At 36.8% G+C, this 210,235-nt stretch overlaps 94 protein-coding genes and 1 non-coding gene across 95 annotated transcripts; 46 read left to right on the top strand and 49 right to left on the bottom strand.

Moving 5' to 3' along the window:
- Positions 1–905: 905 nt before the first annotated feature.
- On the top strand, positions 906–1,620 carry B0P05DRAFT_586942 (uncharacterized protein; the record flags this gene model as incomplete). Its single annotated transcript, XM_051582545.1, has 2 exons — positions 906–1,544; positions 1,594–1,620. 2 exons carry the CDS (start codon positions 906–908, stop codon positions 1,618–1,620), a joined length of 666 nt encoding a protein of 221 aa, XP_051435365.1.
- Positions 1,621–5,726: 4,106 nt separating this feature from the next.
- On the top strand, positions 5,727–5,798 carry B0P05DRAFT_t46. The gene has a single exon. It is a non-coding gene; the product is annotated as a tRNA-Pro (tRNA).
- A 1,826-nt stretch (positions 5,799–7,624) lies between these two features.
- Positions 7,625–9,828, bottom strand: B0P05DRAFT_603798 (folliculin-interacting protein middle domain-containing protein; the record flags this gene model as incomplete). The annotated part of the gene is made up of 8 exons (XM_051583302.1): positions 7,625–7,919; positions 7,965–8,277; positions 8,308–8,471; positions 8,577–8,626; positions 8,676–8,873; positions 8,925–9,224; positions 9,300–9,731; positions 9,781–9,828. 8 exons carry the CDS (start codon positions 9,826–9,828, stop codon positions 7,625–7,627), a joined length of 1,800 nt encoding a protein of 599 aa, XP_051435364.1.
- Positions 9,829–13,422: 3,594 nt separating this feature from the next.
- On the top strand, positions 13,423–13,575 carry B0P05DRAFT_469333 (uncharacterized protein; the record flags this gene model as incomplete). Its single annotated transcript, XM_051574486.1, has 1 exon — positions 13,423–13,575. A coding segment is annotated over one exon (153 nt), but the record flags the coding sequence as incomplete, so codon positions are not given.
- A 643-nt stretch (positions 13,576–14,218) lies between these two features.
- B0P05DRAFT_509739 (P-loop containing nucleoside triphosphate hydrolase protein) lies at positions 14,219–14,957 on the top strand (the record flags this gene model as incomplete). The annotated part of the gene is made up of 2 exons (XM_051575594.1): positions 14,219–14,299; positions 14,347–14,957. Coding segments are annotated over 2 exons (658 nt in total), but the record flags the coding sequence as incomplete, so codon positions are not given.
- A 43-nt stretch (positions 14,958–15,000) lies between these two features.
- On the top strand, positions 15,001–16,809 carry B0P05DRAFT_540773 (uncharacterized protein). The gene is made up of 9 exons (XM_051578106.1): positions 15,001–15,108; positions 15,157–15,248; positions 15,298–15,499; positions 15,557–15,619; positions 15,663–15,865; positions 15,908–15,950; positions 16,002–16,098; positions 16,139–16,365; positions 16,411–16,809. Exons 1-9 carry the CDS (start codon positions 15,061–15,063, stop codon positions 16,801–16,803), a joined length of 1,368 nt encoding a protein of 455 aa, XP_051435361.1. The 5' UTR covers positions 15,001–15,060; the 3' UTR covers positions 16,804–16,809.
- Positions 16,810–17,460: 651 nt separating this feature from the next.
- On the bottom strand, positions 17,461–23,073 carry B0P05DRAFT_596612 (uncharacterized protein). Its single transcript, XM_051583132.1, has 10 exons — positions 22,865–23,073; positions 22,742–22,823; positions 22,451–22,693; positions 22,371–22,405; positions 21,915–22,321; positions 21,651–21,861; positions 19,157–21,625; positions 17,932–19,088; positions 17,684–17,879; positions 17,461–17,636 (listed from the first exon to the last, which is right to left on the bottom strand). Exons 2-10 carry the CDS (start codon positions 22,794–22,796, stop codon positions 17,508–17,510), a joined length of 4,902 nt encoding a protein of 1,633 aa, XP_051435360.1. The 5' UTR covers positions 22,797–22,823; positions 22,865–23,073; the 3' UTR covers positions 17,461–17,507.
- A 1,969-nt stretch (positions 23,074–25,042) lies between these two features.
- Positions 25,043–27,441, top strand: B0P05DRAFT_596611 (serine/threonine-protein phosphatase 2B catalytic subunit A1). Its single transcript, XM_051583131.1, has 10 exons — positions 25,043–25,469; positions 25,515–25,721; positions 25,769–25,893; positions 25,947–26,058; positions 26,112–26,257; positions 26,301–26,440; positions 26,494–26,571; positions 26,647–26,852; positions 26,899–27,183; positions 27,236–27,441. The coding sequence occupies exons 1-10, from the start codon at positions 25,367–25,369 to the stop codon at positions 27,409–27,411; spliced, it is 1,578 nt and encodes a 525-aa protein (XP_051435359.1). The 5' UTR covers positions 25,043–25,366; the 3' UTR covers positions 27,412–27,441.
- On the bottom strand, positions 27,442–28,077 carry B0P05DRAFT_540761 (uncharacterized protein). The gene has a single exon (XM_051578105.1). The coding sequence runs from the start codon at positions 28,043–28,045 to the stop codon at positions 27,497–27,499; it is 549 nt and encodes a 182-aa protein (XP_051435358.1). The 5' UTR covers positions 28,046–28,077; the 3' UTR covers positions 27,442–27,496.
- A 429-nt stretch (positions 28,078–28,506) lies between these two features.
- B0P05DRAFT_603794 (uncharacterized protein) lies at positions 28,507–30,372 on the top strand (the record flags this gene model as incomplete). The annotated part of the gene is made up of 4 exons (XM_051583301.1): positions 28,507–28,570; positions 28,693–29,645; positions 29,700–30,095; positions 30,163–30,372. 4 exons carry the CDS (start codon positions 28,510–28,512, stop codon positions 30,349–30,351), a joined length of 1,599 nt encoding a protein of 532 aa, XP_051435357.1. The 3' UTR covers positions 30,352–30,372.
- On the bottom strand, positions 30,373–32,210 carry B0P05DRAFT_540757 (major facilitator superfamily domain-containing protein). Its single transcript, XM_051578104.1, has 6 exons — positions 31,855–32,210; positions 31,790–31,803; positions 31,507–31,735; positions 31,053–31,451; positions 30,976–30,997; positions 30,373–30,931 (listed from the first exon to the last, which is right to left on the bottom strand). The coding sequence occupies exons 1-6, from the start codon at positions 32,023–32,025 to the stop codon at positions 30,429–30,431; spliced, it is 1,338 nt and encodes a 445-aa protein (XP_051435356.1). The 5' UTR covers positions 32,026–32,210; the 3' UTR covers positions 30,373–30,428.
- A 666-nt stretch (positions 32,211–32,876) lies between these two features.
- On the top strand, positions 32,877–34,030 carry B0P05DRAFT_540753 (2,3-diketo-5-methylthio-1-phosphopentane phosphatase). Its single transcript, XM_051578103.1, has 6 exons — positions 32,877–33,072; positions 33,118–33,269; positions 33,315–33,452; positions 33,499–33,631; positions 33,677–33,806; positions 33,849–34,030. The coding sequence occupies exons 1-6, from the start codon at positions 32,998–33,000 to the stop codon at positions 33,965–33,967; spliced, it is 747 nt and encodes a 248-aa protein (XP_051435355.1). The 5' UTR covers positions 32,877–32,997; the 3' UTR covers positions 33,968–34,030.
- B0P05DRAFT_540750 (actin family) lies at positions 33,977–35,581 on the bottom strand. The gene is made up of 6 exons (XM_051578102.1): positions 35,535–35,581; positions 35,086–35,479; positions 34,742–35,033; positions 34,514–34,693; positions 34,235–34,465; positions 33,977–34,172 (listed from the first exon to the last, which is right to left on the bottom strand). Exons 1-6 carry the CDS (start codon positions 35,551–35,553, stop codon positions 34,008–34,010), a joined length of 1,281 nt encoding a protein of 426 aa, XP_051435354.1. The 5' UTR covers positions 35,554–35,581; the 3' UTR covers positions 33,977–34,007.
- A 664-nt stretch (positions 35,582–36,245) lies between these two features.
- Positions 36,246–39,347, top strand: B0P05DRAFT_586929 (exocyst complex component Sec5-domain-containing protein; the record flags this gene model as incomplete). The annotated part of the gene is made up of 8 exons (XM_051582544.1): positions 36,246–36,514; positions 36,560–36,600; positions 36,646–36,924; positions 36,972–37,117; positions 37,159–37,418; positions 37,465–38,554; positions 38,600–38,716; positions 38,775–39,347. The coding sequence occupies 8 exons, from the start codon at positions 36,246–36,248 to the stop codon at positions 39,345–39,347; spliced, it is 2,775 nt and encodes a 924-aa protein (XP_051435353.1).
- Positions 39,348–39,410: 63 nt separating this feature from the next.
- B0P05DRAFT_540746 (uncharacterized protein) lies at positions 39,411–39,880 on the bottom strand. The gene has a single exon (XM_051578101.1). The coding sequence runs from the start codon at positions 39,818–39,820 to the stop codon at positions 39,470–39,472; it is 351 nt and encodes a 116-aa protein (XP_051435352.1). The 5' UTR covers positions 39,821–39,880; the 3' UTR covers positions 39,411–39,469.
- Positions 39,881–40,551: 671 nt separating this feature from the next.
- B0P05DRAFT_83183 (uncharacterized protein) lies at positions 40,552–41,120 on the top strand. The gene has a single exon (XM_051583876.1). The coding sequence runs from the start codon at positions 40,735–40,737 to the stop codon at positions 41,074–41,076; it is 342 nt and encodes a 113-aa protein (XP_051435351.1). The 5' UTR covers positions 40,552–40,734; the 3' UTR covers positions 41,077–41,120.
- An 8-nt stretch (positions 41,121–41,128) lies between these two features.
- On the bottom strand, positions 41,129–42,226 carry B0P05DRAFT_540742 (nucleoside phosphorylase domain-containing protein). Its single transcript, XM_051578100.1, has 2 exons — positions 41,935–42,226; positions 41,129–41,887 (listed from the first exon to the last, which is right to left on the bottom strand). Exons 1-2 carry the CDS (start codon positions 42,183–42,185, stop codon positions 41,161–41,163), a joined length of 978 nt encoding a protein of 325 aa, XP_051435350.1. The 5' UTR covers positions 42,186–42,226; the 3' UTR covers positions 41,129–41,160.
- A 3,102-nt stretch (positions 42,227–45,328) lies between these two features.
- Positions 45,329–45,574, top strand: B0P05DRAFT_469212 (uncharacterized protein; the record flags this gene model as incomplete). Its single annotated transcript, XM_051574480.1, has 1 exon — positions 45,329–45,574. One exon carries the CDS (start codon positions 45,329–45,331, stop codon positions 45,572–45,574), a length of 246 nt encoding a protein of 81 aa, XP_051435349.1.
- A 25-nt stretch (positions 45,575–45,599) lies between these two features.
- B0P05DRAFT_437829 (uncharacterized protein) lies at positions 45,600–45,770 on the bottom strand (the record flags this gene model as incomplete). Its single annotated transcript, XM_051573724.1, has 1 exon — positions 45,600–45,770. A coding segment is annotated over one exon (171 nt), but the record flags the coding sequence as incomplete, so codon positions are not given.
- A 2,009-nt stretch (positions 45,771–47,779) lies between these two features.
- B0P05DRAFT_571413 (GDP-mannose 4,6 dehydratase) lies at positions 47,780–49,064 on the top strand (the record flags this gene model as incomplete). The annotated part of the gene is made up of 3 exons (XM_051581373.1): positions 47,780–47,876; positions 47,929–48,066; positions 48,142–49,064. 3 exons carry the CDS (start codon positions 47,780–47,782, stop codon positions 49,062–49,064), a joined length of 1,158 nt encoding a protein of 385 aa, XP_051435347.1.
- Positions 49,065–51,159: 2,095 nt separating this feature from the next.
- Positions 51,160–52,478, top strand: B0P05DRAFT_540725 (cyclin-like protein). The gene is made up of 2 exons (XM_051578099.1): positions 51,160–51,566; positions 51,636–52,478. The coding sequence occupies exons 1-2, from the start codon at positions 51,324–51,326 to the stop codon at positions 52,413–52,415; spliced, it is 1,023 nt and encodes a 340-aa protein (XP_051435346.1). The 5' UTR covers positions 51,160–51,323; the 3' UTR covers positions 52,416–52,478.
- B0P05DRAFT_540724 (uncharacterized protein) lies at positions 52,479–54,499 on the bottom strand. The gene has a single exon (XM_051578098.1). It carries the CDS (start codon positions 54,491–54,493, stop codon positions 52,517–52,519), a length of 1,977 nt encoding a protein of 658 aa, XP_051435345.1. The 5' UTR covers positions 54,494–54,499; the 3' UTR covers positions 52,479–52,516.
- A 1,186-nt stretch (positions 54,500–55,685) lies between these two features.
- On the bottom strand, positions 55,686–56,800 carry B0P05DRAFT_83038 (uncharacterized protein). Its single transcript, XM_051583875.1, has one exon. It carries the CDS (start codon positions 56,603–56,605, stop codon positions 55,916–55,918), a length of 690 nt encoding a protein of 229 aa, XP_051435344.1. The 5' UTR covers positions 56,606–56,800; the 3' UTR covers positions 55,686–55,915.
- Positions 56,801–56,866: 66 nt separating this feature from the next.
- B0P05DRAFT_82938 (SNF2 family N-terminal domain-containing protein) lies at positions 56,867–60,463 on the bottom strand. The gene is made up of 5 exons (XM_051583874.1): positions 58,940–60,463; positions 58,754–58,895; positions 57,755–58,709; positions 57,367–57,705; positions 56,867–57,315 (listed from the first exon to the last, which is right to left on the bottom strand). Exons 1-5 carry the CDS (start codon positions 60,291–60,293, stop codon positions 57,190–57,192), a joined length of 2,916 nt encoding a protein of 971 aa, XP_051435343.1. The 5' UTR covers positions 60,294–60,463; the 3' UTR covers positions 56,867–57,189.
- A 44-nt stretch (positions 60,464–60,507) lies between these two features.
- Positions 60,508–61,182, bottom strand: B0P05DRAFT_586920 (uncharacterized protein; the record flags this gene model as incomplete). Its single annotated transcript, XM_051582543.1, has 2 exons — positions 60,508–60,621; positions 60,664–61,182. 2 exons carry the CDS (start codon positions 61,180–61,182, stop codon positions 60,508–60,510), a joined length of 633 nt encoding a protein of 210 aa, XP_051435342.1.
- A 190-nt stretch (positions 61,183–61,372) lies between these two features.
- B0P05DRAFT_540718 (uncharacterized protein) lies at positions 61,373–62,158 on the top strand. Its single transcript, XM_051578097.1, has one exon. It carries the CDS (start codon positions 61,536–61,538, stop codon positions 62,061–62,063), a length of 528 nt encoding a protein of 175 aa, XP_051435341.1. The 5' UTR covers positions 61,373–61,535; the 3' UTR covers positions 62,064–62,158.
- B0P05DRAFT_540716 (uncharacterized protein) lies at positions 62,141–62,704 on the bottom strand. The gene has a single exon (XM_051578096.1). The coding sequence runs from the start codon at positions 62,483–62,485 to the stop codon at positions 62,294–62,296; it is 192 nt and encodes a 63-aa protein (XP_051435340.1). The 5' UTR covers positions 62,486–62,704; the 3' UTR covers positions 62,141–62,293.
- Positions 62,705–62,866: 162 nt separating this feature from the next.
- Positions 62,867–63,885, top strand: B0P05DRAFT_571406 (uncharacterized protein; the record flags this gene model as incomplete). The annotated part of the gene is made up of 7 exons (XM_051581372.1): positions 62,867–62,913; positions 63,014–63,088; positions 63,148–63,202; positions 63,251–63,269; positions 63,314–63,544; positions 63,594–63,727; positions 63,763–63,885. The coding sequence occupies 7 exons, from the start codon at positions 62,867–62,869 to the stop codon at positions 63,883–63,885; spliced, it is 684 nt and encodes a 227-aa protein (XP_051435339.1).
- A 500-nt stretch (positions 63,886–64,385) lies between these two features.
- Positions 64,386–65,330, bottom strand: B0P05DRAFT_438202 (uncharacterized protein; the record flags this gene model as incomplete). Its single annotated transcript, XM_051573729.1, has 2 exons — positions 64,386–65,025; positions 65,071–65,330. Coding segments are annotated over 2 exons (900 nt in total), but the record flags the coding sequence as incomplete, so codon positions are not given.
- Positions 65,331–65,602: 272 nt separating this feature from the next.
- On the bottom strand, positions 65,603–69,011 carry B0P05DRAFT_82800 (WD40-repeat-containing domain protein). The gene is made up of 11 exons (XM_051583873.1): positions 68,766–69,011; positions 68,632–68,721; positions 68,489–68,590; positions 68,153–68,431; positions 68,012–68,094; positions 67,862–67,971; positions 66,127–67,813; positions 65,942–66,075; positions 65,854–65,890; positions 65,760–65,808; positions 65,603–65,711 (listed from the first exon to the last, which is right to left on the bottom strand). Exons 1-11 carry the CDS (start codon positions 68,800–68,802, stop codon positions 65,659–65,661), a joined length of 2,661 nt encoding a protein of 886 aa, XP_051435337.1. The 5' UTR covers positions 68,803–69,011; the 3' UTR covers positions 65,603–65,658.
- A 647-nt stretch (positions 69,012–69,658) lies between these two features.
- B0P05DRAFT_540700 (uncharacterized protein) lies at positions 69,659–70,986 on the top strand (the record flags this gene model as incomplete). The annotated part of the gene is made up of 4 exons (XM_051578095.1): positions 69,659–69,815; positions 69,860–70,066; positions 70,112–70,369; positions 70,416–70,986. Coding segments are annotated over exons 2-4 (949 nt in total), but the record flags the coding sequence as incomplete, so codon positions are not given.
- On the top strand, positions 70,964–71,735 carry B0P05DRAFT_540698 (uncharacterized protein). The gene is made up of 4 exons (XM_051578094.1): positions 70,964–71,063; positions 71,110–71,333; positions 71,393–71,458; positions 71,504–71,735. Exons 1-4 carry the CDS (start codon positions 70,998–71,000, stop codon positions 71,598–71,600), a joined length of 453 nt encoding a protein of 150 aa, XP_051435335.1. The 5' UTR covers positions 70,964–70,997; the 3' UTR covers positions 71,601–71,735.
- Positions 71,279–73,972, bottom strand: B0P05DRAFT_82781 (transcription initiation factor TFIID component TAF4 family-domain-containing protein). Its single transcript, XM_051583872.1, has 7 exons — positions 73,467–73,972; positions 73,130–73,409; positions 72,773–73,084; positions 72,450–72,724; positions 71,932–72,379; positions 71,726–71,844; positions 71,279–71,667 (listed from the first exon to the last, which is right to left on the bottom strand). Exons 1-6 carry the CDS (start codon positions 73,909–73,911, stop codon positions 71,748–71,750), a joined length of 1,857 nt encoding a protein of 618 aa, XP_051435334.1. The 5' UTR covers positions 73,912–73,972; the 3' UTR covers positions 71,279–71,667; positions 71,726–71,747.
- Positions 73,973–77,555: 3,583 nt separating this feature from the next.
- On the top strand, positions 77,556–78,562 carry B0P05DRAFT_469482 (uncharacterized protein; the record flags this gene model as incomplete). The annotated part of the gene is made up of 4 exons (XM_051574498.1): positions 77,556–77,713; positions 77,761–77,936; positions 77,976–78,114; positions 78,157–78,562. The coding sequence occupies 4 exons, from the start codon at positions 77,556–77,558 to the stop codon at positions 78,560–78,562; spliced, it is 879 nt and encodes a 292-aa protein (XP_051435333.1).
- Positions 78,563–78,983: 421 nt separating this feature from the next.
- B0P05DRAFT_540685 (uncharacterized protein) lies at positions 78,984–80,501 on the top strand. The gene is made up of 7 exons (XM_051578093.1): positions 78,984–79,252; positions 79,298–79,376; positions 79,421–79,535; positions 79,604–79,684; positions 79,727–79,738; positions 79,780–80,031; positions 80,079–80,501. The coding sequence occupies exons 1-7, from the start codon at positions 79,024–79,026 to the stop codon at positions 80,439–80,441; spliced, it is 1,131 nt and encodes a 376-aa protein (XP_051435332.1). The 5' UTR covers positions 78,984–79,023; the 3' UTR covers positions 80,442–80,501.
- An 18-nt stretch (positions 80,502–80,519) lies between these two features.
- On the top strand, positions 80,520–81,832 carry B0P05DRAFT_82179 (uncharacterized protein). The gene is made up of 5 exons (XM_051583871.1): positions 80,520–80,900; positions 80,940–81,037; positions 81,079–81,164; positions 81,209–81,550; positions 81,595–81,832. Exons 2-5 carry the CDS (start codon positions 80,946–80,948, stop codon positions 81,717–81,719), a joined length of 645 nt encoding a protein of 214 aa, XP_051435331.1. The 5' UTR covers positions 80,520–80,900; positions 80,940–80,945; the 3' UTR covers positions 81,720–81,832.
- Positions 81,833–84,548: 2,716 nt separating this feature from the next.
- Positions 84,549–85,499, bottom strand: B0P05DRAFT_571399 (P-loop containing nucleoside triphosphate hydrolase protein; the record flags this gene model as incomplete). The annotated part of the gene is made up of 1 exon (XM_051581371.1): positions 84,549–85,499. One exon carries the CDS (start codon positions 85,497–85,499, stop codon positions 84,549–84,551), a length of 951 nt encoding a protein of 316 aa, XP_051435330.1.
- A 186-nt stretch (positions 85,500–85,685) lies between these two features.
- Positions 85,686–86,629, top strand: B0P05DRAFT_469558 (uncharacterized protein; the record flags this gene model as incomplete). Its single annotated transcript, XM_051574503.1, has 2 exons — positions 85,686–86,466; positions 86,511–86,629. The coding sequence occupies 2 exons, from the start codon at positions 85,686–85,688 to the stop codon at positions 86,627–86,629; spliced, it is 900 nt and encodes a 299-aa protein (XP_051435329.1).
- Positions 86,630–86,635: 6 nt separating this feature from the next.
- On the bottom strand, positions 86,636–87,136 carry B0P05DRAFT_579169 (uncharacterized protein; the record flags this gene model as incomplete). The annotated part of the gene is made up of 2 exons (XM_051581908.1): positions 86,636–86,784; positions 86,845–87,136. The coding sequence occupies 2 exons, from the start codon at positions 87,134–87,136 to the stop codon at positions 86,636–86,638; spliced, it is 441 nt and encodes a 146-aa protein (XP_051435328.1).
- A 790-nt stretch (positions 87,137–87,926) lies between these two features.
- On the bottom strand, positions 87,927–88,695 carry B0P05DRAFT_540644 (uncharacterized protein). The gene is made up of 4 exons (XM_051578092.1): positions 88,533–88,695; positions 88,346–88,469; positions 88,208–88,299; positions 87,927–88,153 (listed from the first exon to the last, which is right to left on the bottom strand). The coding sequence occupies exons 1-4, from the start codon at positions 88,662–88,664 to the stop codon at positions 88,103–88,105; spliced, it is 399 nt and encodes a 132-aa protein (XP_051435327.1). The 5' UTR covers positions 88,665–88,695; the 3' UTR covers positions 87,927–88,102.
- Positions 88,696–88,725: 30 nt separating this feature from the next.
- Positions 88,726–90,208, bottom strand: B0P05DRAFT_540642 (kinase-like domain-containing protein). Its single transcript, XM_051578091.1, has 5 exons — positions 89,877–90,208; positions 89,701–89,834; positions 89,480–89,659; positions 89,316–89,434; positions 88,726–89,269 (listed from the first exon to the last, which is right to left on the bottom strand). The coding sequence occupies exons 1-5, from the start codon at positions 89,977–89,979 to the stop codon at positions 88,801–88,803; spliced, it is 1,005 nt and encodes a 334-aa protein (XP_051435326.1). The 5' UTR covers positions 89,980–90,208; the 3' UTR covers positions 88,726–88,800.
- A 773-nt stretch (positions 90,209–90,981) lies between these two features.
- Positions 90,982–92,524, top strand: B0P05DRAFT_490653 (uncharacterized protein; the record flags this gene model as incomplete). The annotated part of the gene is made up of 3 exons (XM_051575315.1): positions 90,982–91,762; positions 91,820–92,113; positions 92,171–92,524. Coding segments are annotated over exons 1-3 (1,212 nt in total), but the record flags the coding sequence as incomplete, so codon positions are not given.
- Positions 92,525–92,957: 433 nt separating this feature from the next.
- On the bottom strand, positions 92,958–94,503 carry B0P05DRAFT_469285 (uncharacterized protein; the record flags this gene model as incomplete). Its single annotated transcript, XM_051574481.1, has 2 exons — positions 92,958–93,917; positions 93,964–94,503. 2 exons carry the CDS (start codon positions 94,501–94,503, stop codon positions 92,958–92,960), a joined length of 1,500 nt encoding a protein of 499 aa, XP_051435324.1.
- A 600-nt stretch (positions 94,504–95,103) lies between these two features.
- Positions 95,104–97,067, top strand: B0P05DRAFT_540634 (U4/U6 small nuclear ribonucleoprotein Prp4-like protein). The gene is made up of 7 exons (XM_051578090.1): positions 95,104–95,338; positions 95,398–95,570; positions 95,626–95,721; positions 95,763–96,208; positions 96,259–96,471; positions 96,518–96,921; positions 96,967–97,067. The coding sequence occupies exons 1-7, from the start codon at positions 95,194–95,196 to the stop codon at positions 97,038–97,040; spliced, it is 1,551 nt and encodes a 516-aa protein (XP_051435323.1). The 5' UTR covers positions 95,104–95,193; the 3' UTR covers positions 97,041–97,067.
- A 22-nt stretch (positions 97,068–97,089) lies between these two features.
- Positions 97,090–97,799, top strand: B0P05DRAFT_596582 (uncharacterized protein). The gene is made up of 3 exons (XM_051583130.1): positions 97,090–97,169; positions 97,228–97,589; positions 97,652–97,799. The coding sequence occupies exons 2-3, from the start codon at positions 97,320–97,322 to the stop codon at positions 97,772–97,774; spliced, it is 393 nt and encodes a 130-aa protein (XP_051435322.1). The 5' UTR covers positions 97,090–97,169; positions 97,228–97,319; the 3' UTR covers positions 97,775–97,799.
- A 35-nt stretch (positions 97,800–97,834) lies between these two features.
- Positions 97,835–98,629, top strand: B0P05DRAFT_509674 (uncharacterized protein). The gene is made up of 3 exons (XM_051575593.1): positions 97,835–98,063; positions 98,107–98,220; positions 98,264–98,629. Exons 1-3 carry the CDS (start codon positions 97,843–97,845, stop codon positions 98,517–98,519), a joined length of 591 nt encoding a protein of 196 aa, XP_051435321.1. The 5' UTR covers positions 97,835–97,842; the 3' UTR covers positions 98,520–98,629.
- B0P05DRAFT_540620 (uncharacterized protein) lies at positions 98,588–99,862 on the bottom strand. The gene is made up of 6 exons (XM_051578089.1): positions 99,614–99,862; positions 99,453–99,567; positions 99,314–99,405; positions 98,961–99,263; positions 98,857–98,903; positions 98,588–98,799 (listed from the first exon to the last, which is right to left on the bottom strand). Exons 1-6 carry the CDS (start codon positions 99,838–99,840, stop codon positions 98,621–98,623), a joined length of 963 nt encoding a protein of 320 aa, XP_051435320.1. The 5' UTR covers positions 99,841–99,862; the 3' UTR covers positions 98,588–98,620.
- Positions 99,863–100,206: 344 nt separating this feature from the next.
- Positions 100,207–102,531, bottom strand: B0P05DRAFT_540617 (uncharacterized protein). The gene is made up of 4 exons (XM_051578088.1): positions 102,101–102,531; positions 101,355–102,034; positions 100,880–101,296; positions 100,207–100,820 (listed from the first exon to the last, which is right to left on the bottom strand). The coding sequence occupies exons 1-4, from the start codon at positions 102,410–102,412 to the stop codon at positions 100,379–100,381; spliced, it is 1,851 nt and encodes a 616-aa protein (XP_051435319.1). The 5' UTR covers positions 102,413–102,531; the 3' UTR covers positions 100,207–100,378.
- A 4,821-nt stretch (positions 102,532–107,352) lies between these two features.
- Positions 107,353–109,344, top strand: B0P05DRAFT_490636 (uncharacterized protein). Its single transcript, XM_051575314.1, has 3 exons — positions 107,353–108,060; positions 108,120–108,852; positions 109,075–109,344. Exons 1-3 carry the CDS (start codon positions 107,497–107,499, stop codon positions 109,236–109,238), a joined length of 1,461 nt encoding a protein of 486 aa, XP_051435318.1. The 5' UTR covers positions 107,353–107,496; the 3' UTR covers positions 109,239–109,344.
- Positions 109,345–109,731: 387 nt separating this feature from the next.
- Positions 109,732–112,074, top strand: B0P05DRAFT_579173 (glycosyltransferase family 39 protein; the record flags this gene model as incomplete). Its single annotated transcript, XM_051581910.1, has 6 exons — positions 109,732–109,781; positions 109,832–110,245; positions 110,306–110,371; positions 110,417–110,516; positions 110,564–110,747; positions 110,798–112,074. The coding sequence occupies 6 exons, from the start codon at positions 109,732–109,734 to the stop codon at positions 112,072–112,074; spliced, it is 2,091 nt and encodes a 696-aa protein (XP_051435317.1).
- A 2,385-nt stretch (positions 112,075–114,459) lies between these two features.
- On the top strand, positions 114,460–115,869 carry B0P05DRAFT_540601 (kinase-like domain-containing protein). The gene is made up of 2 exons (XM_051578087.1): positions 114,460–115,374; positions 115,420–115,869. Exons 1-2 carry the CDS (start codon positions 114,763–114,765, stop codon positions 115,819–115,821), a joined length of 1,014 nt encoding a protein of 337 aa, XP_051435316.1. The 5' UTR covers positions 114,460–114,762; the 3' UTR covers positions 115,822–115,869.
- Positions 115,870–116,225: 356 nt separating this feature from the next.
- Positions 116,226–117,449, top strand: B0P05DRAFT_469522 (glycoside hydrolase superfamily; the record flags this gene model as incomplete). Its single annotated transcript, XM_051574501.1, has 2 exons — positions 116,226–116,275; positions 116,324–117,449. The coding sequence occupies 2 exons, from the start codon at positions 116,226–116,228 to the stop codon at positions 117,447–117,449; spliced, it is 1,176 nt and encodes a 391-aa protein (XP_051435315.1).
- A 943-nt stretch (positions 117,450–118,392) lies between these two features.
- B0P05DRAFT_579157 (uncharacterized protein) lies at positions 118,393–119,649 on the bottom strand (the record flags this gene model as incomplete). The annotated part of the gene is made up of 7 exons (XM_051581907.1): positions 118,393–118,407; positions 118,490–118,635; positions 118,677–118,937; positions 118,981–119,027; positions 119,067–119,321; positions 119,379–119,538; positions 119,628–119,649. The coding sequence occupies 7 exons, from the start codon at positions 119,647–119,649 to the stop codon at positions 118,393–118,395; spliced, it is 906 nt and encodes a 301-aa protein (XP_051435314.1).
- Positions 119,650–120,236: 587 nt separating this feature from the next.
- Positions 120,237–122,304, top strand: B0P05DRAFT_509658 (peptidyl-prolyl cis-trans isomerase-like 2). The gene is made up of 4 exons (XM_051575592.1): positions 120,237–120,825; positions 120,868–121,371; positions 121,413–121,564; positions 121,610–122,304. The coding sequence occupies exons 1-4, from the start codon at positions 120,340–120,342 to the stop codon at positions 122,037–122,039; spliced, it is 1,572 nt and encodes a 523-aa protein (XP_051435313.1). The 5' UTR covers positions 120,237–120,339; the 3' UTR covers positions 122,040–122,304.
- A 927-nt stretch (positions 122,305–123,231) lies between these two features.
- B0P05DRAFT_540568 (DNA-directed RNA polymerase) lies at positions 123,232–123,910 on the top strand. Its single transcript, XM_051578086.1, has 2 exons — positions 123,232–123,526; positions 123,576–123,910. The coding sequence occupies exons 1-2, from the start codon at positions 123,276–123,278 to the stop codon at positions 123,781–123,783; spliced, it is 459 nt and encodes a 152-aa protein (XP_051435312.1). The 5' UTR covers positions 123,232–123,275; the 3' UTR covers positions 123,784–123,910.
- A 42-nt stretch (positions 123,911–123,952) lies between these two features.
- Positions 123,953–124,807, top strand: B0P05DRAFT_586889 (anaphase-promoting complex, subunit 10-domain-containing protein; the record flags this gene model as incomplete). Its single annotated transcript, XM_051582542.1, has 3 exons — positions 123,953–124,359; positions 124,422–124,649; positions 124,696–124,807. 3 exons carry the CDS (start codon positions 123,953–123,955, stop codon positions 124,805–124,807), a joined length of 747 nt encoding a protein of 248 aa, XP_051435311.1.
- Positions 124,808–124,958: 151 nt separating this feature from the next.
- Positions 124,959–125,195, bottom strand: B0P05DRAFT_469329 (uncharacterized protein; the record flags this gene model as incomplete). Its single annotated transcript, XM_051574485.1, has 1 exon — positions 124,959–125,195. The coding sequence occupies one exon, from the start codon at positions 125,193–125,195 to the stop codon at positions 124,959–124,961; it is 237 nt and encodes a 78-aa protein (XP_051435310.1).
- Positions 125,196–125,317: 122 nt separating this feature from the next.
- B0P05DRAFT_81538 (endonuclease V) lies at positions 125,318–126,623 on the top strand. The gene is made up of 3 exons (XM_051583870.1): positions 125,318–125,613; positions 125,654–125,804; positions 125,857–126,623. Exons 1-3 carry the CDS (start codon positions 125,593–125,595, stop codon positions 126,258–126,260), a joined length of 576 nt encoding a protein of 191 aa, XP_051435309.1. The 5' UTR covers positions 125,318–125,592; the 3' UTR covers positions 126,261–126,623.
- Positions 126,279–131,041, bottom strand: B0P05DRAFT_540554 (uncharacterized protein). The gene is made up of 3 exons (XM_051578085.1): positions 129,617–131,041; positions 126,985–129,568; positions 126,279–126,942 (listed from the first exon to the last, which is right to left on the bottom strand). Exons 1-3 carry the CDS (start codon positions 130,951–130,953, stop codon positions 126,325–126,327), a joined length of 4,539 nt encoding a protein of 1,512 aa, XP_051435308.1. The 5' UTR covers positions 130,954–131,041; the 3' UTR covers positions 126,279–126,324.
- A 578-nt stretch (positions 131,042–131,619) lies between these two features.
- On the bottom strand, positions 131,620–133,168 carry B0P05DRAFT_540551 (uncharacterized protein). Its single transcript, XM_051578084.1, has 4 exons — positions 132,886–133,168; positions 132,722–132,839; positions 132,104–132,701; positions 131,620–132,021 (listed from the first exon to the last, which is right to left on the bottom strand). Exons 1-4 carry the CDS (start codon positions 133,157–133,159, stop codon positions 131,662–131,664), a joined length of 1,350 nt encoding a protein of 449 aa, XP_051435307.1. The 5' UTR covers positions 133,160–133,168; the 3' UTR covers positions 131,620–131,661.
- Positions 133,169–133,222: 54 nt separating this feature from the next.
- Positions 133,223–133,984, bottom strand: B0P05DRAFT_540549 (uncharacterized protein). Its single transcript, XM_051578083.1, has 2 exons — positions 133,857–133,984; positions 133,223–133,816 (listed from the first exon to the last, which is right to left on the bottom strand). The coding sequence occupies exons 1-2, from the start codon at positions 133,906–133,908 to the stop codon at positions 133,293–133,295; spliced, it is 576 nt and encodes a 191-aa protein (XP_051435306.1). The 5' UTR covers positions 133,909–133,984; the 3' UTR covers positions 133,223–133,292.
- A 307-nt stretch (positions 133,985–134,291) lies between these two features.
- B0P05DRAFT_540547 (uncharacterized protein) lies at positions 134,292–134,744 on the top strand. The gene is made up of 2 exons (XM_051578082.1): positions 134,292–134,578; positions 134,639–134,744. The coding sequence occupies exons 1-2, from the start codon at positions 134,302–134,304 to the stop codon at positions 134,686–134,688; spliced, it is 327 nt and encodes a 108-aa protein (XP_051435305.1). The 5' UTR covers positions 134,292–134,301; the 3' UTR covers positions 134,689–134,744.
- Positions 134,745–134,756: 12 nt separating this feature from the next.
- Positions 134,757–135,125, bottom strand: B0P05DRAFT_469319 (uncharacterized protein; the record flags this gene model as incomplete). The annotated part of the gene is made up of 1 exon (XM_051574483.1): positions 134,757–135,125. One exon carries the CDS (start codon positions 135,123–135,125, stop codon positions 134,757–134,759), a length of 369 nt encoding a protein of 122 aa, XP_051435304.1.
- Positions 135,126–135,490: 365 nt separating this feature from the next.
- Positions 135,491–138,766, bottom strand: B0P05DRAFT_579172 (uncharacterized protein; the record flags this gene model as incomplete). The annotated part of the gene is made up of 15 exons (XM_051581909.1): positions 135,491–135,711; positions 135,779–136,040; positions 136,100–136,224; positions 136,271–136,836; positions 136,921–137,095; positions 137,154–137,229; positions 137,283–137,552; positions 137,603–137,679; positions 137,819–137,889; positions 137,944–138,058; positions 138,105–138,180; positions 138,261–138,335; positions 138,460–138,520; positions 138,567–138,693; positions 138,730–138,766. 15 exons carry the CDS (start codon positions 138,764–138,766, stop codon positions 135,491–135,493), a joined length of 2,334 nt encoding a protein of 777 aa, XP_051435303.1.
- A 14-nt stretch (positions 138,767–138,780) lies between these two features.
- Positions 138,781–141,060, bottom strand: B0P05DRAFT_509634 (WD40-repeat-containing domain protein). The gene is made up of 3 exons (XM_051575591.1): positions 140,258–141,060; positions 138,918–140,207; positions 138,781–138,871 (listed from the first exon to the last, which is right to left on the bottom strand). The coding sequence occupies exons 1-3, from the start codon at positions 140,900–140,902 to the stop codon at positions 138,848–138,850; spliced, it is 1,959 nt and encodes a 652-aa protein (XP_051435302.1). The 5' UTR covers positions 140,903–141,060; the 3' UTR covers positions 138,781–138,847.
- Positions 141,061–142,753: 1,693 nt separating this feature from the next.
- On the top strand, positions 142,754–146,089 carry B0P05DRAFT_571372 (uncharacterized protein; the record flags this gene model as incomplete). Its single annotated transcript, XM_051581370.1, has 3 exons — positions 142,754–145,141; positions 145,184–145,667; positions 145,713–146,089. The coding sequence occupies 3 exons, from the start codon at positions 142,754–142,756 to the stop codon at positions 146,087–146,089; spliced, it is 3,249 nt and encodes a 1,082-aa protein (XP_051435301.1).
- Positions 146,090–146,737: 648 nt separating this feature from the next.
- Positions 146,738–149,284, top strand: B0P05DRAFT_540524 (trehalase-domain-containing protein). Its single transcript, XM_051578081.1, has 3 exons — positions 146,738–146,941; positions 146,985–147,036; positions 147,089–149,284. Exons 1-3 carry the CDS (start codon positions 146,849–146,851, stop codon positions 149,218–149,220), a joined length of 2,277 nt encoding a protein of 758 aa, XP_051435300.1. The 5' UTR covers positions 146,738–146,848; the 3' UTR covers positions 149,221–149,284.
- Positions 149,270–151,085, bottom strand: B0P05DRAFT_586877 (caspase domain-containing protein; the record flags this gene model as incomplete). Its single annotated transcript, XM_051582541.1, has 8 exons — positions 149,270–149,409; positions 149,460–149,850; positions 149,898–150,033; positions 150,077–150,189; positions 150,237–150,469; positions 150,515–150,601; positions 150,649–150,694; positions 150,753–151,085. The coding sequence occupies 8 exons, from the start codon at positions 151,083–151,085 to the stop codon at positions 149,270–149,272; spliced, it is 1,479 nt and encodes a 492-aa protein (XP_051435299.1).
- Positions 151,086–160,858: 9,773 nt separating this feature from the next.
- Positions 160,859–162,396, bottom strand: B0P05DRAFT_540505 (X-domain of DnaJ-containing-domain-containing protein). The gene is made up of 5 exons (XM_051578080.1): positions 162,148–162,396; positions 161,958–162,103; positions 161,789–161,894; positions 161,146–161,729; positions 160,859–161,099 (listed from the first exon to the last, which is right to left on the bottom strand). The coding sequence occupies exons 1-5, from the start codon at positions 162,374–162,376 to the stop codon at positions 160,914–160,916; spliced, it is 1,251 nt and encodes a 416-aa protein (XP_051435298.1). The 5' UTR covers positions 162,377–162,396; the 3' UTR covers positions 160,859–160,913.
- Positions 162,397–162,421: 25 nt separating this feature from the next.
- On the bottom strand, positions 162,422–164,276 carry B0P05DRAFT_540502 (WD40-repeat-containing domain protein). The gene is made up of 5 exons (XM_051578079.1): positions 164,039–164,276; positions 163,779–163,984; positions 163,624–163,729; positions 163,278–163,578; positions 162,422–163,225 (listed from the first exon to the last, which is right to left on the bottom strand). Exons 1-5 carry the CDS (start codon positions 164,223–164,225, stop codon positions 162,577–162,579), a joined length of 1,449 nt encoding a protein of 482 aa, XP_051435297.1. The 5' UTR covers positions 164,226–164,276; the 3' UTR covers positions 162,422–162,576.
- Positions 164,277–164,513: 237 nt separating this feature from the next.
- On the bottom strand, positions 164,514–165,955 carry B0P05DRAFT_571367 (putative glycogen synthase kinase 3 alpha; the record flags this gene model as incomplete). Its single annotated transcript, XM_051581369.1, has 7 exons — positions 164,514–164,599; positions 164,645–164,831; positions 164,875–165,175; positions 165,221–165,462; positions 165,518–165,601; positions 165,648–165,847; positions 165,889–165,955. 7 exons carry the CDS (start codon positions 165,953–165,955, stop codon positions 164,514–164,516), a joined length of 1,167 nt encoding a protein of 388 aa, XP_051435296.1.
- A 37-nt stretch (positions 165,956–165,992) lies between these two features.
- On the top strand, positions 165,993–167,580 carry B0P05DRAFT_81205 (nucleoside phosphatase GDA1/CD39). The gene has a single exon (XM_051583869.1). The coding sequence runs from the start codon at positions 166,411–166,413 to the stop codon at positions 167,572–167,574; it is 1,164 nt and encodes a 387-aa protein (XP_051435295.1). The 5' UTR covers positions 165,993–166,410; the 3' UTR covers positions 167,575–167,580.
- Positions 167,581–167,586: 6 nt separating this feature from the next.
- B0P05DRAFT_469544 (uncharacterized protein) lies at positions 167,587–169,539 on the bottom strand (the record flags this gene model as incomplete). Its single annotated transcript, XM_051574502.1, has 2 exons — positions 167,587–169,250; positions 169,281–169,539. 2 exons carry the CDS (start codon positions 169,537–169,539, stop codon positions 167,587–167,589), a joined length of 1,923 nt encoding a protein of 640 aa, XP_051435294.1.
- A 204-nt stretch (positions 169,540–169,743) lies between these two features.
- On the bottom strand, positions 169,744–172,891 carry B0P05DRAFT_586870 (uncharacterized protein; the record flags this gene model as incomplete). The annotated part of the gene is made up of 2 exons (XM_051582540.1): positions 169,744–172,232; positions 172,282–172,891. 2 exons carry the CDS (start codon positions 172,889–172,891, stop codon positions 169,744–169,746), a joined length of 3,099 nt encoding a protein of 1,032 aa, XP_051435293.1.
- Positions 172,892–173,193: 302 nt separating this feature from the next.
- Positions 173,194–174,108, top strand: B0P05DRAFT_540494 (uncharacterized protein). The gene has a single exon (XM_051578078.1). The coding sequence runs from the start codon at positions 173,243–173,245 to the stop codon at positions 174,062–174,064; it is 822 nt and encodes a 273-aa protein (XP_051435292.1). The 5' UTR covers positions 173,194–173,242; the 3' UTR covers positions 174,065–174,108.
- A 14-nt stretch (positions 174,109–174,122) lies between these two features.
- On the bottom strand, positions 174,123–174,495 carry B0P05DRAFT_540493 (uncharacterized protein). The gene has a single exon (XM_051578077.1). It carries the CDS (start codon positions 174,479–174,481, stop codon positions 174,200–174,202), a length of 282 nt encoding a protein of 93 aa, XP_051435291.1. The 5' UTR covers positions 174,482–174,495; the 3' UTR covers positions 174,123–174,199.
- A 280-nt stretch (positions 174,496–174,775) lies between these two features.
- B0P05DRAFT_540492 (uncharacterized protein) lies at positions 174,776–175,166 on the top strand. The gene has a single exon (XM_051578076.1). The coding sequence runs from the start codon at positions 174,791–174,793 to the stop codon at positions 175,136–175,138; it is 348 nt and encodes a 115-aa protein (XP_051435290.1). The 5' UTR covers positions 174,776–174,790; the 3' UTR covers positions 175,139–175,166.
- A 1,245-nt stretch (positions 175,167–176,411) lies between these two features.
- B0P05DRAFT_540490 (uncharacterized protein) lies at positions 176,412–177,097 on the top strand. Its single transcript, XM_051578075.1, has one exon. It carries the CDS (start codon positions 176,423–176,425, stop codon positions 177,029–177,031), a length of 609 nt encoding a protein of 202 aa, XP_051435289.1. The 5' UTR covers positions 176,412–176,422; the 3' UTR covers positions 177,032–177,097.
- A 427-nt stretch (positions 177,098–177,524) lies between these two features.
- B0P05DRAFT_469392 (Squalene/phytoene synthase) lies at positions 177,525–178,391 on the bottom strand (the record flags this gene model as incomplete). The annotated part of the gene is made up of 5 exons (XM_051574492.1): positions 177,525–177,653; positions 177,706–177,861; positions 177,909–178,145; positions 178,196–178,294; positions 178,347–178,391. 5 exons carry the CDS (start codon positions 178,389–178,391, stop codon positions 177,525–177,527), a joined length of 666 nt encoding a protein of 221 aa, XP_051435288.1.
- Positions 178,392–179,040: 649 nt separating this feature from the next.
- Positions 179,041–184,363, bottom strand: B0P05DRAFT_579141 (uncharacterized protein; the record flags this gene model as incomplete). The annotated part of the gene is made up of 23 exons (XM_051581906.1): positions 179,041–179,199; positions 179,224–179,660; positions 179,691–179,771; positions 179,793–180,216; positions 180,241–180,257; positions 180,288–180,372; positions 180,409–180,501; positions 180,544–180,582; positions 180,616–180,651; positions 180,682–180,687; positions 180,715–180,812; positions 180,843–180,935; positions 180,966–181,008; positions 181,051–181,107; positions 181,129–181,149; positions 181,171–181,229; positions 181,260–181,304; positions 181,335–183,286; positions 183,343–183,769; positions 183,818–183,896; positions 183,948–183,973; positions 184,025–184,237; positions 184,288–184,363. 23 exons carry the CDS (start codon positions 184,361–184,363, stop codon positions 179,041–179,043), a joined length of 4,566 nt encoding a protein of 1,521 aa, XP_051435287.1.
- A 2,547-nt stretch (positions 184,364–186,910) lies between these two features.
- B0P05DRAFT_540484 (uncharacterized protein) lies at positions 186,911–187,870 on the bottom strand. The gene is made up of 2 exons (XM_051578074.1): positions 187,122–187,870; positions 186,911–187,066 (listed from the first exon to the last, which is right to left on the bottom strand). The coding sequence occupies exons 1-2, from the start codon at positions 187,839–187,841 to the stop codon at positions 186,962–186,964; spliced, it is 825 nt and encodes a 274-aa protein (XP_051435286.1). The 5' UTR covers positions 187,842–187,870; the 3' UTR covers positions 186,911–186,961.
- A 197-nt stretch (positions 187,871–188,067) lies between these two features.
- B0P05DRAFT_540478 (Tub family-domain-containing protein) lies at positions 188,068–189,615 on the bottom strand. The gene is made up of 7 exons (XM_051578073.1): positions 189,564–189,615; positions 189,155–189,515; positions 188,881–189,114; positions 188,712–188,832; positions 188,479–188,665; positions 188,342–188,425; positions 188,068–188,292 (listed from the first exon to the last, which is right to left on the bottom strand). Exons 2-7 carry the CDS (start codon positions 189,385–189,387, stop codon positions 188,159–188,161), a joined length of 993 nt encoding a protein of 330 aa, XP_051435285.1. The 5' UTR covers positions 189,388–189,515; positions 189,564–189,615; the 3' UTR covers positions 188,068–188,158.
- A 620-nt stretch (positions 189,616–190,235) lies between these two features.
- B0P05DRAFT_540476 (cyclin-domain-containing protein) lies at positions 190,236–191,353 on the top strand. The gene is made up of 2 exons (XM_051578072.1): positions 190,236–190,672; positions 190,734–191,353. The coding sequence occupies exons 1-2, from the start codon at positions 190,295–190,297 to the stop codon at positions 191,055–191,057; spliced, it is 702 nt and encodes a 233-aa protein (XP_051435284.1). The 5' UTR covers positions 190,236–190,294; the 3' UTR covers positions 191,058–191,353.
- Positions 191,354–191,478: 125 nt separating this feature from the next.
- B0P05DRAFT_540474 (uncharacterized protein) lies at positions 191,479–191,867 on the bottom strand. Its single transcript, XM_051578071.1, has 3 exons — positions 191,721–191,867; positions 191,584–191,671; positions 191,479–191,538 (listed from the first exon to the last, which is right to left on the bottom strand). The coding sequence occupies exons 1-3, from the start codon at positions 191,773–191,775 to the stop codon at positions 191,487–191,489; spliced, it is 195 nt and encodes a 64-aa protein (XP_051435283.1). The 5' UTR covers positions 191,776–191,867; the 3' UTR covers positions 191,479–191,486.
- Positions 191,868–193,395: 1,528 nt separating this feature from the next.
- Positions 193,396–194,675, top strand: B0P05DRAFT_540472 (branched-chain amino acid aminotransferase). The gene is made up of 4 exons (XM_051578070.1): positions 193,396–193,611; positions 193,658–194,015; positions 194,060–194,233; positions 194,281–194,675. The coding sequence occupies exons 1-4, from the start codon at positions 193,423–193,425 to the stop codon at positions 194,634–194,636; spliced, it is 1,077 nt and encodes a 358-aa protein (XP_051435282.1). The 5' UTR covers positions 193,396–193,422; the 3' UTR covers positions 194,637–194,675.
- Positions 194,171–196,023, bottom strand: B0P05DRAFT_612341 (alcohol dehydrogenase-like protein; the record flags this gene model as incomplete). The annotated part of the gene is made up of 7 exons (XM_051583397.1): positions 194,171–195,145; positions 195,199–195,280; positions 195,323–195,343; positions 195,395–195,477; positions 195,526–195,753; positions 195,802–195,832; positions 195,878–196,023. The coding sequence occupies 7 exons, from the start codon at positions 196,021–196,023 to the stop codon at positions 194,663–194,665; spliced, it is 1,074 nt and encodes a 357-aa protein (XP_051435281.1). The 3' UTR covers positions 194,171–194,662.
- Positions 196,024–196,342: 319 nt separating this feature from the next.
- Positions 196,343–196,680, top strand: B0P05DRAFT_80931 (uncharacterized protein). Its single transcript, XM_051583867.1, has 2 exons — positions 196,343–196,544; positions 196,594–196,680. The coding sequence occupies exons 1-2, from the start codon at positions 196,387–196,389 to the stop codon at positions 196,625–196,627; spliced, it is 192 nt and encodes a 63-aa protein (XP_051435280.1). The 5' UTR covers positions 196,343–196,386; the 3' UTR covers positions 196,628–196,680.
- A 135-nt stretch (positions 196,681–196,815) lies between these two features.
- B0P05DRAFT_579136 (mannosyltransferase putative-domain-containing protein) lies at positions 196,816–198,066 on the top strand (the record flags this gene model as incomplete). Its single annotated transcript, XM_051581905.1, has 2 exons — positions 196,816–197,613; positions 197,668–198,066. The coding sequence occupies 2 exons, from the start codon at positions 196,816–196,818 to the stop codon at positions 198,064–198,066; spliced, it is 1,197 nt and encodes a 398-aa protein (XP_051435279.1).
- A 28-nt stretch (positions 198,067–198,094) lies between these two features.
- B0P05DRAFT_571352 (alpha-1,2 mannosyl-transferase) lies at positions 198,095–198,987 on the bottom strand (the record flags this gene model as incomplete). The annotated part of the gene is made up of 2 exons (XM_051581368.1): positions 198,095–198,689; positions 198,734–198,987. The coding sequence occupies 2 exons, from the start codon at positions 198,985–198,987 to the stop codon at positions 198,095–198,097; spliced, it is 849 nt and encodes a 282-aa protein (XP_051435278.1).
- A 533-nt stretch (positions 198,988–199,520) lies between these two features.
- On the bottom strand, positions 199,521–201,184 carry B0P05DRAFT_469185 (Na+ dependent nucleoside transporter C-terminus-domain-containing protein; the record flags this gene model as incomplete). The annotated part of the gene is made up of 4 exons (XM_051574478.1): positions 199,521–199,844; positions 199,892–200,362; positions 200,416–200,769; positions 200,831–201,184. The coding sequence occupies 4 exons, from the start codon at positions 201,182–201,184 to the stop codon at positions 199,521–199,523; spliced, it is 1,503 nt and encodes a 500-aa protein (XP_051435277.1).
- A 374-nt stretch (positions 201,185–201,558) lies between these two features.
- Positions 201,559–203,523, bottom strand: B0P05DRAFT_540458 (uncharacterized protein). The gene is made up of 2 exons (XM_051578069.1): positions 202,089–203,523; positions 201,559–202,044 (listed from the first exon to the last, which is right to left on the bottom strand). Exons 1-2 carry the CDS (start codon positions 203,405–203,407, stop codon positions 201,840–201,842), a joined length of 1,524 nt encoding a protein of 507 aa, XP_051435276.1. The 5' UTR covers positions 203,408–203,523; the 3' UTR covers positions 201,559–201,839.
- On the top strand, positions 203,524–204,463 carry B0P05DRAFT_540455 (HAD-like domain-containing protein). The gene has a single exon (XM_051578068.1). The coding sequence runs from the start codon at positions 203,555–203,557 to the stop codon at positions 204,290–204,292; it is 738 nt and encodes a 245-aa protein (XP_051435275.1). The 5' UTR covers positions 203,524–203,554; the 3' UTR covers positions 204,293–204,463.
- Positions 204,464–204,748: 285 nt separating this feature from the next.
- On the top strand, positions 204,749–205,996 carry B0P05DRAFT_469627 (glycosyltransferase like family 2-domain-containing protein; the record flags this gene model as incomplete). The annotated part of the gene is made up of 1 exon (XM_051574505.1): positions 204,749–205,996. One exon carries the CDS (start codon positions 204,749–204,751, stop codon positions 205,994–205,996), a length of 1,248 nt encoding a protein of 415 aa, XP_051435274.1.
- A 60-nt stretch (positions 205,997–206,056) lies between these two features.
- On the bottom strand, positions 206,057–208,641 carry B0P05DRAFT_596540 (Chs5p-Arf1p-binding proteins-domain-containing protein; the record flags this gene model as incomplete). Its single annotated transcript, XM_051583129.1, has 12 exons — positions 208,459–208,641; positions 208,338–208,411; positions 208,208–208,294; positions 208,096–208,157; positions 207,955–208,047; positions 207,435–207,897; positions 207,292–207,379; positions 207,219–207,247; positions 207,021–207,173; positions 206,476–206,979; positions 206,269–206,433; positions 206,057–206,224 (listed from the first exon to the last, which is right to left on the bottom strand). Exons 1-12 carry the CDS (start codon positions 208,538–208,540, stop codon positions 206,057–206,059), a joined length of 1,968 nt encoding a protein of 655 aa, XP_051435273.1. The 5' UTR covers positions 208,541–208,641.
- Positions 208,642–208,666: 25 nt separating this feature from the next.
- Positions 208,667–209,313, bottom strand: B0P05DRAFT_540447 (uncharacterized protein). Its single transcript, XM_051578067.1, has 2 exons — positions 209,274–209,313; positions 208,667–209,222 (listed from the first exon to the last, which is right to left on the bottom strand). The coding sequence occupies exons 1-2, from the start codon at positions 209,300–209,302 to the stop codon at positions 208,928–208,930; spliced, it is 324 nt and encodes a 107-aa protein (XP_051435272.1). The 5' UTR covers positions 209,303–209,313; the 3' UTR covers positions 208,667–208,927.
- Between the last annotated feature and the right edge of the window lie 922 nt (positions 209,314–210,235).

Genomic DNA, 210,235 nt, shown 5'->3' with positions numbered 1-210,235 from the left:
TGGGATGATTTTGTTGACAGTGCATTATGGGCTGCAAGAATAAGAGTTCACACTACTACTGGATATAGCCCATTCTTCTTAACCTATGGTAGAGAACCTAGACTTCCAGGCGATGCGTTGGTCCCATATATCGACAAGCAAACCTTTCAAGATGAACGGACTGTAGCAGACATAACATCCAGAGAATTAGCCGATCTTGGTCAACATCGTGCTGCTGCCGAATTTCGCATGAAGGCCATGGCTGAAAAGGATAAAGCAAAGTGGGATGCGCAAATCAAACCCACTACTTTCGAAGCAGGTGATAAAGTTATGTTGACGCATGAAGGTCGTTATGGACTAGAACCCCTCTGGTGTGATGTTTTGATAATAGAGTTATATAATAAGATGATATAGAGACAAAGGTAGATACTTTGAGACTGTTCCATACAATTTTTATTGTTTTTTTTTTATTATAAATTATTCTAGCATATTTATACATGAAGAGATGTCGGAGTAAGTAGTAGTAGAGTTCATGCAAATGACTGAGTCTCTATTATCATAGACTACTTTAAATTAATTAAATAATGTAAATTATGGATTTCGGTTTATAAGTCTTGATCTATTAAAAGATCCATTGTCTTATTCAGTACAAGAGGTTCTTTTATGTCTATTTCTGATGTAAATTGATTATGATGTATTTTAGTATGTAAATGAAGACTTATTTAATGTCAGATCATCACATCTGGAAAGGACCTTACATTGTCACGGCTTGCTACCCTGAATATGGCACATACAAGTTAGAAACTTTGGCTGGTGAACCCTTAAAATCGTTAGTACATGTCGATCGCCTTAAAGCTGCTCATGGCAACACACCTTCAATTCCTTGGTATGATCCTGTAGTAGCTAGATAAGAGTGGCGAAACGTTATGACAAATATTGGTCGTGCTGCTGTTGTTCCCACATTACCACCCACTATTGTAGACAAAGAAGTTTTTGGTGAAAGGGATTACCCAAACATGAAAGCTACTATTGCTGACCCTATATCTGCTCCTATTGATACGGTCGATCCCATTGATCCTACGGCTAATACAGCTGATCCTGTGGTTAATCCTATGAATGATTCTATTGATCCTAGTAATCATGGTCTTTCTTTACCCACCAACGATCTTTCTACCGACAATGCTGACATATATGAACCATCTCAAATGACTTCTGCTCCTTCCCTGTCTTCGTCCACAGAGAATATACAAGTTGGTACTTCTGATGATGTGTCTACACCTTTGACGAACCCTTCTGATCAAGAACAACTTCCTGTTGTTGACTATCCTTCTCTGACTGTTCCTTCTCCTACATACCTACCAGAAATGGATGACAAAGAAACTGAGAAGATGATCGACACTGATCATTTTGCGGATGAACAAGAACACGTTTATCCTCCTGATGACTCCTCTGAGGCTGATTACAACTTTGATGTCGACATCGACGAACTTGACAAGACTACCGCTGAATCTGCACCTACTCTGCCTACTGCCTCCTCACCCCAACCTGTTTTGCCTTCTTTACACGTTCAGAGGCGAACGTCAAGCCAGGAGGGGGTAATGTCACCGATATTAGCACTTCCGAGCACAAGCAGCCAATTGAGGTTCAATATAATCTACCAAATATGTATAAACCTAACAAGAAAAGGTTTAAACCTCAATTGGCCAACAAGAGAAAAAAGAAGACGAAGTTGAATCTGATTCGTGCAAGGAAGTTGCCTTTGGAAAAGACCAAGCCTTTACTAGAATAGTTAAGAAACAAGAATTGTTTAGCGTAAAGCACATAATTGCTCCTTCCTTTATTTGATTTAGAATAGATATTTTAGCGTAATACACAAAACATATAAATACTGTGTTGTTGATAAATGTAAGTTCTTCATCTTAAGACTTACTTAATCAAAACACAGGTAATATAAAAATATAAATAATAATAAAAGATCTTAAGACTTACTTTATCAAAACACAGACGTCACTGCCTTCTAGAATATTTTCCCAGTAATATCATTGGCTAGAAAATATTCTATCGTCACCTGACCTGTACTATTGAACACAAACCTTAAGAAAATATCAATTTGACAAAAATGTCAAGGTATAATGATAATTCAGTCGATATCTTGAAGGTGTTCTTTATTGTTTGCGAGTGTGAGTCTTGATGTTGTCGGATCAAATGCGGATCAACAGAAAAGCAAATCCAGTACAAATAATTCAAAATACAATTGACAACAAAACAAATAGAATATAAGATAAAAATAACTAAGGTACATGATAATGTTAATAAATGTTCCCAAAAGCATCCTTCTTCAGATAACTACCAAGTATGTTCTTTCCCAGAGCAACCAGTTACTAAGACAGGAGTTTTACCAAGGACAGACCCCAATTAACAATATTGTATAGTAGCTTTCTTCTTTCTTATTTGTTTCTTTCCTTTCTCTTGTATACTTCAATTGACAGACAGATAAATCCAATCTTCCCAAGATTTTCCAGATTTCTTCTTCAATTCAGTAGTCAGAAAAATAACCTTTCTTCTTTTTTTGTATTTTTTTATGATGATAAGATTCCCCTTTATTGAAAAATATGTGATGTGATATTTATACTATTTTTTTGACTAAAATATATGATTCGATAAAAATAAGAAATAAGAAGAAATGTCAGTCGATTGATATTATCGAGAGTGTAAAGAAGAGATAGGGTGATTTTGTTTGATTTGTTTTCTGGGATGATAATATTTCGCTTAAAGGAATAACAATTAAGATTCGTCTTGATTCCATTTTGAGATTGATTGCTTCATGTGATTTAATGATCTTCTGAGAGTGATTGTGAGTTTTCATTTTAAAAGGCGTACCAATTATATTGCTTCCTGCTGACTTGGAAAATAAAAATTTTAACATTTTGACACTTACCAACAAACCTGTCAAAATGTAATTTTGCGTCTTGTTACGGATGTTGATAGCTGCAATAAGATCACGTGACCAAGAAATACTATTTTAGGTTTATTCTTTAACTCGTGATTCTAAAGAAGTAGACCCAAAAAGGAAATTATTTAAACTGAGTAGTTTTTATCACTAATCAAAAATTGAATGCCTTTTATTCTTTAGATTATGTGGGTTATTTATATGTTTTCTAGTTATTTATACTAGTACGTAATTAGTAATTGAAGACATGAAATATAAAATAATATGCTAAATATAATTGCTAATAATTGACTAATATCAATGTTTTGCTAAGTATCCTTTTTGGTTCTTTTTCTTCGTTCTTTGCTTCGTTTTATGTTAGGTGAGAACCTTCTTCTTTTCTTTGCGTTTGCTTCTTTTCGGAATTTCATTTCTAGTTCTAGCGGCAGTTCTTGCATGAGTTGTGTATTACTTGCAGTGTGGTTCGTAACAAAATTTGACTCGACAAAAAATGTCACAGAAAATAGTGATTCCAGTAAGAAGCAACCAATTGAAGTTGAATATAACCTTCCAACAAACTATAATCCGAACAAACGAAGGTTTAAACCACAAATACTGAACAAAAGAAGAAAGAAAGTCCGCCTCAACTTAATTCGCATTAGAAAAGCCAAGCACACTTTAGATTCGTCAAGACAGAAACATCAATCAGCTTTAAGTATTTAATTACTTCCTTCTCCATATGTTATAGTTTATATATTTTAGTACAATTAGAAAACATATAAATACTGTGTTATTGATACTTGTAAGTTCTTCATCTTATACTTACTGTATCAATACACAGGTAACATTACATTTATTATAAATAAATATCTTATACTTACTGTATCAATACACAGGTAACATTACATTTATTATAAATAAATATCTTATACTTACTGTATCAATACACAGTTCCTTTCTGTGACGTCACGTTATTTCCAGAATATTTCCCAGTGAATCTATTGGCTAAGAAACGTTCTATTGTCTCGTGACTTGACTATAAAAACACAAACCTAAGTAAAATATCAAATCGACAAAATGTCACGGTATAATGTTGAGTATTCAGTCCTAGTTGAGGGTGTTCTTTATTGTAGTTTTGGTGTTATCAGATCAAACGCGGATCAACAAAAGGAGGCCTATTTACAGAATGTAAACGGTCATGATTTCATTAAAGGATTCTCACTTACAAATCCAGTACAACAAATGATAATAATAATAAAAATATAGATGACAGATACAAGAATTAAAATATAACTAAAGTATAGACATGTTAACCAATGCTTCAAATTCTTCTCCAGATAACTACCAAGTGTGTTCTACCAAAGAGCAACCAGTTATATGAGACAGTTAAGCCAAATATTCTCCAACTTCCAAACAATAGTTTCTTTTTAACTTCTTTCCTTCCTTTCAAGTACAGACAGACAGATTCGATCTTCAGACTAAGATATACCAGAATACTTCTTCTTACTTGAGGAAATGTCAAATAGATTTTTGATAATGATAAGATTCTCTCTTTTTCTTTATTTTAAAAATATATCGATATTTATATGTTTTCAATATTTCTTTTTCGTATGATTTTGTCATTTAGAATATCACTCGATAAAAATCGAATTGATCAAAATGATTGATTTGAGAAGATTTGCGATTGTGAGGTGACCTTTTTCGCTTAAATGTAGATATTTGTGAAACTTCTTTGGTGTTCAGGTTGCCTTCCATTTTTAGAAATAGTATGGGTTGCTTCAAGCGATTTTGAGTGATTATATTTTGGCAGTAGAAATTGTTTTCAAACAACGATCCAATCAAAGTAGTTGCAACGTCATCCAAAAATATTTTTGAAATCAAACTTCGAAACTCAATTGTTAACTTCACAAAATGTCGCAGATATTAGTACTTCCGACCGCCAACAGCCAATCGAGGTTGAATATAACCTTCCCTATATGTATAGATCAAACAAAAAAAGGTTTAAACCTCAAATATCAAACAAGAAAAGAAAGAAGGTTAGACTGAATCTATTACGCTTAAGGAAGTTGCCTTTAGGAGACGCCAAGCTCGCGTGGCATTCGTCGAAAAAGAAGTAATCAATCAAGTTGAAGGATATAATTACTTCCTGCTTTATTAGTGATAGAATAGATATTTTAGTATAGAATAGAAAAATATAAATACCGTGTTGTTGATGATTATAAGTTACTTATCAAAGACTTATAATATCAAAACACAGGTAACATATAACAAAGAAATAAAAAAAAAAGATCAAAGACTTATAATATCAAAACACAGACGTCACTGCCTTCTAGAATATTTTCCCAGTAATACCATTGGCTAGAAAATATTCTATCGTCACCTGACCTGTATTATTGAATACAAAGGTTAAAGAAATATTAACTTGACAAAATGTCGTCTTGATATTATAACAACTAATAGTATTTAAGTAATACTAATTAAGAGTAAAGAGATAATTAATTGATTTCTTTATTGAATAACGATGATCTTATATTTATACTTTTCTACCAAGTAATATGGATAATTCTATAAAGAAAATAAGAAAGTTGTGGAAGGTTCCGGAACCATGATTACTAATCCGAGATTAGTAATCATAGTTCCTGAACCTTCTACGACTTTCTTATTTTCTAATTAGACATTTCTATTGTACCTCATAAAATGTATAAATATAAACATAACATACAATGAAATAAAGGAATCAATCATCGCTTTACTATTAATCTTTTATTATAAGAAATACTATTCGTTGTTCCAACATCAAGACAACAAAAAAAAAGGTGGTTTCTTGGTTTAGTGGTATAATTCTCGCTTAGGGTGCGAGAGGTCCCGGGTTCGATTCCCGGAGAAACCCTCTTTTGATTTTCTAAATTCGCTTTTTGATAATCAGGGTTTTCTTGTTGATAACCTTATGCACCACCTGCAAGAACAACTTTTTATGTCTGTAAGGTATAGTGCTGAATAAGATATATTGTTGCAGGACAAAGGTAGAGATCGCAAGAACTTGTAGATATAAGAACAATAAATATAGCAGATCAATAGACAGCAAGTTATATGTAATGAGCACCATGTTTTAACTCGTCCGATTATGTTATTTGGATAAGAAAAGATACAAGGATATAATATAATATAACATACAATGATCAAATGTAATGCAAGATCAAGGGACCCAATTAGACAAATGATATAATAATAGTCTAGTTTAAAATAAAAGACAGTACATGTAAGGTACGGTTGTGAGTCTAAGGTAAAAATATGGATGTCTTTATTTAAGTTGAATCTATTCTAAAGTAGTCATGTTGGACTTGCAAAAGTGCAATCATGACAATCCAAGTACAATACATTTATGGGTCATTGTAAAAATGGTAAGATGTATCAAGCTCTTGCCGACTAAAAGTAAGATGAGCAATATGTGCTGAAGTCTAATGTGATATAGAGTAATACAGTAATTGGGATCCAAAGTAAAAGAATAAGTATTCTGTGACACCAGTAGCTGTCAGAATTTAGAGTTGAATAATATGGAGTTCAAATTTGGGTAGAAAAAATACGCATAGAAAAATAGAGTATGAAATGGTCGTTTCGTAACAATATAAAAGAATCGAAAGCAAGGAATGAAAGCTGAAGTCAATTTACAAAGAAACTGACTACTAATGTTGTAAGGTAAAAGACTGCCCTAAGATGCTTAACTATCAAAACTGGATAATTTAAATGAAAGCAAGAGAAAATAGAGTTTGCAATGTAATGCACGATTCGAATAGCAAGAATAACAGTAATATAACAGTAGGTTAGAAACCAAATATTTAGTTTTATGTTCTGATTTTTTTAAAGAAAATAATTTGATGATATATTAGATTGTTGAATCATTTAAATATGCAAAAACTGATCATTATTCAAACATACTAATATCAAGGTGCGGCTTTATGTAGATAGTTTTTTAATTGATATACATACAACTCTGAAATCATCATTTTTCATTGCTGCCGTCTCAAACTGGCTTCATTGATGGTTTGCCCATTCCATGTTTCATTTTTATTGATAACCAAACAACCTGGATCGATGAAATCACTTCATTGCACTTATTTTATTTCCATTCAGTTTTTCGTACAACTATACTGCCTGTAGCTTCCATATTCTACTATCGTACGTACTACAAACGTTGATCAACAAAGGAATATCATTTTGAGACAATCTATGTATCCACAGATTAGCAAATAGGTTTCTGCGAATTTAGATAGTCATTACCCTAAATCGGCGGCTAAAGCAGCAGTGTTATTTAAAGGTGATAGAGCAGGTGGATGTCCGCCTTCTTGCATGATAGAATCTTGTAGAATGTCCTGTAATATTGTACTCTGTAGATAAATCAACTGTAGGCTGTCCTCCATAAAGTCAATGATCTAAAGTATACGAATAAGAACCTTCCACTGCAAGTCATCTGTACCTGTTCTGAACATGATGTATCGCCATTATTTTCATCAAAAGTCTGCTTCATACACGATAGCATGTTATGTACCAAATTCGACATCTGGATAGATTGCCAATTTCCATTTGCATTGGATCGCTTCGTTGAAGATGAAGATGACGCATCCGACAGATTTAAATCAGGCGTCTTACAGTTAAGGACACGGCATTTACTAAAGAACAAAACAATATCAGTCAAGAAGCCTTGTGTACCTGCACAACTTACAAATTATTCGCATCAATCACTAAACAAGAAGCCTCATTCACAGAATCTGAAAGTGTAAATTGATCCAATGTACTACGTAGATCAGCATCCAATATAGTCGTAGGTGGTAATGTAGGAATGCCTAAAAGGACGAAATCAGATTTATATGTATCAGAGTAAGAACCCATCAGCGAACGACCATATGATTTAGCAAACAATCGATCCGTCTTGATATGACTGGGTATAATGGTGTCTGAATTAGCGCGTTGTTGATAATGCGTGATATCAGGTTCCATGTGTGTGATTGTTGATCTAGAAAACACAGTGAGGTTGCATATCCACTTATCACATACTTACTTTGGCATAGGGACATGGAAGCACTCGGACGGGGATAACAAAGGGAGTGGCATATCGCCACCTATGGATGAAGGGGAAGACGACATGACAGTAGGATCGGGTGACCATGATCTTTCGTCTGTGTCGCTTAGCCATTTGGATGAGCTTTTAAGTGAGTTTGATAATGAGTCAATAGATGAGGATGGATAGATATGGTGTCCATTTCCTGGTGGTATCGCAATTGATTCCACATCGCCTGTCAAATGCCTGACAATTTTGTCTTCAAACTTGTGTTCATTATTAGTATCATCCAATTCTCGGCTAAAAATAGACTCTGAAGAAGCACAGGTAGGTATAGATCCACTATCTCTTTTTGTTTTGGTTCTAGTCTCAGTATTTTCGAATACTTCATTGCATCTGATAAAATACGATAGGATGTACAAAATTCTTCGTACAATGCTCGGCCTTAATCCAACAACAATCGTTCTTGTGACTCTTGATGGTGTACCTATGAATCCATACAGATCACTTTTTGTTTTTTAGTGTGTGTGTGTGTGTTCGAGAAAGTATCAGCATCACTGCAAAATATGGATATAATATATATATATATATATATATATAGAAAAAACCTGCCTTAGTTGTGCCCATAAGGGATCATAGTTTCCATGGTGACACCCAATCTTCTAAATATAGATGAGATCAGTTGCTTTACATATGACTACAGTAACCTACATTTTCTGTTTCGGGAGGTACAACAGTATGTACCCAAGAAAGATGATGCATTAAAACACCCGTCAATAAGGTCGATATAAAGTAGTTATGTGCCTTGTTATTAAATTGCTGAATTAGAAACATGAGCTCCTTAATCAGATTAGCATCGTATTCAGATTTTTTATGAGGAAATGTTGTCATATTTAGCCATAATGGTTCCTGCAATAATATAAACACACATAATCTTGTATTTCGGCTTGTTTTTTTTACCTGAATCCGAGGTGTCGTATAGAGATCGAAAAATGATTTCTTAAACTGATTGACGGCATCAATAAGGACAGAATCATTCTGGAATGTATTTGAAGCGAGAAACATGTTACTGGATCGTTTTCTAGGTTGTAGTTGCTGAGGAGGAGGAGGAGGATGCGATTTGAAGTATTGATAAAGTTGTTTGAATGCTACTGCTTGTAACTGATGCAATCGATTTTCAATCAAAGCAAAATGCGAAAATATAAAATCATAAAGTGTCTCATTCTTGTCTTCTAATGTGATGATAATAGCAATAGCAAACTTGACGGATCTCGAAGTGTGTCGTGCAGGCTATGATAAACACAATCAATATGAATAGAGAGAGAAATTACATACGCTTTCTAAGTTTGATAATCTAGGAGTAGGTAAAGGTGTAGGACTGAAGGACCCATTTTCCATGTTTGTTTGACTAAATCTTCTTGTACGCTTTGTTGATTGATGAAGGCCTAGCACAGGAGGATAAATAGATGATGAAACAGAAAAATGATCATCATCACTTGACTGCTCAGATACATTGTCTTCACACAAAGAAGAATTGGCAATAAATGATGCAGTCGAGCGATCGCTATTTACAGAGGAAAATGATCTACGTCGAGATGCGTCTGTGTGTTGCTGCTGGTAGATATTATTCAGAGTAAAAAGTTTGGATACAATAATCTGTGGATTTTTTTCTCGTTTATAATAGTGTATCTTTGTATTCATGCCTTTATACGCAAGAGGTGCTGTGCCAAATATCATTTCTCCAGTCAAATCTAATTTCCGATGGTTCTATAACAGAAGAATTCAACATACGTATAGTCAGTTTGTAAGTCCTTACGAGTCGAGCATGGTTCTTTTGTTGATCCGAGATAGATAAAGAGGGCATGGCTCTCATATAAGATGGTCTCCAATCATGTCTTGTGTCCTTAAAGGAGCCCAATTCCATATTTTTACCCGGACTGTATGCTTGAGATCCATTCCAAGACTGGGCTAATGGTGTATGACTATGACCTGAAGACGATTCATTGAGAGAACAGTCCGAATCATAAAGAATTGTCTTGTTTGATTCACCAATGTCTTGACAAAACAAGACCCGTAAATGATCTTCTTTCAAGTCACTTGGTTGCCATCTATAATAATGAAATGAATATTATGTTGAAGTGCATATCAATCATTATTCATCTCTTTTCCAATACACCCCACCGCCGCCTCGCTACCAGTCGCGATCCCCAGCAAGTTACTGTGCTATTAAAATTCTGTTTTATTTACGATTGAGGTTCTAATAGTATTTGACTATAGGCGTCGTCAGCGTCTCTTGAGATAGTTCTGCTACGAAAAAGTCGTTGAAGCATATTTCGTTTTGCTCTCTTCCAAAAAAAAAAAGAGTTTCTTTTTTTTAATATATCCTTTTTTTCTTTTTTTTTTTTTTGCTTTACGATAAGAGAAAAGAGGGAAATATATGTGCTTCAGAAAAAAAAAATAACATTTAAATTTGGAGAAAAAAAAACATTTAAAAGTCCTGCTTGATCGACAAGAGAAAGACAACAGTCTGAATTTTATAGAAAACCAACACGCTTAATATCTTTATCTCTCTTTGTTTTTCACTTCATTCTATATCATTATCGATATGTGCTTCTGAAATACGTGCTGGTTCAAATGGTTTACCAAAAAGAGTTAACTTTCAACTTATCTTATTGGTAAAGATAGACATGTATCTCCGTTATTGTATCACTTATAATTTAACGTGATACATAGTATTTTTTTTTTTTTTTTTTTTTTTTTTTTGCAGAGCGATGTGTTTTCATTTTAAATCAATCCCCACTGTCTGTTTCATGCAGGCACTTTGAATTAGCAGGGTCCAGACTGTAAAAAAGGAAGTACTTTTTGTTTGACCAATAGAAATTCTTGAAATCGATAGAATGTAGAATTCCTTGGTAGACAGTAGATTTCTGCTTGAACTTTGAAATGTAAACAAATCATCAGAAAAACAGACGTCGCGTTTGATAACTTGATAAGAATTTGTTCTTTAATCGTTTTTAATCGACCTCAATAGACGATAAATATGTCATAAAGTTAATTGCAAAAACTGTAGGCATGCTATTGTAGGAATGATAGCTAATCTAATGAAATCGATCATCTCTTAAAACAACTTTAACGGATAAAGTCTACGCAAATCATTCAAAAGCAGGGTAAGGAGAATCATAGCCAGATGAAAGAAGCAAAAGTTATTAATCTTTCTGAACCGTCTGCTAGTATTCACTACAAATCACCGGCTGAACTGACTATATGAGTAGCAACTCCTGGTGAATCATTGGATGATGAGTGCTATGCGATATTGTTTTTGGTAAAATATGGTGTTGATCATGATATGCTTTCTCTAACAATATATGTGAGTGTGTTATAGGTATTCAAGTGTATGGTTTATTGATATGAGAGGTAATGCTTAGATGGATTATGTGCAAATAAGTCATGTTATTTAATGGTCTGATCTATTTCCTCTTGCTGAATGCTGTCTTCAAGGTTGAGTTGCTGGTATGCATTGTATATATTTCTTTTCTGTTGCTCTCTTTTGTGATTGCCTTTCAAGAATGCTTCTAGTGATGAGTATAGTGGTGTATGATTAGACCCATATCACCAACCATAGAAGTGTATACAATATATTATGTAATGCATATATATATAACAAAAGAGGCGTTTATATAATCCAATAATATATAACGATGCTACTAATAATGTCTAATGAGAAGCATAAAAGAACACATTCTAAGCATTTGCGGAATTGGCCTTTACTAGCAAGATTAGCGGTTTTTATCGAAGTTGCGTGTATAGGAACAACCAATTGACCAAGCGTTTAAATTGATCGTTTTACATCTAGTATTGCCCCTTTTACTGCTAAGATTCTCGCCGACATGCATCAACCAAGTCAAATACGAATTGAAGCAAATAGGTATCGGTGTTTTTTGGAGACACTGTTGTTTCATATATCCATGAGCCTGCTCTCGTGGAGGTTCATAAGAATCAATACTTGAAATGAGCCAAGGAGCATGTTAATTGGACAACAGATTAGTGAATCCATGTCATCTAGTTTGATAAATCGCGATTTTTTGTTCAAAAGACCGGTGGTGGTATCAGGGTTGTTTTTTCATAAAGGTGGCTGTTATAAGCAATAGCTCACAATACTTACCATCAAGTATAGCAAGGTGTGAGTAATAGTTTGGGACTGTTTCTGGAGAGGCAGGATTGGTCCTCTCGTTGATGGCATAACGAACCAAGCTAAGTATATTGAAGTTTTGTAGGAAAGTCTTCAATCTTGGCCTATGAAATTGGAATCTCAGAGTAATAGTCGCTTAATCTTTTAAGAAGATAGAACAACTTGTCATACTAGTTAATTGGAAGGTCCAGCAAAGGATTAAGGATTTAATTTTTGGCTTGCCCAAAACCCAGATTCAGATCTCATTGAGCAATTGTACTGGGCTCAGGAAAAGAAATAAAAAGCTAGAGACCTAGTGTTACTATTGTTGTAAGATTGAAGAAAGAGCTTTATAATCTGTGGAATCAGGTCAGTATGGAGCTGACAACTGATCTTATTGAAAGCATAGAGATAAATGTTAGGCAGTTATTGACGCAAATGGAGGCATCGCCAAATATTGCCTTAGTTTTTTGACTCTGTCACAACAAAATATATCCTTCGCGACAATACTAAATAGAAAATAAAAATGCTTAGATATCAATGAAGCACATTAAAGGCTTTCTTTATCATAATGACTTTGTTTCCGAATCTCAAAGATCAGAAATCAGGTGAAGTTCAAGTGGGGTCAATGCACGTTAATAAAAGCTATACTAGCAACAAATGAGGTAGCATGATTCCTCTAAACAGCATATTTCGAATCGTTTCGTTTCATTTGTTAGAAAAGGTGCTGCGTATGGCCTGTTGTATCTAAACCCGATCGTACAAACTTGTTAATAAATCCAACTAAATGCGGTATAAAAGAAAATGCCAAAAATAACAGGAGAGAACTGTTGCTATAGCCAAAACTTGAGTTGTTATACACACACTGTAATTGATACCATGTACATATATAGATTCATAAATTAAAATATACGATAAAGAAGAATTGACGTTGCTGAACTACAACCGAGTAAAAGTATATTCTGTTGAGCGGATTTCGAGGGGGTATCATCATTTGAGTGATCAGTAGCCTATCCCGCCAAGAACATGCTACGAGGGCGTCGCTTAGCGTAGAAGGCAGAGCAATAGTCGAGAAACATTAACAAAGGATTCAAGCCAAGCCAGCAAAGAAGCTAATTAGGACGTTACTGAAAAAGAAAAATTCAATTAATTGAATATAAGCCTCTGTCTAGGGTTGATTTAAATAAAATTCCAGGCACCCAGATTGCATACCGAGGTTTAGTCGTATAGTAATATGACCTAATGAACGGCTAATAAAAGTCAAGAAAATGTCATGCCTGGTATAGTTAAAATAAGGTCAAACGCAGCCAATTTCAGGATAAGGAGGATCTAACTATTAAAATAACTATAGCCTGTAATACAGTTCCCCACGAGCATCTCAAAGCACTTTTACAGTACTCAGTTAGCGTATTTGAGAAGTGCTTAAAGAGTGATTCTAATTAAACAATATTCACACAATTTCAAAGACCGTTCATTGAGATTTCTTTTAGCGTTGCTTTCACTGTAATAAGCTTGGTACTCAAAAAAGGCATAAACTGAGGATCGAAAGTTATCTGGTAGTAATAAAGTATGTATGTTTCTAATATATAAATGATGATCATGAGTTGAATGGATACATCTTTCCGAATGTTTTATCTATTTTCGTGAATGGCGCAACAAGAAAGTTGCTCGCATAAAAGTTGATATATTTTCATCCTTCTTACATACAGAAAAATTCTACTCACAGCGTTATAAAAAGCTTCTTCGGCAACTGCATTGTTGCACGAAATGTATTCATTTTTTCGCACAAAACAGTTAGCAACGGATAAATTGATAATCCGCATTTAAGGCATGAATACATCGCTCTCCTTTTTACGTGAAGCAAACAAAGTAGGAATATCGAAAGCATACTCTCATTGTTTGATTCATATTCAAATTCAAGATGTTTCATTAGTATTTTGAGACAACTTGTTTCTTCGCCTAAATTCTGGTCAAGACAAATTATCCGTCTTCCGAGTGCACCATCTTGCGTCATATAGCGCACTTTTTTTTGTATAAAATGTGAGATTTAGAATTTAGTTTTCTACTTTATATTCTTTTTGTTAATAATGGCTCCTTTGGAAGTAATTGGTGGTGGTTTTGGAAGAACTGGTACAGACAGTCTTCGTAATGCATTGAATATGTTAGGGTAATGTATTGATATAGGCTTCATTAAAACTAATTTTATTTTTATAGATACAATACACATCATATGAAAATGATGTTTGAAGATCCTGAGCAAGATCCTGATGACTTTACTAATGCCTACCATAACAGAGACCAAGCAGATTGGGACAAAATCTTCAAGAACTATGATGCTGCTGTTGACTGGCCATCTGTCACGTTTTACAAAGAACTCCTCAAGAAATACCCCAATGCCAAAGTTGTTTTGACTGTTCGTAGTGCTGATAGTTGGTACAAGTCCGTCAAGAACACAATTTTTAAAGGTGCTATGGCTTTGAGCGCTGGTGGCGCTGTTCCTCCTGGTGCTCCTAATAAGAATTTTACTGACATGTTCAAATCTGTTTGCATGGAAGGCCTTCTCATGGATCCCGAGAGATTTGCTGACGAAGAAAAAGTAAAGCAATTGTTCTTGGATCATAATGAAGAAGTCAAGAGAACTGTTCCCGCAGATCAGTTATTGATTATGGAATTGGGAGAAGGATGGGATAGATTATGTGCCTTCTTGGGTAAAGAAATTCCCAAAGAGCCTTACCCTAACTCCAACTCTACTGCTGAATTTCAGAAACATTTTTCTGAGTCATTTGAATAAAGTGTGAAGTACTTAATGTACCATTTTGAAATTCATGTTGCACAAATGTCTGCAGCATTGAGGCTGGGTTTTCTTCCTTTTTCTTTCCTTCTAGTGCCAAAAATAAGTTTTTGTCTACAAAAAGAACTTCATTCGCCATGTTACTACAAGATGTTCCTGAAACAACTATTGAAAATAACTTTTGGGTATGCCTTGTTTAGGAAAAAATAAGCTTATATAAACATTTATTTCAGTCTTTAGACGCAACAGCTTTAAGTGTTTTGTTAAAACGGCTTGAAGATTCAGACAAGTCAACCAAGACTATTCTAAACTACTTTGAGAAAAGGTATATAGAAACACAAAGTATAAACACATAAGCTCATAATAGCTAATAGATCAAAGATTGAACAAGAATATGGAAATCAATTGTTGGAACTATCAGAGTCCCTGTTTGAGATAGAAGATTGTTTCCAAATTATATCACAATCAACAGAAATGAGTGCAAGGGCTCATATTGAACTAGGGCAGCAAATGAAAAATATGCTTCAAATACCTTTTAAGAACTATATAGACAATAGTCAAGATATTAAAACATTTGTAACGTATGATAGAGCTAAATTATAGTGTATAATGATAAACTAACAGCTTATTTAGATGACAAACCAAATGAAAGACTCAGAAGATATCAAGACATCACTTGGAGAACAAGTAAAAAAGGTATTTTTATGAGTATTCTGTTGTTGTTTTAACTAGTTTATAGGCAAGACAACGCTATGTGAATGAGCATCAAAAGCCAAATCCAAATGATAGACAGATTGAAAAGCTGGATTCTGAATATAGAAAAGCAATATCTACCATGCGATCTAGTTCAGGGCAATGGATATATGACTGGCGTGAATCTTGCAAAACATTTCAGTCATTAGAATTAGATCGTCTAGATTATCTTAAATCTGTTATTAAAACGTATGTTCATCTTTTCAATGTGTATATCTAATATTCAACTAGGTTTTCAAGCATATTGACAAGTACTATCAGTACAGATGATCAGGTAATAAAGAATGAAATGATTGACATTAGACTAAGACAAAAAAAAAAAAAGACGTGTGAAAGGTTATCTATCGCTATGGAGGATATGGAATCTAGTCATGAAATAATGGAATTCATTCAGCACTATAAGACAGGCTCAACTATACCAGGTAAAGCTTAAAGAAAGATAAAATGGCTGACATTCTATAGAACTACCAAAATATACAAAATTCAGACCTCTTGAAGACAATGATTTTTATACAAATCAAGCAAACAACAAAAAGAGTATTTTGATACCAACATTATCGACAAGAAGGTTTAAAGAAATTAATATACCTATACAAAACAATGAAGAGCTTAGATCAATTAGTGATCAATTAAGAAAATTACCTAGCCCAACTGACTCAAATACGAACAATATTATGACATTACAAAAGGTATTAAATTAGAAATTTAATTTTTATTGAATTTTATTACATTAGCAAGAGAAAGAACAAGAAGAAGAATGTCATAGTCCACATCCTTATCCACTTAACCCGGTATACAAACTAGACCAAAAACATCCCTCAAAAAGTGAGCCTATTCTAAACAATAAAGACTGGTATCTCGAGAACAATGCATGCCCATCATCAATCGCCATCACAACAGAGCAACTAAAAAAGCAAGGCTCACCTGCCTCGCCTACAAAGAAATCTTCCATTCTTCTATCCTTCTTAAAAAAGAAAAAAAAGCCAGTAGTACAAGAAAATCATCCTCGGAACAAGAAGCGGCTCTCGCTTGGTCATATCACACAAAAAAGAGCTTCTTCCATCCTCACTCCTCCTAGTCCAATGTTTAGTCCAACTGATTTCTATTATTCCACTGCTGAACAATAAGTGTTTTATTATAATAAAATTCATCTATGTTTAATCCCCACAGCCTTCAAAACGCTGGATTTCCAAGAAGCAGAAGGCTTTAACAAGTTTTGTCTAGAATAGGCCCGCTTGTTCTTGACAAAAAAAGCATTTTCATCTTCATCTTCATCATCATTCTCTTCGTCTGGTTCTTCACTGTACATGTAAACAGAAGCTGTATTTGCTCTTTCTTTTAGTAACATGTTTTTTCTTGAAAAGATAGACGTGTTACTGCTTGCTTGTTTATCATCTTCTAGTGAGGTATAAGAAGATGATCTGGAGCGTCGGAATGCACTTGTGTACTTGCTTCTAAAGGAAGGTGTAGCCAGCAGATTTCCTCTCTTATAATAGGATGAAGGCTTCATTTCTTCTTCTTTAGCATATAACAAAGTTGAATTTGGACTTGACATGATAATGTATAAAGAGAGAAAAAATAAAATAAATAAATGTTTCGAGTTTTTAAACAATCTGAAAGTTTCCTTTAAAGGTGAAGATTAATTTGTTATTTTTTTTGTGTCTCCTTTAAGGACGGGTTCTCGAATAAAGTTTAAACTATCCCTGTCTAGATCAATGGTGATCAAAGATTTACATCTCCTGTCACAAGAATTATATACACTAAAAATAAATACATTCTAGAACAAGAGAAGAGTGGTATATATACTTTATTATAATATTCTCGAGATAGACTATGACAACAGATTGTCCACGGGAAACTTTTGATCAATCAGTTGTATCCAGTCAATCATGTCTTGACGTGTACCTGACTGCAAGGTATAAGCATTGTTATTGGTATAAAGAGCAAAGACATTCTCTCGCTATGAAAAATGTTAGTGGCCTATATACACTTTACCTATATACTTGCCTGAATCATTTGTTCCAGTGCTTCGTTATAGTCGATACGCACTGAAGCTACATTGATGACACCTTGTTCATCTGATTCTGTATCATCAGAGTAGATATAAATGTATGGTCTACGAATAACAAACCATCGCTTGACCCATAAATCTTTAGCTGCATCTTCTTGGTATAATAAATATCCCTTTTTTGAAATGTTTGCTCTATATAAAACAATCAATAAATGATGTAAATCATTGCTCATTGTCAACTTACGGCTGTGTCACTAATTCCACCTCGGCAATCAGCTTTGATATTGACAACGGCTCTTGTGTTAATGTTCCGTTATTCTCAATCAAAATAGGAGGAGGGTCTTGGCTAATCACTATTTCCTTGTCTATGCCAAGTTTCAGTGCCCATAAATCAATCACTCGCTTCAACAAAGCCTGTTTTTCATCTTCACTCAATAAACCAACTTTTGTTGAAGAAGAGGATATCGATTTAGGAGATAAAAGGGTATCATTTTCTGTTTGCTTCAAGTCCAAAATCTGTCTTGTGAAGGCCACTTGTAATTTTCGATGGATGAATTCTTGAATTTGCTTGTAGTCATTCACCAAAGACACGCCTCGGGGGCGCCATGAACCAAGGAATTCTTCACCATGTACGTGTTTAGAAGCTGTATTTAGTCGCCATAATTGGCTTAGTCTTCTTGTCATAGGTGGCTTCAGATGAACCAGAAAGACACTACTGTATTTGCTGAGTTGTTTACCACCCGAATACAAGAGTCTTCTAAACGAACTAAATTTACCACCACCAATCGATCTGTCTCTGCCTTGGATTTGAAATGCAATATCCATATTGAATTGAATTGGCTTTTCACAACATTCTGCCTCGACTTCCCATCTCAAGTTTAAAATGACACGACTATTTGGATCAGTCAATCGATTTAAAAAGATACTTTCATGTTGAGAACTGTCCCATGCGCCTTGAGCAGTTAGACGACTGGTGCCATCCGAATTATAAAACACTTGTTGCTTTGTCAATAGCTTGATAGGAATATTTTCTTGTGCTGGTGATTCTAAAATACGACCTTTGTTATCGAGCAATCGCACATGTCCCACAGATGCCTTTCTAATCTTTGTCCATTCAAACTGATGGCCTGAAGTATGACAGAGAGTAAAGCAAAAGCGTCGTTGAAGACCTTGTCTGATAGTAAAATAGCCCTTGTCCATTGGATTCTTGGATGTCAGCTGGACTGGTGTGTATTCGCCTGAAGGTGATAGTTCACGCACTTCAATCCAAGCAACAACATCATGCCGTTCTGCAGCCAGTAATTCTTCTTCTGATCTACGTTCCACAGAGGCAATAGTCAAGTCACTGTTGCTACTCGTGCTACCTGCAGATGATTTGAGGGATATGTGGTCGCCTGTTGTCTTTTGTTGACTTAAGAGATCAGCCAGCCGAGGTTTTCTCTTTGATCATCCCATCTTTCTTGTTGTACCAAAACGCGTGGTTGAGCTTGACCAAAGACTTGGAAAGGAATAAACCCATTGGACAATATATCCAAGACAGAAGGAGTGACAGTCAATGAGAGTGTTTGACTAAAACCCAACTGAACAGGATTGTTTTCAAAGTAATTTGCAAGTTCTGTAGCAAAAATCTTTTCCGCAGGCGAGTGTGAGGGAAATCCACCAAAAGAAGAGAGCTTGAATTGAACATGGACATCTGTAAATTCTGATTCACTAATGCCACTGAACTCCAATAGTTTGATTTCGAATAGAAGGTTTTGACCTACTTGAAGTGTTGAATGTTGATCTTGATCTTCCACTTTATCCTCATTGTCTTCATCAATGTCTTCAGTGAAATCATTGTTTTCAGGAAAGATAGGTTGTGAATGAGAGAGTAAAGAGAGTCTTGAACTTTCGTTTCGAATCGCTACTGATCTAGCAATAGGTGAAACAATCACACGCAGTTTGCCTCGTATTTGGCCTGTACTACGACAAATAATCTCACAACTAGTTTCGTATACTTGTTGAGTAATCAAGTTGCGAACAGAGACAGAGGCTGCACCAATGCAAGTGTATTTGGGACATGGATTTTCAAAGAACGGGTCTTCCCAATTGAAATGTTTTCGATAAAGTGGTTTGTCCATAAAGTTGTAAAGGTTGCGCATCTTGTGTAATCGTTGTTTGAGCTTTTCAAGTGACCAAACATAAATCACCTGGTTCTTTTTGTCAATGACACGTACACCGACACAAGGCTTTGGTGTTGAAATCAAGCTGGTATCTTCGTCCGTTTCAAATTGATGCAAGGCAGATGTTACTTCATAAAATGAAAGTGGGTTTGAAAAAGGTTCGTCTTCAATGACTGCAAATTGATACAGTACTTGTTTATCAAGTTCCCTGGAGATGATGTTAGCTTCTTTTAACATGACAGCATTTGTCAGGACAACTTCAGCCATATCCACTGTTCGTAATTGCCTCCACTTGCTTAATGTCTTTTCAATCAAAGCAATTTGATGTGGTGAATAAACAGGTAGACTAAGCCCAGAGTCAGATTGCTGTTGAGAAAACTGTCTTGACATGCGATGAATTTTGGCTTCAAACAGTCGTTTTTGGTTATCAAGCTCTTTTTGCATGCGCTCCTTTTCTTGTTTTAGCTTTTCTTCTAGCAGATCTGATTGTGCAATGGATAGATCTGTGCAAACACTTTCAAGACCGTCTTCAATCATTGTTGCAGATGATGAGTTTCTAAACGAGTCTCTTGTGGTAGAAGAGTCATCATCGTCATTATCAGCTCGACTTTCTGAACGAGATCGTCTTGAATTTCGAATCTTTGTTATATCATCATATAGCTTTTCTAGTTCTTCGTCTTTAAGACCACCAAAATTAGCTTCTGTTGAATAGTAATTCAAGACAGCTTCTCGACGAGCATAGTTCCAATCAATCACTTCTGAACCAATCGTACTGTCTGTCGAAGGTGATTCAGGCCTCGATTCATCTTCTGCCACAGCTCCACCATGCATGCTGTTTCCAATAGCCACTTTTTGAAGATCTCTTTCTTTTCGCACTTCTTCTGGATTATTGAATCGAAATATATGATAATAGCCTAAAATGATACGATATCCACTCTTGAGTTGCCTAGGTTCTGTAATTCGCATACCGTTCACCATGGTCAGTGAATCAGCACCAGGATGTAGGGTCACTACACCATTTTTGTTTTCAAATGTACAATGATCATCTTGGATGTTTGAGCCACTCAAACGAATGTCTGCAGGAACATCACTATCTTGCCTTCCTAAACGAGTCATACCAGGCTTGATTTGATACATTAGACATTCAGACATGAGAGGATCTTCATTCAAATTAACAATAAAAGGTATTGTTTTTGGGGTATAAACACCCATATCGTTCTTTTCAATTGTGATACCGAGTTCTTTAAGTGATTTCTCTCTTTCTTGGTGAATCATTTCTGTCTTTTTCAGCTTTTCTTCCCAACTTTCGTTTAAATTGGCCAATAGTTTCTCGGAACTCTGCAGTTGCTCGACAATCTCTTCTTTAGACATCTTCTTTTTCTTGCCTGTACTGTCTGTAATCTCAAATTCTGCAAGTGTCTTTTTATTGGGCGTTGTTGTTGTTGTTGTTGTTGTTGTTGTTGTTGATGTACGACTTGCACTTGTACTTGGATTTGTTCCAGATGATTTGTACACACTTGTTGCTGTAAGTTGCTCCACTTCTTCAGGAGCATAAGTACGCAATCTATCACGAAGAAGTTCAAGTTCATCTTTGAGATCACGAATCAGTTTAGCATTAGGGTCTTCATTCACAACAGCCTTGTTCTTGATCTTTTTGGCTTGGTCTGCATATCGAAGTGTACTAAGTGTTTCATCATAATCTGCTTGTGAAATAGCTGCAATCATGGCTGTCTTGGAGTTACCACCCAGTGAATCTTTAAGTAGCCATGTGAGGACCTATTTTCCAGATGTAAATACATACAAAACAAATCATACTACCTACAGAGTCTCGATAGGGAATAAATGCTTCTTTCTTCTTTCCTCGCTTTCCTTCAAGCGATGATTGTTCTGCTAAACCAGCAATAACTTTACCCAGCGTAGTCAAGGATCTATTGATGTTGGCACCTTCTTTTAATCGTGCGCCTGTTGCGCCTGTACTGTTGGCACGTTCACTACCAGCTAAATCAACCAAACTAATGGATACGTTAGCCATAAATATAACTGCTTGTTTTTTTTTCTTGTATACCTAATTCTGGCTACTTTTTCAGTTTCGAGTTTAGTCAAGTCATCCAATCGTTTCTGTGTTAAGAACAAAGTGAATACAGCATGCGATCTTGAAGATGTTTCGTTCATGTTGGTCGCAGCAACAGTACGTGCTTTGTTGCCTTCGTCCATCAAATGTTCAATATCATCAAATGAAGTAACTACTAGGCGAGAAAGATCTTCTACATATGGGCCCAAAGAGGGATGTTCTCTTACTTTCAAATTGCCCTTGTTTTTAGGATTCAGTAAATCACGCACTTTTTCATTATAGATTTCAATATAAGATACTTCCACTCGATAAGTGAGATTTGGATCCGTATTGGAATTGATTCGGTTGAATAGTTCTGAACATGTACGAGGTGTAATACCTTTGTCTTCACCATAACCCATCTAATGCTCCATGTTATCAATCTGTCTAGGTAGTCTTATTATCGCTTACCATAGAATAAGATTTACCAGCACCCGTTTGACCATCTTGATCTGTATTAGTTTTTGCTTATCAGGCACTTGTTAACTTACATGCGAAAATACAACAGTTATAACCATCAAACGCGTGGTTCAATAGTTCTTCACCCAAATCATTATACACCGTTTGTTGGTCGGCATAAGAAGGATGATTTTTATCCACAGACCAATAAGATTTATCGAACGTAAATGCCTTTACATCTTCTGATTCCTTTCCAGTGCGTTGATCAGGGGGTCTACTGATAATCGTTTGATTGCCTTCCATGCGAATCAAGCCCACAGCCCCGCGAGCAATTTCTATGACAAGTCAGTATGTCTATTAATTGTAACTATCGAATTTAAAACCTCTCGAATTAAAAGGACGACATCGTACAACGACTTTGATATTGCCTCCACTCATTTTCTCTCTTGACAATATAAATTATTGCTATGGTTTATGAATATCAAGCTGGTCATAAAGACATTTACCTTAAAAAAAAAGGAAGCGTTTCAGATGATCAAAGCAAAGATGATGAGCAATATATATATATGTTTTCTTTCCTTGGTTTACACCCGGTCCAAAGTCTAAATCTGAGAATAAACAAGAAGAAAAAAAAAGGGGGAGAGTTGTGAAAACAACAGAATAAAAATGCTACTTTTCCCTTCTCTCTTTTTTTTATACAGCCAATGCGGTGCTTGAATAAGCTTTCAAGATGAATTCGGAACATTGCAAAACAGAGATCATTGCATATATATATATATATATATATATATCGTTGGACACCTTATGATTTCTTTTACTTTGAAAGCTGTCCTTGAAATAGTCATTACAACCTGTCACTTATCAAGTGCTTTGGCTTTGCATGTTTGAAAGTTTTTATTGGTGTAATCACAAAGTATCCAATAAAATTCAGGTACTAATTACCATAAGCATAAGAATCATTTCTACTTCTCAACTATGATTGTTTATATAGACAGTCATTGTCAGGAGAAAGTATTCATATGGCTATTTGAGGAATAAGCAATCTAGATTTATTTGCGTTACAATCATCCCGAGTCATCTGGTAGCGGATTTGAAGGCACAATCACAGGATTTATTTCGGAACTCATTTTGAATAAACCGACGATTGTCAAAAAAGGGAAATTGCTAAACGCATCTGATAAACAAAAGAATGCTCAAGAAGAGTTTTTGTGGTTCAAATAAAGAAGACATTGAAGGACTGTCATCTTTAAGGCTATTAAAACACGGGTAAGGATAAATGTAGACTTATTTCACTTTACAAGTTAGGGTAGTATTTCTTAACAAAGCATAAACAATTCGGTCAATCTCTGAGTATGAAAAGTATCTGTTTGTCCAGTCAGAATTATTTTTTGTGTCTTACAACACTTTATGAGAATAACGTCCATATAAATTGATGTTCTATACTAGATAGAAACAAGTGTTATATTGAGAAATTATTGAGCAGTTAAATAAATGAAGCTCACCATGATTTCCTTTCATCTTAATTGATCACTGCTATAAAGCGATTCTTTGACAAACAGTTTTGATAAAAAAAGATAGTAACGTTAGACGCTTCTTTCTTATATGTATGCATATCACTAGTTTTATTCTATAAAACACAATGTATGTATGCTCACCAAAAATGAATGTAATGCCCAGAAATCTTGAGTTTCGAACCCTTCATCGTCATTCGCTTTACAATAAAAGACTGGACTGTCATTGCAAATATAATTAATTTGTGATATAGGGATATCTCTGCCAAGTTGATTTTAAATCTATATTTGAAGCTGTTGACCGTACCATGAAAGATATATCTTTTCTTACTGAGTGCAAACTCACAAATATTTTAAGGCAAGGCAGAAAAACTGTAATTGCCAATATTGACAAATGTCTTGAGAAAAATTTTTTGCATACATTAAATAATGGCCAGACTTTTCAAATTCTCTTGCTACACTTTAGTTTTCCATTATTTCTTATGTTCCGAAAATAAAGCTATCAATGTTAGAGAATCAGTCTATTCTTTGAGATAAAGCTTTTAACACATAATAAACCCTGTAAAGCAAACTAGGTTCAGAATTTGATTTGGTTGCACATTTGATTGCTCGGGCCAAATCTATTCACTAAGCGATCAAATCCAACTCTGATCCTTTTTTAAGATGATAAAACAAGGCTTAAGAAACAGCTATATATACATATATTGAGATTGAAGGGAATGCAAAGATGTCAAAGAATGCAGAAAAAGAAAAATACTTTGTAAAACGGATAAAAAACGTTTTTAAAGAGGTATATATAACTATATGTGATGGTAGATCAAGTTTTTCCAAGAAATTGCGTAGAAATCATTGTATTTTTTCTTCAAAATACCTACAGAATCTTTCAACGCATTGCTTTAGCGAATGATATACTTACATCCAATAGAAATATTGACTAGTGTACAGGATGGGATAAGTATAAACATGTACTTCTTCTTATCACTCTTTAGCTATTCAGTTTTATAAATAACAATTTCAATCATGTTTATACGGCATTTTCTTTAATTGTTGCTGCATTCATACTTGAGCTAATAGGTAAGCTGGTTTAAATGATACAATTTAGCAAGGTCTGATTAAATTACTGGGTGCAAGTACGGCTCTATTTTGATACAACATTTTTTTTCTCCAGAGCATACGCAATAGTTTTGTTTCAGCGATAATAAAAGAAGTTTTTTCACATATATTTTTGTCAATTCAACAAACGTAAGGCGTTTTATTGTTTATATAAGCAATAGATTCTTTGTTATCGTTACCCTAGCATTTTCATTATAATACACTACCTTATTAGACACCATCAACTTAGCTTTAGCTTGAAACACTTTAGCTGTCATGCAAGCAAAGAAATAAAGTTCTGTGCAACTCTTTATCCTTTTTTATTCAACCCTCCTCATCCGAATTCCCTCCTCCTTTTTTTCTTTCTTCTTTCTCTCTTTTTTTTCTCAATTCATTACTGTCAGTATGCTTGTAACAAAAGATCAATCATCGAAGCCCAAGGTAGACTTCAGCCTGTTTGTCACTGGTGATGGAACTGTAGTAAGCACAAAGGAAAGAGTCATCAAAGGTAATTGAGTAAACACAATAAAACGGTCTACTTATCATACATCAGAGGTGCCTGCTCCAGCAACGTATTTGCCTACTGAAGATCAGTTCTGGAGTAAAGAAAGGCCAGGTTATCCCGACATTCATTTCCTGAAAGAGCACTTTTATCGTGAGGGTAGGTTAACAGAAGCACAAGCATTGTATATACTCGAGCATGGAAGGGAAATTCTCAGGCTAGAGAACAATTTATTGGATATACCAGCTCCTATCACAGGTAATACAAACTGTGGCTCATTTTCATGTGTCTAATGTTCCTGTTAGTATGTGGCGATATTCATGGACAATACTATGATTTGATGAAACTGTTTGAAGTGGGCGGTGATCCAGCTGAGACAACGTATCTTTTTTTAGGTGATTACGTAGACAGAGGTTATTTCTCTATTGAGGTAAGATTTCTTGTTTGTTGTTCGATTCTAAACATGGACACATACAAAAAAAGTGTGTACTCTATTTATGGAGTCTGAAGATATGGTATCCAAACACCATCTTCTTGTTGCGAGGAAATCATGAATGTAGACATTTAACAACCCATTTCACTTTCAGAGTTGAATGCAAGTATTACGTAAAAAAAAAAAAGAAGGAGAATTCACACTTTTTTTCATAGGTCGTCACAAGTACACAGAACAAGTTTATGATGCTTGCATGGAATCATTCTGTAGTTTACCTTTAGGAGCAGTAATGAACCAACAATTTCTTTGTATTCATGGAGGTTTATCGCCCGAATTACATACATTGGCAGACTTTAACAAAGTATACATATCCTCAAAGACATGCTCGAACTCATATGACAAAGATCGATAGATTTCGTGAGCCACCTACACATGGACTTATGGCTGATATTTTATGGGCAGATCCTGCTGAGGATTTTGGAGAAGAGAGTACGAATGATTTATTCTTGGATAATCGTGTGAGAGGTTGCTCCTACTTTTTCACGCAAGTATAGGTTATGACGTTCGTGGCAAAATATTCACTTTTTTTGTTTGTAGTTATGCAGCTGCTTGTGCTTTTTTGCAGAGAAACAATTTACTTTCTATCATTCGGGCTCATGAAGCACAAGATGCAGGGTAAGTCTGGTCATGAAAGAAGGGATATCTATTTATGCGTATACACAAAAAAAAAAAAAGATATCGAATGTATAGAAGAAGTGACGCCACTTCCTTTCCTGCTGTCATGACTATTTTTTCTGCACCCAACTATTTGGATGTGTACAACAATAAGGCAGCGATTCTCAAGTATGAAGATAATGTGATGAATATTCGTCAATTCAATGCTACACCTCATCCTTTTTGGCTGCCAAAGTTTATGGATGTGGTGGAATGGAGTCTGCCTTTTGTAGGAGAAAAGAGTAAGTGAGATGTAGCAAAAGGCATCCAAGTATTGATAGCATTTAGTCACCAATATGCTGCTTGCCATATTGAACATCTGTAGCAAAGAAGAATTGCTAGCAGACGAGGAAGAGGATGAAAAGATGAACAAATCAAACATAGACGCAGCAGAAGATGCTGAACAGCGCAAAATGGTCATTCGCAATAAAATACTTGCGATTGGCAAGATTTCCAGAGTTTATTCTGTCTTGCGTGAAAACTCTGAAAGAATTACTGAACTCAAGTCTCTGTCACCTACTGGAAGATTACCTCTTGGTACTTTGGCATTAGGAGCCGAGGGTATTAAATCAGGTAAAATTTGCTTGATGCCTATAAACCGCCCTTCCTAATTGTAATTATATAGCCATTACTTCGTTTGAAGATGCAAAGAAAGCAGATCTGGAGAATGAAAGATTGCCGCCTTCTGATGAATCAAGAGATGCAATGATACAACAAACACATATGAAGATAAGAAGCGCTGTGGAAGACGACATTCCATTGAACGAAGTTGCTGATGTGATGATGGAAGACGTACAATAATAGAAGAAAGTAATTTAATAAAGAGTTACCATTGTGTCAGAAAAAAAAAAGAAAGAGAACGAGAAGGAGGAGGGTATGCATTGGTTTAATCTCTCTTTCCATAGGTGCGTTCTTTGTGATGATTAAGGTCTAAGATCAACTGCCGCAATACTTTATACTCGCTATCTGCAACATTAATCTTGCGCTTTAATGAGTCACATTTTTTGATGAGGGACTTTTCTTCGGACAAACTAAGCTTTCTTGCTCTAAGAGTACCCTGAAAAGAGCTAAGCTGATGTTCTGCTGTAAAAGAGTCCACTATAGCAGCCACCAAATTCAATTTTGTAGCTGCTATTAACTCGGTGTACTCGTTTTTGCTTTTGATGGTGTCATCAGTACAGGCTACTTTTCTGATCAGGCTACTTGTTGAGTATTGAGAAGCTGCATCTCGCTTTAGGTAAGGATCTGTTTGGGCAGGTGCAGCACGTCTTGAATTACGCTTTTCCATAGTGCTTAAAACCTGCCGAGAACTAGATCGGTTATCACGAGAAGCAGATTCAACATGGTTAGACAAGCTCAAGTTTGCACTGGGATCGCTGGTTTCATGATCTTGCTGCTCTCTCTTAATAGCCTTGAGTATCTGAGAAAAGCTCATAAGAGAAGAAAAGACAATGAAATGAAAAAAAAAATAGTCCTATTTTATCTTTTTTGAACTGTAAGTTTTTACAAGACTCTTCCATTGGCTTTTAAAATGATGACAGTTTTGATTATTTGAGACGAACTAAATGTTTATGTCATTTGAAGACAGATAAAAACTATTCTATTGATTCAATGACAATAGATTTCTTTAAGAATGATTTCTTGTTCTAAGTGATTATTCTCTCTTTTTTCTTTCTTTATAAAAGACTTGCTCTTTCTTTTATTTTGGGCATACCACTAAACGCATTTCATCCTTAAAGTTCTACTTTGTTATCAAAAGAGTTAATTCACCCAGTATGTTATGGTTTAGATATGTCTCATTTGACGATGATCAAGAAAGAAAATCAATCTCCCCCTATGAAATCATATCTGGCTTCGAATCCTTGGATGAGCACAGTTTTTATTTCTTTTCTTTTTATTATGCCTCGTATTGGCCCAAGTGAAGCAAGCAAGAAAAGCTTTGACTTTATTATCATAGGAGGCAAGTGAGTCAGATACTTCTTTTCTCTTTACTTGAGTCTGACTATTTCTTTAAAGGTGGTACTGCTGGTTGTGTGCTTGCCAACAGACTGTCTTCCTCTGAATATACTGTCCTTGTTTTAGAAGCAGGCGACTCAACACCAGATGATTTATTGGACGTACGAATCCCATTGTTCAACAGTAAATTAAAAAATACCAGTGTTGATTGGAAACTCAAGTCGACGTATCAAAACAATGCCAACGATAGAGACATTGGTGTTCCTCTTGGTAAATTATTAGGCGGCTCAAGCGCATTTAATGCATGTATAGCACACCGATGCTCTCCCTCAGATTATGATGTCTGGGGTGCACCTGAATGGACTTATGAGACCCTCAAGCCTTATTTTCGAAAAGCAGAGACATTTCATGACACAAACTCAGTATCTCAAGAACTACATGGTACAACTGGTCCTTTCCACATTTCACAAACACGTACAGAAAATGGACCTATCGGCACATACTTTAGAGCCGTATGTCGAAAACTCGGTTTACCTGAATACGATGATATGACAGACTTGCCTTGTCAAATTGGTGTCACAGGTCTACAGGCCAGCATCTATCAAGGCGAAAGGATTACCACAGCATCGACTTATATTACTAAAGAGATCGAACAACAGCGATCGAACCTGTTTGTTGCCTTGGGCTGTAAAGTCACCCGCGTCTTATTAGAGGATCAACGCGTCACGCATGTGGAATACCTTGCCAATGATGTTATCTACACAGTAGCTGTCGAACGAGAAGCCATTCTTTCTGCAGGCGCCATTTTATCTCCCTTGTTATTGCTTTCAAGTGGGATTGGGCCCCAAGAGGAATTAGGTTCATTAGGTATTGATACGCTTGTCCATCTGCCTGGTGTTGGTAAAAACCTACAGAACCATTGGCGTGTCCCACTTGTCCATGAGACCAAGCATGCCGATATGTCTTTACACGCAGGCATCTTCAAGCACCAAAAGGAATCCTTAGATCGTGCCCTTCAACAAAAAGACGGTCCTTTGACACAATTATGGCCTGATGTTGTAGCTTATATGAAGATTCCGGTAATGCGTGTGTATATATGATACATGACCAGCCTTACTCATCTTGTTGCATAGGATGCTCCTGACAATAGCAGCAGTAGAGAAAACACACCTCAAATTGAATTATTTGCGGGTGGTTTAGCTCTCTGTCGTGAACTATCCCACCTAAAAGAAGTGGACTGTGCTACTTTACTTATGGTCTTGATCGCTCCTTTTTCAAGAGGGTCTGTCAGACTTTCTGATGATAAAAGCCCCCTGATTGATTTTGGGTTATTGCAAGACAAGCGAGATTTAGAATGCTTGGAGAAAGGGCTTCAATTGTCTATGTCGATTGCCAAAGATCCCGAGTATGAAAACAACTGTGTTAAACAATGGATCAAGTATCCAGAAGACGAGCATGACAGTCGTACTTTACACCAATACATTAAGGAAAATATAGATACACTGCATCATTATGCTGGTACATGCAAGGTAAGAAAGAGTGAATTGATATGCTCTTGTATTCATGATCCGACTTTCTCTCTCTCTATATGTATAGATGGGGCTCAAACAAGACGAATCAGCTGTAGTGGATCATCATTTAAGGGTACACGGTATTCAGGGTCTACGTGTCGTGGATGCTTCTTTTTTTCCTACTGTCCCTGCTGGTCAAACATGCTTTCCCGTCATTGCCTGTGCTGAACGCGCTTCTGATCTTATTTTACAAGACAATCAAATACAATTCTAAAATCTTTATTTTCTATAAACAAAGACATGAAAATCTAATATATACACAAAAAAGAGGAAAGAGAGAAGGGGGAAGGTTTAAGCTTTGATAAAAGGATTATGTCCTACTCTAGTTACACGGAGCATCCAACAGAGGATACCACCAATAGCCATCAATAAACCACTCCAGATAGCAGCATAAATATAGCCAGGGGGAGTTGTACTACTGATAATAGCAGAAGAAATGGGGGTGCCAAACATATAACCAAGCGTACTTGTGATATAAAACAAGCCATTAGCAGCAGAGATATTTTCATATCCAGCAACTTCAGGGAGAGCAGCACCGTTTAATGAGAGATAACCACCACCAAAGAAACCATACAAGACAACATAGACCCAGATAGAAGCTTCTGATTTAGCTGTTGTCCAAAGCGCAAGTGTAAAGACACCAGATAAAAATGTACAAATGAACAGGCCATTAAAGCGACCTGTACGATCACTAATCCAGCCAACAACAAGCATAGAAATAGTATTTACAGCAGACATGATAGCACCTAAATTAGTACCGACCCAAGGGTTTAAACCGAGATATTCTGCATAAGCTAAAACAAGTAAGTACAAATCATATAACCAAACTCCAACTTACAGGCCAAGAAAAAGGCTGGTGTCTAAAATAAATCAAATTTTTTTTTAGTGTCAAATTTTTAACTTGTAACACTTTACCAAGTAACCAAATGTGGTAACAATGCCCATAACGAACATGATTTGAAAGGATCTACTGGTCATCAACTTCTTTTGTTTTTGATATAATTCGGAGTAAGATTCGCGTTTGCTGGGTTCAGCATTCTTGGGAGGCTTTACAACAGCAGCAGCAATCAACAAGAGAGCAAAGCACATGAAGCCCATGATTCTCAAGGCCCAGCGATAGCCCAAGTTGGCAATAGCAGCTTGAGCAACATTAGAGAAAATCAAACTACCGATACCTGAACCACACATGCTGCCTGCAACAGCCAAACCTCGACGTGTTGTAAACCATTGCTGAGGAGCCCCTAAAGAAGGAAAGAAGACAAAAGATGCACCAAGACCAAAGATAACACCTTGAGTCAAATACAGTTGCCAGATCTAAAGTTGCATTAAAAAAAAAAACTCCTTAAGAAAGCTTATTATCTTGCATTACCTCATGAGTAATGCTAGCCAACATAAGACCCAAAGGACATAAAATAGCACCGATTAAAAGCATGTTTCTATAGCCAATCTTACAAGAAATCCATTCATTAATAGGGCCAATAATGAAAAACAGGGCAACACAAATAGAACCAATCCAGGTGAGTTCATTCATTTTTCCAGGATAGATATAAGTGTTGTAATGGTTAAGGAAGACAGCCCAGGTATAATTGACACCAAAACTACAATAATGAAATCAGTCTTTTTTTTCTTTGTCTATTTGTTAAATGACATACATTGTCACATTGCCCTAAAATGAAGCATATCAGAAAAGATGATGACACAACTAAAATAAACTTACCAAAAAACCACCAAAGACAACGAGCCATGCAGCTAAGCCGCCATTAGGAGGACCTTCAAGGTCAGTAGAGGAAGAAATTTTTTCAATGTCTTCATCTATGACAGTAGAAGAAATTTGATCTTTTTCATGATGTGATAAAGAAGGATCGCCAGAAATAGTTTTATCATTCATTGTTGAAAAAGAATGATGGCAATAAAAATCGTTGAGGAAATATACAAAAGTTTTGTGAACGAAAGAGAGGAGAAAACGTTAGATATAAAGTATATTTGATTCACAGTTTTAAATGCTATTCTATCAAAAATTTTTCATTGGAGCAGAAGGGTTTTTCAATAGTTTAAAAAGGAGTCTAAAGATTTCTCGGAGGACTTGAACGAATAGATGAGTGAGGAGGATAATAGTTTATTGCCCTTTAATTTGTTTGATAATAAGCATTGGCCCTTGCTTCTTTTGGTCAACTTTTGACAGTGATAATTGATGACATAAATACTTTGTCTTATTTGTCTGGTGCATAAAAGCTATTCTTGTCTCGAGTTTCGTTTCTTTTTCTTCGGTAAATAAAACTGTCTGTGTTTATAATAAAACCAAATTATCCTTGTGTGCTGTAATAAGTAGAAAGAAGCAGGCGAATAACCTTCTTTCTCTCTTTTGCTTATAAAGATTGAGCTCAAGCGATGGATTTGAATACACACAAGAGTATATAGTCTACTTTCTTTTTGTTCAACAAACTCAGATGTTATTTTGTATTATTATCGAGTGATTCGGATTCTCCTTCCGCCCGGAATAGAAGTTTGTCCGAAAAAAAAGAGAGAGAAGACCAAGAAGAGACCCTGTCCTTTAACTCGGAAATGCCAAAACAAACATAGATATATAGCCTTGAAAGTCAATAAGATATTGTTCCTCAATCAATCAAACAGAGTATTTAGTGTGTTCGATTGAAATGAGAACTCGTATCACTTTTGACTCGTTTGCATTTATTTATCAAGGAACAAATTAACTTCTCTATTGCTGTTATTACCCATAAAAAGGCATACATTGATTCTTTCTCTCTCTTTCAGGCTTCGAGTACCACAAAACAATCCTTGTTTCTATCTCCTTTCCGCCTATTTTTTTTCATTTCTTTTTTTATTTTATTTTTTTTTAAACATGTCAAACTACGATACAGTCATTCTTGATATTGAGGGCACTATTACGCCTATTACTTTTGTGCATGAAACTTTGGTAATACTCAACTAAATATCCAAGACAGCTATTGATATCAAACAGTTTCCTTATGTTACTTCTGGCTTGTCTGCTTTCTTGGACAGAACTTGGGATTCACCTGAATTGAAGCAACAGATCGAGTTACTTCGCGATCAAGCTAAAAAAGACGTGGAGGCTGGTATTCCTCAAGCTATCTTGATTCCCTCTTCTGAATCGTAAGTTTACTGTGTGTTTGATCCTATCTTTAATCACTGTTTTAGTCCTGCTGATCAAATCAAGGCTGCTGTGATCGAGACGATTAATTGGCAAATGAAGGCTGATCGCAAGATTGGTGCCTTAAAGTCTTTCCAAGGCTACATGTGGAAAGAAGGATATGAGTCTGGTGTACTTCGTGGCGTGTAAAGTATTACCGTGTATCGCTTGTTTGTTTACTTATATGATTAGTGTTTATGATGATGTTGTGCCTGCTCTTGATCAATGGAAAGCAAGTGGTAAACAGATCTATATTTACTCTTCTGGCAGTGTTCCTGCTCAAAAACTTCTTGTTGGTTATTCTACAAAGGGTGATTTGACCAAGGTAAGTCATGAGCATTCGAAACTTGGATTTGACATAAGTTACTAGTACTTTTCTGGTTATTTCGATACCAGTGTTGGGTTAAAGATTGAAAGTGTATCTTATAGGAACATTGCTCAACAGATTGGCAAGGAGAATGACACAAACCGTATTTTGTTTGTCACTGATAATATCAAAGGTAACAACAAGAAACAAGACAAAGACTGATAGGATTGAATAGAAATCTTTGCTGCTACTGAGGCAGGATACCAAGTCGTTATTTCTGATAGACCTGGAAATGCTCCTTTGGATCCTGAAAGTAAACAGTTCAAGATTGTTACTTCTTTTGAACAAATCTAATGATAATAATAATAATAATAACAATAATAATAAAGCCTCTTTATTGACATTTAGTCTCAATAATAGAAGGACCAACTTCTTCATACTCTTTCTTTGAGATCCATAACTGGTTAAAAGAACCCAATGAAGCCAAAATAGAGCCACCCAACCAACTACTACTTTTGCGTTCAATTTGACTACCAAAGGCATGAACTTTGACTTTGTTCTATAGATATAGATATAGATATATATGTAAGTCACCCTAGATTGTATCATTCAAGCACTTACGCCTGGCACCATCATGGGTAAGTCATTGCTTAATCTTTCTGTAAAACCAGGGAACAACGTATTGCCACCTGTGACAATCACATTGTTGAAAAGCAAAGGACGCAGATCCATATCACAAGCACTGATACTGTTGAATACCAATTGAGATACACCAACAGTATGTTGAAGTTGGTTTCTACTGAGTCCTAATGAAGGGATGATCTGTCCTTCTTTTCCTGGTTCTGTAGGTGGCTAAATAAAGATTTAGGTATGGGAGATCTAGGCAACCACAATGCTTACCAAGCGAATATGACCAGGATGAAACATGATTTCAGGCACTCGATAACGTTCTACCCCAAATGAGTTATTATAGCCATCAGGGAATTCAAATGGCTTTTGAGGTCTTTGTGCCATGAGGCGTGGATCAAATGGAACCTCAGATACTTGAGAGACAGATTCTTTGTATTCATGAATGATCCTCTATAAAGTATACGTTATAAACAATATCGTCATCAACAAAAAACTTACTGAAACTTGATAATCATCAAAACTCTTGGTTGTATTGGGCCTTGAGCGTAATTGAATCTGAGGTCGTTCTCCTGCACGCACAGGTTTTTTGCTTGCAATCTTGTAAAGTGGTGTTACGTCCAACTGTGCATCTTGCTTCAAATGATCACGAATTTGCTGTGTCAATAAGTCACCACCCACAGACTGATGAAGAACACCCTTCTTTAAGACATAACCATCATAAACAGGGACTGCACTTGTCACACTTCCTCCAGAATCCAATACTAAAGCAGTGGCCCTACCAACTGAGAAACTACAAAAATCCTTAGTCTTGTTTTCGATTCACTGCTACACACGTTATTTACGCTGTCATGACTGCATCTTTAGCTACATAGAATGCAGGTACATCAAACTTTTCAAAAGCAAGTTGCATCATCTTTTCACGGTTTTCAGGTGTATTCCATGCTGGTTCAGTACATAATAAAGGGTGTTCAGAAGCATGGACACGGAGCATATCGTTATAGGCTGCTTGCCAGATATGTTCCACAGCATCCCAGTCTTTGACAAGACCGTCTTCCATTGGGGTTTTGATTTCCATATTTGGTCTCCATGTATTGATTTTACTGTCGCCAATGTAATAAGTGTTGTTGGTGTCGATACCATAAGAAGTGGGGAACATGGCTTTAGGAACATCTTCACCTGCAAAACCAACGCGTGTGGAAGTAGATCCCATATCAAATACAAGGGCATTTACTTCATCTAATAAAGTAGGTTAGCATACACTAATAAAAAAAAACGCGTTGATCTAGATTACCTCCACCATAAGTGACCATTTTTTTTTATATATATATATATGAAAGAGAGAAAAAAGAAAAAAGTGCAACTAAAAAAAAAGGGACGTGCGTGACTTGAATTGACTGGATGACGTATCCTCTTTGTTACTTTAAGCAACATCGACCAAGTTTGTGACTTTTATTTGAACTAGTTAACAAAAGTGCATTTGTCAAGAGCATGTTAAAGTATATATGACATCAACAACAACGGCTTTTAAGAGGTCGAGAAGACCAAGGTGCCTAGGAAAGCACCTTTGAGTGCTTTGTCCTAGGTATAATGGTAAATAGATTCTTTTTCTATGTCATCTTGTCCAATAAGAATGAGCATCATGCACAAAAGAAAAAAAAAAAGGTTGATTTACAAGTGTAAGCGTGTCATCTATAGAATCCCTCTTCTTTTTTCTTTTGAGAATCTCTGTCGATGGTAGTATAAGTTTAAAGAAAGGATATGTAACCCAACTTTGATAGCACAGTTGAATGAATTCGATGGTGTCATTCTGCACTATATACTGTTACAAACGAGTAGATACAAAACCCAGATAGATTCATCACCTACCTTGTTCTTTAATAGATTAAACAATACGCTTATACCCCTACATTTGTTCACGATGAATATACAAGAAGTCTATCATGCACGTGATTTTACTGCAATAAAAATACCTAAAGCTGTGTCTGTATTATTATTTTCTCTTATGAACCGTCTTGACCTTCCAGAATATGCAGAAGATGCTGCTGTTTTACGCTTCTATCATCTCGACTCACTTGAGCCCGAAGTATGGGTAGATGATGAACATCATTATGACTATGACCATGAAGAGAAAGAATCCATCCAACAGTTTCATCATCCTGAACAAGATGACATGACCAACCAAACTACCATAAGACCTTCAGAGACAGATATTGATTTGCAAGTCATTGATGATAGCGACCCTTTAGGTGTCTATGCTTCTATCTTTCCAGAGTAAGTTACACTCCTCTTCAGAAAATGCGCTTATGTGCTTTGTAGTGATATGTCGAGAAATAAGAACATTAGTCAGTTAAAAGAAAGTAAGCATGTATACAAACAGAGCTTGTTGTTTATAGTTATCTTAGAGGCTACAATGATGATCACAAACAACAAATTCCAACCTCGGCATTTTTTACTTCAGGTCCATAAAGACACAAACTATAATGATCTTGTAGACGGCGAAGAGAGACTTAGAAGAGGTGTAGATCAAAGAGCAGAAGCTCAAAAGGATCTTGTTCATCAAAACTTTGATCGTTTTGTAAGTGCCAAGAATACAATTGACCATGTCTATGAAGAAATGAAATCAAAGCAATTGAATAAGGAACAAGAATATGGTACCATTGGTATTCAGAAAGCATTAGATGGTAAAGTAAACAATACGAATCATGTGACTGAATAGAAGGAATCATAGCTGCCAATACAAAGGCTGAACAGGTGTATGGACCTGTGGTAGAAAGACGTCAACGAGCAGAAAAAGTGAGAAGTACACTTTATATTTTACAACGTTATCGGTTCTTGTTTAATCTGCCTAGTAGTCTGTTGGAGTCTATTAAACAGGTAAGTTAAGGCGAATATACCGTATCATTCAACCCCAATAGACCAAATATGAAGCTGCTATTCGAGACTATAAAAAGGGCAAATACCTTTATCAAGTACTTAAAGGAGATTTAGATGCTTCAGATAAAAATGCTTTACCTGACCTGGACAATAACGAAACAGGCATTACTGATCTTCATCATAAAGTATTCGATAAAGTATGGGCTGAAGTGAGCAAGATTGTCATTGAGCTTCAAAATGTGTTGCGTAGAATGCTAACTGACCCTTGGCGAAGTATGGACGACCAAGAAAAGACAATCAAGTAAGGTGTATTCAACTCTGGGTTGTGATTGACATAGGACCTATAGTTTCTTGTTTGATTTGGACACAACAGAAGATCCTGCTTGGTATTATCTAGACAGCCAATATCAATGGATTATGGGCTTAATGAAAGAAACATACGATACAAGCATCAAGAAGGTCAATAGACTGAAAGAAGAAAGCGAGACAGAAGAGTCTGCTATCAAGCGTAGTTTAGCTCTCAAGAAAGCAATCAAGCAAATACAGACCAAGTCCTCTGATCTGAATGAATCCTCCGAACTAAGAGTATGGCAAGCTATTTCAGATCTAGTGAAATCCCAATCTTCTCTCTTGTTACGATGTTTGCCTGATTTCTGGAGATTATCAAAGGCTTTTATTGAAGGCAAATTTGCAAACAAGGCAGCAGCTGTGTCTAGTACAGGTCCTATCGGTGTTGCTTCAAATACCCGTAGAAGACGTATTGGCATGGACATGAACAAAGTAGAACAATGCCAGCGCATGACACGCGATATTATTGACCGATATGCTTCTTTGATCTCTGACTATTTCTCCTTGAACGAAACTCATTTACAGACAAAGAAGAGTATAGATGGATCTGAAAAGCATATCATGCCATCTTTTGTGCCTGTCAATGTGAATTCCATTTCCACCTCTGAATATCTGACACTGATCATTAGTGATCTGGCCAGTTGTGTGAATGATATCAATGCTATCAATCTTGCTGGTGAAGCATTTTCAGGTCTGACTGAATTGATGGAAAAGACAAGAAATAAGTTTATTGATGTACTTTGCAAATGTTGGGAAAGAGATGCAAAGACATTTTACATGCTTGAAGAGTGGATCCTGGACTCTCAAAACCCTCATATTACGACCTTATTGAAACGATATTATGATTATCACAAGTATTGTGCTCGATCAGCTTATAAAATAGCCAGTTTGTCTGCAATCACCAGTGATAGACAAGAACGCAAGATTTTACCCCATTATATTGAAAAGATTCGGGGATCCTTTTTGGAATCAACATATACTTTTCTTGATGGCTTGGTTCAACTGGCCTTTACTGACTATACACCATTGAATGAAAAAGACGAACTCTTGTTAGCCAAAAAACGAGAAAAAATCGATGTTCATTCTATGGTAAGACTTATTTTATCATCATGCCATTTGGCTCATCATCCATAGGATGTGCGTATTTTGTTGACTGTGAGCAATTTGGACCATATGCGTAGTAATGTTATGCGCAAACTGATGGATTTATTTGAATCTGCTTACCATGTCAATATGGAAGAAGACTTGCATGTAAGTCAAATGAATGTTGTATTGGGGGAGGGAGTAGGATTCACAATGGCTTGTTTAGACGCTGGTCGATGTGGTTGATCAATTAGATGAAATATTGTTTGGTGATTACATTAAGCGTAAATCACAAATGATTCGAGACATTGTTCGACAAGGCATCCTTATGAGTGGTATTGATTGGTCAAGTATTCCTAAACCACAAGAAGTACATCCCTTTGTGTATGAAGCATTAATGACTCTGGTTATGGTGCATTCTCAAATCAGCAGTGTCACAAAGCAACTGGTCTCAAGAGCCTTGTCCAAGCTACTCGAGGCAATGGCAAGTGATTGTCTCGATAGTTTTAGACAGGTAGAGAGATTTGGTATGGGAGGTATGCTGCAGGCAACATTGGAAATTGAATTTATGCATCAAACACTATCACAGTATGTGACATCTGCTGCATCAGATACCCTTCAATCAATTTATCAAACAATTGAACAAGCTTATGATCCTCAACAGCAACAATCAAGTAGTCTTCAGTCTGAATTAAGCCATGTGAAAGAACTGCTTGTGTTTAGCAGAAAGAGCACAGTCGTACAATTCTTGTGCTTTAAACAAAGCAAGGACCGTAGGAAGACAACCATAGCTAAATAAACATGTCTGAGGGGAGGGGAAGAGGGGAGTTTAGGATAACAAAAAATGTTATTAGTCGATATATGATTACTATTATTTATTATATGGTTTTATACTATAGAATGCGAAAAATATAGATAATATTAATCAAGCTTGTATTCTTTCTTTCCACCAATCTTGAGCATTTTGTCGCCTTCTCCAGCACTAGCTCTTCTTTGTTCAAGACTCTTGTCCATTTCATCAGCCAATTTCTTTGCTCTTTCGGCAGGACTCATGTTACTTTGCCAGTGTTGCTTGGATTGGTTAGGTTGAATAAAGGCCTCTTTGTCTGCCACAGGACGATTGGCTTGAGAATGACGGCTACTGTTGTCAGACCCATATTCAGATCGTGTAGAAGACATTGTTTCAGAAGTAAATTGATCATTGGACTTCATAGGTGAAATATCATATGCTGTTGTAGGGTGGTCACCAGAAAGACCTTGTCCAGAAGCCATGCCTTGTTGACTAGGAATACCTTGTTGACTAGGAATACCTTGTTGACGGTGCATACCTTGACTAGAAGTCATATCTCTTTGAGTGTTACTCATAGTATCGTCTGTTGTAGTGGGGTGATTGCCTGAAATAAATGTGGATGGGTTCATGATAAAGAATAATGTAAGATGTATCATTATATGCTCTGGTTTATATACCCTTCAATGAACAATAGCATCGTCATACTGACATTGTGCCAATCATGGATGAAGCTAAAATTCATGCAAATCTCAAAATGACGTACTTGAACTTTTAACCAAAGACAATCTTACTTAAAAGTCCGGAATTACACAATACAAGCATGATTTACGTAGATAGTCGTTGCGTCTTTTGTATCACTGCCCATATTTCTCTTTTCTCTCTTTCAAAAGCGAGATACTTAAATGAATATGACACTGATAGAAGAGAAAAAAAAAAGACAAACTCTTTCTTTTTAACGAGGAAATCTAGACGGAACTGTTTGTTTGATACTGCAAGTTTTATACTGAGTAAGTCAAGAATAGAATGGTAGATTATCTCTACATGAACGCACACTGGCTATAATAGTTGAATAACTGAGAAAGAGAGAGAAGGCTTACTATACGTGGAACTGCGAGGTAAATTGATTTGAGGTATTATTTATCAAATCAGAATCAAAAGTCGAAACCCACACAGAGACATGTCCAGTAAGATTCGGAATAAGTTGGACAAAAGAGTTTGTGCCAAAAATCGATTAATGTGATATGCTAAGGAGATAGAAACGATTGATAAAGGTTAAACAAGACGTCATTAAATCAAAAGAAAACAAAACAAAACAAAGCACAACTTGATACTACTATAAGAAAAGGGTAGTATTTTCTGCTAACTCATATGTCGTAAAAAAAAAAAAGCGGCTCGTATGATATTTAATGTTTATTCTCTTACAACAACAAAAAAGAATAAACTAGTGCTAGTGCTTGTGACAATGATTTGTCCAAGAATACGATCACTAGACTATCACATTTACAATATGGATTTAAAGGCTCTTATGACTCGAGAAGGACAAAAGCAACCCATGGTATTATCTCATGCAAAAAGAGAAACAAACAAAAACTCTCTTTATTTAAAAAAAAGGGAACTTACAATTGCACCATTAGCAACAATCCGGTGGCCTGATATACTTTTAAAAATGGTAGTCTATTGGACTTCAAATGTTCCAATAAGAAAAAGATATAAGAGTGTACACTTTTCTAACAAGTGAGAGTGAGTGATAGTTGCGAATAAAATATACATGGTATTTTTTATGTAATTAATGTGGCCGTGAGAAAAAAAAAAATTGGATTTATTATACAAAGATACCAGCAGATTTGCGCTGACTAACAGGTTCCCATACTGAGCCCTCAACAGGCATTTCATTTTCGATTTCTACCTTGGTCAAGGCTTCTAAACAAGCTCTGCCTACAGCTGGTTCTAAGATAGCAACGACTTCAGGACGAATAAAACCATTGCGAACACGGTCGGCAAATACTTGCATACATCCAGCCGCTTTAATGGGCTTTGTGGGATCACGGGCACAATGAGCCAAATGGAACAACATAGAAGTCTCCATTTCCATTGAATAAGTCTTGGGATACTTGGTTGTAATTTCGTTGACGAGGTTTTCATTTTCATCCCAAAAGACAGGATCCTGTCTGCCTTGAGAACTGTAGAAGCTACAGCCGTCTACATTTAAACCACCACTTACGACAGGACCAATCATGTTGTTTTCTGCTTCGAGAGGTTCAAGTGCCTTTTCGAGTGTTTCTGTCAAGATGGTTGTCATGCCTTCATCAGCCTTAAAGACACCAGAAATAAGGTAGGGCTTGTCTTTGATTTCGGTATTCACAGGTTCATCAGCGAAATAATCAATATTACGTCTGACACAGTAACCACCGCCAGGGATAATCACAGCACCAGCAGGAGCCTGAGGGGATAAAGAGCCACAGGAACCAAAACGAAGAAGGGCCAAGGTACCATCCACACTAGCTCTTGTTTCTCGGACAAAAAAGTCCATCATAGCAGCACCCATACCACTAAGCAATTTAATCAGCATTACTACGATATATGCCTTTTTACTTACATGGCCATGATGGTCACAGGGACACCTTTGTATCTGCCTGTGATAGTCAGGAATCCTCTTTGGCTTGTTCTCTCAAAGATAGGATGTCCACATTCTTCTTCTGAGTCTAATAATTTGGCAATTCTTCTGGCACGGACATGATCACCCACTGTCAATACTCGGTTGGCTACATCTCCATGCTTCACACTAATATGGTAGACTCTGTCTTCAGCATCTCTGGGGAAATTGGCATTAGAAATTGTTTCTTTCATTTTGAGCGATATAAACAGAAAAAGAAAGAAAGATAAAAAAAAGGCAGAAAATCCTCTTTTTTATATATATATATATATTTAGACCAAGCGGAAAAATTATTCACGCTCTTTTAAAATAGCGTACTTTGAAAGACATGAAAAAAAAGGGAAAAATTAGCGTATTCATGCATATCCGAAATGTGCAAGTTTCTTAAATAGGTCTACAATAAAGACAGTCTTTCAATTTTGCTATATAATATTCAACGAAGCCTTGAAAATTGCTGCACATGATTTGATTGCAAGCAACTGCAATTCTGGAAGTCAATGTCTTTTCTTCTAAGAAACTATTCCTTCTTAAGTTTACTTTTACAAACAGACCAGAATTGCTCGACGAGATTAAGCTCAGGCGAATAAGGAGAGAGGTACAAGCTCTTATATTCTCGACTTTCAATGCATTTTTGGATATCTTGATGCTTATGAGTAGGAATATTGTTCATAGTTAAATAATGACCACAAAGCTCCTCATGAAAATTCATTGCATCCAACATATTGGAGATGAAATTGAAGTAATGTCTAGTAACTGTACCACTATTATTTCTTCTCTCTTTTTTCGATAAAAGAAACACTCTTGGTCTTCTCATGCTGATATTTACAACACCAAAGGGAGGTATCGCATTCAGAACGACAATGGCTTTTGTTCTCGTCTTAGATACCCTCACAATTGTTTGCTCGTTTTCTTTGGACAAAGAAAAAATTCGCCAGAGATTGATGTGAGAAGCAGCTTCGTCAATATGTAAACAGTAGCTGGTGAAGTCTATACTTGTTTCCATTTATTTCTTTACCTTTTGATAGCACTGTTCAATCCTTTCAGGGCTGCTTCTCTCCAAGAATTCTAAAGATGCCTGTTTAAAGGTAGTTTTGCACTTCTCCCTGACAAATGTGTTGACCCTGTTTTTGCTAATATTGAGTTTGCCAAACTTTTTTTTTATCAGCACGTTAAGTATATCATCTAGTATAACGGAATTTATGTTTGCATTTTTCCAATCATCCATAGAGTCATTATGCTCATCAGTTAATGTGATTGATCTACCCACTAGCTTTTCTCTGCCTGCAGCCCTTTCAATAAGTTCCTGAGGAGTTTTGTTATCTTTGCCCATCTAGTCTTGTGCCGTATAAACATTAATACCAAAGGGACAAACACTCGTTCTTTTTTTCTCTTTGATAAATTAAGAAGTTTCCAATAATCTTCTAAATCATTGTCTAGCATTGTTTTAGTCAGACCTAACTACTATCAAAAAAACAAATTTATTGAGCGTAAACGGGGAGGGGGGGGGGGAAGAAACAAAAGGCTCTTAAGTCATCGAAAAGAGAAGTGTACGGAGACTTAGATGATTTAAATATAATCGCAGTTAGTTTTAAAGTGTCCCTCTTTTCATTTTATTATTTTATAATGTTTTTTATTTACATAAATATATCTTTAAATGCATTTGATAAACTCTGTTTTTTTCATGTGATAAATAGTAGTTTTCTATAGAAATATCGCAATCGTTTTCTTTTCTTTAAACATGCATATTCTTGCAAAAGCTTTCGTTTTTTGGAGTGTTCGGCTTCGACAATTGCTTGTTGTTATTCTATAAGCCTTATAAATTTTGCTAGTCAAAGACTTTTATATATTTTCGCATGCTATTTGAGTGTTAATGAACATACAAAAGTAGCAACGTAGGCATTTTATAATGTAGATGTGGGGCAAATGGACAAAAGACATACAGAATGCCCATATGCAGAGATTGAAATAGAAGGGAACTCCAATTCTTCTTGTCGCTGCATCTAAATCGAGCTTTTGCTTTCATCCACTCGTGCTTCTCTCACTTCTCTGATTGACGAGAAACACTTGCACAAACGTTTATAATTAATTATTTTATGTATTTTCCTTTGTATCTCTTAAAATTGTGACCATCTCTTGACAGACTTTAGTCATAGTCTACGTGGAACAAAAAATAAAAACTTTCAAAAAAACAATAAATAAATCGAGCCTTTGCTTAGGACTGCATAAAAATGCAGTTATTCCGCCTTGGCACAATGGCAAAAGTTATGGATTTTTGCTCTCTGAGTCTATTGGTATAGAAAAACTGCGGACTTGCTGGTAAATTATTGAGTAAATAGGCAAAAATGATATGGAGATTTTTCACTCCTATCTCATCATTTTCATAATGCAATTGACAAGCAAACTTATTCATCAAAAACTAGAAATTCTGACGCACATTTCGAGTATTGTAACTTGTCGATAGCTTTATTTTTCGTCTTGTAGCGTCAAAAAGAAGAACAAGAGTTTTCAAAATGAGGATTTTCGTGAATAGTACCCTTTGGTCAAAAGGCCATTTCGACCAAATTTCACGAATCGCTTTTTTTGGTCCAAATCAACTCCAAAGGTAACATGGAAGATAGCAAACATTGCTTATGCGTATTCGAAGCATTATATGCGCATAAATAAGCTTTTATGATACCTTCCTATGCCTAAGAAAAAGGCAAAGATTTGCATGAATTGTTACCTTCTCCATTGTTGAAGTATACATTTGTCTAGCGTCTCTGTTACATGAGTAAGTAATATACCATTATATCGAATGGGGTCAGCTTACTAATGGATATTTTTCCTTTCTACGAATTACAGTATATCATGAACCTTGAACACAGATTTAAAGGCAATGCTTAAATCGATTTGGCTTTTCTGCTTTAGGAAACTCCTTAAAAGCACTCATTTCACATCGACTGGGTTATTCTTTCTGCATACTTCTTATGACTCGTTTTCTTCTTTTGGATAGCGTTGAATTCGTCCCCAGATGCGGAAGATAAAATAGCCTAAAAAACAATACTTTCTTTATTGTATACCAATGTTAAAAAGAAAGAATACCTTGTTGAATTTCTTGAAACAGACAAATAAAGATGTAAATTCAAATGTTTATCGAGGCACTTTATTTGAACTACAAACAATGGAGTCCCTGTCTACTATGACCAACATGACACTTGAACATGTCGGTGGCAAAGGCGATGGCGGGATCGATCTGAAGGGGCAGTGGTTAGATGCCAATGTTGTGATTCAGTGCAAAAATACAAAGCAAGGATGTACACCAGACCATATTCGAGAATTAATGGGGACTGTATTATCAATGACTCCTGCTCGTAAAAAGACCATTGGAATTTTATCGATCAGGAGTTGTAAGCCATTTACACGTGACGTGATTTCACTGTTTAATGCAAGTCCGGTGCCTCTTGGCCTGGCCACTGTGCAAGAAACAACACTCAAGTCACTCATGTTTAACAAGAAGGCACAGGCCATCCTTAAAGGTTTGACTATTTCAACACAACATGATCCAGAAGGCAATGAAAGACTGTTTATAGACATACAACAATAAAAAAGATGATTGCATTTTATTAAGGATTACAATAATGCACTTTCAAATGTCTTCTCATGTTACTCTGTACACTAAATCTTTTTCCGCAGCCTGGTTGAGGGCATACATGTGGCTTCTCTCCTGTATGCGAAAGAATATGGATTCTCAAGGAAGAAGGTCTTGAAAATGTCTTTTGGCATTGATTGCATCTATATCTATTGTTGCTGCTATTGTTAGTGATAGCCACATGTGATGAAATATCAGACGCTGCTCTTCTATGGAGTATTGTTGTGGGTTGTTTATCAAAGGAACAGTCAGAAAATGATCGGTTATGCGGTGGGCGAGGAGGATGCAGGGGTTCAGGTGCGAATACGATAGGTTCTCTAGTGCGAACATTATCTTCTGATTTCCTATTTCCCTCCCAGCCCATAAGTGTAGGCCTAAAGGATTTAAAGGGTGTCTGAGTTAAAGAAGGAGTTGGTGGAGAGAGCATATCTATTGATTATTAGTACACTGGCTACATAGCAACAAATACCTTTTGATGGGTCATGAAGCATGCTTTGAATTGAAGGAAGATGCACTTTGCTGCTGTTCATAGAGAAAGAAAGGGAAGAAAATAAAAGGGAGAAAAAGAGAGAGAAAGAAAAACATTCTCATTGTACATCTATCATTTTACCACTTTTTTAAAAAAGCAAAGAAAGAAAGAAACAAAAAAAAAAAAAAAAAAAAAAAAAGGACTCTTGCATGCAACAATAAAAGCAAAAGACGATCAAGGAGAACAATTTACGATGTATTTTTATTTTTATTTTTGATTATTGCCTCTTCATTTCTCTCTCTCTCTTTTTTTTTTTTTTTTTTTTTGCTAATTCTTATTGAAACACATAGAAGGAAAAAGAATCATAGGATGTTGTTCATGGGATCAAGTCTAAAGATAACAATTATTGTGTTGTACAACAGAAAGATCGACAACATTTGTCATGCATAGAATGACTTGCTTTTTTTATTAGACATTAGATATCGCTTTATAAAAGAGGATCACCGCTCAGACCAAAACTGTTTGGATTATGTAATATAGATGCCTTAGACATAGAACATTATTTGGCTGAGCAGTTGGTACATATATACAGGTAGCACTAAGCGGGAGAGCGGTAAATAATCAAAAATTAGTTTGCATTTTTGTACGACTCTATTGAGCCAGTTTGTACATTTGAATTAATATACAACAGTTGAACTTAGGTTGTTTATCTTCAAACTTGCTATGATACATATAATACTGTGCGTTTGCAGAAACAAGCACCGGATAGACGAGAAGTCTTTGTGTTTTCCTTATTTGGGATTGACATTTTCTATGATCCAATTTGTTCCAATTAAATCAATATACCAGTCTCTTTGCTAGCTTCTGCATAAAATTGATTCAGTCTGATCTTGAGTGTTCTTCTGCCAATGGATTCGTCCAGACTGTAAAGTAGTATGGTCAAATTTGAGTGTATCTTATTATCAACTTTAACTTTTATCCTCAATGCGTCTGATCTGGTACTGTCTAACAGGAAATCTACATCAATGTCCTCGATAAGCTTCTTAGGGTGTTAATCTCTTTCTCCCTCTCTTTTGTATAATTCATCTTTATCTTGGTGGTAAATCAACAGAGAAAAATACTCTGCTTACTCTAGAAAGCAAACATTCCTGTTTAAGTGGATTGCTTTTGAGTAGCTATCAGCTATTCGGTAAAGAAAAAAAAATATAACAAAAAAAGGTTTACTTAACTAAAGCATTTTTTTTTTCACTAATTAATCGCACTTGAAGCAATAAACAAGTACAAGACATACCCACTCTCTCTTTCACTTTGTTGCTTATTTAGAAAACAACTTGTTCTTGTTATATTGAATCATGTTGTACAATCGATGACGATTTTCCTTACTTAAAGAGTCCGCTACAAACATCTCTGTATCTTATTTTTTTTGTAAAAAAAAAAAAAAGTAACAAGTTCGTTAAAAATACTGCTTTATACCAGTCAAAATGTCAAGACTTTTACTTTAAAAAAGAAGAAAGGGGCTTATGAGAGTAAAAAAACAAGCCTCCCCTTTTTTTTTGTTGCTTTTAAAATAGATATTTTTGACTTGTGTTACAGTTTCTAAAAATTCAAATAAAGGTGATAGGCCAAGCCCAATTTATTATATTTCTTTCTCTCTTTCTCTTCATCTCAAAAGAACAAAACAAGTCATCACTATGTCTGAAAACCTCATTGCTTCCCTCCAAGTTGGTCGTACTTCTCCTTCCATGACTGCTGAAGAATACAGAGCCCGTAAGGTTGCCCTTATTACTGGTAAGTTAACCATTGTTTGTTTTGCTTTGCCGTAAGCTTACATGGAGTTTAGGTGTTACTGGTCAAGATGGTTCCTACTTGACTGAATTTTTGTTGGAAAAGGGTTATGAAGTCCACGGTATTATCCGTAGATCTTCTTCCTTCAACACTGGTCGTATTGAACACATCTACAAGGACAGACACGATCAAGGTAAATATAATTAAAAGCGTGTTATTGGAGGCTTTGATTTCAAAGATCCGACAATCTATTTTTGACGTCAATCAGTGCTAATTGACGATCCCTTACTTAATTTAGGTGTCAAGTTCTTCCTTCATCATGGTGATTTGACTGACTCTACATGTCTTGTCCACATCATTTCTCAAGTCCAGCCTACTGAAGTATACAACTTGGCTGCTCAATCTCACGTTAAGGTCTCTTTTGATATGTCTGAATACACTGGTGATGTTGATGCTCTTGGTACACTCCGTCTTTTGGATGCCATCCGTACCTGTGGTCTTGCTGACCGTGTTCGTTTCTACCAGGCCTCTACTTCTGAACTCTACGGTAAGGTCGTTGAAACTCCTCAAAAGGAAACCACTCCCTTCTACCCTCGTTCTCCTTATGGTGTTGCTAAGCTCTACGGTTACTGGATTGTTGTCAACTACCGTGAATCTTATGACATGTATGCCTGTAACGGTATCTTGTTCAACCACGAATCTCCTCGTCGTGGCCGTACCTTTGTCACTCGTAAGATTACCCGTGCTGTTGCTGATATCCATTTGGGTCGTCAAGACTGTCTCTACCTTGGTAACATTGATGCTAAGCGTGATTGGGGACATGCCCGTGACTATGTTGAAGGTATGTGGCTCATGCTTCAACAAGACAAACCTCAAGACTTTGTCTTGGCCACAGGTGAGACCCACACTGTCCGTAGCTTTGTTGAAAAGGCCTTCAAGGTCACTGGCCGTAATATTGTTTGGGAAGGTGAGGGTGTGAATGAAATTGGTAAAGATGCAGATTCTGGCAAGGTCCGTGTTCGTATCGATCCTAAATACTTCCGTCCTGCTGAAGTTGATTTGTTGTTGGGTGATCCTACCAAGGCTAACACTGAATTGGGCTGGAAGCGTAAGGTTGACTTTGATGAATTGGTCACTGAAATGGTTGTTGCTGATATCGAAGGTGGTCTCAACTCTTCAACATTAATGTAATTTTAGATTTCATATTTAATTTAGTACCCATATATACACTCCATAAAAATAATTTGGTCCAGAACATAAATAAAAAGATATATTTGTAGCATATAGTGCCAAATGGTTTTACGGGGGAACTTTGGCAAAAAAAAAAAAAAAAAAAAAAAAAACTGTGCTACTTTGAAGGAACTTTAATATATCAACAAATAATATCATTCAACTGTTAACTGCTTCATATCATCACTTGGACCAATCAAATCTGTTTCTAAACGTGCCTATTTCTCTTTAGACGAATTGAAGTATACAAATTCGTGCTCTAAAGAAAGACTTGCACAAAGTCATTGACACGAGTCTCCGATTTCTTCCCTGCTTTCTACTTCTTCAGTTCTACAGAAGTTTCTTTTAGCGGGACTAATCAAGTGAATATGTATGTAACTGCCAATGTTCAAAGACTTGTATTACTTGATACTTCTTTTTTTTTTTTTTGTTTCAAAAGCTCTAATCGCTTCTTGGCAACCAAAGACAAAAAGCAGAAACCTTGTCTTTTGGAATACAATATCTTTGTTTGTCTGTCTAGTTTATCGTTTGTTATATCTTGAGAGTATTTTTTCTTGAGGAATGACAATGCGCTTTTTCGTTTCAATTAGTCATATATATTGAGCAAAATAAAAAAAAAATGACTAGAAAACGAATTTTGGTTGGTATTATCTTTATTCTATGTAATGATTCAAGTGTAAGCTAACATAAATTGCTTTAAAAGAGTTACCTTACAAAAAGAATTGAAGTTAGCCGATATTAATAGAAAGGTCAACCAGCTTATAATCAAGAAAGAAGTCAGCCGTCATGGTTTACTCAATTGAAGCAGATATCTCTCTGTTCAGCTTTATTTTGAGAATAGATTTACTATGTATGTAGGCGAAAAATAGCTGATATACTTTAAGTCTTGGCTCAAGTTAAAAAGAAGTCTGAGTTTAAATGAGTATTCTCATGTCAAAAACTAAAATAAAAAAATCAAAGAATTTAGAAATTCACCTTTCTTTCGTCCAAAGAATTTTTTAGTACGTTGGTCTGGTCACTCTTGGTGGTGTTCCGGATTTTGCTATAATCCCTTGTGAAGGACTGTATCTCTTAGGTATCAACAATTGTGTCAAGTGCCAAGTAATTGAAGACATCCTGGAATGGTGTCCTTTACTTGTGGTATTGGTATTGCCATCTGCAGCATTGAACAAGACAAGATATAAAGAATAATGGCTCTCAGGAGCAACGAACAAAACACTTATTATAATCTTTTTAAGACATACTAATGAGTAGCCCAGATGACGGTTATTTTCTTTGGGATTATATAAGACTCATATAATGGTACTGAATGCTTCCACAAAAGCATTGTTTTAAAGATATTTCATATGACTAGTCACTTTGCTTCACATACACTAGTTTCCATTTATACGATGATTTTATTTTTCCAAATAAAACTTTCATCCAATACATAATAAAAAGAAAATCCGAAATTCAAGAGAAATGATGGACTAAAGTGTTTAAAAACGAAGAGCTATCAAAAAAAGCGTATTAACAGAGATAATATATGTAAATAGGACGATTTTTTGACTTTTTCTTTGATGTGTGCTCAAACATAGGAAACTCAAAAAACGGGAATTAGAAGACAGAGATAATGGTTTAATTTGAAAAACACTCGCTACCAATACACTTTTGGTGGTGTTATGCTAATAGATTGTTTGTAGTTTATTTTGTAGGTTTATTTAAGAAATTTCAGGCTATGATTTAAGATTGCACAATAAGTTTGATGCTCGAAAAAGGCACACATTGAGCATCAAAAGCATATTAGGTGTGTAATGTATCAAATGGAATCAAAAGTTATTTACTAGTTACAAAGTATGTATATCTTTAATTATATGGATATCCTTCAGATGCTAGTGATAGTTCTTTTGTATGTCAACAACTATTGACAGCCGTTCATTGTCCGAGGGGCTAGAACAGCCAATGAGGTCGGAGTCCTATTCAAATGCAGGACTCGAATGATTCGTTCAAAGATGGCTTTAGTCATCCTCTAACAAATTAAAATGAAAATTTTTTCTGATTTTATTCTTTCAACTTCTTTTTTCTCTTTCTTATATTTTCTTTTCTTTAATCTCATAAGAAGAAAAGAAGTTCACATTTGCATTAAAATAAGCCAATTGTTTTTTTTTACATCTATTTTTGGCTTCTGAGAAAGACAGAGAGAGAGAAAGAAAGAAAAAGAGATAATAAAGAAAAAAAAACATGACTACTGCCATCCCCTTTCCTTTACGTGATCCTCAAATAAAGGACGACGGCAAACCCAAGCAGTTTGCTCCCAACTTGAACGTCAAGTTGATTTGTCCCGATTGTCGTATTGACCCACCACAAATTGTCGAAGAATTCGCCTCGGGAGACTTAGTTTGTGGTGATTGTGGTCTCGTTTTGGGTGATCGTATCATTGACACGCGTTCTGAATGGAGAACCTTTGCTAATGATGAAGGCGATGTATGTATTAAAATGATTTGTCTATATATAGTTTTAATTCATATGATACACACTCTGTTGTGTGCATAGGATCCTTCTCGTGTGGGTGCCGCAGCAAATCCATTGTTGGATGGTAATCAACTGGATACTGTGATTTCCAGAAGAGATGGAGGCTCTGGAACTGCCAAGGACTTGAATAAAGTACATGGTCGAGCCACTGCTGTCAAAGGGGAACGCAATCTTGTCCAAGCTTACAAAGAGATCAGCGCAATGTGTGACTCTATTTCACTTTCAAAGATTGTTAGCGATACTGCCAAACAACTCTATAAACGTGTGGAAGATGAAAAGTTACTTCGAGGCAAATCAAGTGATGCTATCATTGCTGCTTGTATCTTTATTGCTTGTCGTCAAGAAAAAGTAGGCCGTACGTTCCGTGAAATTTGTGCATTGACTCGTGTGCCAAAGAAGGAAATTGGCCGTTGCTATAAATCACTCCAATCCAAGCTTCAAACAAACACATCCATCATGAATTCTGAAGATTTAATGCTTCGTTTTTGCTCCAATTTGCAATTACCAAATTATGTTCAAAAGGCTGGTATTGATCTCGTGAAACATGCCAAGGAACATGGCACACTTGCTGGCAAGTCACCTATTTCTGTTGCTGCTGCCTGCATTTATCTTGTTTCTTACCTTTATCGCCAACCTAAATCAACACGCGATATTGCTCATGTTGCTGGCGTTTCTGAAGTCACTATTAAAAGTGCTTACAAGTCGCTTTATGCAGAAAAGGAAAGCTTGGTTGATATTGAAGCTTTAAGAGCAAAGCCTAACGGTGAAAACTTGAGCTTTGAAGACCTTGCTTTACCTTAACCAATCTATATACACATATACACATACGATTATACATATATACACACATACATAAAAAAAAGATATATATTTAATGTAAATAAAAAAAAAGGAAGTTTATTTTAAGCAGGTGGCAGAGTAGCTAGTCCTACTGGAATAGGAGTATTGTATGCATAAATATAACGATTGTCTTTTCCGTAATAGTAAAGTAAATCATCCGCTGTATTTTCTTGTAAAATACATCCACCTGCACTGACTGAAGGCCTGTTACCATTAGAGAAGCAGTAACATTCATAAAGTATGTTGGCAGTGCCAGTTTGGATCACATCGTATTGAAGCCCAAAGAATTGGAAGTTGTTACCTGATCCTGCTCGACAAGCATTTGAGCAACTAGCATATGGAATAACTCCAGTTGACGAAAGGGTTATAACACCAAGGTTATTATCACTATAACAGCTTGGAATCAAGGGCGATGTAGTTAACGTGCTTGTGGTGACTGTAGTAACAGTAGTGGATGCAGTAGTAGTAGTTGTGGTTGCTGAAATAGATATGATAGTAGTTGGTGTAGTGATTGTAGTTGATTCAGTGGTAGTGGTAGTTGTCGGTAAAGTAGTTGTGGTTGCTGAAATAGATGTGATAGTAGTTGGTGTAGTGATTGTAGTTGATTCAGTGGTGGTGACCGTGGTTGGTAAAGTAGTTGTGGTTGATTCAGTGGTAGTGACAGTTGTCGAAAGAACAGTTGTTACGGGCTGTAATGAGACTGAAACACTTGTTACTGTTGCTGTTGTTGACTGTGTAGTGGTTGTTGTGTCTGTCAGAGTGTTTGTCAATGTCGTTGGAGTGGTTACTGTTTCTGTAAAGCTGGTGGTTGTGGTGTAAGAGGATGTTTGTGTAATTGTGATCGAACTGATATCAGTAGTAAAGGATGTATCGGTGGCGGTTGTGGTGGTAGTAAGGGTGGTAGGCTCTGTAGATGTGGTGGTCACTGTTTCCGTTGTTGTAGAACTCAAGGTCAATGTTGTGCTTGAAGTCTCTGTCGTAGGCACTGTCAATGTTGTCGTGTATGTTGACGTCGTACCGCTTTCTGTAGTTGTGACAGTTTCAAGGAGGGTGGTGCTATAAGTGGTGGTGTCAACACTTACAGAAGTCACTTCTACTGCCGATATTTCTGTCAATGTATTTGTCACAGGCAACAATGTTGTTTCTGTCAATGTAATTTCTCTCAAAACTTCAACAGGCGAGATTTCCGTAGTGACATATGTACTCGTCAGAGTCGTAGGAACCACCGTGGTAACATAAGAGGTAACAGTAACTGATGTTTCATCTTCAACCACTGTTGTATACGTCGTTTCAAAAGTGTATAGGGAGACATCCGTTGTTGTGTAAGTTGTTGTACTTCCTGGGTAAGTATTATAATAAACAATTGTGGAAACAGTTGTATACGTAAGGACCGATACCCTAGGATCTTGAGTGACAGTAACCGTTGTATCTCTTTCTGTCACAGTGACTGTATCTGCAGCAATGCGAACCATCTTAGGCACCACAAGAATATCTTCAAAGACAGGTACATCATCATAGACATGTTCTGAAAGTGCTCTGTAAAGCGAGCCGTCATCCATATGATGTCCTCTCTTTTGGAAGGCTGAGGTGGGTCGATGGCTGTTGAGGAGGCGAATAGCTGCCGTGCCTTCACCGTAAGGACTTGTTGCCTTGATCGTGATGTTGTGAGAACCTTGAGACAAGTCAAAAATACCTCGACTAAAGCGTTCATCCACCAGACCTTCTTCAGGTGTATCAGCATAAACAGTCTTGTCATCAATAAAATCAACATCGGAAGTAGAGCCCAACGAAACACCATTCACGAATACTTCAAATGTATCACCTCGGTTCTTGTAATCAACCACTTGAATATGAGCCGTGTCTTGTACCTTAACTTGAAACGTTTCACCTGCAAAAGCAGAGTTGCCTTGCCAATGAAAAGCAGAGAAGTCATCTTGTAATGAGACCACAGGTGCGCTACTTTGATTAAGAGCGATATTTGACGCATCTATCAGAACTAGACTGGCTAATGATAGGCAGAAGGGAGTTAGGGTCCTCATGTCTTTATTGAAGAAATGAGGGGAAAAAAAAGATAAGGCAAAGCATTGATTTAATACGCAAGATTTAGAGTTTCAAAGAATGTCATATAAACCTTTGTAAAATACACAGAAAGGCATTTTGTTTAGGTTTACTTGTATGTGCCTTTTAAATCAAAGGAATGATATACATACGCTTATTTATTTAATTAAACCTTTTTTTTTTTTTTTTTATTGTTATTAAAGATACCAATTCAAAATACGACTTTTAAAATTAAATACATGCACCAAGCAGGTTAAGCACACATTGAGTGGTGATAGTGAGTGTAGTAGTAACTGCGGAAGTAACTGTGGAAGTCAAAGTGTTTGTGACAGTAGGAGTGGTCGTGGAAGTGATAGTATTGACAAGAACAATCACAGAAGTAGAAGTAATGGGTGCAGGTACAACAGAGGTGCTAGTCGTGGTAATGGTTGTCGTGGTAGTGGAAGGAACAGTGAGCGTGCCGGTAGCTGTGATAACATTGGTAGTAGAAGTCACTGTGGTAGTGGTCGTTGTTGTTGTTGTAGGCGTCGTGCTGACAGTCGTTGTTGTTGCGGGAACAACCAATGTTGTTGTGGTACTGGTTGTGGTTGGAGTTGTTGTCAACGTAGTCGTGAGCGTGATAGATGGACTTGTGGTAGTAGTAATGATTGTAGTCGTATCAATTGTAGCAACAGCTGCATTCGGAGCCAGTACAGTGATGGTCAGGGTGTCCAAGACTACTGTTGATGTTGATGTCACTGTAGATGTGGTAGGAGTGGAAACAGTCGCTAAAGCTATGGTAGTGGATGTTGTTGGCTGCAAGCTGACAGATGTAGTCGTCAATGTTGTTGTAGTGGTAGTAGCGGCACTAGGAATAGAGAAAGATTTGAACCTGGCTATGATAGTGTTTGCACCTGTTGTAGTAAATGTGGTGGTTGAAGAAAGTGTAGTCAATGTCGTATAAGTAGATGTGCCTGTTGTTGTAGAAGGAGAGAGCGTATCAGAAATGACTGTTGTGGTTGAAGTGAACGTAACATCCGATAAGGTTGTGTAGGTTGATGTGATAGTGGTAGAAGAAGGCACTGTGGTGACATAAGTAGTAGGCACACCAAGTATATCTGATGTAACTGTCGTAAGAGAATCACTGCTGCTTGTAAAAGTGGTCGTATACGTAGTAAGAGTAGGTGTGGATGTTGTAAAAGTGCTTGTGTATCCTGCATCAGCTAATACGAGTGTGTCTACAGTAGAGGTAGTCGTGCCTGTGGTAGTAGCGACACTATCCGTAGTACTGGTAATTGTGCTTGTGAATGATGATGTTGTTGTTGAAACGACATCAAAGGTGGCTATAGCTGCAGGTGCAAAGATAGTAAGTGTTGTAGTTGCAGTAACACCTAAATAGAAGTTTTGTTAGTAGAGTCAAATGACTAAAGCTCTTTTCTCTCTCTCTCTCTCTCTCTCTCTCTCTCTCTCTCTCTCTCTCTCTCTCTCTTTCCCACTTTACTGTTTGCATTTGCATTTGTGTTTCTTTGTCTCCAAAGGTTCCATTCATCATCAGAGTCATATTCTTCAAAATAATCATATTGGAAAGGTTCACCAGCTATGAATTCATCAGAGTCATCATCCTGGCGTCTGTTTCTATAGAAAGCAACATCTACGGCTTGATCCAAGACACGGATAGCTGCAGTGCCTTCATCAAAGGGCCCTTTGGCCTTAATTGTGATTCTATGAGGACCTTCAGTCAGACCAAAAACGCCTTTACTAAAACGTTCATCATTCAAGGCTTCTTCAGGAGTAGAGGCATAACCTTCTTGATCTGGATCAACAGCAGAAGTAAAGCCGAGAGAAAGATCATTATCAAATACTTCAAACATATCTCCACGGTTTAAATAGTCTGTGATAAGAATACGGGTATTAGGTTGAGCATCAATAAAGAATGTCTCGCTTGCAAGTACAGCATCGCCTTTCCAACGGAAGGGAGTAAAGGCATCATTGGTTAATTCAACTGTAGAGGCAAATAATTCATTGGCTTCAAAGTCAGCATTGGAAGTATCTGCAGCAAAAGCAGAAAAAGCTAGCAAGATAGAAGACAGATAGAGCGAAAGGACTGGACGCATTCTTTCTTTCTTTCTTAATATCAAAAAGAGAAAAAAAAAAGAAAGAAAAGGGTATGAGAAAGAGGAGAATATGATTATGATTACTATAAGACAAGCATTTTTAAAAGTAGAGTGGTCGTTGATAGTAAAGACCACATATAAGAATGTGAATAGCTGGTTTTTCAAAACCTTAAAAAAATGAACGAGAACGTTGTCCAAAGACATTTCCATACTAAGCTTAACCTAAAAATTGTTACGACTTGATTACATGATAGTATATTTCAGTGGTACAAGACACAAATCTATGGTATGTAGGGCTATTTTATTAGATCACTCTGACTGTATAGACTGTTGAAATCCAACGTATTTTAAAACCTAGTCATTGTATTTCAAGGCAGATGTTGATATTACAATATGTTGATCATTCTTTATGTCCAGTGATGAAAGAATGACTGAGTCCTACAGCTTAAAGAATTTTACTCAAATAAAAGGACCCTTTTTTGTTATTATTGTTATAATTTATCCACTTCATAAGTTGAATGTTCAGTGCGTGTATGTATGTATGTTCTCTGTATGTACATTTGATGTGATTGGTATAAAGCGGATTAAGCAATTCTAGGTTGACTGGGTTCTGGTAAATCACCACCTCGAAAAAGATAGATCATTTCTTGAAGACCTAGACGAGAAGTGGGTGGACTTGATCCTTCACCTAAAACACCATCTGCAATAACCTATATATATATAAGAAACACATAAACACATAAACATACACCTATTGTTACCTGTTTCTTGTTTTGTAGTTCGAGAATACGATCTTCTACTGTATGATTGATGAATATACGATGAACCTCAACTGGCTTTGTTTGACCAATACGATGTACACGATCAATTGCTTGATTTTCAAGAGCAGGATTCCACCAAATATCCATTAGAATAACACGGTTAGCACATGTTAAGTTAAGGCCGAGAGAGCCACATTTAGTAGAGACCAACAGAACCTTGTATTCAGGATCTTCATAGAACTTGGAGACAGTGTCTGCTCGTTCTTTAATGCCCATGGAACCATCATAACGAAGGTATTTATGGCCTCTGTCCTTAAGTGGTCTTCCAATCAAATCAAGCTATGAAATCATCAGTCATTTGTTATTTATAACAGAAAGAATACATTACAAAAGCAGTGAATTGAGAAAACACAATCGTCTTGTCTTTACCGTCTGTAGAAGCAGCTGTTTCATCCAAGATATCAATCATTTTATTAATCTTTGCACTTGCAATAAATTCATGTGCTCGTTGTAAAGCTTCTTTTTCTTTTGTTTCTTCCTCTTGTTCTTGTTGCTGTTCAGCTTCCTTTATCAAACCAGGCGCATTTACCTTAATAAAAGCATCTAAAGAGACCATACTCTGCTTGCTAATATCACCACGACAATGAGGACATCGTTTTGTGCTGCTATCATCATTCGTATTCAAGAAGCTATCAAGACATTCTTTACAGAGAATATGACCACAGTCTTTAGCTATTTGAGCATCTTGTGCAATATCCAGACAGATAGGACACTCAATTTCAGAAAGTGTGGCAGAACTACTCAACAAACGCTGAACAACTTCTGGCTTCATCTTCTTGGCCAATTCTTCTTGTTTTTCAGGGTCGGCTTCTTCTATATCACCTTCAGTAAATGTCAGGTTAGGATGCAGACATGCTTGACGAAGGCGCAACAAAAGCACCAAGACAGACGAATAATTCTTCATGACAGAACCAGCTTGTAAATACTTGTTGAAACGAGCTTGAGCTCTTTGTTCCACAAAATCGTAATGGATTCTTTCATCAGGCGAGAAGTCAACGTGTGTCATATGGATATTTCTTTCAGGCAAATCAAGAATAGGCCGGCCATCAATCTTGGCCTTCTTGGATCGACGAAGGGCAATAGCCTTCATTAGTACATAAGCAACACGTATTGCCTTTCGATGGCTGCCGTCTTTCATAGGCTTCACAATCGCATCTCTGAATTCATCCCAGTCACAGAAGGGTCTGATACGCAAGAATTTGATGAGTGAGTACAGTTCATCTACTTTGTTTTGAATAGGCGTAGCTGTAAGGCACCATCGATACGTAGCTTCAATTCGACAACTAGACAACCTATAAATTACCTTGTTTGTTTTTTTAGCACTTACCATCCACGCGCACCCAGTGTTTGTTTGTTTTTGATTGTATGCGCTTCGTCAAGGATGACTCTATGGAATCGAATATAACTTAATGGACCCTTTTGTGTCTCATGAAAGTTGTTTGCAGTAACAGAATAAGAAGAGATGATGACTAACAAAAGAGTAAGCTAATGATGACCCTAACAAGACAATTACCATCATATTGAGACAGTTCATAAGGATTGTTTGATCTTTGAGAGCCATGATAGACCAACACTTTGAGACGAGGTTCTGTCTTTTCTTGTATTTCTCTTCTCCATTGATCCATAAGAGACACAGGGCAGACAATCAAGGTTGCTTTGACCCGAATCTCTTCAGTTGGAAGTTGTCTGGGTCTACAGCGAAGATAGGCAGGATCCAATTCAGTCAGTTCTGTACAAGGATTCTGAATAATGATAGCTAATGCTTGAATTGTCTTGCCTAGACCCATATCATCTGCTAAAATACCACCCTTGTTGTTTGAATTCTCCATCTTGACCATCCATTGTAAACCAATCTTTTGATGTTCAAGCAGTTCAATTGACAATCCTCTAGGCGTGCCTGTTCTGTCTTTAGGTGGTGGTGGATTATCATCGACTACATTCTCCAACAAATCACGCAATTCTCTTTCTGTTTCTTGTTGTGATAAGGGTCTTGCATGGTTTGGATTAGCATAAGGATTGCCTTGTTGTCTAGCAATGTTGGTCATATGACAAGAACCAGCGTTCGCTTGTGAAGCAGAAGAAGAAGAGGAAGCATAAATGGGAAAGCGAGATCTTGCCTGTAAGGGAGGAAAATGAGATCCTGCTTGAGAAAGAGGGGAGCCATGACGAGAAAAGAGTGGAATCAAATCACGTAAACCATCAGGAAAGCCAGAAAGACCATTATTTGCGGTTGCTTTCGTAGGCCTCATTGGATTGTATGGCACAAAAGCAGGAGACACATTTAAAGGAGGCATATTCAAAAAAGACACTTCAGGCTCATCATCCGATATTGTCTCAATATTGTAAATGCTATCTTCCGTTGTAAGATCAATACAGTCTTCATCGTCAATGACTTCAATGGCTTTTTTGCCTTTATAAGTTGGTTCTAGTTTAGGACGTTTTGCTTGGTGACTTGAAATATCAAGATTAGCCGTTTGATATTGTTTGCCTTCTTCTTGTAGTTGTTGTTGTAATTGAGCAGCCAATTCAAAATCTCGTTTGTTGGTGTTATTCTCTATTCTTTCTACAAGTTCTCTTTGTGCTTTGATCTCTTCCACATTAATACCCAACGTGGCGAGATCACTAGGATCTTCAAGACCTGCTTCAACAAAGAAAGCATAGGCATCATCATCCAAATAAATGCTGTTATTGATGTTTGATCCAGCTAATTCTTTACCCTTGTTGTTGCCGTTGTTGTTGTCCTCAACTGTCAAATCAAGTACTTGTCCTGAATCATTCATATTGTCTCTTGATATGTCAATAATAGGAACACCTTCTACTGAATCAGTGTCAGAGATTTCAAATACTTGATATTCAGGACTATTCATAGTGTTGCTTGCAAGACAAAAAAAACAGAGTCAAGTTTCTATTGTTAAAGGCTGCGGTCGGCGATTAAAATACGTGTTTTTTTGTTCTACTACAAAACAAAAGAGTCATGCTTATCTGTATTCTTAAAGACCATCTTTATTCTTTTTTTTTTAGAAAGAAGAATACATCTCCATATTATATATATATATATATCTTCAAATAAAATGTAAATAATCAAAGAGGAAATGATGCCTTTTCAGACTGTTGACAGGCATTTTTTAGATTGTTCATAAAAGTGGGCACACCTGTCTTTGCAGCCCAATTTACTACAGATTTTGGGATATTGCCCTACAGAACGTTCTAGATAGGATCAGACTTGTATGAACTTACTTTAGGATCTTCAAAGTAGTCCATCAACACACAACAGCCATTGTAATGTGATGTGATGCATATATGTTGTTCATAGCTGTCAATACGAATTACGTTTTTTTGTTCAGGATAACAATCCAAAGGTAAAGATTGGCCCAAAATGACTTGATATTCTTTATCATCCCTTATGACGATTCTATTTTCAATGATATACGTATAATCCCGATGAGCTAATGGCCACGGATATTTCATATGGAAATGAGTGGCTATCTCGTCTTCAAAGTCAAATAGTGTATAGGACTCCATATTCTTATCCCACTGCTTCCTATAATCAAGATCAAGATAGACCTTGGCTAATGTGTCTGGCCTTATATCATCCCAGATCCCAATCGATCGATATCGGTATAAACCTTTATCAAGCACTGGCTGACGATAAATACTGAATTCATCTGTCTTTAAGTAAAATTCCCAATTGTCTCTTGATTGGTTTCTGAATTGGTCTAGAAAGTCTATAAAAGACGCTTCAGTAAAGAAAGGCATACACAACCATATCTTGCCCCTTCTTTTTTTCTTTTATTTATTGTGACTTTATAACATAGACACGTCTCTTGTCTATGAACAATGGTTGGATGATAAATTATGATGCTACGCATATTACATATTTGATTCCAATTTTGGACTGTTTTTTTTAATTGTAAGGTGACACTGCATTATAGCTTTTTTTTTTTTTTTTTTTTTTTTGGTACTTGTCATGATGATTTTTTGAATATGTCATATTGATGAATAAGATAGAAAGAATCCATTGTGTATATAAACCCACATTTTATGCTAGTTTTATTTTATTTTTCTTTATTCAATCTTCATCTAATTGATTAATTAAATAAGAAAAAAAAATGGATTCTCAACAAGCCAACATTAGCAGTTTTGTTCAAGACGGTTATGTCCGTGGTTCTTGGATTGCTTTCTTTACTCTCTGGGTTCTCTGGGGTCTTTCTTACTTTATTCGTCATGCCTTTGGACGTACTGGTTATCCTACCAACACAACAAATGCTGCTACTGCAGAAGATCCGGAAGCACAAGCAGCAACAGCGGGTACGACGGGTAAAAAGAAGTTTGGTTCTGGTATCATGAACAGTTCCATGGCTGATCGTTTGGCCAGATCCCATGAGATTTTGTTTGAAAACACCTTGTTACTCTTGTCTGTCTTGGTCTTGAACACATTGGGTGTTGGTTCTACTCGTGCTGTTATGATTTTGGCCTGGATTTTCTTTGCTTTTACTGCTTTGGATGCATTTACTGAAATTGGTGTCAACCATCACTTTATTCGTATGGTCTTTAATCTCTTGTTCTTCGCTGTCACTCTTGCCATTGGTGGTCTTGCTTTCCATTACGGCTGGCACCACACTACTTCTGTCTTTTAAAGAAATTATCTAGTAGTTATCTAATCTTTTTTTTCTTTTCTTTTTACTTATGCTTATAATCCCTTAATATTAATAAAGTCCTTATTTTACTTTTACATCTATTGTATGAAATTGACATCTGACGTTTTTTTTTAATTTCCAAACAAAGGCAAACTATAATTTTATTCGCACATTTAGCATGAATTCTGGTTCACCATGACAACATTTTCAAAAAAAACAACGCCACTTTATTATCTGGCATTACGTCTGGTTTTGTTCACTTCTTCATTTGTATGATATGAAAATACCTCCTTTTTTATCATTAAAATCCAAATAGAACATTTGCGAAATAAATTAAACAAAACAAAAAGGGGGCTGTTTCTTTGAATATTTAAATTAACCTTTTTTTTTCTTTTTTGGAAAGTGAACAAAATGACTTTCATGCTTGCTTTGTCCTACATTGTCAAACATCAAAGAAAATCCTCTAAATGGTAATTTACGTTACAGAGATATAAACCTTATTAATCTCAATGGTAAGTGTCGTTCTGAAACATATAAGTGGATAGAAAGCAGTATTATCATGGATGTAATAATAAAGATTTCACTAAACTGAGTTAGATGCAGTAAAGTAAATGAGTTGACGTAATATTTAATAAACAGAGGATCATCTTTTTACGTTTATCATGCAAAATAAAAATAACTCTTTTTTTTGTAAGACATAAAACCATGCTTGTCCAGGTTAAGTACATAGCGTCTTTATCAGGTTGATACCCTTTAATGTATGCTTTATCTTAAGAAGAGAGAAAAAAAAAGCCAGCCAAAGAATGGTGCGAGTAAACGCTTTTTGCGTTTTGATCAGTAACCCTTGCAGGTTTGAAAAATCTGTTTTCCTTAGTATCTTTCTGAAATAGAAACGTCAATAATTTTCATCAATAAAAGACTTTGCCTGAGCGATGTATCACGTAATTAAGAAGTCTTGACCAAGCAATTGGAACTTGTCAAGAAGAATCTGCTTATACCAAATTTTTACAAACATTTAGCTTCTTGTAAGTTATCATTCACTTTATTCTATAAGTGTATTCTAATTACATGCTTTTCTTTATAGACTTCACAGCTTTGAAAACTGGAGCAAGAAGCCTAAAGACTCTGAAGCAGAAAAGGTACGCAAAATAAATGAGATTACGATACTTGCTCTTATTTTCAATAAGATGCTTCTTGAAAACAATAGTTAGTTTTTTTTTTTTTTTTTTTTTGCTAAACATGATGAGTAGTGGTCTCAAGGAACATTGCCTCTTCCTCCTCTTTCACTTCTGGCCGTAAAATCGATCTTCTGGTGGCTAACGAAGATGGCGACGAACTTGCTTTCTGCGAGTTCAAAGCCAACAACAACACGACTTTAATACAGCACCAACAAAGCAAGAGCCTCCGGCTCAATCAACAGATCCTGATGAAGATGAAAAGAAGATCACTTAATGAGCAATTGATTTTCTTCAATGGGAAAGGTAAGTAGAAAAAAAAAGTTTATCTCAAATCATGCTCACTTTATCATAGGAAACTTTGGGCGCTTTGTTGTGTTGGAAGAAACTGGAGAAATCTATTGTAGCCGCCCTTCTTCAGCCTTCATTGTATCTCATAACATTCTCCAACTAGATGATGATACAATCAAGGCATTCATCAGTTGGAAGGTAATTGAGTCTGATTTGTTTATCACTTCTAACAGCTGTCTTCACATCATTTAGAAACATTTGTTGCTGGTGAACAAGAAGTTGGTTGCGGCAAGCAACAAGCCAGAGAGAGAAGATGTGGGTATTTACCCCAATACCTGCTTCACAATTGTGAATAAAAAAGAATAACCCTTTTAGCTATCAAACATACTGTACTTTGTTTTTTGTAACCTTTTCTCTTTTTGATCTTTTAATCAAAAATAACATTCATCAATACCAAGTATCAAGGAAAATAGACCAGTTTTTAGAAGATGAAACGTATCAAAAGTTTTTTACTTGAAGGGGAATAGATAACCTGTTCTTACTGTAACAGCTGCTTTTTGTTTTCTTTGAATACAGCTTGATAAAAGTATATGTTGATCATTTGAATAATCAAGAGTTTATTTTAATCGTTTCTTTTCATAGTTAGCACAAGTTGTGCAAAACCTTGTTTAAAGCCAAGAGAAGACTCTCTTGAAGATGGTTCTCCTTGTAACAGGTCTTCATGAGCGTATTCATTTATAGGTAAAACCGGTAAATTATTCAGCCCATCTTCACTACTATAACCAGATAATAATGGTTGACATGCTGGTAATTTCTCTTTTGGTCTAGGAATAGGATCAGTCGGCTGATAAGGAGCAGAAAACAAAGCCGAGATACGGTCTTGCTCGTCTATCCAATGTGCACAACACAATCGTTCATCCAAAGCAATCCATTGTCTACCTGATCTTTGAACAAACCGTCCTCTCGTGACAAAACTATCAAAGTAAGGCCCAGAACAAAACGAACATGTCTGCTGTCGACTGAAATAGTCTGATAAATGACTAGGGTATGGTATTTGATATTTGACGATTTGCCGTGCACATATCTCTACAAGACGAGGTGGATCATGGGCTCGTGTATGCATGAATTCTGTCTTGAATGAACATCCTTCTACTGTGAGTTTTCGAAGTGATTTGAGGGTGGCTATTTCAGCTGGTATAGAACAAAGTGGGTTATGGGATACGTTGAGTGTGATCATGCCTTTCAGTTTAGCAATTTCTCGAGGTAGATGTGTAAACTGGTTATGGTTCAAGATAAGCACAATCAGACTCGGTAAGCTGCCAATGCCTTGGGGTAGTGTGCTTAATTTGTTATGACTCACATTGAGTGCTTTGAGTTTAGGCAATATGGTGATACTGTCTGGAAGGTATTCTAGCTGGTTTTTAGATGCATTTAATACACGTAGGTTCACAAGTTGTCCTAGTGTTTCAGGTAGATATATCAATTGGTTTTTTGACCTATGGACCTAGTCAATGGAAGAGGCATAGATGGCATGGACTTACAAATCCAACTTGGTCAAGTTGTTCAAATGACCTATGCTTGAACTCAACTTGAACAACGATTTATTAGATACATCTATCACCAATGAAGATACAAGTCGATTTTTCGGATTGATTTCACCAATCGTTAATTTTGACCAGCCTTCCTCATCCTTCAAGGTGTCTGTGTCACCCTCTTCCTCATCGTGTTTGATATAATGAATCATGTCTGGATAATATGTCTTGTCAATGTAATCCAGATCATGAACAAGGTTTTGATGTAATGGGCAATTTGCATTGATTTGTTTTGAACAATGATGGCAAGAAAGTTCAAGTTGATATAGATGAGGATGATCTAATACAACATCATGGCTAATTTCTAGTGTATTTTCCTCTTCTTGTTCTTGTTGTTGATTTATATAGCCAAATATGATGGGTATATCTGATTTACTTGCATGTTGGCCCATCTTATGTTGAAGGAAAAAAAATAAAAAATAAAAAATAAAAAGATAAAAAAAACAGACAAAAAAAACAAAGCATCACTTTTGTGATACTGTAGAGTTACACAATAAAAGCTTGGGTTGCTGCAACGACTTCCTGCTGTATTTATTATTAGAGACAAGACTTGAATTCAGTCACAGTACGCTGAAGTTGACGGTTTTGAGCTAATATAAAAGTGAATAAAGAGAAAAGAAAAAGATGATATTCTTTACCTAACACAGGTAGAATTTGATTCAACAAATCCCTTTTTAATAAAGTGCCCTATAAAAAATATAAGTTTCGTAATTGAAGATCAATCAACCATACCATGATTTTTGGTTCCCATTCAACAAGCTCTGAAGATCTAAATCAATGTCAACCAAAGTATCAATCAACAGCCTGAATTCACACTTACATAAAAGGTGGACCAAGCAGCCATTGACATAATTCTTTCACTTTTTCTGTTGCATTTTCCTCTGATAGTTTTCGAGCATAATACATCATCCAATCAACATATTCATGAGGTGAATTTAACAAGGCAGCCACAGCCAATTGTGTCTACATCTAAATAAATTGCTAAACATTTTCTTGTTCACTTACTTCAATATGGCTGATTGTAATCACTGCTGTTGTACTTTGATCTGCATTGGCTATATCCAGAATCAATTGAGCTGTAGGATCTACGCCTGTCATGATCATCTTTGACGCTAACCAACCCAATGGATGTGTACTATGAATACCAGAACCCCAAAATTCAGACACAATGTACCAAGCATCACTGATACGCAGCCAAACCTTCATATCAAGATGGTACACAAATGCCTGCTGTAGACTTGTGATTAAGATAGGCAGTCCATTCTTCTGAATCTGAATATCGCGGATACGAGGTGCTTTATGTACTTGATCTGATAACTGTGCAATCTGTAAGATGGGTCCAATGGAAATACCATCCAATACACTTTTGAAATGAAGTATGTCCCAGGTATACAACAAGCCTGTTGCTGTTAAACATACAAGCCACTGCGAACTCGATTGAAGTATCACTGCTGTACTTTCCATTATGATGGGTGGTAAAAGACGTCGACCTACAGGTGAATAGACATGAATCGAACCATCTTCACAACTCGCCACAGAGAAATGAGGGTTGCCTGTCATCAACAGGACAGGGCTCGACACATAATCCACCCATATCACTACACCTCCTCTTGTTGTGACTATTTTAGTTCGGTTGTGTTCATTGTTGCGACATTCCATCACGACAGTAGGATCATCAGGCTTTAATTTAGTCGTCAAGACAGATTGGATTTTGGGTAAGCCCATTTTGATTTGACTTTTAAGGACTGTAGGTGGCACAACAGCTGAATCAAGCCATTCAGGTCGAGTACGAGTACGATGACCATGGATTTCATTGTCTTCTTCTGTTGATTTACGTTTATGGCCCATGATAGTACTGGCAACACCTACTGAAGAAGAAGAAGCGGGTATGGAGACAGGATCATCGTAAATAGGGTTTACATCTGGCTGTCTTTGTACAGGTGGGGCTACTGTCTTTGCTGTTGTGGTAGTCGTGCTTAACATCATGGGTTGAATACGCTTTTTACCGTTCTTTGCAATCGTTACTTTTTGTTGTTCTAGTACGACTGAAGGTGGTTCTGGTTTCGAAGGCGGATTCGCAGGTTCTGCTTCTATCATGCGTGTATCGGTATCAAACGATACCATACTTGAATTGCCCGTCATTAATTCAGCAATGCGTTTTGAAGAAGACGCTTTAGCCACAATGGCATGGTCTTCTTCGAGTTCTAGTTGAACAGGTGTCTCTGGTAACTGTGTGTGTTTTCTGCCATACCCGTATTTCGATAGTTCTTTCTCAATCGCTTCATCTGCTGCCATATCTTGCAATTCTGCTTCCAGTTGTAAACAAGCCACTGTACCATCTTGTGAACAGGCAAACAAGCTCTTTCCATCCGGTGTCCAAGCAATATCGTATACATTATTATCAAAGATATCTGTGGCTACACAAACCGGTCGATTGAATTTCGTGACCCAGATAGAGATGCTTCTGTCTTGACTTCCCAAGGCACATACAGTCGCCAATGATTTCTCTTCTGTATCTTCCTTGTCTTTAAAATAAAATAGTTTAGGATTAAATGCAGCGACTTCGACGGGTAATTGATGGCCTACAAGAGAGACATCGGCATTCCAATGGTCTCGGTTGATGATGGCAGCAATACACTGAATTCCATTCACAGCATTGGCAGCAGCAACATGAGCACCATCAGGGGACCAACTAATAATAAAGCATATAAGCAATCACTTATAGCTTATTCTCACTTGCCTTAGTCTTCTAAATAATGTTGTGCCTGGTGCATTCACAAAGGGTTGGATCAAGTCTGTTTCTAATCCCCAATCAGAAGTTCGCCATACTTTGACCATTTTATCATCCGACTAATCTTATGAATTTGACACATCCTTGATGCTGTCTTACCTGTGAAGCAAGAAACTTGCCTGCTGGATCCCATGTTACTCCCTTAACAAACCCGCCATGTTGATCAATCTTGGTGACTTGATCTATGGGCATGTTTAATAAGACATACATACAAAAAAAAAATAGATATTGATATTTTACCAAAATTTGATCCATTCCATACAATCACAAATCCATCAACACCACATGAAGCCAAGTATTGATTGTCTTTAGACCAAGCCAAATCTTGTACATCAGATTCATGTCCTCTTAAATACTTGATGGCCCTCCATGTCTCATGATTGACTTCACTACTTCCAAATACTGAACCAATGGCTGCATTTCTGTCTTTTTCCCAAATAATAATCACATTATCATTGTCTGAACCAGAAGCTAAATATCGACCTTCTCGATGAGACCATCGTACACACAAGACAGCACCTAAATAATCCATCAATACTTGTCTTTTTTTTTTTTTTTTTTTTTTTTTTTTTTTACCATTATGCATTGTCATGGTACAGAGTAATTTATGACAATTGGGGTCTTGTTCGGCTTTTTCATCAAAAATAGGGTCTGTATTCCATATTTTGACATTACCATCTAGTATGGGGTTAGAGTGATAAAGAAGAAGAGCTGTTTACCTAAACTTCCAGTAGCAAGTCGTTTGCCATCAGGATGAACATCTACTGAATAAATACAAGGCTTCTTATTTCTAGCATCTTGAGTACGGTCTATTTTGAATATGAGTTTAGAAATAGAATGAATAAAGCCAAACCTCCATGAGAAACCCAGTCTGGTTTAATAATAATCATGACACAAGCACAATACGCGTTTGTATTGTTAATACAAAGAAAGGAAAAGAAGAATCTCTTTATTCACAGAAAAAAAAACCAAAAAAAATATTGAATGTGACTGTATCTCCAACAGAGAAAAGGCACAAGTAAGGGTAAATGGATGGTCTAAGAGAGAAAGAGAGAGAGGGTTTAAATACATGAAAAAAATAAAAAATAAAAATAAAAAAAGAGAGAGAAAAGAGAGGAAAATAGATAAAAATCATGGATTTCCTTATTAAGAAGACGTGTTCCTGAACCTTTTTATTTTGTTGGTTTTCTTTTGAGTTTCGTTTGTGTCTTTTTGTCTTTTTTTACTTCTTCATCAAACTCATTTCTTGCTTAAAATGAGCGCTATCAAGATCAAAATTTTTGATTTGATTTTAACAATAGTATTTTTTTTTATTTAAATATGGCATTAAAAAAAAGCAATTCAAGAGACATTCTGAATTTTTCAGGTCTGTTGTCTATTCAAGACACAATAATAACAATGCAGTACACATAGTTTAATAAGATAAAGAAAGGAAAAGTAAAGAAGTATCGTCACTGTCAAAAATAAAATAAAATCATATTTTAATGTCCGGTTCGTTTTTTCCTTTTTTGGATTCTTCTTTTTCTCTGTAATTCAACCTATCTTTAGTGAAGGGATTGAAATGCTTATTATTCCTAAAAAAAGAGAGAGAGAGAGAGAGAGAAAGAAAGAAAACATATGTATATATATGATTCATTCAAGACAAGCATACATAGAGGGTGATTGCATTCATGGCCAATCAACAACAAACACACAGATGTATATTAATTTATTCTCAGCATATGTCTTTTTCTTTATGCCTTTACTTAAAACAATACTCTCCTTCACAGTTGCTTTTCAACTTGTAGCACTTTCTTTACAGTCTCAATATATCCAGGACGATTTATTGGCCTTTCCTCGTTACAATGTTGTCTTGACCCATGATAAAGTGTCTTCTTCCCATCTAGCACAGACCAATGTAGAGGCAAGTAAAGAACTTTTCGCCAACTAAACTGACAGTATACCTAGGTTGCTTCAAACAGTATTGTCATGATCTCTTCTTTAGGGCAACCCTTTTCATGCCTTATTCCTGATGTTCAGGTAGAACAAGAACGCTTAGCAAGAGAAAGACAAGAAGCAAGACAAGAAACAGCACAAGAACAGCAAGAGACGATTGCAAGAGGACTCAAACTATTAGAACCTCTGGAAGCCAACTGCATTCGTTTCTTTACTAGTGTAAGTCTATTCTCCTATAAAGGGATTTTGATTGATGATCCATAGTCGCATCAATACTGGGCTTATGAATACTGTCATCAACAATACGTACGTCAATTTCATGTGGAGCGTACTCATGATGGCAAAGTAGAAAAAGAACAAGAAACAGCTTCTTTTTATTTAGGTCATTACCCAGCTCAACCTGATCAGTCATCAGCCCCTACTGAACTTAAAAGTAAAGGTGATCAACGGTATTTAGTACAGACATGGAAAGACGGGTCTGAATGTGATTTAACAGAAAGACCTCGTACCATTGAAGTACAGGTAAAATCACAAATCCATCTTTCGTTATCTCACACTTGAAGCATAGTATCACTGTGATGTACAAGGTCAAGATCATGTCTCTAGTTTTGTTGAGTTATCTACTTGTCATTACCAGATTGTGATATCTACACCTCGTCTATGTGAAGAAATGAGTTTATCTCGTCGTCATCATACTGAACCTCATCAGATTACGTGTCGACCTATTGTCTCTGAGCATTTGCTTGAGCAGGACAAACAAAAACAAGAGCAAGAGAAATTAACAGTAGAACAACAAAAGGAAAGTGAAGTGCTTCCTCTTAAAGAAGAAGAAAAAGAAGAGGATTTATTAAGCATGATATCAGATCTCAAACAACAAGTCAATCAATTAAAACAACAATTGGATCAAACAAAGCCTGAAGTTGCTTATTTCACGGTAGACGACAAGGGCAATATTATTCCTGGCGTTGAATTAAGTCAATGGATCGGTCTTAAAGAACCCAAGCCAAAAGAAACAAAAGCACAAGAACAACATCAGAATCGACAAGCATACCATCAACATTACCTTGCTGTAGAATAAAAAGGAAAAGATTCAATGACCGCATCTATCTTTTTTTTTTTGTCTTTTTTTTTTTTTTTTTGTATTTCGAGTATGGGTGCTTCACAGTCTACAGTAAAAGAACCTGTTATTTTCTATAATCCCAATGTTCCTCTTCAGGTATAAAATCAATAGACTTATGTGTGTTTTTAATACTTGCTATTAGTTCTCTCATAGTTTAGTCGGGTCGATTGAGAAGAAGGCTGAACAAACAGCCGAAAAGATGGAAGCGCGTCATGTCGAATCAGTTGTGCGTCAACGTGTTGCTGAAGAATTAGAAAAGATACAACAAACACAAGCAGAATTAAAAGAATCTATTTATGTTGACTTGACTCAAACCAAGGCTGAAAAAGAAGTGGAAAGTGAGCCTATTACTCAAATGATTTCCAGGTAAGAGAAAGAGTAAAAAAAAAAAGTCTTTTTTTTATGTATCCTTAATGGCTGTTTAGACCCATGGCCAAACAGGTGCCTGAAAATATCAAGAAATACCAAGACGAATTGATGGCTTGTTACAAGTAAGTGGTTTATGGTTATCTAGATGAAATTCACACTCTATACAGTCAAAACAAGGACAAATCACTCAATTGCTGGAAGCAAGTAGCTGATTTCAAACAAGCAGTTGTTGAAGAACAAACTAAGCTTGTTTCTTCAATGTAACATAATAATAAACATCCATGTTATCAGGACAACAAAAAAAGACAGTCGTTCATGTGGCTTGTTCAAACTATAAAAAGACGAGTTAAATTCAGAAATTGTTTTTTTTCTTTGCATTTAACACCTACCTCTATCCTGTGGTCTTTCTTTTTATTCTATTCTATAGATTGTGCCCTTCGGGAAAGGTAGGATAGATTGACTTTTGGTTCGTACTATCCTGTTTGTAGAGAATATGCATGTATTCTTACTGTGGTAGTGAATCTATATATGTTAACAAAAATAAAAAAGAAAATGAAAAATATATATGTACTTTTTTTTTTTTATTTAATACAACCATTCATTATATGCTTTTAATAAAGTACGTTGATTGGTGCCTCTTCCTCCTTGAACATCTCTTTCCATCACAAAGATAGCATCTTGTACAGTCACTTTTCTTTCCTGTGTTTGGGATTTGAGTGGCTTTTTAGATCGATTTGAATACCATCCCATTTCCATGGGTTCATCGTCTTGTTCGTCTTCTTGTTGTTGAGGGTCTAAATCTAAGGCAGCTTGTCTTTCTACTTGTTCAATAGCTTCTAATTGTAACTTAACATTTTGTTTCACTTGAATCTTGAATAAAGGATGGCCTTCAGGTGTCATGGGTGGTTTTTTAAAAGGATTAAATTCGCGGTGTTTAGAAGCAGCCACCATAGCTTCTAATACAGTTCGAATACGATCTTGTGTGGCCAATGCCATATAAGACACAAAATCACTATCAATCTCTGTAACATCAACACATTTGGCTATATACGATCATTAGCCATATATATATATAGACACACACATACACAGAAAATTACATACGATACTTACCACAATTTAGAATTTTAGCACGTAATAAATCAGGATTCATGAAATCCTGTGCTTTGGATCGATCCATGCCATCTGGTAATAGATGTTGAATGCCTTCTTCTTCACGCATAAAATGTTCTGCTTCTTCTTTCAAATCAACACCTGCATATCCCATAACATCTGTCAGCGTATCATAATCAATACGACTATCTCCAGCATTGCTTGTTGTTGTTGTTGTCATTGTTGTCTGTGCTGTATTGGATGCAATAGGTATAGGAGGAGCAGAAGCGGATTTACTAGTAGTAAAAATGAGTAAACACAGGGTTAGATTAGGAGAGACATACTTGGGAGTAGTTAAATTGGTTTTTGTAGGTACTTGTAATGGTGTATTTGGTGTCTTGAAGACAGTGGGTTGAACAATTTGAACAGAAGGAGAAGAAGAAGAAGGTGGTGGTGGTGATTGTACTTTAGGCTTTGATTTTGTTTTCGCTTGTTGTTGTTGTTGTTGTTGTTGTTGTTGTTGTTGTTGTTGTTGTTGTTGCTTTTGAAGCATTTGCATTTGATGTTGTTGTTGAAGTTGCATTTGTAGTTGCTGTAGTTGCTGTTGCTGTTGTTGTGGTATATGTTCTGTCTTGGCTCTTTTCAATTGAGGTATACTGTTTTACATTGTTTAAATCCATGTAGATTCCAAAATAACTTACATCATGCTAGACATAGACCTTTGTGCGTCCTCATTTCGTAACTGTTGGCTAGATAGTGTTCTTTTTCGAGTCTCTTCTTCATTGGTTTTCATATGCACTGGTTTGTTTTTTAAGTCTTCTAACTGTTGATATTCTTGTTGTCCTAACAATGTCTTTGCTTTTGATAAAAACTGCTGTGCAGATACTTGGTTGGTTTGTAATTCCCTAAACAATTGGATAAACTTGTCTTTTCTTTCAGGTGGTAACTGAGCTGTGATGTTATCCAACAACGTAGTAGAAGCTAGTCATATGTCAATAAGGGCTGTGTGTGTATATGTGTATCTTGGGATGAATTTACCTGTTTGGTTCAACGTCGTTGGCACATGCAATGAAGACATGGCAGGTGAAGAAGTTGAAACAGGGGAATTCATGTTTGTTTGAAGAGAACTAGTGGGATTCTCCTTTTGCTGTTGCATGAATGGTTGTTGTTGCCACATCAAATCACCTTGAAGAATCGACGCGTCTGTATTGCTGCTTTGAACAGATAATAGATCGTCTGTTTCGTTGTTATTAAACAAGTCTTGTAACTCAGCAGGCAAGTGAGCATAAGAAGGCATAATATGCTGCTCGTTGCTGTTATTGCTTAGTGTTTGTACAATAGATTGAAATGAAGAGTCATTGACATCATGATTATTGCTTAGTATATCATTCAATGAAAAGTTGAGATCTTGATGTGTTAACTGTTGTGGTTGAGAAGACGAAGGAGGGTTGGAATTGCTCGAGCCATCACCGTCTACTGACATGTTGTTTTCTATATAAAAAGAGAAAGATAGAAATGGTGCATTTCAAACAGAAAAAAAAAAAATAATAGAAAAACACGCGGTGTTTAAAAGGCATCTGATTCTCATCCATGGGTCAAGAGATATCAAACGAATGATTCTTTAAGAAAAAAAAAAGGAGCAGCTACTCTGTCAGCAGGCCAACGACTCATAAAGAAAAGATACAATGAAGACTATACAGTTCCCCCTCCTTTTTTTTTTGAAGCCTTTTATTCTTTTGTAAAGAGGTAAATAATGTATTGAATTCTAGAAATTAAGTAGAACATGAATTATTGTACTTTTCACCTTTGAAGCATATATCTACCTAATGTCTCTGCTACATAGATAAGACGTGTAATACCAGACTGCTTATTCAGATAAAACACTTTATTAAAAAGATCCTTAATCTGCCTGAATAGAAGAAAAAAAAAGGAAACGTTCTGTTTTTATGAAGAATGTCGAAATATCAAGAAGCTTTTTGATGCATAATATATGGAACATAGCCTTTAAAACATGCATTGAGGTTGCTTTGAACCACCATATACTCACAACTCTAGCTTAATTATTCGTTATTTCCAAAATAAGGGTGCATTCAGCATAAAAGATCTATGATGTAATGAAATTAATCAATAATCAATAATTATCTATACACCTAATTCAAGACATTTCTTTCTGATTGTTGCATGGCTCTATGAACTATTATGTCGATTCAGATTCATGTGTATATTATTTGTTTTGCTATTTCAACCCATTTTTTCATACTTTTATTTGTTTATCATTTTCCCTGTCGTAAGATTTAAACCTATATGAATTTTTCATAATACTTTTTTTTGTTCTTATGAGCAAAATCGTGGATTTGGCACAGAAAGGCTTTTATGTGAATTTCTAATGAAACGAGCATTTTTCGAAAAGCACCTTTGTTACTTCAATCAAACATAAAGTCAAATCAGAGAGTATTTTATTATTTTATTTGCCAGACTTATATTTTTGATAGAGTTGTTAGTAAATCGTCCATTATTTTTGACATTAAAACAGTTTCTCAGAAGTTCCATATATATCCACAGTTTTTGTACCATTCAAGGTTTTGGTGGTTTGTAAGCTGATTTTTTCTGCTTCTTTATGGTTATGCTCTGCTTTGGCTGGTGAAAAGAAAATATTGGTGTTTAAAGTACCAGATCCTCCATTTGTATGGTCTTCATGAATGTTCATATTCAAGACTATTCTCTTTGAGCTCAAAAGTGCCGTGTATTATAGTATGTCTTACTCGCAAATACTCTTTATATCATATGATGTAGAACTAAGAATCAGTTTGATGATCAATATCTACTAAAAAGGGCCTCTTTTCTATCATTTACAGTATATTATCAACTTTAATTGCTTTTTTGAAGGCAATACTCAAATGAAGCCAATTTTTTCATCTTAGTAAACTTGTTTTCTTTTTTTTTTGGAAGTACCTAGACATGATCTCACCTCACACTGATTGGATCAGACCTACATTAGGTCCCCCATAGGTCAAAAAATGTATTTCACAAAACAACCAAACCAATGGTGCATTCGATTTCTGGACTCCAAAGAACATGTTCTAAATAAAAAAAATGGGCTGTTTTGATAATCTACTTGTTGAGCAATGGTCCATCAAAGAATGGCTTGTTTAAGCTGTGTTTTGAGCGTTTTTGCTCTAGATACTATATATAAATTGCGAGTAATGGGTCTTTCTAAAGCATTTTATGTTATTTTGAGAGTCAAAGAACATACAAAAATAAAAATAAAGGCATTCTTTGCTGTAAGTGTGAGGGCAAATGGACATACCAGATGGCAGTGTGCAGAGATTGAATTGGAAGGCAACCCCAATTCTCTATCCCATCGCATCAAAAATCGGGCTTTTGCTGAGAACTAAAGACGCGGTTATTGGGCTTTGGTGCAGTGACAAAAGTTGTAAATTTTTGCTTTCTGAGTCTATTAATACAGAAAACACAACAACTTTGCTGCTAAAATGTTGAGTAAACAGGCAAAAATGTCTATAAGGTTTTTCACTCTTATTGTACTACTTTTATAATACAACTGGCAAGAAAACACATTCATCAAAAACTAGAGCGTTTAACGCACATTTTTAGTATTTAACCTTGTCAATAACTCTATTTTTCATTCTACAGCATCAAAAAGAAGGTCTTTTTTTTTTTAAATGTGTTTATTGATTGAGCCGCGTACACTAAGAGTAATAGTCAAAGTGAAGAGGCGGGTGCAATTAAAATGAAAGTTAATAAAATAAAACGAAACATACTAAACAAAATAAACTAAACTAAAATAAATATATAGAAAGAAAAAAAAAGTTACATGATTGAATGGCATTGATCCTCTTCAATGGTCTGACGAACATTGAGTCAGATGCTTGTTAATATGGCCGTGAGTACAATGGGGGTCTTGCCAAAGATAAATCTCATATGAGCAAGCCAGATTTGTGAAAGAGTAATTATGAGGATTCTGTATGGTTTGATTCCTTTCCGTTGGCAGTACCAGATGTACGAGAAGTCCAGGGACAGAAGAGCCTCTTTGATATCAGATATTGAGGTGGTAGAAAAAGAAGATCCAAAGTTATTAAACGAGTTTTTTTTTCATGACCAATACCCTTTGGTCGAATGGTCATTTTGGTCATTTTTCACAAGTCGCCTTTTTTGGTCCAAATCAACTCCAAATGTACCCTATATGTTAGCAAACATTGCCTTTATATGGTGAAGTAGCCCTGTATATTTTTCTGTTCTTTTGATGAGTTCAATCTTACTGTTGATTAAATCAATAATTCAAGAGAGAGAGTGTGTGTTTTTTTTAGACGAGTAGACGTATATATCAAGGAATAGGATATCCTTTGTATGACTTGATGAATTCAGTGCCTTCTTGAGGTTATGAAGGACCAAACCACCATATGTATAAACATTCTTTTGTTTATTGCTGCATGTTTTTTTTGAGTTATTTCTGTCTATTATTTTTGCTTTGACTATTGTGTCCATTAGAGTTTAAATTTTAAAGCAATGCTCAAATTAACTCGACATTTTTGCCTCGTTAAACTTGATTTCTTTTCGTCAGAAATCCACTTTTTCTCGATTTTTTAGACCTTGCCTGAATGTCAAAGGTGCTTGGTTGAACTTTTTTTTTTTTTTTTTTTTTTTTTTTTTTTTTTTAGATTTGGTGATGATTGCCAAACGAATGGCATTAAGCACACAATGCATATTGGATCATGGAGAATAAAAATGAAAGCTACAAACAATGACAGATCATGCCATTTTTGTCTTTTTCAATAAATCTTGCCTTACTTTGTTAGTTTGCATGCAAATGAATGACAATACTAGTAATCTTATAATAGAACAAATTTCTTTAGGCTTTTTGGACAGATAATGTCCAAGAAGAGATAAGCTCAGATCGAAGAAACATGTTATTCTAGAAGCATACATCTACAGATCTTATTTTTCTCGCTCTCTGTATTATCAAATAAGCAGACAAGAACCCTGGAGAAAAACCCTTAGCGTGTGAAAAGTAAAACGATCACTGTCGGAGCTTATGCAATAAAGTGTATAAAGGACCCTGTTAAACCGCCTTTTTTCTTTCTCTCTCTTTTTCTCTTTCGAACAAAAAAAATGATTACTGATATTAACAATGTCCCTATTGAACAAGCCATCAAGGAAAACGGGTTTGTTATCGTTGACAATTTGATTCCTCAAGACATGTTTATTCGCCTCAAAGAAGCTTGTGATCGTGTCGTCAATCGCGCTCGTAAAGGGGACTGGAAATACAGGTACGGTTAATTTCTTGCTCCGCCTAGACATGAATTTATATTTTTAGACGCCTTGTGGGTACTCAGTTCCCTCCATGGACTGAAGGCACTGATGTATGGGGTGTCCAACACATGATTCATCCCGACCTTAAGGAACCTGTTTTTGCTGAATGGTATGGGTCTCCAAAGTTGTTAGAGGCTGTGCAACAGTTATTGAACACAAAACATGATGATCTTCAGTTAGGTAAGCTCTTCTGTAAGTGATTATAATAACACTCGATAGAATTGTTTAATCTCTTGATCAATCCTCAAGATTCTGATTTCGATTTGACATGGCATCGTGATGCTATTAAGGCTGAAGCTTCGGAAGAAGAAGAGAAAGAGAAGCTCACTATTCCTCATTATGGTACTCAATGGAATACGTAAGTAAATAATTCTATGCTCTCATAAACTCAATGACACAGTGCACTTTATGACGATGCTTGTCTTTATGTTGTTCCCAACTCTCACCGCCGTGTCCGAACTGAAGCTGAGCGAGACATTACCATTCATGATCCTAAAAGCAACAAGATGCCCGGTCAATTGAAAGTGGAACTCAAACCTGGACAAACTGTGTTTTATGATAACAATATCCTCCATCGTGCTTCTTATGTTTCTTCACAAAAGCGTGCCACTTTGCATGCCTCTATGGGTACCATTGAAGGTGGCCATTACCGTGCTTCCTGTATTCTTCAACACGGCCTTGGTTGGATGAAGACAGAAGAATTCAGAAGCACATTGCCTAAATCATTAGACAAACCTTATGCTAATCTTTTAGCTATGGCCAATAAGGCAGGCATGTCTGATTTGGAAGCTAAACCAATTCACTGAAAATAAATAAACTCCCCTTTCTTTTCTTTTTTCTTGACATGATGCTTAATTTAGTAATACACTGGAACAGACTTTATTTGTTCATAAAAAAATGAGCTGATGATGGTGATTTGTTAAAGGAGTGCTTGAGAAAAGAATTCTAATTGGTGTAACCACGCAACCTGCAAGAAAAAACAAACAATCGAAAATGATAAAGACAGAGCTACTGTTTATAGAAAATGGCGGAAAGAAAAGTGAAAGAAAAACGGATACCAAGAAGAAGAAAAAAGAGTATTCTTAAATCAAACAAAAGAACAGGAAATACACTAAAAATAAGACTTAACGGTTTATAAAAAAAAGAGAAGCAAAAAGAAAAATAAGGAGAAAGGGATGAAAGATATTAAATAGATACAAATGTGTGTTATTCTCTTTCTTTCTTCTATTTCTCTCTCTTTTTTTTTTCTAGTGTAGATATAATTATTATGGATACTCCCGGAAGTACCTTTAGATTATTGCAACCAGACAGTTCCGAATTGGCTGCTAAGATTGTCTCGCTTCTCTCTTTTTCATTGTTATCCACCCTTTTTGGAATTAAGACGTATAATGTTCATTTCAGATACTTGACATATTCACGATGGTTGGTCCTTGCACTTTATGTTCTTTCATGGACTTTTACTATCACCAGTATGTTGCTGATGACAACCAACAATAGTATGCAAGTTCTTTTTTTTTCTTCATTTTGACATTTGTGCCTAGATAATTACATTTCATGCTTTTTATCTATCATGGTGTGTGACATTTTTTATGCTGGCACTAAAATTACAATTTATGCATGGTAATAAGATCAAGTAACAAAATAATAAACTCATGTTATGATAGGTTAATAGAGAAAATATATGTTGTCTCTTCAATTAGACAGACAAGGTGGCGTTCTAAAGCCTACCGTTTTCACGCATGCCTCATGTTGCCTTATATCGCTATTTTTACATTAATGGTAACCAGCAGCTTTCTAGTCTCTCCCTCCCTCTCCCTCTTTCTCTGGATTGACCTGATTTTATATAGTTAGTTTTTCATACAGCAGAAATTGAAGAAAGTGGTGTGTGTATCATTGGATTACAAAATGTTGCCTCTCTTCCGCTTTTGGTAAGTTTTGATTTTCTCAAACAATTGACTCATGTTTACTAGATTTACGATTTTGTAAGTTTAATTTTCATAAATTGTATATTCACTGCCCCAAGTCGATCAATTTGTACATGACTATTTTCTTCATTCGTCCTCTTGCCAAGTTAGGATCAAGTGCTAAGATTGGCTGGAGGGCTTCTAGATTGAATGAGGTCGCTTTACGTACTTTGATGGCTTCTCTAGTCTGTCTTATTGTCTCGTTTGCGAATATCTTTGCACTTATCATGTTCAAAGGACGGGAACGAGGTCTTGTTTGTCTGACTTGTTGTACTGTTGATGTTACTATTAACGTCATTACTGTGCATTGGGTAAGACACAGCCTTGTTTTTTTTTGTATGTCACTGATGTTTGTTAGGTAACTTCACAAACACCAGGAAAACGCATGAAAGACACAGGTGTTGATGTATCCTCACATCACCAACCCGATACAAATGAAGAAGAACATGTATTTCACAGCAATCATAGCGATATCGACTTACGAGTAGCACAACAAATCAACAGAATGGTGGATGAAAACCTGTATGGTTTCACAACTACCAATTTCCATCATTTTGATAGCGATTTCAAAGCTGCACCTCCTTATTCGCCTCCTACTAACAACAAGAAAGAAGCTGATGTGAGACCCAATGATGACCAAGCCTCAGCAGACAGTCATTTCTGTAACTCATCTATTCATGAATCACAATGTAGTCGAAAATCACTTACAAAACAATCATAATGTACTTTTATTAAACTTTGTATTGCGGCACACTAAAATTTTTATGTGTCTGAGTGACGTCCTTTTTTTTTTTCTTTTACTCTTTTCTTTCTTTTCTCTTGTAGCATGACAGAAATACCCCATTATTTTTATGCGTTATTTAAATCAGTACAGAGTCTAGAAGACTATCTAAAAACTAAATTTGATTTTTTGTCTCTAACAGACCAAGACGCCTCCCTTATCTCTGAGCTTTCAAGACAAACGCTGATCGTTGATCCTGTCTTTTTAGAGACACCTATAGACACTTGTCAACTAAACACAGAATTGAGTGATATAGACCAAGTAAAAAAAAAAAAAAAAAAAAAAAAAAAAAAGAATTGAGAAAATATGGCTTACACACATTAGGTGTTGCATGAATTAGTCTTATTTATACTTTCTGATTGGAATATACAAAATGCTTTGGCTACAGGCTATCGATTGGTAAGAGAAACAAAAAAAGACACTTTGTTGATTTGATAGAGAAACATGAGATCCAACTGTACTGTGGAAGCCAAGTTTGAGAATACACCTGTGCATGAAATCAAGTCTGATCAGGCTTGGATTGCTTTGTTTCACAGGTAAATGTGGATGTTTCCTATTCATAACTTATACAGTGTAGTATTCAACATCTCGCTTTTTATGATATTTTTTTAAACCATGTCATACTAAAGCGATTACCCAATGGGTCTTATTATCAGTTAGCAGGTAACTTGAATGATTCATAAAAGCATTTATTGATACATGTCAAGGGCCACTCTTGTTTGGAAAACACAATCGAAAAGAAGGCCAGGCTGTACCTACAAAAAAGAAAAGAAAACTGAACGATTATTTCTCTACTTTTTTATCAGATATTGGTTCAAATGCAAGCCATTTGTCTCATTATTTAGATAGCTTATTGTATTCAAAAAAGAGGCCTTTAGAATTGCCTAAATTATCAAGACGCCAAAGGCGAAAACTCAAAAGCAACAAACGTTCAGAACCAGCAAAACAAAAAAGACCAGTAGAAACCATTGATCGCGCAAGCTTGTTTTATTGTGCTAATTATGTGATTCCCAATACAGATAAAGTCATGATGCGATTACCTAAAGATCGTATGTATATGCATCCTTGGCTTACAGGACTCAATTCTGAGTAGATATCTTGCAAAAATTAACGGCTGAGCGATATGATTTTATTGAATATTGTCTATCCAAATTGTTTCCAAAAGAATTTACCAAAGAACCAAAGCGGGTATACCTGTCAAAAGATAAGTTTGGATGATGATACTAATGATAAGCGTCTAGATCAAGTTTTTAAAGCGATTCCATGGCTTGAAAAAGATAATGCAAAGTATCTTTGAAAGACATAATGCCATTTATTTTGAACATGTATTGAATAAACGATGTCCCAAAAAGGTAAAAGTGACAACGAACAACTATTTTTTTTTCTTTTTGGTCATAAAGTCTCTCTAGGAACTCAAAAAGGATGTCTCTTTGGCTGCTACTAGTTATTCAGAAGTAAAATAGTATATGAGTCAAGCAAAAGGGATTAACCATTGTTCTAGGTCTTTGAACTCTTAAAAGAAATGATGCGTAGAACATTTCCTTTAGAATTCTGGGGTTCACAACACAACCTACATGTGGTTTGCAGAGGTATAGATGCTTTGTTCAACGCATAATGACTCAACAACGTTTAGCTTTAAAGCATTTTATATCCAGAAGAAGATTTGAAAAACTTTCCATGACTGAAATCATGCATCAATTCAAGGCAAGTCATACCATAGCTATCCACACATACTTATGCTATCACTAGATCAAAGACTGTCAATGGCTTATTTCCAGCTCAAATACAACAAGACTTGTTCCTTCTGACCTAAAGAAAAGACAGAATATACTAAAACAAGCCTTTTCTTGGTTTTTCAATGACTATATCATGCCTATGATCAGAGTAAGTTCTATGCCGAACATACCACATTTGCATTAACCATGCTCCAGTCTTTCTTTTTTGTGACAGATCATGCTAAATACAACAATATCTCTTTTTATTTTAGGCGAGATGTATGGCAGCACATATCTCAACCTCGTTTATCTTGCTTGATAGAAGAACAATACTTTACTGAAATCAAAGATATTGTATGTATACTCGTTTTCCTTCAATGGCTTCTGCTAAAACAGGATATAGGATGATGTGGCAAGGCTCAACATTGGTGTAGGAAAAGTTCGGTGGATGCCTAAAGATCAAGGTCTTCGTATGATTATCAATATGCGAAATACAGTTCGATATGTAATGTGTTCATACAAAATGCTTCTTTGCTAACCCTTTGAGATAGACGAGGAACAACACTACGGGTGTTTTGGAAAAGAGAAATATCGATGCCAGTCAAATTCTAAGTCCTGTCTTGAATGTCTTAAAGATGGAAAAAGTAAGTTTTGTCGCTATCGTCTGCCACAAATCAATGTATCCATAATAGGAAAGAAAACCAGACATGATGGGTAGTTCTGTGTTTGGTCGTCATCTTTTATATCAACGGTTTAAGGAATACAAGCAAAAAGTGTTTGTGCCAGATGCAAAGTAATCTCCTAACAAACAAATAGCCATTAAGCCATATCATATAGGTTTTATTTTGTCAAGGTCGATATCACAGGTTGTTTTGATTCCATTGATCAAAAGAGACTCTTGAAGATTTTAGACGGTATTCTTGATTCAGTATGTCACTCTGTGTGTGTATGTGTGTCTGTGTCTCATTATTTAGGATGAATACATGCAACGTACTGTATATAATGTTCGCCCTTTTTCAAAAGGGGTAAAGACAAGGCCGTTTGTATCGATTGGCACAAGTGATTATATGTCTCGTCTTGAAGACTATATCATGAGTTTAAAAGGTGTTCGTCCAGGATCTATCTCGGTGGATCAGGTTTGTGTATAGACGCAACAAAATAGGCAAATAACATGTCTCTAGAACATCTACACGACTACAAAAGCAGAACATATTCGAGAACTACTTTATGAAAGTATTTGTTCGAGTACTGTCAAGGTAATAATTCGAACAAAAGAGGCAATATTTTATCAGAGAATAGATAGGTGACAAACATTATAAACGCAATCAAGGCATTCCTCAAGGTTCTTCTCTATCAAGTTTATTATGCAGGCAAGTCAATACGACGATTGTACACAGCTAAATATGTCTTTAGCTTTTTTATGGCTCAATTGGAAAAAGAAAAACTCGCTTTTCTGAAAGAGGATACAGATGGTGTATGTCAAACAAGACCTGTTAATGCAATGACTAACCCAGATTTGAACGGTAGATTCTGTTTACTTATATTGATGATTTTCTGTACATATCTAAGAATCGTAGACATGCTCAGCACTTTCTTGATAAAATGTCTATGGGCATTTTTGATTTTGGACTCTCTGTCAATGAATCAAAGTGTGTTTCTAATCTGAATCAAGAAATAGAAGGTAAGAAAAAAAAAAGACACCTCCCTTTTAGATGTCTATTGACCTTTCTATAGAATTTACTTGGCTTGGTCTTAAATTCAACACAAAGAATTTAGATGTCTACATAGACACTTCACGTAAAAGAAAAGAGCGTATGTTGAATAGATGGCAATGTCAACCATTGACTGTGAATTGATAGATATAGCATCCTCACTGACAGTAGAATATGCCAAACACCCTGCAAAAGCAATCCTGAATAGTACACTCAGGGCTATTAAAATCAATTTTCATGATATCTTGATGGACAGCCAACTCAACTCAAAAGAAGCAGTGAAAAGAAATCTGTACGAAAATTTTTTGTCGGCTGCTGTCAAGATGGAATGCCAAATCAAAGACTTGAGTAAGAGCATTCTTGGTTTTATCAATGAAAAATGCATGTTAGGTAATCATGTCTAACAGCAACAAATCTTACTTACTATCCATGTTAGATATCATGATAGAACTTGGGCGTATCATGATTCCATTGACACCTAGATCCCTTACTCGTTCAGACACACTCTTTCTTTTGTTCCTTGCCTTTTTGAATGCTTTTAGCCCAAGGCAATCTAAATACCCTCATTTGATTCCTTGCCTCAAGTCTATCATCAAGAAGTATCAAAAAGGAACTATTTATTAAATATCTTGTTCTTCTTGTGCTTTTCTAGCATTCTTTCTTTGCTCTAATTTAACTGCTTTTTTCTCTTGTCGTCGACTCATACTGGTGGTACTATAGATCTTTTGATGTTCAAAAAACGCCTCTAAGGCTTCTGGACTCACGTCATCTAATGTGTATTGACCCAGTTTACCTGTCCTATAATGTTTTAAAAAGAATTTGGCAGCCATAGTCAAGTCCATTTGACCTCCTTTTGCTACAGCACCAATACGCTTAGCAACACCTTGTAACAACACATGCACATCATTGGTAGGTTCAGTCAGCTTGAACCAATCCACATACCCATAAGCACCGCATGCGTTCAGTCGATAGAGTAAGTAGTCTGCCATGACTTGTTCGTCCGACAAATGGTCACGAATACCGCCCGTTAAGGCTACTTTGAGACTTTTGACAGGGTCAGCAATATGAGGTACCATCACGCCAGGTGTGTCGACTAAATAGACAGTAGGGTCTTCTAAGACTTTGATGGTGCCAACCACGGTGCGTGTGATACCCGGCTGAGCACCCGTAGCTGCTGCTTTGCCTTTACCCACACCTACACGTCTGAGAGCGTTGATCAAAGAAGATTTACCTACGTTGGGCATACCCACCACCATCAGACTGATCTGAGGAATAGGATGAGCAAGTTCAGCTGCGTGGTTCAAGATCTGTTTCATGCTGGCATCATGCTGACAGCTTGTAAACACAACAGGTGTAGCAGGTGCATGTTTGGCAAATGCTTCGAGAAGAGGTTGTTTGGTTAATGGATCAGCTAAATCAAACTTGTTGTAGACAATCAGACGTGGTCTTTTACCCACGACTTTTTCGAAATTAGGATTGACAGAAGAAAGAGGAATACGTGCATCTCTGACTTCAACCACCAGATCGATGGAATTCAAGCGTTCTGAAATGAGTCGTAAACCTTTGGCCATATGACCAGGAAACCAGTTGATCACTCTATCATATGGAAATGTAGTTCGAGGAATAAAACGATGGGTCATGATCAAAAAGAACAAAAAAAAAAGATCTACATTTTTCTCGAAACAAGCTGTGTGACTTGATATGTACCAAAAAGTGAATCCTCTATTTTTCTCTTTTTCTTTCTTTTCGTTACCATCATGGCAAGTGAAGAACCCAAGCAGGAACAAAACAAAGAAGAAGTGGAAGAAGAAGTTCATTATGCTGGCGAAGAATATGCAGTCAATGACTATGTTCCTCCTGCAGAATATACTGTGCCTAAAGGCTATTACAATGACAATGGTGAATTCATAGAATACTCTGAATACGAATTTGCAGATCCAAACAACCAACTCTACCCTGATCAATATTATTATGGTTATGACTACAACTACCATGATCCTAACAATGCGGCTTATCAGTATGACCAACAACAGCAGTATTATTATGATTACAGTAAAAACACAGCATCCACTAAACAAGCAGAACCCACCATATCAGCCAGTGCAGCTGTCTATACACCACCTACAGCTACTCAAGTTGCAAAGCCCTCGTTCTATCCGCCTATTGCGAACTCAAACAACCCTATTGGACCTGTGACGATAACACGGTCTGGTTATACAGGCGGTATTCACTCAGCCAGCTCTCCCATGATGGATTCCAGTAGAAATAAGAAAAAGAAGCCTGTGGTACGAGCAGCAGGTGGTGAAGTATGGGAAGATAATACACTAGCTGATTGGGATGATAGTGACTTTCGTCTGTTTGCTGGTGATCTGGGCAATGAAGTGACTGAAGAATTGCTGTACAAGACATTCTCTAAATACCCAAGTTTGGTGAGAACACGTGTGGTACGTGATTCGCGTACAATGAAATCAAAGGGATATGGATTTATCAGCTTTAGAGACCCTGATGACTTTGTGAGAGCCTGGCGAGAAATGAATGGTAAGAAGAGATAGATACAAGAGAAGTGACTAAAGTATGTATAGGTAAATATGTGGGTAATCGTCCTATTAAACTACGTAAAAGTAACTGGAAAGAACGTAATATTGATGTCAAACAAAAGAAAGAAAGAGAACGTTTTGGTCCTTACACAAAGCATAAATAAAGCATTTTATTTAAGATGACAACCATAAGGATGATCATTGACTACATTCAAGGCAATTAAAATGACATCAACAGTCCACCAAATACCACCCAGACCAGCAGTGATTAACTTGAGAATACCAAGGAAAATATAACCGAGATAGAAGCGATCCACACCTATATGGCTTAAGTACAAAGGATATAAAATACAAAAAAAAAAAAAAAAAAAAAAATTACCTAAAGGACCGAGGAAAATAGAGAGCATAAGAGCAACAAACCAACTACGATCAGATACACACATTTCATTAACCAAGTCTTCATCTTGAGGTTTTTCAGGGATATGAGGCTTCTCTTCTTTTAAGGCAAAATAGAAAGAAAGGGTCAAGACAGCAGTAACAGCAATCACAATGATCCAAGAACCAATGATTCTGAAACGATGCTTGTGAGTAATACGTTGAAACTTTTGTCTTAGGGATTCATTTTCATGAAGGATAGGGGTTTGTTCTTCAACACTACCGTATTCAGGCATATTTATTTTATGAGTAAAGAAAAAGAGAAAAGCAAAGAGAAAGAGTTTTGGCTTATAATATACTTGGCATTGTATTACATCACACAATCATACTGTTTCAAGAAACTCTCTTTTTTTCTCTTTGTCTTCTTTTTTTTTTCTCTCTCTTACACAATATATATAAAGAAAGAGACAATCACTTGTTTTTTTTCAGAAAAAAAAAAGAAAAAAAAAAAGCTTAGGTTCTATTTCAAAATAACATAGTGAGCAATGACCTTTTACTTCTCTGACGGTTCAGGGGAATAAAAAGGAAATAAACTTTTATCTCCTATTGAATAGCATAAAAAAAAAAGACGCGTTTCACAATAAGAAAAAAAAAACGGATGTACTTCAACGGGTATATCCGGAGTTTATATCCTCCTAAAGAATCATTTTATGCAAAGCATCCAAAGAATCATGTCAAGCCATTCAATTCTTTTTCCCGGTTCAAAGGCTGATTTTCTTGTTCTAGTATATCGCCTGAGCACAACTGATATTGAATCAACAACTTTGGAAACTCTAAGGTGTCTCTCTAAACAGATTGCCAATTGTACTTGTTGGCTAAGATTCTCGATAATTTTTAGAAGCAACTCGAGCATGTTTAGGACGCTTTTGAGCGTAAAATCAAAAACAAGAAGTCCAAAATTACCAGTAGGAAAGGCTTGGAGTCTCTGTTGAGAGAAGAGTGGGAGTAGATGCAGATTTTGCTCAATGTTTGGTTGGCAGTACGACTGACAGATAACAAGCAGTAATTGATGCCAAAGACGATCATACTCATTATTCATTCTTTGTTAAATAAACATTACAATTATCATTGTACGAAGTTTTAAAAGCTAGGTATGAGTGTAGGGCAAGTGATGCACTTTACAAAAACAGAGTTCAAAAAAAAAAAATTAAAAAATCGCAAGGTATTTCTAGTTCCCACTATATGAGACACTCTTGTTTTATTCAAGAACGATGCCAGTCTGAAATAATCACTGTTTCCTTAACAGGATCAATCTATCATATACACACATAATAAGTACTCATAACAATATATTTTTTGTTACTTGCCTTGAAATAAAGATAATCTTGCTTTGGTTTCAAATGATAGACAAAATAGAATGGATGCTGAGTAGATTGCTCACTTGTAGGAATAGCAGGGCCTATTTGTATTTGATTAGACACAATCAAATAAACAAAACCACTTACCTGGCATTGTTTGAATAGAAGCACTGGATTGATCCAATGTAGGTGTAAGTTCATCAGGTTTACCCAACTTGGATAAAATATCAGCAGCGGGTGTACCTGGTAAGCCAAGTTGTTCACCCAATGCCTATATATATATATATATATATATATATATAAATACTGTATATTCTATTTATAACATGTTTACCTTCATAACATGATATTTTTCACCAGTAGAAGAATCGATTCTTTCATCGTACTCTCCTCCTCCTATTCTACCTGGAATTTGACGAAGGGATTGGTATTTTGTTGCTAATTCATTTAAGGTATCTTCAGCCATTTTACACGAAACAATATAAAGCAAAAGAAAAAGAGAAAGTAAAAAAAAAAAAAAAAAGAAAGGGCAAACACGTATTTAAATCAATATGACGTAACAGTTGCATGAATTACAAAAACAAACAAATAGTGACGTTTTATTAAGCAAACTGAAGCTTTCTTGGCTTCACCCTATCTTCATTGGATGTAGGCTTCTGCTCCTGTTTCTTTTGTGGTAGTTTCTCTGGTGGTGTAGCTAATGGTGTATTTCTAAAGTAAGAATGTCCCAAACATTCTTCTGCTGACCATCGTTTATTGGGATCAAACACCAACATTTGTTCTAATAAAGAAAGTGCATCTGTACCAGCAGCTGTAAAGTATTGTCTCAGAGGTACTTTGGGAAATTGTTTGAATTGGATATAGTCTGGTAAAAGAGTCATGCCTGGCCAGTCTATTTCTGTAGGCGTACCTAGTGCATGAAATATCTTGGTCAATTGGTCCATATCAGATTCACCTGCCACATAAGGGGTTCTCAACATGAGTTCTGCAAATATACAGCCTACTGCCCATATATCCACTGCATACGAGTATTCTTTTGCACCGAATAATAATTCAGGTGAACGATACCACCTAGACTAGATGAGTACTCTATCGATGGGCATAGCTCAAGTGTTACCTAGTGACAACTTGAGATGTCATTTGTCTATTTGGGTCACCCCAATCTCTTGCTAAACCAAAATCTGCTATTTTGAGTACACCAGTACTAGTGATCAACAAGTTATTTGGCTTCATATCCTAGAAAGAGATTGAGTCGTCTTGATGGAATAAAACTATAGTTACTCTATGCAGTATAAAATGACGGTGACAATGATCCAATCCTCTCAACATCATTAATAACCATGACTTGATATCTGCTGGCATAAACAAAATACTCTTGTCTTTAATAACTTGTTCTAAATCAGAATCCAGATATTCAAGTACCAGATTCAAATTGGTTTTATGAGAATAGACATCAATCAACTACATTGTGTTAATCAAACATAATCAAAAGTTTGACTTGCCTCAATCACATTAGGATGGCGTAATTCTTGAAGGTATTTCACCTCTCGAATAGCTGTTAGGTCAAGACCGTCTTTGAACTGACCCATTTTGATCTTTTTAATAGCTACTTTTCTATCCGTAGAGATAGATCGACCTAAATTGTCAATCATGGTTGCTTTTTTTTCTGATACTTTACCACTATATACAACAGCGTAGGTACCTTCACCTACTTTGGCATCTTTGATATATTTCTTCTCAGTATGAATATTAGTCTCTTCAGCATCGTCTGAATCCATCATGTGTTGAGAAACAAGAAAACGCGTTTAGCGCGAAATGCGTAGTATCCTAGTTCTTTTGATTCTCCGAAGATAAAAAAAAGAGACTTTTGGCTGATATGCATAAAAAGAAATAAAAAAAAAAACTTTATGCTGTAATCCAATGATATGAATACGTTAACAAAATAGCAACAGGAACACTTTGGTCTCAAGGAAATGTTAGAGAGAAACATAGCTTCTTTTGACAATAGCAGGTATTTGTATAGCATTCTCTCAACAAACGAAACTCAAGGTGACATTTCTATACCTTTATCTTCTGCAGCTCCTTAAAGCGCATCCCCCTTTCTTTTTTTTTTAAAAAAAGGAAATTGATTCGCGCGAAACAGCCCATTCTGTTGTGTAACTTGTCAAATACCATGCCCAAGTTCCTTTTCAGGTGCATTCATGTATTATTAGCTCATTAAACAGACGTGCATATGATTTAAGATGAAGAAAATTAACATTACACAGTGACTCTATTTGTGAAAATTCGCTTTAAAAGGGCAAATTGTCCCATTGTATACATTGATATGAAGCATTGACAATCGTAAACAGATATCCTTTGTCACTTCAAATGTTAGCTATCATAAAGAAAGAAAAAAAAAAGAGAAAGGAGACAAAGAAATACATTTCTTTATTTATTGATTTCTGACAAATGTACTATTTTAAATAAACCAATTGTTTAAAGAAGCAAATAAATTAAATGCACGAAATAAAACAGCACTGTGTCTTTAAATCTCATTGACTATTGTGATTGGTATATAGATGAACAGCATCATTCAAATTTGGACTCTTTGTATGACTCGAGAACTATTTTGAGGTACATGTTGTTCTGATTGAAAGAAAAAAGTTTATAGGAGGAATAGGACCAAGTTAGGAGAAAAACTAAACTTTGAGCTTATTGTTATCATTCGAAAATAAAATTCATACAATGATAATATGTATCTTCCAGAAATAAAGATTGTCAGTAAGAATTCATGAATTTTTCTTTACGTTACATTGAAATAGACCTTAATAGGAAAAAAAGATCAATTTAATTGCACATTTAAAGGAACACGGTACTACAACTCTTTTGTCGTATGACAGCAGCCATAAGGAAAGCCATAAAAACGGTTTGATGTAGTCCTTTCTTTTTCTTTTTTCTTTTACTTTAAACACATACACACTCCTTTCTTTTTTTCTTTTTTTGAGCTATTATACCAACATGCTCATTACTAAATCCATTGTCTTCATTGCAGCTGCTTCTCAAGTCTATGCGGCAGCCATCCAAAAGCGTGGCTACGCACCTCAATTCAAGCCCACATTCCCTAATCTTCCCAAAGTAGAAGGTGTTGTCACTAGCTATAACCCAGGTCCTTACGACACTTCTGCTACCTTATCTACTGCTCAATTGAGTGGTTTCCCTGAGCCTTGGGCTGCTCCTCCTACTGATACCGCTGAAGTCAAGGCTGTCTATAACCAAATTGACTGGTCATTAGTTCCCAAAGCGCCTGTTCGAAAGCAAGATTCGGATGGTAACTGGGTCTCTAATTCAGACGGTGCTTCTGACCCCTATTGTTGGTGGTCTTCTACCAATTGTGTCAAACCTAAGGCTTCTTACTTGCCCCCTGACATCTATACTTGTCCTCGTTCTGGTGATTGGGGTCTTAATTACGATGATGGACCCTTCAATCGATACACTGACTCAAATGCAAAGACCGAAAATCCTTATGCTGAGCCTGCTCTTTATAACTTCTTGGCCAAGAACAACCTTCATTCTACCCTCTTTGTAAGTATCAGAAAAAAAAAATATACCTATTACTTTTTTTAAACTAACATTCTATAGTACATTGGTTCCAATGTCGCTACTTTCCCTGCTGCTGCTAAGCGTGGTTTGAACGATGGCCACCATCTTTGTGTTCATACATGGTCTCATCCTCCTATGACGACTCAAACCAACAAGCAAGTAGTTGCTGAATTGTATTGGACTTTGAAGGCCATCAAGACTGCTACTGGTGTTACTCCTAAATGCTGGAGACCCCCTCAAGGTGACGTAGATGACCGTGTTCGTTCCATTGCCTGGCAAATGGGTCTTAGAACTGTCATCTGGGACGAAGATACGAATGATTGGGCCATGAAGGTAGAGTTAGAAACGCTTGTATACATGCCATACTTACTTTTTTTTTTTTTGAATTAGGCACCTGGAGGCGGTAACCTTTCTCCTCATGTCGTTGATGGCTACTTTGAAAAATGGATCAGCAACTACAAGTCTGGTAAAGACAAGAAGGGTCATATTGTCCTTGAACACGAATTGAACCATGCTACCGTCAATATGTCCATGTTCTGGATGCCTAAGCTTCAAGAGACTTTCAATGTTATTCCTGCCTTGGCTTGTAATGGTATCACTCAACCTTACTGGGAAGAAAACTTTGTTTATCCTACGGATAACTCTGGTGCTCCTACCACCAAGACAACGACAGCTGGTGCCAAAACAACCACCACTACTGCTGCTGCTAGTACTCCTACTTCTTCTACCTGTACTTCTGGTTCTTATGGTTTGGGCAATGGTGATGGTTACAACGGTGCTTGTTGTCAAGATCAATCTGACTGTCAAGATGATTGTATCAGTGGTAAATGCAACGGTCCCAAGAACCCTAATTCCCCTACGACCACCAAGGCTGCTACCAAAACCAAAACCACTAAAGCCTCTACTAAAACTACCAAGGCCACCAAGAAATCTAGCCCCACTTCCTCTTCTTGTATTGCCGGTGTTGCAGGCAAAAAAAAAGGAAATGGAAAGAATGGATACTGCTGTACTTCCTCTAATGACTGCCTCGAAACCTGTAGAAAAGGCAAATGTAGTCTCTAAACCTTATTTAACTTAAGCTTTCTCCCCTTCCTATTTTTTTTTCATATATTCACTTTAATAAAGTGTAACATTAGACTTTTTCTTGTATAAGAGAGATATTTATTTGTTTATTTAATTAAAGGCCACATTTGCCACTCCTGCAAGTTTCTAGACAATCATCTGAAGATGTACAACAGTATCCTGTTTTTCCAGTACCATTCTTTTTGCCAGAGACACCAGGGGTACATGAAGAAGCGCCACTGGTAGTGGTTGTGGTAGTCTTCTTGGTAGTAGTAGTAGTAGTAGTAGTAGTAGTAGTAGTAGTAGCCTTTTTGGTCGTCGTGGAAGAGGTAGTGATCTTGGTATTTGTAGGACCATTGCATTTGCCTTTAACGCAGGTATCCAAGCAGTCATCACTACTAGTACAACAATAACCATTATAGCCATCACCGTTCTTTTTACCAGACGATCCAGAGATACAAGTGGTAGTGGCAGTAGCAGTGCTTGTTGTCTTAGTAGTAGCAACACTTGTTGTTGTTGTTTTTGTAGCAGTAGGACGAATGTTTGTCGTAGGATAGACAAAATCAGTTTCCCAATAAGGTTGAGTGATATCATTACAAGCCAAGGCAGGAATAACATTGAAAGTCTCTTGAAGCTTAGGCATCCAGAACATGGACATATTGACCGTCTTGCTGCTGAGTTCATGCTCAAGCACAACAAGACCTGTGGTGTCTTTACCAGCCTTATAATCATTGATCCAGGTTTGGAAGTACTTGTCTACTGTTTTGGCAGACGTACCTTCTCCAATGTCCCAATCATTGGTATCTTCGTTCCATAAGATAGTACGCATACCAAGTTGATAAGCAATAGCACGCACACGATCATCCACATCACCTTGAGGAGGTCTCCAGCATTTAGGAGTAACACCAGTAGCAGCCTTGATGGCCTTAAGACCCCAATAGAGTTCAGCAACCACTTGCTTGTTGGTGAGGGTTGTCATTGGTTGGTGAGACCATGTGTGGACACAAAGTTGGTGACCATTGTTTAATGCTCTCTTTGCAGCAGCAGGATAAGCAGCGACATTGGAGCCAATGTACTAAATAAGACGGTTAACATAGTCATCGTATTTCCTATGGACTTACAAACAAAGTGGCTTTTTGGTTCGTTTCTGCCAAAAAATTATAGAGACGAGGTTCAGCGTACGAATTCTCATAGGTTTGACCCGAGACTTTGATAAAGGGTCCATCATCATACGTAAGGCCCCAATCACCTTTTTTAGGGCAATTGTAGATATCAGGAGGCAAGTAAGACACCTTGGGCTTAACACAGTTGGTGTCACTCCACCAACAGTAAGGATCACCGCTGTTACCAGAAAAGATCCAGTTACCGTTTGAATCTTGCTTTCGTACCGGGGCACTAGGGACTTTAGTCCAATCAATTGAGTCATAAGCGGCTACAACTTCAGCAGAAGAAGTAGAAGGTGTTTGACCAGATGCAGGGAATCCAGAGAGTTCTTCAGAGGATAATGTAGAAGAAGTTTCATAAGGACCGTAATTGTAAGATGTGACTACATCAGTAGGAGTAGCAATATTAGGGAATGTAGGGGAGACTTGAGCAACATAAGTGGCTGCATAAGCCTGACTGGCTCCAGCTACTAACAAGAAAGCACTGGTAATGAGCATTGTTTAAAAAGGAGGAAGGAAAGAGTGTGATGAGTATTCAATTACAATTGGACTTTATTTATATACATTTTTGTTTCTTTAGTTACACTATGAAATCTATTGGTTTTTAGTAGTAAGAGGGATCTGCGTAAAATTAGCCCGGCTTAGTTGAATTTTTCCTTTTTTGGCAAATATAAAGAAAAATGACACGCTTTTGATTTCCTAAAAGTATGACCCAAGTTTTCTTTGGATACTTGTGTAATAATCCTCAGAGAGAAGTAAGGTCATTTTGAAACAACTTCTTTAAAACCGTGAGTGCCAAGAGTCATTCACTATAAAAAGATATCTCAAAAAAGTGGCACTATTGGACATGTTTGATTTGACATAAATCAAAAGGGGATAAGAAAAAAGAGTACAAAAGTAACAGGCACTTGCTTCAAAGCATGTCTAATTTGATTCATAAAGTAGAAAAGAAAAAAACTGCTTTTTAAGAAAAAATGTTCAATGTATACTTGTACATTATTCAACAATCACCTTGTTCATACTTCTTTTTAAGAATGAACATAAAGCATATGAACTAATCAAAAACAAAAAATATATGTTTTTGCATAAATTTATTCAACATGGTAAGAAGCTTTTCGGACACATATTTACGCTGCGGTCACAACGCATTTATTTTTTTCTTGTCCTCTTTTTTCTCTGTGAATCAGCATGGAAAACGAACCTTCACAAATTGCACGCTTAACAGCCAAACCTCGCATTCATTTTGGTTCATTAGAAGGACAAGAGTCTGTCAAACGACCTCGTCTTGAGGAACCCGCTGCTAAAAGTGGCGGTATTGATCTTGACGCTTTAGGTAAAAAAAAAAAACAAGTGAAAGACCCAACACCTGCATATCACTCACACTTAGCTTAGTGGAAGCCAGAGATGCTGGGTATTCTGTAGCTGCAGGAGAAGCTGATAGAGAAGTGATGGAAGAATTCGAAAGAAGAAAGAGAGCTTTTCAACTAGCAGTACCCACAGATGATGGACGTGTTCGACAACGTCTTCGAGATATTGGTGAACCACAGTGTCTTTTTGGTGAAGGAGTAAGGTTGATTAAGATCACGAATGAATGGCATTGACTTTCTTTCTTTTTATAAGCCTGCAGATCGACGTGATCGTCTAAGATATTTGTTGTCCAAGATTCAAGGACGTGCTGTTGAAAGTGAGGATGAATCAGGCAGCGATGAAGATGAGGTATAGAGCGAGAATAACCATCACAAGCTTATTCTGTATAGGAAGAATTCTTTACACCTGGATCAGCTGAATTATTAGAGGCTAGAAAATGGATGACAAAGTACTCTCTTCCTAGAGCCAAGCAAAGAAACGATAGACAGAAAGTAGAACAAAACATCCCTCTTGCTTTACTTAAAGCAAGTCGAAAAGAACTTCATACCAAGCTCAAAGCCTATGGTAGCTGGGGCTCACAAATTGCTGATGATCGACCTGTGGCTCAGTGTGTATTTAGTCCAGACTCCAAGTTGCTTGTGACAGGTGCCTGGTCAGGTTTATGCAAAGTCTGGAGTGTACCTGACGCTGAGCATCTCTTGACGTTAAAGGGACATGATGATAAAATAGGTGGTATTGCGTTTCATCCTGAAGCAACCATCAGTCAAGAGAAAAGTGCTTTGAATTTAGCTACCAGTGGTGCTGAGGGACTCATTCAATTATGGGGTTTAGAAAAGTAAGTATTGTTTTTTTTTTATGTATTCTATGACTTATAAGATATATCAGAGAGACACCTTTGGCGACAATGGAAGGTCATGTTCGACGTATTGCTCGTCTTGGTTTCCACCCATCAGGAAGATATTTAGGTAGTGCTAGTTTTGATGGTACATGGCGATTATGGGATGTAGAAACAGCTAAAGAACTATTATTACAAGAAGGCCATGCTAAAGAAGTCTATGCTATCTCATTCCATGGTGATGGCAGTTTAGTGGCTACAGGGTAAGTTTGTAGGTGGAATATACTTTATTAATAGATCTCCCTATAGTGGATTAGATGCTATTGGCAGAGTATGGGACACAAGAACAGGTAGATCTTCCATGACACTTGAGGGCCATATGAAGGATATTGTGGGCTTAGATTGGTCTCCTAATGGCTATCATTTGGCTTCTGCTAGTGCTGATAATACAGTCAAGATATGGGATGTACGTACACTCCGTAACTTGTATACTATTTCAGCACATCAATCCCTTGTGTCTGATGTAAAATACAGTAAAGGTGTTCCTGGCTACAATAACAACAGTAGTTCTGATCCTCATAATATTGCTGGTCTTTACCTTGCTACTTCTGGTTATGATGGTTGTGTCAAGATTTGGTCTGGTGATGATTTCCAAATGATAAAGAGCTTGGATGGACATGAAGGCAAAGTGATGAGTGTAGATATTTCAAAAGGTATATGCTTTATAGTTTCATTCGATAGGCTTATATTCTGTTTAGACAACAAGTTCATTGCTTCTTCTGGCTATGATCGTACATTTAAACTATGGGCAGATGAAAATATGATTATTTAATAATAAAAAGCAGCGAATTTTTTTTTCTTTTGTTTTCTTTTTACAAAAATGGTGCACGCTGGAAAAAAGAGAAACGCAAAGACACAAGCTAACCCAAAGCCTACCAAGGCAGCAAAAAAAGCAGAAGAGGTATAAATCAAAGTAGATCTCAAGTCATGGCTTACTTACATATATATATATATACTAGATTCAAGGTAAACTATATGGATACATGGTATATGTGCTGATAATGAAAAAGATACAAAAAACAATGATTTATTTGACAATCTCGATGAAGAAATGGATCCTGAAGAAGTAGAAAGCTTTATGGAACAACTTGACAATGACAGCGAACAACAACAAGAAAGTGACAATGAGAAGCAAGAAAGTGATGATGAGGAGCAAGAAAATGATAATAAAATAGTTGAAGAAGAGGAAGACGCAACTATGGAAGAATCAAAACAAGCTTCAGTGCCATCAGAGCAACAAAACACAGCCAGACAATTCCGTGATCTATACATGTCAAAAGTAACTCAAGCTTTTGGATCTGATCTCGATCAAATTAGACAAGTACGTATATTTTTCATATCAGCACTTCTCATATCTCACTCTTTCTTTCTTTCTTTCTTTAGGAGCCTACACTTAATGGACCTCGCTTGAACATTTTGATTGACTCTTTAGAAGCCGGTATTGATATCTTTTCCTCATTAGAACAAGAGATTATTCTTGCAGATGAACAAAAAATAATAAAGTAGTCACAATCGAGTCACATAAAAGTCCTTTTTTTTTTTATGTCAAGATCGCCTTTGTTCTTTTGTGAATCATGTCTACTTACGAAAAGAAAGCTTCCAATCGAAAGGGCAACAATGCCAAAAAGGGCCAAGCACATCAAAACACAACTGCCTGGAAAGTCAACAAAAACTCTAAGAAATCAAGAGAAATCGCAGCTTTGCCAGTCTATGGTCTCTGTCAACGCTGTACAGATGTGATCATGTGGCGCAAAAAGTATAAGAAATACAAGCCTTTGACAACTGTAAAGAGATGGTAAGTGACTTATGGACTAGTTTATGCCTAATAGAGACCATAGTACTTGTTGTCAAGAAAAGGCCATTAAAGAAGCATATCATGTTCTTTGTGATAACTGTGCTCGTAACAAAGGTGTTTGTGCTAAATGTTTGGAATCAAAAGAAATCCTTGTTACGTATGTATTTTGCTTGTATTTATTTGTCTAAACAGAAGGATAGTAAGGATGAAGTCAAGACAAGTGCTGATGAACTAAGAGAAGAACAAGAATTAGAACGCATGTTGAGTAGAATGACACTTCGTCAAAGAAGAAGTTATATGCGTAAATTAGAAAGAGGTGATGATGTGTCTGGTATTATTAACAAGGCCGAGGACAGTGATTTCGACTTTGAAGAAAGTGATTTTGACGATGAGGAAGAGGAAGAGGAAGAGGAAGAGGAAGAGAAAGAAGAGGAAGAAAAGAAAGAGAAGCATTAATTTTGTTACTGTATAGATATAAGAAAAATACCCTCTACTCTTTTCCATGCACTTGTCAATTCATAGACTTAAAATAAACAACTTTGCATTTTATTTTATGTTTACAAGAGAAGTTTAAAGGGATATCCGCCATTCTTGACCTTGAATAAGCCCAACAAAGCACTGAAAATGAAAATAACGCATGCCATCCAGACATAAACACCAATACGTTGACGAAGAGGGTCATCCAATTTAGGTACAGAACTGATCAATGCAATCAATGAAAAGGCAAGAATACCATCTATCAGATATGTTAGCTTTTTTTCTTTCTTTTCTTCTGTTATCATAGTGTACATACAAATACTAGCGACGATTTGAGATTCAACACCTAATTGGGAAGAGAATCTGACAACAAGGATGAGTAACAAAGTCATATATATATATAGTTTTTTTTTTCTTTACCCAGAAGCAATGTAATTGATCTCTCCATTCTTGCCAGGCATAAGGAAAGGTGGTGTACGAATGCGATTCCACATATAGCCTGAATTCATGGTCAATACAATAGCAATTGACACAAGTGTCCAAGTGTTTTTGTGATAGATAATAAAGGAAAAGTTACGATAGACAAGCTTAAGAATAGCAGCGGCACCAATGGCCAAGAAGACTTGAGTACCGAGTTTGACATAATCAAGAGGACGACTGACAGGCACTTTGTATCCAGTTTCTCGGCTCAAGAACTCAGCAAATGATTCTGCCTTGAATCCACTATGAATAAACTATATCAGATTCATGCTTACAGTCTTGTCTAAGCTTACTGTTTAGATAAATCATATTTAACAAAGCCTTTGTTTTCACCAGCCTTTTGAGGAGGGAAATAAAAGACATTAGGAGCAGACATGAGTTTAAGCTAAAGAAAGTATAAGCATCTTCTCTCAATACAACAATGCGTTTTACTTTTTGATAAATAGCTTGACCATCTTGGAAATCTAAATGACCAAAGAAGAGATTATCTTTGTCTCTGGTATTTTGGAAACTTTTTGCAACCAATGTATATTCAGGGTCAAATTCACTATAAACGCGTTAAATGTTTCGGTTCTTATTATCATTCAACTTACCGACAAGGCATACAGTTGAACTGAGGACCAAGTGCTGTTAACAAGACAACAATACCATAATCGCGCTTTCCTTCTGTGAATCTATCATACGTGTTGGAGTTTAACTTGATGATGTTCTTGTCATTCTGTACAAGAGACACGAGTTTTTCTTTCTTGGGATCAGCATGAACAAGCCCAATCAGAAATAGTTGAACAAGTGCAAAGAGAAACGAAATAGGTTTCTTCATTGTGTAAAGAAATAAAAAAAAAGAGAAAAGGGACTTGATTACACAGTGTGTATTCTTCACTTTTGTTTGCAGTTTGCTATTGGCTGAATTTAATGAGTTCAGGCCCAGAAGCATACTGCCAAGCAACAAGCCAAAATTAAAAGCAAATCTCGATTGTTGTAAATAAGAAATGCATTGACAGTATCATCATGGTCTAAAAAGGGAATAAAAACATATAGAAATTGATAGAAGAACTTTTAATCTAACATCGGGAATAAAGTGTGTTCTGCTGTTTAGTAAAGTTTAAATTAAACAGACATTGTAGTCAAAAAATGAGCGGAATTAATTGTTTTCCAGTTTATTTCAGCCAAAGAAAAAAAAAAGCAAAAGTGGAAAAAAGTGGGTATTTATTATACATGTATTTTTTGTTTGTTTGTTTGACTCTAGTAAAAAAAAAAATAGTATATAACATGGCATATTATAAAGAAAAGAACATATAAAAATATATAAAAATATATACATGTATATAGAGTAATGTACGACAATAAATTAAATAAGCTTATCGCATAGAAGAGAAAGAAGATTCGCGGAGTGTTCTAGTACGAGAGCTTGAAGGTTCTGAGGAAACAGAACTGGCGGAAGAAGAAGATTTAGGAGCACACATCAATGGGAGACGTTTGCGGGGTAATTCAACCACAATTCTCTTTCGACGGGCATTGTCACTGCAAGAAGCATCACAAAACCAAGGTTCTTGAGAGGCCACAAATGCATCATTGAGTTCCTCTGGATTTTGGCAACACTTCTGATGGTATGCTTTAGGACATCCTTCACAACGAACAAGTACGTTTCCTTCCCAAGAATCTTTGCGTTGACAACCTGAACAATACAGTTGAAGAACAGGGCGTTCTCGGTCATCAATACTTTCTCTGGTAAATCCTGTGAGATCAAGACGTGGAAGTTTACAAGCAAATCCATAGCCTTTGTAATCACATCCATGTTTACTAAAAAAAAAAAGAGGGGAGGTTAGTTATGTTTCAAACAGCCAATGATAATTACTTACTTGCAAAGAGTACGTTTGCCCCAAGGTCCAGGACGCCAGTTGACACCTTCTGTGGTACCACAGTAGCGACACCAATCAATATTGGCTTTGGTCAGTTTTTGATAAATAGTAGGGTATGCAGTAGCTCTTGGAAGGGCCTTGGGTAAATGGCAATTTTCGTTTACAAAAAGGTCGTCTACGAAGGAATTATCTTTGATTGATTTCTTGGTTCTTTTAGGGTGGTTTGTCTTAGTAGGGGCTTTAAAGCTTTTCTCTTCTTCCTCTTCTTCATCATCTTCTTCGCTAGCTGAATCAGAATCTAAGACTTCATCTACTTCCCAAGAAGTAGTAGAAAAAGTATCATCTTCGTCTTCTTCATCTTCAAAGGTTTGAAATCCTGATGCACTAGTATCAAATCGGTTGTATTCTAAAGATAATCTAATCAAAAGAATAAGTCTGACTATTCCCTGTCTCTTTCTCTTTCTCTCTTTCTTACCTATTAGAAACTTGTTCATCTTCCGATTCTTCACCAGAAGCATCATCAAAATATTCGTTGGATTCAAATAAGGCATCGTCCTTTAAAGTGCCAGGAGAGACAGGGGGAGTTGAATCAGCGAATTGGCTTCTTGAATAAGCAGTCTGACGTTGCTTTTTGTTCTTGATACGATCTTGTATGACAGAATCAGAACAACGGCGCTTTGTACCTGTATATTGAAATCCGTATTCTGAGCCACTATCTGTGTTGGCAGGAGGAGTGGGTAAATCAGTTTGATAATTAAACTTCATGCCCTTGGATAGAGTAAAACAAGGTTTCTTGTTATGTTGCATTCTGACTTCTTCATAGGAACTGGTGATAGTCTGATTAGAAGAGGCACAGTTGGTAGCAAGATCAAGACCAAAATCAAACAGATCCTCATTGTCATCCAGCAAGAATTCGCTGGGAGGAGAGTATTCATGAGGCGGAGTGGAGGCAACGTCGGACTCGTTGTCACTCTGGGTGCACGTGGATAAATCAGAGGGAGACATTTCCCGGCCATCTGTTGTCATGGCAGGAGAGAAAAAGACGTCCTTGACTAATTCCTTTTGGAAGCTATGTTCTACCGTATCATAAGAAATGGTAGCATTCTCCAATGTATGGTGAATGGGAATAGGATGCATGACTGGTGCTGGATAGTACTGGTAATCGGAGAAAGAAAAATAAAAAATGGTTAGATATTTATAACTGATATGCAAACGACTTACGGTTCTAGTATGTACAGGTTGGGAATAATAGCCTAAATTGGCACTAAAGTCCAAGTATTGAGGCTGTAAAGCAACAGCAGACATGGAAGGAACCACAATAGGAGAAGCTTCGGGAGACATAGCAGCCCAGGCATCCTTGGACTGACGAGTGGTTGTAGATGGGATACGGTGATATGCAGGGCGATAAACAGAATAATTCTTTTGCTGTTGTTGTTGGTATTGTTTTTGCTGAAAGTGATATGGCATATCGGCATGTGTTTCTTGTTGATGAGGGTAAGGCTTAATATTAGGCATAGCTCGAGGGAAGCTCATTGGATAAAGAAAGTAATATTTAAAGAAAGTGTGATTAACAAAACAAAAAGTTCATCAATTTGATGAAGAAATATATATATATATGAAAAAAGAAAAGAGAAATATTAATAAAAGAAAGAAGAAAAAGAGATTAGAGTTGCAAGTGGGATTTATATACAAACTTTAGTATCACGCTAGAAGAAAAAAGGAAGATCCTTAATTGGGGGGAGAAAGGGGGAGATGTGTTACCTTGCGCGTGAACCAAATAGTCAGTAATAAATATAAATATTAGCTAAAAGGTCCAAGAGTCTATTTTGCTCAGTTGAGGTTATTCTAGTGGCAAGTCTCTCTTTGAAATTAAGAACGTGCCACCTTGTTCCATTTATAAAATACTCGTCCCACTGTATTCAATTTGTCAGTGCACATTCTCCGACTTAATCCAGTTCCAAAAAAGAAAACAAGAACAGACCAAGTGTATCGAGATGCATAAAGGAGAATGATTTAGTATAAATTCGGCTTCTTTTTATTTTTTAATTTGGCCTGGGTCTTGGTGGGGAAACTGGTTCTTTTATGCCTTGTATCTACGGAGGTCTTTTGTTTATCTCGGAAATCACTCTTTATTTTGTTTATGTTGAGAAAGTGGCAGATCAATTTTTTATTTCAGGCTCAGATGATTTTTTTTTTTTTACCAACCAATTTTGTCTCTCCTTATTATTTTTTACCACAGGCAGATTTGCTTCAATGCAAAATAAAGAGAGAAGCACATGTAGCACTTGCGTTGTACACCTCGTGCTCTACCATTTTAACCATACTACTTTTCTCATACACTTGTGTGTATTAGACAAGGAAAAGACTAGTAAGCTAGACAACGCATCATTATGGTCTAGACAACAGGTTTCGATACAGATCTATATAATTCAAACAAGGAAAAGAAAGGGATCACAGTGTATGCGGGCTGTCAGATTCCACGTTGCCTTATTGCTCTTTGTAAAAAAAACGTGGAAGCTTAAATAAGGGTTTGTATCTTGGTTCATAGGATGAGATTTCCTCACTTACTCTTACTTTCACACTAAATACAAAATTTCCTTGTAAATTTTTCACTTTCTCTTGCTTTTTTCGTGACCCTTCTTTTTTTCAGCAGTAACACAAAATTCATTCCCAAAATAAAACGCAACCCTATTTGACTGTAATTTCCCAATTCGTGAACGTCATTAAGACATTTTACAAGAATAGTACAACTAGAAAGAAAACTTGATGGACTGCATATTTGTTTACTTATAACTCCACTTATAAATAACGTAAACCTGTCTTTATTGTTTATTAAATGACGCTTTTAAAGGTACATAGCTTAAGTTTATCATTGGATGAACCTTAAATTTTTACTGTTAGCTTCCACCCCCCCCTCTTTATCTATTCGTGTCTAAACCACCAATCATTCCGAAAAAGAACAGATAACAATTTTTTTGTACAATATTCCCAATCAGTCAATTTATTATTATTATTATTTGTTTAGCTGACTGAAGTATTGTAGACCGTTTTTTTTTTAGTAAGATTCGTAAAAGACAAAAAGTAAAGCTGTATTTCTGTTATTCCGGCCCCCATTTCCAATTGCTAGATTAAATTACTACATCTCTATTTTATGTTGCGCCATTAAATAATATCAAGGTATCACAAGAAATTATACAGAGTTACAAAAATCACAAGAGTAAGCTAGACACAACAGAGATAGAAGGAACCAAAGTAGGCGGATTTAAGTAGTTTTTTCAGCCATTACAGTCTTTGATTTGTGTTTAGCTTCAGCCATTTACTCTGAAACGCGCATAGTTGATTAAGTAAACAAGTTTTCTTTCCCCGCTTTAAGTTGGGAAAATAAAGCCTCTCTACATGATCTAATACCTTATCTCAGTAAGCAAGCTCCGCGCCAAATACTAGATCTCTATAGTATTTTATAAAATAGACATCTCTTGAAGTTCTCAAGATATTATATAGAAAAGAAAGTGTATATATATGTGTAACTAAACTTTCTTTTTTTTTTCGTGTTCAACATGGAAGCTTCTCGTATAGGAATGCTAAAAGAAACAATAAATCCTTCGTTTTTCTTGTGTTCAGAATAAAAGACTCAGAAAGATATCATGTGCTCGATTTACTGGTGCCGAATAGATCTGAGATAAGGCTTATAAGCGGGCTCTCCTTTCTTGCTCTTAACAATGAAATATCCTAGACCAAAACAAACAAATAGCTACTGCAGAAAGTAGAAACCGCATCAATTATGTCTAAAGAGAAAGAACGTTTGTGTTGTTTATCACATGAGAGTATAGATTGTGTAATTGTTCTATAAAATGATACTTTTTTTATGCAGTGTCTGAATCTTTGAATCAGGTAAAGAAAACCACGATTGAACCTCAGAAGCTCACTATGATGAGAAAAACTAGATAGTGCGTGTGGGAAGATCACAGTCCAGTTGTTTCCTCCTCTCTCCTCCTCCTCCCCCCCCCAAATAGTTTGAAGATCCTATAATATTACTTCTGTGTAACTTTTGTAATATCAGAATGTATAAATCCTGGCATTAAAATCTAAAAATACATGTATACACAATCAGTTTACTTGTTATGAGAATTGGAATCATGTAAATTGCATGTAAATTGCATTGAACTTGTTTTGCATGCGTATTTTGCTAAATGCAGAATGATTTAAAATTGTAAATAGTTCTTTTTTATAAGAATCATTGTCAATAACTCTGTTGATCTGTGCTTGTCGTTACTTCAACTTCAGTACATCATAGAAACAAAAAGATATGTAGCGTCCAAGCTAAAGCCGAAAGGTACATTTCATTTCTGCGATCCGCTATTATTATTTTTGTTTTAATCGACAGAATGACACATTGTTCTTTTTTAAATACTTTAAAATGCCATAGTTGGTTATAGGAGAGTTGTTCTATAGACGTCTTAATTTGGCATTACTATACTCACTGACAGCACAATGATAATATAATCCATTAAGCTCAGTTGCCGCATTTAATGCACAAAATAAAGATCTCAATAGCTCTAGTTAAACTGCAATAAAGTTTGACAGATTTTAATCTCGGAATAATAAAGAGAATAATGAAAAGTTTGGCAAGAAACCAAGCTCTGTAAATCTAAACAGCAAGTGTTTCTATTTCTAAACGTTTTCCCGATCCACGAGAAGCAGGAGTTTGAAAGATGCGTAGGTAATTTAATTATGCAGAGGGAGAAAGAGAGGGGTCATAAAATCTCGATCTTTGCTTCTTATGGTATACTACAAGCTAGTTCTTAGAACTTATCATTCTAGAATACCGAGGCTGGCTTTCAGTTAGTATTTCAAATATATATATATATATATATATATATACAAATGATCAAAAAGAGAGAAAGAAAGAGAGAAATGCATCTTATCTAATATGTGCTACATGAAAGGTGGCATTGTTGAACCACAAGATAGTCAAAGAAAAGTGTATTTTGATATGAGCTTTAGATTGATTAAAATAAATTCTATCAATTTTGAGAAATTTTTCAAGATAATCAAAGATACCCCTGATAAAGTGAAAGGTCAAATAAGAATCGAAATTTTCTTTTAGAAAGATTTGATAGCAATCTTGATTAAATCTAGGATGGAGTTTGGTTGGCTAGTTTTACATCAGGTTATAAAGGAAGTTGACTTGAATAGCTTAAATGAAGAAAAATAGAAAAGATAAACGTAAGCTTATTCAATGGCTATATCAGTATTTAATGTCTCTTGTAAGCAACCATAAGAAGCTCAAAGTGCTATATTACGCATCCTTTTCTTTTTAGATACATATAGTCTGCCTGACCCTTAGTCTTTCTGCTTTTGTATTTTTTTTAGCTCAATTAATTACTTTGGGCTTGTGGCTTCATAAACAAGAAAACCTTGACAAATTGAAAAGCTCGATTTTTTGAACTCTAAATATACCTGGTTATCACTGTCCCATTTTCTCGTAGCTGCAATGGCCAACACACGAACACTAATGGGTACTAGCACATCAAAGTATTCTTTTTTTTTATATATCTTTTCAAAAACCATTTATGCTATTAAAAGTTTCAAGTTTATTAAAGTATGTCAGGGACGTTATAAGCACTCATATTAATGCAATCGCTTTATACCATAAACCAAGTGATAGATAATTCCTGATCCTTCTCAAAGAAGAGGGGCATACATCTATTTTATAATAGCAAAGGCGAATAAAGAACAATAAAAAACAAATGCTTGAATTCATGACATACTGTGCAATAATATTGATGAACCACAAAGTGCAACAGGTTGCTTGGACATGTTGCATTTTGAGACTCAACCATTATGCTAAAAAAAAACCAAAAGAACATGCCATGCTTTTTTGATATTTGATTAGTATCTCTCTTTCGAAAGGACTTGGGGTTACACATTGCTATGTTAGACAGTAATATGTAAATGGCAAAAACAAGCGTGCTTGGAGTTCAAATGTTTCTGAAAACGACGGACTATGGAGTTGGAGAAAAGAAGCAACAATACACACGTTTATCTAGTTGGTTGCAATGGGTTTTTATTCAAAAACCTCTTTCTTTAAAAAAGAGAGACATTGTAATAAGCAATATACATAAAATCAAAATGGATGCTGTATGGTATGAAAGACCTTATAAGGGATTTTTCAAGTAGTTTTTAGATAATATTACCAAATAAACTTGCAAATAAGAAGATTCTATTTCAAGGTCAATATGAATAGAGTAACATCTAAAAATAGGCAAAGAAAATGAAGGTAGAATATTTTAACAGAATTTACCAGGTTTGATTTAACAGCATTGGTTAATTTTTAAAGAAAGGCATAATTGTATCCAAATACTTCCCAATAAAACGACAAGCGAATGCATTATGCTGCTTTCTTGTAGAAGTCTTTTAAGTATAAATTTTAGTGCTTTCCAATATTGGACCAAAAAAGCCTATAAATAATTGTTGATATAGCAGTGTAACCATTTATTATAGCCATTTTGTTGCATATAAAAGGCTCAGGATTTTTGCAGAAAATCCAAAAATAAACAAAAAAAAAGCTTCATCTTCTTTCCTTTCTCTTCTCTTTCAATTCGTCATTCATTTAAATGCTCATTACTAAATCACTCGTCATTATTGCAGGTGCAGCTCAAGTCTATGCTGCTACAAAGACCAGCGGAGATTATGCTCCTCAATTCTCTCCTGTGTTTCCCAAGATGCCAAAGGCTACAGGTGTTGTTACTTCGTATGATCCTAATGCCTTTCCCAAGACAACCAGCTTATCCAAAAAGCAATTGGAAGGATATCCTGAACCTTGGTCTGCTCCTCCTACAGATACTGCTGAAGTCAAAGCTATCTACAACAAGATTGACTGGTCCAAAGTTCCCAAGGCCCCTGTCAGAAAACAAACAAAAGATGGTAACTGGGTCTCTGACACAGATGGTCCCAAAGATCCCTACTGTTGGTGGAGTGACACCAACTGTGTCAAGCCCAAGGCTTCTTACTTGCCTCCCGATATCTATACTTGTGAAAATGATGGTGAATGGGGTCTTACTTATGATGACGGTCCTTTCAACTTGTACGATGATGGCAATGCCAAAACAGAAAACAAGTATGCTGAACCAGCTCTCTATAACTTTTTGGCCAAAACTAACCAAAAAGCTACCTTGTTTGTAAGCGATCATTGCGTGCTGAATAGAAATCAGTTTCTAACCATTTCTTTTTATGTTAGTACATTGGTTCCAATGTTGTAACTTATCCTGCTGCTGCTAAGCGCGGTTTGAACGATGGCCATCATATCTGTGTCCATACATGGTCTCATCCTCCTATGACGACTCAAACCAACAAGCAAGTAGTTGCTGAATTATACTGGTCTTTAAAGGCCATTAAGGAAGCCACTGGTATTACCACCAAGTGCTGGAGACCTCCTCAAGGTGACGTAGATGACCGTGTTCGTGCCATTGCCTGGCAAATGGGTCTTAGAACTGTCATCTGGGATGAAGATAGCAACGATTGGCAAATGAAGGCTCCTGGTGGTGGTGACCTCCCTACCAGTACCGTAGATGGCTACTTTGAAAAATGGATCAACAACTACAAGTCTGGTAAAGACAAGAAGGGTCATATTGTCCTTGAACACGAATTGAACCATGCTACCGTCAATATGTCCATGTTCTGGATGCCTAAGCTTCAAGAAACCTTTACTGTTCTTCCTGGTTTAGCTTGTAATGGAATCAGTCAACCATACTGGGAAGAAAACTTTGTATACCCCACTGGCCCTACTAGCAAGCCTAACAAACCTAGTCCTTCCAACCCTTCTAACTGTGATTCTGGTTCTTATGGTTTGGGCAATGGTGATGGTTACAACGGTGCTTGTTGTAAGGATCAATCTGACTGCCAAGATGATTGCATCAGTGGTAAATGTGATGGTCCAAAGAACCCCAATTCTTCTTCCTCTTCTTCTAACTGTGATTCTGGCTCTTATGGTTTGGGCAATGGTGATGGTTACAACGGTGCTTGTTGTAAGGATCAATCTGACTGCCAAGATGATTGTATCAGTGGTAAATGTGATGGTCCAAAGAACCCCAATTCTTCTTCCTCTTCTTCTAACTGTGATTCTGGTTCTTATGGTTTGGGCAATGGTGATGGCTACAACGGTGCTTGTTGTAAGGATCAATCTGACTGCCAAGATGATTGTATCAGTGGTAAATGTGATGGACCTTCCAAGCCTGATTCTTCTTCTTCCTGTAAGTCTGGTTACAGGGGAAAGAAGAAGGGTAACGGTCCTAAGAACGCCTGCTGTTCCACTCAATGGGACTGTAACGATGACTGTGTTCAAGGAAGATGTACATAAATTGAAACTTTAATATTTCTTTTTATTTACACAATAAAGTTTATACTACCAACAAACTCATGTTATAAAAGAAAAGACAAAAGTATACATCATATGCATTCGTTGGAATTGTTTATATTTAACTCTCTCACTGTGTATGTGCCAGCATAATTCGGAGTATGGAAGGACCCTTTTTTCATTTATCTTTAAAGGGTAATTGCATGTCCTTAAATACCAGCTTTCAAAGTTTTTTTTTTCTTTTCTTTGTCCATCATGAGCTCAGCGTGTGTAAAGAGCAGCTCGAATGAACTTCGGAAGCGGTCAAAACCTATTGCTTCTGGAGAAAAGAAATCAAATACTGTTGAGCATTTCGATGAAGACATTGCTACAGTAAAAAAGGTACATGTCAATATAATAAATCAAATCATTATTAACTGAATCTTAAAAGTCTTTAAAGTACAATGCTTCTCATCATGAAAGAAAGCACAATATTGCATCCATAGCTGTTGTCATCATGTCTTTTTTCACTACTTTCTATAAAATATGGTTTCCAGCACAAGTCGTGTAAGTAAGATACCAACTCCTTTATGAGTGGTCTCATCATTGCCTTGTAGATTTGATGAAGTTCATTTTGGTAAATTTGCTGGTTACTACCTTCAGCGTTCTTTCTTTTTTGACGTCCATCCGCCTCTTGCTAAAATGATGTTTGCAGCAGTGGGTTATCTCGTCGGCTTTGATGGTGTTTATAAATTTTCTAATATTGGGGAGAGTTATGCTGCTAATCATGTACCTTACCTTGCTTTACGCGCATTGCCAGCCACACTCAATGTGTTTAGTGTAGCCCTTGTCTATCATATCTTGCGCGCATCAGGCAGTTCTGTCTTGACATGTTTTGTTGTTGCAACACTTTACCTTTTGGATAATGCGTTTATTGGACAAAACAGACTGATTTTGCTTGATAGTATCTTGATTTTCTACATGCTGGCTACTGTGTATTCATACATCCAATTTCGCAAATATCGACATCTGTAAGTGTATAAAATTAAGGTTGTTATTGTTTCTTTTTCGTATGCTTATGCATCTTGTAGTTCATTTAGTTATACATGGTGGAAGTGGTTGATTAGCACTGGCATTTGTATGGCACTTACATTAAGGTAAACTTTAATTCTAATCAGTTTTGGGACTTATGCATATGACAGTGTGAAAATGATTGGTTTATTTGTTGTGGCAGCCATTGGTATGTCTGTCCTGATTGATCTTTGGGATTTATTGGATTCAAAGAAATATGGCTTGTCTAATGTAAGTTGTGTTCGATTAAGATCAGATAACCAACACGGATGATGTAGAAACAACTTGTACAACATTTTACTGCTCGTTTTATTGGCTTAATTACTATTCCTTCTATTGTCTATATGTTTTGGTTCTATGTTCACTTTGAGATCCTCAAGTATTCTGGTCCTGGAGATGCTTTCATGAGCCCTGGTTTTCAAGATACACTTTATGATAGTCCTTTGAGACTACAGGCACTTGGTAAATATAGGAAAAAGAGCATATCATAGACTCATGTGTTCCATAAATAGATATCATGTACAATCAATCCATCAAACTTCAACATGGCGAAACAACTGCCTTTCTTCATTCTCATGCACTTCGATATCCAGCTCAATATGAAGATAGTCGCTATAGCTCGCAAGGTGTTCAAGTGACAGGCAACTTGAAACCAGATCTCAACAGTTACTGGCGTATTAAACCCACTCAAGAGATTGACTATAGCTTAGGCACACATTATGTTCGACACAAAGACATTATTCAGCTTGAACATGTTGGTACTGGTCTCGACCTCTTGACGCATAATGTGGCTGCTCCTTTGACTCCTACCAATCAAGAATACACTACTGTGAATCATATTCAACATTACAATGATACTTTGTTTCGTGTCGAGTTGGATTCTCATAAAGACTCCGATGTTTGGTCCACCATGACAAAAGCAGTCAAACTGATCCATGTGAAGACAGGTGTCGCCTTATGGTGTAATAGTAAAAACTTGCCTGCTTGGGGTATGAACCATCTCGAGATCAGTGGAAACAAACTAGCAAAGGAGCCCAGAAACAATTGGGTCGCTACTGATATCTTGGGTGTCAATGCTACTGAAGTCAATCTTGGCAAAGACAAGACAGTGAAACATATGCATTTCTTGGTCAAGTTTGTTGAATTGCAGCTACGCATGATTCTTCATAACAATCGATTGACAGGCACTCATCCTTATCAATCCAGTCCTATTGTGTGGCCTATGATGTTGCGTGGTATTTCTTACTGGACAGAGGCTTCGTCGAATGGTCAAATCTATCTTACAGGCAATATTGCAGGTTGGTGGATAGGTCTCACATGCATTGGGGTCTTTAGTATGATCTATATGGGTCACATGATCCTCCAAAAACGGGATAAAGTCATGATGCATGAGGCCACTCGTATTCGGTTGACTCGTACAGGCGGCTTCTTTTTGCTGTTATGGGCCATGCATTATTTCCCCTTCTTTTTGATGGGTCGTTGCTTATTCCTTCATCATTACTTACCTGCTATGGCATGTAACTATTTGTTATTGGGTACCGTGTTTGATTACCTGTTTGTGGATGGGATCAATACGCCTATTTCCTATCAACCTCATGATAAGAAATTTAGTCTGAACCAAGCTCGCTTAAAACTCAAAAGCTTTGTTGCAGCTGGTATCCTGATTGGTATGCAATTTATGGTCTATCTCTTTTTATCACCACTGACCTATGGTACACCCGGATTGTCTGCTGAAGAAGCTACTCGGCGTAAAGTATTAAAGACATGGGATATTCAATTTGGTAAGTGAATAGCTTTCTATGTGTTACCCTTTGCTCATGATAGATATAGCCACACCCTAAAGCGTATATATGTTTCATAACAATAACAATAAAATATATCATGGTACAATTAGGCTGGTAAATATTGTCATAGAATTGATAAGGAAGGGGTATTTTCAAAGTCGAAAGCCATAACGTATAGTTCAATATTGAATCCGTTAAATACCGCATCAAAAGTAACAAATTGTTTTGGATCCTTGCTCTTCATAAAACGAACATGCAGTTGTCTTTTAAGTAATTCAGATGTTCTAGCCCGATCTTCCTCTACTAATTGAGAGGTGGTGCCTGGAGGCTTTATCTCACCATAACCAACCTCTTGACCATTTGCGACCAAAACAAAGTCAACTCGAATCCTTCTACAGGCATTATTAGTTGTTAAGATTGAAGACTTTTCCCTTTAATAATTTATTTTCTGGCTATACATGTTTCAGCATAATGGTTAGAATCCTCATCTGTGATAAATGAATCAAACTCCTCCAGCCTCTGGCGATAGTGAAATTGGTTCCAGTTGAGAAGAGTCGTTCACTCCAAGATAATGACCATTGTCATAATCGTTATTGCTGTTGTGATCTTCATGATCTATATTCGGAGCAGTACAGTTCAAATAATGTTTAACTGCAGCCACTTTTTACCATATTTTCTTGCTAAGATCTTGGCTCTCAACATTTCCGTAGTTGATGTATTGGTTAATCACTAGACTTTTTCCTTTATCGCCCTGTATCAAGAAAAGTAAATTAATAATCCACATTAGCTCACAATATTCATTTAGTATTACCTCTGAGTTCGTACCTTTAATCAAGGAGTCCAAGTAGTCTTTCAATTCGTCATTGATAATAGAATGATTACCAATAGTCTTGATGGCTTTTTTCGTAATTTGCTCTTATCCTTTTATTTCTTGGCTGAACTGTTTCGTGTTCTTTAAAAGATGGATAATCCCATAATCGAGGTGGACAGTTATTGAAGTATTTGAAAATCAGGTTACTGGGGTGCTTTATTTTCTTGTCAATATCAAGCATTTGCAAAAATATAAAAAGGTCAAAAAAATTTGATTGACTAAAAAAGTGTCCTTTACATATTTATTAAGGATGTATTTCACTTGTAATATTGTTCTTTACTTGCAATGATCTCAATGGACGGAATAGATTTTGGTTGAATAAGCTAAAATGACAAGACTGCCGTTAATGCTGTGGGACTTTTGAAAGGCATTGATGACGAGTCCGAACAATTTGCGCTGCTTGACGTTGTTCCCTACAATATGACAGTAGTTCCTTCTTTAGAGGAGATGGTATTGTCTTTTTCTTCTGGTTAAATCATTGGTTATGCGTCTGAGTATTTATGAGATAAGCATGGTATCTTATAATCTGTATAACATATTCTAGCCCTTTTTCTTGCTTAGGTAAAAGGAAACAAGTCAATTAGCTATCGTCCTATATTCAAATTGGCGTTTGTTCAACAATGCGATACTGCTTATTTGAATTAGTGTGACCAATGCTATCTTGTGTCTTCTGGATAAGGATTTTATTCTATTGCATCTTGTTCTTGGTCAGAACTCCATCTATTTTTTGTTTTATTCCCTATTACCAATTTTATATTCCCTCTCATAGGTATAAGTCGTTACCAAAATAAACAATATATAATATTATTTCAATATTATTATCTAACAGCAGCTCCCACTTGAAAAAGCATAAGCCTCTCTAAAATAACATCAAAAATAAGAAACAAGCAGCCCGCTTCGAATTATCGAGGAGTACAGTGAGACAAAAGACCATCAAGGCTGGCTAAAATTTACTGGGACAGAAATATTGGTATGAAGTAGTCTGAAATCTGCCAGAGAAAGAGAGATGGCTGTAGGGTGATTGATGTAATGGTGTTATGGATACACTTGATGAGCATGAAATGTCAGGTTGTCGTCTCATCCTGAATAATACCACTATATACATGTAAGACTTTTTGCTGTTCAAAATCAATCAAAAGTCGCAGACACTTACCCTTTTCTGAACCCAATCGAATTCTTTAGGTCAAAAGTTAAGGCTAGAGTAAAGAGAGACTGCTTCACTGCAGTTGATGATATCACTGAATCGGCAACTGGCCTTTTACTTTTACCCATTCTACTTAGCCTGCCTCAACCAACAATACACTTGAACAGAAACCGAAATTCTAAAAATCAACAATATTTACCAGCCTAACTATACCATGATAGATTTTATTATATCTCGAGAACAACTCTCTCGTTGATTCGTTAAGTGTTAGAATAATGAGGTCATTTGTTTTATTTGATTGGTTCTGGCTGCATAAAGATAAGACCTTATGGTAACTGAGACTTAAACGCGTATTTCACGTGTCTCCTGCTGAGATTAAAAAATCAGTTTAAATAGAGTCTATTCAAGTTTTTTTTTTTTCTATTTCTTTCTTTTTTCTTTACTATTCTGTTACATGTCTACTACCACTGACACACGACCTGGTTTATCCACTTTGTTAAAAAGCAAAATTGGTAAATTCCATCATGCTCAAAAGAGAAAACCATCCTCATTACGTAGTAAAAGTAGCCCAGCCCTTATTGTGGCGGCACATGAGATGAAACAAAAACCCATTCCTACTTGTCAAACCATCGTTGATCTTTCGTAAGTATCTTTAAAGAAAGAGGAAAAAATAAGCTTATGTTTTTGCATAGTGCACTAGATGAGGATGGATTTACTCAAACAGTCTCTTTGTTGCTCTCTCAACTCTTTGATATCCATGACACAAGCCTCCAGCTCGAAAGAGTAAGTGGCGCATTAACCAATGCCGTCTTTTTTGTTACCGCAAGTCATAAACGTATGCTATTACGTGTCTATGGTGTGGGATGTGAGCAAATACTCGACAGAAACAAAGAACTTGACTGGCTCAGTCGTCTTTCTGAATTGCATATTGGTCCTCGATTGCTTGGCATCTTTGGTAATGGTCGTTTTGAAGAATATTTACCTTCCACTACGCTGACTTGCAAGGACATTCGTACCTCTTTTATCTCGCTACAAATTGCTTCTCGACTACACCAATTACATTCCATTGTCAACACGTTCCCGCCTGAACCCAACGAGCCACTCGAAGTCTGGACAAACATCGATAAATGGTTTGCTGCACTTGACTTGGCTCTTTTGAAATCCAAGCATCCTGATTGGACAGCAGAAATTGAATCAAAACTCGATGTGGACTCATTACGTGATGAAATCGAGTGGTGCAAGTCTATTTTAATGACATCCACCAGTCCAACTGTGTTTGCACACAATGATGTAAGTTCCATTTGCTATAGAAGAAAGGCTAAATGATATCAATAGACACAATATGGTAATATTCTTAAAATCAATGGCACAGAGGAATTGGTAGTGATTGATTTTGAATATGCTGGTTATAATCCTCGAGCCATGGATATTGTGAACCATTTCTGTGAATGGATGTATGACTACCATAGTCAACAACCAGCCAAGATGCATGTAGATCAATACCCCACCCTACAGGAACAATCCTTGTTCCTGGCTTCCTATCTAAACACACAAGACCAAACTCAAATACAAGCCTTACAAGCAGAAGTGGATGCTTGGAAGATGGCTTGTCATTTGTTTTGGGCACTTTGGGGACTTGTTCAAGCCAGCCAAAGTGAAATTGAGTTTGACTATCTTTCTTATTCTCTTCAACGTATTAAAGCCTTTCGAACAGAATTAGATCATCATAGGCGATAGAAAGAAAAATAAAAAAAAAGCCTGTCCTACTCTCTATTACCATTTTTAGTTTAATCGCTTTCTGCAAGCATTTTCTTTTGTTTTTTTTTCTCTCTTTCTTTCCCTTTTCTTTATATAATGCCAAAGAACAATCAAAGTAGCTTACATGATAGACTATCTTCACCTAAAGAGTAAGACTCAATGATCAAAAAAAAAAAAAAAGATACTGAATGTAAAATAGAGTACCAGCATTTGCAAAAAAACCAATTTTAGGCTTTTCTACTTGGTCTTCTCAAATACTGGATGATATACCTGGTTATGGTGGTAAACACATCAATCCATGGTAAATCCTATTCTTTACTCTGTATTTTATCAACCCTTGAGTTAGGTTTAATGAACAAAACATAAAAGAGATCTCTGACACAATGAAACTCAAGATGCCAGCTTATGAATATATTAATCTTGACTCTGGCTGGTAAGAAAAGGGAAAAGGCATCACTTGACTGACATTGTCTCTGTTTAGGTGTAGTGAATGTGATGAATTCGGTCGTTGGACTGTACGTCAAGATCTGTTCCCTCATGGTTTACGTCCAGTATCCGACTATTTAAAAAAGAATGGACATAAACTAGGTGTTTATATCTTGCCTGGTATTCGACAAGATGCTGTCACTCAACAAAAACGCATCAAGGGCACACACACGACACTCGACCAAATCACACCTTCACGTAAAGAAGGCTGTGGTTTCAAAGGCACTACATTCATGCCTGATGAACATAATGAACTCGTTCAAGCCTATTATGACTCCATTGCTGATCTATTTCATGAATGGGGTATTTCCTTTGTCAAACTAGATGCTGTTGGACCTGGTGGTGGCAGTGAATATTATCCTTATACAAGCCCTGATAATCGTGCCTGTACTCAAATGATGTACCATGCTTTTAAACGATACGATATTTGGCTTGAAATCTCCTGGCAGATTGATGTGAGCTATGCAGACGAATGGGCCCATATATCCAATGGTGCCCGTGTCTATGTGGATATTGAATCGTATTCGACTCGAAGCATGACTAGTTCGCACCGTGTCATGCAGCGTATTACTCCGTGTGAGAAATGGGCAGAGACGTGTGTGGTAGGCAGTGACTATGGATTCTATATTGATCTGGATGCTGTCTTGGTAGGCATGACAGTCAATGGCAAATGTGTAGATGGACTGGATAATGACGATATACGTCAGACGTACATCAGTTTCTGGGCCCTTGTGTCCTCTGTGTTCTGTACTGGATCGGATCCTCGGGCGATTCCCGACAAGTATTTAGCCTGGTATAATCATCCTGAAATCTTGGAGATACATCAGAGTGGTGTGATGGCCAGACCGATTGGTTCTGGTAATGTGTGGCAGAATAGAAAACAAGTCTGGTGGAAGAGACTCAAAGATGGTCGTATCTATGTATGCTTAATCAATGCTCATACGTATATCTTTATGCTTGGTCTAAGTCATGAAGTCACACTTGAATTGGCCCATCTTGGCTTACATCGTGCTAAATTAAAAGATGTCTGGACAGGTGAAATGTTAGGTGTGTATGACAACAAGTACAGTATTGTGTTACGTGCTGGACAGAGCCAGACGTTACTTGTTAGTCCTGCTTAATTTATTATTGTGATAAATCTGTTTAATAATAAAGGCTGCTACATCAAGATCCTATAAGACAATGTAAATCCCTTCTCTCTATACCATGGTTATCTTACCTGCCAATACTGCATATGAGCACTAAAAGCACTTAAATAAGGGTTTTCTAATAGACCTTCTTGAATACAATAGTCTACACGACCTGTTTCATTTAACATTTTGATCTTTTTGGCTCCCTGTAAATAAGGTGTAGCATGCGTCGTAGGAAGCTTCGTATGAACAGGATCACTGTTGGATCGAATACGGGTCAACTGAGTATCTTTTTCTTTCTCTTCTTCTTTTTTTTTTCTTCTTCTGCTTCATGGTCACTGCTCACTTCTTGAGGATGTGTGTCTTCATAAATCTGTTGTCTTGATAACCCTAATCCACGCATAAACAAGCTGGTCGTCAAACCCATTTTGAATGATTCGTACATGGCACCTGCTCGATTGGCAATGCCTGATCCCATATTAAAACTAGCATCAATCACACCTTTTAGGCCACCCTTCATGTAGGGAATAGGTTCTGGCTTTAGTTTAGCACTGTAATGACGAGCAATCAAGGGTTCAATACGATACGCCACAGGATCAGACTATAGAGTTGTGAGTAAATATACATAAAATGGTCTTTTCACTTGCTTTATGAAAGATATTGTATAGATTCTCTACGGCTGGATAACAGAGATTGATAGCACGGGGTGAAGGTGATTTTACATCAGAAAGAGCAATATGAGCATCTGTCTGATTCAATGATTTTCTAGAGGCAATCTTAAATCCACGCAAGAGCAAGATGACACCTAAAGGAGATCCAGCTGCAAAAAAATTCTGGACAGGAAATAAGAGAGGAGGTAGTTTTTGTGAACTGGTGGGTATAGCATGTTCATCTAATGAGTTGGTTGTATCGGGTGGTGTCATGGGCTGTAATGTCAACATATCAAATGCTAAAAGAGACTATATATATATATATATATATATATGGGATATCATCAATATATAGGCCTCGCTTGATTCTCTCTACTTTACCCCTAATGAGTGTCCAAAGATAGACACTTTACCATGCTTTAGGAAATCAGGGTTCCTTGTGCCAAACAAGCGATAGATACGATTGATTTCTTTTGTGATGATCTGCGTCATCAACTCACGATAACGCGGTGTCATATACAAGGGGACTTGAAAAGTGAGCGATCCTATAAGATATAGATAGCCTTACCATCTAACAAGACATCAGAGACAACCGTACGTATGTTGGGAACACCCTCTAGTGTTAATTCATCCAGAGTAGGACAGCCATCTTCTACACCCAACATACCAAGATCTGCTTCCATTTCTTCTTCATCATCAGCAGCCATACCAAACTTAACATCTTGTCTCCACATGACAGGCAATACTTGAATACCATTAGGTCGATGTGGTTCAGAAGCCATTGCTGCAGGATAAGCCAATTTAAGTGTCTTTCTCATTGTATTGACATCTATACATGTTAGTTTTTTTTTTTTTTTTCTATTTGTCTTTACCATGAACAAAAGAATGGCCTGTACGTTCAGACATTTTCTGGCCCACACTAGATGGGTTAGTGACACATCAACAAAGTACAACTTACCCATGGATAACAAACATAAGATGGTCAATCTTTCTTACTTCTTCTTCACTATTGTCATAGTCTTCCATCACTTGTTCATCTTCAGAAGTATCTGATTTCTCGTCTTCTGTTGTAGGCACAGTGGGTTTTGGTTTTGATTTCTTGGTCATTTCTTCAACAGCAGCATAACCCCGCACAAGACGAGTTCCGCCTAAATTTTGCTTGTTTGTTAAACGCGTAATGATACTCTTGGCAAATTTACTACTGGCACTATTACTAGAACAAAAAAAAAAACAAGGCTATCAATCTACCAATCACAGGAATTACACTTACGATAACAGCCAAGCAGTATGTTCGCCTGTATAGACAATGTATTGGCCTAAATAAGGACCTAATAGATTCCATTGTTTATCCACTGATTGTTTAGAAAGTGACATTTCCAGCTTCTTTTCTTCTGCAGATTGATTGTCTTCTTCATTTTGACTCAGAGTTGCTGTTGATGTGGTCAAATAAGGCTTATGTTTACTAACATATAGTAGGTAAGCTACACGAATACAACCATGATTTCACTTTACTAGTAACCCAATTCAATTTGCTCAGCCATGTTTTCTTCACAAGGCACCCAACCATCTGACTGCATAAACCAAGTGGCTCTACGGACTTCATACGTGGGGCCTTCCCAGTAAACAGGACTAATGGTACGTTGTGTTACATCGACTTCAAATAAATGGTCTTCATTGACAGGCACTCTTGCTCTCACATCATGATTCTTGTTAAAATATAAGTTCATACACTCTCATATACAACGATTGGCTTACTTGATAGGCTTTCTCTAAAGCAGCTGAATCACGTTGAGAAAAAGGAACCCATTTGCTTGACAGTTTGGGCTTAGGACTACTGGTTTGCTTATTAAGCGTAGAAGAACTCTTGGCTCTTCGAATAGAAACAGGGTCTAGAATAGGATTATCAATAGCATGAAACCTACAAAAAAAAAAGAAGAGAAACCCCCATCAATTCATTATACATCCATCAAAAGAAAATAAGGTACCAAAGGCATTTGTATTGCATTTATTTTTTTAATTACCAGCGAGTTATAAGTGGAGGTACATCAAGGTCAGGTATTAAATTATGAGGGCGAGGTGTACGTCTTTGAAACGCCATACCCTTTTGTTTAGCATCGGGTTCTAACATGATAAGGAAAAGAAAAGAAAACAAAAGAAAACAAAAATAGGTGCTAGTGTATTTAAAGACATCAACGTCACGTCCTTTTTTTTTGTTTTTATTTTCTTTCATCATGGGTAAATGGACAGACAAGTTATATATCACACATTCAGAATGGAGTGGTGAAGTGGGTCAACATTCAGCTTCTGCTGGTATTACAGGCCATAAGCCTTCATTAGGGTTTAAACGACTTCCTTTTTATTGTTGTTCACTTTCATTACAGCCTTTTGAACATCCTGTATGCACACCAGAAGGCACTGTGTTTGATCTCGTCAACATCATTCCTTACATCAAAAAGTACGGTACCAATCCAGTCACTGGAGAAAAGCTCGAGACAAAACAACTGATCAAGCTCAACTTTTTCAAGAACGAAAAGGATGAATATTATTGTCCAGTCACTTTTAAAGTGTTCTCAAGTCATACAGCCATTGCAGCCATCAAAACAACAGGCAATGTGTTTGCATATGATACGATCGAAAAGCTTAACATCAAACCAAAGCATTGGCGAGACTTATTGACAGATGAGGTGTTTACGAAAAAGGACATCATTATGATCCAGGTAACATGGACATTATCGAATGATGTTTCTAACTTGCTTTAGGATCCACATAACCTAGAGAAGAAAGACTTGTCTAATTTTGATTATGTCAAAAACAACAAGAAAGCAGTGAATGTGGCTCAAGAGATCGAAAAGAGAAAACCAGAGAACAATATCAATATTGCCGGCATGGGCAATGTCAAGAAAGTCTATGATCAACTCAGCCAAAAGAAAGAGGAAAAGCCTGTGCCTACTTCATTTCACCAAAAAAAGGCCAATTTACCTTACAACGCAGCTCATTATTCAACAGGTGAAGCTGCTGAATCGTTCACTTCCACAGCCATGAACGCCTATACACAATCCACGCGTGCATTGATTGATGAAGATGAATTTATGTATAAAAAGATCAAGTCAAAAGCTTATGCGCGTATCATCACAAATTATGGCCATATCAATGTTGAATTGTTCAGTGATCGTGTGGCTCGTACATGCCATAATTTTGTACAATTGGCCAAGACAGGATACTATAACAATGTCATTTTTCATCGAAATATCAAGCGGTTTATGGTAAGCACATATGGACATCAAAGATACTTACTATGCGTTAGATTCAAGGTGGTGATCCTACAGGTACAGGCAGAGGAGGTGAATCCATTTGGAAGCGTGATTTTCCTGATGAGATCAAGACGACATTAAGGCATGATGCAAGGGGTGTCCTTAGTATGGCCAACAAGGGAAAAGATACGAATAGTTCTCAATTGTAAGTGTCTTCATGACTCCTTGCGATATTGATTATCTATGTTAGCTTTATTACTTATGGTCCTGCTCCTCAATTAGATGGTCAACATACTGTGTTTGGCAAAGTAGTGGGTGGAATGGATGTACTGGCGAAACTAGAAAACGTGCCTGTGGATGATAATGATCGTCCTGAACGAGAAATTAAGATCAAGCAAATACAAGTGTTTGTCGATCCATTTGAAGAATACCAAACACGTCTTAAAAAGAAACTGGCTCACGAAGCCAACAAGGAAGCAGAAGACGAGGAAGCAAGAAGAAAGCGAGAAAAAGAAGACAGAATGGGTTGGTTTGGTCCAAGTGTAGTCAATACAGAACAAGGAGGTGTTGGCAAGTATTTACAGCAAGCAAAGAAGCGTGCGTCTGAAGCACAGGCAACAGAAAGTGTGAACAAGAAAGTGAAAGCGAAAAGCACGTATGGTAATTTTGATAATTTTTGAATAAAACACATTTGAGAATGCTTGTATTCAAAGATAAAAAGAGACACAATCACACAGGATAAAAGTTTGATATGGTGTTCTATAGAGCAAACCCATCTGAAATACAAAGGCTTCGGGCTAGTAACTATTCAAGTCTTGTTATACACCCTAGAAAGTAGCATGTATAAGCAGCTTATTTAAGCCAATTCTTTGCAATGGCATATCGATATAATTAAATGTGCCTAGACTATACATCTCAATTGAATACTCATTGCACTTACTAGACTTGATGGAATAAATGTACCTTGTAGTACCTTGTTTAAATAAACATTTGACTAGTATGTTATTCATTTAATAAAGACAACTAGACAGGAAATTGCTTCAACAGAGCAAACAAACAAACTATTTATGCAAATCTTCTTCTTCTTTTTCTTGGGCGTATAAAGATGTTCTAAAGCCTGTTTATACACGCATAAATGCTCCAAATACCTAAAGGCAGTGTTTGCTAACATATAGGGTGCATTTGGAGTTGATTTGGACCATAAAAGGCGACTTGTGAAAAATGGCCAAAATGACCATTCGACCAAAGGGTATTATTCACAAAAATCCTCCTTTTGAATACTCTTCTTCTTCTTTTTGACGCTACAAGACGAAAAATAGAGCTATCAGCAAGTTTAAATACTCAAAACGTGCAAAGATGCTAGTTCTTTTTTTTACTAAAGTATTTGTTTATTGATTGTATTACAAAAATGATGAGACAAGAGCAAAAAGCTTTATAAACATTTTTGCATATTTAAGCAGAGCTTTGCCAACAAAATAGCAGTAATTTATACATCATTAGACTCGCAAATGCATTACCTACAGCTTTTACTAATCCATCAAAGTCTAATAACTGCATCTTTATGTAGTTTTCAACAAAAGCTTGATTTTTGATGCAGTGGGAAGAACTGGATTACTTTCATTTTGTTGTGTTCAATCTCCGATGGGAAGTTTTTTGTATGTGTACTTCGTACTCAAAAAGTATGAACAGAGTGGAAAGAGTTGACATAGCTTTATGCTTACTGAAGCACTTGTAGCAGTTTCTATTGCAACATGAACATGTCTAGGCAAGAATGGCCTCTTTCCTTCAAGTAAACGGAATGCTCTCAATAAATGCACCTTGAAAGATACTAAGCCACCAAGGCAACTGTCACACTCATTGCTTCAAAAAAAAAAGGGTGCTTTTGAATTTTTTCTTGTTTGTAATCAACAACAAAAATGGCACCTGCTCTCAAGGAAGAAAAGAACACAACTGCTACCGTCGATCAAGAAGAACAAATGGATGTTGACGAAACTTCCGAAGTGGAAGAAAACTCAGATGAGGACATGGACGAAGAGCCTGACTTGGTTGTCAGTGCTGACAAGATTGAAATCGTAGGTAGCCACGCTGATCCTACTGCTATGACTTTCTGTTTCAAGGAAGAAGACCATACACTTGGCAACGCACTTCGTCATGTTATCAACAAAAAGTAAGTGACATTTCATTGAACTAAAAGAAGATGCTAATGTCTGTGTCAGTCCTCATGTTGATTTCTGTGGTTATTCTATTCCTCACCCCTCAGAAGCTAAAATGAACGTTCGTATTCAAACCACAGATAAGACAACTTCAATAGATGCTTTGAAGACAGGTCTTAGCAATTTGTATGATTTGGTAGCTCATGTGCGTGAAGCTTATGCTGCTGATTTAGCCAAGAAAGAATATGTTGAATTTGAAGAAATTGCATAAATACTCACAAAAAAAACAATAAGCATTCTATTTATCCCATGTATACATCATTACCAACATTACATATACGTTTTCTTTAACTATTCACTATAACGAAAATAAAAATTCATTCAAGTTAAAGCATGGATTTCAATAATTATTTATTGTTTTTCTTTTTTCTTTGTTCTCTATGGATGAACACAGACCATTTAACTCTAATCTGTCTAACGGCAGTAACACGACAGAAGAGAACAGACTTGAGTTTGCTTCTGAAGAATATTTACGGGACGATTCAGCCTTGCAAGACTCTTTTTATTCGATTGTTTCTGAATCAGCAGACAATGAATTCGCTTCTGAACTAGGTCTTACGCATGTTCAAAGAGAAGACGATGAAGCAGAAAACCCTCAATTGGACGATGCAGTCAAAGAAAGTACAGCTTTATCAATCTATAAAGAAACGCATCCAGATCACGAGCAGTTCAGTTCAGGAGGACGTGAAGTAGCAGACCATGAAGCTATCTGGAGTGTATCTACTTTTAGACCACCTCATTGGGGTCCTGATAAACTAAGGGATAATAATGCATTAACATATTGGCAGTAAAGTACGCTACTGTAGATTTAACAAATCTTTGTCTATATTTGCTCACACTTACTTATAGATCAGACTGCCCTAATCCGCGACTGGATCATACCATTGATATCTCTTTTCACAAAGCCACTTATATTCGACAAGTCTCTCTGTTTATTGATTTCTTTCAAGATGAGAGTTATACACCAAAGACAGTGGTTGTTCGAGGAGGATTGACATTTCGCGATCTACAAGAAATCAGTCGCATTGAATGTAGTGAAGTAGTAGGCTGGATCAATATGGACATTACCTCTGTCAAGTATGTCTTGTGCATTATATGTCATGTTACTTACACATTATTCAAGTGATAACAATCCTTTTCGATTGTTTTATTTACAAATAGCTATCTTGAGTACACATTTGAATGGTAGAGATACACATATTCGTCAACTCAAAGTGTATTCAGAAGTGCCGTAAGTAAAAATACTCATATGATTGAATGAATCATTCATGTGTCTATAGATCCTATATTCAAGCTGAAGAAAACGAACAAGAGAAAGAGATAGAAAAGACAAAGAACACATACAGAAAGCGATTTAAGCATGGTATTCGATAAAAGGGGAGGTGTTTATTTCTTATTGCTTCCAGTCAAACCACTAACAAGGCCATTGACAGTACCAGTAACAGTATTTAAAGTGCCTTGAACAACATCACCAATATTGGCTGTTGTTTCTTGAATTAAACCATTACCATGTTGTGTTTGTCCTTCAGTCTTGAGTCTTTCGTTGCCTACTGCAGAACCAGCAGTTTCCTTCACATCACCCACATATTGATCTTTCTTTGCTTCTGTCTTGTTTGGTTGCATTATTGTATATTATGAAGAAAAAAAAAAAGAGAGAGAGAGAGAGAATAAGCTTATAATTATATACATGTATGTGCATGAAAGGTTTTGTTGATGTCATTGTAAAACAAGATTATATCACTATGAGCAAATGGTGTGAGAGCTTTATTTCCTTTTTTGTACTTCTTTACCATGACCAATTACAATCACAATCCTTCCAGTGAACAAAGAGATATTTGGAGCAAGTAAGGCAAAGTTAGCTGTGCTTTACTTATAAGATAGAGAACAAAATAAATTAAGTGCATTGTTGGACACGCAAGACAACCTTGGATTTGAGTTGAGTGATCTCAAGTATGTTGCTGGTGTCGATCTTAGTTTTCCACTAGGTGAATATGAGAATGCTGTAGCATGTCTTGTTGTCATGTGTATTCCCGAATTAAAAGTAAAATAGTATGGATGTCGTCATAAGCTAATCTAGTTAGATTGTATATAAGCAATTTCTTCAAACAAAGTTACATCTGCCTTATATTGCTGGCTATTTAGCTTTTAGGGAAGTCGATCCGCTACTGAATTTATTGCTTCAGTTAAAAAAGGAACAGCCTGAATTATACCCTCAAATCATTCTTGTGGATGGTATATAGTTCATTTGTTTATTTTTAATGAAATACATAACTCATCTTTATAGGTAATGGTCTCTTACATCCCCGTAAGTTTGGTATTGCATCCCATTTAGGTGTATTATCAGACACGCCTACTATTGGTGTTGCAAAGAACTTTTTAGCTATTCCGTCAGAATTTGATGATTTGAATGAAATCAAGAAAGCATACAAGTCAAAATTACTAAAAAAGGGAGATATATATACACTCATAGGAAGTGCAACACAGTCAGTCTATGGTGCTGCTGTTAGAACCTCTGATTCAGCACCTAATCCTGTGTTTATCAGTCAAGGACATCGAGTCTCTCTCTCTACTGCCATCAAAATAGTCCTTGCTACATGTCCGAAATACCGTATTCCAGAGCCCATTCGAGCTGCAGATTCAGAAAGTAGAGCTTACATTCGATTAAATAGGTGTTTATTCAATAAATAAGGATTAATAGTAATAATAAGAATAGTAATAATAAGAATAAAGGAGAGATAATTTTATAAAGAGTCTATTCAAGAGAAATACTTAGTTCTCTAATTTGGGATGCATCTAATACTTGAAGATTTCTACACTTTTCCAGTAAGAAGCCATCTTCATCAAAAGAATAACGCATAGCCAATCCTTGGAAAGTCAAGACTCTTTTGATTACAGTAGCAATCACACGATATTTCCTGAAATTCACAAGAGGTTGGTCAAGACAATCAGGTAAATGTCTAGTATTGTTTACATTATAGATTCTTTGATTTTCCAGATTGGGTTTTAAGTATCGGGGTTTTTCCGAATTGAAGACAAGATCAGATAAGTAAATACCCAAGAAGGGAATACATCCACCAAAGGGAATCTTAATACGTGTCTTTTTAAACTTGTGTTTATGCGAGGTAGTGCCTGGTAATTCAACTTGCACTTCAGCGGGTGAATTACCGTACTCTTCAGCTACTTCTGTCATGCTGTCTCGAATATGTTTCCAGTTCTTCATAGGTGATGTAAACTCTGTAAGTTTGTTGAGTTGCTTTTGACATCTTGTGCTGACTTTGGACCATGTTTTTTCAAGACGGGCAACAGCGGGTGATTGCAGACCTAATAAGATCTGAAGCAAGGTAGCATAGTTGGAATACATTTGGCATTTCTAAAAGCGATTAGTGCATGTATATAAAATACTGTATCTTACTCTAGCAAGGCGAATAAACTTTTCGATTAACTTGACACGTTCATGAATATTTCTTGTTCTCACAATTTCTGAAGCAACCCATTGACAGACAGTATTGAATCTCTGGATGACTTGTTCAATACCTTGCTCTTGAATTCGTCTCTGTTCTGTTTGTCGTGTATAATTGATCTGCTTATCATTGTAGTCTTCATTCAACGCCTGCTGTTCGTGAGAGAACAAGTCAGTGGTGATATTACCACAGGCATCCATTTTTGTCCATTTACAGTGAATCAGTTCTTCCCAACCTACTTTGACTAGCACATCTCTCTCTACATAGCATAATTGACTGGCTAACAAACTGGTTCTGTAGGACATGATAAAGCATCGGCCGTGGTGACTGTCCACCATGCCTGGACCTAAAGATCGAGGAATAGTCTGAATATCTGTATTTTCAGTCATCGTGGTTTCTAAGGCAGGTAACACAGGAGGAATACCGACTTCAATCATTTTAGATTTAGGACCATGGGATGTGACATCTGAAAGAAAAGACATACGAGCACGGCTCGAACTAGCTTGTGCTTCTGTTTGGATTGATCTTTCAGAAGGTGCACAGCTTGTGCCATCGTCATCATCATCAGAGGTATCTGGATCATGTTGAGGATGATCTACTGTAGATTCAATCAAGGATCTTGCTTGTAAATTGCCTAAATAGACAGGACCATATTGGGCTTCTTTAGCTTGCTTGGCATCTTGATGAAAAGGGTTATTCAATTGGTTTACCCTAGCATGTTGATCCAAATCAATGCTAGCCCCTCTCTTTCTTCTCAGTTCAAGACTGAGTCTACGTTCTTCATCTGCAATTAACATCATGCTCAATCGACGACAAGTGATATTGGATCCATGTTTATTGCCAGAACAATGGGCACAATCACACTTGTTATCTTCTGTATTGTCTTCATCTACACTACTATGTCTTAATCGTTGGGCAATCAAATTGACCAATTGACCACCATGCTGTTTTTGTTGTTCTTCTTCTTCTTGCTTTGCCTCTTGATCTCCTGGAATAACCTCGTTGTTAGCTACCTCAGTTTGAGCTTGATTATCGTTTTCTTTGATTTGTGTCTTTTCATTTTCAACAACACTATGAGGTCTCAACACCTTGGAAAGCACTTTAGATAGTCTACGCTTAGGCACGTTGTCTTCTTTTGTAGTTGTGTTTGGTTTAGCATCAGGTGCCATGGTAGCTTCATAAGGAATAGAAGCAAATGCCTCGAGTTCATTCATATCAGTGGTTTGAGCTGCTTTCTTCTTTGATCCTGCTTTCTTCTTTTTGAGTGTCTTGCTTGGGCTCTTTTTAACAACTTCTAGAGATGAGGGCAATTCAGGTACTTTTGGAATATCTTCAGCATGTGTAGCTGTTAGATAAGGTGACGTTGTAGTAGATGAAGGTGCAGAAGACCAACCCACTGATTCAGTATCATGCAAGTTCTTTTCACTCTTGCGCTTTTCAATGCTTTTCCTCGACAATTTCCTTGCCAGTCCAACAGGTGATCGGCTGCCACTCAATTCATCTCCACTAAGTTCTTTCAATAGTTCATCAGGTAGAGTAGCGTCCACTGTCTGCTTGTTCTTTGATCTACTGTATTCACCATCTGATTTGCACCATCTTTCTGAAGGCACACGACGAATACCTGTCTTGGATATACTGGTAGGTGTTGTTGGCATTGAATTCTCGCTTGTCAAATCTGCTTTGTCCACTGACGGGGGAGGTAATTCAGTTGTAGGTACATCAGGTGCATCAAAAGGCACAGGATGTTCATTGGCTACTGGTTGGAAGTAAGCTAAGGTTTCTTGTTGTTCCTGTAACCAGTGTCGATCAAGGTCTCCTGTTTGGTGTAATCCATCCTCCTCCTCTTCGTCTTCATCTTCGTCCGACTCGTCTGATTCGTTTGGCACTGTTTCACCAGCACTCAGTTCGCTTTCAAGCGAATCGTCTGAAGCAACACTGATCATTGAACTAGCATCTACAGGTGCATGTGGTTCTGCCATACTTGATTCATGAACGCTTTTATTGTATTGATGCGATTGACCATCATCAAATCCGTTCGCTTCAGGAACTACAATGTCATGAGCAGAAGCATGTGAAAGTCGATGAGCGAGCGTATCCACAGTAGGTGAATCTACAAGAGTACTCTTTAAGGAACCTACCACCACCACACGAGCATAACGAGCATCTTGCACTGCCATATTACCATTATGATGACTACTCATGTCCACACCCAACGTTGTCTTGCGACGAATGACGTTCTGAGAGAGTTTGGCTCTGACAATTTCACCCATCTGTTCTTGTTCGGCTGTAGGGGGTGGAGGGGCAATGACCTTGACGCGCGATGCTCCTGAAGATCGGTTGTAGTACAATTTTTTTAAACGTCGTACAACACGCTTTAATATCTTTACAATGCGCTGATCGCGTGGAGACTCCTTGACGAGTGGGTGGCGCGGGAGCTGGTTCAAGAACTCGGTTAGAATCACTCGCAATGAACGATTACCAATAAAATCATGAACAAAATAATTATTGAGCCAATGACGAAGGACAACAAATGTTCTATTATAGATCGTGTTAGCTCTGACGTGTGAATGCCATGTTACTTGCCTAATTCTAACAACTCTTCTTGTTTCTTCATCGTTTTGTAAAGCCCAATAGAACCGAGACATCAAAAGCTGACAGAGGTCAATAGAACTTAAAAAGTCTCTGTAGGTTAAAAAAAAGTCCGTCATAAACGTATAATCTAAAGTGTTTGTCAATTTCTCAACAAGCTTATGAATCGTGGCTGCTTCAATCACTTTAGGAATATCCTTTTGTGACTCCATCTCTTGATCCTTTACTGATTTCTTGTTATTGCTCTTTTTCAATCCAAATGCTTTCTTTAACAGAAAGGAACTGTGTTGAGCATGATCATTCATGTTGTCTGAGGATTTGGTGGATCTACCCAATTTCAGGTTTTCAGATAAGAGTTGTGCTGATAAACGCACCGAAGCAAAGCTAGGCTTACGTTCTTTGGAGATATGATTACTGGATTTACTGGTTACTAAAGTCGATGTTGTATTTGAAGAAAACCCTTTTAATTCGGGCCGTGTGTGTTGATTATTGTACAAGGTAGCATATGATGATGGTCTTTCGGGAGAAGTAGTGGTGGCCATAGAAGAAGAAAGGGCAATTGGATCGGGCCCCCAAATGATAAAGCGTTCATCTTCATCCGAGATGATCAAATCAAATATCTCGGGCGAACCTATGATCACTTGGGTTTCTTTTATGTCTTGTTGTTTCTGTAGAGAAGGGAGTGTATAGTTACTGTGTACAGATGAAATAGAGCCAGATCGAATGATAGGTGTTGTAGAATGAAGCAGAATAGAAGAAGGATTGGCTGGTAGCATGATATCAATCCCATTTTCGTCTTCAATCAAGATATCGTTGAATTTACTGACATTGGGAATACGTGGTAATGAGAAACTTTTAGATGGTGTAGGAATAGGTGCTGATGTAGATGTGGTACCAAGGGATGGAGATCGTAATAGCTCATTAGAGCCTACTGGATCCAAAACAGAATCAACGTAGGACGAGATAACAAACTTGGATCGAATATCGTGCTGTAATATGGCGTTGTTGTTCATGGCGTCGTTGTCTTCCTGAGATACTTTGCCAATAGGTCGTTTCACTACTGAGATATGGTTGACAGAGACATGGCCGTATTTACTGTTATCGGATGGCGTTCCAGGTCTAGTTACTTGTTTCTTTGGTAATAGACCTTCGTGTTGGTATTGTTGTCGTTCCCAAAAGATTTTTGAATCAACATATTCAGGTACACCAAAGACAGTCGCAAGTGCAGCACACTCTCGACCACCTTCACCACTGTTGTTCAAGAGCTCGATAGGAATGAGTGAATTGTTTCTCTTTCTCTGTGGGTTGGTGTTTTCATCTTGTAGGGGCATTGTCTTGGTCTCTGTAGCACTATAAAATGATGGTTTAATTTCTTGAGTATTTGTTTTCTATCTACCTATTCATTTCATCCGGTATCGGACTATGAATCATGCTTTTGGGTGGAGACCAAGGCGAGATAGACTGTTGGTATTCAAGCATAATAGTAAAAAAAAAAAAAAAAAAAAAAAAAGGAGAGAAGAAAAGAAAAGAAAAATTTTTTTTGTGATTGTTTTGATATGCAAAAGAAAGAGAGGGGAACACAATTATCATTTCACATGTACCATTGACTTTGATGGAAGCGTGTCACTTTTGGTAGATCAACAAAACCCAAAGCAGCAAAAAAAAAAAAAAAAAAAAAAAAAAAGGATAGGCAACAGTTACTCTCATAGAAAACTTTTTTCATTTGTTAAAGAAACGTGTATAACAATGTTGTTACACATCATTTAATCCAGAAAAAAAAGGAAAGAGAGTTCTGTCTACCTTTTTTGTTGAAGTGTGATAATAGCTGAGGTTGAGTTCATAAACACTCCTGTAGAGTACATACTGAACTTCCAAATAAAGAAAGCTTATTGATGCAACTTCAAATTAACCTTGCATAATATCCACATGTAACACATAAAAACTAAATGATGGGCTTATTGTTTTACATAAAGAAGAGTGTAACTACTAGTTTTGTGTCTAGAATCATTTATTTATTTACACGATTAGTTGTACAATTATTATTGCTTGTCTTTTAAGCGAAGATAGTCATCAATACGTTTGTATAAGGTATCGTTTTGCGTAAGGTAATCTGACGTGAGTGGAGTGGGTATATTATTGCTGGTACCTGCTTGAGTAGTGATGTCTTCTTCATCGCCGCTAAAAGAAGAGTTATTGTTTGTGTTGTAATAGCCAATGGAAGACGAATTACGTTTTGTGTTGTTCAGACACATACTTCCTCCTAAAGTATGGTTTGATTGTGCTTCAAGTGCACCAACAGCATACAGTTGACTTCCAATAGAGTCTGTTCGATGGTTATAGGAAGACTGAGATGAATCATCTGCAGCCACATAATTCCCTTGGAAAGCCCAAAGGTATGACTGGATCCATAGCTTGGAGGTCGATACTCGGAGGCAATGGAGGGTCGATTGCTTCTTTCGGCAAAAGGTAAATTTGGGGCACCAAGATATTTTCTTGTCCAAAAGATGAATAGAAGTCATTAGGTACCGCATCATGATGCGTTTCATCGGCATCTGAATATACTTTGTTTTCAACGACAGATGTTCTTTTATCGTTGGTTCGTACAGATCGCTGTCGCTGTGGTGGTGGTCTTAAAGACGCTCGCTGGTTTGAGGATGATGATGGGCTGCTATAATCTAATTCGAGTTTTTCCATATCATGACTATCGCTATCTGGTACATTCTCATTAATCACTTGGATACTTGAGGTGTCGTGAATGCTTTGGTTTTCAGAATAGTGAGCATACGTATCGATTACAGGTGGAGGAGACAATTGAGAACAAATGATGCCAAAGGCAGTACAGACCACAAAAAGACCGATTGAAATTCCAATTAATATAATTTCAAAACTAGGTGTGTAACTTGAGCAGATATAACCATTTTCCAGACCCATACAAGCTGATTGAATATCAGTTGTGTAATCTCTTAGGGTTACTCCCAGCGCAGTGGCGGTTAATGTCGCGCTGATTAAACTCTGTAAGCTGATGAATTTCAAAATTGCCTTTCTCTGTAAGTCTCTCTTTTTTTTCCGGGCAATAGAGCTAGTGCTATAAAAAAAGACAGCACAGCCCCCAAGGTAGCAAAGAGCAAAGAAATGACACGGACGTACGATGTGGCCGACAGAGCAGGGACATTGTTTAAATGATTATTGTTTAGATAGTGAATAATTGATTTCGTATCTAATGTATTCGGTTAGCTACCACTGACTGGGATCGGGATACTTGCCGATATGAAAATTCATTCGTGTAGGTGAGCATACATGCGTATGGTTGATATGGTCTATAATACAGTACTTCCATAAGCCAAATGTCAACTGAATGGCATGATTTGCCTCGGAAGAATGCAGGGACAATTTAAGGAACGAGAAAAGTTCACTGATAGTAGCTGAAGATGAGCTGATTAAATTGTTTGTTTCAAACCAACTTCCAAATCCTATTGACAGGCAAGATAAAAATACAATGAAAAGACATAGCAATGATATAAACCAGTTGCTATACATGTCAAAAAAAAGATAAGATATAAAGAAGAGAAGAGAAATAATTTTTCTATTTTATTTTATTTTGTAGAGCAGTTTTTTTTTTTTTTTTTTTAATTAGGATTTGTATGACAAAACATCCATATTTATCATAGTTCTATTTTTTCTGTTGTTGCTTTTCTGGATCTTTTGGTGTCAAGGCAGCAAATTCATTAAAGTCAATGAAACCATCCTGGTTTGTGTCAGCATCATTCATCATATCCTTAATTTCTTGGTCCGATAGTTTTTCGCCTAAGCCCTTCATCACTTCCTTTAACTCGTCTTCTGAAATTTGACCATCACCATTCTTGTCAAATTTACCAAACAACTGTTTCAACTCGTCTTTCTCATGTCTGCTTAGACAACGGGAATAGTTTTCTCTTGACTTTTGCTTGGTAACTTGAATATCTCGTGTCTTGTCCTCGACTTGCTCGGGCTCTTCAGTAATTTCGGGTGTCAAGAAATGTGTCATGGCACTTACGAATTCGTCAAAGTCAATATGGCCGTCATGGTTCTTATCTGACTTTTCTACAATCTTCTTAACCTTTTCATCATTGTGCTCAATATGAAGACTCTTGAGGATCGTTCCAAAATGCTTATGGTCAATAGATCCTTTGTTTTCAGTGTCGTACAATGCAAAAGCTATGGTATATGAGACAAAAGTTTCCATTTTGTTACTTACCTTCTTTAAGGCTTTTTAATTCTTCGTCAGTAATAGGAGAACCACGGGACATGTTAATAAATGATAATAATAATAATAATAATAATAAAAGAAGAAAAAAAGTTGTTTTTACTACTCGAGCAATTTTGTTAATAAAGGCGGAGAATATGATGGATATAAATCGTACGTCACTTGGATGCTATTTCTAGTCTATGACCAATAAATAATTTGGTTTTTCATGCAAAACATCTCTGCAACAAGCCCAATCATCGACTCAGGCACTCGACTCCCTGTTTCTTTTTTTTTTTTTCTTTTTTTGGTTAATGATTCTTAAACCTATCAAAAGACTTGCATAGCAAAAAAGATCATCAGATCATAGCTTGTTTCAAGATGCATAAATAAAAACCACTGTTTCTCATTTTTTTATTTTATTTTATTTTATTTTATTATCTTTCTCTTTTACAAAATGACTGAATCATTTCCCCAAACATCTGCTGTTGATATTCCTCAAGCAAAAGATACACATGTCCTTGTCCAAGCTACCTCGGACGGAAATGCCACATTGACTTCCATTATGACTGATGCTGAGGGAAATCAAACACATCACTACACTGAAACTGGTATTTCACCTACTTACTATTATACTTCGGGTGGCTCCATGATTCATGATACACATCATGTTGGTTCTCCAGTCTATGGTGATCAATCGCGTATCTTTTTCTCTCATCATTCAAGCTGCAGTTGTAAGTAAATCTAGTCTTTTTTTTTTTTTTTTTTTTTTTTTGTTACTTATCTCTCTATAGGTCGTGGTTCAGGCGTAGGATGTGAATGTACAAAAAAATGCTCATGTTAAAAATTGAATGATTATCTTTATTGATGAAATAAATAAATAAATAAATAAAATGTATATGGCATGAAATATTAACAAGGACAAAAATCAGTTGAATGAGGACCAGAACAATTGTGACAAGATGTTGGTCTTCTATCGTTTTCTGTAGGTGATTGATAACCAAATAAAGAGAAATGCAGGGTAGGCATCAAATTGGGTCTTGGAAAATTACTCATAATAGAGCTCTCTGTCACTGTTTCTTTTGCCTGACTTGCATGGCTTGGTTCTTCTGGCTTGTATTGATAATAATTAGAAGACTTTGGAAGTGCACGGTTGGTTGTAGATGAAAACGGTTGTCGCTTAAGAACAGTAGAAATAGGACCAATACTCTTGCGAATACGATCAGATTTAGATTGATTTGAGAAGAGGCTAAAGAATGGTAGGCTTCCAAGAATTGTCATGATGGTTTAATTGAATAAAGAAGAAAAAGAAGAGAAAACGTGGTTAAAATAAGAATTTCATTTTTAGTAACCAAAGTGCAAGCCTCAATTTACGGCAAATTAATCTTTTCCGTAGTTGCCCGTATGAATCATAATCAACCTACGAAAAGCCGCGCCCCCTTTCTTTTCTTTCTTGAAGCTATGTTTAAGACGAGAAAGAAAAAAAGCAAAAAAGAAATCAACTGTTTCTCTTTTATACTTTTCGATGCACTTTTATGTATAAAAAATCGGCTCACTTTTTTTTTCTGTATATCAAAGCTATGTTTATTTTCAATACCCGCTCAACATAAAGAGAGAGAGAAGGGGGAATCATCAATAAGGTATGTTTATGTATACAACTCTTGAATATCATTGCCAATAAAGGGAATGGATTCACCTTGGAGATCGACGTTTTCCAAGAAATGGTAAGGGAATTCAACTAAATGACCACGAATGGTAGATAAATGATCCCTGATCGTATCAACGGACATTTCAGGATCATGAACATGACCAATATCAATATGAGCAGGGTTAGGGTAAAATTCCTTGTATTCCTCCCAGTTAGTCACTATTTAGGGCTTTAGCATCATTGTTTTTTTTTTTTTTTTTTTTTTTTTTTTTTTTTTTTTGTTTACCTGTGTCATCAGGAACACAATGGAATACTTCTCGGAAAGCTAACGTGTTGGTTTTAGCAGTAGCGTTCCATCGCTCAAGTGTTTCGTCATCAAGAGGATCCATGACAACCTTATCTTCTTCACTCAATGAGGTATCAATTTGAGGAACAGGTAAAGGCAACATGTTATCTGTGACTTCATCTGGAGGAGCAGGTGCAAGTAAACCCAAGTGTTCTTTCCACAAGCTACGTCTTAAACTAGCAGCAAAACGAGCAGCTTCATACTATGTGGAATGAATATATATATATATATACATGTGGACTATCTTTAGCAGAAACTTACGTATTTGCCATTCATTTGGGAAGGAATTGTATCTTGGTCTTCTACAATAAGGGCAATTTCAGAATCACGGTCACCACATTGAGAACGATCATTTAAGTTGGCAGAACCCATAATGACGACCTTGTCTAAAGGGAGAAGTTAGGGAACACTGCTACAAAAAAATACACTTACCATCAGCAATCAGAAGCTTAGCATGAATATAGAGTTCTTCACTGACATAATCATTGGCTTCTTCCTTTTCAGCAGCTTCATCACGAGGCTGCTCAGCTTCTGTGTCATTGACCCAAGGCTCATCTTCAATATCACCACCCAACATGGCATCTTTAGCAATAGAATCAGAAGCAATACCTTGATCGGCTTCATCGACAGCTTCAGAACGACGGCGTTGATAGTTTTCAAAGTCTTTATTCTCACGAACACGACTGTATTCAATTTCATCTTCGACATTGAAAGCACCTTCTGTGTTACGAGCAATGTCTTGATCACCTACACGATGAACAATCTTGGCACGGTCACCTGGTTCGCCACCGGCTTCTTCCAGTTGAGGTTCAGTAGAGTCGCTATAGCCAGCGGCCTTCAACAAGAGTTCTTCCATCTGGCTACGGTTGATACGATCATAACTTCTTAAACTGTAGAAACGAATGTATTGGTCAGGGTCAATACCAGTGGCTTTGAGTTTTTCAACAATACTATCAGGACCACGACAAATAGAAAGGTATTGATAATGCATCACTAATCTATAGCAACAGGATTAGTTTTTTTTTTTTTTTTTTTTTTTTTTTTTTTTTTTTTTTTTTGTAACAAGTTCGTGCTGTACGTACCTTGCAGTAGCAGCATCCTTTGTACTGAGATCAGCGGGAAAAGCAGGCATCAAAGGCATCAATACAAACACCTTAAATTTGTCTTGCTCTTCATGGGCACGAACAATACGCTTTACAATAGCATTACCAATTTGATTCTTGAGCAAGTTTTCTTCCTTGTTATCGGTGGAAGTAACTTATTAAAGTTAGAGATCCAAATCAAAAAAAAAAAATATATATATATATATACATACTAAAGAATTGGTTTTCAATGTAAACATAATGTTCAGCACGAAGAATAGTAGCAATATAAGCATTTTGAATCGAGTGCTAATATATAGATCAGTGAGTGATTTGTGATAGTGACGCTTTTTCTTTCTTACTTCAAGCTTAATACCAGAACTCCATTCAGCAGAACTACGAAGTACTTGGGCACGAATGTTGCCCTTGACGCCACGTGTTCTATGCTTATGGCGTTGTCTTGTAAAGTGATGTTCTTCAGGTTGTTCTTGCATGAATCTCTCTTGACTACCCATGCCACCAAGAGGAGGTTGCAAGAAGGGCACATTGTCTTTATGCATGGCTTTTTCATGCTTGACAAAGTTCCAGCGCTCACAAAAGTGACGAGCCACATCAAGGACAGGTGCGCCAATCTAAATGTATATACATGGTTAACTGTGTCACGTGATACAATACTACTTACAACACATAAAGACATGTCGTGCCATGGCATTCTAGGAATCACAGTCTTATCAATGAGTTTCATATCCCAATCCTTAACTATACAAATTGTCAGAACAATATGTTTAAACGCGCTTTTTGATTACCATTTTCGAAATCTCTGACACGGGCATCACTATAGTCTTGACCTAGAATATGATGTAAGATATCTATAACATAAACAAATAGGGATAGTTACCGATAAATAGTTCACTTTCAGGATCATTTCCGTTAAAATCAGCCAAAGCATGACCGTGAGTATCCCAACGACTTATATACATATGTTAGTTAGTTTAGTACTCTTTTTTTTATGTGTGTGTCTACCCAAAGCATAAATCAATACCACCAAGGAAAGCAATACGGTTATCAACAACAACAAATTTTTCATGATGAGACCAAAAGAAAGTACCACCCAAATTATGGTCAGGATGTCTTAATACTATAGAACAAGTCAATGTCTATATACTATAGATGCGACCATTTACCAATGATGTTCTCACTCAAGGATTGAAGTGTATCTTTGGTGTGACGACTGTCTAAAGTCAAAGCTAATTCAACTTCCTATGTAATTTCCTTTTATTAACCAATCCCCGCCCCTTGTTTTGCCTATTTACCTTATAAACAACAATATAAATCTTTACACCTTCATCTGCTTTTCTCTTGAGTAAACGATCAAGACGAAATTCAGGATACTTGGAAGGAGGTCGACGCATATACTATCCTCTACTTTTTTAGTGTACACTCTTTTATGTATATATATATATATATATATTACCAATTCTGGAGTCTATATATGAAATAAAGTTTAGTTTATTAATTTCGGCCCAGTCTAATTCTTACCAGCCACCAATCTTCAATGTAAATACACTCTTGAGCGTGTGCAATAGCTTCAGAAACAGCCCTGAATAGGTGTCAATCATATGAAATAAGGAGGATCTAGTATTTACCAGCAATAGTTTTGACCATCCACAAAATACTTTACTTGAGCATTATGTCTTACTGCAGCAAAAGAATCATAACGATGTTCTTCAGCAGCAAGTTGTTGTTCAATAAAATCGTCATCTTTTGTTTCATCTTTGGTCTCATCATGACAAGAAGGATCGAAAAAACTTTCGACTTGAGCAGCCAAGTTTGCAAAGAAAGACATAGTTAAAAAGAAAGAAAAAAATAAAAAAATAGTTTTTTTTTTTATAAAGTCTATTTAGTGTAACAGTTTCATATCTCTGTTTTATTCAATATCTGACATATCAGCCTAAATAGCGCTTATTAGTCTGTGTATACAATAAAAAGCAACTTACCATATCTTCATCACTAGAGACATCTTCTTGTTCTATTTCTGCTTCTGCTTCATCATCTGAATCCATTTCTACATAGACATTCTCAGGTAATTGAGCACGCTGTAATTGTTTGTCATTGATATTAGAATAAGCCTTGACATTCACTTGACTCTGAACAATATCTAAGCGACCTCTTAACGCCAGTAATTTAGGAAACACACCGAGACGCGTGTCTAACGCCTGGTAGAAATTAGAGAGTTTGCCTACTAAATCAGGTACAGTCATCAGATAAGCTGTATGGATCAATAAAATAGACTTGATCCAGATCAACAGGGCAGGAGCACGGGCAGGTTTTTCTTGAAATCGTTGAATCACTTCTTGTAACAGAGGAATCAAATACTGTGTAGGTAATCGTCGAATTGTGTTGTTGATCACATCCACTTTAGTGTGTTGTAGACATGCTTCTAATAACTGAACATCACTTGAATGTAATGCTTGCACCAAAACTGTCTGTAATGAACCAGCAGAAGGTGTATCAATCGCCTTCTTCTTGTTGCTCTTTTTAGCCTTGTTGGAAGTGGCATCAACAACATCTAAACTTTGAAGTTTTTGTTCAATAGAAGGTTCTGTATCCTCTTGAACTTGTTCTTCTGCTTCTTCTTGTGTGGCCATGGTGGGTGCTTTAATAGCAAAATCAGCATTACCAATCACAGTAACAGTAGATTCATCATATGCTTTGCGAGTTGTTCTCAAGTTATTAGCAGCAATAGAAGCTGTATTAATCAAATAGTTTGTCATGGGCTGTCGAGTGAGTGTGATATCACGCAAAATAGCACCTGTTTCTTCATCAACATACTTGACCACTTCAAAAGAAGGTTTGATACTCGATCCTCGGGCAATCATGATGGATTTACCACCATTGTCTGTCACGAATTTAGCTGCAATAATAGGAATCACTGTCTCGCTGGATTCTGAAGAGACAAGCTTAAGATGAGCATCTGCTTCTTTTGTCATAGCACGCATCATTTTTCTCTTGTTGTTTGTAGGTTGTTGTGCAGTAATCAAAGAAGCATTTTCCCAGATACTGACAAGGCCATTGTCTGCTACAGCCAAGGCAGAGGGTTCTGTGCTTGAGAAGTCAATATGTGCTACATTGGTTTCCATGGTGAGTGCTGTTATATTGTTGGAATTAGTGTTAGGTTGAGCATCCCATACATTCACATAACGATCATCTTCAGCATTAGATACAAGCACATCATCTTGGTGTGAGAATGCCATTTCTTTAATAGCACTAGCATGACCTGTGAATTTCTAGAGTGTCTAGGGTGAGTATGGTATAGATATACATATCAAGAGGTTACCTTCATTACGGCATAAGTACTCAAGTCCCAAAGTGTGATAGTATGGCCCGCTGTAGCCAACTTGGTCTCGTTATGACTCAATTTGAGTTTATGTACATTCTTTGCGTCTGTCTTCCATTTGTGCAACTCTTTTCCTTCCTCAATATCCCATTCAATAATCAGATTATCTTCAGCAACAGAATAACCTCGAGAACCTTCCTTATTCATCACAAAATCAGTAATGGGTGTCGTATGTGATCCTTGCAATGTCTTGATAATAGCACCATGAGACAAAGAATAGAAAGCAATCGAGCCAGAATGCATACCCAATGCAATCACACGAGTCAATGAAGTCATGCCACTCTTCTTCTTCTTGAATGCCTGAACTGTATTAGCCTGTAAGTCGCCTGTGTCTTTCAAATAACCCCAAGTCAAACACGTAATCTTTTCTTTTTCTTGAGCAGAATAGTCGTTACTGACAGTACCCGATCGTACATTAAAGATACGAAGACGGTGACGATCAATACCATGCGTGATCAAAGCGAAATAATCAGCAGTGGCACTATTGTCAAAGGCTGAAATAACAATGCCTGCATTTTCTGAAGCATTCGCTGATGTTTCTACAGTAGACGTATCGGGATTTCTCTTGTGGGTTACTTTGCCCATAATGCTCTTCTCTCTTTGCTTTGATAAAAAAAAAATCTATTCTTTTTTTTTTCTGTAGGCTGCCATCAGCAAATACAGTCACAAAAGACTGCTCTTTAGATTTAGGCGGGATTCAAATAGGTTAAACAAGCAATGTCCCTCTCTTTCTTTTTGCAGTTAAAGAAATTAGATTGAGCCACGAAGAAAAAAAAATGATAGATTACTGGTTTCTTTATGTGATAAACAGTTTAGGTCTGAGAATGACTGATAGGGGATGATACCTAAGAAAAAAAAGAGGGGTAATGCATAAGAAAACCGATGAATCTTATTCTACTAAACAAAACGTCAATTTACCTAGACGCCAACTCAATAATAATAATAATAAAAAGTTAATACAATCATTGTTGAAGGAGGGGGCTATAAATCGCTAATAGATATGGACCCAATCACTCACATCCGGCAGCTTGGATCCAAATTTATTTGGAAACATTAAAACACAAAATTGTCAAGTGTTTTAAGAAATGTACAAGTTTGAAAAATGGAAATGAATCCATATAATACATACTTTGTGGCTGCTAAATAACTTTTGATTCCATTTGTCACATTACATACCCAATATGCTTTTGATGCTCAATGTGTGCCTTTTTCAAGCATCAAACTTATTGTGCAATATTAAATCATAGCCTGAAATTTCTTAAATAAACCTACAAAATAAACTACAAACAATCTATTAGCATAACACCACCAAAAGTGTATTGGTAGCGAGTGTTTTTCAAAGTAAACCATTATCTCTGTCTTCTAATTCCCGTTTTTTGAGTTTTCTATGTTTGAGCACCCATCAAAGAACATGTTGATGCAAAAATAGAGCAAGTTTTCAAAAATTCAAAAAATCGTCATTTTGACCTTATGATAGCCTTTACAAATCTTCATTTCTCACTATTTTGCAATTGGTGATCTATAGAGGCATTGTAGACATAACATGCCTTAGTAAGAATTGTTTCTCTAGGTCTATGAAACATACTCAAAATGTTAGATTTACAAAATTACTATGAAAAGTATACGCTAAAGCTCAAAAACAGAAAACAAATTTTTGAAAGATATTTCATTATTTGAATAGCTTTCTTTACACCATTCAATGCGCTGTATTTGCATCTATTAACTTTGTTAGTGGACTTTTTTTTATTTTAGTTTTTGACATCAGAATACTAATTAAAACTCAGAATTTCTTTATGGTATACTCCCTTTATGTCAAGCTTTAAAGCATGCCAACTTTTTTATTTCGTTCTACAATGCTCTTTCTTGTATATAATTGAAAATGTTTGGGACTATCTTAAATCAGGTTTTAGAGTCTAGTTATACTATTTTCAGTATTGTATCTGCCAGTCAAGCCATTCCTTACAAGCATTTTATGGCCTACAGTCTTTAATCCAGCTGCATCCCAACTTCTTAACCTCTACCTCACCATGAACGTAAATAATCACTATTTCTTTGGATTTCATTTCTTAGAATCAATTTACTAAAAACGAATACATTTCATGCCAGAAAAACGTAACCAGACAAAAAAGAAGTTCCCTCTTGCGAGAAAAAAAATTAAGTGTAAAACCATTTAGATTGCTTAAGTATCTTTGCTTTTTTTAACTTTTTGTCCTGTTTCCAAATAAGTGTCCCACATTTTCTTGGCTGAACCATCTTTGAAGTGCTGACTCATTTTGAAAAAGTGTCCCATTTTCAAACTTGGCGTCCTAAATATTTTTCAATTTTTTTTTTTCTCTCTCTAATTTCTTCACACACATCTATCAATGAACCATATTAATTTCAAGTAGGCTTGTACTATGAATCATGTTCTTTTCTTATACTCTATAGATTTAAAAAATGAGTAAAAGAAGAGGGGGGACACCAAAAAGAAGAGATAATGAATTTACTCGCCATGGACTTACAAGAGAAACTGAAAAACAGTTATTTAATCCTCGCTCTGATAATCCAATCGCATTCAACAAAAGGTCATCCGACACACAAGAAACAAAAAAACCTACACGACGCTTATGGTCTGCTGCTGAAAGCAGTTCACAAGTAACGATAGAAACCAAAAAGCAACCTGTCTCTGAAGAAGAACAACTCAAGAAAAAGAAATGGAAATCATTGATTGCTTCTCTTCGCCATATTGAAAGTAAATTGGAAGCCTTGACTGAAAAATCACGTGCAATTGCTTGTTTTCAAGAAGACCATGATGTAGATCAACAGCGAAGTGATAAAGAAGAACAGAAATATCATGTTTTGTTGGTCGAACAAGACATTCTGGACGCAGAGTTGATCTGGAAAGAAAAGATTCAACTTCATCTTGATTTAAGTCACAAGTATTTAGAGGTCCTTCGCTGTGACCTTGATTATGCAGAAAAGAAAGGGCTAGAAAGCCTGTGTTGGAAACGAGCTGTCTATAGTTTAGTAGATCAGTTTCGAAAATTTATAAAAAAGTCTGCAGATAAGATTGCTGCCAGTCAAAACAATGCTAAAAAATCAGCTGCAGGTGAATTGGCTGCCGAGTTATTTGAAGACGAAGATGAGATGATACCTGTGATCCATGAAGGAGGAGGCATGACATTGATCAAGTCAGAAAAGCCTACTAGCAAACACTATTTTGAAAATGATGTGAAATTGCAGATCAAACAGGCAAATATGACATTAGGCTTATTTCTGCATTATCTTGATTTAGCAGACGCATTTTATGTTCAGTTAACCCTGTTCCTTAAAAGCGTGGATGATGACGATGATGATACCATGGAGCAAAGCTTAAATCAATGGAGACGAACAAGAAGATACAAATGGTATAGTTGTGTTTCTTTAAGAGGCGATCTTGCTCGGTATCGATGGGCTTATACACCTGAAGAAGATAAAGAGGGCCTGACTCGATGGTCTAAGGCAGACGCATTTTTAGAGGCTTGGAAACGTTATGAGTTGGGTATTTGGCTCATGCCAGCCAAAGGCAATCTCTATTTCAATCTTTCGTTACTTTTGCCTGGACAAAGCTATGAATTTCATAGATTCTATCTTAGCATGCGCAGTTTGATGGTGCGTCGTAATGGGTTTTTGAATGCAAGGGAAAGCATGCTCATCTTATTTGAAGGCAATCGACGTTGGATACAGAAATACACAACCAAAAGATCTAAACAACCGATTGACATTGCCATACCAGCCTTGTTTGTTCGTCTTCATGGCATGCTGTTTACCAAGATTGGATTGGACGAATTCCCTCAAATCAAACGTATCTTTTTCAATACCTTGTTTGAAACAAAGACAGAAGCTCATGTCATGGCTGAGCGATGTGGTGTCAGTCTACAGAAGCCATCCAGAATGGGTAAGATCAACAGTTTTTCAGCATCTCATTTGTTTTGGTTTGAAATGATTGTTCTCTGTCTGTCTTCTTTATACACCTATGACTATGCTAATTCAAAACTCACCAAGTTGATCTCGCTATATTCAACAAAGGTTTTTGACCCTGACAGTCCTGATCAATACGAACCCTTGTTGAACGAATTAAGGGAAAGTGTTTTGTTTACGTATGAAATTGATTTGACATGTCAAATGGCTGTTGAATTGTTACAAAGATATCTTAATCCAAGTTTACCTCCTCCCAAAGTACCTATGCTTCCTAAACTGCCTCATGTTTCCTTTCAATTCAAGCAAAGTAAGCCATTTATCTTTAGTGATGCAAAGGAACCTATGCCCACACAAGAAGATGATGATGAAGAAGAAGACGACCAAGCATGGCTAGTGTATATTGAAATACTTTTACATTGGATGGTATTGAATGGTATATGCATTCGAACAAAAGAGTTGCCTTCTTTATGGGAACGACTGGTGGGTGATATTGGTCATGATCTCATACAAAACAAACGGTTTATGTGTCGAGACAATGCTAAGATTTCATCTGCCTTTTGGCCATTGTTGCTTCAATTCTTAAATAAGCTTTTATCTGAACTTACAAGTGACGACAAGTACGATATGGTCAATAAGCATTTAATGGATGAAGAAGAAGAGCAGGATGTAGAACTGGCCTTTGCTAAAAACGTATGCAACATCTTGGGTCAAGCACCGGATCTTCCTGAAGAACATCATTTGCGTGGATTAGGTTGGGTGGATGAAATTCATGGCAGATTTTTGAAGTTAGAGCCAGATTTGAAGAAGGACTCTGTGGTTGAAGCTACAGATATGCTAAGTCGTCGTAAGACTCGAATTCTTGAGTATGGTTTCACACTTGTTAAGGTAAAATAACTGTATACAGACGCAATGTCTAATGAAGGATAGCATTTGGACGGTATTTTATACTATGATCCAGTAGAAGAAATGTTTACAGTTTCAAGATCCATTGAGGAACGCATGTCTGAACTTGAAATAGAAGAGACCAAAGCAGCGTCTATGCCATTAGAAGAAGAACAGAAGGAAATACCTATGGTTACTATTGAAGAAATGGACGATGATGTCTTGTTATCGAGCGAGACAGAATTAGACGATACTCAAGATGGAGATGATGATATCATGACGCAGCTTAAAAAGAGACGTGAACAATTACAGTCGATTGTAGCCACAGCAGAAGCAGAAGAGCGTCATGGATTCCGTCGTTTACCTGGCCGAGCCAAAGAGAGAGAAGCACGTTTGAATTATTTGCGTGAATGTATTATTCCAGGTAAAACTATTCTGGTACTTGACACCAATTGTTTTATTGGTCATATTGATCATGTTAAAAAACTACTTCAATCTCAAAAATGGTCTGTGATTGTGCCTTTAGTGGGTAAGTTATACAATAGCCATATTTGTATACTCATGACTGAATTAGTGGTGACTGAGTTGGATGGTTTAAAAACAAATCCTCATCGGTTAGGCTTTGTTGCTCAACAAGGTATTCAATTGCTGGAGACTACCTTGTCTTCCAAACCTAAACAGAGTACACTGCTTCGTATACAAACATCTCATAACAACTTTATGAACGATATTTCAATTCGCTCTGAGCAATTCGTATTTGGCGAGACAGACAAAAATTTGGATGACTTAATTCTTTCTGCATGCCTTTGGTGGATATCACAGCAGCCTCAGGATGATAATGTCGTGCCTGTTTGTTTGGTGACAGGAGATCGTAATTTAAGTGTCAAGGCTCGTGCTAGAGATGTGGAAGTGGTACCTGTGTCTGCTATCATACAGCTGACACCACGTTGACAACCCTTGCTAAGCAATATTCAAAATAATAAAACGGAAGTAGTCCAGCTGCTCATTAATCAGCAAAAATGAGGGAAAGACTATGTATTAAATTCAATGAAAATAAGAACAATCAAACACAATTCTATGAGCGAAAGCTTAATCACAATTCTAAAATTCGAGAATGAACAATAACGACATAATTTGACAACTAAACTTGGATTGCAATGATACCGTCATTGTAATGACTTGAAGAAGATTAAGCACCTCATACGCTTGGTAAAGAATGCGATAAAAGTGTCTCAGCTATATTGATTTGATTTTTGTTGTCTGTTCCCAAACATACATGTAAAAAAAAAGAGGTTGTGCACAGTGAACACATAATGCTTCCTTTAATCATACTTTATGAAGATAATCTTAGTATTTTTGTTTGGAAGAAAATAAGGAATTTGACATTGGACATCTTAGCATTATGCTTTTGCAGAGAATATACAACATTTCCGACCAAGAAAAGACGCTTTGTTCTAGACCAAAAATCAGCCGTTGAACAAGATAGAACCATGATTGAATGGCTCTTTCTTGTAGTCATCCTTGACTGCAAAATACGTGCAGTACGCAAAATCCTAAAAAGACAAAAAAAAAACAATGCACATTTGATGCCATTTTTCTCCTGATTTGAAAAGAACCAATCAAGTAAATTGTTATTTCTTTATCTTCTGCAGCTTTCACTCCCCATTTTTCTCTTTTTATCATTCTTTTTCTTTTCTTTTTCGGTAAAACATGATTGGCAATCACGAAACAACTGTGGATATTCATGCACCTGCACATACGTATTACACAACTGGCAATAATGCTCGTATGCGTAGTCTTTCTGTAAGTTGTTTGAAGCGCAGCACATCACTCATTTCTGATTTAGGGACACTATAAAATTGCTGATGGTTTCCAAAGAAAAAGAAGAGCTTCTCATGGTAAAAATCTCAGGCGTTTTACAATGACTTGTCTAATTGTTTTGGAATCCAGATGATAAAAGCAAGGCTCGAAAATTCTTGCTCGATGTCAAAGAAACACAGCGCATTTTAGTTGAACAAGAAGACACAGATGGTGATTTTCAAATCACTGTCAATGATTTAGGCCCGAAATCGCTTTCTGTTGGCAGTGCAGATTCAGGCGGTTATCTCAAGATTGAAATTCGCGGTACGTATATGTTGTCAAACCTACTACAAGAACTTGCGCTTGCAGAAGATTGTGGACGAAAACATATTGTGCTAGATGAAGCTCGTCTTAATGAGAATCCTGTCGATCGCCTTTCGCGTATGATTCGCTATCATTTTTGGGATGGTCTAACAAGACGCATTGATGCTGAGGGACTAGAACGTATTTGTCTTGATCCTAAGAATAGATCTGGTCATCATGGTCCATGCATCTATGTTCCCTTTGATGAAGATGAGGCTCTTGAGTATTATCGACAAGTGGCTAGTACAAAACCTCATTTACAGTTGCAAGTAGAACGCTTACCTAAAGAAATTACGCCCGAGTATGTCCAAAGCATTAATGATAGACCTGGCATTCTGGCTCTGGCACTCAAGAAAATCAAACAAAACGACAAGATAACATTTGAAGGTGTACCCTTTGTTGTTCCCGGTGGAAGATTTAATGAAATGTATGGCTGGGATTCTTATTTTGAAGCTCTTGCTCTCTTGATGGATGGTCGTGTTGACTTGGCTCAAGGCATGGTAGATAATTTTGTGTATGAAATTAAACATTATGGCAAGATCTTGAATGCGAACCGCTCTTATTATCTTTCAAGATCACAACCGCCCTTTTTGACAGATATGGCCTTGCGTGTTAAACAACATTTGCCTGATGTGTGTGACAAGAAAGCATGGTTACGCGGTGTGTTACAAGCTGCAATCAAAGAGTATCACACGGTCTGGATGTCAGAACCACGTTTGGACCCCAAAACCCAACTTTCTCGGTTCCGGCCTGCTGGAAAAGGCATTCCTCCTGAAACTGAAGCATCTCATTTCGACCATGTGATCCAACCTTATGCTACGCGAGCTGGTTTATCTGTTCAGGAACTCATGAAACAATACAACGAAGGTACTTATATTGAACCTAAACTAGACGAGTACTTTTTACATGACCGTGCTGTTCGTGAATCTGGACATGACACCACATATCGCTATGAAGGTCGGTGTGCCAACCTCGCCACTATTGACTTGAACTCGCTACTTTACAAGTATGAGACAGATATTGCAGATATGATCACTAGCGAGCTTGATGGTGATCTGGTAGATTATGATGGTGTAGTACAAGATGCAGGCTTATGGCGCGAAAGAGCACGTCAAAGAAAAGCGCGTATTGACAAATATTTGTGGAACGAACAAGAAGGCCTTTACTTTGATTATGATACAGTTGCTGAAGAAAATATCCATTATGAGTCTGTCACTGCATTTTGGGCCATGTGGGCAGGTTGCGCAAGTCAAGCACAAGCTGAAAGAATGACACGTCAATCACTTCACAAGTTTGAAGTGATGGGTGGGCTTGTGTCTGGCACCATCAAGTCAAGAGGCGAAATCAGTCTAGACCGTCCTAATCGTCAATGGGACTTTCCGTTTGGCTGGGCTCCCCATCAAATCATGGCATGGCATGGCTTTGAAAGATACGGCATGATAGATATTCAGCAGCGACTAGCTTATCGTTGGCTCTATATAATCACTAAATCATTTGTTGATTTTAACGGTGTTGTGCCCGAGAAATACGATGTAGTAGGTTTGACTCATAAAGTTCAAGTCGAGTATGGCAATGTAGGTGTTGATTTCAAATATGTATCTCGAGAAGGCTTTGGTTGGATGAATGCTTCGTATCAAATCGGTCTTAGTATAGTTACAAAGCAAATGCGACGTGCTTTAGGTACCTGCACAAGTCCAGATGTATTCTTTGAGAAGACTGCTGCTTATTTACAACAAGCAAAAGAAATTACACAAAATGGTCAAACTATCAGTGCAATTACTGTTATTGAGCCTGTAGCCACTTCTGCTGGACTATCTAAAGATAAAGATGAAGAATTGGTTACTCCTCCTGATATTGTCGTTGATCGTGCTTGCAGGAATGAATCTGTTGTACATGATTATTTTAGTACTGAAGTATGATATAAAACGGGTTTATGTTTGACATCTGATAAAATAAAATTTGTTTTATTTATACAACAAACAAGAGGTTGATATCAATTGGATGAGAAGAAGATAATTGAGGACGTTGGGAATATTTTGACTTCAAAATATCACGAACACCATTGAGTAATTGAAGGTAAGTGAGCTGTCCGTTTTGACGCATAACAGCTGTAAAATAGAATGTGATTAACTGATATAAACAATAATAATGTACTTACTCGTAAATGCATAAGACATGGCACCAGTAGAGGCACCATTTTCCATAGCATCAGCAGATGTTTGGTTATCTTTACAACCAGAAAACATGATTACGTCAGCTTCAGAACTCTTAAACTTTTTGATGCGCTCATCTACATTCTTCTTGCTCATCAGGTTCTTTCCAAGACCAATCAAAGAAGACAAGGCACCAGATTTGTTACCAGTAGCATAAGCAAGTCCTGCATTTAACAGACCAGAACCGGCGTCTTTAAAGATACTGCCTTCCTTGATATTACCTTGCGTAGAATATACATAGGGTAGATCAAGTGCAGTACCTGAATGACATGAATCGAAAATACAAGTCAAACGTACTCCTCGAGGCAATGAACGCACCATAATTTCATGCATTTCCTATTGGTGTTATTAGCTAATTTTCTCGACCTGTTTGCTAAGCATACATCATCTACAATTTGGCCTGATTCGCCTTGATATTGTTCATGATCTACTGGGTAAATAGTTTCATCATAGCCATCATCTTCATCACCATTTGTATCCTTTACTCTACCACCATGACCACTGAAATGGAAAAAGAACCTACAGCAAATGGTCAGATACATTTTTTAGACAATAAACATACGAATCATTCTCTCTTGCGCCATTCACAAGCCATTGCATAGCACTCAAAATGTTTTGCTTGGTTGGAATAAACTTGGGATCACTTTGGTCATCTGTCAAAATGACCATATCATCCTTTAAATAATAATGAGCATCCTAGTATTGTTTTTTTTCTTGTTTACCTCTCTAAATCCATGACCTTCTGTTAAGAATTGCTTCATATTTCTAACATCGTTTATACAACCATTCAGTTCATTTTGAGACCCAAAATAGTTGATACCAATCAACAAAGCTCTCTTTCTGCCTTGACAAGTCGAGAGCTTAAAATTGGGTGGTGGTTGGTTTTGCATAGTAGGGTTTACATGCATCACAAATTGGTCTGCTGCAGGACCTCCTTGCTGTTGTCCATAAGGAACTATGCTAGATTAATAACCTGTTATTGATAATGCAATGTTCTTACCTCCTTCATTATGAGTTGAATGAGGGGGCTGAGGATAATTAGCTTGACTCAAATTCGGGTCATTAGGCATGAATACGGGATCAGGTCCTATACATATAAGCATGAATACCGTGTTCAAATCTTTTTATGTCTACCTTGGTAAGGTGGGGGTTGAATGTGGCCTCCTTGATTACGGTCTTGCTATAGGTAGATACAAGATATGAGTTTAGGTCTGTGAATTCATATCGATTTAACTTACACTATGACTAGGAGGAGGGGGATAATTACCGTAATTTGATTGTGGAGAAGGAGAAGGATATTGTCCTTGTTGCTGAGTAGGAGGAGGGGGATAGTTACCGTACTGCTGTTGAGCTGGAGGAGGATAGTTTCCATATTGCTGAGGAGAAGGAGGAGGATAGTTACCATACTGCTGAGGAGAAGGAGGAGGATAGTTGCCATACTGCTGAGGAGGAGGAGGATAGTTACCATATTGTTGTTGAGGTGGTGGGGGATAGTTGCCGTATTGCTGTTGTTGCTGCTGCTGAGGTGGCTGGCCATAGCCATGAGTGCCATAAGATCCAGGATACGCCATTATGTTTTCTTTTCACGAGATGAGTAAGACGAAAACTAATAATAACAATGCAACGCCTAATGTTAGACAAATGACCACAGTCACGAAAGATAAGTCCATTTAATGCGCTTTATTGAATTCCTTGATAAATTTGCAACAATACCCACTTTCGTCCAACTACAATTTTGAGTACTTGAATGATAGAAAACGTCAATCGTATTCTATTTAGTAGATTGTGAATGAGCTTAATTTGATACAATCTGCTATATTTGGTCATTGATTTGACGTTACGAGAATCAAATGACAAACACTCCTCCACTCCAAAAAGAAGCATAGGTATATAGATTTTGAGAATTCAACTGCTATTAGTTTTAAAGTATCTCTCTTTTCATCTCTTTTTTTTTTTGTAATGCTCTTTCTTTAGACATGTTTATTTTTAAATGCATTTGATAATGATGGAAATGTGGTCAATGGAAATAGTTTTTAAAATCATTTCCTCTTTAAAAATTTATATTCTCGCAAAATCAGCCGATTTTTAGAGTAGTCATTGCAATGTTCACTTTCGACAACTGCTCGACATACATGTCAATGCCAGAGAAAATAACGCTGTAAAGATATTTATCTTCCGGACTACAGAATTGAATACCACGAAGATGACAAAAACCTTTGTTGCAATTTTCACTGTGAAATCAAACCCCCCAAAAAAAGCTATGAAGGCATGCCGGCAAAAGATCTATAAAAACTTTTACAAATTAGTAATTTTTGCAATAGATGAGATGATAGAAAGTAAGCTCTAATCAATTATGCCTTTCCATGCCATGCATGATCACTTTGACTTTTATCTACTTGCTGACAAAGACCAATACTTTTCACTGCTTCATCTCGAGCAAGTCAAAATCCCATTATCTTCAAATGATTTCAAGTTTGATGTAGAAGAAATGTTGAAAATGCATAAGCTTGTACACTTTATTGAAAAAGAAATTTGTGTTGAAAAAATAAGCAAAAATTGAATTCTAGAAATCAAGCAGAGCATGAGATACATAAGTAACATTTATATTGTTACTTACATTGGGTTATAAGAAAGAGCAGAAAATAGAAAGGAGATGAATTAGTAACAGATATTAACCAGTATATGTAAAATACTTAAACGGATACGAGGAGATAGTTAAATACCACTATCTTATCAATTGCATGATTATCAAAAATGTAAAGAACACAATAGCTTTGCTAATAACATTATGAGAGAATGAGCCGAAGTTTCTTTAGGTTTTATGCTCATATCATGATGTGCTCATAGCGCAATTGACAAGCAAACATATCCATCAAAAACTAGAGCTTTCAACGCACATTTTGAATACTTAATTTTGTTGATAACTCTAGATTTTGTCTTCTAGCGTCAAAAAAAGCTCAAAAAGTTGTCAAGTTGAACATTTCCATGAGTAGTGCCCTTTGGTTTTGGAAGGTTTTTGGTTGAACACCTTTTTTTCGAATTTTCTGTCTTGGGTACCTAAGCCCCGAAACAGCACCTTCAACTAACAAAACACAACAACAACAACTTCAACAACTTCAACAACTTCAACATAAATGACATAGTCGACAGATCTCCAGTAGAACCTTCTTCTGTACCACTACAACCGACATCGCCTTCAGTTTCGCCACCACTCGTAGACGTAACATCTGACGCACCTTTAGCTATTTCATTCGGTCCAACTCTACCTCCCCCAAGGAAACGACTTCGATCAAATTCATTAGACCACGAATATAACTTCGTTATGAATACCCCTACTATCAAGAAGACCACCCCACGTGCGAAGCGTGTTGAACCTTACAGCAAACTGCCAACTGTTGTGATGTAAGAGAGAAGATAAAAACAAAGAAGTCGATTAGAACTTGTATAGGTTTTATTATCCAAAAAAAATATATCTCTTTTCTAGCTCTTCATTCTCTAGGTATTTATATATGAAGAGATGTCGGAGTAAGTAGTAGTAGAGTTCATGCAAATGACTGAGTCTCTATTATCATAGACTACTTTAAATTAATTAAATAATATAAATTATGGACTTCGGTTATACGTCTTGATCTATTAAAAGATACTTTGTCTTATTCAGTACAAGAGGTTCTTTTATGTCTATTTCTGATGTAAATTGATTATGATATATTTTTAGTATGTAAATGAAGACTTATTTAATGTCAGATCATCATATGCATATAGATCCTATATGTTCACAACACCAACCACTGGTAGTCCTTCCAAGGCTACTAGACAACAAACCGCCGCCCTCATTGCGGAAGCAGTTGCTAAGGCTGCTATACCCACCAGCTTGCAAGACCAGATGCTCTCGTTCCAAGCTCAACTAGCGGCATTTAGCCAAGACAACGAAGGGCTTCGTCAAGAGCTCCAAGGCACACGCTCTGCTTTAGCGGAGACGCAAAAGGCTTTGGCAGAAGCTTATCAACAGATTGCCGCCTTGCAGTCCGCCGCCAACAGTCAGTCAGACTTGCCTCTGACTCAACCAGAGGCAATTCAAAATACAGATCATGATATGACAATGCCTACTGATTTCCCTCCCTTGGCTAAGGGAATTGAAGCATCTCAATATGCCCATGCTTACGAACCTTCTGGGGAGCGTGTCACTTTTGCTACAATAGCAAGACGTGCGCCCACTCGTTCTTCAAAACGCCTCTCTCCTCGTCAAGTGGCTAGCGTAGCCAGACAATTCATACCTGTGTCCACTGATCAAGGGTTCCAATACCTTTATCTCCCATGCAGACGAAAGCTCCCTATCAGAGACATGCGTCAACAATTTACCCGCCTCGGACTTGATCGTGGAAGAGTCTTGGATATTCACTATCCTGATCGAAATGTCGTCGCCATCCTCGTACACAACGAGTACGCCTCCGCTGCCTCTGCTGTCTTTGAAAAGCATAATATTAAGCCTCTCCATAACTTTGATCCACTCGATCCAACAGTAGTCCGAAACCCAGCTTTTGCTGAGGCTTTTGAGGAAGAGCGCAGACAAGAAGCATGTCGTATCAACTCTACCAGAGCTCTATCCACGCTGCAGTACATCCGAATACCTGTCAATGTAGCGGTTGCTAGATCCTTTGCTAAGAAGAATTGGATTACCGAAGAACAACTCCCTGCCTTCCTCCCTCAGACCCAGCCAAAGTCTGCATTACATGAACAAGATCAAACAGACAATGATGTTCCAGCATTTATTTTCTCTCGCCCAACACCTGAGAAGATACCTGACGACTCAGAAATGCAAATTGATCAAACAAGTAGTTCTGAACCTCTCGCTGAAGGTGAAGCGAATTCGCAACGATAAATATGTCGACTTCAAGCACAACCCAATCTCGTAAGTTCCCCTCACATTCATTTACTGACCTTTCTATATGTTCCCTTAATTGTCGAAGTTTAACAAAACCATCAAAACCAGAAGTTAGCAGCAGCTTTATTCGACATTTAAAAACTAAACAACTATACATCCTATGTTTCCAAGAAACACATGCCAGCAACATTACTATGCAACAACAACTCGACTTCCTTTTCAAACCGACTTTCTCAATATGGACTCAGCACTGTGGGATAATTAGCAACAATCCTAATATCCAAATCGCACCATACTTGATTACCATAGACCAAAGGGTCATCATATGTAATATTACACACGCTTCTAACCTTTTTCCTCCATTCCTTTTAGCCAACATTTATGCTCCAGCGACAAAACGCTTAAGACAGTTCTTTTACAACGATCTGATGACTATACAACCATTTTCAGATTTCTTTGATCCCCTCTCCAGTCCTTTACCATCAGAGGATGACGATACATCCACACCTTCCCTCGTCATTGTAGGCGACTTCAACTACGACTTTCACTCATATTCTACCCGCAAACTTCCTGACAAAGAGTCTCCTGTCAATTCATCCAGCATTCTTTCTCAATGGAAATGGCACTATTTGCTATCCACCTACTTTACAGAATGCACTCATGCGCTTCAACACGATCAACGAATTCCCACCTTTCGTTGTGGAGAGTCGGATACACCCACCATTGACTACATATTTGCTCCACCTTCCTTTGCTGACAACATTCTTTCTCATGACATTGAGTTTCTCTCTCCAAGATGGACCGATCATGCTCTTCTCTTAGCTACTTTCCGCTTTGCACAAAACAAACAAGGTCGAGGTCTGTGGCGTGCTCACCCTAGTCTGGCCAAGAACTCTTACTTCATCAAGCCTTGAATTCTGCATTGGATGATTATCATTCACTGATAGAAACCTTTTCCGAAGATTCATGCCCCACAACACAAAAACAATGGGATGTTATCAAACAGATCACAAAAACTATTGCAAAAAAGATTGGCAGACAACAAGCAGCATGGAGAGTTCGTCTGATGAAGCGTCTTCAACGCAAGCGCAACAAGTATTTCAAAGAATACAGTACAGCTCGCATTCCTCATCCACTCCTTTCAAACGTTGAAAAGAAAATTGCAATGGTACAAGAGGACTATGTCAACAACCTTGCTCTTCGTGCTGGTCGACACTGGAGAGAAAATGGTGAAACTTCAGCAGGTTACTTCAAGAGAACTACTGAATCCAAATCAGCTAAGAAATCCATGCCGCCACTCATTCATCCCATCATCGGCAACCTCTGTCAATCGACCGAAGAAATGGAAGATGCAGTCTCAACTTTTTACGGTCAGCTTTACTGCCCTGACCAGGTAAGTATGAAACATATTGCAGATCTCACTAGCACAATTCCTTCTAGTGACAGCATTCCAGATGTAATGCATAATCGATTATGTGCTCCCATCACCCTACAAGAACTTCAAGAAGGTGCGGCTAGAACCCCAAGTCAAAGCAGTCCTGGTATAGATGGGTTACCGTACGAACTACTTTCCATTTTATTGCAGCATCCACTTACTGGCGCTTTGGCCGTAAAGGTATACAATGATGCACTCACCTCCTCTAGATTTCCAAAGTCCTGGTTACAAACTTGTATGATTCTACTACCAAAAAAGGGCAATCTCTCTTCGCTAACAAACTGGCGACCCATTTCACTCATTAACGCAGATGCCAAAACTTTTACTCGATTAATCAATGCTCGACTTATGCCTTACCTCAACAAATATATTTCATCACACCAACTCGGATTTATGCCTGGTAGATTCATCGCAGAAAATGGTCAGATCCTACAATCGATACAAGCTATTGCACACCATGTTAATTCCAACTCTATTGCCCTTCTTCTCGACCAAGAGAAAGCTTATGATAGGGCCCATCCTACTTATCTGACTCAAGTTATGCATGCATTTAACATACCCCATACTTTCATTGAATCCATCACATCTCTTTTCTTCTCTACTGACATTAGTTTCAATATCAATGGTCATATCTCTTCCACAACAGTCCAACAACATAGAGGTCTCCGACAAGGAGATCCACTCAGTCCTTTATTATTCAACATTGCTTTCGACCCATTCCTTCGTTCTATTCAACAAAATCCTAATATTCAAGGTTTTAACTTTCAACTAGAAACCAAAAACCATCATCCGCCATCCTCCATATCACCAAATGACCTCTCACTTTCCTTTCAACAACTACAACTAGACAATCCCTCATCTCCTTCCTTCTCAGCACCACCTGTCAAAGTTCTCGCCTATGCCGATGATACACTCGTTTTACTTCATAATCACCAAGACCTTCTATGCCTTCAACAATTAATTCACAATTACATGCTAGCCTCCAATGCTAAACTCAACTTCAACAAAACTACAGCCATTTCGCTGTCAGGTAAACCTAATCCAAGATGGAAGTACTTTTTAGCTTCACAGAACATTACAACTTGGCATGACAACACCTCGCCTGAAGCAGTTATTTATCTTGGTTATCCAATTTACTCCGGTCCCCATCAACGAAACTCACATATCGACAAATTATTCCGAACCATCCAGCAAGCATGTCTCATACACAGCACTAGAAATTTATATGTTAGAGGCAGAGCTACTGTCCTCAATTCACTCATTCTATCACGACTATGACATGTACTTCGCCTGCTTCCTCTCAACAAAACACAACAAAGCACATTGCAACGCCTCATCACTTCCTTCATCAACAGTCGTCGTTTTGGTGCCATTCCTTTCTCAACACTCATTTTACCTCGTTCTCAAGGTGGACTTAACGTCATTGGTCCTCATCTACAACAGAGAGCTCTTCAATGGCGATGGGTCTACCCTTTATTAGTTCCTCACTCTTTTGCTATTTCTTTACCTTTGCTTTCTTATCTCCAATTTACCCTCTCTTTCTTCCTTTGTTCCCCACAATATCCTACTTACCACTGGCCTTTGTTATTCCCCTTTATACGAAAAAAGCTTTCTATTGACATTCCTTACTTCAATCGTATTTTCTTAGCTATAGATTATCTACCCCACAACTTCTCCAATTGTCATGTCCCCCTTCACGTTTGCCTTCGCCTTCCACTTCCTGAACTTCTACATTCTATCTGTCCTTCTCCACCTCCATCCAACCCTCCTATTTCTAAAGATAAATACTTCAAACACAATCCCAGTATGCTAGTCTTAGCAGGTAATCACATTTTTGTTTTTGATTCTTCTAGTGAATGCCTTCGGTTTCGCTCTCGGCAAGAAGTCCCTCGTTTTGAATCAGCCACCTACCGCGCTTTACTACACTTTCGTCAAAAAAAGCTCTTCCTCAATCCCTTTGTCCTGTCACTCTTTTCTCCTGCTCCTCGTATTTCTTCCTCTTCTATTCTTCCTTCAACCTCTCACATTAGCTCCACTGATTTACAGTCATTCATTTCAACCCTTACATACTCTCAATTCCCCATTACATCTTCCACTCATTCTTATCGTAAATTATGCCATAGCTCCTCCCCTCCTATACCGCCTGATCCCCGCCTATCGCCTAACTGGAAACGCTTTTGGTCTCTCAAGATCCCTCTCCCTGCTCGCAATGTCCTCTACAGGATGCTTCACAACAAAGTCAAGAACCGTTTTCACCTACATCGTCTTATGCCCCATACAGTTCCTAATAACTTTTGTATCCACTGTCCTTCAAATCTCATTACTTCCATTGATACCCTTGATCACTTTTATTTCCTCTGCCCTACCAAGTATGCTGTTTGGTCTCATGTCTTCTCCAAGTACATCAATCCCAACATCCATGCACCTTCGGTCAATCTCCTACGTCAAGTCCTCCTCCTTCGGGTTGTTATCCCTCGTGTTTCTCTCCTCCATTTTCCTTCCTTAAGTACCTTCCAAATCTTTGCATGCACTGCTCTAGCCCTCTGGCAATCTCACTGGCAATCTGTTTTTTCTGAAAACCCATTCCTCTCCAAAACTATAACCAAGGCGGTTTTCCGCTTAGCAAATAAGCTGCAAGATGAATCCCGCCTTGATTATGAACCGTAAATTCTCTCCTCCGCTTTCCTTTCCAGTGCCTCTCTCACTACTCATGATGTTCTCTCCATTTCAAGTATCTATCAAGCTCTCTTAAACTCTTATTCTTTTCTCAATTTCTTCTACCATAGGCTCATTTCCCTTTCCTTAGTCTAGTTCTTATAATACCACAGTCTTTTCTTCCACTCTTTTGACGTCTAAAGGACTTAAAATAAAATTGGAGCAAGTCTCCCTTACAAAAAAAAAAAAGTTTTTGGTTGAATTTTACAAATCGCTTTTTTTAGTTCAAATCAACTCCAAATGGACCTCATATGTTATTGAATATTATTCGTAGGCATTTAGAGCATTCGCGGTTACATAAACAGGCTTTATGCTATTTTTATATGCCCGAGAAAAAGACAAAGGTTTATATGGGTTTTATCTTTCTCACTGCTGAAACATTCATTTGTCTGTTGACTCTGTTACCAGCGTAGTTAATTTACAAATAAATTGCTTATTCGAGTAAAATTTCAGACTAAAAAATATGCTTACTTGTAAAAAAATGTCAAAGCATTGCGAATCTATGTGTTGTACACTACACGACAGGTAGTCTACGGCAAACGCATTAAAATATGACATAGGTAACCATATATTTACTACTCCAATTCGATCACTCACTTTTTCATAGTCAAAATGCGTCCAGCTTAAAAAAACTATAATGTTATTTGTATGATTTAATAGCATACACTGTTGAAAAAAAAATCTACCCATTAATAAAAGTTTATACACATAAATTAAAGCATCTCTTTCTTGTTACTGTTAGTCTTTTGTGATATTTCTTTGGCTGATATATCTACTTTAACTGCTACGTTCGCCAAAATTCAGATAAATATATGTAACATTTGATCGCCAATGGTAAGACTATGGCATACAATAATTATCGTTTCATTATATCATTTCTACAAAGATATTTATAACAGACATTGACTTCATGCATAGTCATTTGTTCATTTACTAGAAATAATCATTGTATGGATTTGAAAGGCTTTTACATAAAGTTATATTGCACATCACATACAACAAGATTCAAATCTATGAAGCATTTTTTCATTAGCCTTAAGTTGATATGTCTTTTGCTCTTGTTTGAATAACAATATTGCTATTATTCTAAAAGTAGAACAACTTAAAATTTCAAAAAAAAAAAACTAGGCAGAAGCACAGTATAAAAAATATGACAACATAACAACTTGTTTATTATTATTTTTGTCATACTATTATAGATGCTCTTGAGACTTTGAGCATTGGCATAGTTCTTTAAGAAATCAGCCTCTCGTCCTTTTGTAAAACAGTTTTTCCCATTCATCCTCCTGTTTTCTGCCTTTTGTTCTTCAACGAACTTTTTTGAGAGGGCTTCCATGGCTGCTACTACTATTAATCTTTCCTGATACTTCTTGTGGCAAGGATATGAGGCTCTGGCATAGTTGAGTTTGACCCTTGAAAAGAGTGTTTTTGATTATACGTGCGAATATATAGCAAACCATCATTTGTGTACAATTGGACCCTTTTCGCATTGCCATCTTCTTCTAAAGCATTCAAGATGCGTTTGACTTGAACGCGACTATTACGACAGACGTTCAATAATACATCGACTGTCTTTTGTTTTTTTTTTGTGCAGTAGCGGAAAAAATAGCCTTTACCGATACGATTGTTCATCAATTGTCAATCATATTAGCCAGTAATGTTAAGATCGGAAGGCAAGCTACCAATAATCAGGACATTCTTTGTTGATTTAGGCCAAATTAAGTTTTTCTTAGGAGAAGCAATCCATCTTGGAAAGAAAGTGACTCATTTTAAATACTTGTGTATTCATCTTTGCTTTAACAACCAATTCGAAGCCCCCTTTTTATCTAGCCGAGTGATATATCACTCAGCCTAAAGAATCCAACAAATGAGTATAATGAACTAGCCAGTTCCTAGCTTTCTTTAAGAGAGCCGGAAAGCTATGTTGAAATTACGGGAAATGCATTTCAAGTCTGGCTGAAGCTATGATAGGTATTCATCCTATGCATGACACATATTTATTGCTTGACAGCTTGAATGTCACACAAATGTTGTACGCTAAAAATGATTATGTAATGCATATACACAGAACCTAATAATGTATAATAACCATGTTCAATGAAAAGCATTATCAATGCAACCTGACAGGTCTTTGATATCAACCTTAGTGGTTACTGACAATAGTCTATTATCGGTTTCCGATGATCTTATTCAAAAACTACACATTGGATATTGACAATTTCTGCTCATCTTTTAGGTTTTTAAGAAAGCTGAATGTATAACATTATATGTTTTACTAACCAAGGATTTTGCGGACGTGTTCAACAATAGCTCTTATGACAAAAAGATAGAACAAATACAGTCCAATATGTACAACTAAAGACACTTTTATTTAGTATTGGGCAATTCTTCAGGAACCACACTTTGATAGATTGTTCCAATCAAACCAAGTGCACGAATACGACTTTCAAGTTCTTCTTTAGAGCATTTTGTGTCTCCCAAAACTTCATCACAAACATCACGTAGTACACCTTCAATTTCCAATTTGGATCCTTTCCAAATGGCTTCTAAACCCTAGATAGACTTGAGTAACACAGCATGCAGACACACACACACTTACTTTGGCAGCAGCAGCCTCTTCCAGCTTTGCTCTCTCTTCTTCTGACAATCCCTTTTCTTCTGCTTTTTGAAGCTCACCAAATGTAGACTGTAAATCATAAGCAGTACGCAATGTGCCCACTGTTTGACTAAAAATATAACCCTTTTCTCGAAGACTATAATACATGCCACCCAAACCAAACACAGACTTCCTGCTGCTGTACTGAGTTACTTTAGAGTTGTACGTGTTACCAATCACATGCAATAGTTCAACACCATGGTTTTCCAATTTGAGATCTTCTGTTTCTTTCTTGATTGTGTTGATGAATTCTTGTTCACTGTTTGATTTGTACAAGTCCAGTTTATGAATCAATTTTTCACAAAGCACTTCAATGCGTTTGGCACGCACTATGTTGCGTTCTTGTTCAGATTCTGCTTTTTGTGCTTCTTTTTCTGCTTTTTCAGACGGTGTCAATTCGCGGTCCTCATTTTCTTCTTCTGCTGTCTCGAGTGCTTCTCGCATATCTTTTCCAATTGATATCTCACCAATAATGTCCACAAAACGATCTCCACCAAATGATTGTTTAAAGAAATCCTCAGGATCAACTAATTTTATAGATGAGTTTAGTGTTGCCCTCTCTCTCTTTTTCTTTCTTTTTTTTTACCAAATCCTCCATCAGGTTTCACTCCGTTTTCTTCACCAAATTCATTGTATCGTTTTCTTAGTTTAGGATCTGAAAGGATCTGATAGGCTTCAGAAATACGTTTAAACTAACACATATCATAAATAAGAGCTGCATCCTAAATCATAGTTTTTATTATTATTATTCTTACCTTGTCTTCCGCAGTAGGATCATTTTGATTTTTATCAGGATGGAATCTGATAGCCATTTTACGATATGCTTTCTTGATTTCATCTTGATCTGCAGTGACTTGGAGACCCAATAGTTCGTAGTATTCAGTAGACACTGGTTTTTCATCTTAAAGAAAATAAGTACACAAAAAAACAACTGCTGTTGCTTACCGGTTCCTTTTCTTCGGTTAGGTTTTGATTTGTTTTGATTGGGTTTTGTGTGTGCTTCATTGGCGTCTGTCACTGTGTATGTCTCGACTTGTTCACAAGCCCAACACTTGACGGATACTTTTTGACCCACTGTTTGTCCTTCAGGTAAAAATTCAATAGGTGTAATACATTTTCGACAAGAAGTCTTGATATAAGGTTCTGGTTTTCTTGACTCAAATACTTTTGTCATATTGTATAACAAAAAAAAAAAAAAAAAAAAAAGAGAAAAAGGGAAAAAAGGAAAGAAAGAGAGACCGCCTTTTTAATCAGAAAAAAATAATAATAATAATACAAGCCATTTGTGTAATACACTCGTTTTTATATATAGAGAGAGAAAATGTATTATATAAAAAAAAAGAAAGAAATGATATAAAGAAATGTACATAAATTCTAAATGCTGATAGTTTTGAAAATGTTTAAACCAGTACTAGCTGTGCTAACAACACAACCAGGTATTTGTCTATGGAAATGTAATTCCTTGATATCTTCTTGACCTTGATGAACAAACAACAATTGAGGAGGCACTTCAACACCATCGTTAGTCAAACGGCCTTCTTGTTCTGTATCAGGTTCAACAGACAAATCCCATAAAGTCAATTGGTTATCTGCACCAGAAACAGCCAATACAGATTCTTCTGTAGGGTGCCATTCAATGGATGTGATAGGACCATTGTGCCACTTGAAGGTAGCCACAGGTGTAGGTTGATTGCCCTTAAATGTACGCAAATCCCATACACTAAAGACACCATCATCATGACCACTAGCTAACAAGTAAGAAGCCTTCTTGTTCCAAGTAATCACATTGACATCAGAATGAGAAGCATGAATACCAACAGCAGCGCGCTTCTTGTTACGTGTGTCCCAAATCTTGACTGTTTGGTCTGCAGAACAAGAAGCAAACACATTGCGTTCAGTAGGAGACCATTGAAGGTCTTCAACAGATGATTTGTGTTCTCTGAAAGCGACATTTTCAGTATTGATACCACTGGGGGTAATTGTTGTGTGGAAAATACGACCTGTATTATCACCTGTCAAAAGACTATAGGTAGCTGTTAGTCTTCTCCCCTCCTTTCTTCCTTGTTATACTTTACCGGCCAGCATCAAGATAGGACCAATCCATAGCATAACCTTCTTCACGACCATGGTTGTTAATGTTAAATAAAGGCTTTTGGTTCATTTGAGAAGGCGCTCCTGCTACTTCTAAACTGGCTACTGCAGATGTCAAGTCCCAAATATGTACTTTGCCTGTTTCAGCCCAGGTAGCAGCAATGTGTCTATCTTGTTGTTGGGGCATAACCCTTAAACGATTCACACAACCAACATGAGGAATAGATCTATATTCAAGCACAGGATCCTCATCTAAAGCATCGGGATCATCCTCATCATCAGAGTCTATAAGAGTTGAGTATTCCAATTAAACTCAAAGACATGACTTACCATCTTGTTGAGTCTTGTGTAAAGAAGACATCTTCATAACCAAAACTTCATTGTTACGATCACCAGGAAGAGAAGTACCAGCAGCAACATAAGCAGTAGCAGGATACTATATATCCATATTTAATCTTCCCCTTCGCTCTTAGAAAAAAACTTACATTCTTTCTTTCTTCACCTAATTTGTCTTCCAAAATATCAAAACTCAGAAAGGGAAGACGCACATCAAGGTTATGAAGCATGACATACACTGAGGGATCAGCTTCCAATACTTCACCTTCTGCTAAAGGTTGACCGGGCAAATATAACTTTAAGTTTTTATCGCCCTCTTCTTCGTCATCGTCTTCCTTCATATCCACATCCATGCCTATCTATTATAAGTAAAAGCAGAAAAAAAGAGAGTCGAGTTTATGGATCTTACCGTCTTCATTATCGTTTGCTTCAGGTTCCATACTTTCGACTACTTCTTCTTCTTCCATTTCATCTTCCCAGGCATCTTCAAATTCACCCATTTCGTTCTTTTCTTCAGCATGTCTCGAGACGCCGTTGCCAAAGGCAGTAGTTTTATTTTGTCTTGAATCAGAAGGATCGGCTTGACGTTTTGACATGTTGTAAGGTGAAACAAGAAAAAAAAAAAAGATTTCAAAAAAAAAAAAAAATAAGGACAGTCAATCTGTGACGGTGATTCTTAGGCATAGGCTTAAAAACAGTATGTCTTGTCCTTCTTTCTTTTATTATCAAGACATGCCTGCATCTCTCTTCCAAAGATACGCTCCCCCCATTGCAATTAGCCATATATGAGACAATGGAAATACACTCTCAGTAGTGTTGAGTCATCTTTTTCAATTAAAAATAAAGAAGCAGGGGTTAATAGTATGATTATTTACAACTAGATTTTAAATATGAATGCCTCTTGAGGCTAGTTCATCATAGCAATGGGGTGGAACAAGTTTCTTATTCAATTCTGGCTGAATAGCTAATTCTGATCATAGATGTGAGAAATGGAATTGACTGTATGTTCACTTACCTTCAGTAGTGAAATTAAACAAAGGAGGAAGTGGTTTTCCTGTAGGCATTTTTGTGTCAGGATCACGTAGTTCATCAAAAAATGGATGTGCAAGCGCTTCTATAGCTGTTGGTCTTGCTAGTGGATTGTACTGTAAGATGCTTGACATTAAACCAATGGCTTCTGGCGGTGTTCTTAGTCTAAAGATCTATAGAGCCATAAGAACAGAATCACTGTCTGTTTAAATTTACCTTTTCAAGAGGGTGTGGTTTAATCAAAGGGAATTTATGATCATGATAATCTGGATTCATCAATTCAATCTGTTCTCTTGAAGGAGTACCTAATACTTTGATAATCTCAACCAGTTGATCAATGCCACTTTCCCCTGGAAACAAGGGTTGTCCTAGCAACAATTCACCCATCACACAACCAGCAGACCAAACATCAATCTTGATAGAATATTCAGCTGCACCAAAAATAAGTTCGGGTGCACGATAATACCGAGAACAGATATAAGATACATTTGAATCCCCTGAATTCAAAATCTTTGCACTAATGATGATAATTCAGCATCCTATTGTGTATATCATTCTTTACCTTCCAAAATCACATAGTTTCAATATGCCACTGATAGGCTCTAATAACAGGTTTTGTGGTTTAATGTCTCGATGACAGATACCAATACTATGACAATAAGCCAATGCTCTAAATAGTTGATACATATAAATCTTGACCTGCAAAATGGGTATAGGTTGTCTAATCTTGGCATAATGTCTCGCTACTCTATAAACAGTCTCTGGCACATATTCCATCACTAGATTCAAAAAGATTTCATCTTTCTAATATATATGGACACTTAATAACATACCCTGCTTTAGTGTTGTTCTTGCTTACCTTTTCACCTTGATTATAGAAATAAGCAATCAAACAACATATATTGGGATGATACATTAATCGCATCATTTCTAATTCTCGGTTCTTTCTTATTGTTAGTAATTTGCCAATTGAAGTCTATCTATTTTACCTTAAATCGTTTATCCTGCAATACCTTTTTGATAGCTGCATATTCACCGTTATGCATCAATTTCGCTTGATAGACAACACCAAATGACCCATTGCCAATCACTTTTTCATGTGTATAATGTAGTTTCATGTCTTGTCCAGTCTGACCATCCTTGGCTGCTACAATGACATGTCTCAATGGATGGGTTGGTAATGGAGATCCTATTTCATGAACATCATTTTATTCTTGATTACTTCTTTACCTGGAACAGAAGGTCTTGCCAAGTTTGTTTTCTTTTCTTCTATTCTGTTTTGTGGTTGTTGATTCATGTAACTCTTCTTTTTTTTTTTTAAGAAAAAGAGAAAGAAAGAATTTTATCCTTTTTTTTTTCAAGGCCTTTTTATTGGTGATTGATAACAAAACCTTTTTTCTTTCTACTTCAAATCCTCTTTTTTTATCGTTTTGTCAGCACAAGTAGAATATTCACCTTTACCTTCTTCTTCGCTTCATCAGCGACAGAGTTCAATACAAATAAAGCAGCAACAACAACAGAACAAGATGAAGATGTCTTTTTCAAATAAAAAGCGTGTCTGGACAATAGTTGGACTTGTGTCTGCTTGCCTTGTATTTGCATGGTTATTCTTATCCACACCTTCTTTTAGACAGTTCCAAGGTAATAAAGTAGCTATTTTATTTTTTTCTAATACGTGGTACACAACAAGATTCGCCATCAGACCATTGTACTGTTCCGTATCCAGGGAAACCACTTGTACAATACGCTGTCATGATAGATGCTGGTTCTTCTGGATCACGTGTTCATGTCTATAAATTCAATCATTGTAAACAAGAGCCTGAACTAGAGAATGAAGTATTTCACATGCTTAGGCCAGGTCTCTCTTCTTTTGCTGATGATCCTTCTTTAGCTGCTGATTCATTAGATTCCTTGTTGCAAATAGCACTTGAGAGTGTGCCTGACTCCATGCAAGCCTGTACTCCCATTGCTGTCAAGGCAACAGCTGGTTTACGTCTGTTAGGTACAGACAAGAGTACCTCGATCTTGGAGGCAGTGCGTGACAAACTAGCACACTATCCATTCCATGTAGCAGATGTGAGTATCATGGACGGTAAAGAAGAAGGTGTCTATGCTTGGATCACAGTCAACTATCTCTTGGGCAAACTCAAGCCAACAGAACAGTCTGCAGCCACATTTGACTTGGGTGGTGCTTCTACTCAGATTGTGTTTGAACCAGACAGTATGGTACCAGGTGAACATGTCTATCAACTAGACTATGCACATCAACAATATGATCTATACCAACACTCCTATCTTGGATTTGGTCTGAATGAAGCCAGAAAACGAATTAAACAAGCCATGGCTGATCTATGGACATCAGACAGCAGTGTCTATCACCCATGTCTACCTGACAACTATACAGAAATGATCCATACCTCAGGCAACGATACAAGACAAGTTCAATTGATAGGCACAAATGCAGGTCATGCTGCTTGTCGAGCTGTGATTGAACAGATCTTTGAAAAAGAAAAGACGTGTCCACTCACACCTTGTGCCTTTGATGGTGTCTATCAACCTCCATTGAAAGAGGCCTTTTTGGGTCGTGATTTATATGTATTTTCTTACTTTTATGACTTGACTCAACCTTTGGGTATGCCATCCCAATTCACTGTGCGTGAATTAGGTGAACTCTCTGAACGCGTCTGTCGTGGTGATTTAGAGTTGTTTCGACACATACCCAATGCGCCTCGTGTGATTCGAAAAGACCCCAACTACTGTCTTGACTTGACTTATACCCATGCCCTTTTAAGAATTGGCTATGATATCTCTCCTGAACGCATTGTACACACAGCTCAAAAAATACAAGATGCAGAAACAGGATGGTGTTTAGGCGCTTCTATTGCCATGATGAATGACAACCAGTTATGTTATTAACAATAAAAATTTTTACAGGGTATCATGGCAAGGACATTCTATTTCATTATGTAAATCTTGCATCTTTAGGAATTCACATAGACTTGCTGTCAAGTCATCAGGAAACCCTTTGTAGATTAAACTACTGATTTTCAAGATTCGCATGAGACGATAAATCATTTTTTGTGCCTTGCTTCTTAATGTCACATCTTCCTTAATTAAAGCATTGCCACAATACACAGTAGAAGCATGATAGAGACAATTAGGTGTGAGCTGAAAGACACACCAACCAAAACAGCGTGTCAAGACTTCGCATACCTCAATCACAGCATCAGCTGCATTCGTACACACAGTACTTGATCGCTTTTCTTGTTCTGATAAATAATAGGAAGGGGGGCTTTTGCTTCTGGAACGTCGTATGCTGCTAAGAACAGCCTTGTGCAATACAATCCAAGTTGTCTCACATTGGATCTTGAGCAATAGGGCTGCATGTGCTTGAAGTGCATCTGCGTCCATGGTTGCAGTAATATCGTGTTGTCTTTCTCTGTTTAATTTGAGCTGTTCCAGCCGCTCATAATCATGGTCATCAATACGAAAGGCTTCTGATATACACTGATTCCATTGCTTGAGATGCTCTTCTTCAGCCAACAGTTGTTTGATAGAAGCACCGCGTTCAGTTAGTTTAACGCATTTGTTATAAAATCGAAACAATTCAACAGCATAGACAAAATAAGTGTCTTTGACAATCATTTTGTTGTATTCGAAATCACACACTTGTTGAGGATCATGCAGTTGTTGATTCAGTGTAATAATTTCATAGAGATTGATATCCACTTCAGATTCATTGATGATGCTTGCCTCGCTTGTATGACAAGATAAAGTGCAGTCATTGTAACACAAGATCAAGAACATCTTGAGGTATTGTTTGCGTAAGGCTAGATCGTCAGTTGGTAAATTGGCTATACGGTGAATACCCCATTCAAATGCCACGTGTAGAGAGAGGCCAATATAGATTCTTGCTTGAGAATACCGTTTACAGATAATACAGAACATGGACATGGTTAACAAGGCTTCCATGGTTGAATGATCTGGTGGTTCATCAAACGACTCCATCAACTCATTCCGTGCACGGTCATAATAAAAGCCAGCAATTTCCTGTGCATTTTCACAGATATATTTATCATGTCGCATCACATGTAGAAACATCATAGCAAGACCAGCGTCTGTGCAAACTTGGTTACGCTTTGGGTCGCCTGATCGTTCCCAGAACGAATGCCAATTGGAAGAAAATTTGGGGTGCAGACAGTCCCAAAAGACTTGTCCAATATAATTCATGCCTGCAGGTGAGATGTTTTTTGTCAGACCGTTCAGATTCATTCGACAATGATTGTAATTCTCCAGATAGATTTCGGGACGTCGACCGATCACATTGTGCCAGAACTCAAGCGAAGACGCGTCCTGAGGTAGATCATACGATGGACTTGGTGAAGAACAAAGTAGTTCGAGAATTGTATCGTCTTCGTCTGTTAATGTGATGGAAGTGGAGGTCGTACTGCTTGCTTGTGGAGTAGGATCACCAGCCTGCAGTAATCTTATCTGTTGTACTGCCTGAATGAGTTGCTCTACACTTGTGATGTTCGTATCTAGTCTCAACATATTGCCTGGTTGAAACGATAGCAACCATTGCATTGTATTATCTTTTTTGTTACTATCGACCAGCGCTGTACTAGTGGATGAATTCTTTTGTTGAAGTTGAAATAGATGCTGTTCAAGTTGCCTTGTTTGCTCTTCTGGAGACTCTTTTTTATGCTTCACAAAATGGGTAGACGCTTTATCAAGGTCTTTTGAGATGCGATTTAAAAGTGGTGAGGTTTTCTCTATCCATGATTCTATTTCATAAAATGTTACTTGAAGTGATTCTATATCATCGTAAATGGTTCTTGGTTTTTCTTCTGTCTTGTCATTTGTATTTCTTTTTTTTGCCATATCAGTAAAATAAAAAAGAAATAAATAGAAAAGAGAGAAAAGATCAAGTTTGACTCACTACAGCATTTTAACTTCAGATTACGCTTTTTCTAGACGAATCAAATGCATTTGAATAGAGTTTTGATAAACAAAGGTAAAAGAGAGTACTTTATTATTAATAAGAATAAAAAAAATGAGTCATATCAAATTGCTTATGTTAAATGATTAGTTCTTTTTGCGTCCCAAATTCAAGGCATCTCCAAGACCAAAACCTTCAAGGATCTTGTTAAGACCAATACCACCTAAGAGAGAATTGATAATGGAACCAAGACCAAGACCATTTAGAATATTGCCTACAAGACCGAGAACACCAGTCAATAAAAGACCGACAGCAGAAAGAATTTGTAGCAAGGGACTTTGCAAGATGTTCCATAAGGGGCTAAGTTCTTTCTTTGCGTGTGGCATGTTTCTAATCTTCTTCTTGGCTCTGTCAATGGTTGTAGTAACCTCACCCGAGAGTTGAGCCAAAAGATCTGCCAAGTGATATTCTTCAGGAGAAGCCTTTCTGTTGGAAGTGTTGGATTGAGCCTTCTTAGCGATACGACCAGTAGGATCCAGACCACGAATAGCACCATTAGCTTCTTCAAGAATTTGAGAGCCTTGTTCAATCAATGGTTTAACAGTATCAACCAGTTTTTGTTCATCACGTTCCTTTTGAGGCTTGGCTTCTTCTTCATCAATGGTTTCAGTAATGCGCTTAAGGATAGGCTTGATCTTATCAAGAGACTGTTGAATACAAGTAGACATTTGGTCAGCAATCTTGCGGTATTCTTCTTCCTCAGGGTCTCCCTTAGGCTCCTTGTCTTCCTTGATCATTTGAGCCTTGCCAACGATATGCCCTTCAGGGTTGATAATGTTGCCATCGTCGTCAACAGGGAAATCAACCATTTTATGAGCAATACTCTTGTCAACAGTACCCACAATATTGTCGTCTTCATCAACAACCTTGCCTGATTTTCTGACACGAGGCGAGTGTTCATCAACCATGGTATTGGGATTGAAAGGCTTGTTCTTGTCTTCTTCTTCCTTAGGTTCTTCTTCTTGTTTGATCGTATCAGCACGACCTACGATATGACCTTCGTTGTCAATGATATCACCATCGTCATTGACCTTGAAACCATCAAACTTGGAAGCCAACTTTTTATCAACATAACCAACGATATTGTCTTCCATATCAATAACCTTGCCAGACTTGCGAACTTCAGGAGAATCTTCGTTCACACTGTCATTGGGGTTGAAGGGCTTGTTCTTATCCTCCTCTTTTTCTTCCTTGGGTTCTTCTTCTTTGATCATGTCAGCCTTAGCAACAATATGGCCTTCATTATTAATGACGTTGCCTTGATCATCGACCTTGAAGCCAGCCAATTTGGGTGCCAACTTCTTGTCAACATAACCAACCAAGTTATCATCCATATCAAAGACTTTACCAGACTTGCGTACCTCAGGCGAATCTTCATTGACACTTTCGTTAGGATTGAAGGGCTTCTCTTCTTGTTCAAACAATTTGGCCTTGGCAACAATATGTCCTTCATTATCAATGACTTCACCATCCTTATTGACCTTGAAGCCAGCCAGCTTGGAAGCCTTTTCTTTGTCAATAGTACCAACAACGTTATCTTCCATATCGACGATCTTGCCAGATTTACGGACTTCGGGAGAGTCTTCATTCACACTGTCATTGGGGTTGAAGGGCTTGTCTTTATCTTCTTCTTCTTCAGGTTGGATCATATCAGCACTACCAACGACTTCGCCGTCATGGTCAATGATATCACCATCAGCGTTGACTTTGTAACCAGCAAACTTGGCAGCAAGACGCTTATCGACATAACCAACAATGTTGTCTTCCATATCCAAGACTTTACCAGACTTCTTGACTTCAGGAGAGTCTTCATTGACACTGTCATTGGGACTGAAAGGCTTTTCTTCATCTTTAGCAACATCAAGATCCTTGACATCCTTTTCAGCGTCTTCGGCTTTTTCTTCAGTTTCCTTCTCTGTGTCTTTGACGGTGTCCTTGGCATCTTCAGCAGCGTTCTTGGCATCATCAGTAGCGTTTTTGTCTACTTTAGCATCATCGGTAGCGTCTTCAGCAGTTTCTTTAATATCTTCAGCGACATCTTCAGTGTCTTTGGTAGCGTCTTCAGCAGTGTCTTTGGTATCATCGGTAGCGCCTTCGACGCCACTGGCAGCATCTTCAGCGTTATCTTTGGCATTACCGGCAGCATCTTCAGCGGTATCTTTAGCATCATCGGTAGCGCCTTCGACGCCACTGGCAGCATCTTCAGCGTTATCTTTGGCATTACCGGCATCATCTTCAGCGGTATCTTTGGCATCATCGGTAGCGCCTTCGACGCCACTGGCAGCATCTTCAGCGTTATCTTTGGCATTACCGGCAGCATCTTCAGCGGTATCTTTGGCATTACCGGCAGCATCTTCAGCGGTATCTTTGGCATTACCGGCAGCATCTTCAGCGGTATCTTTGGCATCATCGGTAGCGCCTTCGACGCCACTGGCAGCATCTTCAGCGTTATCTTTGGTATTATCGGCAGCATCTTCAGCGGTATCTTTAGCATCATCAGTTTCTTTAGCCTTCTTTTTAGGGTCTTTGATGTCGTCTTCGACCTCATCTTCTTTAGCCTCGGTCTTTTCAAAGACTATAGATCAATTGAGTTAGAAAGATCTGAATACAATTAGATAAGTTACCTTCTTCAGTTGGCTCATCTTCTTGTTCATCATCAACCTGAGCCTTGGAATTTTGTTCTTCATCGTTATCTTCGTCACCATCATCGTCAGAGGACTCATCGTCATCATCTTGAGAGATAGGCTCTACTTTACCAATGACCTTGCCCTTATCATTGACAATAGTACCATTTTCACCGACTTTCTTTCCAGCAAGTTTTTTAAGCTTGCCTTCAACGAGCCTACCAAGAACAATGCCAGATTTCTTGTCAACGACCATACCAGACTTGTTAAGCTTTTTGCCAATCATTTGTTTCAAAAGTTCTTCATAGTCTTCTTCGTCTTCAGACTCTTCTTCGTCTTCAGAATCTTCTTCTTCTTCTTCTTCTTCTTCTTCTTCTTCTTCTTCTTCGTCTTCTTCGTTTTGTTCTTCTTCACCTTCTTCACCTTGTTCTTTGGTGTCACCAGTGTCTTTTTCAGCGGCATTTTGATCTCCGGATTCATTCGTGTCTTGTTGTCTTTGTTCTTCCTGAGACCCTTCTTGAGCCTGTGCTTGATCTTGTTGATCATTCTTTTGCTTAGCAGCAGCAGCTTCTGCAGCAGCTCTTTGTTGACTTGCTTGTTGGTTCTTCATAGCTTTAGCAGTTAAGTATGGAACAATAAAAAATAATTCGAGAATCTTATTACTATAATAAGGAGTAGAAAATACTTTTTCGATCAGGAAATAGTTCTTTTTTTTATAGCCAAGACTTTCACCAGGGCTCCAAAATGGGATGATCTTTGTGCCCACGGTAAATCATGACTTCATACGTAGATCATTGCTTGTCGTTTTCGATTTAGAATTAAGGTTCAGAAAAAAATTAAGGTTGCAGTAACACATATGTGTGAGGTAATGGTAACAATATATACTGGATTGAAGTTCAGATAGATCACATAAAAAGCCAAATTGTTTGTTTTTCCTTTTTTCTGCTTTTCTGTATTAACCATGTCTAGTTTGATTGAAAAGAAAAAGAAGTCATCAAGCAAAAACCTTAAGCCAAAGAAATCTTCAAAGCACTCTGTAGACGATATGATTGGTGAACCTGTTAAAAGCACTAAAAAGAAGAGTAATAAATCAAAAAAAATCAAGAACAAAGCATTGCCTACCTCTACCCTCGAAGAAGATGGTGTCACTGACCAAGCTAAGAATGTAACTGAGATTACTGATCAAACTGAGAATGAAGCTGGCGATGTTGTTCAAGATGCTATGGAGAAGGCTCAAGACCAAGGCGAAGGTGTTTCAGAAGAAATCAAGAACCAAGCACAGGAGACTATTGATGAGGCTCAAGAAACAATGGACAGTGAAGATGAACTTAATTTAGGAGACAATGATGCCTTAAGCACAATGAATGCCATTATGGAATACAATCGTCAATTAATGCAACGATTAAATGAACTTGAAAGTCAAGCTCAATCCCAAGGACAAGAAGTTAGCAAGCAAACTGTACAGGATACAGTTCAAGACACTTATAATGATATCAAGACTAAATATGAAAAGACACAAGAAGGCGATGGTACTAACCATTCCTTTGAACTCCCTCTTGGTGATATGATGAAGGGTTATGGTAACTTGAATACCGAACCTCTTCCTGATATTCATGATTCCTTATCAAAAAAGTCTGACAAGGACGAAGAATCTACTGTTCATGGTGGTAATAATGAAGGAAACAAGATTAGCATTGGTAATGGTGGAAAAGACGATATTGTCGTCAAGGTAGAAGCAACAAAGACTGGTATCACTTTCTCAATTCATATTCCTCGCGATTAAGTAAAATAATATTAATAAAAAACCTATTTGTTTATACTGTAATACTACTATATATATATATATAAAGGGTAAAATAGAGGCGTTTATTGATGGATAAGAATATGATATTGCACAGAGAGAAAAAATAAGAAAATATTATGATAAAAGTGTCAAGGTAATATCACCATGAGCTTTGGCTTTTAAATAGAGTTCGGCTTCAATATTAAGGTCTAGACGAAGCTTGGGCATTTTACTATTACTACTTTCATTCTGGTCTTGTTGTTGTATTTGTTGCTCTTGCTGCTGCTCTTGCTGTTGCTGTTGCTGTTGCTGTTGCAATTGCTGTTGTTTCTGTATCATTTGTTGTTCCTTGTTTCCCTTGCTGGAACGAGACTTCTTTGGCTTTTCGGTTTTAACAGGAGCTTCTTGTTGAGACATGTTTGAATAAGAGAGAAATAAAAAAAGAAAGAAGAAATTGGTTTTAAAGAAGAAGGCCTTAGTTCTAATTTGTTCTAGACGTAGATAGTGTGCCACAATCACATACATGAGTGATGCACAAATTATGTAACGCTTTGAATAAGCTCATAAACTAGCAACAATAAGGTGATCTCCTCATGTATTATGGCTTATGCTGTCATTCTTTTGTCATTTACCATTATCTTTTGCTAGCTTTGTTCATATAAACTAAGTAACTTTTTTTTACATTTTCTTTTTTCTTCTTCTTCTTTACCACCCATCTATTCAATCATGGCTCCAACAAAAGAAGCAGAAAGACCATCTAAAATAAAGGAAATTACTGAATCAGAAGAAGAAGAACCAAGCAAGTCGAAAAAATCCTCATCAAAAGACAAGAAGAGTAAAAAGTCAAAGAAGAAGAGATCTTCAAAATCCAATAGTCTTGTTCCTTCAGATCAATTGTCAGGGCTAACTGATGGCGTCATTGGAGGAGGCCAACAACAACAACAACAACAACAAGGTGGTGGTGGTAAAGGCGGACAGCAACCATTAAGTTTGCGTCTTGATCTTAATCTTGATGTCGAAATTACCTTGAAGGCTAGAGTTCATGGTGATGTGACCCTTGCTTTATTGGCTTAATTTACTATTATTATTGTTATGTTATACGCTAATAAATAAACAAATATAAACTATAATTCCAAGTTACAATATGTCAATTGTTGAATGTGCCCTACTAGGCGTTATTTAGCCGAAGTATTGTACCCTTTTGGCTTGGCAATGATTTATGTCATCCGCAATGTTTCACGAAACACGGGTCTTGTGCAACAGCATATGTCATTTCAAATGTTATTATAATACAATAGATATTTACGAATTCAAGTCTAAATGACGAATGTTTAGTACTACCATAATAATGTGGAAATAGAAAAAAAATCGCGTGGTTTATTGTAAGCCTATGGGGAATCGCTAATACAGTGGGCGAAACATAGGTCTGTACCACATGATCGCCCTTAGCATAGAAACACTCACAAGAGTACGTAAGAGATTCTGTAATGTATTATCATGCATGTCATCGCTATTTAAAAGAGGGGAGCCGAGTATAGAAAAAACTGTTTTTTCGTTAGTTTCTTGGGAAAATTAAGGAATCAAGTATAATCATTTTATTTTAAATATATTACAGTATGGTTTACAAAAGAGTTAATTTCACAGAACCTCGGATTCTTGCTTTAAGTTTGATATCAGCATCCAAATTAAGATCAAGCCTTAGACGTAATGCATTTCTACCTCCCGCCTGAGGATTAGACGCCAACTCTGGTTTTTTGAATTGTTCAGCGTTCTGTTTTAATTTGTCTGCCTGAGCCTTTGCTAACTGTTGTTGTTTATTGTCAGGTTGTTCAATTGGAGGCTTATCTTTTGATTTCTTTTTCTTGCTACTCTTTTTTGTTGAATTATTGTCTTCTTTAGATTTCTTCTTTTTTGGCTGTTTGTCCTGGTCTTCTTTCCTGTCCTTTTTCTTGTCTTTTTTAGCTTTTTCTCTTCTTTTTTGTCCTTTTTTGATTTCTCTTTATCTTGTCCTTGCTTTGATAATGTTGAATTCTGTTCTTGTATCATTTTCTAATTCAGAGGGGAAAAAAGGAAAAAAATGCATAAAAGGTTGTTAATCTAGAATGTTGTTATCCTTTTTAAAAGTGTTACACAAAGCAGAAATGATGACATGATTATCATGTCATTTAAGGGGGATCCACTCGAAATAAGGTTTATTGTGTTACCTTATTTGTTTACATGATACAAATTCATTGTTTTCATCTTAGCGCCATTTTCATTACGTGTGGATATTGTCAGATGTGTTAACCCCGAACTCAATAAAAATGTTGTAGAAACAAAGTGAGGCCTCTTTTTCTTTGTCATTCATTTTTTATATCCATGCCTCCTAAACCTACTGCCACAAAAGAAGACACTTCAAAAGACGCTTTAAAAGACGCTTCAAAAGATAAGCAAGAGTCGAAAAACAATGAAAAGGCCCAGGATTCGAAGCCTAATGGTCAAGAAAACAAGCAAGAAGGTGCTGCTAAAAAAGAGCAACAAAAGCCCAAACAAGAAAAGAAGGATGAAGATAACTCTGATTCAGATCAATCCGACTCTGAGAATGAAGATGATAGTGACGACGATAATAACGATAGTGATGAAGATGACTCTGGCTCAGATGAAGAAACAGGATCTGAAGATGATTCAGAAGAAGAGTCTGAAACTGACAATAGCGAGACAGATTCCGAAGAAGAATCTGATGAAGAAGAAGACTTGATCCCTAACCAGCTTACAAAACTCAAGAAGCAAAAAGGCGGCCTTGTCAATGGTGCCACTGACACTGCTGGTAAATTAAGTAAATCTGTTGGTGGTGCTGTCAGCGGCGGCGGTGGTGGTAGCGGCGAAAGCGAACACCCTCTTAGTTTACGTCTTGATCTTAATTTGGACGTTGAAATTGAACTTAAGGCTCGAGTACACGGTGATGTCACTTTGGCTCTTTTGCGTTAATACCTTTTTTTTGTAAACCTATCTTTATTTATTATATACAATAAATTTCTTAATGCGCTTGTCAACAAATCATTCGTTTATTCAGTACTAAAGTTTAGCATTTGAATTCAATTTTTGTCTTAGATGTTATTGAAAAGAACGTTTTTAGCCGTAAACTGGAGAAATATCAGCTTGTTTCATGTCGTACCTACCGCACAGACATTAGTTTGTTTGTTTGTGTATACATAAAATTGTTTTAAGAGCAGTATACGCAAAACATCCTTCAAATTGAAAGGGATTTACGTTCTCTGCTTGTCAAGGTAAAAGACAAAAAATCTGATGATAATATAAATGAATACTGAAATAAGTATTAAGCCTGACGAATTTCATAAAAAACCACGGTTCAACAACAGCACAATTGGTTCTATCATCACTCACTTTCGTTAATTATATGGAAAATAAAAGAAACCAATTCTATTATTTACATTTATTATATAAAAAAAGCAGATTATATCTAAATTTTGTGTGTCTTATAAGCTTTGTACATAGTCAATGGCAATTTCCAGTCTTTCTTTTGTAATTTCACATCAAATATGTTGAAATTTACTTTCTCCAGGTTCTCCAAAAACTTGATATGAGGTACCTAAAACAACAAGTAAGTACACAGCAAACAGAAAACATTCATTAAAACATACAGCTGATAACAAGGCGGGAAAAGCATCTCCAGGAACTTGATTCAAGATTGAACGAGCAGTCAATAGCTGGTCATAGGCTGCTGTAGCAACATCATAAACAGCATCTTCCATACCATCAATTTCTCCACGGAACACATTTTCTTGAATGATATCGTACTAGATCAAGATGAGTTTTAGAAAAACCTCTACCTGCAATTTCATACCTTTGCTGTAATCTCGGCAGGTAAGACTAGTCTCTTTTGGCTGACATGAAAAGGCAATGATCTTAAGAAAGTTGTAATACCAATCATTTTACCAATATGACTAATAGCGTGATCCGCATTGACATCCTTGACACCCAATGATTCAAGTTGAAGGTATAATAGACTGGATTGTGTGTTTTCAGAATAATTTTCCATATCCTTTATTGTCATGAATTGGTGATCGTCTAAATTACTACTCTATTATCAACTCAGTATTCGAGTTCTTTTAATGGTCCATCAAGACTTACTCTTTCAGATATAATGCGCTTCATCCACATGGCTGATAACTTTGACGTCTTCAATGCTTCTGCAATAGCTAAAGCAATAGGCTGCTCGGGAGGATTTCCCTTTTTTAAATCGAAGAGTCAATAAAAAAACATCTTGACAATCTTTACTTACAGCATAAATCTTATTAATTGTATCTTTCCAAAACTCCATTCTCATTTTACCAATTTCTGGCTTCGAAACATTTTCACGAATAGAAGCTAGTTCAACGTTAAAAGCCCTTATAGCATATTGAGTGTCTCTTAGGTGAGCTGGAAAGAAAGGTGTTGAGAGATAGCCTTCGTAGTCTCTTTTTCTATTGAAGCGTTAGAAGTACGGCTTTTTTTTTGCGTAGTATTTTACCTAACCAAGTCTTTACAGTATCCAACAGCATTTTTGACACGCTCGGGCGAGACAGTAGAATGGTATCTTTTGGCTGCTTGGGTGATAAGTCGAGATCGAGAGTGGAGCAACAGAGTCATTGATTAGTTTAAGGAAAGTGTAATAAATATATACTCGACTTCCCCAGGGGTTTTTATTACATGTAAAAAGCCACTGATCTCTTATTGGAGGTCCGTTTCGCAGTGAAGAAAAAAGACCAATGTCAGTTATACGATGGACTTCATTTTTATTTTTGCATGAATATTTGTTTTTTTTTATTTAGCTTTAAGATTGATTATGTTTAGCGTACAGGCTTTAGAGTAGTAAAAAGAAGAAAAAAATAAACGAATGGAGAACAGTTTGGGCATAAGGTTTGAATAATAGCAGACAGGGTAATAGAAAAAAAATATACAAATACTTGAAGTTTAGATAAATACAACTTGAAAGACTAGAAGCACATGAACTTGCTCTTCTTGTTCATGAGCTCGTCCATACGATTCTCAAGAATACGTCGTGCTTTTTCAGCTTTCTCCTTCAGTTGTTTTTGTTGTTCTAACTTTTCTTCAAGTTCTTTACGCTCGGTTAATGATTCGTCAGTAAGCGTTCTCTGTTGCGATTGTATTTGAGTCACTTGAGTACGCAAGTTTTGGATTTCAAGGTTGTAAGCTTGTTTTTCTCGGCTCAATTGATCCAATTGTCTCTTGACTTCACATACGGATGATTCTGATTTTATAAGCTGAGCTTCCAATTTGCTGATGACTTCTTGATGTGAACGAACATCATTTTCAGCAAATTGAGCCTTGCGTTGTAAAGAACGAATCAATCTGTCGTATTTTTCGGCAGTGAAACCGCTGGCAGAGTTTGTAGTCATGATTTCACTAAAAGTAGTTGAAGCATTGGAGTCTTGACGTTGAAGAGAGGATTGACTAGGACTTCCAACAGACATAGGACGCATTGGGGGAGATCCAGATTCGCTTTCATGAGCAGACAAACCGCCAATAGAGCATGGCGATGAAGGAGGAGGAGGTAAAGGTGTAGGAATAGGAGGAAGAGGATTAGAAGGTGGTGCTGAAGGAGGAGGAAGAGCTCCCAAGTTACTAAGAGGTCTACTGTTTCGTATCGAAGCACGAGGATTTACAGTTGCATCAGATTTAGCAGAAAGAGTAGATAGTCGTTTGACTTCATCAGCTGTAGCACTACCATTGCTTTCTAGCAACATGGCAGAGACTGATCGGTAAGAACCAGACTTTGACGTTCTTGAAATGCTGGAATTTGAGATATCACGCTGTAGCATATACTGAATAGTACTTCCAGTGCTCTGGTTAGCTGATGGATGAGCAGGAGGTGGTGAAGAAACTCGTGGCGTCTGAGGTGGAGATGTGAAATGGATTGATTCTCTATTATGACCAATGAGGTTATTGTTACTTTTGGAAATGATTTGTTCCATTTCTTTTTCAAGACGATCGTTGGCAGCAGTTAGCTTCATCAATTCAAGCTCCAGATTCTTGGTTTCGAGAGTCAATTGACCACGCTGCAAAATCAGTTGAGATTCGAGATCATCATTATGTTTGAGTAATTGAGCATTGTCTTCTTGTAACTGCATGATTTTATCGAGCATTTCTTGCTGACCAAAAGATTCACAGCTTACTTGCTTGAGATCGAGTACTTTCTCGACGTCCTCTTCATTTTTTTTACCGTCTTGAAAAAGACTTGATCTTGAATGATAAGGTGAGTAAGTGATACTCAATGTTGATGAAGATTTTTCTTTTATCATTTGCTTCTTGATTTGGTCAAGAGACTCTTCAAGTGTCTCAACCATAGTTTTGTATTGATTGTTTTCTTTATGAGACAGGTAAAGTTCTTCTTTGATCTTTTCTACTTGATGTTTCCAGATTTTGTCATCTTTTTTCTTTGCTTCTTGCAAGATAGATAACTTTGTTTCTAATTCAACAATCATCCCCGTGGAATCTTTAGCAGAAGCAAGAGCTCGCTCATGTTGGATTTGATGTTGAAGTTCACTGACAATTTGTGTGAGTTCTTCATTTTGGATTAATTGTTGCTGCATTTGTCGTTGAAGATGAGAAAGCACCTCTTCCTTTTCTTTTTTGTTTCTTTGTTCTACGTCAAGCTCATGCTCAAGCACTTGTACTTTGGTTTCAAGTTCTTGTAAATGATGAGAGCCCAAGTCAGTATGGGGATGATCTTGCTTTAATTGTTCAACTAAAGTGCTTTGTTCGTTTAATGAGCGACGTGCTTCATTGAGTTGAACAGTTAGAGATTTGACCTTTTCGTCGTCTTGTGACACACGTTCAGAGGCTTGCTTTAAAAAGTCAGAAAGTTCTTCTTTTTCGGCAGAGAGTAAATCAACTTTACGTCGTTTTTCTTCAATCTCTTGTTCATTAGCTTTGTATTGATGCTTAATGTCTTTTAAAGCTTCCATTGCCTTTTCAGACTTCACCTCTTGAGCTCTCAAGGTATTCTCCATAACTTGCATTACTCTTTCGAGATTTTTCTTCTCCGTGCCAATAGTACAAACATCTCTCAAAACATTTTTTAACTGCTTTTTCATGTGGGCAACAATTTCTGCCTTGGAGGTATTCTCAGCTTCTAAGAGTCTGATAGTTTGATCTCGCTCATCTAATTGTGTATGAGCAGAGTTCAGAAGACGACTCATTTCTTCTAGCTTGGTTTCAAGGCCTTGAATAATGACATCTTGTTTTTCCTCTATCATTTGTAGAGCACCAAGGTCTGACTTGAGCTTTTCTATTTCTTCGTGTCTTAGTTTTTGAGCATTCTTTTCTTGTTCCTTCATTTTATGCTCGAGTGTTTGCTTGATGAGAGTCAATTCATCAATTTTGCCTTGACTACATCTTCTTTCTTGAAATATCTCTACTTGATGTGTCTCTTTTAACTTCCTTATAGCTTCTTCAAGACGATTGGTCTCTTCCAAATGATTTTGACGTAGATTCGAAAGCTCCGTCTTGAGTTGCTCAATTTCACCCAGCTTGGAATTCAATACCTGCACTTGAGCATCTTTTTGGGAGAGTAAGTTTGAAAGCTCTGCTATTTTTGAAAGTTTCTCGGATTGTGCAGCCTGTTCTAAACGTATACGCTCTCTGAAAGAGTCTAACTCCTTTTCCAATTCTTGGCATTTTGTTTGGCATGAAGCAAGTTCCTTTTCGAGTAAGTTCTTTTCTTCATTGGAGTTGTTTTGAGATTTTTCTGTAGACTTGGCTGTCAAGGCAGCTATTTTCTCTGATAACCTTTCACGTTCTGCTTCGGATGTTGACAACTGGGATTCTAAATCCGTAATGTATTTTTCAGTCTGAGTGTCCATTTCTTTGAACTTGATAATTTTTTCTCGTAATTCAGATAAAATTTGTTGATCTTTATGGCCATCGCGAACTGATTTTTCAAGCTGAGCCTCGAGTTGTAAACAGTATGCTTCTGAAGAATGTTCACGCTCTAAAGCAGCAGATAAACGGGCCTTAAGTTCATTGAGAACCTGTATTTCGTTGATTTGCATGCTTTCATACTCTGCAATCTTGGTTTGTTGCTCAGTCAGTGCTTGGTCAGAATGGTTCAATGCGGCTCTTGCCATGGCTAACTGAGATTCTAAACCAGAAATTGATTTTTCGTATTCTTCAATGACAGGCTCGACCAAATGCTGAAATTCATTATTAGTCTGAGGTTTGTTTTCACCTCCACTTTGTTGCAACAATTCATTTTCTACATGTAAATTACGTTCACGGGTCACAATGAGCTCGTTTTGAAGCTCTTCAATTTGTCGGCGCAAGTCTGATACCAAAACAGCTGCATCATTGCTTTGATGGCCATCACTACATAGCTCTGTTGATATTGAACTATCAGGCATAGTATTGTGAGTAGTTGCAGAGGTTGAAGGATAAGTGGAAAGATGAATATCACTACCAGATGTTGAAGAGGAAGAAAGTGACATGAGTTCATGGCTTGCTCGATTAAATCGATCTGATTTAGGTGAAGGAGTGCTATGTTGACTAGATTTGAGTGATTTTATCTCTGCCTTTAATTTTGTGATGATGTGTCGAAGATGATCTACGTTATCATTTGTCATCCACTCTTTAGTTTCGTTTTTCTCGGTCTTATTGCGAATGTTACGAGCACGATAAGCATATTTGATTGTATTACTTGTTTCTGTTAAATTGATTTCAGCAGGACTAACACAAGCAATCATCATAGTAGTAGAATTGCCTCCAAGTGAGTCTTGAAGCAAGCGCGTCAATTTTGAATCGCGGTAAGGGACATGTGTAGATCGCTTATGATGGGGGTCTGAAAGTGCTGAAATAACATTTCCAAGAGCTAAGAGACCAGCATTGATATTGATGCCTTCTTTTCGACGGTCGCCTTGAGCAGCAGTTCTTTTAAGTCTTTCTGAACCAGCCAGATCAACGAAATGAAATTTTGAATGCGTTACCATCCATTCACCTGATTCTTCTTCTGGACCAGTACCACGTTTTTCCATTTGTCCAATCATGGCTTTTACGTTTAGAGTGCTTGGTCGACGGTTGATGGTTCGTGTAGCGGCTGGTGCTTTCTGAGTGGGAACCCACTTCTCTTGTTTGAGTGTGACAGAGAAAATAGCATGTGATCGAGAAGATTTGGCATTCATGTCTGTTGAACCGGTAGCACGGTTTTCTGTGCCAATTTGAAGGTGTCTACAAATGTTAGTTTAGTATGCAATAACTATTTATATGCTGCATTGCATCATTACCTAAGTACATCTTCGGTATTCTCAACAGGAACCTCCCTAAGACCAGTCCAGATAATATGACCTTTTGTATCTTCTCTGATCGTGACAGGAGTTCTTTCCTGAGGTTGAGCAGGATTTAGTAAATCAACGAGTTCTTCATTATAAATCTCGATAAACGAGACATGCACGGTATATCTGGTTGATTTGTCATCTTGAGAAAGAGTTTTTATCGATGTATTTGAGCCACGACGAGGAGACATTGATACTGGTCTTAAATTTAAAGTAGAAGTCCTTTTAGGTATTCTTAAGCCAGAACTAGGAGCTGTTGATGTAACCAAAGATGGTGTGCGTTTAATTTCTGTAGTACTACTTGTTGATTTGCTCATCGACTCATGTTTAATGTCGTTTAAACGTTTGAACAAGGCTGACATCGCACGAGGTATGATACCTATTCATCAATCTAAGTATTGCTTGTTCATTTTTTCTTTTATTCTACCTTCTTGTTCTGAGTTTGATCCTATTCGACTATCTATTGCTGTTCCCATTGTATAAGTCTTTCCAGAGGATGTTTGACCCTAAATCAAGAATAAGTATCATGCTTAGCTAAAATGAATTTAAAATCTCACATAAGCCAAAATGGTAACATTGTAACCTAATTTCAAACAAATAAGATGATCTTTGTTTATTCAACGCAAGCACTTACCGTCAATAAACCTGTCAACAAGTTTCGAGCCAACAGCCGAAAATACCTGTTCTTGAGTGCTTGAGGCGTCAAAAACATGATCAAACTGAAAAGACTTTTGATGGGGGACAATGACTACTGAATTCTCGTACGTTTTTATCACATCTGAATCAGTTGAATTAGAAAATCGTGGTTGTGCTCTATCTTGCTGGGTCAGTGGTCGCACTCGTAAAGCTATTGATACATGAGTTTTGTTGCTAGAGAGCAGTATCTTTGAAACTTACCCACTTGTACTGCAGTAGTTTGTGTATGATTGGTGGTAGTAGATGAATTACTGCTAGTTGGTGGTAAAATGGTCATTATAAAGTATCATAAACGTTTATCCTATATAATAAAGAATGTAGAAAAAAAATATTAGGAGACAAAAAGAAGAAGAAAATCGAGATAGTATTTTCAATGCTAGTTGTAACTTACAGTTTGCTGTATTTGTGTATAGGGGTTGATGGAATACAAGGGGTTGTGATCAGTAATACTGTATGCGAAATATTAGTAGTTATGTATTAATAAAAAAGGAGGTATTCAGTACTTGTTTTCTGCAGCTACTGTCAAAATAAATGATTAAACAATGATAATCAGTAGGTATGTAAACGATAGTAAGATACAAAGGAATGTAAAAATGTATGTGTGAAAATTTAATACATGAACTGTTTTAAAGAAGGATAGAAAAGAAATGTAAATGAATCAATACAAAATTAAATCTATATGTATATGTGTACATATCATGATTATTTTTGTAACTTGTTACACGCTCTTGTATGAAGAGAATTCGCAAAAGAAGATAGACCATTCTTTATATATAGCTTGCTCGCCGCCAACAAACTATGGTGTAACCTTTAATTTCATCTAGAAAAAAGTATGAGCTTAATTGTTTCTCAGCCCTGAAATGAAATGTAGAAAATTTTGGTATATTTGTTAGCATGAAAAGAATAATTTCAATAGACTAAAGGTGATATCATTGATTTGAGCAATAATATGAATCAAAGAGAAGGCTCATGAAGAGTAAATGGTACTAATGATGCTTTGTGTAATTATTAATAAGGTTTTTGCAACAACTATCACGTTTTCAAATAACTTACTGGTTCAAGCAAAAGAAAAAGGGTAAAATAATAAGAATTCTAAAAAATGACACGTCTTTTATGCCTTAGAGAATAACATATGTTCTAAAACAAATTAAGACTGTACACTGTTTCATGTTCTTGTCCTACTCTCTCATTTATTAATGAGATTCTACAGACAATGAATGATGGAATTGTCAAACAAAGAATTATGATGTTCGAAATGCAAAACAAGGAACAAGGGCGTTTTTTTTTCGGGGGGGGGGGAAACAACATGCATAGAGACATACATATAGTTTCATTTGAAAGCGACATAAGCTTAAAAGGAAGCCGGGGTACCGAGGATTTATGATTTTCTTCAACTTGTTTTTCTTAGTATACTGGTCCAATTAAAAAATACAATAGTAATTCTTACAGGTCCAGACATTTTTATTTTTATTATTCTTTTCACTCGGAGATAGGATTTTACAGCTTTGACTTGCCTTTTCTTCGGTTTTGTTCTCCCGAGGTAGATAGTGTCATTGCTTTGATTAACGAATGTTTGTTACATGACTTAAACGAAAAACAGTTTGAAAAAAAAGATAATCTTGCTTTACCATTTTTGAAAAATGATATACGTGACTTTTTTTTGTTGAAAGGAGGAGAGAGAACTCCGTTCAATACATTTAAGAAAACAATGTACTCATTGTTACAAACGCAATGAAATGATAGAAACATTTAATGCATGAATCCCTTTTGCTTGTTACTTACGGAACACTTCTAGTAAAAAACTGTCTAGATTTACGCATTTATGCATTTTAGAGTAGAAAAAGCATTCTATTCCCGAAATGCTGTCATCACTGTCAAGATCTCAGTTACAGTTATACTCAAACTGTGCCTAGAAGGCTCTCTTGCTTCTTACACGGAAAAAGATGAAAATTTAATTAGAAATTTTCAAGAAGAGCAAGCTTGAATATGCCAATATATTTCGTGAGTACAAAGTTGCTGCCTTTGGAAATCTCGAATCAACACTAGACGGTTTGCACCGTCTTACTTTGTTCGCAAAGAGTAGCACGGATAAGAAGAATGACTCGATCATGCTGACGATACAAGATGCTGGTGACAAGGTTAACTTTTACTTGAGCTTAAGATTAATTGACTGTACTATGATTTGTACTTACCTCAGCAATGCCATTATTACTAGGAGTAGTTGATCAAGCCATGGTATACCTCGCCTAATTGGATAAATCAGCATTGATATATGCCATTTATAAAAATTGTTGGATATCATCACTTACCTTGCCGTATATTTTTAAAACCGCTCATATCAAAAAGATCAAACATGCTCAGAAAGCTAGCTTGGACATAAACTCATCTTAAATGCAAGTGTCTTAACATGGACGCTTAGTTGGACTGATATTTTCTTAAAAAGCATTAAGAGTACAGATCTCAACGTACTCCTTTTTCTTAGCAAAATCCAAGTAGATTTGAATTTTTTGATATTTAACTTTTTGACTAGTGCATAGATGTTTGCATTTCAGCTAAAAGTCTAAATTCGTTCAATTGTTTATTCAAATCGCGAGAAAGCTATGCATACTTATGCATGCGAAATTCGCCTCCTTTAGTTTCATGTCTTCATGAGCTGCATTGATGGGTAAGCAGTAAAAGGATCGTGGATAAATGGCTCAATCAAAGTTATGATTACATTACTTTTATCTTTTTCTACTTGTGTCTTTATCTAGAAGATATAATCTTGAAAGGAAATAAAAATCCCGGCATTTACAAACCACTTGTCCTTTTTTTTTTTTTAGAGGTCAACACATGTATTTTTATTTTGTTTTCATTCGGAGATGATATGGAATTTTTACAATTTTTTGAGCAACTTCTTCCAAGTTTTGACTTTTCCTTTCTTTTTCTCGGTTGTCTTTTTTGGCTCTTCCGTAGTAGATGGTGTCATTGCTTTGATTGACTAATGTTTGTAACATGATTAGAATGAGAAACAATCAACAAATAATTTGTCTTACCAATTTTGATAAATTTTTGTGATTAAATAACTTGAAGAGCGATGTCTTTGACTTCTTTTTCTCTGAAGAACATGAGGGAGTGGGAGTTATATTTTCGGAAATTGTGCTTGCATCCGAGTCTTCTTGGGAGCTAGTGTCCTTCATCTGTTTGTTGGGAACTTGATTTGTGTCACAAATTGAACCTGCAGTTAAGAGTGTTTCATCTTCTGTTGCTGTAGTCGCTACTGTTGCACATTCATAAGGATCATCATGAATTTTGCTTTCCAGGCTTATTTGGGAAGAAGCAACAATTTCTGATGAAACAGTCTTTGGCTCCTGGCTACCATCATCCTGTGTAGAAGACTGATTATCATCTTCATTCATTTTTTCCAAGTCCAATGTAGTATTTTCAGTGATCACATCTCTGGTTACTGTTACAACCTGAGGCGCTACCTCAATCTCACCTATTACTTCGGTTTCTTCCGATATCTCATTAATAGGAGTATCCGTTTTATTGTTTTTGGCCTGAGAGGTAATCAGTGGTTTCTTGAAAGAGGCACTTGGCTTGAGCGGTACGATTTTATGAGACTTTTTAGAATTGTACTTGCTGCCATTGGGAGCATTTTTCTGTAATTTCTTTTCTTCGCGACGTTGAATTTTGGTATGTGAGCGTTCTAATTGACGTCTCATGCTTCTGTTGGGACCAAATGGTTGAGTTTGATAGATTGAAACTTGTGACATATTTGTATTGTAAGATATTTTCAAAGAAAAGAAAAGAGGGAAAGAAAGAAAATATGTGAATCAACCTTATTTATATATGCATTTTAATGACAGATATAAACACTGTTCGGAAGCATTGAATCTAAATAAAAATATGATATAATGTTGATCCCGCTCTTTCTGCACGGCAATGCGTTCCTTTTTTCCCTTTGTATATATCTTCTTAGTGCACAAAACTTCAAGACACAGCAAATAGTTTCCAGCATAAAAATAACGCGATGATCTTACCCCTTAAAAAAAGTCCGAGAATTGTCTCCGCGAAAAAAAGAAGAGCATTTTTATTCACAAGCAAGTTTAGCGTCAAATGAAGTTAAAGCAATTGAGAAAGCCTGTAGTAAGCACATTGGGTATTTGTAATCCATTGTGAAAGAGTCCCTTTCAACACGTCCAAATTGCATAACAATGTAATCCACTAAACACAACAAGTAAATCCAAATGTGACGAATCTTACTCTCACTTACAATCATTGTCATGTACAATTTGAAAGTTTTTGACAGAAGCTTGTGTTACTCTACCATTAAAGTTAAGCACGAACGATTGTGTTTCTATCAAAATGTTAAATAGATCAACTTGTCATATCTACAGCTATAAACCAAACCTTCGTTCCACTGTGGACTCTTATTATGAAGTACTAGTAAATCACGGGCCCCACCTTCTTTGTACTTATTTAACAGCATTTCCGATTCCTTGACAGGTCTATATTCGGGCCGTTTTCCATCTCTGGTTAACGTGTGCATCAAAATGGTCATTTTTCGCGGTCCTTTAAAGCCAAGTATGTTTGGATCCTAGACAGCATGGATTGATAAATACAAAGAAAAAAAATAAACTTACATATAAAACAGCACACATCTCCTCTCTAATCAGCAAATCTTTTTTCTTTGTGCTTATTTCACGCTTAAGGGGGTTTCTTCCATGTGAGTAAGTGATAAATGTTGTACCTAGAAAGTTGGATCTAGACAAAAAGTACATATGGGTATCACAACAACAAGAAAAGTCGTACCTGACTTTGCCCAGCTCAACATATCCTTCAGGCACATTCATGCTCTCTCGATAAATACCGGTAATTGTATAATAACTTGTGTTGCTCTTTCTTTTTTTGCGTGCAGTCAAGACATGGTGAATATCTCCCGTTGCTAAATGTTCGATAAATAAATGATACTGAGGATAAAGTTTATCCAATCCGTCTCTACAACGATGAATACGACATGTAACACGGGTATTTAATGCAGCAGGTCTACATAATTAATAAATATTTCTCTGTTATTTCATTATACCTAAATGCAAGTTCCAAAAGCTCTTTTTCGCAGGTCAACGTTCTTTGTAGAATGAAGTCAGTTGGTTGAACAGGTCTTGTGATACGGACTGTTTGTGAGCTTGTATCAAGGTTAGTAGGTGCAATAGCCACTTCGTTGAGTTCTTCCTCATCTGAGTTGTCGTTGGTGAGAAGCTCAAAGTTTTCTGTTGAGAGTTGAGAGTATACGACTGGCGGTGTTTCTTGATCGTTCATTCTAGTACAAAAAAGCGAAAAGGAAGTAAAATAAAGAAAAAAAGCAAAAAAAAAATAATCGCGTAGACTATCCAAAGAAAATCTCGGCTTTTTTCACAGTTGCAAGTCTGACCTTCAAAAGCTAAGCTCTAATTCAATTAATGCAAATCACTACAGTTAAAGTTTATTGTTCACACCTTTTTCTCTAAATCATTTATAGTTGCGTGGAAGATGTTTGGTTTAAAGAGAGTGCAAGAAAAGCTAGACCTTTTATTTTGCAATATGGAAAAAAATTTTGTTCTACTAGTACAAATTTGGATCAAACCTACTCTAAGATGTTCCTGACTTTTCTTAATTTGCTTTATCTCCTTTGATCTTATTTTCTTCCCTTTTTTTTGAATTCGTTATTCCTTCAATCAGATGAAAAATAATACTTTTTAATTTGAGAAATATACATCTTTGTTTCCATAATAATCACATGGTTGCTATGACAAATGTCGTATGCGAATATCTGAAGTTCAGATGGCCAAAATGATTCATCATGCTAAAAAAGGCGGAGATCATACTCGAAAAAGATAGCGTGATACAGAACGTTAATTTGTACTAATTGCGATTCAATTGGATGACAGCAAACTAAAAAGAAAAATAAGCTTGAACATGCAAAAGCAGTAACAAAGTATAAAGAGCAATACAATGAACAGGGAATAAGCAAGTGATTGATATTAATGGGCTTTTGAGCTTACTTACACTATCCTTTTAGTAATCAGACATATCCAATGAAATAATTATCCTGATTGCTGATTTGCACGGGACAACTCGGAGTTCTTCCCTTTAAAATATAAAAATATAATTTCACTCCTTTCTTTGGATTTCTTTCATTTTTTTTTCCATTTTTTTTTTCTTCAAAAAACATAAATTCACTTACATTATGACTATACACTATGACCTTGTTCAATACCCAACATCTGACACAATAAAAATAGTGACCCATTTACTTGAGCGCATTACAAAGACAAACGATCGACTGCAACAAAAAACTTCACGGCACACCTCACGTTATGCTTGTTTCTACGCACGAGCCATACCAAGCATTGATATTCAATCGTATCTTGGACGCATACTAAAGTATTGTCCTTGCTCCAACGAATGCTTCCTTAGTCTTTTGGTTTATTTTGATCGCATGTCTCGCAACTCGTCTGGTTTAAGAATCGACTCCTATAATATCCACCGTCTTGTCATCACTGGTATTATGGTTGCAAGTAAATTCTTCTCAGACATCTTTTACACTAATGCAAGATATGCCAAGGTAAAAGAGAAAAGAAAATAGTTTCTTTTTTTAAACAAAAACTAAACACTTTCTCAAAAAGGTTGGTGGATTGCCTGTATCAGAACTGAATGCACTTGAATTACAATTTTTGAAATTGAATAATTTTAAATTAAACGTTCAAGTGGAAGAACTTCAGCAATACGGAGATCAATTACTATGGCACTGGATTCGAGAGAACCAGAAGTCAGCAATGTATCGTCCTGTTGTAGAATATAAAAACGAAGACTACAAGCCTGCAATTTCTTACAAGTCTGATAATGGCAACAATACACTCAACTCAAAAATACGCTCTTGCTCAAGCCATCTTTTGCTTGCTACTGAAAAACCCGTTTCAGAAAAGTATGATTCAATTACTCGCTGTTAATAATTCTCTTTTTGTATATATGATACCTTTTCTTTTTTGTCACTTTTTCTATTTTTGTATGGATATGGATATGTAGTAAATATACAAGCAAACCCCAATATATATACGCACTAATTACATATACACATATACATATATATACGTACATACATACATCTATATTTATCTCTTTTTTTTTTTGCAAACATTACATAAGTACAACTTTTTTTTCTTGATTATTATTATTATTTTATACGTTTATAAATATAAATCTTATGTAATTCTATTAAATAAAATTTGTTTTTTTTTCTCACCTATTTTTTCCTATTCTAAAGAAAAGAAACACGTCTAGTAAATCAAATTTCATAAAAACTATTATCGATTGTTTATATGTAAATATCTATGCAACTTAATGTGGCGTGCAGAATGCGGTTGACTCTTGTACAGCTCTTAAAAGTCTTTAGAAAAAGTTTCATTCCTTGTAAAGTCTAGAAAGTTTGGACTGATGTTGAATTACTATAATTAGTACTTTGACATTCAAGTTTACCTCTTTAAATTATTTTGCTCAAGGCTTTGAAGCTCAGTTCCAAAAGCCGTGTATGACAATATGCATTGATTGTTGTTTGAAATTTCAAAATGTGAGTAGAACCTATTCTTAAAAGTCAATCCAGATCTAATTATTACAAGTATTTGTATTCAGATTGAATTGACAAACAACTTTTAATGACTTTGTATGCATTCCTCTTGGTTCAAAACTTTTCTCTCTTAGGATCCACAACTAGAATTCGTACTTCTCAGCCACAAGGTGCCGTTGATTTCATTAAAGCACACCAAGGAAACTGTGCCATTTAAAATGGATGGATCTTCTCTATCAATTTAATGTTATACATGTAAGAGTAACATAAAGCCTGTTTATATCCGCATGAATATTCCAAATACCTACAAACAATGTTTACTAACATACGCGGTGTCTTTGAAATTGATTTGGACAAAAAAAAGCGACTTGTAAAAAATGACCAAAAATTTCGTTTTGACGATTCTTGATCTTCTCTTTGACGCTATAAGACGAAAAACGAAGGTATTAATGAGATTAAGTACTCAAAATGTGTGCCAAGAGCTCTAATTTTTGATGAATGCGTTTGTTCGCTTATTTTACTGTAGAAATAATGAGATATGAGCGAAACCCCTTGAAAACATTTCTGCATCTTTGCTCAATACTTTGATAAAGAAAATGCTAATTTCTCTGCATTAATAAACTCATAAAGCGGACTTCTATGACTTGTATTATTGAGCCAAAGGCAGGTAATTGCGTTTTCATGCAGTTTTAATCAAAGGCTCGAAAGAAAAATTGAATTGCTCTCATTTTTTCTGTACAATCGCCGCTTTAATTTATTTTTGTGTATGTGTATGTGTGTGTGTGTATGTTTGCTCTGAACCACTGATAGAAATTGCACTTTCAAAACAAATGTGCTTGCATAAAAATGATTGTATTTGGACTACACGTTGGCATGGACGGAGTGCTCATCTTTTCTTTTTTGGTCACATTGTATAAAGGGAGTATATTTTACTTGAGACAACATAAAATATGTCGTTTTTGATAAAGTGTTGAGATTAAAGGCTTTCATTCTATTTACTTTTAGCACCAGTATACCCTTCTGTTAAATTGCAATCCAAAATGAAAGGTAGGAATAGCACTGCAAGAGTGTCTAGAAAACAAAAGATGTAATAAATACCATATCATTCCCATATATAAAATCAGAGGTGACAAAATGATGATCTAAAGTTATTTTCAGGTCGTTAATTTAGCGCAGCTGTTGTGGATTGAGACGCCTATATCATTATCTTTGGCAAACAAGTTCCACTGATGTTTTGAGACGCTAAAAAAATGTGATAATGCGTCAAATTTGTAAGGAAATGATACTAGCTATCATACTGAAAGCCATGAAAATTGGTAGGAGACACATGAAGTCAGAGGTTTTAATTACTGACCAGTTCAGATAGCTGATATAAACTCAATTAAGCACTTTTGGAACATTTTAAAGTGTGAAGCTAGGTACAGGAAATCCAAGATGAACAACAAGCATAACTTAAAAGTTCCTTTAGAAGAAGAGTAGGAAAAAATACACATTAACTTTGCCAAATGTTCAGTTGATAGTTTGAGAAACATATATTAAATTTAAGAATTTGGCTTCCTTTTTTCCTTCAAATTTTCAATTCTAAGGATTGCGAGAGGTCTACTTAAGTAATTAAGCAATATACTTCGTTAGATACGAACTTTCTTGGAAAAGATCGAAACCAAACTCCGATTTTTTTTTTTCTGATGAGATTACTTTTTGAAAGCGCATTTCTTTCCGAAACCTTTTTTTCTTTCTTTAATAAACAAATTATGTCTAAACCTGTTACACCTGCCTCAAAAACCTTTGACTTCTCAACCATGGGATTTCAATATAGAGATATAAATGGTTTTGTTAAATATACTTGGACTGAAGAAAAAGGTTGGGACAAGGGGGTTATAGAGACCAATCCTTACTTGAATGTGCACATGTGCGCCACTGGTATTAATTACGGCCAACAGGTACAAATAAACATAGGCCAAGAATTCAACATTAATCATGTTATAGTGCTTTGAAGGCCTGAAAGCCTTCCGTGATGCAGAAGGTCGTGTTCGCGTTTTCCGTCCTCAAGTTAATGCTGCTAGAATGATTCGTAGTGCTGAAATGGGCTTTATGCCTAGTGTCCCCGAGGATGTCTTTTTAGAAGGTGTTCGTCGTTGCGTAGAAGCTAACCTTGAATATGTCCCACCTAAAGAAACAGGTGGTTCTCTTTATATTCGTCCTCTTTTGTTTGGTAGTGGGCCTTACATTGGTATGGGAGCTGCTGATGAATTTACTTTTATTGTATTTGCTATGCCTGTCGGTGCTTTCTATACAGGTGGTGTCAAACCTGTTGATGCTATTGTGATTGAAGAATTTGACAGAAGTAAGTTATGAGAAAAAGATAAACGGGATTTTAACTTTATCAAGGTGCACCAAATGGCACGGGTGCTGCCAAGTTGGGTGGTAATTATGCTCCCACTTTTAGTCATATCGCCAAAGCAAAGAAGGCAGGTTATGCACTCACACTTCACTTGGATGCAAAGACGCATACTCATATTGATGAATTCTCTACATCCAATTTTGTTGCTCTTACTTATCCTGGTAAATCACACATATAGGTAGATTGTAGGACTAACACCTTTCAAAAGATGCTAACGGTGTTCGTACGTTTGTCACACCTGATTCAAACAGTATCCTTAGATCTGTTACTCGTCTTTCTCTTGAAGATATTGCAAAGAACCTTGGCTGGAAGGTTGAAGAAAGAGCTGTTGCTTTGAAAGAAGTGGAAGAAGGCAAATTTGAAGAAGTTGCTGCTTGTGGAACAGCTGCTATTATCACACCTGTTAAGAAGATTGTTCATGGCAACCAAACCATCGTCATTGGTAGTGGCGAACAAACAGATATTGGTGAAGGCTTCAAGAAACTATACGATGCATACCGTGGTATTCAAAGTGGTGATATGGAAGATACGTTTGGTTGGATGTGGCCTAAAGAAGGCTTGTAAAATTAAAATTAAAATAAAATGTTTTATTATTGACGACCACCAATGACAATTCTATAGTGGGCTTTTCCCTGAATTAGGTCTTTGATACCACCATTTACACCTTCTAATGTATTCTCGACAGTTTGGATCCAAGGTCGAACACCTGTTTCGCTGGCAAATGCCAACATTTCCTCTAAATCTACATTACTGCCTACAAAGGTGCCAACCAAACTAATGTGACGATAAGAAAGTGCTCCAGCAGGCATAGAAATAGGCTCATCAGGCAAATCAATCAATACAATCTTGCCTCTTGTCTTTACAAGTTCTGCTAATTTGCCCCAGTTGGTAGATTTACCTGATCCACATACAAGCAAGACATCTACACTAAGAGCATATTTACTATCAAATTGGCCATCCTTGTCCAGAACAACAAAGTCGGTAGCACCCAATGCATAGGCATCTTGGCTCTTTCTAGTGGATGTTGAAATCGCTAATATCTGAGCACATTTTTTAGCACGGGCCCATTGAATCTGATAGAAAAAGACAAAGTTAATCTTTCAAATATAGTATAAAAGAGTATTACAGCTAAATGGCCAAGCCCACCAATACCAATAATGCCAACTGATGTGTTAGCATCAATATTATGATGCTTAAAAGGAAGAAAACTATAACATCATGAATGACTTCTTTTCTTGATAATAACTTACGTTGTAATTCCTGCACAAAGTCTAAGTAGTAGCTTTTCAGTATAATCCTTGTCTTATTCTGTAGTTACTTACAAAGGTGCACCCTCTTGGTCACTAATGTTGTCAGGAATAGGAATAGCCCAAGTTCCTTGAACTCGTACTCTATCTGAATATCCCTAATATGCAGTTAAGCTTCATTGAGATGCTTTCATACGGTTACTTACACCATAGGTTGTCTTTCCCTTGTAATTGCCATTATATGTGGTTACTTTGGAAGGACAAAGTTGGCCATGGGCACTGTTACACTCAACACAATCTCCGCATGATCTACATATAGGACTAACACCAACGCGTTGACCTACATATCTATCACGTACTTGACTACCGACAGCCGTGATTTGACCTATAAATTCATGGCCAGCAATAAGAGGATACGTGGCTCGCTTCCAACCCTGTATACATTTATAAATGAATTTATTAAGTAAAATTCTATGACTTACATTGGTCAATTGATGAACATCAGATCCACAGCTGTGACTAGGATTAAAGACTATCTATTGATACATAATGACTCACATGCCACAAGCAGAGACCTTTATCTCTACTTCATCGTCTTCAAGAGGACGTGGTTCAAATTGATAAACTTGCAAGTGTGTCTTTTCATCCTTCAAAACAAATGGCTCTAAACCAGCATAACCAGTAAACTTTTCTCCAGCTGTCATGTTCAAAATAAAAACGAAGAAAAAAGAAAAAGAAAAAAAAAGAACGCAGGAACAAGAGATAAGTGGCGGTTTTTTAAATAACCGCATGAAGGTAACCAATTTTTGCTTGGTATACCATATGTTTTCAATATAACAAGTAGCTATCACAATCCATTTATGAGTCCCTCAATAGGATTATGGCCTATGAATCTCATCTAGTTTTAGACGTTTGTCTCTATTATACATTTTAGTTTACAAAAAAAGAAAAAATGTTCAAAAGTAAATCTAATTGGTCTAAACACTGTAGTTGGAACTACGTTTCAAAGCAACACACTAATTATTTTAGCTGTTTAATATGTTTATGAACAAGATAAGGTCAGTTCGATGGCTATTGTTCTCCCTGTGCCTTATAGCACTTGTCTTGATATTCTCAGCACAATTCGATCAGATTCAATTTACCACGTTATCAAAACAAAACAGCATTACTCAGGACACATTGTCACAGCAGACGATAACAGACAAACTGCAAGTTCAAGAGCCATGTCAGTAACATAAAAGTATTCATCTAATAGCTACTTACACACTGTTTAGTTCTCAATGTATCCCATGTACAAGAACGAGCTAAGAAATATGACATTGCTATTCCTCATCCTTCGCTAACATGGACAGGTAGATCAGGAAAAAAAAATAGACTTGATCTCTAACGTGCCAATAGAACATGACTTGGCATTCTTCAAGACAGCAGCTGGCGAAACTGTCTTTTCTCAACTAGCTGTGATTCCTGAAATCCATGAAAAACCTGATTTTGCTGCCATGACAGCTGCTGAACGGTTGTTTAAGGCACTCTTTACCTATTTTGATCAGATCTTGGCTCAAGATCAAGATCCAGTCACTGTCGATCCAGACAGTTGGGAGCTCTATAAACGACTTGAACGCACACTATACCCTTGGATCTACCCTTATTGGGACAATGCTTTCCATATCAACAACCAAACACAAGGAAAGGGGATTGTGTTTTGTGTTGGTAATGATCAGTTTAAGTTTGCAGCTACTTCAATTCGTACATTGCGTGAGGTGCTTAACTGCACATTGCCAATTGAAGTATTCTTTATCCGAGAAAGTGATCTTTCTCTTGCCAAACGCACTTATTTGCAAACTGAATTTGACAACATTTCTCTTAGAAAATTGGAAAACTATGTAAGCTATTATTATACACGCTTTGGTGGATGGGCCATGAAGCCTTTTGCTATGTTGGCATCTTCTTTTACAGAAGTATTGATGGTAGATGCAGACGCTTTTTTTCTTCAAGACCCAACCAAATTGTTTCGCGACGAAGGATACAAATTGACGGGCAGTTTATTCTTTTATGATCGAACCCTGTTTGCCAACTGGGAAAAGGGTGCAGATTGGCTACGTTCATTTTTACCAACCACAAGCAACCTTGTGCCTAAATCGCGTTGGTTTAAAAAGACGTCTTCGCATGAACAAGAATCTGGTGTTGTCCTGATGGACAAACAAAAGGCTCTTTTAGGCCTGTTGTCTACATGTAAATTAAATGGCATCAATGAACGTGATGAAGTTGTCTATAAACACATTCATGGCGATAAAGAGGTAAACATTAGTCAGGAAAGGAAAAGAAAAGATACACTGACTTGTCTTTTACAGACTTTTTGGATAGGATTTGAAATTATGCAGACAGCTTATACGTTTATCAAATCCTACGGTGCTGTGATTGGTGGTATGGGCAGAGGTGGTAGTGATGGAGAGCCCACACAAGTATGTGGTATTCATCTTCACCTTGATACTACAGGCAAACCACTATGGCTAAATGGTGGTCTCTATAGAAACAAATACGCTCAAGAGTTGGAATATCTTACATTCACGCATTATGCAGAGGGTGAGGATTGGGAATTTAGTACATTTTGTATTCGAGATACAGATAAAATTCACCCACTTGATCCTGAACAAAGAAGAATCGCTTTAGCAGCCATAGAAATCGATAAGCAAAGAGTAAAAGATGAAGAATTGATCAACCAAGGCCAGTGGCGGCCTAAACAAAACTAAATAAAAAGAAATACCATGATTTATTATTCTATTGCTGAAAATTAGCCAGACAACTTTGACTATCGTTATCAAAGTTTTGCTCAGGTCTACATGAACACCTTTCCCATATTGAATTGTTGTTCGGACAATGAGAATAAAAAAATCGGTGCCGATATCCAATATCTTCCCAAAAATGCAATTGATCTTTGTCCAAAAATAAGGCTGCTGCTAATGACTGAATGACTGCATCAGACCAACGTTCATAAAAGATACCTTCCTGCGCATCCAAAAACTTAAAATAAGCAGTGTATTCGGGACTTTTAAAAAACCGTGTACTAGCGATCTGAAAGCTGTTCCAAAAAAAGCATCGATTGTATTTACCGTTGTTCAACATGTTGGACATAATGCTGTTATCGCCTTGATCTGCGCTCATGTACTTGAATTGAGGGTTTTGTTGTTTGAATTTACTGACAGACTTGAAAAGAGTGGGGATAGTTTCATGATTTTCATAGGTTGCAATAGAAAATGAAACTTGCTTGCCATGATCATACATGTATTGGAACGGATCAAAGTCAATAGGGCACATATATTCAGTACCTGGTTCAAAACGCCAGAAATAATCCAATTCACTTAGACGTGGGTGACTAGAACAGATGTGAATTTAAAGTATACACACCTTGTTACTTACTTAAAGATGGTTCCTGCCATCAGCCTTGATTTAAACCGGAATTCAAGTGTGTTGTCTTGCGTATTTCTTAGATATTTTCTTGCGAGTTCAGCTCTAAATTTATCCGTTGTGTTTGTATAGCCATAGTCAGCATCCGAAACCTTTTCAAATACAACGTCACTTTGAGTGAGCGAGGAAACGAGTTCTTTATATTCTGTAGATAATGCTTGATAGCAGAAAATAATATAGGGATAGTGGTAGTCTTTGTTAAACATGTCTTCTATTTGACGTATGGTGGCTCGTACGTCGCTGAGTGATTCTCGATCATTTTTGGCAAAGGTGATAAAAGCAGCTTTGAAAAGAGGATTTGGGTGTGTAAGATGACTCGGGGGTGTATATTCCCATTTATTTCGATAGATTGGCACAGAAGAGAGAAACGGGATATTGGATGGTATGGTTCGATACAGTGAAGTCAAGAAGAGTAAAGTAAGAAATGTTATTGCACCCACAATGAATAGAAATACGCACAGGCGTATCACAAGCTTTCTAAATAGAAACGACATGTATGAAAGAAAAAGAAAAGAAAAAGAAAATCACTCTTTCTTCCTCTCCGCGGGGGTGGTGGTCTTGGTTTAATTGCAATGGTTTGGTAACTATACACTTTGCCAAGAGAAATAACCTTTTTTGTAGAACAAACCGCAGATCAAACGAGTCTCCTGCAATTGAATTTCTTTGTGTCATTTGAAATTCAGATGCACAATTTAATTCAGCAAAAAATGATCCTCGGCGGGTATATTTATTATATAGATTAAATTAACATGCCGGCAATAGCTGCAGACAACCAAGTGCTTAGAGAACCACAAATCAAAGCAGATAAAGCTAATTGAGATATGATATCGGATCGCTTGGGAGCAATGGCACTCAGGACACCAATCTGCATACCCACACTTCCGAAATTGGCAAACCCACACAGAGCATACGTTGTCACCAATTCAGATCGAGGTGTAATTTGTCCCTTGTAAGTGTCTGTCATTTGCTTGAATGCAATAAACTCATTCGACCATATTTTGGTTGCCATTAGCCTTCCAACAATGACTAAGTCTTGATTGTCTGCACCTATCAACCAAGCAATCTAGTGTTTATGTCAGAAAACCCTTTTTCTTTATCTGCTACACTTACAGGTACAAACAAATAACCAGTAATGAGCTGTAAAGTTAATTCTTGAATGTTAACGAAACGACCCAGCCAAGTCAAAAATGCATTTACTGCATACAATGTTGCCAAGATGGAAATGACACATGCACCAATCATCAGCACAATCTGAATGCCCATCGATGCACCTTTTGTAGCAGCATGAACAATATTGGATATATCATCGTCTGTATGGACATTGATTTCTGTCTTTTCTTTGGTAACGGGAATCTTTGTCTCTGGGTAGCGTAACTTGGAAATAGCAATCGAACAAGGAATGGACATAATACAAGAGGTAAGCAATGCCTGTCCAGATACGCCCATAGAAGTATAGCCATACAGTGTAGATCCAGAAACAGTGGCGAATCCACATGTCATGACTTGATGAATCTCAGATAGTGTCAAGTCTGGTACAAACGGCTCGATTAATAAAGCGTTTTCGCATGCTCCAATGAAAGGCTTTTTTTTTTTTTGTGAATAAATAATATTTTCTTCTTTATCATAGAACTTACTGTAGCAGCAGCAACAATTGCTTCTGCACCTGAGACTTCCATAATAGACATGAAAATCAAGGATAGTTTCTTCAATATCCATTGTAATGCCCCAACATAATATAACATTTGTACAGTGGAAGCAAAAAAGATGATAACTGGAAATAGGTTTAATGCAAATGTGTTTGCATTTACAGCTGCTGTGCCAAATAAAAACTCGGCCCCATAAGAAGCATTATGCATATAGCCTTCAACAAAAACAGCAACCCAATTGAACACATCATGCCCTACACTGGTTCGAAACACAAACAAGGCTAACAGGAATTGCAAAAGCAATGCTGTAAATATCGTATTCCATGGTACTGCTTTTCTATGCTTGAGTTGTATAAATATATGTATGTATTTATATAGCGTATAATATCCCACGAAGCCTTACCACTGATGCCAAATAACTACAGACAACAAACAAGGTCATGCCTAGTAATGGGATAAGTCGTTTGACCCGTGGTGATTCTTGCTTTTCGGGAAATGAAAGTACAGTAGCTATAATAATACAAATGACAGTGATACCATAACATAGAGTTCGAACCCGATCACTGGAATGATTGTCTAGGTAAACAAAGATTTTTTGAATAATACGTGAGTAGATTTGAGTGACCCTATAAGTCGATACGTGGCAGGAAAAAAGGTAGAGGGATATGAATCCATACAAAAGGCCCAAAACAAGCAATTCTTGATTATAACCCTTAGGGATTTGTAATACATATGCAGCACAAATAAATCCAGTCATGCCCAGCCATAATAATAAACTGGTGCGGAATAGTTATTAAAATGCAATGTATGTATGTGTATGTATAAGTGTGTGTATTAATACTTTACTGTATGTGCAGTCTATATTTAATCAATCTGTGCTTAGATCTTGTACGCCAATTTTGTTGAACAGGTGGGTCTTCTGAAGGTCTATCAAGCTCAGCTGTAGTTACTTCAATGCGTTTCTCATTCCGTGACTGGACAGATTCTCCGTGATTGATAGAGACCGACAAATGGTTGCTGTTTGATTCTTCCTTTTGCATGTCAAGGAGAGGGGAAAAGGAAGATAAAAGGGATATAAAAAAAGAAACCTTAAAAATAGAGGTGTTTTGCATTAAAAAGTCGTAAACAAAACCAGTATTTTTAATAGTTTCTTTACAGTGTCATATCTTTCCCTCTCCTGTAAAATAAAATAGGCAAAGATTATTCTTCTCCTTGCATTGACACAAGCCTATATGATGCACAAGGATGATCCATGATAGTATCACGGTGGTATTGTTTATTAGTCAAAGTTAATGGTATTGTATTAGTTGAATTAACAAGTAGTATTAAATTAATATAAGTGTAAGAAGAGAAGAAGATAAAGTTAGGGAAGTTTTGATATCACAATGGTACATGAGAGAGGGGGATGAACTCTAAAAGAAAGACGCTGATGTTCTTGTTGATTCGACGGTTGAAATAGTGATGGAAGATTCTGTTGAACTAGAAAGTCTTTCAGATGTAATAGATGCTTCAGCAAGTAAAAGAAGATGGTTATTGATTTCTTCTCCATGGAATGCAGTGGCCATCCTTTCCGGATCGATACCACAGTTTTGTAACATGTCTGGCAAAGTGCCCATTCTAACTTGTCATTAGTATGGTTGTACAATTTTTCTTGTTCTTACCTGGCCAGGAACATTTGTAGTTTCAGCCGAATCAACTGCTCATATAATTCATGAAGTGAACGATGTTTGTATACACCGGCACGGAGGTGGCGAATAAACAAATAAAACTCAATCGCAGAAAGTAGTCTGTCACGGCAATAACGATCGATACAAGCCCATTCATCAAAATAAGATATTCTAAATCGATATTTTAACACATTCGGTCTTGCTTCTTCCTTGACTTGTCTTCCACAGGCTTGACAGCCTAAAAAGGCAGAAGAAGTGACAAAGCGTTCCCAAAGGGTAGCTGTGGCTTCTTCTTTTAATAAGCGCATGGCTTGTTCTGTCACAAAGCCCTCTGGGCACTCTTCTACAAAACATGTCTTGACCAAAATAGCATCAATGATCTTTTTGCTGGACAATTTAGGATTTGGACCGAAACGCAAACAGGGTTCAATATCTTCTCGGATACAGTATTTCATATACTTCAAACTATTGAGTTTTCTGAGTGGTGTCTTGTATAGCGTCTGAACAAAATCGTTAAATTCCATCAAAGCACCATCATTCTCGAGCGTGTCCATAAAAATGCCTAGATCAAGACTATGCATCAGGCTCATTTCTATTTGAGCACGAGTGTAGGTGTCAACAGCCTCTTGTTCAGTACCTTCTGGTGAAGGTAATTCATTTCTAATTAACTTTAATTGACTTTCAGCATCTACTAAAACAAGTTGGGCGGACTTGAGGTCAGTCTCTAATTGGCCATTTCTCTTTTTCAGGATTTCTTGCTCAGCCTTTTCAGCCTGTATCATCTTGTCTGCTTCTTCAAATAAGCGTATGCTTAATTCTTCTAATTCTTTTTTCACATTCTCTTTAGACTGCTGAATGTCTTCCACTTGTGATGTTTCTTCCTTGCATTTGGATTCTAGTACCTGAAGGTCGTATTGTAATGATGTAATATTTTCTGCTGTCGTTTCGATGCTTTTCAGCTTATCTCTCAGGCTATCTCCCAAGTCTGATATCTGCGTTTCCAGTTGATTTTGTTGCGTATTCAATACTGCTTTTTTCTCTTTTAAATAGTCTAGTTGTGCTTTTATTGTGTTGTATTCTTGTTGAATAACAGCACACTTGGTACAGTCCAAACGAGGTGCGATAAAGTCGTTACAAGGACACAGTGGTTCTAACTGATGAGAAGAGATCACAGGACTGTTTGTACTTGTAGTACTACTACTGCTGTCTGCTTCATAAGACTTATTCAGAAGAATAGGTTCTAAACTAGGCTTGTTATACTGGCCCAAGTTGAGGTTTAGACTAATCACATCCACCGTTGTTTCTGTTGCCATGGTTTGAAAAATATATAAAAATAAAAAGGGAAAGAAAGTGAAGGGAAAATATGGGGGAAGACAAATTTATATGTACGCCTTATACACGCCGCATTTTCTCCTTCCCTTTTTCCTTAAAAAAAAGTTTTTTTTTAATAACAGCACGCCATGAAGAACTCCATGGCACCTACAAAGTTATACTTGGACATAGTAAATAAACGGTCTACTCAGTTGGAGAAATGCAGTAAGAACCAATTATTAATATTAGACTTGAACGGTACCCTTGTATCTCGAGTAAGCAAACGTTCTATGTATGTTCGCCCTTACAGCCAAAAATTCATCGACTACGTATTTGACAATTTTAATGTGATGCTGTGGTCAAGTGCTAGACCTCACTCAGTTCGCAACATGTGTCGTATGTTTGGAAAAAGAACAAAGGACATTTCTGTAATTTGGGATAGAACGAGTTTTGAACTTTCTGAAGTAGACTATGGTCGAAAAGTAGTCACTGTCAAAGACCTTGACAAAGTATGGAAGCATTTCAATTACAAATACGATCCAACCAACACCATTTTAATTGACGATTCACCTGTCAAAGCACAATTGCAACCTTACAACTGTATTCATCCTAGCGAGTTTAAACACACCTCTAAAAGTTTTGTTTCGAGCGGAGAATCTGAACTATTGCACCTCATCAATTACCTTAAAGTACTCCAATTTCAAAGCAATGTAGCCAATTACATCAAACAACACCCCTATGATCATGCAGTCAATGATAACGCTGAGAATATCTACCTAGTAGAGCATTATGTCTTTGCCGATCCTATAGACACGCCACCACGATTAACAGACTTGAAGCCCGTGGAAGATGAATTGACAAGCAAGTTAGCTAAACTAAGCTTTTAAGCCAATCAAATTATCACGTATACCAATGGCCAATGGGGGAAAGGAACTTAAAAATAAACCCTTTTTTCTATGTTACGCGAGAGATATAAATAAAAAAAAAAGGGGGGTGGAGAGAGCTGATTGTTCTATAAAAATAATATTCTTTCATTTCTTTCTTGTTATCCCCTTTTCCTATCTTTTTAAGTCATGTTGTATCTTACAGATGATTTAGGGCTTTTGCCCTTTTTCTTACCATTCGGTATCATTGGCTTCTACAGATACCTATGGTTCTTTATTAAAGTGGCTGCCTGGCTTGTCTATAAGCCAAGGTTACCTAAAGCAAATCCGACTTATACAGGTGAAAAAGATGTTACCATCATTGTTCCAACCATTGATGCTGGAGAAGAATTCAAAATAGCGGCAAAGAGTTGGCTTGCCTGTAAACCTAAAGAAATTATTATTATTACCGAAACAAAGATGCGTGAGCCTCTTCAAGAACTAGCCAACAGTGTAGATCCATCGAGAATTCGCGTTCTGACAGTACCCAAAGCCAATAAGCGATTGCAAATGGTGGCTGGTGTCAATGCCACAACAACTGAGATCATTGTGTTCTCTGATGACGATGCTATCTGGAAACCAACCATGCTAGATTATATCTTGGCCTGTTTTGAGGATCTCAAAATGGGCGGTGTGGGTACCAGCCAAACAGTTCATGCAGTCGATCCTAACGGTAGACAAACACTCTGGGAAATTCTTGCAGGCTTTAGACTTACAAGTCGTAATATCGAAATTGCTGCTTCTACACACATTGATGGTGGTATCTGTTGCTTGTCGGGTCGTACTGCAGCTTATCGCACATTGATCCTCAAAGATCCTGCTTTTCAATACTGCTTCACCAATGATCTTTGGCTAGGCAAATACCCCCTCAACTCGGGTGACGATAAATTCTTAACGCGTTGGATGGTCTCTCATGGTTGGAACACATATGCTCAGATCTGTAAAGAAGCTGAATTATACTCAACATTCAAAAACAATTGGAGATTTATTAAACAAGTTCTTCGTTGGACTCGTAACACCTGGCGTTCAGATTTTCGATCCTTGTTTACCGAACGCTATATTTGGAAAAGACATCCTTATGTTGCATTCACCATGGTCGATAAAATCTTCAACCCTCTTACCCTTTTAGCAGGTCCTATTCTTGTAGGTGTGTTTGCCTCACTTCAAGAACAAAGAGCAGGTCCCACAAACCCACCTTTGCCTGCCTGGAACATTGTTATCTCTTATATATGTTGGCTGTTATTAACTCGTTTTATCAAACTCATTCCTCACTTTTTAAAACGACCTTTGGACATTTGGGTCTTACCCGCTTGGTTAATTTTCAATTATTACTTTGCCATCATGAAGATCTATGCACTTTTCACCTTACACGAAGTTGGCTGGGGTACCCGTGCCGGTGTCGGTACTGAACTGGCTGCCAACATTGGTAAAGAAGCCCCGGAAACCGAAAAGAATCAAACTGAGCATGTCAAGATTGAAATGAGTGACTACAACCAACAAGCTCCTTACGAGGATCCCTTTTTCTCAGAAGAGGAGATCAGACGAGGAGAACATGTGAGAGAAATGGGTGTAGATGGTTCATTTGCTCCTACAACCTCTCCTTTTCATGATAACGCACACTTGACAACACCACCTTCAAGGCCCAATGGTCCCTCACCACTGATATAAAAATAACTTTACATTCTTGCATTTTTAGTAACTTTAATAACATAATAAAAAAAATTCTTTCTAAGCATCATAGCCCTCTACTTGGAACAATGTACCATAGTTAAAGTATCGTGTCATAAGTTTCTGTACCGGTTTTGGCAAGTTCATTGAAGTTAAAATGTTTTGCATTTTAGATAACCCTGCCTTTCGAATCAATGTATTCAAATTGCAGGCAATTTCAGTAGGATACTACGAATCAAGTTATGTTACATTCTTTCGTTGTTTAGGCTTACCACAATTTCATGGTACCACCTCTCATGATAGACTGTCAATTTGACAGCTGCCAACAGTGCTTTTTGTGAGTTTCCTTCTTTGGCATAGATTTGTAGTAATTTCATCCATGCTTTTGCAGAAAATTTATGATCTAAGCAAAGCTCATATGCTTCTTTTGCTTCTTTCTATACAACGGTCAATCTATGCGTCAATCATCAAACTCTCACCTCATGCCATAATCGAAGAGAGAGATCACCCAGCAATTCCCACTCTGTGCCCGTCTTTCTATATGCCAATTTCTGCATCTTGTAATGTGCTGATTCTGTTCTCCAATGTGTGTAGATTCTCAGATCTTCATACAACACCATAAACAGATTATCTAACCATCGCTCACATAACCGCTTGTTACCGAATGACAAGGTCACCTCCTGTTCTGCATTAGGATTTTCGTCTTCAGCAGCTTGTTTAGGTATCTCGAGTTCGTTATTCTGAATGCTTGCTTCTTGCAACTTTTTGGCTACTTCTTCAGGATTAAGTGCTGCTGCACTTTTTCGGTATTCTTCTTTTTCTTTGTGCTTTCGATACTCTTCTTCCATGACAAACACCTCAGAGCGATATCTCAGGAGCTCGTCCCATCCCAGGGCACTCACGAGTTTAGTCAAGAGCGAATAAGCTCTGGCAAAAGTACCATGAAGTGCAGGAGCAGGAAGTCTTGAGATAGTAGGGTCAGCCTAAACCACATGAATAATCAGAAATGACAATAGACAGTTACCTCAGATTCTCGTCCTGCTGCATCTTCTTCCATGATACCGGAGCTAACAATTTCGGGTTTGATGGGTAAATGTGTTTTTTGAGGAGGAGGCATACGATGCATATCGCGTTCACTGTAAGTAAACATGGGACATGAATTTAAAGTCAAAAGAGCCTATTCGATATCAGCCAAATTCGCTTTTTTGTTTGTAGGACTTACATTTTTATAGTCTTTTAGATCAATGTATACTACAAGCAACTGAATAACTGATTTATATGCTTATATAACCTACCTTCTGTTAATTTTGCCCAGGTCAAATATTCAGATGGTGTAGTATCTACTGCATATTTAGCCAATTTTAAAGCCATTTGATGTTCACCCTATAAAAGAAAGGTATAATAAATAAAACTCCCTTTTTTTTTATATTCCATTTACCTTGCTACGTAAAAAGTCTACTTGCGTATGTAATAAGGGAAAGCTGGTAGGAACCAATTTGAGATCTTCGTACAAAACCTTGACTGCTTTGATTTCTTCATGCTGACCCACAAATGCTTTCGCTAAAAGAGCACCTACTTCAGGATCTTTTTTGTGAAGTTTTTTAAATAGCTCTATAGCAGGACCGTATCGAAAACTATCTTCAAAGTATTTCATAATACCATCTGTCAAATGATTATGCACTGATGTTGCCACCTGAATTTCCGGTTTGCTTCCTAATTGCCATCCTTTCCAAAACAAAGCTTCAACTGCTTCCAAAAATCGAGTTTCTGCACTAATATTGGTGATGGGATCAATTTTTCGATAGCCTGCTAAACGATAATAACTATCATCTGAGTATAAAATTGCTCTCAAGACAGCCGATACATAAGTTTCTTGCCACATTTCAGTCGTAGCTTCATGCCTGACAACAGTAAGTTGAATGTCTCGATGTGTAACAGAGAAAAAAAAAATAAAGTACCTTTCACCACGCACATCAACATAATAAGTCTCGACACCACCAGGGATCTTTACTTCTACACGAATATCGACTCGAGAAAATGCATTGTAGCAACTATAATTTGTTATTGATCAATGCATCTTCATCATTGAAATACAATACCAATAGATACCGGATCGAATGCGCCACGAATTAGACTTCGTAAACCATGATTGTGTCTCGTCCTAACAAGAAACGCATTAAGGTATGCTAGGATAGACTCAATTCAAGTTACCATAGAATAAGTGAGTGAGTTCAAATAAGCAGCTAAAGAGGCAGAGGAAGAAGCATCAACTCCAGAAATATAATGATAACTACCAATCTAATTAAATGAATATTTTGTTAATACCTTGAGTTTTAGTTACCTCTTTTACACCAGGTTTCGCGTTAATTTTAATGATATGGCACAAGTCAGGAGGACCAAGTTCTCGAAAGGAACCTTTATGTACGGTATTAGTTTAAACTACCGAACAGTTGTCATCTTACCTAGAGCTTCAGTGCGAGAAACAATAGACTCACCAAGCTCACACTCAAAGAACTCAGGTATGTCTTTAAGAGTATCTGCCATTGCGTAAAGAAGGAGAGAAAGAAAGAGAAAGCAAGTGTAACTTAAAGAAATTGTCGGGGTTTTGAAGCAAATTAAGTATTTCTACTTGAAATTGAGATACTTTTAGTTCCTTTTTCAAAGGAAACTGTGTTTAATACGGCAATTCGTGAATTTGATACGTATAAATAACCTCTAAAATAAGCTTCTAGATTGCCCAAGTCTTTTCATATTACAAAAGAGATTTTCATTATATTCTTTGCAGCGTTGACTTCGCGTTGCCATAATATATTACATGTTTTACAGACAAGTAGACTATCTCCATTTGATACCCAAAGCATCAGTCTCATTTTTTTTGAGGTCTTGAATTCATTAATTGTCACAATAAGGTCACCAGCAGCTTCTCTTTTTTCAAGTAACGCCAAATGATACCAGCTGCATTGCAACATAAACCTTTTCATTTTCAAAGAAATAAAAATACTCGCCGTTACCTGCAGTAGGTAATCCATTTGCAATATGCCTTAGAGAAATGGCCAGTTTTATTACAATCTTTGCAAATAGTGGCAGTAGAAGAGCTGGTTCCCTATTTATGAAGTCGTAAAATTTCATCATCTTGCTATATTTTTTAATATTACGTGGTATAAGACCAAAAAAATATATACAACAAAATATGGGAAAGATGAAGAAAGAGAAGAATAGAGCTGTGGTAAAATTGCACTATTATGCATATCTACTACATGTAATTGACACGCAATAGAGATGTATATCACATAAAATATGAACCATCCCTTCTAAAGGAAACACTGAATTATACTATGAACACAGAGAGTCACTGTTATTTTTAATTTTTTTGACAACTTTGCAATGTTTCTTTGATATAAACCAAAGTCTTAGCGACTTGAACTTTAATGGGGCCTCCCAAACAAAGCTTTTTTCAACTTGATCTGAAATCAGGTGGGACTACCCGCTGAACTTAAGCATATCAATAAGCGGAGGAAAAGAAAATAACAATGATTTCCCTAGTAACGGCGAGTGAACAGGAAAGAGCTCAAAGTTGGAACCCGTTTGGTTTAGCCAAACCGGATTGTAAACTGTAGAAGTGTTTTCCTGACACGCCTGATGAAAAAGTCCATTGGAACATGGTGACATAGAGGGTGAGAGCCCCGTATTTCGTCAGAGCTGTTGTCTTTTGTGATACACTTTCAAAGAGTCAGGTTGTTTGGGAATGCAGCCTAAATTGGGTGGTAAATCTCACCTAAAGCTAAATATTGGCAAAAGACCGATAGCGAACAAGTACCGTGAGGGAAAGATGAAAAGAACTTTGAAAAGAGAGTTAAACAGTATGTGAAATTGTTAAAAGGGAACCGTTTGGAGCCAGACTGGCTTGATTGTAATCAATCTAGATTTCGATCTGGATGCACTTGCAGTCTATGCCTGCCAACGACAATTCATTCTGGAGGAAAAAACTAGGAGGAATGTGGCCCCTCGGGGTGTTATAGCTTCTTAGAAAATACTCTGGGTTGGATTGAGGAACGCAGTGGATGCTATTTGGCGAAGTTGCTGAGTGCTTTTATTGGTACGTGTTAGAATTTCTGCTTCGGGTGGTGCTAGCATTTACTGGTAAAACTCGCTTGGTAATCTTTTTATCCGCTTAGGTTGTTGGCTTAATGACTCTAAATGACCCGTCTTGAAACACGGACCAAGGAGTCCACCATACAT

This window comes from Gilbertella persicaria (genome assembly GCF_025201335.1).
Source record: "Gilbertella persicaria strain CBS 190.32 chromosome Unknown B0P05scaffold_18, whole genome shotgun sequence".
In the NCBI taxonomy this organism is placed as follows: Eukaryota; Fungi; Mucoromycota; class Mucoromycetes; order Mucorales; family Choanephoraceae; genus Gilbertella; species Gilbertella persicaria.
The sequence above is the reverse complement of the archived record's forward strand: the minus strand, read 5'-3'. Positions and strand labels throughout refer to the sequence as shown.

Coding starts and splice junctions, on each gene's coding strand:
- B0P05DRAFT_540773 (XM_051578106.1), top strand. CDS start 15,061: ATGTTACTACAAGATGTTCCTGAAACAACTATTGAAAATAACTTTTGG. Junction 15,109..15,156: donor CTATTGAAAATAACTTTTGG/GTATGCCTTGTT, acceptor CATTTATTTCAG/TCTTTAGACGCAACAGCTTT. Junction 15,951..16,001: donor CTATCAGTACAGATGATCAG/GTAATAAAGAAT, acceptor AAAAAAAAAAAG/ACGTGTGAAAGGTTATCTAT.
- B0P05DRAFT_596612 (XM_051583132.1), bottom strand. CDS start 22,796: ATGAGTGGAGGCAATATCAAAGTCGTTGTACGATGTCGTCCTTTTAAT. Junction 22,406..22,450: donor TAACTGTTGTATTTTCGCAT/GTAAGTTAACAA, acceptor ATACAGATCAAG/ATGGTCAAACGGGTGCTGGT. Junction 22,322..22,370: donor CTGGTAAATCTTATTCTATG/GTAAGCGATAAT, acceptor ATGGAGCATTAG/ATGGGTTATGGTGAAGACAA.
- B0P05DRAFT_596611 (XM_051583131.1), top strand. CDS start 25,367: ATGCTTGTAACAAAAGATCAATCATCGAAGCCCAAGGTAGACTTCAGC. Junction 25,470..25,514: donor AAAGGAAAGAGTCATCAAAG/GTAATTGAGTAA, acceptor ATCATACATCAG/AGGTGCCTGCTCCAGCAACG. Junction 26,258..26,300: donor CATTGGCAGACTTTAACAAA/GTATACATATCC, acceptor CATATGACAAAG/ATCGATAGATTTCGTGAGCC.
- B0P05DRAFT_540761 (XM_051578105.1), bottom strand. CDS start 28,045: ATGAGCTTTTCTCAGATACTCAAGGCTATTAAGAGAGAGCAGCAAGAT.
- B0P05DRAFT_540757 (XM_051578104.1), bottom strand. CDS start 32,025: ATGAATGATAAAACTATTTCTGGCGATCCTTCTTTATCACATCATGAA. Junction 31,452..31,506: donor TGGCTAGCATTACTCATGAG/GTAATGCAAGAT, acceptor ATGCAACTTTAG/ATCTGGCAACTGTATTTGAC. Junction 30,932..30,975: donor ACCAGCCTTTTTCTTGGCCT/GTAAGTTGGAGT, acceptor TACTTGTTTTAG/CTTATGCAGAATATCTCGGT.
- B0P05DRAFT_540753 (XM_051578103.1), top strand. CDS start 32,998: ATGTCAAACTACGATACAGTCATTCTTGATATTGAGGGCACTATTACG. Junction 33,453..33,498: donor TCTGGTGTACTTCGTGGCGT/GTAAAGTATTAC, acceptor TTATATGATTAG/TGTTTATGATGATGTTGTGC. Junction 33,807..33,848: donor TGTCACTGATAATATCAAAG/GTAACAACAAGA, acceptor AGGATTGAATAG/AAATCTTTGCTGCTACTGAG.
- B0P05DRAFT_540750 (XM_051578102.1), bottom strand. Junction 34,466..34,513: donor ATCCTGGTCATATTCGCTTG/GTAAGCATTGTG, acceptor ATCTTTATTTAG/CCACCTACAGAACCAGGAAA. Junction 34,173..34,234: donor TACCCATGATGGTGCCAGGC/GTAAGTGCTTGA, acceptor CTATATCTATAG/AACAAAGTCAAAGTTCATGC.
- B0P05DRAFT_540746 (XM_051578101.1), bottom strand. CDS start 39,820: ATGGCTTCTGGACAAGGTCTTTCTGGTGACCACCCTACAACAGCATAT.
- B0P05DRAFT_83183 (XM_051583876.1), top strand. CDS start 40,735: ATGATATTTAATGTTTATTCTCTTACAACAACAAAAAAGAATAAACTA.
- B0P05DRAFT_540742 (XM_051578100.1), bottom strand. CDS start 42,185: ATGAAAGAAACAATTTCTAATGCCAATTTCCCCAGAGATGCTGAAGAC. Junction 41,888..41,934: donor CCTGTGACCATCATGGCCAT/GTAAGTAAAAAG, acceptor TAAATTGCTTAG/TGGTATGGGTGCTGCTATGA.
- B0P05DRAFT_540725 (XM_051578099.1), top strand. CDS start 51,324: ATGACTACTGCCATCCCCTTTCCTTTACGTGATCCTCAAATAAAGGAC. Junction 51,567..51,635: donor TTGCTAATGATGAAGGCGAT/GTATGTATTAAA, acceptor TTGTGTGCATAG/GATCCTTCTCGTGTGGGTGC.
- B0P05DRAFT_540724 (XM_051578098.1), bottom strand. CDS start 54,493: ATGAGGACCCTAACTCCCTTCTGCCTATCATTAGCCAGTCTAGTTCTG.
- B0P05DRAFT_83038 (XM_051583875.1), bottom strand. CDS start 56,605: ATGCGTCCAGTCCTTTCGCTCTATCTGTCTTCTATCTTGCTAGCTTTT.
- B0P05DRAFT_82938 (XM_051583874.1), bottom strand. CDS start 60,293: ATGAATAGTCCTGAATATCAAGTATTTGAAATCTCTGACACTGATTCA. Junction 58,896..58,939: donor TGAACTGTCTCAATATGATG/GTAATTGTCTTG, acceptor CTCTTTTGTTAG/TCATCATCTCTTCTTATTCT. Junction 57,706..57,754: donor TTTCTCAATTCACTGCTTTT/GTAATGTATTCT, acceptor ATGATTTCATAG/CTTGATTTGATTGGAAGACC.
- B0P05DRAFT_540718 (XM_051578097.1), top strand. CDS start 61,536: ATGGATTCTCAACAAGCCAACATTAGCAGTTTTGTTCAAGACGGTTAT.
- B0P05DRAFT_540716 (XM_051578096.1), bottom strand. CDS start 62,485: ATGAAAGTCATTTTGTTCACTTTCCAAAAAAGAAAAAAAAAGGTTAAT.
- B0P05DRAFT_82800 (XM_051583873.1), bottom strand. CDS start 68,802: ATGATTATTATTAAACCAGACTGGGTTTCTCATGGAG. Junction 67,814..67,861: donor ACATTATTTAGAAGACTAAG/GCAAGTGAGAAT, acceptor CTTTATTATTAG/TTGGTCCCCTGATGGTGCTC. Junction 65,712..65,759: donor TCAAATTCTACCTGTGTTAG/GTAAAGAATATC, acceptor CTTTTATATTAG/CTCAAAACCGTCAACTTCAG.
- B0P05DRAFT_540698 (XM_051578094.1), top strand. CDS start 70,998: ATGGGTGCTTCACAGTCTACAGTAAAAGAACCTGTTATTTTCTATAAT. Junction 71,334..71,392: donor ATTACTCAAATGATTTCCAG/GTAAGAGAAAGA, acceptor ATGGCTGTTTAG/ACCCATGGCCAAACAGGTGC. Junction 71,459..71,503: donor GAATTGATGGCTTGTTACAA/GTAAGTGGTTTA, acceptor CACTCTATACAG/TCAAAACAAGGACAAATCAC.
- B0P05DRAFT_82781 (XM_051583872.1), bottom strand. CDS start 73,911: ATGTCAGTAGACGGTGATGGCTCGAGCAATTCCAACCCTCCTTCGTCT. Junction 73,085..73,129: donor AGGTCTATGTCTAGCATGAT/GTAAGTTATTTT, acceptor AATGTAAAACAG/TATACCTCAATTGAAAAGAG. Junction 72,380..72,449: donor TGCTAAAATTCTAAATTGTG/GTAAGTATCGTA, acceptor GATCGTATATAG/CCAAATGTGTTGATGTTACA.
- B0P05DRAFT_540685 (XM_051578093.1), top strand. CDS start 79,024: ATGGATACTCCCGGAAGTACCTTTAGATTATTGCAACCAGACAGTTCC. Junction 79,536..79,603: donor TCGCTATTTTTACATTAATG/GTAACCAGCAGC, acceptor GATTTTATATAG/TTAGTTTTTCATACAGCAGA. Junction 80,032..80,078: donor ACGTCATTACTGTGCATTGG/GTAAGACACAGC, acceptor GATGTTTGTTAG/GTAACTTCACAAACACCAGG.
- B0P05DRAFT_82179 (XM_051583871.1), top strand. CDS start 80,946: ATGAGATCCAACTGTACTGTGGAAGCCAAGTTTGAGAATACACCTGTG. Junction 81,165..81,208: donor GTCTTATTATCAGTTAGCAG/GTAACTTGAATG, acceptor ATACATGTCAAG/GGCCACTCTTGTTTGGAAAA. Junction 81,551..81,594: donor GATGCGATTACCTAAAGATC/GTATGTATATGC, acceptor AATTCTGAGTAG/ATATCTTGCAAAAATTAACG.
- B0P05DRAFT_540644 (XM_051578092.1), bottom strand. CDS start 88,664: ATGGCTGAAGATACCTTAAATGAATTAGCAACAAAATACCAATCCCTT. Junction 88,470..88,532: donor AAAAATATCATGTTATGAAG/GTAAACATGTTA, acceptor ATATATATATAG/GCATTGGGTGAACAACTTGG. Junction 88,154..88,207: donor AAGATTATCTTTATTTCAAG/GCAAGTAACAAA, acceptor TGTATATGATAG/ATTGATCCTGTTAAGGAAAC.
- B0P05DRAFT_540642 (XM_051578091.1), bottom strand. CDS start 89,979: ATGATGGATTCAGACGATGCTGAAGAGACTAATATTCATACTGAGAAG. Junction 89,835..89,876: donor CTACGCTGTTGTATATAGTG/GTAAAGTATCAG, acceptor TTGACAATTTAG/GTCGATCTATCTCTACGGAT. Junction 89,660..89,700: donor GCCATCCTAATGTGATTGAG/GCAAGTCAAACT, acceptor AACACAATGTAG/TTGATTGATGTCTATTCTCA.
- B0P05DRAFT_540634 (XM_051578090.1), top strand. CDS start 95,194: ATGGAAAACGAACCTTCACAAATTGCACGCTTAACAGCCAAACCTCGC. Junction 96,209..96,258: donor CAATTATGGGGTTTAGAAAA/GTAAGTATTGTT, acceptor AAGATATATCAG/AGAGACACCTTTGGCGACAA. Junction 96,922..96,966: donor GAGTGTAGATATTTCAAAAG/GTATATGCTTTA, acceptor TATTCTGTTTAG/ACAACAAGTTCATTGCTTCT.
- B0P05DRAFT_596582 (XM_051583130.1), top strand. CDS start 97,320: ATGGATCCTGAAGAAGTAGAAAGCTTTATGGAACAACTTGACAATGAC. Junction 97,590..97,651: donor ATCTCGATCAAATTAGACAA/GTACGTATATTT, acceptor TTCTTTCTTTAG/GAGCCTACACTTAATGGACC.
- B0P05DRAFT_509674 (XM_051575593.1), top strand. CDS start 97,843: ATGTCTACTTACGAAAAGAAAGCTTCCAATCGAAAGGGCAACAATGCC. Junction 98,064..98,106: donor TTGACAACTGTAAAGAGATG/GTAAGTGACTTA, acceptor TAGAGACCATAG/TACTTGTTGTCAAGAAAAGG. Junction 98,221..98,263: donor TCAAAAGAAATCCTTGTTAC/GTATGTATTTTG, acceptor ACAGAAGGATAG/TAAGGATGAAGTCAAGACAA.
- B0P05DRAFT_540620 (XM_051578089.1), bottom strand. CDS start 99,840: ATGAAGAAACCTATTTCGTTTCTCTTTGCACTTGTTCAACTATTTCTG. Junction 99,568..99,613: donor TTCAACTGTATGCCTTGTCG/GTAAGTTGAATG, acceptor ACGCGTTTATAG/TGAATTTGACCCTGAATATA. Junction 99,264..99,313: donor AAATATGATTTATCTAAACA/GTAAGCTTAGAC, acceptor GTTTATTCATAG/TGGATTCAAGGCAGAATCAT.
- B0P05DRAFT_540617 (XM_051578088.1), bottom strand. CDS start 102,412: ATGAGCTTCCCTCGAGCTATGCCTAATATTAAGCCTTACCCTCATCAA. Junction 102,035..102,100: donor AACCTGTACATACTAGAACC/GTAAGTCGTTTG, acceptor TCCGATTACCAG/TACTATCCAGCACCAGTCAT. Junction 100,821..100,879: donor GGCAAACGTACTCTTTGCAA/GTAAGTAATTAT, acceptor TTTTTTTTTTAG/TAAACATGGATGTGATTACA.
- B0P05DRAFT_490636 (XM_051575314.1), top strand. CDS start 107,497: ATGCTCATTACTAAATCACTCGTCATTATTGCAGGTGCAGCTCAAGTC. Junction 108,061..108,119: donor ACCAAAAAGCTACCTTGTTT/GTAAGCGATCAT, acceptor TTTTTATGTTAG/TACATTGGTTCCAATGTTGT. Junction 108,853..109,074: donor TTCTTCCTCTTCTTCTAACT/GTGATTCTGGCT, acceptor CTGACTGCCAAG/ATGATTGTATCAGTGGTAAA.
- B0P05DRAFT_540601 (XM_051578087.1), top strand. CDS start 114,763: ATGTTTTTGCATAGTGCACTAGATGAGGATGGATTTACTCAAACAGTC. Junction 115,375..115,419: donor CTGTGTTTGCACACAATGAT/GTAAGTTCCATT, acceptor TGATATCAATAG/ACACAATATGGTAATATTCT.
- B0P05DRAFT_509658 (XM_051575592.1), top strand. CDS start 120,340: ATGGGTAAATGGACAGACAAGTTATATATCACACATTCAGAATGGAGT. Junction 120,826..120,867: donor AGGACATCATTATGATCCAG/GTAACATGGACA, acceptor AACTTGCTTTAG/GATCCACATAACCTAGAGAA. Junction 121,565..121,609: donor GATACGAATAGTTCTCAATT/GTAAGTGTCTTC, acceptor TATCTATGTTAG/CTTTATTACTTATGGTCCTG.
- B0P05DRAFT_540568 (XM_051578086.1), top strand. CDS start 123,276: ATGGCACCTGCTCTCAAGGAAGAAAAGAACACAACTGCTACCGTCGAT. Junction 123,527..123,575: donor CGTCATGTTATCAACAAAAA/GTAAGTGACATT, acceptor TGTCTGTGTCAG/TCCTCATGTTGATTTCTGTG.
- B0P05DRAFT_81538 (XM_051583870.1), top strand. CDS start 125,593: ATGTGTATTCCCGAATTAAAA. Junction 125,614..125,653: donor TGTGTATTCCCGAATTAAAA/GTAAAATAGTAT, acceptor TAATCTAGTTAG/ATTGTATATAAGCAATTTCT. Junction 125,805..125,856: donor TCAAATCATTCTTGTGGATG/GTATATAGTTCA, acceptor TCATCTTTATAG/GTAATGGTCTCTTACATCCC.
- B0P05DRAFT_540554 (XM_051578085.1), bottom strand. CDS start 130,953: ATGCCCCTACAAGATGAAAACACCAACCCACAGAGAAAGAGAAACAAT. Junction 129,569..129,616: donor AGAAGAGTTGTTAGAATTAG/GCAAGTAACATG, acceptor GATCTATAATAG/AACATTTGTTGTCCTTCGTC. Junction 126,943..126,984: donor AGTTTATTCGCCTTGCTAGA/GTAAGATACAGT, acceptor AATCGCTTTTAG/AAATGCCAAATGTATTCCAA.
- B0P05DRAFT_540551 (XM_051578084.1), bottom strand. CDS start 133,159: ATGTATAGCAACTGGTTTATATCATTGCTATGTCTTTTCATTGTATTT. Junction 132,840..132,885: donor ACGAATGAATTTTCATATCG/GCAAGTATCCCG, acceptor CGAATACATTAG/ATACGAAATCAATTATTCAC. Junction 132,022..132,103: donor TTGGACAAGAAAATATCTTG/GTGCCCCAAATT, acceptor CTATGGATCCAG/TCATACCTTTGGGCTTTCCA.
- B0P05DRAFT_540549 (XM_051578083.1), bottom strand. CDS start 133,908: ATGTCCCGTGGTTCTCCTATTACTGACGAAGAATTAAAAAGCCTTAAA. Junction 133,817..133,856: donor ATTAAAAAGCCTTAAAGAAG/GTAAGTAACAAA, acceptor CATATACCATAG/CTTTTGCATTGTACGACACT.
- B0P05DRAFT_540547 (XM_051578082.1), top strand. CDS start 134,302: ATGACTGAATCATTTCCCCAAACATCTGCTGTTGATATTCCTCAAGCA. Junction 134,579..134,638: donor TCATCATTCAAGCTGCAGTT/GTAAGTAAATCT, acceptor ATCTCTCTATAG/GTCGTGGTTCAGGCGTAGGA.
- B0P05DRAFT_509634 (XM_051575591.1), bottom strand. CDS start 140,902: ATGGGCAAAGTAACCCACAAGAGAAATCCCGATACGTCTACTGTAGAA. Junction 140,208..140,257: donor GTACTTATGCCGTAATGAAG/GTAACCTCTTGA, acceptor TAGACACTCTAG/AAATTCACAGGTCATGCTAG. Junction 138,872..138,917: donor TCTCTAGTGATGAAGATATG/GTAAGTTGCTTT, acceptor AGCGCTATTTAG/GCTGATATGTCAGATATTGA.
- B0P05DRAFT_540524 (XM_051578081.1), top strand. CDS start 146,849: ATGATTGGCAATCACGAAACAACTGTGGATATTCATGCACCTGCACAT. Junction 146,942..146,984: donor CTCGTATGCGTAGTCTTTCT/GTAAGTTGTTTG, acceptor TTTCTGATTTAG/GGACACTATAAAATTGCTGA. Junction 147,037..147,088: donor AAAAAGAAGAGCTTCTCATG/GTAAAAATCTCA, acceptor TTTGGAATCCAG/ATGATAAAAGCAAGGCTCGA.
- B0P05DRAFT_540505 (XM_051578080.1), bottom strand. CDS start 162,376: ATGACAAAAGTATTTGAGTCAAGAAAACCAGAACCTTATATCAAGACT. Junction 162,104..162,147: donor TAACCGAAGAAAAGGAACCG/GTAAGCAACAGC, acceptor ATTTTCTTTAAG/ATGAAAAACCAGTGTCTACT. Junction 161,730..161,788: donor GAAACCTGATGGAGGATTTG/GTAAAAAAAAAG, acceptor CTATAAAATTAG/TTGATCCTGAGGATTTCTTT.
- B0P05DRAFT_540502 (XM_051578079.1), bottom strand. CDS start 164,225: ATGTCAAAACGTCAAGCCGATCCTTCTGATTCAAGACAAAATAAAACT. Junction 163,730..163,778: donor TAGGTGAAGAAAGAAAGAAT/GTAAGTTTTTTT, acceptor ATGGATATATAG/TATCCTGCTACTGCTTATGT. Junction 163,226..163,277: donor TCCTATCTTGATGCTGGCCG/GTAAAGTATAAC, acceptor AGCTACCTATAG/TCTTTTGACAGGTGATAATA.
- B0P05DRAFT_81205 (XM_051583869.1), top strand. CDS start 166,411: ATGATAGATGCTGGTTCTTCTGGATCACGTGTTCATGTCTATAAATTC.
- B0P05DRAFT_540494 (XM_051578078.1), top strand. CDS start 173,243: ATGTCTAGTTTGATTGAAAAGAAAAAGAAGTCATCAAGCAAAAACCTT.
- B0P05DRAFT_540493 (XM_051578077.1), bottom strand. CDS start 174,481: ATGTCTCAACAAGAAGCTCCTGTTAAAACCGAAAAGCCAAAGAAGTCT.
- B0P05DRAFT_540492 (XM_051578076.1), top strand. CDS start 174,791: ATGGCTCCAACAAAAGAAGCAGAAAGACCATCTAAAATAAAGGAAATT.
- B0P05DRAFT_540490 (XM_051578075.1), top strand. CDS start 176,423: ATGCCTCCTAAACCTACTGCCACAAAAGAAGACACTTCAAAAGACGCT.
- B0P05DRAFT_540484 (XM_051578074.1), bottom strand. CDS start 187,841: ATGTCACAAGTTTCAATCTATCAAACTCAACCATTTGGTCCCAACAGA. Junction 187,067..187,121: donor ACAAAAATTTATCAAAATTG/GTAAGACAAATT, acceptor TACAAACATTAG/TCAATCAAAGCAATGACACC.
- B0P05DRAFT_540478 (XM_051578073.1), bottom strand. CDS start 189,387: ATGAACGATCAAGAAACACCGCCAGTCGTATACTCTCAACTCTCAACA. Junction 189,115..189,154: donor CTTTTGGAACTTGCATTTAG/GTATAATGAAAT, acceptor TTAATTATGTAG/ACCTGCTGCATTAAATACCC. Junction 188,426..188,478: donor GAGTCCACAGTGGAACGAAG/GTTTGGTTTATA, acceptor ACATTTTGATAG/AAACACAATCGTTCGTGCTT.
- B0P05DRAFT_540476 (XM_051578072.1), top strand. CDS start 190,295: ATGACTATACACTATGACCTTGTTCAATACCCAACATCTGACACAATA. Junction 190,673..190,733: donor CTAATGCAAGATATGCCAAG/GTAAAAGAGAAA, acceptor TTTCTCAAAAAG/GTTGGTGGATTGCCTGTATC.
- B0P05DRAFT_540474 (XM_051578071.1), bottom strand. CDS start 191,775: ATGCATACAAAGTCATTAAAAGTTGTTTGTCAATTCAATCTGAATACA. Junction 191,672..191,720: donor CAATCTGAATACAAATACTT/GTAATAATTAGA, acceptor TCTACTCACATT/TTGAAATTTCAAACAACAAT. Junction 191,539..191,583: donor GAGCAAAATAATTTAAAGAG/GTAAACTTGAAT, acceptor ATTCAACATCAG/TCCAAACTTTCTAGACTTTA.
- B0P05DRAFT_540472 (XM_051578070.1), top strand. CDS start 193,423: ATGTCTAAACCTGTTACACCTGCCTCAAAAACCTTTGACTTCTCAACC. Junction 193,612..193,657: donor GTATTAATTACGGCCAACAG/GTACAAATAAAC, acceptor ATCATGTTATAG/TGCTTTGAAGGCCTGAAAGC. Junction 194,234..194,280: donor TGTTGCTCTTACTTATCCTG/GTAAATCACACA, acceptor ACCTTTCAAAAG/ATGCTAACGGTGTTCGTACG.
- B0P05DRAFT_80931 (XM_051583867.1), top strand. CDS start 196,387: ATGGCTATTGTTCTCCCTGTGCCTTATAGCACTTGTCTTGATATTCTC. Junction 196,545..196,593: donor ACTGCAAGTTCAAGAGCCAT/GTCAGTAACATA, acceptor CACACTGTTTAG/TTCTCAATGTATCCCATGTA.
- B0P05DRAFT_540458 (XM_051578069.1), bottom strand. CDS start 203,407: ATGGCAACAGAAACAACGGTGGATGTGATTAGTCTAAACCTCAACTTG. Junction 202,045..202,088: donor CTACAAATGTTCCTGGCCAG/GTAAGAACAAGA, acceptor ATGACAAGTTAG/AATGGGCACTTTGCCAGACA.
- B0P05DRAFT_540455 (XM_051578068.1), top strand. CDS start 203,555: ATGAAGAACTCCATGGCACCTACAAAGTTATACTTGGACATAGTAAAT.
- B0P05DRAFT_540447 (XM_051578067.1), bottom strand. CDS start 209,302: ATGGTTCATATTTTATGTGATATACATCT. Junction 209,223..209,273: donor ATTTTATGTGATATACATCT/CTATTGCGTGTC, acceptor GTGCAATTTTAC/CACAGCTCTATTCTTCTCTT.